The 283,033-nt window shown below is 51.5% G+C and overlaps 4 protein-coding genes and 2 long non-coding RNA genes across 36 annotated transcripts; 3 read left to right on the plus strand and 3 right to left on the minus strand.

The window, feature by feature from the left end:
• Positions 1 to 10,936: 10,936 nt before the first annotated feature.
• CCDC85C (coiled-coil domain containing 85C) lies at positions 10,937 to 88,806 on the plus strand. Its single transcript, XM_081549791.1, has 6 exons — positions 10,937 to 11,735; positions 70,482 to 70,555; positions 79,649 to 79,756; positions 84,036 to 84,131; positions 84,908 to 85,006; positions 85,800 to 88,806. The coding sequence occupies exons 1-6, from the start codon at positions 10,937 to 10,939 to the stop codon at positions 85,887 to 85,889; spliced, it is 1,266 nt and encodes a 421-aa protein (XP_081405917.1). The 3' UTR covers positions 85,890 to 88,806.
• LOC145529420 (uncharacterized) lies at positions 51,379 to 55,192 on the minus strand. The gene is made up of 2 exons (XR_014071205.1): positions 54,031 to 55,192; positions 51,379 to 52,324 (listed from the first exon to the last, which is right to left on the minus strand). It is a non-coding gene; the product is annotated as an uncharacterized LOC145529420 (long non-coding RNA).
• On the minus strand, positions 61,799 to 62,699 carry LOC145529418 (small ribosomal subunit protein eS4, X isoform). The gene has a single exon (XM_081549792.1). The coding sequence runs from the start codon at positions 62,673 to 62,675 to the stop codon at positions 61,884 to 61,886; it is 792 nt and encodes a 263-aa protein (XP_081405918.1). The 5' UTR covers positions 62,676 to 62,699; the 3' UTR covers positions 61,799 to 61,883.
• Positions 72,768 to 74,199, plus strand: LOC145529419 (uncharacterized). The gene is made up of 2 exons (XR_014071204.1): positions 72,768 to 73,431; positions 73,950 to 74,199. It is a non-coding gene; the product is annotated as an uncharacterized LOC145529419 (long non-coding RNA).
• Positions 88,807 to 89,231: 425 nt separating the features above from the next.
• CCNK (cyclin K) lies at positions 89,232 to 118,861 on the minus strand. Of its 2 annotated transcripts, XM_081549789.1 has the most exons (12): positions 118,791 to 118,861; positions 104,438 to 104,687; positions 103,672 to 103,753; positions 102,080 to 102,211; positions 98,015 to 98,120; positions 97,464 to 97,521; positions 96,538 to 96,707; positions 95,949 to 96,220; positions 95,273 to 95,306; positions 93,220 to 93,273; positions 92,811 to 92,882; positions 89,232 to 90,551 (listed from the first exon to the last, which is right to left on the minus strand). In XM_081549789.1, the coding sequence occupies exons 2-12, from the start codon at positions 104,632 to 104,634 to the stop codon at positions 89,926 to 89,928; spliced, it is 1,803 nt and encodes a 600-aa protein (XP_081405915.1). In that variant the 5' UTR covers positions 104,635 to 104,687; positions 118,791 to 118,861; the 3' UTR covers positions 89,232 to 89,925. The 2 variants fall into 2 exon arrangements, with proteins under 2 accessions (XP_081405915.1, XP_081405916.1); XM_081549790.1 differs by lacking the exon at positions 93,220 to 93,273.
• A 94-nt stretch (positions 118,862 to 118,955) lies between these two features.
• SETD3 (SET domain containing 3, actin N3(tau)-histidine methyltransferase) lies at positions 118,956 to 197,704 on the plus strand. Of its 30 annotated transcripts, none has more exons than XM_081549771.1 (16): positions 118,981 to 119,122; positions 127,433 to 127,536; positions 127,708 to 127,903; positions 134,622 to 134,764; positions 134,876 to 134,985; positions 136,412 to 136,504; positions 138,563 to 138,711; positions 140,919 to 140,991; positions 141,299 to 141,555; positions 184,147 to 184,205; positions 185,062 to 185,176; positions 190,158 to 190,232; positions 191,134 to 191,300; positions 192,181 to 192,266; positions 195,483 to 195,643; positions 196,380 to 197,704. In XM_081549771.1, the coding sequence occupies exons 4-16, from the start codon at positions 134,751 to 134,753 to the stop codon at positions 196,824 to 196,826; spliced, it is 1,806 nt and encodes a 601-aa protein (XP_081405897.1). In that variant the 5' UTR covers positions 118,981 to 119,122; positions 127,433 to 127,536; positions 127,708 to 127,903; positions 134,622 to 134,750; the 3' UTR covers positions 196,827 to 197,704. The 30 variants fall into 30 exon arrangements, 24 of the variants coding, with proteins under 24 accessions (XP_081405902.1, XP_081405897.1, XP_081405899.1 ...); XM_081549773.1 differs by having other exon boundaries at positions 134,658 to 134,764; XM_081549769.1 differs by lacking the exons at positions 118,981 to 119,122; positions 127,433 to 127,536; positions 127,708 to 127,903 and adding exons at positions 119,394 to 119,578; positions 121,574 to 121,700; positions 123,392 to 123,455.
• Positions 197,705 to 283,033: the final 85,329 nt, after the last annotated feature.

The raw sequence follows: 283,033 nt of genomic DNA on the forward strand, positions 1-283,033 counted from the left end.
CCAAAATAAACAAATTTTAAAAATCTGAACATGTCAAACTTTACCCTCAGACTTAATTGGCCAGACACCGAAATCATTTTCCTTCAGAATGTTGAGTGTGTTGCTCCAAGACCCTCTAGCTTTTGGAGTTACTGTTGAGAACGTCAGGGTTTCTGATTCCTGATCCTTTGTGTGTGAGCTCTCTCCTTCTCTCCCATTCTCTCTCTCTTTCTTTCTGGAGAGTTTTAGGACCTCCTCCACCCTGATGTTTTCGGATTTTACAAGGATGTGCCCGATATGACGATTTCTCCACCTCTGTGCTCGCACTGTGTATCCATCAGTCCCAGATAATTTTTGTGTATTATATCACTAATATTTTCCTTCCCATCATTTTGTCCCATTATATATGGGGGAAAAAAAATAGGGGCATTAAGTGAACTCTAGAGTGAACTCCAGAATCCCTTGGCCCCTTCCTTGACCTCGGCAGTGTATCTGAAGATTATTTGGGGAATTTGGAGAACCTAGAGAAAAATCTCTAAATCCAGACACTTGGAGAGAGGCGTGTCCCCAGAAATGGGGGGTGGCTTCGTGGGTAGCCTGGTGCCAATGAACAAGGACTTCATCTAACCCAGTTTTTCTCATCCTTGCCTGCTAGACCCTCCTCTTCCAGATGCAATGGGTCTGGGGTGGGGCCTGGGCATCTGCATTTTACCAGCTTATGAGGGGCTTCCCAGGTGGCACTAGTGGTAAAGAATCTGCCTGCCAATGCAGGAGATGTAAGAGACGGTTTTGATCCCTGGGTCGGGAAGATCCCCTGGAGGAGGGCCTGGCAACCCACTCCAGTATTCTTGCCTGGAGAACCCCAAGGATAGAGGAGTTTGGTGGGCTACAGTCCAGGGGTTGCAAAGAGTTGGATATGACTGAAACGACTTAGCATGCACACAGGTGAGTCTAAGCAGTCAGTGCCTAGAGCTGACAACTACTGATCTGACCCACTGGCCTTGTTTGGAGTCAGCTACTTCCTTGTGTCCTGTGTGTGCTTAGGCACTCAGTTGTGTCTGATTCTTTTCGATGGCTCAGTGGTTAAAGAATTCCCTGCGGTGCAGGAGACACAGGAGAGGTGGGTTCGATTCCTCGGCTGGGAAGATCTCCTGGAGCAGGAAATAGCTGCTTCCTTGGTGGTGGTGGTTTAATTGCTAAGTCGTGTCTGACTCTTGTGATCGCATGGATTGTAGCCTGCCAGGACAGAATCTCTCTGTCCATGGGATTCTCCAGGCAAGAATACTGGAGTGGGTTGCCATTTCCTTCTCCAGAGGATCTTCCCGACCTAGGAATTGAACCCGGGTCTCCTGCATTGCAGGCATATTCTTCATCGACTGAGCTATGAGGGAAGACCTAAGCTGCTTCCTTAGTGTTACTGAAAGCGTGGGAACACTGGTGTTGAATCAAATCCTACAGATAGAATTTTGGGTGAAGTAGAAAAGGGTAGCTTTATTGCTTTTCCAGGCAAAGGGAGACACACCTGGCTTCTGCCTTGAAAAATTGTGTGTCTCCATTGCAAAGACTTTGATGAGGGTTTTTATAACACAGTCAAGTGTGGGGTCTCTGACAAGATTAGGGTGTGAGCAGGATGGTCTGATTCTTGATGAGCTTCTCTGATTACTTTCATCTGGCCTCAGGTGGTTTCCTGGCTGCTCCTCCCTTGCTTAGCAACTGTTCAAATCCACACTTTGGAACTCAGAGAAGGTCATGATGGCTCGAGTCTTGCCTGTAAGAAATGGGGGACAGAAAGGCCTTGGGGGCCCACAGGGCCTTGCTCGGCCTCATTAGGACCCTGACTCGTTTACAGGGGCTCTGACAGTTTGGGATGCAAAGATGTGACTCTCTGTTGCAAAGTTGTGTCCTAGAATTGGGTCTTGGTGGGGCTGAGCCTGTGCTGGAAAGAAGGATCAGCCCTGCTCTTAGGGTCTCAGAGTCTCTGGTTGGGCTCTGGGGATTCCCAAGCCTTTCCTCTAGCAGACTGCACCCCACCTGCCTCACTGTGTGTGGCTCAGGGTTTGAGCCTGCCTTTTCTCATGCATTTGAGTATCTCTCCTTCCCAGCAGGTCCCTCATAAGATCCAGAGGCTCAGGGAGGGGTAGGACCCTCCCCAGGTTAAGGATCAGGTTAGAGACACAGATTCTAACTCCAGGGCTTTCCTGCTTAAACCAGCCCCCTCTGGTATCATTCATTCCACAAACTCTCTCTGAGTTCCCGGGCTTTCTGCTGAGAGGACACTGCGGAATGTTGCTGTTCAGTCTCTCAGTCGTGTCTCTTTTCTACCCCATGGACTGCAGCACGCCGGGCTTCCCTGTCCTTCACTATCTCCCAGAGTTTGCTCAAACTCATGTCCATTGAGCTGGTGATGCCATCCAACTATCTCATCCTCTGTCACCCGCTTCTCCTCCTGCCCACCATGTTTCCCAGCATCAGTGTCTTTTACAATGATCAGCTCTTTGCATCAGGTGGCTAAAGTACTGGAACTTCAGCTTCAGTAATAGGCTTTCTAATGAATATTCAGGGTTGATTTCCTTACGGATTCACTGGTTTGATCTTCTTGCTGGGCAAGGGACTCTCAAGAGTCTTCTACAGCACCACAGTTCGAACGGCAGTGAACAAAGACGTGGACCCAATTGATGGTTCGGTTAGTGAAACTACTCATGTCACAGCTTCTCTGCCCAACTGCGGACTCACCTAGGGGCTGGGCGAGGGGGACAACTTCACTTCAGCCCAGCCTCACTCAGAGCAGGTCACAGGAGGAATTACCGTTACTGCTGTTGTTGTATCAAACAGGAGGGGGCAGGCTGGAGAGAGTGGGAAAGGCTGGTCTTGGAACTGGCAGCAGCCACATTAACAATTAAGGTCTTCACCGACTTCATTTCCACCATCAGAGCATGAAATATTCAGCAGCGGAGGAGGCTGGTCTCCGATCTCCGCAGAGGGCAGAGCCGGAAGGGCAGCTGCCCAGGCCTGGCGGGCAGGGCATCTAGAGGCTGAGGTGGGGTCTGGGGCTGGGGGTGGGGGTCTCTGGAGACGTGGCCCAGAGGTATCTCATGCAGATGGTGCAGCGCCACAGACCCCCAGGAAACACCACTGGGAGGGTCCCAGAGACGGGCAGGGCTTTGTCCTGAAGGAGGGTACAGCTGCAGGCAGGCAGATGAAAACCAACTATCACAGGTGGGACTGCTCACCTGGGCTTCCCCCTTCCTAGCACAGTCATGATGGTCACAGAGAAGCACCGCTGGTCTCAAAGACCACACGTCTGGGGTCTGGAACTTATCACCTGGAGTAAATCCTGTATATCTGACAAGTAACATAAGTCATGTCTCACTGCTATCTCTGCACATTTGAAAGTGTCAATTTGATAAACATTTCAAAGATGTCAGAGTGGGCAAACCTGCTGGAGTGTTTTGGGTTTTTTTTCCCCCTAACATACTGGGCACCTCCAGTATGAAATTTAGCCTGGGTTTCTCTTGTGCTCTGAGTGCCATGAGGGTACAGACCCAAGAGAAGCTCGTGCTTGTGAGCATGAGGACACAAACGGCAGCATTGCTAGTTACAGCAGAAAACTAGAAACAAATGTCCTTCAACAGGAGAAGAGAAGTAAAGGTAATGTATTCATGCAATGGAAATTAGATGGCGGAGTTCTCAGCTGAGGAGATTTCACTCTCAGCAGCCATTTGGCAAGGTCTGGAGACATTTTTGTTCTTGTTTTTTAATTTTTATTTTATACTGGAGTATAGTTGATTTACAATATTGTGTTAGTTTCAGGTATACAGCAAAGTGATTCAGTTGTACATATACACTTATCTATTCTTCCATTTGGGTCATTGTGGAATACTGAGTAGAGTTTCCTGTGCTATACAGTAGGCCCTTGTTGATTATTTTATATATAGTAGCTTGTATCTATTCCCTGGGTTGGGAAGATCCCCTGGAGGGCATGGCAACCCACTCCAGTATTCTTGCCTAGAGAATCCCATGGACAGAGGAGCCCGGCGGGCTACAGTCCACAGGGTCTCAAAGGGTCAGACACAACTGAAGCGACTTAGCAAGGTCGCAAGTGTATCTGTTAATCCCAAACTCCTAATTTATCCCTTCTTGCCACCTTCTGCCTCTGGTAACCATGAATTTGTTTTCTGAGAGTCTGTTTCTATTTTGTAAATGAGTTCATTTGTATCACTTTTTTAGTTTGGAGACATTTTTGGCTTTCACAGTAACAGGGGCAGGGGCATCACTTCCATCTAATGGGTGGAGGCCAGAGAAGCTGGTAAACATCTTACAATGCGGAGGACAAACCCTCCCCGCCCCTACAACAAAGACTTCTCCAGTCCTAACTGCCAACGTGCTGAGGCTGGGAAACCTCGCTATACAGCCAGCCGTGCAAATAAATGAACCCCAGCGACATATTTCAACGTAATAATGCATGACTTAAAAGCTTGCTGCCAGAGAATACATGAAGTATAATACCATTTGAATAAAGTTCAAAGGCATGCAAGATTAAGCAGTATATTACAAGGGGGAAATACAGCATTATGAGATACAGGAATAAGCAATGCAACATTTAGGATCGTGCTCACCCTGGGGTCAGTGGGCTGGCCAGGTGACCTGAGAGGGGTTCCAGGGACCAGTGACATCGGTGATTCCTTAAGCTGGGCAGTAGGGTTCCAGGCATCTGCATTGCAGTTTGTTGTGGTAGGAAATCACTCATAATGAGAAGACTAGTGTTTTGAAGTGCACGGAGCTGGGAGCCGGTCCTTCAAAGAGCTCTCCTCACTAGGTTTCCCCGTGATTGAGGGTTCCTCCCCTCCCCCTCCCCCTTTCCCCTTCCCCCTCCACCGGTGCTTTGCTCCTGGAGGCTATGGTCTGAGCAGATGTCAGCAGCTACAGGGGGAGGAGGGTATTTGTTGGTTCCAGAGGGGAAGGGAGAGGCAGGGAGGGATGCGGGTGCTGATCCCCCACCACTGAATTGATCCCTAAAGGCAACTCTCTCCCACCTCTGCCCTGGCCTCTGGCCAGCCTGGCTTTGCAGTCTTCTGACTGTGTCTCAGCCTCAGCTGACTCTCTCTGATCCATTCTTCCCCTCACAGCTCCAGTCACTTGCTCTTTATCAAACAAAATCTGCCAGGCCCCTCTTCTGCTCTATACTCTTCTGCGGCTCCCACTGCCCTTAGGTTGAGTGTGTGCTTCTGCTTGGTTGCTTTACTTGTGTCAACTCTTTGCGACCCTGTGGGCTGTAGCCCGCCAGGCTCCTCTGTCCAGGGATTCTCCAGGCAAGAATACTGGAGTGGGTAGCCATTTCCTTCTCCAGGGGATCTTCTTGACTCAGGGATTGAACCCCTGTCTCTTATATCTCCTGCATTGGCAGGCGGGTTCTTTCCACTAGCACCCTTAGGTTAACGCTGAGACTTTTGCCTGTGACATTGGTGGTTCTGGAAGCTGTGCAGTGCTTCACCGACTTCCTGATCTCCAGTGAGTGGGCGAGCCCACCCTCCCCCTAGATCTCCCAGTGCTGTCCTCCAGGGGTTGATATCCCAGTAAACTTGCCTGCTGGTGGCCCAGCATCACTGCAGTTTCCCCACTTAAAAATGTGAGAATTGAGACCCTTTATCGCTAAACCCCATATTCCGTGCTGCACCCATCCCAGAAGGAAGTCGGTGGCAGCCCAAGGCCATAGCAGGCATCCTTTGTAGCCCTGTTTGCCAGGGGCAAGCACTAGGCTTCCTGGACAGCCCTTGTTTCAATGTACCTCAGGGTTTGCATCTGGAAAATGGGTGCAAACGTCCTTGTGGGAAGATTGTCCTGATCCAGAGGGTGGGGAGAATGAGCAGGGAGGAGAGGCACATTTCTCCAGACCTTGACACTGGCCCCGTGAAGGAAGGCTCAGAGGAGAAAACTGGCTCAGAGAGGGTAAGGGACTGGCTTAAGGTCACCCAGCAAGTGGGTGAGAGAAGAGCTGTGAGACAAAGCTAACAGCACGCAGTGATTGATCTGTCAGCAGGGAGAGCTGGGACCCTCTACCCAGTGGTCCCTCCAGAGGCGCAGGGAAGCTCTCTGGCTTAGGGACAATATGGAAGGCGGAAGCAGGAGGAAGCTGAGTGATGGGTGTGGTGCAGGCAAAGCGCAGGCCTCCCCACCGTAGAACCAGAGTCACAGTGAAAAGGATGTTGCAGAGCAGTGGGCGTGCAGGAGGCTGTAGTCTATGGGGTAAGGGGCACTCATGGGCTCAGAAGGTCATGGGTTTGACTCTCAGCTCATTCACTTGCTTGCCTTGTGACCTGGGACAAGTGACCTAGCCTGTGAGCCTTGGTTTGCCCCTCTGTAAAATGGGGATTGAGGCTTTTAACTGAGGACTGCATTGAGGACTCAGTGAGACAATCCCTGTGAAGCCCTTGCCCAGGGCTGGGTAGATACGTAGCAAGTGTTCAGCAAACACTGCCCTTTATTGATGACAATTCCGGTTGCTTTTCCATGGGCCCTGATTTCATTGCAGCCTCTCAGCTGTGCATGGTGACTTCCCCCGTTCAGGGGTGCAGGGTGGGGTGCAAAGAAGAAACCCAGAGTCCCGGACCTGTCAGCTGCCATCGCCTCCTCGCTGACCTGCAGAAATCCTCAGCCACCACACAAACCTCCACTGGCCGCACCAGAGGCCTTGGATATCCACCAGCCTCTGAACACTGCCCATAAGTTTGCACTCAGCGATCTGAGCTTTGTGGAGACAAACAACACAGCCAATAGGAATCCATGTTAAATCTCCCAAGGGGTTAATGACATTGTCATTCTGATCATCACGTGTGAGGGCTGGTTTAGGACCCCTGGCACCCACTGGGTGCATGGTAGGAGGTGATGGTTATTATTATTGCTGCTGCTGCTGCTGCTCTTAGCCATCAGAGCCTCAGGAAGGGGCCACACTTCCCCTGGAACTATTCCCCACTGTTCTCTGCCTCTTCGGGCAATAAAGCATGGCTGTGTCTACACCTACCCCTCGCCATCGCTCCCCTCTGGGCCTTGGCTTGGCTGTTGCCTCCACCTGGATGATCTCAGCCCTCTCCTTCCCCATCTACAATCTGATAAACCCTTACTCTTTCAGATTCCCTTCGGGGTGGCGGTGGGGTGGGGGTGGGTGTCACCTCCTCCAGGGCCTCAGGATGCTCCCACAATTGTGTTCTGCTCCTCTCTTCTGTGGTACTTTCCACACTGCATTTCCAATGCATATCTGATTGCACATATACATATGCATTTATGCATAAACACTCAACTAATTATGTTTGTGTGTTTAGGAAATCAATGAATGAAAGTGACCTTAGGCAAGTCATTTCCCTGCTGGGGCTCAGTTTCTTCATCATCAAAATGTGGGACTCAGACTTGATTGATCACGCATTTACTCAGCAAACAGCAAAGAGTGGCTGCTGGGAGGTCTATGCTCAGGGCATAAGAACCCCCTTTCCCTCCCAGCCTGGAGACAATTTACTTACCCCTAGTGTGCTCTTACCATTTCCAGGTTCACAGACCCTGTGATCAGGAATCATTTTGTCTACTACAGACTAGTGTACTGGCTGTCACCCCAGCTGGCTCTCAGAAACATTTGTGTGGCTTTACATGGACACATACAGCCCTGCAGATTCAGAAGAAAAAAAAAAAATTTGAGGAGTGGTGGTGGTGCATCTTTATTTTTTTCCAAGACCCACAGCTACTTGTACTGGCCATCTAGAGAATTATTAGGGGCTTCCCTGGTGGCTCAGTCAGTAAAGGATCCACCTGCAATGCAGGAGACTGCCTGCAGTGCAGGAGACCTGAGTTCGAGCCCTGGATCGGGACGATCCCCTGGAGGAGGAAATGGCAACTCCCTCCTAGTATTCTTGCCTGGAAAAGCCCATGGACAAAGGAGCCTGGCAGGCTACAGTACATGGGGCTGCAAGGGTTACTGTATTAGAGATGCATGGTTCAGTTTTACAGATTTCATGACAAAGCAGAGCTTGTTACGATCACATAGCCAAAAAAACCAAAGACACTTGACATTTTTGGGATCCTGGCTTGGGTGTAGGGTCTGTTGGACCGTCAGTGTTCTAGGGGGGTTTGGCACTTGCTGGACCCTTAGGGAGGGGGCTCTGGCTTGGAGGGTTCCCCATGCTTCAGGACCCTGTTTCAGCTCTGGACCCTCTCACCCTCCTGCTGTCAGTCTTGTGCCCCAGACCGTCCAGCCACAGTGGGGAGAGCAAAGACTGTCCCTGAGGCCACCTACCCAGTAGCCTCATCTCTAGCCCCTTGTCTTTGCTGCACCAGAGGGACGTTAGGGATGCTCTCGTGAGTTTTGGCAAGGGGGACTCTGGGTCCCACACCCTGCAGATAGATGATGCAAGTAAACCCCATCTAGATGGAGGCTTCATTTTTCTCTTGGAAAGTTCAGCTGAAGCTGCCAGCCCTGGAGGATCAGAGGACTGAGATGCCATGGGAACAACCTGGGGCCACGCTCAAATTGGGGGGAGGGGCTCCCCACAAACAGTGCAACATCTCAGCAACTTCCCTGGTGCTCACCCTTCACTCTCCCAGAAGCATCTCTCTGCCCAAAGGGGTGGAAGGGTGGGGGCGGAAGGGAGTAGTGAAGCTGTACTATCCTATGACCCCACACCCCCACCTCTTCTCCACACATGGGCTGGAAAAAGAAACGTGTTAGTCAAGCAGTCCTGTCCAGCTCTGTGTGGCCCCATGGACTCTAGCCCACGCAGGCTCCTCTGTCCCTGGGATTTCCCAGGCAAGAATATTGGAGTGGGTTTGGCATTTCCTTCTCCAGGGGATCGGGATCAAACCCAGGTCTCCTACACTATAGGCAGCTTCTTTACTGTCTGAGCCATCAGAGTGAAGCTCTTAAAAAGGCAAATCGGGTCATATTGTGTCCTGCGTATCCCCCCCACAGCTTTCCCAGCTGCCTTAGAATCACGGATGATCTGGCCTCTCTGACCTCATCTCTCACACCCCTTCCTTGAATAGGCCACTAACAGGCCAGCCCTAAGGCCTCTGCACTAGCTGTTCTCTTTACCTGGAGTGCCCTCCCCCTTATCTTTGTCCTTCTCCTCACTCAGCGGCTTAGACCGCGCCTCCTCAGAGGTCCTCCCTGACCACGGGATCTAAAGTAACTGATAATCACTTTCTGCGACAGCAGCTGGTCTTAATCCCCTGCACAGCACTTACTACAGCCTCCCAGTTCTCCAGTTTGTTGCTTTTCTTCCCACCCCTCCTCCCGCAGAGTGCAAAGTGCCCCCACCGGGCAGTGGCCGCCGCTACCCTAGAGAATTCCCCAGTGGTCCAGAACAAGCCTGGCTTCGAGGAGGCGCTGTACACGGTTGTCCAATGAGTGGCTGGGTCGCTGTAAACCCGGACAGCCGCTGCCGTGCGGGCGCGCGCGCCGGGCCGTGGCGCTCTCGGTCGAGGGCGCGGGTTTTATCTCCAAGCGGGTCCCGGGGAGAGGGACGCCCCCCTCCGCCCGCCTGGCAGCAGACTCGCCGTAAATGCACTTCAGGGACGCGAGGATAACGAGATGGATTCACACAAGCCCGTGGGGGGAGACCCGGGTGCCGGGCCAGGCTGCCGGTGGGGAGGGTTTTTTTTTTTTTTGCCGCGGAATCGGCGCCCCCGCCCCGAGTTAAGACCCCAGTGAGAGACCTTCCCCTCCCCGCCTCAGTGGTCTCCACGTCGCGAGTCACAGATCTGCTCCCGCATTCCGGGACGAGCGGTCGGGTTGGCGGGGGAACGGCGCGTGTTTCTCAAGCCCTCGCCCTCTCGGGGCAGGGAGGAGGGTACGGGACCCCGATCCGGGAAGGCGGTGAGGCCCCCTGGCCCTCCTGGGGCGCAGACGCCGGAGCCGCAGCCCCGGGCTCGAGTGGAAAACGCTGCAACCTCGGCGCGCTCCAGGCTGGGGACCTCGGTGGAGAGCGGGGTGGAGGAGGAGCCGGGGGCCGGGAGGCGGACAAAGAGCCACTCTCCGCCGGGGAGAGCGACCCCCCGGGCCTGAGTCCTATTGTCCGCCGTATCTCAGACTGAGCTGGAATCTGGTGCCCTCGGCAGGGAGAAGGGGAGCTGTCCTTCCGATCCTGGGTATTTGTATATGCGGGGCGGGGGGCGGCGGGCGGGGCGCGCGGGCCTAGGAAGGGGCTGGGCGCCCTTTTCCACGCGTCTCCTTTAAGGGAAGCCCTGCCCCACCTTTCCCACCGTCCCCCCTCCCCTCAGCCCTACCTGCATTTTAAAAGCGCCCTGTAGCCCTGGGATTGGCGGAGGCCGCGTCCTCCGGCCGCAGAAACTTGAACCGCGGAGGGGGGGCTGTGGGCAGCCCGGAGGGCGGACTGTACCATCTCCCGCGGCGTCCCCCGCGTGCGCCCCGCCCCTCCCACACACCCCCGGGGAGGCCCAATCGGACGGGCGCGGGGGTGGGACCACGGCTCGAGCGCCCCTCTGGCTGGGCGCCGGGCGGGCGGGCGCACGGCGCGGGGGAGACGTGGGGACCCGTCGAGCCTCCGCCCGCCCGCTCGCTTCCCCCCCGGGAGGCGGGGCCCGGGCCGCGTGCACCCCGCCCCTTCCCCGCCCGGAGTAGGCGGGGCGGCTGGGGCTCCGGAGCTGGGCCGGGGGCGGGCCTCCGCCTGCTTAGCCCGAGCCGGGAGAGAGCCCGGCACCGCGGCCGCCGACGCAGCAGCGCTTCCAGCTCGCCGGGTCTCCAGACACACCGATTCCCCGGGGCGGCCCGGGCGGCGGGCAGGCGCTGCGTGAGGGCGCGCGAGGCAGCGCGGGGCGGGCCGCACGCGCCCCTCGGCCGCCACCACCCCCCCACACCCCACCCCGCCGCCCGCGCGCGGACCGGCCCAGCGCAGCCCCGGCTCGGGGAGCGCCGGCCGGGCGAGGGCGCGGGCGATGCCGCGGTGACGGCCCTGCCATGGCGAAGCCCCCGGCGGCAGCGGCAGCGGCGGCGGCGGCGTCGGAGGAGCTGAGCCAGGTGCCGGACGAGGAGCTGCTGCTCTGGAGCAAGGAGGAGCTGGCGCGGAGACTGCGGCGCGCGGAGGGCGAGAAGGTGGGCCTCATGCTGGAGCACGGCGGCCTGATGCGCGACGTGAACCGGAGGCTGCAGCAGCACTTGCTGGAGATCCGCGGCCTCAAGGACGTGAACCAGCGGCTGCAGGACGACAACCAAGAGCTGCGCGAGCTGTGCTGCTTCCTCGACGACGACCGGCAGAAGGGGCGCAAGCTGGCGCGCGAGTGGCAGCGCTTCGGGCGCCACGCGGCCGGCGCCGTGTGGCACGAGGTGGCCCGCTCGCAGCAGAAGCTGCGCGAGCTCGAGGCGCGCCAGGAGGCCCTGCTGCGCGAGAACCTGGAGCTCAAAGAACTGGTGCTGCTGCTCGACGAGGAGCGCGCGGCGCTGGCGGGGGGCGCGGGCGGCGCGGGCAGCGGCGGCGGCGGCGCCGGCTCCCGCAGCTCCATCGACAGCCAGGCCAGCCTGAGCGGGCCGCTGCCCAGCGGCGCGGCGGGCGCGGGTACCCGGGACGTGGGCGACGGCAGCAGCACGTCCAGCGCGGGCAGCGGCGGCAGCCCAGACCATCACCACCACGTCCCGCCCCCGCTGTTGCCTCCCGGGCCGCCCAAGGTCTCCGACGGCAAGGGGGTCGCCACGCGCCGGTCCCTGGACGACCTTTCGGCGCCGCCGCCGCACCACCGAAGCATCCCCAACGGCTTGCACGGTAAGGACGGCGCCCGCCGGGCAGGGAGCTTCTCGGGCCCAGAGCCCTATTCCCCGCGGGCGGCCGCTACTCCGGACCCCTCCTCCGGCTAGCGTCGGAGAGATATCCAGCCGGCCTGCGGTGGGGCTTTGTGGGTTTTTTTGGTGCTGAGCTTTCCGGTTAAGCGATGGAGGCGTGTCCCTGCCGCGCTGAATCCGCAGCGGGTCCAGGACCCCCAGACTCCTCAAAAGTTTCTCCCCTGCGGAGTTTATCGGTCTCAGAATCTGGGACCTTAGGGCTGGCTGGAGATGCCGCAACTCTGCCTGGAAACCCTGGCCCGGGACCGGGAAGTTTTTAGTGAGGGGAAAAAAAAAAAAGTAATAGGCCCTTTGAGCGAAAGTGAAATTTCCCCCTCTTCTTGGAACAACAGGCAGCCCCCAAGCAATGTTCACCTGTGTGCCGGGACGGAGCTGGCATTCCTCCTGGGCTTCTCCGTGCTGCCTGCCCCTGGGAAGGGTCACAGGCAGCTGGGCCAGAGTACTGGGGCCGGAGAACCTTCCTGGTTTGCTATTACTCCTGCCTTTCTCAGGCGACCCTCCCCACCTCCCCCCTCCCCTGCCGTGGGACCTTTCTCTACTGAGGCTCTTAAGATTTCTCAGAGGAATATAGGCTTGGACTGGATCCTGGCATTCTATCTCCTTGGGCCTCGGTTTCCTTATCTGTAGAATGGAGCCGATAATCCCTACCTCCTGGATTTGAGGCAGAGATAAAAGCCTCTGAAGGGGTCTGTAAACTGCTGCTCACCTTCCAGGAGGTGCCAAGGTTGGCAGCAACGGCTGAGGTGTGGGTGGGAGGACCTTTGGCCTCGGGAAAGCCCAGCTACTGTCTTCCAGCCCACGTGACTGTTGGGCCCTGGGCAGAGGGCTCTGTAGGAGCGGAGCAGCTGGTCGCCCTCCCCATGCCCAGCCCTCTGATCGGTGGCTGTCCCTCCTGTCTTGCTCCTTTCCCTCTTCCCTGTCTTTCCACATTTTTGGTGGCTTGGCTCCTGCTTCTGGTGGCTGTTCCTGCTGCCTGAACTATTTGCCTGAAGGTGGAGATTAAACAGCCCTTTCTGGTTCTTTTTAAAGGCTTTCCTAGTTCAGAGAAAATGTATCTAGGCCTTAAATGACTGTTTTTCCCCTGAGTGACAGCCTGGGAGCTGGGTGGGGGCGGGACAGGCTCTCTTTGCTTTGGTGGCCAAGTGGCCTCTGCAGGTGCCTCAGGGTGGGGGCTGGGGTGGGAACTGGACCCTGGGGAGGTGGGGCACTAGCCCAGCGCAGTTTTTATTTACCTTCCTAGCCTGTGAGTTGGGGCAGGGCTAGGTGTAGAGGGATATTTCGTTACTGATTAGCAATCTAAGGCTACAACTTGGGTTTCTCTCCGGTGACTCTGTATCCACCTCACCTGCCACCAGGAAGCTCCTTAAGGCCAGTAGGAGTAGCTCAGAGTTTGGTGCTTTGCACCATTTGGGGAATGAGGAGTCCCAGTCTCAGCCTCTCTGGTCTTGTTTTCTGGGGCGGTGGCGGGGGGGTGCTTGGGAGAGTCAGATTTCTGGGCCTCGGTTTCCCCAAGTGCGGTAGGAAGCGGAGGACTGAGCCAGTCTGCGGCTAGGAAGCGAAATGTTTCTGGTTTTCAGCTGCATCATCAGTGACACTTGGCGAGGGTGTTTCTCTGCAGGGCACTAAAGTGTCAGGGCATATTGGCAGAGAAGTTCTGGCATATTTTGGACAAGGAGACGGTGTCTTCATTTGCTGCAGCAGTGAGCAGAGCAGGTGTGGAGGACTGGATCCCACCTGAGGTTTCCCAGCCCACTGAGGGGCAGGTGGGGTGGAGCTGTAGGGTTTCCTGTAGAATCCACGCTCCCCCAAGACCTGTGCACACAGGGAACAGGACTGCCACAGATTCTGTGGTGGCACAGCTTTGTGTCAGGGTGAAATAAACACTCAGCGTTATAATCACAGATTTCAGTCATCAGTGGGATTGTTGTCATTTAGTTTTGTCTCAAAGTTGAACGTGGCCTTGAGATGGTCTCCCAACAGTATGAGTGGGATATCTGGAAACAAGGAAAGGCCCTTCTCTTAAAAGCCACTCTTCTGCCCTTGGACCTGTAGTTTTCGGTGGAGACCAAGCTGGAGATGAGGCAGATAACAGGCCCCAGTCTGGGTGGTGGTGAAAGTGGAATCAGATACCAGACTGGTGCCTCAGATCCTTTGCTCTCGGCTTATCCTCACAGGAACCCTGCGAGGCAGTATTATCCCCATTTTACAGTCAAGCAAGTAGAGGCTCAGAGAGGTTCTGAGCAATTCCTGGGAAGGCAACTGAGGTTGAAATGTAAGTTGTCAGTTGCCTGGATGGTGCTGCGGGGGTCGTGTACTGCTCAGGCCATGGGCTGGCTCACGTCTCTGGCCTGTTGTCATTTTGGCCGATAATGTTCATCAACAGACACTGCTGACTCCCTGTTCTTGATTCCAGCCCACGTTTGCCCTGCTTCTCCTGTCCCAGCAAATGTCACTTCCTTATCGGTGACCACTGAGCAGATGGTTGATAACCTCCATACCCGGAGGGCTCAGACAATCTCCCATTGGAATCGCCCCTCTCCCCTCTTCTCTCCGGCCGGGGACCTCACTTCACGAGCCTCTCTCTGCTCCTCTTCTGTGCAGTGGGTCCTCTACCCCTGCAGTCGGTGGGCCTCAACAGTTGTCAGGACCTTGTCATACATGTTTCTCCCAAGGATCCTCATGAGAAGGAGACAGACCCGTTGGGGATTTGCCAAATAGACATCAGCCATTCTCTTTGAAACTCTGTTTGCTGTTTAGACAGGTAGCTCTCTCAAATGTTTGCGGCTGAGCTGGTGTCTGGTTGCACTTCCTGGGGCGCAGTGGCTCTGTAGTCCTGTCTCGAAGCTGCAGGGTACCTGCAGCCCCGCTGGGTGCCCTCGGGGCCCTAAGCAACCATGGTGGGTGGCTGGGTGGCGGCCCATCTGTATTCCAGGCTGGGCCTGGGCCTGACTGGCCTGTGAATGGGGATTCAAACAGACCTATTTTCTTGGTTTTTTTTTTTTTTTGATAGAGGTCTGGGCTGAGCTAAATTGTTGGGGGGCAGACTGGGACAGGCGAACCCCAAACATCAGAAAGTCAGGTCTGCACTTTGAACTAATGCAATTTTCAAACAGAAGTTATTTTTAACAGTTCTCCCGTCCCCCTCCCCGTCCTGCGTGTCCCACCTTCTTTCTCCCTCCCGCTGCCCACCGTGTCCCTGTTCACCTCGGTCCCAGTCCCCTCATGACGTCACATGGCCCTCTCCCCCTTTTGCTAACCCCAGGAATGAGGGCCTCCAGCAGCCCCCATTTATACCTTTAAAAGCTTGCATGAAAAGTTTGAGCTTCTCAAAATAAGATGGGTTTGTTCTCCTGCTTGTGTTTTTTTTGTTGATTTAAAGGGAGGATGGAGTGAGGTGCTCTGGGTCTTTAAAAAAAGACAGAGTCTCTGGCCTTGAATAAGTCTTTTCTGCCCCAGCTTAGCAGCCTAGGGGCAGGGCGCTAATGGGCAGCTTTTCCTAAACCCGGCCAGGCCTGGGGGCAGAGGTCAGTGAAGACAAGGAGGCAGGGTGGAATAAGCCTTTCCCCCTCCCTCCCCATCCTGGCCCCACCACCCATCAGTGGTCTTGGGGTACCGGACCCCCAGGGCCAGGAGCTCGCTGGCCGGTAACCCAGGGCAGGTGCCCTGAGCCTCACAGTTTATACCTACACAGAGTGTCCCAGTCCCAGCTCCATTCTGTTCAAAGCTCCCAAGTAGTCCCATATTGCAGATGGAGAAACTGAGGTGTGGAGAGGTGTGGTGACTAGCTCCCAGTCCTGTGGGCTGGCTGGGGCAGAGAGGGGTGGCTGGATCAGTCCAGGGGATCTCTCTCAGCCTCTGGTGTCAGAGCCTGGGCCCACCGCCCCTCTAGGCCAGGACAGTCTGAGACTCTGCCCCCTGCCACGGGAGGCCCCTTCCAGCAGTGGAAGGCTACTTGGAGCTTAATCCTGGGCAGGGCACCTGTGACCTGTAGATGGACCCAGGCAGGGCGGGGCCTGTGTAGCTAAGGTGTGGCTCCCCTTCTCAGGCCAGACCCAGAGCCTCAGTCTTGCTGTCCTGTTTCCTTGCCTGAAGTTCACGGCTCCAGAGATCTGTGGATGGGGAAAGTGCCAGCTTCCACGCACGGTGTCCCTCTTCACTTCTATTTTCATTTCCTTGCTTCCCTGCCAAATAGCTTCTCTCTGCTGTCGCTGCCCCACCAGACCCCTTACCCAGGGCCTGGCCTCTGAGTTCCTAGGACACAGACTTGGTTTTTATGTTGATCCTGGAGCAGCACGATTAGCAGGGAAACCCTCCACTGCACACGGTCTGTGTTTTGCACTGGTGGGGGATTTCCTATGCTCTGCTTGTCCTCATTGACACAAAGCATCGGAGGCCTGGACCCTGCTCAAGTTCTGGGACCTCTGTTTTCTCATCTGCAAAGTGGGAAGCTGTGACCTGCCTTCGGGTTGAGGAAGGAGGGAGCGTAGGGATGTGTGTAAAGTGGGCAGTGTGTAAGAGGAGTCAGCTTACTGCACGTGGAAGCCTCGATTTCCTCGTCTGTGTCCTGAGAACTGAGCCTCAGGGATGGCCTCAGGGACTGTCCACTGTCACCTGGACTCCTGCAGACTTGCCTCCTCGGGGTGGGGCTGCGGGACCCCCATCACATGCTGGTGAAGGGGTCCTTGTGCCCACCCCCGTCACAGCCACAGGAGTCCTTGTCCGTCCGGTTGAATGGAAAGGAGTGGCATTCCAGCAGGTCGGCAGGTGGATCTGGACCGGGGTGCCAAGAGCCCAGGGCCTGCAAGGTGCTTTCATGACCTGCGGGAAGGCAGGGGGCCTGGAAGCCTCTTCTGGGAAACAGCAAGAGCCAGCATGTTGAGCCAGGAGATGAAAGGCTTTGGAGTTGGTGGGCTGCAGCTAGGCGGGGAGCACTGTCAGCCCAGGGGGGTTAGTGCTGTGTGCAGACCCCCAAAGTTCCAGCAATTCGGACTTCAGCTCCCACAAACAAGAGTGGTCCAGGCGGACCTGGTTGCCTCTGGAGGTGGGGAGCTCCCCATCAGGAGAGGCATGCAAGCCCAGGGCATTCCTGAACCCACTGCAGTGAAGCACTCAGACAGCTGGGCAGCTGGTTGTGTGAGTCCAGAACAGGAGTAGAGAATAGTCAGGAGGCGGGTGGGTGGGGCTGGTTGTTGAGAGGATTCGCCCTTCAAGCAGGAAGGAAAACAAGAGCAGACGTTTCTTGAGTGGTTACTCGGTCTGAGAGTGCCACGCGCGGTGATTCATGTAGCTGGGCTTGGGGAGTGGCAGTTTGGGAGCGTCCGTCTGGAGTCTGTCGTGGTGTGGGCTGGGTTGGGGGCTCCGGGATGGTCGTCGCTTGAACCGTGGTCACAGAAGAGAACCTTCTCTGCAGGTCCTCAGACCGGGCGTGTCTGCCCCAAAGCTCCGCCTGCGTCCTTGTGACTCCTGACGTCTGGGTCAGGGGCTCCACCCTGAGCTGTTGGGGTGCTCAGGCAGAGCGGCACCTGTGGGCAACACGCCCTCTCTCTGCAGCCTCACTGTGCCTGCCCACAGAATACTTACGCCCACGGTGGCTCTGCCTACGCCTACAACCTGGGTGCCGGGGGGTCCCTGCAGGGAGTGCCCTGGGATTTCAGAGCTGGGGAGGAGGCAGCGCTCATCTCCCTGGAGCGAGGTAATAAGGGGACCCCTGAAGCTTCCCTGAAGCCTGGCAATAGAGGAACAAGTTTGTCTGCAAAAGAGACCTGCTGCTCTTTGGATCGTGAACACCTTCAGCTTCCAGGCACCGAGAGCTGATAACTGTCACCTGTTCCCTCTTGCTGTCCTCTGCTGCCACGGGCAGGCAGGGGCAGGAGGGTGGAGGGCAGGTCTGGAGCTGGGTCAGTCCCCTGGTGATGGATGCCTGCCTCTCCTTGAGCAACTCACTGTTGGTCTCCACTGTCCAGGGAGCAGGGCGGAAAGATCAGGAGTTGTATTGATTCGTTGATAAATGTTCTTGGGATCACCCTGTGTATGATGTTTAAGCAGAGGTGTGGAGCATCGTTTAACCAGAGCAGAGCCCGGGGGCCCTGGGGAGTGGGTGAGGGTCTGTTTCCCTTTCCTCCTTCCTGCTTCCCCATTGGCCAGAGGCCCTGGTCATTTGTTATTTCCTGAATTTGAACGTGAGCTTTCCCCTCCTCTGTTGCAATGCGGGGTTGCATCTTAGAATCAGTGTGTGTGTTTACTGCAGGGTCTTCCCCTCCCTTGCTCTGGAAAATCGGGCATCTGTGACTGATGGTATCTTAGAGAGGAGGAAATGCCATGCCTGCGAAAGCCGGAAACCTGGGAGCAAACTGCCTGGAGCCCTAAAGGCTCTCAGACTGAGAAGGGAAGGGGACCCGCCCCAGGCTTGGCCACACGGGTGCTGAGACGCACCAGGGCGGGGGGTGGGTGGAGGGTCCCCGTTTTCTGCTGAAGAAGGCGCTCGGGGCAGAGAGGCAAGTCACATCAGGTCATGTAGGGGTGGGGAGGGGGCTGTCCACGTGAAGCTGCAGCCTGTACCCCCCCACCACCTTGTGACTTCATCATGCCCCCTTCGCTGCTCTCAGAAGTGCCCTGGTTTGGCTCTCAGCCTCTTTAGGGGTGCCCAGAGCTCAGCGGAGGGGGGTGGCTGGGGCTGGGAGCTAAGACGGAGCAGGTCCATGCAAGCAGAGGAGAGCAGGGGAGAGGCCAGGTGTGGAGGGAGGAACAGCTGGAGCCCTGGCACATCTGGCTTGGCGGGGTGATGCTGACTGCGCGATGCTGGGGCAGCTGGCTCTGTGGCCCTGCCCTCACCGCGTCCCCTGCTGCAGTCCCTGGGCCGGGCTCTTCCAGCTGTGAGCAGTTCCAGCTGTGACCTTCTCGGAGAGTCTTTCTGCAGTCAGCTGTCCTGGGCGCACTCAGAGACTGCCTCTTCCCATAGTCCGTCTGCTCCCTTTCCTTTGCACTCCGCTGAATACACACACAGGGGCCCCACCAGCTGATACAGTCCCCACATCTGGGGCGGCTTCAGGGGCATGGTTGTGCCCTACCCACCCCCTGGGTCAGGGCTCTTTGTGTGGATCAGACAACGCAGAACCAACGGCCACAGCCCGCTCATGAGCTGACCTCACGCAAGCCCCGTCTTCTCTCTGGGCCCTCGTTTTGCCCTTCTGTAAAATGGGAGGCTTGGCTAGGCCACGCCCAGGGTGCCAGAGACGCTCGCGTTCTCTGGGCCCTTGACTCAGCGTGCCTAGAACTGGCAGAGCCACAAGGGATGGGCCACCTGCTCTGCCCATCCTGCCTCCGGCTGTGACCTTGGTGCTTAGGTCTCTTGCAGGTGGCTGGTCCTCAGCGGGAGCAGGTCTGGGTGGTGGCGGGGCTGTGGCTGCCAGGGTGACAGGTGGGCACTGCTCTGTCCAGCACTGAGGCTGAGCCAGTGGCTGGCCCGGCCTGTCCTGGTGAGGGCCCCGGTGGAATTACCTGCCCCTGCCATCTGATCCCCTTCTGCAGGCCTAGGTGCTGCTAGAGAGCGCTGGGCTCTGGTCCCCTGGCGTGGGTTGCCTGGGACAAGACCGTCTGTTCTGGACTCACGCCATTTGCTGTCTGGTCTGTCCCCAAGCCCATAACTTTCCCCAGGGTAGGGTCCAGTCTTCTGGCATGTGGTGGGTGCTCAGTAAATGATGGGATGAGAAATGAGCAACCCAGAGGCGTTGGATGAGGCCACCCTCTGGTTTTAAACCCAACAGTGGTCCATCCACTTTGGCCACCTGCCTTTCTTTCTTTCTTTTTTTTTTCATTTGAGCCATTTGCCGCCAAATGGCCTTCAACTACTTAGAAAAAAAATCATATCACCTCCCCAACCCCAGGGTGGTGACTTGCGCATCCCGCTGCCCCCCCACCCCTGCCAGCTTCCCTGTTCCATTTTAACAACTCCTTAGAAGTACATCTTTGCTTTTATCAGTGGTTCTCAACCTCGGCTGCATATGAGACGTCACCTCTGGGAACTTGAAGAAATGTCAGTGCCTGGGCCAGTCCTCGGAGATGGGCCCATCTGGTCGGAGGGGGTTGGAGACGCTCCCTGGGGGCTCCTCGCCGGTGGGAAGCTCTGGGGGATGAGCTGTGGGGCCCACGGGCCGCCTAAGCTGGAGGTGGCCCGTCTGCAGGTCAGCCAGCGGCAAGGACACCAGCCCGCACTGGGGCGTCACGGAGCCAGGCCCGGGGGCCTGGAGGCTGGTGTCGGCTCACGTTAGCCGTGAGCGTGAGACAGGCCCCGTTCGGATGGTCGCTTGCCGCATTTGCCGCCTGGATGCCCAGGGAGCTGGCTTTGGTCTGCCCGGTACGGACAGTGGAAAGCTGGGTCTGAAGCTGGCCTTGCTTGTGCTGAGCACCCACCCCAGCCCGGGTCATGGCTCAGCCTGGTGGTCCCCCCCACCTCCCTGCCCCCTGTGCCCCCTGGGAGCCAGAGCAGACTGCCAGGCATCAGGCTGGGAGGCGCTGCCTTTGTCACCCCCGTGGAGCGGGCGGTGGGTGGTGGGGGGAGGCTGGGCTGCCCCAGAGGGGCTGGGGGCCTCCTTAGGGCTGCGGTCAAGGGGACAGGGCCGGCAGCACCCAGACGGCAGGAGAGCCGACCCATTTCCAGAAATAGCCCACGCACTGTCAGGGGAAGCGTCTCTTTGTCTTCCCCGATCTGTCTTTCTGTCGGCTCTGGGCTGTAAGGCAAGAAGCAGGCGTGCTCTTGTCTTGGAATCAGAGGCTCCGGGAGCCGCCCGCCCCCCCCACAAGGGCCCGATTGTGCAGCGCCCCTGAACGGGCCCGCCCCGCCCAGAGCGCACCAGCTCCTGTCCTAATGAGCCCGCTCTGGGAGTGGCCCTTTGTGGCGGGTTCCGGCCACGCTGCCTGTGCCAGGGGCTCCCAGAAGGCTCGATTCCCATCTCCCGGAGCTCCGGGGGTGGACAATGGGAGCCTCCCGCCCTGCCCTTTCTCCTTTTTCTCTGCGTTTTCTGTATTTTTGGGAACGCGCACACACACACACCACTTTTATACGGGACAGAAAATTAAACCACAGGTTTCTCGCCCTCTCTGCACCTTCCAGCCTGAGGGGGGGCCGGGTTCCCAGCCCCTCCTGTGGGACCTGCCTCCACCATTGTCCCCCTCCTCTTGTTTCTGGGTCTCTCCTGGCTCCTTTCCCCTGCAAACAGGCTCATATTTCCCAGTCCAAAACAATAAACAAGATCTTCCCCCTTCGGTTGCCCTGCCCCAGCTCCCTCCCTCTACCACTCCCTTCTCCCAGGAGCATCCGAGGCCCAGCCTGCCTTCCCACCCGCTGCTTCTTGGCCCCCTTTGGCCCTGGGCCCCAGGAAAGGCAGCTCCGGCTTGGCCCATTGGCTTCTGCTCATCCTGGCCTCCCGGTGGTGTTTGATGCCTACCCTGGGCTCGTCTGCTGTGGGCCTCCGGCACCCAGACCTCCCTGACTGCAGCCTCCGGATGCCTAGCTGCCTCCCGCCTTTGATGGGCAGTCTCCCTCCCAGAATGAGCCCCTGGTCTTTCTCTACTTCTCTCTCCTGACCTGGATGTCCAGCTGTCCAGTGTCCTGGTCAGCTTGCCGCTGATGGTGCCCTCTGAGTCGGGGCCCCTGTGCCCTCCACCTGATGGGTGGCAACCCATCAGTGGAATGGAGTATACGATGGAATACTTCTCAGCCATAAAAAGAATGAAATTATGCCATCGGCAGCAACATGGCTAGAACTAGAGATGATCATACCAAGTGAAGTAAGCCAAAGAAAATTTTCATATTATATCTCTTACATGTGCAATCTTAAAAAAATGACACGAACTGATTTACAAAACAGAAATAGACTCACAGACGGAAAATAAAGTTACCAAAGGGGAAGGTGATAAGGATAAATTAGGAGTTTGGAATTAAAATATATACACTACTACATATAAAACAGATTACCAGCAAAGACCTACTGTATAGCATAGGGAACTACACTCAATGTCTTGTAATAACCTACAATAGAAGAGAATATAAAAAAAGAATGTATATATTTATATACATATGTATAACTGAATCGGTTTGCTATATACCTGAAACTAAAACCACATTGCAAATCAACTATATTTCAATAAAAACTTAAACAAAAATTATATATGTATATATATATATAAATTTTTTAAAAAATTGTTTTAAAACCTTCAGGGAGGGATTTCACTGTCCCTCCAAATGTGGTTCTGGGTCTTTCCTGGGCCACACCACACACCCCACCTCTTAGAAATAGTATGAAAGCAGTCCTACTGGGGACCCAAGTTTCCCCAAAGCCTGTCATGCCTGGGTTAGGGAGACCACAGCGCGCGTGTCCACCGAAGGTCAGCACAGAGCAGGGCACAGCTGACCTTGAAGCAGCAGGGCCTGCCGAGGGATCAGAGGAGGCTGAGCGGACCTGGCTGTTCCCTCCTATCACGACCCCCAAATTAAAGCCCCAGGCCAAGAAGCTCCAGGGACCCCACCTGCGCCGCCTTTTTGGAGAGCAGGAGGGCAGACTGGCCTCCCCACACCTCCACCACCCCACCCCTACCCACCCGCCACTCTCCTGGATGAGTTTGAATTGCAGCAGAAACAAGGGGTCTTTTCATCCTGCGTTTCCCACAAGGACCCAGCCCCACACACTGGGGAGCCGATCACGTTGCCTACAGCCAGGCCGGCGCTCACGGGAACCAGGTCTCAACTTGGGGTGGGGGGGACAACAGGGATTAAGGACCTCGTAGGGAGAGGCGTGAGATGAAATTAAACCGCACTGAGGACCACCCTCCAAGGGCAGGGATCACCCTCGAGGGTGCGGGCCACCCTCCAGGGCCGGGAGCATCCCCTGGACCTCCTGACCACACTCAAGAACGGCCCCCGGTCAGCAGGAGGGGTTCCCACGAATGGGGGGCTGCAGGCTGGGGTGGGGCAGGGCTCCCAGGAAACCCACCGGCACAGACCAAGGAGAGGAGGGGCCGTGGACCCCAGGGAGCTGACCCCAAGGATCCCTCCCACCGAGGGCTCCACCATCATCACCTGCATTTCCAGAGGAAGATGACTTAGGAGGGGGCTCTCCTTGGCCCCTCCTGGCCCGCAAAGTCGGGAAGGCCGGAATATTAGCTCGTCTTCCCATGGCCGGGCCAGTGCCCCAGCAGGCCCTCAAGGGGACTAGGGGCACAGGGGGGCACCATCCGGCTGTGATCTCATCAGTCCCTCTGCCCTCCCCACAAAACCCAACAGTGGGCTTTCAAGGAGGGGCAGCAATCAGCGAGGCTGAGCCCAGGGCTGGACCCCAGGTGTGGTGCGTAATGGCTTCATCTGCCAGGGAGACCAGCTGGCGTAACGACCCGCGGCTGGACTCCGGCAGCTCATTTAACCCCGAGACGGTGAGCCCGCCCGCTGCCCATCACAGCCATGCAGGGGGGCAGGGGGACCCTGCTGGGGGCTGGTGACTGGCCAGGATGCTGCCGGCATGGACGACGGGGAGGCCCTGGGTCCCCCTCCCCTGCACCCCTACTCTCATCTTACCCCACCGTTTCAAAAGCCATTTTCTCTGTGTTCTGGTCCTGCAGTCTTCTTGGCCTCGTTTTGAGGCTGGGAGCAGGGGACTGGGCTCTGACGGGGTGACCTCCTCAGCCTCCGGGAGCCCTGCCTGTGGCCTCTTTGGTTTGGGTTTTCTACACCGACACGTGGACCCACACACAAGGCCACCGGCAGGAGCGGCATCCACGGCATCAATATTTCCCTTCTCCATGGGATCTTCCCAACCCAGGGCTTGAACCCAGGTCTCCCGCATTGCAGGTGGATTCTTTACCAGCTGAGCCATAAGGGAAGCCCAATATATATTATACTACACCTTTATCCATTCCCCTATCGATGGACATTTAGGTTGCTTCTCCCTGAAACCTTTGAAAATATAAGAATGAATGAGCTTAATGCATGCTCCTAGCCAAGAGGCTCCATGCAGGACACAAGGAGTGAAATCTAATGGCCTCTCCCTTTGCTGACTGGGTGTCCTGGACACCAACCATCTTGGTTAGAGCCTGTGGCCTAGCGGGTTTGGAGGTCAAGTTCTGGTTCACCCCCACCCCACCATCTTCAGAAAGTCACACCTCTGCTCCTCTCTTTTTAAAAAAATAATGTTGTGTATTTATTTTTGGCTGTGCTGGGTCTTCGCTGCTGCACCGATGTTCTTTGGTTGCAGAGAGCGGGGCCGCTCTCTAGTTGTGGTGCGTGGACTTCTCATTGTGGGGGCCTCTCTTGCTGCGGAGCACAGGCTCCAGGGTGCGCGGACGTCAGTAGCTGCGGTGCTCGGGCTCTAGAGCACAGACTCAGGAGCTGGGGTGCGCGGTCTTACTTGCTCTGCGGCGTGCGGGGTCCTTCCAGACTGGGCATCGAGTCTGTGGCTCCTGCCTTGGCAGGTGGATTCTTTACCACCGAGCCCCCAGGACGCCCCTGCTCCTCTGTTGCAGTTGTCGGTGTTCACGCGAGGATTTGGGCTTAGGGAGACGTTTCCATGCATGTCTCTGCTTGCTGACTTTCTGTGTGTCGCTTCCCTTCTGCTTTGTTTTCCCGGGGCCTCAGTTTACCTGCTGGGAAATGAGGCAGCTGGACCAGGTCCATGGGGGCTCAGAGACCCCAGAGGAACCTGGGGAAGGTTCTGGAGGCAGGGTCCCTTCTGGGCATCAGCCTTGCCCTGGTGGGTGTTCCCAGCCTGGCCCCTTCTCCCCTGCTGAACTAGTGCTGTTGGGGCTTTTTTCTGTGTGACATTCTTGTCTTTGGGGCTTTCAGGATCCACGGTGGCTCAGCTTCTAACCTGAGGCCTTTGCCTTCCAAGTGCCTGTCCAGGTGGGGGGGACTGACCTGACCCAGAATCAAAGCAGTGGCCAGGAGGGATCGCTTACTGCCCTTTGCCACCCCCCCACCCCTGCTACGAAGGCTTAGCTCTCCAACCTGCCCCCCCGAAACCAGAGGTGCACGTGCCAGCTCCCCGAGACTGTGGGCACAGCAGCTGTCACCAGCGGGAGCAGAATGAACATGGGAAAGTCTCCTAATTTCCTGCTTTTGAATTGCAACCTGGATCCCTCCTCTCTTCTCCTGTAGACCAGGCCTCTGGTGACTTTTGAATCGGTCTGTGGGCTGCCGTTCTCTGGCTGAAAATATACGCATTAGTGCCTCCTTCGCCTTAATGAAAACGGCAGCCTTAGGGCATCAGGGGAGGCCCGGGGGCGAGAAGACGGCTCTGAGTCTGGACTGACGGCCCAGCATCCAGCCTGTGACTTTGGCTCTGAAAGGTGCTAATGTGCTCGTGTGCCGGCTGGCGGTTTCAGCCTCCCGGGAGGCTTTGTGGGTTCGAGGGAGTCCTGTGCCCAGCAGAGAGGCCTCGTCTCCCCGCGTCATCCGCACTGGCCCCTCCGTGGCCTGCTGCTGGCTGGTGCCTAGAGGAAGCAGGAAGGATGCTCACAAAGGGGAAAATGGGGTCTTGGAGGCCTCGGGGGTGTGTGTGGGGCTGCAAGTAAGAGGTGGCAGAGGGCAGACAAAAGGGACGCGGGACCGGGCTGGCCGCATTCCCCATGGGGATGGGGAGGCTGGCGTGGCTTTGTCACTGGCTTGGCAGACGTTTCTAGGGCTGTCCATGGTGTGGGCCTCGGGGCAGGAGTGACCACCTGCTCCAGTGTCCTATTTCCGTACCTGGGAATGAGGCTGCGGGAGGAGAGGTCGGCCCAGTGCAGGCTGGGGTGGTGGGGACCGGCAGGGAGAGCCCCGGGGGCACCTGCTCTGTTGTGACCGCCTCCCAGGCAGCGCGGTGCACCCAGCGCCCAGCCCTCAGGCCTGTGTCTGTCCTTGGCTGGTCCAGTTAGGCTGGGGGAGCCCCTTAGGCAGGGGAGCAGTGAGCCCCTCCCCCTTCCTCCCCTCCCCCACCACCCCCTCCCCCTCCCTTCCCTCCCCTCCCCCACCATCCCTTCCCCCTCCCCTCCCCAGGGCAGCTCTGCTTTGTCCCTGGTGATGCAGACCCTTGGGTTAGGGGTCTGGAAGGGCCACGCTGCACAGAGTGGGAATAAATCAACCTGCACCACTCAATGTTTTTTTTTTCTTTCTAATAAATTAGAAAAAACCAACATCCACAACCTCCCTCAGAAGTCTTGAGTAAGACTCAGTTCTGACCACTCTCATCAGGCACCGAGGCTGTTTTCGGTCACCGTTCGTAGAGGACAACGGGGAGGGGCTGGTCCTGGAAGGGAGAGTGACCCCGGGCAGTGATGGGGGTAGGGGTGTCGGGGCTGAGTCTGCGCTGGGCCCTGGGCCGCCCCCAGAGCAGGTGGCTGCCTCGTGCCCTCACGTCCTGCCTGCTGTCCTTAGAGTTTATCCTTTTAATACCCTGAGTGGCATGAGGTGTCTGGCGGGCCCAGGAGGGGAATCTGTGGGGAAGGAGGAGGTCCTGGTGGGAGGCTGCCCTGCTGGGGGAAAGGGGAGCTGGCCTGGCCCCTCTGCCCCTCTTAGCCCCACCTGCAGGAGCAAGCAGGACCCCTGGTCAGAAAGGCAGGGACCCTCCCGAGCTCTGGAGGTGTGCCTGTGGCCGCAGGGCTTAGCCGTGGCTCGCCAGCCCCGAGGCCGCCTGGTGTGACTTGGGGTCCTGGATTGGCAGCAGCAGGGGTGGTAGAAGGGGCAGTCGGGGGTCCTGGGGGTCGGGGGAGGGGGGTGCCTCCCTGGCACATCACCGTTTCTCTCTACGTCCAGAGCAGCTCAGACAAGGAGATGCTTGTGGGCAAAGGAGTGATGAGTTGGCATCTGGAAATGATGCCTCATTACAGAGCATGTTTCCTAAAAACACATGCATTTATCATGAAGGGCCTTCAGGAGGAGGAGTCCCCGGGGTTGCTGTGGCCCGGATTAGGGCCTGGATATGGGGAGGGGGGCTGGCCCAGCCCCATGGCTCAGAGGAGGGAATGCAGACCTCAGGCCCATAGGATTTCACAGGTTCCTCCAGATCATCCCTGAGCCCAGTTCCTGCCTCTATCCTGGGGGGAAGGTGGAGGTGTTGGTGGTCTTCTCCACTCCGCGCCATGCTGTCTCCAGCAGAGTGCCACCAGCGATGCAGGGTGACAGTGGTAGATGGGACCTGGGTCTCTGTTCTGCTGACCCCTGCATCCCTCCCCGCAGGCTGCTGGTCCCTGCCCAGGAGACAGATGGAGTTTGATGTCTGAGTTTGCACCTGTGTGTGGGGGGGAGGGGGACAGTTTTCTATGGGAGCCCTGGAGGAGGGTCAGGGGTCTGATGCTGGCCTCAGCCTGTCCTGGACCCCCTCCATGGGCCTCTTCTATAAGGATGCCCTGAGGTCTCCCGTTAAAAAACAGAGACATCACTTTGCTGACAAAGGTCAAACTGTGGTGTTGAAGACTCTTGAGAGCCTCTTGGAGTGCAAGGAGATCCAACCTGTTAATCCTAAAGGAAATCAACCCTGAATATTCATTGGAAGGACTGATGTTGCAGCTGAAGCTCCAATACTTTGGCCAGCTGATGCAAAGAGCTGACTCATTGGAAAAGACCCTATTGCTGGGAAAGATTAAAGACAGGAAGAGAAGGGGATGACAGAGGATGAGATGGTTGGATAGTAGCATCATCCAGTCAATGGACATGCTGCTGCTGCTGCTAAGTCACTTCAGTCGTGTCCGACTCTGTGCGACCCCACAGACAGCAGCCCACCAGACTCCCCCGTCCCTGGGATTCTCCAGGCAAGAACAGTGGAGTGGGTTGCCATTTCCTTCTTCAGTGCAAGAAAGTGAAAAGTGAAAGTGAAGTTGCTCAGTGGTGTCTGACTCATAGTGACCCCATGGACTGCAGCCTACCAGGCTCCTCCGTCCGTGGGATTTTCCAGGCAAGAGTACTGGAGTGGGGTGCCATTGCCTTCTCCACAATGGATGTGAGTTTGAGTAAACTCTAGCAGATAGTGAAGGACAGGCTTGTTTCAGTCCATGGGATTGCAGAGTCAGACATGACTGAGTAACTGAACAACAACAATGAGGTCCCAATAACATGTTGGGTCATCATTACCAATGACATGTTGACTCAACAGTGACATGCTGGGGCATCAGACGCAGTGCACATTCAATGCATTTTCTTCTGAAATAACTGCCTGTTGGGAATTCCCCAGAGGTCCAGTGGTGACGCCTGGATGCCCTGGTTGGACTAACATCCCACAAGCCACGCGGCGTGGCCGAAAATAAATACATACATAAATGAAAGTGCCTGTTTATTATAGAAAATTTAGAAAAATAATCACCGTGGGCTCAGCACCCAGATGGTCTCTGTGAACCAGAGCGATGTGGCCAGTCGTGGGTGCGGTTTTTCACTTTCCCTGGGGGTACTGGCCGTGGGAATGGGCGAGTTGAGGAGATACTCAGGAACATTCCAGTTTGAGTCTGATGTTTCTCTCCTCTGCCGGCAGTGGGGCAGTCGGTGGACTTGAAACACATGTCACTGGAACACTTATCCTGGAATTTCTTGGCTCCAAAGCCCCGCAGGGTTTACTTTTTTGCAGCATGTCCTACATTACAGAGTCTTCCCAGGGCGTCACTGCCCCCTCCCCTCAGTACCCTCCACCACCACCTGGGATGCACAGCCCTCTATTGCAAGCCTGAGCTCAGCCTTCCTAATTTATCCTGAGATCCCCTGAAAGGAGTTGGGCGAGGGTGGTGAGGAGCTCTGGACATCATCCCCCACGGTCATTCCCTACAAATGTGTCCAGCTGGGGCTGGGGGCACCCCTGCAGCTGCTGTGTCTCACCTGGTCCTTTCATGCTGCAGATCCCACCCCCCCAACCCGCCTGGTTTATCCTGGTGGGGATACAGAGTACTGCTCACACCTGAATCATCCTTTGCTTATTGTGTGCCCATCAGGGGAGACTTGGAAGGTACTGAGAGATTGAACGTTCGAAATTTGAAAACCGCCTATAATCCTGCCCTCTGGAGAGAACAGGTATTAACATTTTGTTCCTTTTCTAAAGGAGGAAATAGATGCTGGCTCGAAAGGGAGGTTTGTGTACACCTTTTGTTAACTTAAAAAAGCAGCAGCGAGATATTGAATATAGTTCCCTGTGCTGCACAGTAGGTCCACGTTGTTTATTTTATATATAGTAGTGTGTATCTGTTAATTCCAAATTTATCCCTCCTCCCCAATTTCCTCTTTGGTAACCGTAAGTTTGTTTTGTATATGAGTCTGCAAATAATGCCATTGGCAGCAGTATGGACGGACTTGGAGATGATCATACTAAGTGAAACAAGCCAGACAGAGACAAATAACATATATCACTTGTATGTGAAATCTAAAAAAAAAAATCCATTCAAAAGAACTGATGCATAAAACAGAATGAGACTCACATACAGAAAGCAAACTCTGTTAACTTTTAATTTTGAAATGATTGTAGACTCACAAGAAGTTGCAATTGTAGCGCAGCGGGCTCCCTCGTGCCCTTCCTCCCCGCCCCCCCCCCAGTTACCTCTTCATGCGAATGGGCATTATTGAAACCATAGCAACGATGATGACCCCACGCAGTGACCGGACCTCAGACCCACCCTCTGACGGGTCCATCTTTCCAGTGTTCTCATTTCTATGTGTGTGGAGAGTTTTATGAGCTCTTGCCACGTGTATAGAGTTGTTAGACACACTTTTTAAAAGAAATGTTGCTGTTTAGAACGGTTTTCAGATTTACGAGATCACTGAGAAGATAGCAGATCTGCCCATAAACCCTGGGCCTGGTCCCCTTGTTGCCTGCTGGCTCTGATGGGACTGGTACGTTTGTTACGGCTCCTAAGCCGGTACTGATACATGGGTGTTAACTAGAGTCTGTACTTCCAGATCTTAGCTTTCTTCTTCTGTTCAGGATGCTATCTAAGACATGCTTTTTAAAAAAAAAGTATTTGTCTATTTGACCGCGCTGGTCTTAGTTGGACACGTGGGGTCTTCGATCTTCGTTTCAGCCTGTGGGATCTCTAGCTGTGGCGTGCGAACTCTTAGTTGAGGCCTATGGGACCTAGTTCCTTGACCAGGGATCGAACGCTGGGCTACCTGCGTTGGGAGCTCGGAGTCTTAGCCAGTGGACCATCAGGGAAGTCATGGACATCCTCCAGTTAGTAATTCCACCTTTTTTTCCTGGGAGCTTGTTGAGAAATTCTCTCAATTTATTGAAGTATTGCCGATTAACCGGGTAGTGTTGAGAGTATCTCATCAAAGCATGCCGGGCAGTTCTCACTCGTCACTCTGAGGGGCCCTCTGCTTGTCTCATCTTGTGGCCAGCCCCACTGGGACCTTCAGAAGGGGCACCGCCGCAGTCTCTCTGGGCTCCTTTAGTCATGTTACTGTCCACCCCGCCCCCCACCCCGTTGGGGGGGTCCAAGGAGCAGACCAGGCACCCCTTTCTCCTGAGGCAGGGCAGTTTTGGGGGCACACAGACCTCTCCCAGAGCCCCCCTGGGTTCCCCAGACTGGACGAGGTCATATAAGAGGGCAGAATGTGGCAGTGGGTTGATGTGGGGTCCAGGAGGAGCTGGGGGCTGGCTCTGCCCTCCGGGGCCCCATGATCCTGAGGGGGCAGTCCTGCCACCTGTGTACGACCTTGCAACCCAACCATTGCTTGGCTTAGAGCAGCCGCTCACTTCCGGGGCTACTTCTGAAGGGTCACTGACCCCCCTACCCACTCTGTGGCCTCTTCCGGCCCGGCCGGGAGCAGCAGGTCCCACCAACAGGATGTTTCTCCCCAAGCCTGCTGAGAGATCCCTCTGGAAACCCTCCTTTGACCCTGGTGCAGGCAGGCGAGAGAATCGTGGACAATAGGACCTCGAGACAAAAGGCAGTTGTCAGCAGGGTCAGTGGGTGCCCCGCGCCAGGGCGGGCTGACCATCGACCGTTGGGCAGGTCACTGGATTCCTGCCCACTGGGCGGGGGCCCCGAAGGAGGCGGGGGCAGGCCGGCCTCCAGGCCCCCAGGTGCCACACCGCGTCCTGTAGAGCTCGGAGTTTTAACTTCGGGGCTGCGTGCTTTGTAAGAAGTCCAGACACCCAGAGGTCCTACCCGGCTTGGCATGGCGTGGTGTGGGGCTGCTCTTGGGGCTCCGTCCCCCTGTTCTGTGCAGGCTTTGCCTCGATGAGCTCATGGTTTATGGCAGACCAGTGCCACCGTGGGCATGGGTCTGCAGTCTCCAAGCAGGGGTGCGCCTGCCCCGATCCCTCAGTGCTGGGACTTCACCCCCCAGGCCCATCTCTGCTCCAGTGTTCCTGGAGCTAGCCTCTCAGATGGCCTCCCTGCCTCCAGGGTCTCCACCTCCAGCCCTCACTCTGGCCTTCCAGAATGTTCTTCTGGAAACAACAGCCCCTACCTTGCCCCCAACCCACAGGGACCCTCAGCCTCAGAATCAAGTTTAGCTTCCTGGGGACAAAGTTGGAGGCGCTCTGACTCCTTTTCCACACACCTCTCCCATCCCTTCCAGAAGCTTCCATGACCCCAGGCCAGTAGCAGTTCCCGAGTGCCATCCAGGCGTCTGTGTACGCCCCTGCCTTTGCCTTGACCATCTCCTTCACCTTCAGTCCACTTCCCGTCGCCTTGCCCCCCTCCACTCGTTTGGAAGATCCCTGTTTGCAAGCTGTGGCTGGGATGCCGCCCCCTCTTTCCACATTTCCGGCCACCCCTTCCCCCAGCGCTCGGGGTGGATCTCTTTGAGTTGGGTTTCATTCTGCCTGGGCTGTGGCTGCTTTCTCGTCAGCCTCCTGCCTGAACTCCCAGGATGGCCCTGCATCCTAACCATCACTGGTCCGGTACCCACTGCCCCAGTGGGGAGGGCCCTGTGGTGGCCCGTGTCTCCCCTGCCCAATGCCGAATGCCCGGCTCCTCCTCCTCCGTCTGGGCCTTGGTGGCCAGGCCCCCTGCTTCCTGCCCCCAGGGGCTCCGTCCACCTCAGTGACCGGGATCTGGGAAGGGGTCTGCTGTCCAGCAGCAGCTCAGGAAGCCGAGACTCGGACGCAGAGGCTGGCCCCACCCCAGGGGCTCCCTCCAGGGGGTGTGTGGTTGGTGACAGTGGCCACTTCCAGGATCACTCTGCCGCACCCCCATGCTGACACCCGGAGTTGTGGGACCCAGCCAGTTGTGGGACCCACCTGCAGGCAGGCAGCCTGACCCCCTTTGTCCTTGATGTCCTTGGTAGTAAGATGCGGATGGTTAGGGTCAGAAGAGGTGACGGCAGGCAGGAGATGGTGTCTGGGCCCCTCTCCCAGAGGCCCTCACAGCCTCACAGCAGGTGGGGGTAGCCAGGGCCCTGAGAGTCACCAGGCAGCCCTCCCGGGTCATGTGGGCACCCCCTCTGCCCTCGGCAATCCTGACCCTGTTCCTGGCCTTTTGGGCTCTGCCTGGTCCTTCTGTGTCTCTTGCCTGGGCTCTTTGGGCTGGGTTCCAGGCAGGCTCAGAGTGGGGTGGACTGAGTCGGTCAATGGCCCCCCGGCTGCCAGGGGGCATCTGGAGCACCAGGGGCCCATCACAGGTGCCCTGGGCTCCTGTGGGGTGAGCTGGAGGCGGCTGGGGGGTGGGTCCCCACCCCCCTACCCCCACAGGGGGTGGGTCCCTACCCCCCCACCCCACAGGGGGTGGGTCCCCACCCCCCCACCTGCTGGCCCCTGAGCTCCAAGTCTCCTGACTGTGGAGTCAGCCACCAGCTTCTCGGATTAACCAAGCTGCAGCAATGACGCAGGGCACCGAGGGAGCATGGCCTTTCTCAGCGTCCCCTTGACCAGGCTCCTGAGAACAGGGCCCGCGTCCTCCCTGAGCTGCCCTGGGCCCAGTGCCTGGTGTGGGGCAGGAGGAGAAGAAGGCTCTCTAGGGGATTGGGGGCTTCCCAGACGACGCTAATGGTAAAGAACTTGCCTGCCAGTGCAGGAGACATAAGAGATGTGGGTTTGATTCCTGAGTCAGGAAGATCCCCTGGAGGAGGGCACAGCAACCCATTCCAGTATTCTTGCCTGGAAAACCCCATGGACAGAGGAGCCAGGTGGGCTACAGTCCATGGGGTCACAAAGAGTCAGACACAACTGAAGTGACTTAGCATGCACTAGGGAATTGGCTTAGGGAAGACCCAGGGTGGAAAGGATGGAAGGTGTGTGAGTGTGTACGTATATGGGAGAGAGTGTGTGTCGGAGTATGAGTCAGAATGTGCATGTCCATGTCTGTGACTGCCTCCATGCTTGTGTCTGTGTGAGTGTGTGTGTATGAATGAGAGTGTGTGAGTCACCACCCTGCCCACACAGCCTGTCCCCGCTCCTCTCGGTCACGTTCAGTGGCCTGAAAGCATCTCTCCACACAGCTTCTATTTTTGCTTTCGACCTTTAGTTAAATGCTCACAACCGTTGGGCCGTTGGTGCGCTGCTGAGTTTATTACATGTAATTGAGAGAGAGGACCATTCATTGCTTTTGGCCCCCACGCTCCGCACCGCCCACCCCCCGCCCCAGCTCCTTGCAAAAGTAGAGCTGACTTCTGCAAGCTTTTTCCTGGGGTGAGGATTTAATGATCTGCCAGGCGGTATGACTGCACTCACGGAAGGTTCTAGGTGACAGTGGATGCTGTCTGTATCTGTATCGACGTTTACAGGCTCGCAACACCCTCCCGCCATCCACAAATCCAGGATGTGTGGAGGGAGGCAGATGCTGACCCATGCTCCCCTGGTGCTGGCGGGGGTCGAAGACTCTGGGAACATTGACCCTTCTTTCTGCTGAGTCTAAAGCCTCCATGCAGGTGAGGAAGCTGAGGCCTGGAGCGTGGAGGGAGCTGGTCTGCTTAGAGCCAGGCGGCCCTGAGCCCTGAGGTGCCCCCGGGGAGATGGTGTCAGGAGATGTCAGAGCCGTGGAGGGGTGGTGTCCTCAGCGTGGAGTCCCCCTGGCACACCCTGGAATCCAGGGGCCAGTGGAAGAGGAGGAGCCCTGGGGCATGCCGGGGTCAGGGGCCCGGTGTGACTTGTCGCCCACTTGCTGGGCAGGTTGTCCCCCCTCACCCAGCCCCTGTCTCTTCCTCCGTTCAGTGGGCTCAGGGACACTCAGGCAGTTCCATGCGCCTCACTGGGGACCCACGCCCGGCGCAAAGCAGGCCGTCAGTGGGAGAGATGGCTTTGTCTGTCCACCGTGTGTTTGTTAAGTGCCCTGAGCACCGGTGATGGGCAAGACGCAGACTGGAAAGCAGTGAGGAGGCGGGCTGGGAGTGTTGTTTCTGGGGTTGGAAGCAGTCCAGCTCTGCGCAGGTGCGGTCGCCGCATCCCCCGCCGATGTCTGCCCTCCGGCCTGCTGCAGAGCGAGCGGATGGGGGAGGGGGAGGGGGTCCCTGGGGCATCCGGTCACTGGTGCCCGCCGTGCGCCCAGGCAGCCTGAGTGGGGAGGGACAGCTCATCGGTGGGTGTGGGAAGGGCTTCTGACATAGGCATCCAGGCTGATGGGGTGGGCAGCGTGGTGTGGAAAGAGTGCTGGCTCGCTGTGCCACCTTGGGCATATATTCTTACCCTCTCTGAGCCTGATTTCCTGCTGAGTGAAGCGTCTGGCCCTCCTGCCCTGCCCCGAGTCCCCCGAGGGTGTTGTGGGGTGAGAGGACGCCATACAAGCCCTCATCAGGGGCCCTGACGTCACCAGGCCTGGTGGCTTGGGGTGAGAGTGGACTCCGGGGGAGCTCTGTAGCCATCTGCACCCTGCAGGCCCCCAGCACTCCAACGTGGATGTGGGACTCAGCTCCTTGTTGATTACCTCCTAGATCTCGTGTTCTCAGAGGTGAGGCCACCTCCCCAGAGAGGCAGGTCCCATTGGTGAGGTTCATGGCACGTGAGTGGATGACGACATTCTGTCCTGGGGACAGTGCGATGCCAGGCAGAGGCGGGGGTGAGCCTCTTGGGGGCTCCTTCTCCTGGGCCAGCCTTGCAGTGACCCATAGGACCACGCTCAGTCTGGAGGCCTCTGGCCCTGGGTGTTAGATGTGGTCAGTGGGGAAGGTTAGCAGCTGCTCTCTGGTTTTTATTTTACTAAGGCGTCTGAAGTTCCCCACCAAATATCACAGCTTGCCTTGGTGATCTGTCAACCCCTGAGATGTTCCCTGGGCCCCCTTTGTGGGGTTGGGGTTTCTCTTTGAAGATGGGGGAGATGTGACTGTCATTCGGGCCATGCCCGTCAGAGCTGCATGGACAGGGGAGATTTGTGGGGTGGGCGGGGGACGTGGCTGGTTTTCCCTAGGGTTTCCTGTGGCGACTTGAGTTCTGGACAGGAATGGAAGGGCCCGCCGGCCCACAGGTATTGATTTGGCCTGGGAGATGATTCAGATTCTCGATATCCACTCTTGTCCCCGCAGCCGTGAAACACAGGCCATCTGTGAGGATCCGGCTGGGGGTGGCTTGCTAGCCTTCTCCCCTGGGTGCTCCAGGGCGGGCTCCTTGGCCTGGAAGCTGCCTTCTCGTTGGCTTTGCTTTCTGTCTCATGGCCTGTGACTGCCCCTGTGAGGAGTTGGCAGCCTGGAGTGGGCTGGTCTCTGTGCAGGGCCTGGAGTGCAAATGCTCCCCGTACAGATCTCAGCCTGGAGATGGCCTGGATCAGGTGAGGGTGTGCGGTTTTGTACAGATGTTTATGAATGATCTCCTCCAGGGTGGGCTGCTATGAGCCCCAGGGAGTCTCCTTTGTTTCTTGCTGGGTCCTCACAGCAGCCCTGCGGGGGGGCCCGCCATCCACAGAAGGGGACCAGGCTCACGGAATGGTCCTGGGTCCTGGGGTTGTCCGAGCCCTGCAGGGTGAGTGGTGGGCAGAGGACCCAGTACTGTCTGCGAGTTACGGGGCCTCCACGTCTCCTGGGGCCCTTGCCACCTCCCTCGCACGGTCACACTTGTGCTTGCTGAGTGTCCTGATTCCCGTGCTTGGCCCCGGGTCAGGAAGCGGGCCCCACCCGGGGCTCCCGTGTCAGGGAACTCGGCAGGATCCTGGGGGTGGTGCCCGTTAAACGGGAAGGAGGAGGCCCGGATGCGATCCTAAAGGCCACGCTCTGGCTACAGTCCCTGCCTCCAGGAAGCCTTTCTTCCCCGACGCTGGCCGAAGCCGTTTGCTTGCTGACCTTGGCAGTCCCTTGCGTCTCAGGAACTCTGGGCATATACGTGGGATAACCCATGGGTGGCCAGCGGCGTCCCACTGATGGCCCATCCACAGCCGGGCCCAGGCGAACACCCGACCCATGACCTTGTTAACCTCCAGAATGCCCAGTGGTGGGCCGTCCTGTGGTCTCGCCCGGCACAGGTGGGAACAGGTTTAGGAATGTTCGTTTCCCCTGGTCAGTGCTGAGCCTTCAGCACTGCCTGCCTCCCTTCCATTCTCCCCTTATCTCTGTACATTCCCTGAATTCCAGGCCCGGCTGCCTCCTACCTCCTAGGTGCCCCGCATCACCTGCCTGGCTGAGCCTCCCAGGTCATCTTTATCCCCACGGAGCCCCGGGTCTGGGTTGAACTTGCTGGATTATCTGTGCCTCGCCCTGGGGGAGGGATGTGCTGGGCGTGTGTCAGGCCCCAGTTGGAGGGAGAGCCCGCTGTGGTTGGGATGGTGCCCAGTGGGCATCTCTGCCTCCCCTGGGCCAGAGACGACTCCAGCTGAGATCTAGGTGCTTCTCCTGTGAACACACAGAAAATCCCTGGGAGTTTTCACTTCTCCATTAAGCTGCTTGCCCCCGAGCTCCCCACGCCCCTCCACGAGGGGGGCTCCCTAGTCCTTGGCTGCGAGCTGGTGGGACAGCAGAGAGGAAGGAGCAGGTGTTGCAGAATTTAACTCTGATCCGAAGCCCTGATAGCTCAGTTGGTAAAGAATCCACCTGCAATGCAGGAGACCCCAGTTCAATTCCTGGGTCTGGAAGATCCGCTGGAGAAGGGAAAGGCTACCCACTCTGGAATTCTTGCGTTTCCCTTGTGGCTCAGCTGGTAAAGAATCCACCTGCAGTGTGGGAGACCTGGGTTTGATCCCTGGGTTGGGAAGAGCCCCTGGAGAAGGGAAAGGCTACCCACTCCAGTATTCTGGCCTGGAGAATTCCATGGACTGTATAGTTCTTTGGGTCGCAAAGAGTCAGACATGACTGAGCGACTTTTAAAGCTAGCAGGCGGGCGTGCCCTCTGTCAGCCAGGATACCTGACTGAGACCCCAGGTTCCAGGTGGCCGCTGCCAACCATGGCCTTCCACGTGCATCCGTCACACTCCAGGGTGGCGGGTCAGAGGACTCCAGCGAGGCGGGATCAGGCCCCTTCCTCAGGTAGGTAGCCTTTCATTTGTGGAGGGGCCGCGGAGTGCTCGCAGAGACGAGAGGCCTTCTGCAGGTCGGGGGCCATCGTTAACATGCCTGGAAATCCGAGGCTCAGAGATGTGGAGGGACTTGCTCAGGGTCACCAGCAGCTGCCTGGGCCTGACCCAGGCTCGTCTGTCCCCACTCTTACCCTTGCGTGGAGGAGGGGCAGAGGGCATTGAGGGTCTAGGTGGGGTCGTGAGGAGGAGTGCATTTGGGGGACAGTGCTGCTATTAAAAGGAAGTCCTCTTGGAAGGCTGCCTCCCTGCCCCACCCCTGCAGCAGCACACCCGTGCCAGCCTTGCTGGAGGACGGGGGACCGTGTGTAATGGGTGCCACCTGGGGCTGTTTAGAGCTGGCAACTGTTTAGTGAGGTTGGAACCCAATGATGCTGCCCAGGGCCCTGCTTGGGAGTGGGGGTGGCGGGGTGCCCTCTGCCCTTGGAGCCAGAGCAGCCGCACCTCAGGGGCCTCATCACCGACCAGCAAGGCCCCAAGCAGCCTGCCCCTTGAAGGGGAATCGAGGCCCGGAGTGAGGGGGGCAGCAGTGACCGTGAAGGCACGACCTCAGCCAGTGCCTGCGCTCGGGTGCCAGCTGAGGGTCTGTGCTCTAAGAGATGACCCTCAGTGATGTCGGGACAGAAGCGCCCCCCACCCCAGCGGCCGGGGGCCGCCAGGGCAGCCCCCTTCCTTCGTCCCTTTGGGCGACTGTCACGGAATACCCCTGCCTGGGGGTGTTATGGGGAAAACAGAAGTGTGTTGCTCCCAGTTCTGAAGGCTGCTTGTCCGCGATCAAGGCACCAGTTCCTAGCTGCTGCCTCCTCCCTGTGGCCTCACCGGTGGTGGGGGGAGTTGGGGGTCTCTGGAGCCCCTTGTGAGGCACTCGTCCCATTCTCGGGGTGCCACCTTCCTGGCTTCAGCCCCTCCCAAAGGCCCCGCCCCCAACAGCATCACCTGTGGGGGTCGGGACTGCAATACGAACTTTGGAGGCACACAGACTTTCAGACCATAACAACCCCCACACCAGGGAGAGCCAGTTCCCCGGGGGGCGCCCGTCAGAGTCCTGGCTGCCCACGGCTCCTTCCTCTGCAGGGAGTCCCCCCGGGGGGCTGGCATTCACTCTGGGTGGTCGGCCCAGCGGTGGGCATGTTGGATGGTGGCAGCAGCGGCACTGGCAGAGACGCCGGGGTCTCCAGGAGACGATGAGTGGTGTGTGGGTGGTGGGGCGGCCGTCTCGGCCTGGTTTCTGATGTCCCCAGAAATAGCGGCAGCCTTGCTTGTCCCCTTCAGCATCGGGCTCTGTCACTTGGCGTCTCCCGTGGTTACCATGACGTTCTGAGGTTTTCATCATCCTGTCTCATGCACTGGGAAGGTGGATGGAGCTCAGAGGTCCAGGAGCCTGCCCAGGGTGGTCCTGATGCCACCAGGGAGAGGGGCGGGAGCCCAGGCCTCCTGCCCTTTAGTGGTACTCAAGGCGGGAGCTCTCTGTCAGCTGTTTACTGAACATCTGTTTCATGTCGGGGCCCCGTGTCCATGCTCCTGGGATAGTCCCTGGAGTAACATAGACAGAAGTCTCATTGGGGACTTTGTTGTACTGTCGCTAAGTCATGTTTGACTCTTTGCGACCCTGTGGACTGCAGCACGCCAGGCTCCTCTGTCCTCCACGATCTCCAGGAGCTTGCTCAAACTCATGTCCATCGAGTTGGTGATGCCATCCAACCATCTCATCCTCCGTTGTCCCCTTCTCCTTCTGCCTTCAGTCTTTCCCAGCATCAGGGTCTTTTCCAATGAGTCGGTTCTTCGCATCAGGTGGCCAAAGTATTGGAGCTTCAGCTTCAGCATCAGTCCTTCCAATGAATACTCAGGACTGATTTCCTTTAGGATTGACTGGTTTGATCTCCTTGCTTTCCAAGGGACTCTCAAGAGTTTCTCCAACACAATTTGAAAGCATCAATTCTTCGGCACTCAGCCCTCTTTATGGTCCAATTCTCACGTCCATACATGACTACTGGAAAAACTATAGCTTTGACTATGCGGACCTTTGTCAGCAAAGTGATGTCTCTGCTTTTGAATATGGTGTCTAGGTTTGTCATAGCTTTTCTTCCAAGGAGCAAGTGTCTTTTAATTTCATGGCTGCAGTCACTGTCTGCAGTGATTTTGGAACCCAAGAAAATAAATCTATCACTGTTTCCATTTTTTCCCCAGCTATCTGCCATGAAGTGATGGGACCGGATGCCATGATCTCGTTTGCTGAATGTTGACCTTTAAGCCAGCTTTTTCACTCTGCTCTTTCACCCTCGTCAACAGGCTCTTAGTTCTTTTTTACTTCCTGCCAGTTAGTTTGGTATCATCTGCATATTTGAGGTTGTTAATATTTTTTCTGGCAATCTTGATTCCAGCTTGTGATTCATCCAGCCCGGCATTGCGCATGATGTACTCTACATAGAAGTTAAACAAGCCGGGGGAGACTAGCAAACAAATCAATGAATAAGAGAGGTTTGTGTGCTGGCGAGTGCCGGGAAGAGCAGACAAGAGGCGGTGGCTGCTGTCAGGGATGAGGGCCGCCTGGACCATGGCTGGGATGAGCAGGAGCTGTCCCTGGAGGTCTTCCAGCCCAGGGAGGATGCGGAGGCGGGTGGAAACAAGCCTGGTGCTTTCCAGGACAGGATGCAGGCCACTGTGGCTGGAGCCTGGTGACCGAGGGGGCAGAGTGGGCGGGCCGGTTGGAGTTAGGAATTTATATAAGTCAGGCAGAGGTGACCGTCTCACTCACACTTCTCCAAGGGCTCTGGGTTGCCTGGTGGGGGATGGGCTTGGGGTGGGGCGGGGGATGCCTGGTTGGAGGCCCCTGCCGTGTCCTGGTGACCGAGGCCACAGGCGCAGCTTTCAGTGTCCTTGCTAAAGGCGGGGGAGGGGAGGGGATGACACCCCAACTTTTCTGGTGTTGGGACTTATGTGATATTTCTTAGAGAAAAACAATTCATAAAAAAAAAACAAAACCAATTCATTTTTGAGGGAGGTGTGGCTCTTTCCCTGGGAATGGAGGAATTTCCAGGGAGGGAGGGAGGGAGGGCTGTGTCTTGGCCATTCACAAACATTCCACTGCTGCCTTGCCCCCCCCCCACCCCGACAGCAGGCCTGGCATGTGTGGCCAGGGATGCAGAAGTCCACCATCTCCGGCTACTGCCCTGTGGAGGGGAACCCATGGACTTGGGAGAGCGTCTAGGGGATCTCACCCCCACCACCGACTTCCAGAGCCTAGGGTAGGGTTATAGGACCCTGTGTGGGGACCCTCTGGGCCTCAGGTTTGTGCAGACTCCCTGGTGGGGGTAGGGGGCCCACACTGAGCAGTTTCTAGCTCCTTTGCCCTCTAGCCCTGTCCCTTCAGACCCCCTCCCTGTGACTCCAGGCTAAGATGAAGGGCCAGGAAGCTGGCAGGTGTGATGGTTCCTCCCGCATGTTAGGAGGCAGGAGGGAAGGGGTGCGAGAGGTTTGATTTCTAATCATCCTCATGGCGCCTGACTCAAGAAATTAGCTGTAGGGGCCTGGCACTCTCCATCTGCCTGCCCGAAATACGTGCATCCGTCAGGCCACAAATTACCACATGCCTGTGATTCAGCCTCCCACCCACCTTTCTCTGCAAGGAGTTCCTGGCATCATAAATCTTGCTGCAAACAGAGGGCAGGAAAGGAATCCGAGGTGGTACGGAGCACTCTCACATACATGGCCAAATCTGGCCTTCCAGGCTGTGGAGGACCCAGCCGGCTCCCGTCTCCAGCAGCCCGCCCAGGGACTCCCTGTGACCGTGGCCGTGGGCCGACCCTTTGCTCCTCTGAGCTGCTGCTCACCACTGGTCACTTGGGGCTGGAGTGTGGGTTTAGCACCACAGGTGCACAACGGGCACTTGGTTGTCATAGCAGCCAGAGCTGGGTGTTCTCATGAATTGGTGACTGTTATTATTATTGTTGGCTTCCCAGGTGGCTCAGTGGTAAAGAATCTGCCTTTCAATGCAGGAGACGCGGGTTCGATCCTTGGGTCGGGAAGATCCCCTTGAGAAAGAAATGGTAACCCACTCGAATATTCTTGCCTGGAGCATCCCATGGACAGAGGAGCCTGGTGGGCCACAGTCCATGGGGTCGCAAAGAGTCAGACTCGACTGAGCAGCGGAACACACAGGCACACACCTGTGTTATTGTGGTGGTGGTGGCGGTAGCCCCGGCAGGCAGACCTCCCCAAGACGGGAAGCCCTGGTGTCCCCATGGCTGGGCTTCCTCTGTCGCAGGCCTCTTTCCTGTGTGTTGCCCTCTCGCTTGGGTGGTTTTCTGGAGAAAGGGAGGCCCTGGCAAAGGTGGGGATTGTGGGTCTGGGTGGACAGTGAGTGGGTGGTGGGGACCCACCGGCTGGCCTTGCTGCTTGGAGTCGGGGAGGCCGGAGGGGACCTGGGACCCTCCCTCCCCCACTACTGTCCCCCCCCCGCCCCAGCATGCGCCCACCCCAGCGTGGCCTTGGCCAGCTTCTCTGTTTTGGCTTCTGCCCTTCGGTGTGTACCAGGGCCTGGGTCTTTCTGCTCCTCTCCCAAACCGCACGTGCCTGTAAGCTCTGTGTTCCTGTCGTCAGTGGCCGAGGAGGCTGACATCTAGATAAGGTGCGTCTGGCTCTGGGAGGACCCCTCGTTCCCAGGGGCCTGTGGGGCATGTCTCGAGGTCTAGGAATGCCTTTTCATTCCTCCGGCCTGGCCTGTCAGAGTATAGCCCCATGCTCCCCTCTGATCCTCCCCTGCTGGCATGTCAGCCACCTTAGAAGCCTCTGACTGGGCCACTTGTGGTCCCCGCTGTGGTCGCTCATCTGTAGAGTGGGGTTGATAAGGGACCCGTGTCACAGGGTGTGTGTGCAGAAGGGGGCTAGGCACGCAGGCCACCCCCACATTCGTCCATCCTGAGCGCAGTGGGAGGACGCTGGGTGAGGGCCCCTTTGAGGGTTCTCAGCAAACCTCACTGTCGGCTGCTGTGCTACCTTGGGCTGGCTGGTTAACCTCTCTGTGCCTCTCTCCTCATGGGTCGAGCAGGGGGCTGCTCGAACCTTCCTCACTGCAGCACGTGGCGCGCGCTGGCTTGGATGAGGTGTGTACGGTGCTCAGGTGTGTCAGGAGCCAGGCCGTGATGGCTGCACACAGATGTCACCCCCGGCAGATGGCACTTGGTTTCAGGAAGTGTATTTCCAGCCTCACATCGAGGGCTTCTTCTTTGGAGCCATCCTTGCCCACCTGGGTCCCCTCTTCTGACCGTGAGCTGCCCCGTTGAGACCGACCCTCAGCTCCGGATCCTTCCCACCAGCCCAGCATCAGCAAATGTCGCACAAGAGCCTGCATCTGGGGCAGTGACCTGGACAGAGGTGCTCAGGGCAGCTCTCTGGGCTCTCGGGAGCCCCGCGTGTGGTCCCTCGGAGGCAGGAGAACTGAATGGAGGTCTCGGGCTCTCGTGGGGCCTCCTGGAGCGCTGCGGGATCCTGGTCTGAGGTGGCTGCCCCTGGCTCAGCGGTTGGTCCCGGAGCGTCCTGGCGTTGTGGCCTCAGACAGCAGCTGGGGCCGTCTCTTGCCTTCTTCGAGCCTGTCTGGATAAGAGGCTTGGACTTTCGTGGCTTCGGGTTTTGCCTTGGCACCAGGGGACCCCCCCTGCCGTCATTGCCGAGAGCCCTGGGCAGAGGTGGCCCCCACCAGCCACACGCACCGTCTTGGAATCTTGCCTGGTGCAGCTGAGCAAACACCGTGCTGGCCAGTGGCCTGTTCGCTGGGGGACCTCAGCGCTTCAGCAACCAGCGCCCTGTGTCGTGTGGGTCCCGGCTTCCGGGTTCCTGGGTTTAGCTTCCTTGACACCGGGCCACCCCTGGGAATTTGGATCTTCCTTTGTGGATAAGGTGTAAGGCCACACGGGTCTTTGGTTAGAGTTGGCCGTGGTGTGGCCGGGTTTGGGACCAGGGGCTGGACAGTCTGGCCAAGAGTTGGGGTCTGGCCTTCCCCAGGGCGGTCTCTCTCTGCAGCCCCCCTCTCGCCCCCCGGGACTCCCGGTCAGCCCACCCATGTTTCTGAGGCTTGTTCCTGCTGCGGTGCCAGGCACCACCCACCCCAGGAGAGAGGGCCCTGCCCTCTCCTGGGACCACGTTCGAGGTGGAGCCGGGCGTGTGGACCCTGGAGGAGCTCCCCCCGCCCCCACCCCGGCAATGTCCCCGCCCCACCATCATTTCCAGTTCCGTCTCTGACGAGGTAATCCTCTCCTTTGTTGACAGCCTGACTGAAGTCACGTTTCATCTGCCCTTTTCTCTGAGCCTGTGTCTGGCTTTTGGCCAAACCGCTAGTAATCACACAACTCGCAGTAATCCTTACGTTTGGGCTGTCTCCCGGCCCTGTCCCCCAGTCCCAGGAAGGCCCAGCTTCCTCCTCCCCGAGGGCCCCACACGCCTGTCAGCGGGTCTGCGTCCCCCTCGCTGCTGACACAGGGTCCCACGGCCACTTCTGTCCTGATTGGTGTACTCACGTCCTTGTCTTGCTCACCTGCCAGCCCATCAGGAGGGGGCTGTGTCTTTGGAGTGTTGGTGTGTATGTCCAGGGGCCCTCAGAGGAGGTCTCTGGGGCTTTCCCAAGCCTGCAAGGAAGCTGGGGGGTGGGGATGTGCCTTCAGACGCCTGGGGGCAGAGGTTCCAGGACTCGGAGGGGCAGAGGAGGCTGGAGAAAGTTCTGAGGGGTCCAGGGGCCCTCTGAAATTCACACACTTGGCTAACCACACCCACGCCCTGGGGCTGCAGGCCTGGGTTGCACAGCAGAGACCTTCCCCTGCCGCTCTGCTGAACAGCTGTGGATGCCCCCTAATACTTAAGACTGGCCCTCCACTCCCAGCAAAAAATGGGCACAAAGTGGTGAAGGCGGGGACTCTGGGACCCCGGCCCATCTAGGCAGAGACAGCAGGGTACAGAGGCTGGCCCAGGGCCCTGGTTTGGGTGGGTCTGGTCCAGAGAGGCCAGAGTTGGGGAGCTAACTCATGGGCAGTGGGGAAAGGTCATAGGCACAGGCCCTCTGAAGACACCCATCCCATCGTAAACAAGCCTGCATCTGCCGTGTCCTGGGCCGGGAGTCCCTTCTGCTGTGAGAACGAGGGCTCTGATGGAGCTTTTCTGTCTTTATTTCTTTGAGTGTTTTATTTTTATTTATTTGGCTGCGTCAGATCTTAATTGTGGCCTGCAGGATCTTTATGGAATCCTTAGTTTTGTGGCTTGCAAACTCTTAGTTGTGGCATGCGGGATCTAGTTTCCCAACCAGGGCTTGAACCAGGAGCCCCTCCATGGGGAGTGAGGAGTCTTAGCCACTGGACCGCCGGGGATGTCCCACCCCATGGAGCTCTTTACAAAAACCCCAGCCTAATGGGGGCCTTAGCACAGGGGATCTTCTGCCGGTCACCACCCCCGCCTGGTCCACTCGGGGGATTTCTGTCCTGCTGTGCCTTCCCTGGGGTGAGCCGAGGCCCCCTGCCTTGGTTCCCGTGGGTCCGGGTGCTGCCAGGCTGTGTGTGCCGCTGCCTGGGTCAGAGCAGGCCTTTCTGGGGGCCCTGGGACTGCTCCTGTGATGTCATCCTCTTGTCAAGCCAGACCAGGGATGGGGAGCTGCCTTCCCCGTCCCTCAGACGCGGGGCCCGAGTGGAGGTCCTGACCCAGGCTGAGCTGTCCGCTCGGGGACTCCGGGCAGCTCTTGGTGTGGGGTGAGGGCAGGGGATTGGCATCCGCGGGCCTCACCGGCCCCGTGATGTCTGGGTGTGGTGGGCGTGGCAGCCAAGCAGCGCCTTGACTGTGGTCGGCCCTGGGCATGGCGGGTCTCGTGGAAGTCCTGGCTCCTCTGGGCTTCCGAGATCGGAGCCCCTGGGCCCCTTGCTATCAGCGGAGGGTGAGGGACAGCGAAGCGGCCATGAGTCCACTGCTGCCAGCAGGAGGCAGGCCCCCAGCCCAGAGGGACACGTCTGGGTCTCAGGGGGTCGATGGGCATGGAGCCGGGTTTGCTCAAGGCCTTTTCAGGGCAGCGAACACCTGGCAGGAGGTGGGCACCTCCCTGCCTAGACACCGATGCTGTGAGGCTCCCCTGCTGTAAACTGGCGCAGAGTTCACAGGGTCAGCTGGGGGGAAGAGCATTTTTGTCTTGGGGAGCTGAGGAGGCCTTGGCACCTTACTCACTCTCCAGGAGAGTGTGGACAGGGCGCCCCGCCTCCCTGGATGGCTGGGGGAGGTGTGAGGGTGGTGGGCGGCGAGGGAGGGAAGGGAAGGCAGGAGGCCGTAGGTTAGTGATGAAGAGTCCAGCTCTGAGTAGATCAGTCCTGGATGCAAAGTCTTAGGCCCACCAAGGACCATTCTGGGTGGTGCGGGCACCTGACGCCACCCTCAGGAGCCTCAGTTTTCCCATCTGTAAAATGGAGCAATGATAGTGCATCCCTCGTAGGCCTGAGTAACTCACGTGGTGTGTTTGGCAGAACGCCTGGCACACAGCAAGTGCCGCGCAGACTTGGTCAGTGGCTGTGATGGGCATGAATGAGCCTTCCCCACAGTCCATGCTCAGGAAGGACCACACGGTTTAAGCCTGGAGGATGTGGGGTCCTTGCCACCCCCTCCCTGGTCTCTGGGGACCCTCTGTGACGTGTCCCTGCTGCTGTCGGGTTGTGTCTGTCCGTCTGCTCGGCTGGGCCCCCAGCTGCCTTCCCTTGCCCTGGGGTGGGGGCTGCCCACGTGCCCCTCCTGCACCATGATGCCTCTTCTAGGGGGTGCGCCCGCCCTGGCCCGGCCCGCTGGGGGTCCGTTTATGTCTGTGGCTGTTCCAGTGTGTGTGTTCTGCTTGGGTCAGGCTGCCCAGCACAGACTCCTCTTTTAGTGGAGCAGCAGACAATGGTTATGAAGCAGCCGGGGCTGGCAGGGTGGCCGCGGCAGGGGGTGGGGGTGGCCCTGGCGTCCTGCTGGGCTCCACATTCATCATGTGGCCGGAGGAGGTGGCAGCCTGCCCACTCCCAGCCCGGCCACGTACCCCCCCCCTCTCTCCGGGGCCACGTGAATCGTGGGGACACACACAGCCCGCGGCTGGGGCTTGTTACGTGTCTGACTTTCAGGTCTCTGCACTGGAGCCTGGTTACTGCCATTCAGGTTGGATCATCTCTGGGAGAGAGTGTTCTCGATGGCCTGGCTTCTACCGGGGAGGCTGAAATTGCCCCCTCTCAGCACAGTACAGAGCATTGCGTACCAGAGGGGTGCCCGGCCCGGTGTGCCCCCCCACCGGAGTTGGATCTCCTCCACTGTGGACCTGCTCGCTGAGTCCCGGGTGGTGGTCACAGTGGAGGAGGGACCTCTGCAAGGAAAGGGAGAGCACCATGTCGAAACGCCCCACACAGGAGCAGCGGCCTTGAGCTGTTGGCAGAGGTGGGAGGGGCTGACTGCTGCTCTGGCCTCCTCCTGGGGCTCACAGAGGCCCGTGGTGCCTGGCATGGCCCTTCCCAGCTGATGTTTCCAGACCCTCCACCGCCTGCTCCCTCACTGGCCTGGGGAATGCCAGGGGACTGCCCAGCAGTGGGACTCAGCCACCATCCTCCCCTCAATTTCCTCCCCACCCCCAGGCCCTTCTGTCCCCATGTTCAGAGACCCCAGCGTCTGGGACTGGAGTTTTCTTGGGACCACCCCTGGGCCTTAACCCATGGGCTTGCCGAGGGCCAGAGCGGTGCTCTGAAGCTGTGGTCTGCTGTGTTACGCAGGCTTGTGGTGTTCCCATGCCCCCTCCCCCTTTGCCGTCTTTTTTGCCTTGACGGGCAGGCAGGTGTTGGTACCAAGGACGATGCTGTCAGTGGCGCGTGGAGCTGTGTCTGGGCAGGCGGGCGATCTGGGCACACTTCCTGCTGCCTCACTGGCAGAGGAAACTTGTTCGGCGGTGGACTCTCTCTGCACCCTCAGTGTCTCCGTGGGTTAGATGGGAGAACTTAGTATGAGCCGCTCGGTGAGGTTGTGGTGAGGCTCAGACAGCGTGATGGGGCAAATGAGCTTTGTGTCTGTAGAGAAACCTTCAAGCTTTAAAGAGCCGCAGGACAGGCGTCCGAGCTTCATGTCATCAGCGGGCACGAACGCTGATGTGCCCTGAGACGGTGAGCTGCCAGGGGCAGGAGCCTTGAGCGCTGCAGCCCTGGGTGAGGCCCAGGGTGTGGGTGGCACCCCTTGTCTTAGGACCCCCGTCCCCCTCCACAGCCTCCTCTTCCGCCCTGCCCATTCTTCTACCCTGGGTTCTGCGTTGAGGCTTCGGGAGGCAGGGGTCTCCGAAGGGTCAGCTGAGGGTCACACGGGTCAGCTTTCCCGGGTAACCTCGTTCCCTCCTGCTCAGAGCCCCCCCCGGGACCTGACCGGTTGGGTCCTGGGACTACCAACCTTCGCGTCCTGGGGCCCTGGGAGCCAGTTCCTTGCCCAGCGGATGGGCATGCAGCCTCTCCGCCCGGTGGCTGTGAGAAGACCCGGGGGGCTGGCTGGGTGGAGGGCAGGGGTAGCAGGACTTACTGCAGCGCTTGGGGACCAGGGACCCGGGAACAGGGTCCCCCTCGTGGCTGGGCTGTAGCCTGAGCTGACCGTCCCTGGCCAAACCAGCGGGGGGACAGTGGGCCCAGTGGCCCGTGACTAAGCTCCGAGTGCAGCCGCTTGGCTGCGCGCTTAGAGGCCCGGGGCCACCCGGGGAGGCTCCGTTTCCCTTCGCTGCGGCTGGTTGTCCCCAGTGGCTGCTGCTCCCGCCTGGATTCCTCGCAGTTCCTGAGCGCTCCCTGGACAAGCACACGTTCCTCACGGCCTGTTTGCTCCTTTCTGCCCCCAGCTGCTCCCCACCCCCGTCCTGTCGCCCCCTCCCCCCCAAGCCGGCACAGTCTGTCCAGAAGGTCTCAGATTGGCTGAATGCCCTTCTTTTTCTGTAAAGACAGTTTAATTTGCGCTGTCTCCGAGAACCCGTGACAGGCTGGACATTGTTGTCTGGTGTCGTGAGATGAGCCCGGATGACCCAGTATCCAGCCTGCCTGCCCCAGCTTCGTGATGGCCTTAACTAGGCACTCCCCACAAGGCCTGTGTCAGGCAGCGCCCAGGAGGGGACACATGGGACCTGGGAGAGGTACACAGTCAGATGGTGGAGGCTGATTTTGGGGAAAAGGCAATACAATGAGACAAGAATCACAGAGAGCTTGAAGGGCTGGTACAGAGGGCAGGCGTGTGTGCGTGCTCAGTCGTGTCCGATTTTTTGCAGCCCCCCCAACAATGGACTGTAGCCCGCCAGGCTCCCCTGTCCATGGGATTCTCCAGGCAAGAATACTGGAGTGGGTTGCCCTTTCCTTCTCCAGGGGATCTTCCTGACCTGGGGATGGAACCCAGGTCTCCTGCACTGCAGGCAGAGTCTTTACCCACTGAGCTAGGAGGGAACCCTGCTACGAGGGACGGATACTGGAGTGGGTTGCAATTCTAGAAGGCTGTGTGGGCGAGGGGGTGTCGGAGAGGCGCTGCCTCTTTCCTGACGAGCTTGACCCTGGTCTGCAGCTGCAGGGCGGCCCAGGCGGGTGGACGTGTCTTGGGGTCACGTGGGTCCTGTTGCTCTTTCCCAGCCACTCTGGCCATGGATGGGGCGGGAGGCGGCCAGTGCTCACCAGGGGAGGCACTTCCCAGGTGAGAGGACCAGGAAGCAGCGAGGCCGCGTGTGGAGCTACAAGGTCTCCAGCTGGCTAACTCCTTCTTTTCGAAAAATGAAGGGCAAGCCAGAAAACTTTCCTCATACATGCTAATGGGAGACGGATGCTCTCACGCATGCTAATGGCAGTGTGATGGGGCCAGTCCCTCTGGAGGGCAATCTGGTGGCTTTTAGAAAATCGCAGAGGCACGGCCCCTTTGGCCGAGCAGTGTCCGTGCCGGGCATTGGTCCTCAGCAGGTGTGCAGATGGGGCCCGCCCCAGCCCTCGCTTTGGCAGAGCTCGTGATGGCTGAGTTTGGAGACAGCCCAGGAGTCCCCTGCTGAGGACCCGTGCCTGCCACCCACCCCCACCCCCGCCCCGGTGCCCTGGGAGCCCTGCTCAGAGGGAGGGCGGGACTCATCCAGCCCCTCCTGGCTCGTGCCCAGGAGCGGCCCGGCCCACCTGCTCCCTCATGGGCCGTTCACAGGACTCCTTGCCCGAGGAGAAGTGTGCAGGGGCTGCTGGCACATGGAGGCTCCGGGCGGCCCCCGGGAGGGGTGATTTATGCCTGCCTGCTGGCAAGCTCTGCGCCTTCTGCCAGCCCTGGGGGAGCGTGGTGCCTGGCGTCTCCCTGCCTGCTCCCCATCTCGCCCTGGTGTCTTGCAGATACCGAGTGACCCCTTAATCACCAGGCAGTTCCGCCTCCTCCCCTGGGGGGGATACACCTGCCTGAGGTCCTCTCGATGGCCCAGCTGGGCCCCACGCAGCCTCTGTCTGTGGGCCAGGGACCGGGAGGCGGTCAGGGCAGGGGTGAGTGAGACATGCCTTGGGCCAACTCCCAGGTGTCCTGCCCACAGCCCCTGCTGGGTCTTGACAGGATGAATGATTGGCTTGAAGGGGCCGCTGGCCACACCATGCCATCTGGCGGGGCTACCGTGGGCCACACAAAGGATAGAGCACGCAGGGCAGGGGCCGGCCGCGCGGCGGACGGAGGAACCGAGAGAGGACGCAGGCTGGCCGGCCTGCACCCGGTTGCGGGAGCTGGCCTGCTTGTACCTTCTGTGGCCGCGGCTTCAGAGCAGAGACCTGGTTTATCACTTCCTGGGGTGCCGAGGGGGCAACTCCTCACCTCCCCCCGAATCTTTGGCTAGAATGCTTTAAACTACTGTGGTTCCGAGCTGATTTATTGCTCTGCTAAGATGCAAAGGCAGTTTTATGTAGTAGGTAATTAAGTGGCATTATGGACGGCTCGAGAGTAAGTGGCTGCTGTTTTAATAATTAAAATAAATGACCCCTTGACTGCTTCCCAACTCGATACTGTTTTCTTAGTGTCGAGACCCTGGAGAGGGATGGGGCACGCGCACGTGTGTGCGTGCGCGTACGTGGGTGTGCGTGTGTGTCCGTGCGTGAGTGCGAGCTCCCGTGTGTGAATGTGAAGTGTACAGGGGAGGAGGAGGTGGTGGTACCTTCAGGATCTCTGGTTTCCAGGGCGGCCCTCAGGGAGCGCGTGTCACTCGGGGCAGGCGGTGAGCTGCCGTGGAAACACCTCCCTTTGCCCCTTCAAGGCCAGGCTGACCCGGGGCGGACGCCGGGCGTCACCTCCCCCCACTGTGGGGCGCCCCTGACTCAGACCCCAGCTCGGGTGCCCTGTGGCTGTGGTCACGCTGCCCCCGGGGAGGCTCCGTTGCGGTTCTCTTATGACGAGGTGACAGCGCCTGCCTCCTGTAGTGGGCATGCAGGGCACCCCGGGACATGCCAGCTCTCCTTCACGGATGGGGAGGTGGTGAGCTCCAGCTCTGCGTGGGCACTGGCTGGGGGCTACCACTGTCCTTGAGGCCCGAGTGAGCAGGGGGGTGGGCACAAGGTCACAGGCAGCAGAAACACCGCGGGGAGCGGTGAGTCCTGGAAGGGACCTCGCCTGCACGCCCGGGATGGGGGGGGCTCGGGCCAGCCTGCTGGGGGCTGCGCACGCCCGGGGGAGGTCGTTGTCTTCTGCCCTAGCCTGTGCTTTTGTTTTGTGGGGGAATCGCCTTCCCCAAAAGACGTGGGTGTCACACGTTGGCACCTCCGTGGGGTTGCCCCTGGGTGGGCTGCCTGCCAGGCATTTCTGGGTGGAGAATGGCCCAGTGAAGGAAGCAAGGGGCCTGGTGGGCGGCTCTGCCTCCAGGTCCTCACGTGAGTGACCCAGGAAAAGGGGAGCGGAAGGAGGGGATGTACACATGGTAGAGGTCAGGTCTGGTACTGGGCTCCCTGTGTCCTGTGTCCTACGGAATCGAGTTTAACTGAACTTCCCCAGGGCTTCCCAAGTGGCGCTAGTGGTCAAGAACCCACCCACCGGTGCAGGAGACGTAAGAGACACGTGTTTGATCCCTGGGTCAGGAAGATCCCCTGGAGGAGGGCATGGCAACCCACTCCAGTATTCTTGCCTGGAGAATCCCATGGACAGAGGAGCCTGGCGGGCTGCGGTCCACAGGGTCGCACAGAGTCAGACATGACAGAAGCGACTTAGCACAGCACAGCTCGGCAGTGAAGGTGCTTCTTTCACAGCTGGGAGAGTGATAACTCAGAGCCAAATCCGCATGAGGGGCTCGGGCGTGAAACCCCCTCCCTCCTGGCCCTCCATACTCTGTCTGTCTTTCACTGAGGTGTCTGAGGCCCCAGCCTGGGTGCGCACAGGGTTGGGAGCTTGTGGGTTGCCAGGCCAGCTCCCTTGCCATCTCGTGGCCCCTGCCTGGCCCAGAGCCCAACATTGAACTTGCAACCCTGGGGACCCCCAGGAGTGCCATGTGGCCAGCAGGCGCCTCCACCATTCCGGGCCTTGGTTGTTCTTTCTGGAGCCTGGAGTGTCTGAGGCTGCTTCTGGCCTTTGCTGTACCCGGCCGTGCCCGCTGCGACGATGCGTGGAGGGGGTGGCACACAGAGGCCAAGGGATGTGGAACGTGGCTGGGCCGACCAGGCTCCCAGGCAGAGGCAGGCCCTGGCACAGCCTGGTCCTCGGAGGGCGTGTGCCACACTGTCTGCGGGTGCCTCGCCCTGGCCTCCCTCCCCTTCACTGCTGTGAGCTCCCTGGGCAGGCCTTGGTCCTCAGAGTCTGCCTCCGGGGCCGGGCACGGAGGAGGCACCCTCTGAGTGTGATCTGGGCCTGGGTCTGTGGTTCAAAGCCCCTCCTCCCAGACCCTGCTGATCTGGGAGGCCCCAGCCTCCCCGATGCCCCCGTCTTGGCCTAGCGAGTGTCTTTTCCAGCCAGGTAGATGGATGAGTGGTTGCCAGGGTGATTCCGTTGCCAGAAGGACTTGCCCAGGCTCATGCCAGCCCAGGGCTCAGATCCAGACACGCCGAGGCTTACTTTTGCTTGTTGCAGTGAGGGCAGCCATGGGAAGTTCACCTTTGGGTGTGGGTGCTTCTTGTGGGGCAGACACAGCCTCCTGAAGCTGCCCCCTGAGAGCTGTGGCCTGGGTCCTGCCTCCTGTGGGCAGAAGAGAGGCACCGTAGGCCCAGGAGGGAGGTTGGGGTGTGGGGTGGGCACGGGCAGGGCCCCTCTGGGCTGGGGTTCCCTGAGGACCTGCTGCCCCCTGTCCCCACCTCTCCCCCGCTCGCCATCTGCATCATCCCTGAATTTTGGATCCTGGGTGCTGAAGATGCTCCTGAAGATCCAGGAGATCGCCTGGCACCCAAGGCTGTGGAATAAGCCCCACTCCTTCCCCTCGTGCCCCTTGACACTGGGAGAAGGGCCGGGCTGCCTGAGGCGTCTCTCCTGTGGCTGAGTGAGCTCGGGCACAAGCTGTGTTTGGGCCTCAGGGTAGGAGGAACTTGCAAGACTGGGTCAAAGGTCTTCGGGTCCAGCCCACTGGACAGGCTGAGGCCGCGCCATGAGGCCATGGCTCCGCCGGGTCTGGCACAGAGTGGCCACTGCTGCCCCCACATGCTGCCCCTCCAGGGGCAGCACCAGCTGGTGGTGTGTGCACATGAGCGAGTTGTCCTGGCTGGATGGAGGGCCCTGACCTGTGGCTGCAGCCAGTGCCCGCAGTGCAGCTGGAATCCTGGAGTCCCTCCTGGACTGGGTGGGGGTGGGGGGCATCTTCTCTTCCTTGTTCTGAAACTCCTTGGACCCCTCTCTGGATCCGGGTTACCCACAGAAGGGATTTCTCACGTTCCCAGGGGCTCTGGCATCAGGGCAGAGCTGGGCGGTGGCTGTAGATGAACCAAACTGCACCCTTGGTTGGGGGGGTGTGACCCACACAGTGACTCCCAGCTCAGAGTGTTTCTGCACGTGGGACCTGCCTCCGGCTGTGGGGCCGGGGTGGCTGGGCAGAGCATGAATAGCTGCCTCCCTCCGGGGCCGCTGAGGGCGAGCCTGTCCTTGGCACCCTTGCTCTGTGGCATTGGAATGCCCACGGGGGAAGGGCCGGACCTCCTCCCCGCTTCTCCAAAGAGAGCCTGGCGCCGCCACCTCGTGGGGCAGCTCTGAGAGTCAGGACGCGGGGTGACCAGGGCCTGTCCGGTGCTTGGCCTGCTGGCTGGAAGGCTCTAGAATTGCAACACGGGATGTTTGTCATTCCCCGGGCGCCCCTGTGCTTCTGTTCAAGGCATTCTTGCCAGCACTTCTGCCTTCCAGTGATCTCACCTTGTGTGTGATTGTCACCATCAGCTAAGACTCAGAGGGCTCACCCAGACCCTCTGCCCGCCCCTGGGCTGGCCTGAAGACCCTTCTGTTTGCCGGGACGAGTGGGAAGCCTTGGGAGGCCACCACTCAGAGGCAGCCTGGCCTGAGAGTTCCTGGGTCTCATCCTTGGGGTCCAGCACATGTCTGCCCTGGGAGGCAGCTGGTGTGAGCTGATTCCTGCGACAAGAGGAATTCCAGGGCTACGTGCTGGGGAGGGCCATGAAGCCCAGGCACAGATTTGATTGATTTTATTTCTAAGGAGATATGTATTCCTTAGAGAAACAGGAAGATTTGGAAAAGTAGGAACAAAATCAAAACACATTTAGCGCAGTACCCCTCTCCCACCCCCGACCCTGCTCTGAAGATTGCGCCCTGTGATGCGCCGTTGACATAAGCCTGTTTTGTTCATAAAAACATAAGAGTGTTTACTTTCTCCCCGGAGCAGGCGTGTTTTGGTGGCTGGTTATCTTGCTGTGGGTTTAATGCGGAATCTGGCTTTTTTCACTCACCATTGCACCAGACGCTTTCTTCCTCCCGGTCTTCCTAAACCTTGTTAGTGTCTGTATGACATCCCTTCAAGTGAGTTAACCAGAATTTACGTGACTGTTGCTCTGTTGTTGAAGAAACATAGATTGTTTCCTGCATGGGGGGTGCTTTAGGTCAGCCGCCGGCCTCTGCCCACTCAATGGACGTGAGTTTGAGCGAGCTCCGGGGGACGGTGAAGGACAGGAAGCCTGGCGTGCTGCTGCGGTCCATGGGGTCGCAAAGACTGAGCGGCTGAACGACAGCGACGGCCTCTGCCTGGGAGGAGGGGTGTTGTTTTGGGGGCTGTGGCGGGACTCCAGGTCCCCTCATGGTGATACTCCAGGCAGCACAGCAAGGTGGCGCTCAGGGTGGCGCTCGTGGGAGGTGACGCTGTGTGGCTGGAATTCCTTGGCTTTTCCCATTCTTGCCCTTAAACGTCCCTAAGAGCAAGTGCGTTCGTTGCCCAGGGCTGGCCATCCCTTGCTCATTCCTTCTCCACACGTGGACTGTTTTTGTTTTCCCTGAACCGTTTGAGAGGAGTCGGGGTGAACACACACCTTCAGCCTGTGTTTCCTGGGAACGAGGACTTTCCCTTAGGTGGTGACAGTATGGTGACAACGCCCAGGGGTGGAAGCCGGCCCCCTGCACAGCCCGACACGGTGCTTTAGAGCAGCTGCCTTCTTTCTTAAAGAAGCATTTATTTCTTTGGCTGCATCAGGTCTTAATTGCGATCCATGGTCTCTAGTTGTGGCACACGGTCTCCAGAGCTCCTGGGCTCAGGAGCTCCAAGGCACGTGAGATCTTGGTTCCCCAACCGGGTATTGATCCTGTCTCCCCTCCACTGGAAAGCTGATTCGTAACCACTGGGCCACCAGGCAGGTCTCTAGAGCAACTGCTTTCTGATCGGGGACCCCGTGCAGGGTCACACCCTCCCCTTAGTTGTCCTTCTTTCAGAACCTTTTCCTCCATCTTCCTTAGACGGTTCATGGTTGTTTTGAAGAGCGGGGAGCAGCCGCGTGCTTGGCTCACGGTTGGATTCAGGCTGTGTGTCTGGGGCAGGAATGGCCCCGAGGGGATGCTGTGTCGTCAGCCCGTCCTGCCGGGGGCATCTGGTGCGGCCCGTCTTGGGAGCAGACTTCCCTCTGTGAGGGTCAGGAGGTTTCCCACGGTCTCCCCACTGTGAGGTCAGTACATGGAATTCTGTGATTAATAACGCACCCGTGGGAAGCACTTTGAGGACACCGGTGTCTTGATGCTCACAGGACGCTCACCCTCGAGAGCCCGGCGTCCACTGGCCGTGGTAGTGCTGACTTTTTAGGACTTCCTCCGCACACCTGCAGTCAGCAGCTGGAATTCTGCAGGGGCGGGGGTGGGGCCGGGGGGGAGGGCTTCCCCTTCTCCCTTGTCAGCCTGTGTGTGTGGATGTGTTTTTATCCGTGTGGATCCTTATTTTATCCAATGTGATTGCGATCCCTGGCTCTCTCTGTTATTGTCATTGTCACCATGCCCGGGACAAACAGCTGGCTAGATGCCAGGGAGGAGAAGGTGGGAGTTGGGCTTTGATGTGTGTGTGTCCACGGTGGGGCCCTGGGGGCCAAGAGGGGCTATGACCTTGGGCAAGTTGGGGAGTATCTTGGGGCCCCCTGGTAAACCCTGATGTTAGGAAGAGAGGCTGGGAAGGACTGACCTGCAAGGCCTTTTTGCTCCCTTGGGGGTCCCCTTTCCAGGCCTTGTGCTGGCTCCCTGCTGAGACTGAGTGTTGGCTTTGGGCAGTTCCTGGTGGCCAGCTGTCACCTGTCACCTGTGGGCGTGACGACGCGGAGGGTGGCGCCTTGGCCCCGCCCACCTCACGCTCCCCTGGCCAAGGCCCTTTCCTCCGAGGTGCTGAGGCCTGTTTGTTCTCGTTGGTTGGTAACCGAACGCTGACCTCATCCTGGCACCGGCTCTTCTGACCTTCGGGTCTGTCTGCGTTCCTCTCTTTCTTAAAGAAACAGCTGCGTGGGCAGGGGTGCTGCTGCAGTGATGGGCCTGCCCCCGCTGTGCCCACCTGTGCCCACTGTGCCAGAAGGGCCCCCGGAGGCCTTCAACTTCCTCGTTGTACAGAGAAGGTGTTCTGGGGCCCAGGGAAGGCAGGCGACCTGCCCAGGGTCACACAGCGAGTGGTGGCTGGACTCTGCTCCCCTCACTGCTGGTGACCCTCTACCGTGACGAGCCTCACCGGTCCCCTCTCAGCCCAGGGCGGGTGTTTGATGCCAGGATGAGGGCTGATGGTTCCTGCTCTGTGTAGCGTACGGGATGTGAGGGTTAGCCACCTTCTCTACCCAGAAATGTGCGGAGGGCTGGCGCACTCCAATCAGAGGCGCCCTGGGGGAGGGCCTCCCCTGCCGGAATGGGCAGGCGCTGGGGTCTCCCCAGCGGCTGAGCCTTGACCAGAGGCGCCATGGAGGCCTGGCTTGCCAGTCCTATTTGGACCCACCCACTGAGGTCGCTGTGGGAAGGGGAGGGTTCTCTGGGCCCTGCCCAAGGTGAACGGGTGACCTTTGAATCCTGGAAGCTCGTGCACTCCCTCTCTTGTGGGGAGAGCTGAGGGTCCAAAGGGCAATTCCAGCTCCCTGTTGACCGGGTGAAAGGCAGCCTGGGCCAGAGGGTCATTTGGAGAGCGGATGGCAGGACGGGAAGGCACCTGGGGAGGCTGGTGGGGCCAGGAGAATCCCCCCACCTGGGGCACCCTCATCAGTACCAGTGCCTGCAGGGCTGTAGCCCCTCTCTGCCAGGGTCTTGTGCGGCCTTTTAGGAGGCTCTGGGAGCCTGATCTGTCCCCATGGTATGCACTGAGGGATAGGCGGGGATGGCTTGCTTGGCAAATGCAGCCAGCCTGGACCCCACGCCCAGGTGCTCCTTGCAGAATGGCAGGGATGTGGCTGTGCATGCCTCCTCCCTGCCAGCTGTAGCCCAGGGCCTGCCTGGGGCACTCCATGCCTCGGGAAGCCCCCCACGATGACCCAGGGTGGATGTGCAGGTCTGTGAGCTTCCTCAGAGGAGCTGGGTCATGCAGCAAAATCACAGCCGTGCTAGGCGGTAGCCAGCTCCTGCCTGTCCACCCTAGGTGCCGCAGGAGACCCCTCCATCCACGTAGCGTGGGGCCGTCTGGGGTGCAGGCTCCCCTGCCCGGGAAGAGCTTCATCCTTCCTCTCCCTGAGCCTCATGCCTGGACCCCCAGCTTTGGGGTTAGACCCCATCCTTGCAGCCTTCGAATCAGACCTCCAGGTGACCTGTGACGAAGCACATCCTCCCTGGCCTTGCTCAGCCTGGCTCTCGTTGCCACGAGGGCCTGGGGTCTGGTTAGTGTCGGCTTGGGTCATTTCTTCTCTCGCCATGTTCCTTTCTTTTTTCCTGGACCCACCTTTCTGCCTGGGTTTGGCTTGGGCTGCCTCTTGAACCCTGTTTCCTGGGGCATTGAACTGGGGTTCGGGGGCAGTTTGCTAGGAAGTGGGGGGCTGAGCCTGGACTCAGGCTCACCTGCTTGGTCATTCCATCCCCCCTCCCTGTAGGCCACCTGCTATGCATCCGTGAACACGGGGCTGGGCACTGGGGTCTGTCCAGCCCCAGGGGTCCATGCACGTAGGACCCTCACTCGCACCCTAGGACTCTGTTTATGGTGGGGAGGTCTTCCCTGCGGTCTATGGAACCAGCCTTGGTTTGTTTCTCCATCACAGCCAGCTCAGTGGTCCGTACACTCTACGCTCTACAAGAATCTCAACTTAAAATAGAGAAGGGGGCATTTGTTTTATGAACAAATAGTACCACCGTTGCTTCAAATAATCTCTGGGTGTGGCAGGCCTAAACTGGATTCATACCCCGTTTTTACAAGCTGGTGGTGATGCACCAGCCTCGCTAACTCTGAAAGCGAGGCAGATGCAGGGGGCTCGGGTCGGCCAGGCCCCAGGTGGGCAGTCATGCAGTGGAGATGTCTGTGGCCCGATGCCGCCGTCTCCATGGTGACCTGGTGCTGGTGGCGGTGTGCCCTTGGCTGGCATCATGGAAACCTCCACTCACCATTCCTTCCCATCAAGGTCATGCCACTGGGATGTGGGCAGTGGAGAGGATGGGGCCAAGTTTTAACTGAGCATCTACTAAGTATACCAGGCACTGAGCTAGGGGCTTCCAGAGCTGCTTGCTACCTTCCTCAGCTTTCTTAGTCCTCGTGGCAGCCTCCCAAGGCTGGTTTCTCTCATCTCATTTTAAAATGAAACTGAGACAAGAGTGGCTAGGCATGTCACCTGAAGTCACACAGCCACAGCTTTTATTCCCATGGCTGCCGTCACAGATGACAACCTTGGGGTGGCGTACACAACACAAATGTGTCATCTTATAGCTCTGGGGGTCAGCAGTGCTAAAATCAAGGTGTCAGCAGGCCTGAGGGGGAAACCTCCTGCCTGTTCCAACTTCTAGACGCCACCCGCATTCCTTGGCTTGTGGCCCATCCCTGTCTTCAGAGCCAGCAGTAGTGCTTATTTCTGACCATTCCTCACTTCACACATCCCTCTGACCACAGCCAGGAACAGCTCTCCATTTTTCACACTCTCATGAGACTAGGTTGGGCTCCCCTGAATCATCCAGGCTAGTCCCCCCTCTTGACTGCCATAACTTGAATCACATCGGCAAAGTCTCTTTGACTGCATAAGTTCACATATTCGTAGATTCCAGGAGTTAAGAATGGGCATCGTTGGCTGGACAGCAGTCTGCCAAGTACAGTTCATAAGTGCAGGCTGATCTTTATCGTGATGTTTGGGGGAGACTGAGGCTCGAGGGTGCTGGCGGAGCTGGGACCCTTCACTGGTTTTCTCCTCTTGCAGCGTGCTCTGGCCACAAAAGGAGCTGGTCCTTCACCGGCTAGAAGGGCGTGCCCTCCCTAGGACCTCGGGGGAGGCACGCTGAAGTCAGTCTTCTCCATGACCCTTCAGTCACCAGCCACCTGCTGTGGGTGTCCTGTGAAGTGGGAAGGGCGGTTTGCTGTCCCCACACCGAGTCTGTGTCATTTTAACGGGCGGGTCCTCGCTACTTACCTCGCTACTTACTCGGCCTAATTGCAGGGGTGCTGCCCTGCAGGGGCTCTGAATCACCTCCCGGTCCTGCCCTCTGAGCCCTCTGGGTCACCTGGGCCTCCTACCCACATCTCTCTGGGCCTGGGCAGGGGAAGGGGCTTGTTCAAGGTCACAGAGTGGTTGGGGCAGAGAGGGGACCCGCTCTTGTCCCTGAACTGTCTGCAAGAGGGTGGCTTCCCACTGCTGTCAGCCTCCCATCCCCATGGACTCCTCCTCTCCCTGCAGGCTCTGACCTGCTGCCACTGGGCTGCTCCCAAGGGTTGGGGGTGGCAGCAAAGGAGGCCTGTTGTCGTGGGTGTTTGTGAGGTTTTCCAAAGTTGTTGTTTAGTCACTGAGTCGTGTCTGACTCTTTGCAGCCCCATGGATGGTTGCCCACCAGGCTTCTCTGTCCATGGGATTTCCCAGGCAAGAATACTGGAGCGGGTTGCCATTTCCTTCTCCAGGGGATCTTCCTGACCCAGGGATTGAACCCAGGTCCCCTGCATTGGCAGGTAGATTCTTTACCATCTGAGCCACCAGGGAAGCCCGACTTCTTCATGTTTTTACTGTATCAGCAAAACTCTGTCCAGATGTGATGCTGCCTCCAGAGCTCGCTGCCTGGAGCCCCCTCTTTCTCTTGCTCCCAAGGCCTTGAGCCCCAGCTCTGCTGCTTACCTGCGGGGTGGGGTTCCTGCTGAGGTGTCAGACATCAGAGCTGCTGGCCGTACCTCCAGCCGCTCCCCTGTATCTGGAATGGGGATCCCTGGGTCTGAGGAGCCAGCCACGCCCAGATTTTCCCTGCTCCACCTGCCACTCCTCCCCACATCTCCTGCCCCTGACCATGGCTGGAATGTGCCCTGGTGTCCTGCCCCCTCCCTCCGGCGACCTCTGCTGGCCAGTCAGCCCCATTCTGGCTCCACCAGCTTTTCATGCTTGGTTCAGTTCAGTTCAGTCACTCAGTCGTGTCTGACTCTTTGCTACCCCATGGACTGCAGCACGCCAGGCCTCCCTGTTCATCACCAGCTCCAGGAACTTGCTCAAACTCATGTCCATCAAGTCAATGATGCCATCCAACCTTCTCACCCTCTGTTGTCCTCTTCTCCTCTTGCCTTCAATCTTTCCAGCATCAGGGTCTTTTCCAAGGAGTCAGTTCTTTGCATCAGGTGGCCAAAGTATTGGAGCTTCAGCTTCGGCATCAGTCCTTCCAATGAATATTCAGTACTGATTTCCTTTAGGATTGACTGGTTTGATCTCCTTGCAGTCCAAGGGACTCAAGAGTCTTCTCCAACACCACAGTTCCAAAGCATCAGTTCTTTGGCACCCAGCTTTCCTTATAGTTCAACGCTCACATCCATACATGACTACTGGAAAAACAATAGCTTTGACTAGACAGAATTGTGTTGGTAAAGTAATGTCTCTGCTTTTTAATATGCTGTCTAGGTTGGTCATAGCTTTTCTTTCAAGGAGCATGCTTGGTAGAGATAGATGTACCTGATATCTAGCAAGGAAAGCAAATTCTCTTTCCTGCTCAAACCCGCAAGGTCTCCACTGTGGCTGCCAGAGGGTTTGCTTGATACGTTCTGGGGTCCATGAACTGCCCCCTCCTCACACCACTTTTAGATATCCACATGTTCTGGTCTCAGTGGGGTCCCTGTAGTACAGCTGTGTTTGCAGGAGTTTAGCCCCAAGGAATAGTCAGGGCCAGGCAGCATGGGGTCCCTCGGGGAAGGAGCCCAAGAGGGGAACCATTTGAACAGTCATTGCTCAGCATAGATCAGGGGTCCCCAGCCCATGTGCACGTTAGGATCACCTGGAGGATGTCTGAATCTTATGTGGACATCCAGGCCCCTTTGCTGGAGTCCTGTTTAGTGGGTTTCAGAGGAGAAGAGATCAAATGTTAAAAGGTCCCCGGGGAGCCAGGTGCCGTGGCTGAGAGACACAGGCCAGGTGTGACTCGGGCTCTGTGTTCACCCCTCCTGTGGTGCCTCTTGGTGGTCTGTTCAGCCTCTGTCACTAATTCCCAATCATTCAGAGCAAAATCGGGGTTGGTGGGGGAGGGGACGGACATTTGACAGGGTTGACACCTGCTCTGGCGCCTAAGCGCACAGGTTAATTTCCGGGCCCGCACACTGAAGTTGCTCAGTTGTGTGCGACTCTTTGCAACCCCATGGATTGTGGCTTACCAGGCTCCTCCATCCACGGAATTTTCCAGGCAAGAGTACTGGAGTGGGTTGCCATTTCTTTCTCCAGGGGATCTTCCCAACCCGAGGATCGAACCCGGGTCTCCCACATTGCAGGCAGACACTTTACCCTCTGAGCCAGCAGGGGAAAACTGAAGGTGTGAGAAGAGAAGTCTCTTTTTCCCTGGTTTCAGTCTGGCTGGTCAGGCTTCCTAAGCGGTAGACAGAAAATGAGTTTGAGTTTCCGCTTGAGAACACCCGCAGCTGCAGGTGGGTCCAGACCGGGGCAGGTTCTAAGTGTGCTGGGCTGCTCCCTCCAGATTTCAGCCTGGGTTGAATTAAATGCCAGGCGGCCCCAGGAGGGCAGAGCACCAACCTGTGGGTCCCTGGAGCCATGCGTGTGGCACACGGAGGGCCAGGAGGCTGCCAGGGGCAGCCATGTGCCTCGTCGGAAGAGGGTGAGCAGCCGGCCTGGGGAGGTCTCACTTTTTTTTTTTTTTTTTTTGTTGATCACTTGGTATTATCTTTAATTAAGTACAAAGACTTTTCCAATCACATCACATAGAGGTCATTTTATCCACTGCTCTGTTTGGCCGCCAATCTCTTGTCTCTCTCCTCAGCAATGGTAAGGCGAATACCCTTTCCACGGGGAAGAGAGATCCACGGTTTGTTGCCTTTGCCAATAACAAAAATGTTTGAGAGCCGTGTGGCAAAGCTGTTGCCGTTCGCATCTTTCACATGAACTACATCAAAAGAACCTGGATGTCTCTCCCGGTTTGTAATCACACCAATTCTTCCCAGGTTAGCACCTCCAGTCACCATGCACAGGTTACCAGTGTCAAATTTGATGAAATCAGTAATCTTGCCAGTCTCCAAGTCAATCTGAATGGTGTCATTCACCTTGATGAGTGGATCGGGGTAACGGATGGTACGAGCATCATGGGTTACCAGATGAGGGATTCCTTTTGTCCCCACAAATATCTTTCTTACTTTGCACAATTTATACTTGGCCTCCTCAGGTGTAATGCGATGAACAGCAAAGCGACCCTTGGTGTCATAGATCAAACGAAAATTCTCTCCAGTCTTATCAATGCTGATGACATCCATAAAACCAGCAGGGTAGGTTATATCTGTGCGGACTTTGCCATCGATCTTAATGAAACGCTGCATGCAAATCTTCTTTACTTCATCTCCTGTTAGGGCATACTTAAGTCTATTCCTTAGAAAAATGATTAGGGGGAGACATTCCCTTAGCTTGTGGGGGCCAGTAGATGGACGAGGGGCAAATACACCAGTAAGTTTATCCAGCATCCAATGTTTTGGAGCTGCTACGCGTTTCAGGTGCTTCTTGGGACCCCGAGCCATGGCTGCGCTAGGCACGAAAAGAGCAGGTCTCACTTTTGATCAAGGCAGCTGTTCATTTCTCTCTGTGCCCATTCATTTTCTTGGCTCCGCAGGATCCGATGAGGAAGGTGGGGCACAGCTGTCTCCTTTGAGCTGGAGAGGTGGGATCTGAGGTTTCTAGGATCCCTTGTCTCAGGACATGGAGAGGGGAGCCGGGGAGGGGCGGGGTGCCAGCCTTTCGGAGCCTCGTGACCCCGTGAGGTCCAGAGCCTGGGGGCCAGCAGGTGCCCTTGGTGGGGGGGAGTCCGAGGGGAGAGAGGGCCAGGAGAACGTCGTCTAGGGCAGAGCTCCCTGGGGCCTGGGCCCTGCCTTGGAGGCAGAGAGTTTCCAGAGCTGCCCCATGGTGAGAATTTGTGCTCAGGGAGGGGGAGGGGAGGGGAGGGGAGCCGTGGGCCTTCCCAGGCCTTGCCCTGTGTGCCTTGATGGGTGGCCTGGAGGAGCACCAGGTTTGGGGATGGGCTCACACACACGCGCGCACACACACATGCACGCACATCTCAAGTTGCAGCCCTGCTTTTATGAGCTCTGTGACGGGACCGATTCCTGGGCCCCTCTGAACCTTGGTTTCTCCATCCGGGGAGGGGGTGAGAATCGCTGTTCCCCTGACTGGGTCAGGGCTGTGACTGAGCAGCGCCAGTCCCCATGGCCGTGACATTCTGAGAAGCCCAGCGTGATAGCCCCAGGGCTGCTGGGGGCCTTCGAGGAAGGGCGGAAAGAGCCTTGGCTCTAGACAAAGCTGGGTTCACATCCCAACCCTGCCGTGTTTTCACTGTGTGACTTTGGACTTGCTACTGAACCTCTCTGAGTCTCAGTCCCTCTGCAGTAAACAGGGATGGTGTGCGAGGATCACGGGGATGCCGGAAGCATTGGGCTTTTGCTCACTGCCTGCTGACGTACAGTAGTATGTGTGCTCGGTCGTGTCCGACTCTTTGCGACCCCGTGGACTGTAGCCCGCCAGGCACCACTGTCCTTGGGACTTCCTAGGCAAGAATACTGGAGTGGGTTTCCACTTCCCTACTCCAGGTATACAGTAGGTGCTCAGTAAAATTTGTGTTCTCGTTCTGTGTGGACCAGAGAAGTCTTTCTCACTCCCGAGGCTCTGGAAGTCAGCTGCCTTGGCCCACACGCCATCCGGACCCACTGCGGGCGACTCAGGTGGGCAGGCCCGGCCAGAGGAGGGAGGTGCCCAGGCAGCCTGCCCTGCTCAGCGCTGCCCCTGCCAAGTGGTGTCCTCACGGGAACCTGATGTTCCTCTGATATGCCTGCCGCAGCCCTCTCGCCTTCATCCATAAATAATGCCTGTCTCACATTCAGCCCACACCTCCCGGGGCAACGATGTGTGCCAGGAGACAGATGCCAGTGGGCACTGGCCCAGGCGTTCCTTAACCTGCCTGACCCACCTCCCTGCCTTTGCTCGCTCTATACCCTCAGCTGGGACTTGCTTTCCATCCCCGCCCCACTTGCCTGCGGGTCAGTGTCCTGCTTGCTCATCAGTGCTCAGCTCAGATGCCTCTTCCTTCAGGCAGGACTCCCTGATTTCTCCCTGTCATCGCATCCTTGCTCTCGGTGCCCTGCCATCCCAGGGTGAGCCTCTTCACTCTACCCTTTGCCCTTCAGCAGATGTGGTTATTCCTGCAGCTCCTTCCTTAGGCTGAGAGCCCCTTGCAAAGGGGACCGTGCCCTGGGACAAGCATGCTGACTGCTGGTCCTGCTGGCACCTGGCCCTGTGACCTTGGGTGGACCCAAGGTCACACTTGCTGAGTGTTTTTTTCCTTCTCTGTAGGTTGGGCTATCTGCCGCCCACCTGGCAGGGTCCCTGGGGGGCTCTAGAGGGGAGCAGAGTGCTCCCCATGCTCTCCTCCCAGCTTCGTGGGGAAACTTCAGTGTTACCAGGGCTTCTGTCCAGCCTTCAGGCTCTGCTTGCTTCCCGTTAGCAATGGGGAGCTCACCCACCGCTGGCAGCCTGGACTGTCCTGAGGTTGGTGACTCTCCTTTCCAGTCCTGGATTTGGGGACCATCTGCTATGTGAGAACACAGTGCTCTGGTGACCTTTGGGATTGCCCACGGTCAGGAGTAGGTGGGTCTGGGATTGGAACGCCCTTTAAGTCCTTTCAGGACACAGGATGGTCCCCGGACTCAGCTGGATTAGTGTCCTTGTGGTGGTAGTGGGGTGGTTTAGAGGGGTGGGGTGGTGGGCCTGCATGGCTCTTTCATCAGAGGCGAAGGCAGTGGGAACATCATCCTAGGGCCTGCTGAGCCCGGTCTGCAGGCAAGCGCGCCTTGCTCTGTGTCTGTCTTAGCTCCTCCAGCTGCTCTGGGTGGCTTATAAACAACAGGAGTTTCTCCGTCTGGAGGCTAGGAGCCCAAGGTCAAAGTGCCGGCAGATTCAGTGTCTGGGGAGGGCTACTTCCTTGTTCATAGACGGCCTTCTCCCTGCTGTGTTGTCACAAGGCAGGGGGCAAAGGAGCTCTCTGGGGTCTCTCTTATTAGGGCACTAATTGCACTCATGGGGGCTCCACCCTCATGACCTAATCACCTCCCAAAGGCCCTGTTTCCTAGCACCGTCACACTGGGTGTTAGGTTTCAACATGTGGATTTTGCAGGGGGGACAAACAGAGCGTAGCCCCTATTCCTGGAGTCTGGAGCTGGTCAGAGCTCCCTGGGGGTGGTTCTCCTGGTGGCCCTTGCCTGTGTGAGTCAGTGCGTCAGTGTAGCCTTGTTCCTGTGCCTTGTGGGGGGCGGGGGATAACTCCCATGGGGTCACCTGTCAGAGGTGACAGCTCTGCCACCTGGGCAGGTGGGAGGCCCACGTGGAGACTGAGCCCCATGGCGCAGAGTAGGGGTGTCTTCTGGCCCACCCTGCTTGATTTCGATCTCCACGACCGCAGGTGTGGGTAGTGCTCACCTGCCCCCTTGGAGGTGAGTCCTGAGACGGGGGAGAAAGGAGAGAAGCCCAGAAAGGCTCTCGGGAAGGCAGAGATGCTCTGAGGAGCTGCTCTTATCCCCTGGGACAGAAGGGGGAGGGAACCTGGAGCAGAGAAGGGGCCTCAGCTTAATGAGACCTTTCAGGCCCGATGGGACCCCCAGCCCTGACGCCGCAAGCGATCCCTTCTTAATGAAGCGGAAGGAGAAAGGAATTGAATCAGACGTGGAAACGTCAGCCGTCTCAGGGCAGGGCATCCAGGTGTGAGCCCCCACGGAGGGCCCCAAGGCATGGCATGGCTGCGTCTCCTGCTAGTGACGAGCCACAGAGCCTGCCTGTCCCCAACACCTTACAGGGACCCTGCTCAGGGAGAGGAGGCTGGCAGGGAGGCAGGACTGGTGGGGACCCCAGGAGAGGTGGCAGCTGCAGAGTCAGGCCCCTTGTGTCGCTGTGTGTCACGGCGCCCGCCCCCCAGCCTCCATCCCTTTCCTCCCGTGCAGAGAAGGAGAATCGTACTTTCTCCTGACCGTGGCAGGCACTGTTGGCGCCCTCCCAGGTCCTCGTGGCACTTACCACTCCGAGCCCACCGCCTGCTTCGCCTGCCACACCTGCAGCTCTGCGTGGGGGCTTGTCCCATCCCCTGTCCAGGTGGGCAATCCTGGGGCATGCACACCCCTTGTCTGCCAGGAGCGGCTCCCGTCAGCGAGCCCCTGGGTCGGCGAGTGACTCCGAGGCCCCCGGAGCTCCCCAGAGGGTTGACACCCCCTGTCCTCGGCTCCTTCTGATCCCCTCTCACCTCCCCACGCCCCCCCACCTGGGCTTCCCAGGCCCCCGTCCCACCTAAGTGCTTGCCCACGCATCCGTGTCTCATCTAAACTAAGATGTAAGTTCATGATGAGACAGCGTGAGTGCTGCGGGCTGAGGTCTGGGGAACACTGGCCCTTGGCCGATGGCATTGCTCTGCCCTGGGTGGCCTGGGGGTGCCATGTCACGGTCACAGGCTGAGTGCTTCTGACTGTCGTTGTCGCTGTTGCTGAGGGGAGCTCGCAGGATTGAGAAGGTCGACTCCTCTGGGGAAGCCAATCCGACCCACTCGGAAGGATGAATTCCCCTTAGGTCCTTAGATCTCCCAGGACCTTCGGGCGCCCAGCCGTGAGGTTTCTCAAGGACATTGGGGAGACAGCCCCATAGCCTGTTAAACTCTATGAGCTAGGTGGGGAGGGGGTGGCGGGTGATTGGACATGGCCTCTGGCCCCCGAATTCTTGCAGTTTGGACTGATGCTGAGGCTGGAGTGACATTGCCTAGCCAGGCGGGGGGGCTGGGACAGGAGGGGAGATGTGACCTGGCAGCTTCCGGGAGGGCAGAGTGGCCTGATGGTCAAGGCCAGAACCTGGCACAAGGCTCCTGGAGGAGGCTGATCAGCGCCGGCAGGGAGGGGCTTGGAGACCTGCAGCTCCGTGACTCCCCCAGCCCCATGGGCTGCACTGGTCCTCCACGCTCCCCGGGAACAAGAATCCTTGAGGAGGGGCGTAGGGAGGGCTGGTGCTCAGGCTCCTGGGAGTGAGAATGTTTCAGGGAGCACTCCCTATCTCCCTGGATGGAAGGTGGATCGTGAGTCCCCCAGAATTGGACCAGTGGGCCCTGCCCGGGTCAGGGGAGGTCTGAGGGGATGGATACCTTGGCCAGCCCAGCTCGGGGTCCCTTTGGCAGTCACCCACCCCCCTTACACACACCCCCCACTCCCCACCCCCCTCCGCCCAGCCATCAGGCCAGGAAATGACTCTTCCCTCCCTGCTGGCTCCACTCATTACTGCAAACCCTGGGATTAATTTAATTACACGCTTGTCTCCTAGAGGCTGGGGCATGGAGGCGCCCCATGGGATCCCAGTTGCCCAAGGCTGCTGGGGAGGATTAGGGAGCCAGGCCCTTCTTGCCATCCCCACACTGCCCCCACCCCTGACTTGAGGGTCCACCTGGCTCCCATTCTTCCCCACCGCAGGGCACTTGCTCTGACCTCTGGGTGACCAGATGTCCGGCTCCCTGGCCCTGGGCAGCGTGCACAGCCTGGTTTGGGGAGCTGAGGGTAGAGACAGTGGGGAGGGGTCCCGCGGGGCAGGGGAGGTTTATCCAGGACTTTGAGGAGGCAGCCTCATCGCCTGTTAGACTAAGCAGGGTTGGGCAGGCTCGGGGCTGGGCCTGGGGCTCAGGAAAGGCCCTCAGACCAGAACTGGGGGAAATGGGCAGAGGGTGGGTGATGGGGTCCACTTTCCAGGCCATGCTCTGGGCCACCCTTGGCATCAGCAGGGGGCTCTGTGATGTGAAGGGGAATCATTTAATCCCTCCACCTTTTTTATAAAGAAAGATCTCTCCCTATTCTAAAAGCAGATTATTGGAAAACTCACAGGAAATGGTGTGAATAAATAAAAGATCACCCGTCCCCTCGTGAGCAACACTGCAATCAGTATTTCCGTGTGCCTCCTTCCTGGATTTATTTCAATACACAGATATTTTTAAACACAACAGCAATTATATGTGTGCTTTTGCGTCCAGTTCTTTTCACTGGCGTTGAAGTGTTTTTTTTTTTTCCTGTATCGTTGAGGAGAGAAGCTCTCCCAAACGTCATTTGAATGATGAGAAGGGTGCGAACTGTCTGCTGTTGTTGAACAAGTAGTTTCAGTTTTGGTCACTGTAACACCATCTGCATGGAGCTGGGAAGGCCTTTTTCCCAGGTAGTGTTCCAGGGAACCCTGCTGCCAGCAGCCGGGGAAGGACACAAAGTTCTGGGGAGCCCAGGCTGCACCCCATCTCCGCCCTGGCGCTCAGAGGCCTCAGCAAACCACAAACACTAGGGCCCTTCCCATCAGGCCTGTTTGTGTGGATAGGTGTGGATGGGTGTGGATGCGTGTGGACGGGATGTGGGAGCTGCTGGTCAGTTTGGGCAGACGGATGGGTAAACCGAGGCGAGGGGCTGGCACAGGGCATGGACTGTAGTGACCGCCAAAGGCCCCCCGCCCAGGCAGGGGGGATCTACCCAGCCCTGGCCTGGGTACCGGGTCCTAGTGGGGGCCTCTGGAGTCACCGCCCGGGGTCCAGCCCCCCTCCGCCCTGCCCTGCGTGTGTATGCAGAAGCCCCTTCACCTCTCGGAGACCGCTGTGCAGGGCTCCCTGCAGAGCTGCCCTGTGCTTACTTGTGTCACCTGTGGGGCTGGGGTGGGAGGCTGGCCCGTGAGCAGCCGTCTTCCTCTCTAGAAGCCTCCACATTCCTGAGAGATGACTGGTGGAGAGCAAGGGGAGGAGTCGGCTGTGTAATCGGGGTGGGGTGGGCCGCCCCCCATTCCTGCCCAGGGCTGGGCTGCAGTCTCCTGGGTCTGGTCCAGGGCTGGGCACACAAGCCTCCTCAGATCCTTCTGATGCGCTCAGGGCACAGAGTGACCCCCCAGCAGGTGGGTCAAGGGGCAGCCGGGTACCTGCAGGGGGAAGCATCCCCCGGGCATCTCAGAGGGCAGAGCTGATGATGGGCAGAGGCTGGTGGAGCCAGGCCCAAGCTCCAGGGCAGGGCGGGAGGGAGGTGGTCATGGCATCTGGAGAGGGGATCACCCACTGCCCCATCCTTACATGGAGCCCGGGCCGAGCTCCAGTGCCGGGGAGGGGTCATGGCATCTGGGGAGGGGACCACTGACCACCCCGTTCTCACAGGGCACCAGTGGGCTCCTCATCGGCCCACAGGCTCTGTGGGGAAGGGGTGCGACGTCCACGTCACACACGGGGACCCTCAGGGCTGGGGGCCCCTCTGGGGTCATGCTCACTCTGCTGTCTTGGTTGCATGACAGTCCCAGCTTGTCCTCTGGCAGCAGCCAAGCCCCATTTGCCCCCCACCCCCCACCCCGAGAAGGTTGAAAGCCCCATGGGGGGCAGTGCTGTGGGGGGTTAGGGAGCTGGCTTACGTCGAAGGTCTGGTGCCTTCTGAAATGAAGGGTCACAGTGTGATCTAGGAAGACCCTGAGTCCTGTCGTGGGCCAGGAGGGCAGGGCAGGAGCAGCAGGCTGGCCCAGGGGTGGGCAGGGTCCTGGCTGGTGCCTGAGCCAGGCACCCGTGTGACTTCAGAGGCACGCGGCAGGCCCCTCCCAGTGCCCGCAGACCTGGGGAGGAGCCCCCGCTGTCACTGAGGCATCGGGCCCAGCCTCCTCCCTCTGCCCCTGCTGTGACCTCCCCTGCCCCGAGTCCTGCCTCCTTCCACCTGCCACATGTCACCCTTGGCCTCCACCCAGGCCAGCTCCCTTGTCCTGGCCTAGAGGGACTTTTCTCCTCTGAGCCCATTTCCAGCCCCATGGGGAGGGGGGACCGGGGCTGTGGGTAGCTGGGGTGGCGGTCTTTCTCCTGCTTCTGATGCAGAAGGCTCAGTGGGTGAAGGGAGGGTGGGTTTCACCCCCCTGCCGCATTCAGAAACTGGGGGCGTGTGGTTGGGGGTGTCTCTGGCCCAGCCCCTGACCTCAGGAAAGGTGCTGGGTTACACCTACAATCATTTGTAGAAGCTCAGATGGGATGGAGTGGGGGAGGCCCAGTTGCCCCCACTGCACGGGGGAGGGCCTCCCTGCACCGCGGGCCCTGGGGTGGGCTGCCCTGGGTGGGGGGGCCATCAGGGGCCTCCTTTTGGACCTGAAGCCCTGTGGAGGCTGAAGGTATCAGCCCAGGACAAGCTGGTGAGAGAACCCCTCACCCCGGTCCTGCAGGTGGATGGGGAAACTGGGCTCTGAGGCCCACCCGGGGGGGCGGCGCGCAGGGGAGGGCCCTCCTGCTGGAGACAGTCTGCTGGCGGGTGACGCGACTCCTCTGTGCCTTTCAGATCCCTCGTCCACCTACATGCGGCAGCTGGAGACCAAGGTGAAGCTGCTGGAGGGTGACAAGCTCCTGGCGCAGGTAGGCTGGCTGCACCCCGAGGGCCAGAGCGGGCCCTGCCTCCACCCACCGCTCCAGGGCCCGGCCCCCCCCAGCCCCAGGTGGTCTGCGGGTCCCTTCCCACTTCGTGCCCCCAACATCCCACCTGCCCTCCACTCCCGCCCAGAGTCACCTCCAGGGACACCTGCTCGAGGACCCACAGCCTCCGGGCGGCCCTCTGTCCTAGCTGTCCCCTGTCTGTCCCCGCCGTGTCCTGCGAGCTCCTTGGGGGCCCAGAGATGCTGTGGAACCCATGCTTGCTTAAGAAGTGGGCTGCTTTGCCCCTCTGCTGGGTGCATCAAGGCCCAAGAGCGCTTGCCTGTGCTCAGAGCCATAGGGAAACTTCCCTGGTCCTGCTGGGCTGGTTTCTTTACAGGCTGGGCTCCGCCCTCCACCCTCCTGCCTGGCCTGGGTCCATAGAGAGCTGAGGCCAGGCCTGACCCCGGCCCATCCCCAGCACAGGGACGACAGGTCGGAGATGGGTGATGAGGTCGGTGCAGGGAGGAGATGGAGCAGGGCGGCTGGAGCGTGGAGGGGGCCTGACTGCCCGGACGAGGACGAGGGGCCCTCCCCGCTGCGGGCGGGGTGCTGCTGGGAGGCTGTGGTCAGCTTGGTCAATCGGGGCGCCCAGTGTGGGGGGCCAGCTGGCTGGGTGGACCCTCCAGCCTCTCTCCCCCCTCGTCCACAGCCTTGACTCCATCTCAGCACCCGCATCTCCCCAGCCACGCCTGCTGGCTCATAAGTGGCCAGCCTGGATCCCAGAGTGTGTCTCTGGGAACCGACCCCAGGGAGGGCTCGGTGGCCAGGCCCCATTGCTAAGTGACCAGTGGGGCTTGGTGCCGCTTCCCTCTCAGGCAACTTCTGCCCACCGGGCGGCTGCTGGGATGCTCACAGCCCCGAGGGCAGCCCCACGGCTGCCGTCCCACCTCTCGCCCTTGCATGGGCGGCTGGAAGGTTAGTTCCGCAGGACTCCGCGGAGTACGTGGTTCACGCACTCAGGCCTCCTCCTCCATGGCCACCGTGTCAGGTGCGCAGCCAGGCATCGAATTGCAAGGCCCGTGTTCAGACGTCGGGTGTCGGGTGTCGGGTGCTTGGCCCCAGGTGTACTGGCTTCTCGGGGCTGGCAAGGGCCGGGAGGTTGGGGGCTCTCCTGGCTGTGAGCTAGGGCTCCCTACACCCAAACACTCCCCCAGGGCTGGTCCTGGTTGCGAAGGAGGGTGTGTGGTGAGGGGTTGCAGGAACTGTAGGCAGAGGTGAAGGGGGGCAGCATCAGGACTTTGGGGGCCTTGGCTCTGGAGCTGGTTCCTGTCCAGCAAGTAGGGGAGAATGTCACTGTTTCTGGAGAGAAGCAGGTTGAGAGCTTGGACCCCAAATTCAGGATGCTGTTTGCAGTGTTGTTCCACGGTCCAGCCAGGCCGTGGCTTGTGGTCCTGTTTCCAAGGACCAGGGTGGATGTGTCCCTGTGGCCCCTGCTCTCCTAGGCCACGCTGTCCCATCGAGAACGTGCACCCACTTCCACGTGGTGGACTTGGCCTTGCTGTTTGTCATTTAGTTGCTCAGCCGTATCTGACTCTTGGCGACCCTGTGAACGGTAGCCCGCCAGGCTCCTCTGTCCATGGGATTCTCCAGGCAAGAATACTGGAGTGGGTTGCCATTTCCTCCTCCAGGGGATCTTCCCGACCCAGGGATCGAACCCGCATCTCCTGTGTCTCCTGCATTGCTGATGGATTCTTTACCACTGAGCCCCCTGGGAAGCCCTTGGAGGGCACAGACGTTGCTAAATCCAAATCCCATCACACCTGATGGATCTGAGCAGCTCCCCTGCCTCCTGGTCTCTTGCATGTCAAATGGGGTCCAGAAGACACTCAGCTGCTGGGTGACCCCCAGGCGAGGTCACAATCACTGACCCACAACCCTTACCACCAGCCAGGCCTGGCCCTCACTGCCTTCCATGTTTTCCCTTTTATCCTGGGCAGGCACCGTTAGTGTCCTCACTTTATATATGGGGAAACGGAAGCACAGAAAGGTTAAGCCACTGGCCCAATGCCACCCAGCGAGTAAGTGGCACTTTAGGGATTTGAACCAGGCCTTCTGGCTCTAAAGTCCTGGGGTTGCCCTCTAGCCAGGCTGACCTGCCCGGCAACTGGCTCACAATGGACACTGGTTGAGCCTCAGGTACAGAGGTGAATTCCTAGTCTCTCTTCCTGCTCATGTTGCTAGACGGACCATCCATCAGATGATGGAAAGAGGGGGTGTTCTCCCTGGCTGAGAAAGAGGCTGGACTGGGTCTAAGGTTCTGTAAGGAAGCAGTTTGAGCCCTCCAGAGACCATGTCACCCATGACAGAGGGGACAGGGAAGTGATGACCAACCCCAGACACCAAACAAGGGGAGAGGGGATGGTCCAGAGCCTGTCAACAAAGCGGCACGTCACAGAGGATGCTGGCGAGCAGACACACTGTGAGCCCAGCACCTCTGGAGGGCTTGGGCGAGGGAACCAGCAACCAGAACAACCCCTGCACCCAGGGAGGCAGGAGACAGGAAGGAGGCATCAGCCATGGGCTGAGACAGCGGAGGCCCGTTTCTCAGTCCCACGGCCAGGATGGTTCAAAACTCAAAGTACAAAAAGGAGCAAGCAGTTCATCAGGGATCAAGTCTGGCTGAAAGGGCGCGGTCTGCCAGACCCTGAAAAATCCCAGGCTCCCAAGACCAGGAAAAGGAGGGAAGGGCAGACACTTGCCCAGGGCTCCCCAGGCTCCGGCCAGCGCTGCAGTGGGCACCCCTCCACCCCTGGATTACAGGAGAAGAAACCGAGGTGCCGGGACATAAGACACCCCGCTTAAAGCCAGACACACAGAGGGTGAGAGCTGGAGCAGGCATCGTCTGAACCCAGGTTCCTCCGGGGCCCAAACCCACTTTCTCACACCATCAGGCCGACAGCCCCACGGCTGCAGGTTGAACTGTGTCTCAATCACATTTATACATGGACCTATTGACCCCCATGCCCCCCAGAACCATGAGACAGTCCATTCAATACACTACAGTTGCTTAAGCCCCTTCTCCACCCTCCCACCCCTACCAAGTATATGGTTCTTTTCTCAGGCAGCCCCAGTAAACCAACTCAATCACCCATCCCGGGAAATCCTCCTCCACCCAGGCCTCAGTTTCCCCATCCCGGCTCGGTGTAAATCCTGGGGTCGCCTCCAACCTGAGTGTTCAGCGACTCCGTGCGGCATGGCAGGACAGGACAAGCGGGCCCTGGGGCCAGGAGGCGCGGGGCAGCTGGAGCCAGTCCCAGCCGCTGGCCTGGACCACCGCCTCCGTGCCCCCGGAGGGCCGCCCACTCCTGCCCAACCAGCTTCTTGCTCTTTTGTGAAGCTGGCTTCTGGGCACACGCGGAGCCTTTGCTGATCAGCCCCGCAGGGAAGTGAACAGAGGGAACCACGGAGCAGCGTCAATGACAGCCGCCCCCAGCCCAGCCCTGCCAGGCACAGAATCCACAGGGAGAATCATACCATGGACCGAGCTCCAGATGAATCATCGCAGGGGGAGCAGCTGCACTGATGAAATTTTAAAGCCGACATGAGAAAGAAAATACGAACTGCAATACACTAATTTAGCCTGTGGACACTCTGGCACATTTTTAATGAAAGCTATTCTGGAGCTAAATAGAGGTGGTGGTGGGGGGGATGGGCAGTGGGAAAGGGAACCCGAGGAGGCCCTCTGCCCCTCACCCCAAACCCCAAAGCCACATCATCTGAAGATAGTTAAAAGAATAATGCTGCTCTCTGCTGCTTTTCACCAAAAGGCAGATTTTTCCGCTTTGCACAGGGCTGGAGGTTCCTGGGCAATTTTTATTTCACTGACAAGACTTTGGTGCCAGAATCATAAAATCTCACAAGCCAGAGCCCATGAGGCTGTGGCCAGATTCCCACCCGTGGCAGCAGTCTCCTTCCTAAACCTGGTCATCCATCCTCCCATCCTCCCACCCACCCACCCTTGATTACCTCCAAAGATGATACACTCACTACCTTATGAAGCAGGTCTCCCTGGGTTAAGCAGATCTTCCTTACTCTGGGCAAGAAGCAGTCTCCCCTCTGACCCAGACAACTGGGTGGGGTACAGCCAGGGCTCCCCAGATGCATCCACCAAGTCCAGCTGGGCACCGAGGATGCATGTGTGAGATCCTGCAACCCGGTCCACGAGTAGCTGACACTCCAGCACGGGTGGGGGCTGAACTCCCCAAGGGAGGATCCCAAAACCCCTTCAGCAAGAGCAGCCTGTGGTGTGAAGAGAGCTCAGAGCAAGTGCTCACTGGCTCTGCATGTGCCCTCCAAAGCCCTGTTCTTCCACCCGTGGAGGTCACATGGCCTGCCCCTCAGTCACCTCATCCTACCAGGGACACAGGAGCGGACAGTGGTCTTTGTGGCTGAGACCTGGTCTGTGTGGTACCCATCGGTCACAGGCCGGACGGTCCTGGGCGGTACTCACATCCCAGGTTGAGTGCCGAGCTGCGTGGGGAGTAGGGGGCAGTGCCAGCTGCGGATGAGAAATACCAGCTATTTGTTAACCGCATGTGGACACCACGTGCCTGATCTGAGCTCCAAGCGGAGAAACCCTCTGGGCCTGGGCCACCCTGCAGCCCTTTGTTCAGTGGCCTGCAGATGAGTTCTTATAAAATACAAGGGGAGAAAATGGAAGTAAATCTGGCCGGCAGGACCTGTGTGTTCCCGTGAGGGGCCTTTGCCCTGAGGACACAGCAGAGGCAGATCCCCGGCCTCCCCAGGGCTGGCCGGGGTCTTGGGGTGCCTCTCAGGGGGGCAGCTGCGTTCTGGGTTCTGGTATCAGCCTCGGGGAGTCAGGGGCTGGCCATGTGCTGAGCCACGTCCTCGTGGAATCCGGAGTTTCTGAAAACGTGAAACTCTGACGAGGCACCTTGGGGACCCCACCTTGGCCCTGGGACCCCCTCCCACTCCAGCCCAGCCCAGGTCCTGGCGGCTTTGGGGCAGTGGGAGTCCAGGGGTGGGGAGGGTGGTGGGTGGGGTTTGCGGGGTGACATGTGCTCTCTTCCCTTCCAGCTGCCCCGCCCCTACGGCCGCCCCCGGCGCTGGCTTCAGGTAGCCCTGCCCAGGGGGCTCGTGTGCAGTGGCGTGTGGGGTGGGGGCGGCTTGGAGTGCTGTGTGATGCCCTGTCTGCTCTGGGATTCTCTGCAGGGCCTTCCTGTCCCTTCCCTGGGGAGCTGACCACCCCCCAGGGTCCTGCATTTAGATTCATTTTGGGCTTTGCCTTCTCCCTGAGCTGGTGTTAATTCCCAGCTTTACAAAACAACAGCCAAAAGTGAGGAGGCAGCGGCCTGCTGTGACAATGCCCAGGGCCCCCATACACACCTCTCATCTGATCTGCCCAGCGTGTGAGGTCGTGGGGGGGCGGCAGGGGGACAGGTCATGATCCACACTTTGCAGGAGAACCTGCAGTGCTTAGTGGGGCGAGGGGCTGGCTGACCAAGGCCCCAGGCGTTAGTGCTGGCTCCTGGCTGGCCAGGGTCCTTGGGCGAGGTCTCCAGGGGTGCCTGGTGTTTGGAAGAGCTCACCAGTGCCCAGCGATAGGCTCCCAGCCCCACCGAGCCGTACAGCCCTACCGCCCCTGGGAGGCAGGCGTTACCGCCCTGGGTCACCCTTCTGGAAAGCAGGCCTGGTGTCACCTGGGATTGGAGCCTTGTTCCTGGATGGAGACGCTGACGCCTCCCTGCCCCATGAGGGCTGGCAGCCCGAGGGATGGCTCCCTCTGAGGGGGCCCTGCTCCTGGTCACTGGGTACAGATCGGCCTGGGGGCCCTGGACCGGAGTGGTCACCTGCGGGCAGGCTGGCTGGTGGGGACCCTGGGCGCCCGTGTCAGTTCTCACCTCCCATCCCCAGAGCTGCAGGCCTCGCCTCGCCTGTCCGCTGCTGACCCCCCGCTCAGGTGCGCACACAGTAGGTGCTTGGTGACCAGATCCGGTGGTAGCGTGCGGCCCACCGAGGGGCCTCCAGCACTTTGGGAGCAGGAGGGCAGGGTGAGCAGCTGCCTTTGAGCGAGGAGGGGCGGTGGGTGGGCGCGTGGCCCCCTTTTCTCTGAGCTCCGTTTGTCTTTAGCACCTCCTCTGACAGTCCTCCCCAGCAGGATCCCGGGGGTGCCCCACCCCGTCCCCCGGAGTCCCTGGGAAGGTGATGGCAGCCATTCCTGCTGCTGGAACCTCCTTGCAGCTCCGCAGAGGCCCCGAGAGGCTGGGCAGCCTGAGTTCATGCCGCCCGCTGCAGCCAGCTCTGAGCTGACGACCCTGGACGGAGGCCTCTGTAGCCTCCTGGGCCACCCCCACCTGGCCTGGCCCCCAAACCCCATCCAGAACCCTCGTGGTGCCCTTGGCGGGGGCGGGATGGGTAGAAGGGAATTTCAGCACTGGGATCATTACCTTCTCTTTTAAGGATTCGGTCAACCTGGTTCCAGCTCCTGCTCTGTGTTTGATCCACCCCTCCATGTCCTGAGGGACCCCATTTGGGAGCCCGAGGGGGCAGGGCGGTCCTCTCTGGGGGGGCCGCAATGAGCCCCATCCCTTGCCCGCCTAGTCACCCAAAAGACCGCTCCCCCTCAGTGGCGAAACCCTCAGGGATTTCATCTTCCAGGGCACCAGTGGGCAAATAGCAGGATTTTTAATTTGGATTTAAGTGCAATTATGTTTCTTCATTTCGATGCATCATTAGGCGCGTTGCCCCTCGTGAGAGCTGGTGCGTTCTCCCGCCAGCTTTGTGGCTTGCTCCTCGAGCACTGTGGGCTCGCAAATATTGATGCACAACACCCATCACTGAAGGCAGGGGTGGGAATTGCACGCTGCTAATTAAAATCTCTCCGCCCCCTTGCACACACATACACATCCTCCTCAGGGAATCATCTGGGGGAGGGAGGAAATGTACAAACCAGTGTTTTCAGAAGCAGCACGTGGGCTGCTTGTGATCCCATTGGGTCCAGGATCAGAGACGCTGTGGACGAGAGGAGCCGCAGCCCAGGGCAGCATCTGGACCACGTGCGGGCAAGGACAGGGAGGTGCCCGCCTCCTGGTCCCTGGGGCCCGCGGGAGAGCTGGGGCTCCAGTGCCCGGCCCTGTGGCCACATCCACATCCACACACGTGTGTGTGTGTGTGTGTGTCGGGCCACCTGGGCCTTACGCCTGGTCCCTTGGCTTTCTCTTGCCAGGCAGGCGGGGGCTTGCCTGCAGAATGGCTCCAGGGCCCGGGTGAGACACCTGTGGCCCCAGGTGTGGACATTCCGTGTGTTGGGTTTAGAACACACTCTTGGTTGGAGGAGATTTTGCAGCTGTCAACGGAGATCTACCCAAGAAAATAATTCGGTTTGGGAAATTTGCTTTTAAGTGGAGCTGCGGGTGAGACCCCCCCGCCCTGGCAGGGGTGAGAAATCCCCATGATGGGGGCAGGCGTGGGGCGTCTTTCTTTTGGGGGCTGTTGGTAGAGGCTTCTCCACTCAGACCCCTGGCCAGGCCAGGGAGGGTCACTGTGCCTGGGGCGCTGATGCTGCAGGTTGACCTAGACAGGCTGTGATGGGGCGTGACTGTCCCAGTTTTAGAGAGCTGTGCCCGAGGTCCCCCGGTGAGACCCTGCCCGCTCCTCCCCACTCTGGGCGCCCCCAGACCATGGGAACCGTGCTTAGCTAGGTGGCTGGTGTCTGCTCCAGCCGCCGGGAGCTGGGAGTGGGGGTTGGGTTGTGGGGGTTAATCAGGGAGTGGCCGCCTGTCTCCTGTTCCCCTGGCTGCCTCCACTCCTGGCCTGCAGACACAGGGCGCTAGAGACTGTGAGGCCTTGGGGGGTCGGCCCTGGGCATGACGGGGCGCGGGAGAGCAGAGCCCAGGGAGTCGATGAGGCTGAAGGTCCCATGGGAAACGGGGACCTGGATCCAGTGGCCAGCGAGAGGGTGCCAGGGTGTGTGCAGACGCCTCTGGGCGAGGCAGGGTTGCTGATGAGAAGGAGGAGGTCCCCCTCCCACCCCCCCGCCTGCCCCAGTGAGGCTGCTGCCTGTATTTCTCACCCCAGCCCTGGCCTCCTCCCCTCTAAGGGTTTGTTTGGGCAACTCAACAGCCTGCTGATTTATGGGACGTTCCGCTGAAGTTTATCTGCCCAGCAGTGTTCCCGGAGTTCCTTTGAAGTAGAAGAGGGTGTCGGGGTCAGAAACACCATTCCAGGGTGAAGGGACTCAGGGCCCGGAGGCTTCTGCTCTGCCGGACTGAGGGGCTGTGCTGGGTTGAGCGTGACCCCTGGGTCCCCATGTGGGTCCAGCCCCAGCTTCTGTAGGGGGTGCTGTGTGTTGCTTTGCCCAAGCGAACCGCTTAAGGCCACATCTATGCTTGTTCATTCATTGATTCATCCACTCTCCCCTGTTCCCCACTTCTTCTAAGCATGCCTTGGGCTTTAGTCGTGAGCCCAGTGGCACTTGTTCCTGTGGACACAGAGGGTGAGGCCCGGGGCACGTTTGGGAGCTCCTGTCTGAAGGTGGAGGCTAGTGGGCAAGTGTCAGAACACCGTGTAGGCTCACCCCGTGGGCAGCCCCCAGCCCCGTGGAGGTGGGCAGACTTCCCCCCCAGGACGTGAGCCCCAGGGCTGGAGAGGCTGTTCCCCGGGCCTTGTGGGGGACCCCAAGTGCAGGATGCTGGCGCAGAGGGACAAGAGTGGAGAAGGGTGGGGAGAGCCACTGACTCACTCATCTGTTTATTCGGCCACTCAACAGATGTTTATAAAGCCCGCAGCGGGGAGCGAATCAAAGCCCCCAGTCTCGCGGCTCTGACCCTTGAGTGGGGAGAGGGATGTCCAGGGCTTCTGATGGCAGCGGCAGTGAGGACGCATAAAGAAGGGGCGGGGAAGGGAGAAGGCACAGGCTAGGCCACCGCCCTGCAGGTGCCCCGAGGAGGGAGCCCCACCAAGGCGAGGACTGGGCGGGGGCGTCTCGTCCAGCAGAGAGGCCAGCAGTCCTCGGCCCCCTCAGCCTGGCCCCCCCACCCCACATTCCAACCCCGCCCCCTTCTCTCTCTCTTGCAGCAGGCGGGCCCTGGGGAGTTCAGGACGCTGCGGAAAGGCTTCTCCCCGTACCACTCAGAGTCCCAGCTGTCCAGCCTGCCGCCCTCCTACCAGGACTCCCTGCAGAACGTGAGTGCCCCTCCCCCAAGGGCCCCACCATGCCCAGGTGGACCGTGTACCCCCTGGGAAGAATCAGAGGGGTGAGGCTCAGACGGTGCTCGCTTGTGACCTGCCCAAGGCCATGTGGGCGGTCACAGCTGAGCTGAGTTTGGGACCCTGAGCTTCTGCCCAAGCTCTTCTGGGGCAGGGCTTGGGCTCCAGACCCTTGACCTCCGCCCTCGACCCTTGGAGCCTTGTAAGGGCCCAGTGTGCTGGCGGGCGGTGGAGGCCCGTCTTGAGATGCCGTCCTTGGCATCGCAGGCTGGTGTAGCGGCCACGAGGCCCGGCCACCATCTCTCTATGCCTCTCGTGGGCCTGTGTCCCTCGGAAGCAGCAGGGAGAGGCTGCCCGGCTGGGGTGGGGCTGGCCCGAGTCTGTGCGGGGGTCGCTACCCCAGGCTTGAGCTCAAGTGTATGCTTGTGTGCTTCAGTTCTTGCCAGGGCCCCCCACAGTTGTTCTGGGTTCTCTCCTGGGCCCTGACCTGCCCTGGGAGGGCGGCGGGGGTCCCGCTCCTGGGATGTGCGTGGTCAGCTCAGGACCGCTCCCTGTGGGTGAACGCGCCGTCATCCCCAATGACTCCCGAGTGTGCAGAAGGCAGGGATCTATAGAGGCAGAGAGTGCCTGAGTGGTTGCCAGGGGCTGCGGGGAGCGGGGAGGAGGTGATGAAAGTGTTCTGTTGGCTAACTGCACAAATCGGTGAATGTGCAAAACCACCTCCCCCAGAAGCACGCGTTCGGGTGAGCCGTGTGAGGTTTATTGAGCATCCGTTACGTGGAGGGCCATGCCGGGCTCTCCCCACTCCCAGAAATCCCATCACAGGGCAGGGACCTGACTGTCCCCACGGAACAGATAGGAAACCAAGCTGGCCTGAGGTCACAGTGGGCCTGACTCTCCCCCAGGGTCCCGGCCCTGCTGCCCGCCTCCACCCCAGCCAGTGAGGGCGAGCCTGGGGCGCCCCCTGGGACTCCGAGCTGGCGGGAGTGGGCTGGCGCCGCTGCTGGCTGCCGGTGGAACCCTCTACAGTTTCTCTCCGAGGCCTCGCACCTTCTCCAGGAATGTAGCTGCTGACGCTGTGGAGGCGGCAAAGCCCGCTGACGACAGATAATCCAAATATTTACCCAGGAGCCCGTGGCTCAATGAGGCTCCAATTGCTTCCTGATGAAGGGCTCTGAAAAGCCCAGCGTCGCCCCCACAGGGGGCGGCTCCCCAGCCCTTCGTACCCTCTCCCTGGCCTGTGGGAATCCTCACCACTGATGGTACTGTGTGCTAAAGGCTCGGCAGGCTGCAAACTATAAAGTGCTGTGCAAACTGTAAAGTCCTGTGCAAGCCTGGCTGGCTCCCGTGATGTGCCAGGCCTGTGGGAGGTGAGCAGAGGAAGCTCGCTCCTCCAGGCTGAGCCCCTGAGGCCTTGACAGTCCTGCTTGGGCTTTCAGAGGGAGGGAGGCTTCTGGAAGGCTGCCTGAAGGAGGCCTTAAGAGGGGCTCCATGGGCCTCCCTTAGGCCTCCCTGCGTGGCCAGGGGTTGTCACCCCACTTCAGAGGGAAGGAAGCTGAGGCCCACAGAGGTGAGGTGGGGTGGATTGCGAGGGTTGCGTGGTAGTCCATGCCAGCACCCAGGCCAAGCTGGGCCTGGAGGCCAGGGGCCAGCCCGCAGCTCCACTGAGGCTGGGGGGCAGGTTCCTGGGGCAGAGGGGGAGGGTTGGGGTGTCTCGTGGGAGGCCACCGCAGAGTGGCCGGAGCTCGGGTGGAGGCTTGTGGTCCAGGCCTCTCGGGCTGTTTAGGGGGCATGGAGCCTCTGGAGTGGCTGGGCTCTGAGCCCCGTGTCCAGCGTATGGAAGCACCAGGAGAAGAGGCTTGTGTGGGGCGGACCCTCTGCTCTCTGACGCTGCCAGGGGCGCTGTCTCTTCCGTACCTGGGTGTGGGCATGCCTTCTCTGAGGCTATTTTGTGTCCATTTCAGTGGATTTTAGTATCTTCACAGATCCATGCCATCATCGCAGCAAAATGTCTCCCTCACCCCAGAAAGCAAGCCCGTACTCATTAGCAAGCCCTCCCCACCCGCTCCTGCCAGCCCCTGACAATCACTAATCTACTTCTTGCCTCTCCGTTTGCCTTTTCTGGATATTTCATATAAATGGAAGCATAGAACGTGTCACTCTTTGTCACTGGCTTCTGAGCACTAGGGTGCATCCACGCTGTAGCAGGTGTCAGAGCTTCGTTCGTTTTTCTTATCAAGCAGCACCCTGCCAGGCGGGTACCCACGTTTTGTTCAGCCGTTTGTCAGTTGCTGTGCATGGCTCTGTTTCCATTTTTGCTTCCTGATTGCGCTTCTCTGAATACCCCCCGGACGGGGCACTTGTGTGGACGTCTGTGTTCAGTTCTCTGGGGTGTATACTTGTCTCCCCACTTTGGGCGCTGGTCCTGACGTCCCACAGCCACGGGCTGGAGGCTCGGGCCCCCTGGTTTACTAGCTGTTTGGCCTCAGGCAAGTCTTGCAGCCTTCCCCACCTCATCTGTAAAATGGGTGCATAGAAAAGACAGCTTCCGCGCAGAGGGTTGCAGTCAGTCCTCGGTGGGCTGCCCTGCTCTGAGTGGGCACTTAGGGAGCTGGGGAGGCATCCTTGGGCCTTCCAGGCTGGGACTGGGGGAGTCTGCCAGGGTGAGCTGGTTTGGGAAATGCTCTCAAGTTCACAGTCCTGACTGGTGTCTGGTGGTGGCTTTGCTCCTCCACACACTCATTAAGTGAGTGAAGTCGCTCAGTCGTGTCCGACTCTTTGCAACCCCATGGACTGTAGCCCACCAGGCTCCTCCGTCCATGGAATTTTCCAGGCAAGAGTACTGGAGTGGGTTGCCATTTCCTTCTCCAGGGGATCTTCCCCACCCAGGGATTGAACCTGGATCTCTCACATTGCAGGCAGACGTTTTACCATCTGAGTCACCAGGGAAGCCCCATTAGCACCTGCCATTGGCCCAGCGAGGAGGCCCAGGAAAGGGCTGGATTGCACAGCCTCCCCCAGCCACTCCTGCCCTTTGTTCCAGGAACCTGTCCCTCTGGGGAGCAGGCAGTTCAGGGAACCCCAGGCACAGACCGGACCTGAGCCCAGAGCCGCCAAGGGCCAGGCGCCTTCTGGGGCTGTACGTGTGTGACCGTCGCCCCCTGCTGGCCGGTGCGGGGAGCGCAGCCTTCTGTCCCAGGTGCACACCTGGGTGTGGCCCACACCCCCTCCAGTCCCCGCCCCCCCCGCCAGGACCCTGTTTGGTTCCCCTGTATGACACCAGAGACCAGGCAGCCTGGGCCAGAGTTAGGAAACAGCGTCCCAGGGCTCTGCACACACCTTGGGACATACACAGACCCTGGTTGAGAGACAGAGACCGAGATAGAGTGGGTTGGGCCTCCCCTGGGAACCATGCCCAGGCCCAGCTTTCCCAGACCCCAGGGCTGTGGGCTCTTGGGGGGTCTTGGCTTCTGCGTGGAACCGGGAGCAAAGCAATCCTGCCAGGCTCCCCTGGGAGCAGGTCCAGGCCATGCTGGCAGGTGGGGCAAGTGCAGAGGTTGGCTGCTGGTGGTGGAAGGTTCCAGATCCCGAGGGTCCCTGCACAGTGCCGCCTGGCTGGGCAGGATCCTGGGGCCATGGCCTCATTGGCTGAGCTCCCTGAATTGGCCTGGTCTCCGGAGGGGTCATCGGGCGGCTGATGGAGAAGAAAACCAAGACTCAGAGATGAGAGGGACGCCTGAGGACTCCAGGGTCCTCTCCCTTCATGCATTCCCTGGGGCGTTCTTGGTGTTTTCTCTCTGGCTTCCAGCACCTGCTGCTTTATCTCTGGCCCTGGCCCGGTGTCTCCTGACCTCCTGGCTCCTGCTGGCCCCAGGGCTCCAGCTGTCTCGAGTGTGAGCTCCTTCCGTGCGGCCTTGAGTCCTTCCTGACCTTGCTCTGGAGCCTGGGGTCTCCCACTCCAGCCCCAGCCTGAAGGCCTGCCTCCTGCCCCATGGCCGCCTGGCCAGCGCCCCTTGCCCGAGAGAAGCTGGGCAGAAGCTCAGCCTCCAACACAGGCAGGCAGGGCAGGCAGGGGACCGGAGGCTGGATCCCTTCCTCTCCCGGCCTCCTCTTCCTCCATCACTTCAGCCCCCGTTTCCTCCACCTGGGCCCTGGCCCAGACTTAAGGCCCTCTGCTGGCCGCTGGTCGCCCCGTGGCTGCTCCCGGGAGCCAGCCAGGGTGAGCTCCGAGCTCAGATGCAGTCCGTTCCCGCAGGGCCCAGCCTGCCCGGCTCCCGAGCTGCCCTCGCCCCCCTCCAGCGGCTACAGCTCCGTGGGGCAGAAGCCCGAGGCCGTGGTGCACGCGATGAAGGTGAGGACCCGGCCCTGATGCCTCCCCCTCCCTCACAGGGCCCCCACCCCGGACCCTGCTGCTCTTCTGGACTCTGTGACCTTGGACCCCACATTTGCCGCCTCGGGGCCGCTGAGCAGCAGGGCAGGGAGGCGGGGGGCCGTGGCTGCCTGGAACACTGTTGGGGAGGGGTTTGGGAGTGCCAGGTGGCAGCTGGGGGCGCCAAGGCCTGGGGGAGGTCGGGTGGGGGTGGTGGGCATTGCTCAGGGGCCAAGGTGGGGGCTGTGGCCCAGTGCTCCTCCTGCACCTCCAGGGGCGTCCTGGGGTGCGTCTCCCACTGCGGTGCTCATGAACACAGGACCCGGGGGTAAGCCCAGCCCGTTGGTATGGTCACGGCACACTCGCGCCTGTGCACGTGGGGCCTGGGGTGTACGCCCCCCAAGAGGGTGATGGGGCCATCCTGAGGCCCCAGCAGGGGCCGGGGCCTGCCAGGGGAGGGAGTCCCCCATGTGGGGGCTGTCCCCACCCCGCCTCCTACCCTGCCCCCAGGTGACCCATCCTCAGCCCCCAGTCCTGACATGGGGTCCGCTCCCGCATGTGGTGTTGCATGCCCGAGGGGAGCAGACCCCCCCTAGGGAGGAAGGACGACCTGGCCCTCAGGCCTGTCCACACCCCCCGCCCCACCATCCTACGACCTCATGGCTTGGGGTTTCCACTTCTGAGCACAGCCCGGGAAGCTGGGGCTCGGGGCGACCCACCCAGAGCCTGCCTGGTGACCCGGGGACCTCCCCCTTCAGGTCCTGGAGGTGCATGAAAACCTCGACCGGCCGCTGCAGGACAGCTGTGAGGAGGACCTGAGCGAGAAGGAGAAGGCCATCGTCCGCGAGATGTGCAACGTGAGGTTCCGGGGCGGGGCGCCGGCTGGGTCCCTGCTGGAGGGGCGAGGGGCTGGGGGCAGGCTCTGGGGCTCCAGGAGCCCTGGCCTCTCTCTGTCCCTCACCCCTCCTCCCCTCTCCGCTCTCCTCCTCTCCTCCCCCTCCCTTCCCCCCTTCCCTGCCCCACCTTCCTTCTTCCCCGCTTCCCCTCCCTGAGAACAGAGTCCCTGATCCTGGTCTGGTTCGCTCTGTGGGTCCTGACCCCTGACCCCTGTCCCCTGGTGTCGGTCTGGCTGCCGGCGCACAGGTGGTGCTCAGACTCTGGGTGCCCGTGGGACCCTCTCTGCTCTGCGAGACCCCCCAGCCCGGGCTGCCTTGGCTTTGGGAAGCTGGGTTCCTCTGGGGCTTCGGGGAGGCAGAGCGTCCTCCTCCCGGTCCGCCTGGTCCACGCGTGCTGTCCCTGTGGACCTCGAGGGAGGATCCTTGACCCGGGCCTCACTCAGGGTGGCGTGTCCTGAGTCCCCCTCCTCTGCCCGCACCCCACCCCCGCCCCGGGTCTGTAGACCCCACTGGACCACCGTGAGGCCAGGTCCGCACCCAGACGTGATCTGCGCGGGGTGGGGAGCATGGTGGTGAGGGTGGGCGTGTGCAGACCAGGTCTGAGGTTCTCCTCTGTGTCCCCCCCAGCTCCAGGGCTCTGGGGGACGTGGGCGATCTTGAGCAGCAGGGCAGTCTGTGCACACAGGCCCCCGGGCGGCTCAGGGTGGGCCTTCCCCTCACAGAGCCCCCCACACCCCCCTCCCCGTCCCCACAGGTGGTCTGGAGGAAACTGGGAGATGCTGCCAGCTCCAAGCCCTCCATCCGGCAGCATCTCTCTGGGAACCAGTTCAAAGGGCCTTTGTAGGGCCGCTCCCCCACGGACGTGGACTTGGCCCCACCTGGGGACCCTGGACATGGGCGGGCCCTCGTGCCGAGCCACCATCTCCTTTCTCCGTGAACTGTACATAGGACGCTGCCTGTTGCTGCCTGGCTGCCCAGGGCACGGCCCCCTCCTGCCTCTCAGACACCAGCACACCGGGGAGACGGCTCCCCAGCAGAGTGGCCTGGACAGCTCCCTTCCTGCTCCAGGGCCCAGCGGTAGGCTCCACTGGTGAGAGGCTGAGGGGTGCTTGGAGACGCCCAGCCCCAGCAGAGGGGCACCCCAGGCTGCCACCTGTCGGACCGCCCCATGGGGCTCCACTTCTGACCCGCCCACTGGGGCCTGAACGCTGGCTCCCAAAGCAGAGTCCCCCAACTCTTGGATGAGGGGGGGCTCCGCCGTGGCCCCTCCTCTGGCCCCCAGGCCTGGCGCCTCCCTGCTGCCAGCCACTGCTTGTTTTTAGATTTCACACCCCCCTTGGCCACACACCCTCGGCCATGGTGTTCCCTCGCCTTGTGCCAGCTGGTGCCCCATCTTTCTGGGTCCCTCGTGCCCAGGGCCCGAGGCACTTCTGGGTCTGTACTTCACACAACGGGCCTTGCAGAGCCTCCGGGCTGGGCCTCCCTCTGCGTAGGTGGCACCGGGCCACGGCCGGGCCTCTGCTCAGGAATGGTCCCCCTGGAACCAGGCCCCCTCCTGGGTGACTGTGCGCAGAGCTGCGTGGCCGAAGGTGAAGGGGTTCGGCCCTCCTTGGGAGGAGCACCCCTGGGCTCTGGCTTTCATTTTCCCGTGTGACCTTCAGCAAGTCACTCAGCATCTCTGGGCCCCTGGTGGGGGAAAAGGAGGACCCAGAGGATCAAGGCCAGCAGCTCACGCACAGCATGGGGGCCAGTGAGAACCCTCCTGCTGGAGGAACGGCTGGTGGGGGGGGCGAGCCGTGGGGGCCGAGGCCCCAGCTGAGTCCTGCTGCCTTGCCCCCCTCCTCGGTGGGTGGCCACCTCCCTTTCTGAGCTTCAGTGTCCTCTCCTACTGAGGGCGCAGCCTAAGGCCCTCCTTGTAGGGCTCTGGGGATCAAATAAGACCTTCAGTGTAAAATGACCATGTATAAAACTGTAAAGTGAGACATGTAAATGTTAAAATTTATGTGTGAGGGGAGTGAGGCCCAGAGGGGGAAGTGATTGGGGAGGGGGGGCGCCTAACACATGCGATCCCAGAGCCTGGAAGGCGGGGACGGACCACCCTTGTCACAGCCCTGGCGCCTCTGCGTTTCCAGTTCCTCCAGCACCGCTGACCCCTGCGCCTCAGCGGTACTGAGAGCTCGGGGGGTCTGAGACGCTGCCTTGGCATTGGGCAGGCCTTGTCCAGGCTCACATGAGGGACGGGGACCAGGCGAAAGGATGGACAAGGCTGCCCTGGATCTCCCTCCAGTGGGGACTGGGAGCTGTCCCCACTGCCTGTCTGCCGTCGGCACCCTTGGGTGGGCAGTCCCGGGGAGAGGCCCACGTCCGTGCAGTGCCAAGTGGGCGTTGCTGACGGCGTCAGTGGTCCTGTTGCCCCAGGCGTCGCAGGAAGCTGTGGGCGCCCTGGGAGGAGGTGAGCCAGGTGGTGAGCTCCCCGTCTCTAGGGGTGTGCACTTGGGAGCTAGGTGATTCCTACCCAGGTGGGCAGTGAGCTGGAGGGCAGAGCTGCGCCCCTTCCCCCCCCCCCCGTCTCCTGGGTGGGAGCCATGTCCGAGAACCCCGTGTGTCACGTTTGGGTCAGGTTGGCTTGGCCACCACTGAAAATAAGCAATAAGTCAGGTGTCCTGGTACCTGCAGGTCTCCTGCAAACTCACCTTGGGAACAGCCTCAAAGGGACCTTTCCAGGGAGGTGACCCTGCCCCTAATGCTGCGGTGGCGACCAGGGCCGGGGCAGGCGTTTCTGGCAGGTGCCAGGTCTCTCTCCTGCTCCCTGCCTGTGTCCAGAGCCAGCGCTGCCTGGGAACGGCTTTCCAGGACACAGCCGCAACTGTGACACCATCTCGTTCACATAAGCTGTTGAAGAGCCTGCAGCGCCTCTGCCCGGTCCATGCCGGGCCTGGGGCTGTGGCTGCGGCAGGAACCCACGGCTGGGAGGACGGTCCCGGGGGCCAGCTCAGGGGAGTCCCAGCTCTGCCACTAAGCAGGGAGTGTGCGCAGGGCGACCTTGGCACCCCTCCTCCCATCTGGAGCCTTAGCTCTGAAGCTCGTGGGTGGGGTGTCCTTTCGAGACGGTCCCTGTTGTAGATCCTCTTGTGGCCGGAGCCCCATGGGACACCTGTGCTGTTGTTTTCATCCCCACTGTGATGGATGTCACCCTTCCAGCCTCATCCCAGGTGGCCAGGCCCATCCTGGAATCGGAATCCACTGAGCACATTTTTATCCAAAAGTTATTAGCCACACATCAGTGTTTGAAAGAGAAAAGTGACCTTTCATTTTTTTTTCTTCCTTGAAAACTTGAGAGGAAACCATGCATACTACTGACTTTTTTTTTTTTAAAGAAACAAAGGAAATGCATGACTGCAGAGCGGTAGAAGTGTCTATTTTTCATAACGTGGGGGAAGTATCTGTGCTGCTCTCTGGAGTGGGCGCGTGCCTGGCTCCCGCCCCGGGGCCGGCAGCCACGCTCTGTCTTCCGTGGGACGTGACGGCTGGAGCGCCGGGCTGACCCCGCCGCGGCTCCCGGCGGCGCCGGTAGCCCTGGACTCCCATGCCCGTTTCTACCTTCTATTGAACCACTTTGATTTGGGGGGAGACAAAGAAATAGAACTTTTTGATAGTGTGGTAAAAACATTGATTTGAACTATTTTAGTAAAAGGAGTAACAGAGAAGATTGTGATAGTGTATACTTTGCGCTAGATAAATAAAGGCTCTTTGCAAGCCTCCGCGGCGCCTGCGCAGTGCTCACTCATCTCTGGGGATGGGGCCCCTCGGGGCGGATGGTGGGGTCCCTCAGGGCAGATGATGGGGCCGACGCCTGTTGCTCCAGGGCCTCCAGTCACAGACCAGGTGGCGAAAGGGTTTCCAATCTAAACCTGGGTCTGACCCAGGGACCCATCTATGGCGGGAGACGGACAGGCCCAAACCAGTATCACATTCAACCACTTCCTCCCAAGAAACCCAAGCCGGTGCCTGATGTGCGAGGCTGGCCCCCAAAGGTCCTCCTGGGCCATGTCCTGGGGGCACTCCTCCATGGCCTGCTCCTGTACCCCCAGAACCCCCAGGAAGAAGACCCGCTTCTGGACTGCAAACCCCAGGGCTGCTAAGGCCTGGAGCCCTGCCTTCTGCCCATAACAAATGAAAGGGGCCATTTCAGAACTGATTTTTATTTGGGTAACTGACTGAAGGAGTCTCCTTTGTAACCAAGATGGAATTCACAGTATGTTGTTACATTCACACTTAAAAAATATATCTCTATGTATAGGAATTTGCAAATTGATGTAAACATACATTACTTCCAAGAACATTTCTCCCTTTCTCCCTGGAGGAAAAAGAATAGAGCCATCCAAGCAAGGCAACCCCTTCAGAGTAACCTGAACACAAAGGATGTGGGTTCTCTCTAAATCAGTGGTTCACCTGACCTGGGAGCCATGGGAGAGAACACCATGAATGACAGCAATGACAAGAGCTTGACTTCAGATGGAGCTGGACTACTGGAAATAGGCACTGGTTTCTAGAAGGAAATGCACTCCTCACTGAGGCTATGTGTTGAGACAACATGGCTGGTGAACATTCTCGCCAGTGTGAAGTAACCCAGCGCAGGACCCGAGGACGCGGCTGAGAGCAGAGAGGCGGTCGGGTCACAGCAGGCGTGGGCCGGGCCCCGCTGAGGGCCGCTGTGCCCACTCTCCAGGTGCGCAGAGCCACCGCAGTTTCATCTCTGGGGTCCAGTTCACTTCTTCCCATACAAGGTACCCTGCTGCTTACCCACTTAAACTACTTTTCAAGTCGATTAGAAAAACTTTTCTTAAAAAAAACAACAAAGGAAAAGAGAGGCGTCAAGGTTATCTCATCCAGGCTGCCCGCCCCAGCCCTCCGACGGGAGGCATGCCGGGTGGGGGGATGGGCGGGGGCACCGGGGGCTGTCCCCCTGGGGGCACCGCCGGGGGCGGGTAGCTGGCCGGCGGCAGGCCCAGGCCCGGGGGCGGGTGTGGCGGGACAGCATGGGTGGGGGGCAGGCGCGGGGGCGGGGGCGGGAAGTTGGGGTTGTAGGTGGGCGGGGGCGGGGGGTAGCCAGGAGTTGGGGGAGGGATGGCGGGCGGCGGGAAGGAGGCGGGGGGCGGGGGCACGGGCGGCGGGGGCGGGTTGGGTGGGTAGACGTGGGGGTGGTAGGGCAGGTGGGCCGGCGGGCCATAGGCGGGGGGCAGTGCCCCGTACGAGGGGCCCTCGGTCTTCATCATGGACTGCAGGCTCTGGTAGCCCTCCCCGGACATGTAGGAGCTACTGGTGGACATCCCCGTCATGTAGCTGGAGGGAGGCGGCGGCGGCGGCCGGTGCGGCAGCGGTGGCGGCTGGTGCACAGGCGCCGGGTGGGCCGGAGGAGGGATCTGGACCTTGGGGAGGTCGCCGGCTTCCACGGGGCCTGGAGGCTCGGCCTCACCCAAGGCGGCTGCGAGGGGCGGTTTCCGGTCTGCGGAGGGGAGACGGGTCACTGGCCGGCCCCGGCCGCTGCCTCCCCAGCAGGCCGGGTGTGTGGAGACGAGGGCGACTGCCCCCTCAGGGCTCCATGTACAGCCCAGTCCCCCCTGGGGCTCTCGGCCCTGTCGCATCGCCGTCGACCACTTTCCCAGGGAGCAGCAAGCAGCCTCTGCGGCCTGACAGCACGGCCTGCGCCCGCGTTCCCTCGTTTCCGCCACACAGGCCCTCCACCTCGCCTCCCTTGGTCCCCAACGCAGGCGCCACCAGCAGTCCCGGAGATGCAGGAAGCCCCTTCTGCCCCAGCCGCCCATCTAGGACAAACACGTGCTGGGCCCCTTCTTTCTGCCCCCAGAGAAAGGTGAGCCCAGGCCAGGGCCAGACCACATCACTGTGTGCTGTGAGATGGTCACACCGGTGACCTGGCGTTAACAACACATGGGCCAGTCTCTGGACGCCCCCCCCCCCCCAGGCGGCAGGTCTGACCGGTGTCCTGGGCTGCAGGGCGCGGCTCCTGTCCCAGCTCCCCGGAACTCAGCAGCCCACGGGGAGAGCTGACGACCCCAGAGGCTCAGAAGTCTCTGAAGCACTTCCCACCCTTCAGCAAACACACACCAATTTCCGCCTTCTCCAGCTAAACCCTTTGCCTTCCAAAGTTATGCCACAGGTAAAGGGAAGCTCTTTACAACTTCCCGCCTCTATCTCTAGTGACGTCGCGGAAGCGTCCTAGTTCACTGGGTGCCTGTGGAGCACTTTTCATCCCTTCCCTTCCACATGACTCCACAAACTACCACTTCCTCTTCCAAGTGTACTGAGAAGAGACTCCGCCAACAGGAAGCAGACGCCAGTCTGAGGTCTACTGTGCTCCTGCCCAGATCTGGACAATGTTCCTAAGTTGGCAGGGCTGTTGTTTTCCTAAAACTAATTCTAAATTCATTTCTCCTGGGTAGTTCACCATCTCTGGATGCAAGAGATCAGAGAATATTCAGATATACTTAGAATTCACAACATCCTCAAACTTATCTAGCTGTAAAAAAACAATTTTCTGAGAGGAGTTGCAGTCTGCCTGGGCGCCGGTCACAGAGGGGCTGAGCCTGGCCACTTGCCAGCGGGGTGGGACAGAAGCAACAAGAGACGAGGAAGAGGCAGCAGCAGGGGCCGCTGCTACCACTGTTGCCACTTCTGGGCGGAAGCCCCGGGTGTAGACCTTATGCAGCTTCTTGGAGCTACACGTAGGCCAGAAAAATTACACCTCTGATGGGCAGAGGGAAGGAGATTTCAGGTCAGTGGAAATAGCCATGGATTATTTCTCTGGGATGATCAAGCCCGAGCGCAGACTCCCCCGAGCCCCTACCGGTCCAGCCCCCTATCTCATGCCCCTTACCCTCCTTCCTGGAGGCACCCACACCGCCCCCACCAGCACCGTTCACAACAGGAGCTCTATCTCAGCCGCCTCCCCGCTGGGGGCCCTCTGATTTTAGCTAGGGGTCTGATGCGGGGCTCTAGAAAATAGACCCTCAAGAATGAGACAGGAGAGAAGACTTCCAGTATTTTTCAGGCCTGAGGATTAGGACCGCCCTTGGTGTAAATCTGTGAATTTTTCAGAGGGGAAGTTGTTTCCACTGTGGAAAGTGCATCTGGCTGCAGAGTCCTCAAGTGATTTCAGAAATGTGAAACAACAAGAATATATCCAGAGGGGGCAAGGGGGGAGGGGGCTGGATGGTGTGGAGTCAGGGTAAGAGTGGGAGAATGAGGTTAGGGGAGGGGGCTGGGAGTTGGGGAGGGTGCAGACTGACCGGGAGAGATCTGTTTTGATGACCCCGTCTGACGACAAAGGGGGTTGTCAGAACACATCTCTCCCGGTCAGTCTGCACCCTCCCCAACTCCCAGCCCATCACCCACCCGCCTCAACCCTCTTTGTGTTCCAGGGTCTTCCCTGGTGGCACAGACAGTAAAATCTGCCTGTGATGCAGGAGACCCTGGATCCATCCCCTGGGTCGGGAAGATCCCCTGGAGAAGGATATTGCAACCCACTCCACTATTCTTGCCTGGAGAATTCCGTGGACAGAGGAGCTTGGCGGGCTATAGAGTTGCAAAAAGTTGGACAACACTGAGCAAGTATCCACACCCAGGTCATTAATGTCTTTTTAAAACTTCTGTAATTCTTCGAGAAATTGTCCCCAGGACTTCCAAAATCTGTCCTTCAAAACGGCAGAGAGAAAAGCTGGTCTTCCTAGAGACCAGCAGCACTTACCTGGAGGTGGATGGGCTGGAGGCAGCGGAGGGTGAGTGGGCTCGATTTTGGGAATTTTAGGTGGTGGTGGTTCTAAAAAGAAAAAATAGATTTTAAAAAGCTACTCTTCATGTAGAATAAACATGTCACACAGAGAGAGAGAGAGAGAGAAGGAAGAGAAAAATGTACTGTTAAGGAATTTTTTGGGGGAAAAGGCAGATATGAAGGCTTTAAGGGAAGCTGAGGACAGACTGGCTAAACCATCCTTTTCAAAGAACAAAAAGGAAATCAAACAAATACATCCCCCTACACCCACCTCCCCCACACCCCACACCTCTCACCACCTCCCCACCAAAACAAAAATGGCCAGCCCGTTTTCCGTATCTGCCCAGTTTTCTCCTGACCACCTAAGACAAGCCCTCCAAATGACCTGAGAGAAGTGGAGTGAATCTCAGGTGCCAAGTGGTATCCATCGGGGTCCACCCTAACACAGAGAACACAAAGAAAGGCCCCGAGTGTGCACAGGAGCAACTGCCGCTGTTTCATTTTTGCTCAGGCACATCCGAGTTTATTTTCTCTCACAAATATTGACTCCCAGTTATCAGCCCATTAACTGGAGGCGAGCAGACCTAACAGCAAAGCAGTCGGGACCACTTGGGACAGAGCGCAGGGCCTACCCTTCGGGGCAAGGCGGCTGCATGGGACTGGCATCCCCAGTGACTACTTCGCTAAGTGGCCAAGACAGGCTGCACTGCGTCCAGTATCTTCTGGTCACAAGTAGAAAGAGTGTACATACAACCAAAAAAGAACTCCATTTTTTTGTTTGTATTTTTGGTTCTTTCTTCCTGAAACTTGCTTTATTTGAGCTTGTACACCGCTCTCCTCTGGAGTTGCTCAAAGGCTTCCCCTGTCTCAAACACAGGCTGAATTCAAGGTCCAGGGACAGCCCCTCTTTACCCTCTTCCTGAGAGATCCCCTGACCCAATTCCCCAGCCTCCGTGCTATGAGCGCTGCCAGGAAACTTCCGGAGCTGAGTGAGCTCGGACCGTGCCATCTCCTGCTCACACCTCTCCAGTGGTGCCCCCACCCTCCACCAGGTGGGCACGGTCACTGCTTCCATCCCATCTTCAGTTCTAGCAAAAGCTACTCCCTTTTAACTCACAGTCCAGTAAAGCTCCTTTCTCTGTTTTCTCCCACATTCTCAATTCCACGGGTCACTTTTCATCCACCTAAAGACTCCACCCTGTCAGCCCCAGCTGACTGACATCTGCCCTCCTCCAAGGCCCACTGGGCTTCTTTCTGCCTCTCACAGACGTGCCACCGGCTCAGAGGATCGCACACCCATGTGAAACAGAGCACAGCCCCCTTTTCTGTGTCTCACACTCGCTGCTCACCCATCTGGAGCTTAAAAAAAAGAGATCTCCCCTGTGCTGAACTCATCATTTCCCCAAAGATCCTGAGAAAAATGCAGCTTTACTGTAACGTGAAGATCTCACAACAGTTCAATCAATAATTCCCGGGGTTCCTACCCTGGAACCAAGCAACAGAGAAAAGAGAGGATCAGAAACACAGACGCCCGGTCTGTGCCTGCACAGGGGTCAGCACCTCGGGGCCGGCTGAGTCGGAGGCAAAGCACCGCTAGTCTTCCCTGTGATCTTCCAGGCTTCCCTCCCTCTGTGGTTTCCAGCACAGAAACAAGTTAACCAACTCTGGGCTCCACAAATATGGGGAAAAAGGCCTCGCAAAGAAGCCCGGCCCTGCGATCAGCAGGCGGCAGCCTGGCTCGTGGCTCCCCTCCTCTCTGCCTGCACGCCGCTCGGCCAGGGGCCTTCACTGTTGACTGTGGTGGGCTTAACTAACCTTCAAAAATAAATGCTGCTGGAGCAGTTCACCTACATTCCTAATTATAGTTTGATATACAGTTGGCTCCTCGCATCTGCAGACAGGGAGGGCGGACTATGAAACTTGAGCATCTGCGAGTCTGGTATCCAAGGCGGGTCCCGGAAGCCCCCCTGCCCCCAACCCCACGATACCAAGGAACGACTGTATGTTACTGAGCACGTTTTCACTGCCACTAGTGTTTTTCTTTGTACTGACACTTTCTATTACAGTACAATCCAAAAACACACAGTCAAGGAATACACAGAGAAGACAAGGCAGGTAGGGTAAAATTTTTGGTGGGCTCCAACGTGAAATTTGCTACTGGTGATGTGAAGAGTTGACTCATTTGAAAAGACCCTGATGCTGGGAAGGATTGGGGGCAGGAGGAGAAGGGGATGACAGAGGATGAGATGGTTGGATGGCATCATTGACTCGATGGATATGGGTCTGGGTAGACTCCGGGAGCTGGTGATGGACAGGGAGGCCTGGCATGCTGCGGTTCATGGGGTCGCAAAGAGTCGGACACGACTGAGCGACTGAACTTAAAGTTTTGATAAACAACACATAAAACTAAAACAGGAAACACAAGAACAGCAAATTACCTGCTGCTTTGTTCTCTTCTTTGGGAGAAACAACCTGTTACAAAAGAAAATACACAGTGGTTAACCAAGACTCTGAAAAGTAATAATCAGAAAAACTGATCATTCAGGCACTGCAGAATCACAGCCAGAACACGGCCTCAGACAAAAATGAACTTTGGCTTGAACCTGCCGAGCAAACCAAGCACTGACAGATCACTGTTTCTGCCTCCTTCCTCTTTCCCTCTCAAATCGGACAGATCGGACAGAAGGACTAGCTTTTCTGCACAGTGAGCCCCGAGCCCTCCTCGAGCCGTTGGGACCGTGGTGAGTGGGGCCTGCTGCCCTGCCTCTGTCCCGCAGGGCTTCCCCCTACTGTGGAGAGGGACCTTTACAAATACCCCGAGTCACTACACAGGGGAGACGCCTACCCCAGCAGTCAGTGTGCGGACGTGCAAATGACCCCTGGCAAGTTCTGGGGCCGCGACACAGCAACGGCAGTGGCTGGAGGACAGAGCTGCCCTGGCTCCCAGAGGCGCCTCTCCTCCCACCACACCAGCGGTCCAGCTGCCCGTGGACATGCAGACGGCGAGGTTGCAGTTCCGTGTGATCTCTCAGCAAGGGGAACACGCGGTGTGTGTGTGTGTGTGGGGGCTGCCTTGGGAAGCCGGCCGCCCCCGGTGCTAGCCAGCGCACTCACCACGGCACGCTTCGCCTGCCGGGGGGGACTAGGCTGCGGGGACGGTTTCTTGGGCGGCTGGGCAGGCGGCGGCGGCGGCTGCTGGGCCGGCGGCTGTGAGTCCTTCTGCGGGGGCTGGGGCGGCTCGGGGCCTGGAGGCGGCTGTGACGGTGGCGCTGGTGGCACCTGCGGTGCAGGCTGGAGAGACGGGGGCTGCTGCAGCTGGTGGGGGGTGTGATGAGGCATCTGCTGTTTCCCTTGTGAGTAAAGATCCAGGATTTGGTGGCAGATGTCTAAATGAGAGGCAACAATTGGGTTCCTCACAAGGCGATGTTTTAAAATCTCATGTCCCTTGCAGCTATGATGCCCCTACAAGGACCATTATGCCGGGTCGTATCTATATTAATAAATCACCCATCTCTGGTGTGCACAGCACTGGTGTGCATTTTCAGTTCACCAAAACAATGCGCTTGGACAGAATGAACACTCTATATTAGAGAATTTAATTAAAGAACAATTTGCGTGTACCTACTGGGGAAAATCCATTCTTGGGACTCAAGGCTCCCAGGGAAGAATGATCAGCCTGCAGAAACCTCAGCATGCCCCGTACCTTCCAAAACATCCACAGGGACGTCTTGCACGAACTGCTCCCACCATCTCCTGTACATGGGTTTGGAGGTCCATTCTTGTATTTCAAATTTGCACAAACGTCCCGCAAGATACATCACCGCCACTGCTATGATCTCTGGTTCCCACTGTAGTGACAAGGTCGTGCAGAGACTAGTTCAACAAGAAAAAGAGGTGACTTGACTTGGATGAGCAAACACTTATGACTAACGGAATGCATGGAGATTAGATGCTATATTCAAATGTCTGTTTGCTTATAATCCCCTATATGTGATCAAAAACAGTATTATTAATAAGCAAGTTTTTAGCCTTCTAAACATACTGAAATGAGTTACTTAACTACGGCTACTAATCTGTTTGTTCCCTAAAGAGGCAGAAGAATTCCAGCACATTCAGAAACTGCTATGCCGTGAAATACGAGTGAAATTGCTTAAGTTCTTAAGTGGCTAGAATCCTGGTGCTGACCCTTCTCCTCACGTGAGGCAACGCTACTCATGGGCATTCTGTTCCCCATACAGTACCTCATTAGATCTCTGGGCTCCAAGAACATCAAGGCTCTAGAACCATCACAAAAAGTATAAAACTGCAGATACACACTCTGCAACTTTTGCAAAATCAAATGGATTTAAGTATTTACTTGTCAGAATTCTCTGGTATATTGTGTTGGACTTCTGTTTCAAGCCGGTGGTAAGGCTTCAGCATCCTGTACCACCATGATGTAACATGTTACCCCTCTTCCGGGAAGCAGATGACCTGGATTTTATTTAACCCCAGCTTTGCCATGCACTCAGCCCTAAAGCTGGGGCAAGTCAGTTTCCTCAGTACAAAATAAGGGGTTCGGGTTAGATGACACATGAAGTCCCTGCCTGTTTGAAAACACTACGATTAAACCAATGTGAACATGTGTACCTGTCATTGACGAATGTCCATGCCATTTGAACCAACTTTTGAATTTTGTTTTTGTCACCTAGAGATGGGAAAGAAAAGGCAAATTAGTAGCAATAGAAAGAAAAAACAATGCACGAGAGGCAACAAGTACTTATTTAAAGTCTCCCGTGTGCTCAGCAGCAGTCCTAACACAGCAAAGGGCTGCTGCAGGGGAGCCAAGGACAGACGAGCGGGCCCAGGTCCTAACTGTTCTCTTTCTGCATGACCCACGCTGAACCACCATTTATGGGAAACCTGGCTCTGAGGCTGATTTTATTAGGCTATTTAAAAAATTCTGACTCATTTTCCTGCCTCATATCACTTGGCAACTGGATGACAGAGTCTGTTTATACATAAAAGGAAACAGCATTAGCAGCTATAATATGAACTGTCTGGCCAGCTATGGCCTGGGTACTTCACACATTGAACTTTCTGCTTTTCTCTCTTGAAAAGTGTAATCTGAGTGTCATTACATTATTATAAGGATGATTTCAGAATGAAGAGGTTCTCTTCATAAGGTTTTTTCTTCTCACCTTTGAGTTGTTTTGCATACTTGAGTAGGAATTGGTATGGATGTTCTACCTGTAAATCAAACTTTATGGTCTGCAGTAAGATTCTCTCCAGAACCATTACTTCTTCCTAAAAATGAAATAACAAATGCTGGTGTAGTAATTTCAGTCACAGGTCTGAAACAGTATTAAAAAAGTGAGCTTTCCTTTTATTCTCTCTCCCAAGTTCTATTTGAGAAACTATTTTTCATTCCCTTTCTCCTCTCTCCTACTTAGGCCTTTAACATGCTCAGGAGATGATAAAATTCTCAAAAGAACTACAAGTAGGAAAACAAAACAATCAGTTAATTTTTTAAAACTATTGGAAACAAAGTAAACATTCTCAGAAATGTTATTACTTTCAATATACATGAGCCCCCTTTACAGAGCAGATCTTTACTTTATAGATACATTAATAAACCTTGGTTTCCTTCCAAACCTCCATTAAAAAATGCAATCTTTCAGGCATTTACACTGAAAATTTTAAGCAAGAAAGATTATAACAGTGGCAGCTTCATGCATACTTGGACAGGGAATTGTATCAGTTAAAAGTGTGTATGTGAATGGGGCACATCATTACTGTGTTTTAATCTTTCACCTTCCTGAAACAGGCTTTCCCAATGTCATTTATTGAATAAATCACCATTTTCTCTTTTACCAAACTACATCCTAAGCTACCTATACATATACACGTGTGTGTTCACATACAATCTTTTTTTTTGTTCGTTGATCTGTTTGTCTATTTCTGTACCAGGACCAAAGAGATTAAACATTTGGAAGGGACAGATCAATTATTACTTCACTTTTAAAAAACATTTCTTGTTTTTGCATGTTCTCCCTAACACCTGCATTTTAGTATTTTATTTGGTACTGTTCTAGAAAAAATGAAGGCCACTATGTTCTGATTGGGAACTCACTGATTTATAGAATGGATCTTTTAATTACACTGTATCTTCCTATCAAAAATTTATTTATGAAAATCTTCTTTCCAGTCCTTTCATAGTTCTAAAGTCTCCCAGCCCCAACATGGTTTCCATAAATTTCTTTTAAGGTTTACTCCTGGATATATTTTACTGCTGTTATTGTAAATGGAATCTCTTTTGATTACACTTCCTAACTAATTAATAAACAAGAACTTCTTGAATTCAACTGCTGTACAGCTTGACTGAGCACTTACATTAAGACAATTTCACTTGATTGTAAAATACTATCAAGATGCTCTGTGTGGCAAGAAAAATTAGAATCACTTGTCTGAGTTGAAGAAGAAAGGGTTTTTGAGAGACTGACAATCTCATCGTTAACAGTTACATAAATCTGTTAACTCTGGGAAGAGAAGCCATGTAGATAACTGGTTTTAGGTTCAAGTATGGTATCAGTTCACAGAAGGCAGACGATTCTACCACAAGAGTTATTCCAGATGGCAGGGCAGGCGGGGTGAATGTGCTTCCACCCAAGTTCCCCAAGTGTTCTCTCAGGAGAGTTTTTTTAAGTCTTAACACTTTCATACAGTATGGGAAAAAAAAAGATCCCACCATCACTGTCTCCTCCACCCCAACCCCTCAGCGTTTTGTCACCACCTGTTTCCCAGAAGCTTCATCATGTCTTCTAAATTTGGGAACACTCTTTAGCAAGTGTCCAGACTATAGCCCATACAGTATAGTATTATGAGACAGCTCAAGGCCTGGCCTCCTTTTGTGTTTCAGATACTCAATTAAAGGGATAATTATAGGTCCGGGTGCCAACATCATCCCTCAGGGAACTTTCCCTCAGCCCTGTACTACCTGTCTGGAGCACCTGCCTAGGTTCCCAGATGGAAAGCCCTCACCACACCTTTTAAAACCTTTCACAGCATTCATTTATCACAACTCATAAGCAGATCACTGGCTATCTGAATATTTGATTACAAAATCTATCCCACCACTTGACTGTAAAATCCATGAGAGCAAAGGCCATGCCTGTTTTGCTACCTGTGTCAGTCATGACTGACTCTTTGCAACTCCATCGACTGAAGCCCACCAGGCTCCTCTGTCCATGGGATTTTCCAGGCAAGGATATGGAGTGGGTTGCCATTTCCTTCTCCAGGGAATCTTCCTGACCCAGGGATCGAACCCAGGTCTCCTGCACTGCAGGCAGATTCTTTACTGACTGAGCTATGAGGAAAGCCCTACTGCTACCTATGTCTAATGCTTAACACAGAGCCTGGAACAAATATTTGTTGAGTACATGAGAGATTAACCTAACAGGGAGAAATCACACAGTTTGGGCAAAGTTTATTAGGACATGATTCAGGCAGGACCTTATTTTTCTTAAGTGCTTACATGGCCTCCCTCCAAACCGCCCTCTTCTCTTCTCCATCGAGATAGTGTCTATCAGTGTCCTCACTGCTCCCAGACCCAGCTTCTTTCCTTTGGCCCTGACACCCAGTCAGGTGTAGGGAGACTGCACGTGAGAAAGCCGAGTGTGGGCTACAAAGCCCCTCTGCCCATGTGGGTCAAGCTGGCCTGCATCAAAAGCTTGATGAGCACGGCCATTCCCCACTTGCTGGCTTCTGGGCACTGAGCCGCAGACCTTCTGCCTCTCTGTGCCTGGCCCGGGTCTCAGGTTCCTGATGCGCTGGTACAGGGGGTTAAGGCTGAAAGTAGAAGAGGACTCCTGCGAAGGCGCCTTGGACAACACACACCAGCGGCTGCAGCTTCCAGATCTTTGCGACTCCTCCTGAGTAACCACGGCTCGTTAGGCACAGGTCCTTCTGCCCCTGTGACCAGACCTGACTAAAGCACAATCCATTTCTACAACAGTCTCCGTGCTCCATGAAAATCAAAAACCTATGGCATCAGAAATATCTGATGCTACATTACTTTCAAAAAATACATTTTTGACCACTGTTAGTTATGAAGTTCTCATAGGTTCACATTTTTATAAACAGGTGAATGGATTTATAAATAAGTTCAAGGGATAGGGTTACCCACGCTGACAATACTTACACAAAGGACCGCCATTTATCGCAACCACAGAATGTGCGAAAGCAATCTGGCCTATGCCACCTCCTCGAAGCGAGAAGGGAAACTAACACACGTGTTTTCCACACACACACAGATTCTGCGGGGTGGAAGGAGGGTGACTGCCATGGGAAGCAACACCAGCTGACTAGGAGAAACAGGGCCGTGGGTGCGCCAAACGTCTCCGTCTGGGTCAGCTTTGCATTTCTGTGGTTCAGTTTCTCCCCACAATCTCAGTCTGTCATTTATTCAACAAGTATCTGTCGAACGTCTACTCTGTCCGGCCAGGAGAGAACACTAGGCATCAGGCAGAACAGACAGGGTCTGAGCTCTCACAGACTACAACTGAGAAAAGGAATACTCTTTGTGTGATGACCTGGTTAAAAAAAATCTATGTAATTACGAGCTGTGATAAATGTCATAAAGGATAACTCTCATCAGTGCTATAAGGATCGTAATGGGAGATCCTGACAAGAACAGGGGAGAAGGAAAGCTGCTACCAATCCTTGAAAGTGGTCTTTTTAGAACATAATAAAAGAATGTGTATAATTATTTTGCCACCATTTCCTGACAGTAGCAGGTGTTGTGGGGAAGGGACAAGATGGAGAGTCTTTTAATCCGGGTGTCCGCAAATGTTCGCATCTTGCACCATTCTTGGGAAGCAAAAGACACACAGCACATGTGCATACAGCACCTGTACTTTCTGTCTACCCAGAAGCCAGCTAGAGATGAACCCAACAAGCCAAAATGCTTCTGGGCCTAAGAGTGCTAATGGCCACGAGAGAACTTTGGTGCTACTGGTTCTATGTGCTGTTGCCTTCAAAGGGCTCAGAAGCCGACACAGCACATCAGCAGCTGCCACCTAAGTGTAGGGTACGTTACCCCCCTCCTTACTCACAGAAGCAAGGAAGAGCATCCTCTGTGTAAGGGCCTCTTAGGGATTCCAGGGACTGGCAGATACTGGGGCCACAGGCATTGTCAACACAAGGAACTCTGTCACAATTCTGCCCTGAGGGATCAAGACCTGAGCACAGGAAGTTATGATTCTTACCTTTGGGTCATCTCCAAACTGGCCAAATTGTACATCATTTAATAAACTCCGTGCTGTTTTGATGATATCTTTACATTTTTTTGGTGTTTCTTCTACTTTTCCAGCCAGAAAGAGACAACAAGCTCCTGTCACCTAAGAGGAAGACAAAAGCTCCTGATCTCACTATCAAGGCTCACCCAGCAACAGGAGGACTTGGGGCCTTCACAACCCACCGGGGCGCCTCCCTTCCCGTCTTGCCCTTCTCATTCACAGCCACTAGGGTGCTCGAAAAGCTTGAGGGAAGGTCCACATACAAACAGTCCACCCTGCGACCTCCAGTTTGGCTTCACAAATTGTTTTAAATATAGTTTTCTGAATAAAATGCCACGTAAGTCATGTAGATGGAAAAAGTCACAAAAACAAGCTTTCTTTTCACGTTGTGCTCTTAGAGACACTGCCTCCCTGATCAGTAGCCTTGCTACAGAAAGCGTTCACCCCATACCACGGCCCGTGCTCTCTTTCCTTCCCCTGCTGCCGGACTCCTGGCCCAGCTCCTCCGTCACTGGGACCTTCTCATTGCTCTGTCTCCAGCTTTCCTTTGCCTGCTGGCTCTTCTACGTGCTCCTCCATTCACAGAATCCTGACCACATGTCACACAGCAGTCAGGTACCGTGCTGGAGTACAAAGCAGATGCTGACACAGTCTCTCCCCTGAGAATATCACAAACTAGTGAGGAAGAAATGTGTGCAAAACGAAGTAAATCTCAGCAAAAGGAAGAAGCCCCAGCAGACTAACTTCCTGTCATGTCTAAATATGTCTTCTTCATAAAACCCTCCCATCGCGTCAGTTGACCTACTAAAGTCACAGTTCCCCGGTCTGGAATTCAAGGCTCACAACAGTCTAGCTCAGACTACTTTTCCACCCAGAGTCCCACCATGCCCTTCCTGCCCACGGGCCTCCTGGCTGGCTGCCCGCCTGCCCCAGAGTTTGGTTCAGGGTGGTTTCTGGTGGACGAGTGCTCTGTCTCATCTCAGCACAGCAAGGTCCCACTTACCGCCAAGGCTTATCTCAGGGCTGGCACCTCCTCCCTGGCGTTTCCCCCCATTCCTCCATGATGCAGCTACCACCCCCCCCGGAACGCTAGTCTTCTTCTGTGCCTCACCCCTGGCCTCACTCTGACTGTGTGCCTCGTATTCACCAGCCCAGCTTCCTGGACCGGAAACCACTTGAGGTGGAATCTCCCACAGAGCAGGTTTAAAGAGTAACTGAAGACTCACTGACATGGAACAAAGAACTCCTACGCCATCTTGGCCTTTGCTGGGTCTCAACCGTAAGGCCAATCTTATCTCGGGAAAAGTAACAAGGAAGTCAAGTATACTAAGTGCAACATGATTATGGTTCATATTGACCTAAATAAAAAAGTCAAAAAATATTTTAATACAGTCAGTTGGGGAAAAGAAAAGTTTGAACTTGATTTTGTTTATATATAGTATATACCACACAAAAATGAATATTTCCTGGAAAATATAATAAGAGAGGCTACAATCTGTCCACTGAACTATGTAGAAATAATAACACATGAGAGAGAATTATAATAGAATTAAAATACTTACGTATCTTGGAAATTGCTTGAAGGAATGAAACATATAGAACCGATGAAAATAAATTATTCCAGTTGCCAGGGTGTCATAGTGTCTGTTGTTCTGGTTAAGGACTTTGGCCAAGAGTTACCTCTTCGTTAAATGCAGAAAAACAATAAAAGCAAACAATAACAACAAGAGAAGTGGGAAAGCAAACATTATCAGCGACAAAGCAGGTGAACGGGAGTCTCAAGGTGTCAGGATTCTGGTACAAGCTGCAGTCTGTGCTTTAATAAGGTGTGTGTGCTGTGTGCTCAGTTGTGCCCGACCTTTTGCGACCCCGTGGACTAGAGCCTGCGAGGTTTCTCTGTCCATGGGATTTTCCAGGCAAGAATACTGGAGTGGGTTGCCATGTCCTCCTCCAAGGGACCTTCCCAACCCAGGGACTGGACCTGCATCTTCTGCATTGGCAGGTGGATTCTTTATCACTGAGCCACCTGAGAAACTTTAATTAGGCAGAGCTTCACTATCCTTTAGAAATACTTCATCTGTGATCAGTGGGTGCTACTTTCCATCCTGGGGGTCACAAGCTCAGTGGCTAAGTCTACACATTTAAATGGTAGAAAGGAAACAGAAAACCCTAAGGAGCCACGCAAATCTGAAGTAGCATTTAAACAAGAAAGATATTTGAAACTGTTTTAGTCAGGGATGTTACTCTTTCATCTATAATGCCTAATTTAATTCTTGGTGGTGGTGGTGGTGGGGAGCCCATTTATCACAGATTACAGAAACAGGATACAGTCCCAAACGTGTGCCTACATCAAAGATGAACCGTGCCCCTTCTCGGCGGTACCGGGCCTCAGTGGCCGGATCAAGTCCTTCTAGCTGCGAGGGTGTATGAGCCAAGTCTTTTTTATCCCAGTACCAACATGGTTTTGTGTGGTCCAGGTTTGCTGAGGTTACTGAAGGGCTTGAATTCTCTTTATTCTCCTTCATTTATTGAAGTAGACTTGTTCTTTCCAAAAGACTTTCGGAAAAATGTTAGAATCCTGAGGAAAAAAGAAGTAGTAATGTTGGAAAGGGTTACCTCACATTTAACAATCTCCATCATTATAAACAATGTACATTCATAGATTTGTACCTGATAAAAAAAATTTCCAATAGAAGACACACTTCAGTTCAGTTCAGTTCAGTCACTCAGTCATGTCCGACTCTTTGCGACCCCATGAATGGCAGCACGCCAGGCCTCTCTGTCCATCACAAACTCCCGGAGTCTAACCAAACCCATGTCCATTGAGTCGGTGATGCCATCCAACCATCTCATCCTCTGTCGTCCCCTTCTCCTCCCGCCCTCAATCCTACCCAGCATTAGGGTCTTTTCCAATGAGTCAACCCTTCGCATGAGGTGCCCAAAGTATTGGAGTTTCAGCTTCAACATCAGACCTTCCAATGAACACCCAGGATTGATCTCTTTTAGGATGGACTGATTGGATCTCCTTGCAGTCCAAGGGACTCTCAAGAGTCTTCTCCAACACCACAGTTCAAAAGCATCAATTCTTCGGCGCTCTACACCTTATTAAAGCACAGACTGGCAGTTAGAAGCCCAGGCTCATCTCCAAACACAATTTAACACTTAAGGGACCCGTAGTATGATAAATCCCATATTTCATAGCTTAAAAGGAAGAGCATTTCTGTCTTATTTTCTTCTGCCTTTCTTCATTAGACCTAGCTCCCTCATGCTGGTCTACATTCTATTCTTCAGTAAAACCTAGGTCTGTCCTAATCCAAAAGATTTCTGCTCTAAAATTATCCATTTCTGCCATCTAGCATCCAGTCAAATTTTCCCTTTTTCAGTTTACTTGATTCCATTTAGGTACTTTCACTTAGAAAAGCCACCATACTGGATGAATTACTATCTGAACAAGCCACTGAACAGAGCAATGTAGATCAGGTATGGCTGTAGTGATCTGGGGTGAGAGGGTGCAGGGAGGTGGTCTATAAGGGAGAGAAGAAGTGCCTTTAAATTTTTCTTGCTTTCATCCCCTTCTCTTTCATTCAGAATGAAGGAATTCTCTAAAACCTCTAAGCTAAGAAAAGAAAACAATAAATAAGGATTCTCACCTAGAGATCATTGTAATATGTAAATCATTTATAAATTGGATCAGAAAACAAGAATTTTCATACAGGGCAGAGAAAAGGTTCTAAAGAGGCAGCTAGAACCAGATTGGTCTGGTTTAGCAAGAAAATAGCATCCAGGCCGCCAGGCCTGGGCCAGGGCCTTCAGTTAATCTGGAAACCTAACTTCTCCTGCGTGCCACCTCATCTCTGGTCGGAAAAGTGACAGGGGGCGGACTGCTTTCCTTGCATCTGCGAGCTCTAAGGAGAACGTGGTCTTCCTCCAACAGGAAGAATGAAGTACTACCTGGAGAAAAGTAATCTTCTTGAACTAATTTACACTCTGTGTGACTGAACTGGGCAATGGGTGGGGGCCGGGGGAGACTGGTTCACTGAAGCCTCAGTATATATGAAGAGTTCATAATCAGACGCTTAGTAAAATCAAGAGTTGGTTTTTTCTTAATCTTTGATCTCATTTATAAATGTGTGTATCTATCAATATGTTTCCTTTGCACTGAAAAACTTCATCTTCAGTTGTACCATTTATATATTTGCTTTATCTTATAATATATCCAGAAAATGGTATATCTCAGATGTCGTACTGAGATATCATTTCTCACCCATCAGATTGGTAAAAAGCCCAAAAGTTTGACAATATATTCTGTTAGCAAGGCCAGAGAAAAGCAAGTAATCTCATATGTTGCTGGTGGGGGAACAAAATGAAACAACTTTCACAGAGGGGAATTTGGCAATGTGTCAAAACTGCAGCAGCATTTGCTCTTTGATTTAGCAATTACACTTCGAAGTATCTACTCTAACAATATCATCACAAATAGAAGACAAAGGTGCACAAGATCATTCAAAGTATTGTTTATAACAGCAAAAACTGTAGACAATGCAAATGCCCATCATTAGGGCACTAGCTGAATAATATGGTACATTAACACAAACGGCGTGCCATGCAGCTATTATGACAGACTGAGAAAGATCTTTAACTATGGGTGTGGAGAAATTTCCAGAATCAGCATACATGGTTACTAACATTAGTATGTGTCTATGTAAGAAAAGAGGGGAAGTAAGAATAGATATCTTTACTTAAACAAACAAACAAACAAAAAAAACACAACTAATCAAAAAACTGGTTACCAATAGGGAATAGGAGAACAGAATGGTAAAAACTGGGATGGGAACAAGATTTCTGAGTACATCTTTTTATATGGCTTTCACTTAAAAACAACAACAACCTTTTATTTAAAAATAATTTTAGATTTATAGAAGAGTTGTAAAGATGGTTGTAAAGATGAATTTTCATATATCCTACACCAGCTTCCCTTAAAAAATTAATTTTGGAAACTTACTAACTACACTATATAGCCTTGATTTGGATTTTGAATTTTTCCAAAAACCTCTTTTCCATTCCAGGATCTAGTCCAGGAACTACATTGCATTCGGGGGCTCACATTTCCTTAGTATCTTTTAATACGTTTCTCATGTTTTCCTTGTTTATCCTGATCCCCTAGTTTTGAAGAGTCCTAGAAGATATGAAATGCCTTGATTTAGGTCTGTCTGATATTTTCGTGTTAATAGACTGGAGTTCTGAGGAAGAATGTCATAAAGTGTCCTTCTCATCACATCACACGAGGGGGCAAGTGACTGCAGAATGACTTGCTTTACTGCTGCTTTACTGTGTCCATTTGGTTACGATGGGGTCTGCCAGTTTCTCACTGTAAGTTACTATCTCTCACTTTCTATCTTCTATTCTTTAAAAGTGAGTCCCAAGGTCCAGGCCACACTCTAGGGTAGGGGAAATAAGGGAATTAAGCACCACTGCCTGAACGAATTGTACTGAAGAATGTGTGCGGACCTATGTCAAAACTACTGCAGTATAAACGTCTGGTGGGGGGAGGGGGTAGTATTTTGCAATGCAAACTAGTATGCAAAGTACCTGTTTCTCCTAGAAGTATCACCTATCAATTTTAGCATTCCTCTGAGGATCTTGCCTGCAACCACTACTGTGGTGTTCTAGTGGTGATTTTCTATTTCTTTCCTTCAACATCACTTGGGAGTTCTTTTGTAAGAAAGATTTGTTCCTTCTCCCTCATCTATTTGATCATGTATTTAAACAAGGATGGGCTCATCAATACTTATCTTACTCTTTGAGTTAAAATCCCACCACTACCATTATTTGCTGCTCCCACTGGTCCAGTTAACAGCCACTGAAAACAGCTCTTTCGGGCTAGCTCCTGAGTCCTAAAAGTCAAAGTTACAAAAGGACTCAGGAGCCAGCCTTACGGGCATTATAGCATACAAAAAGAAAAGTAAACTGATTTTAAGTGTATAGCTTATGAATTTTCACAACATGAACATGTTTGTGCAGCACCATCCAGTTAGTTGGTAAGTAGAATATTACCAAAACCCCAGCAGTTCTCATTACTCTCCTAATCACCACCTCTGGAAAGATAACCACCATCTTGACTTCTCCGATAGTCTTTCCTGTTTCTAAAGGATGTGGAGTGAGATATTATCACTCTTTTACAACTGGCTTCTTTTGCTCAATATTATGTTTGTGGGGTTCGTCCTTGTTGCATTCTCATTATTATACAGCAGGGGTTTTCAACCTGGGGTGAATTTGCCCCCCAGGGCACACGTTTTGGTATGTGCATGTGGCAAAGTTTCGCTGGTTGTAACTGGGGGGCTGCTGCTGGCATCCAGTGGCTAGAGGTCATGAATATAGCTGAGCATTTGTTTTAATGCACAGAAGACTCACAACAAGGAATTAACTCTGCTGAAGTTGAGAAGCTCTGCTGAACAGTATTCTATTCTGTGAATATAATGGTTTTCCACTGTGGATGAACACTTGAGATGTCTCTGGTTTTCAACTATTAATAATAGTAATAAACATTCGTGTGCATTCTTGTAGAGCAGAGGGCAATTGGCCACTTGGCTGAGGGGATTGACATCTCAGCATATCTGTAATTTATTCACAGTACACTAGTTGGGAGTCTTTAAGACATACTAAAATAACAGTTCTCCATGTTCATTCAAATATTTTCCCCATATTCATTCAAATATGTCTCCATATTTATTTAAATGTTTTCTGCACATTTACTATGAGCCGGGCCTCAATGACACAGCAGGAAACAAGAGAGGCAAGCTCTCCACCCCACCAGAAGCTTACATTCTAGGCAGACACAAAGAGAAACAGGTATGTCAGTGTCTGTCAGGGAGTCCCAGTGTCAAGGAAAACAATCAAGCATGGTGGGGTGGGGAGAGTGATACCTTCGGGGCAGTTTAGAGACACGCAGAAGGAAGACCAGTTAGAAGACTGTAACAGCTGTTGAAACAACGCCTAACAAAGCCTTGGCCCCACAAACGGCAGTGGGAGAAAGAGGGGCATCACAATTGGCCATGAGGCAAAGGACAGCAAGAGATGACTCAAGTTTGCTTTACTCTCAGAGACGGGTAATACTGAAGAGAAAAATGGGGAAGAGAAAAAGTTTTGTTTTTTAAATTGAAGTATAGTTAACAAAATTCTTTCTCTTCCCCATTTTTCTCTTCCATATTACCCTTCTCTGAGAGCAAAGTTAATTTGGGCTTCCCCTGTGGCTCAGCTAGTAAAGAATCCGCCTGCAATGCGAGAGACCTGGGTTCAATCCCTGGGTTGGGAAGATCCCTTGGAGAAGAGAAAGGCTACCCACTCCAGTATTCTGGCCTGGAGAATCCCATGGATTGTATAGCCCACGGGGCCGCAAAGAGTCGGACAGGACTGAGCGACTTTCACTTTCATAGTTAATTTACTATGTTTCAAGTGTGAAAAAAAGGTTGGTTTCGATAGAGGAGGGAAAGAAGGTGGTTCTATAACTACTAGATACTTGTGCGGAAATAACCACCAGACCCACAAACAGGGCTACTGACATCTAGAAAGGATTCAGCTACTTGGGAGTCACCTGTACAGAAGTGACAGATAACGTCATGCTCACAGACAGAAGGATGGAGAGTGAGGCCGGGGACACAACTCTGAAGAACTTTAGGAAGCAGGAAGGACAGAAAGGGAAGGAATGGTCCAAAGGTAGGGAAATTTGCACCCTTAATTACATAAGAAATCAAGGAGTACCAGCTTTAAGTAAGAGGCAGTAGCCAACAGCAACAAATGCTAAAGAAAAATTGAAGGACAGGAATTAAGAAAAGGTTACTAGGACTGGTGATTAGTTATGAAACATTAAAAATTCAGTGTAGTGGTGGTTGCACAACTCACTGACTTGTACATTTTTAAATGAGTGATTTGTGTGATATGTGAATTGTATTTCAATACAGCAGACATTATACACATGTGTAAATAGAAGAAACTTTCTGGAGGTGCAGTAGGGCAGAAGGAAGACTGCACGGGTGATAAAGAATGAACAGGCTATAAAACAGGTTATTGCTTCTTCAGCATAAAGGAGAATGAAGGATGTCAGAAGCCAGAAGGAGTCACTGGAAGAGGCTGAGCAAGCCACTGCGCGATTAAGGGGCCAAGAGATAATAAAAAGCCTAGGGATAACAAGAAAGAGCTTGCTTTTTCTCTGAGACAGAGGGAAGGAAGAATGTGAGAAAGATATTTTAAAAAATCATTTAAGGGGGAGAAAATAAATAATAAGAGAGCATCTCCATTCTCTTTGGAAAGTGCCAAGACCTCTGCTGAGAAGAGAGGGATGGAGTGGAAAAAAGGGTCAGGGACAGTTTAGTAGGGATTATTCCCCAGACCCTCCAAGGCAATGGCACCCCACTCCAGTACTCTTGCCTGGAAAATCCCATGGGTGGAGGAGCCTGGTAGGCTGCAGACCCATGGGGTCGCTAGGAGTCGGACACGACTGAGCGACTTCACTTTCACTTTTCCCTTTCATGCACTGGAGAAGGAAATGGCAACCCACTCCAGTATTCTTGCCTGGAGAATCCCAGGGACGGCGGAGCCTGGTGGGCTGCCGTCTAGGGGGTCGCACAGAATCGGACACGACTGAAGCGACTTAGCAGTAGCAGCAAATAGGGATGGAAAAGAATTCAAACCCGTTTTACCTTGCTGTCATCGCCAAAACCCACACTAATAATCTACCCTATGTGCTGTTAAGACTCCAGGACAGGATGAACAATAGGCGCAACACAGCGAAAATAAGTCACGTAAATAGAACAGAGACAGTCCTCTAAATCAGTCATCCCTTGAAACAGTTCTAACTTCGGTTCTAAAACCCTGTTCCCTATTACTCTTTAATTTTATTTCACAAGACTCTAGAGTTATAAATTTCGTCATTAGCAGTTCATGATTGCTGTGAAAACGACGGGGAGATTTATGAGCTCCACAAAGTAAAAATCTCTCCGTAAACAAGCAGCATGTCAAGGCATTTTAACAACATCTTTCAGGAATGTGCTTTAAATATATCATTTTAACTGAGAAAAGATTAAATGCATTTTCAACATTTAGAATTACGGATACTTACAAGCTGGAATCAACAGTAAAAGTCACTACTCAGTTTTCGCGTCTGGTACACAGGCTGCCTCTCAACAGTAACATTTGGTCATTCACTTTCAATTGGCCACTTCCACTGGGACCTTCATAGTTGACAAAGCAGCCTATGGTATTGCTAGGTATCAATAACTGGTGTTTACATTACTTTTGCATTAAACTTATATTGATTTTTATCTGTTCTATTCGTCCCTGGGATCTGGTACATAGATGGCGCAGAGTAACGGATGAACGAAATCTACCTTTCAACAACTGCGTAGCCCCCACCCAGCCCCCTGCCTTTAAAACACCTTTCCCGTAGCTACTGACTGACTTGGAAATAGGTGAGGACAATGTTTCTTCTCCCTTCTCTCCTGGGTAAAGAAACAGCTCTGCTTTCTCAATGCAGCTTTTAGTGTTTCAAGATCCTCCCTAAACACTAGCGATCAACATGGAAAACAACATTCCTCATATGATCTGCACAGTATGAGTGAATATACTAATATTCATCAACATGCCCACTGTGTGTTGGCTGAGTTGCAGCATGCCCGCAAGCTATGTTTTCTTATCCTCACAATTTATCCCTGAGAAAATGGAGCCAAAGAGACATGAAGCAACTTGCCTAATCCCACAGTTAGTAAACGGGAGAAACACAATTTATCGTTAGAGTAAAACAGCACCTTTCCCCTATCTGGGGAAAACTTTATAGTTCACTTCTCTAAATGGAACATTACAACATACAACCTTTCCCCTCCACCCAAGTCAGGTCTTATTCATCTCAAACACACACACAACTGAATTTTTGTGAATTCGGTAATTCTTGGCAAATCTACATCTTGTTAATTTTGGCCTATAATTTCAGCCTTTAAGAAGGCTTTGAATCTGTCATCTAACATACTTGCTGACTATCACTACAGATTTTGAGTACATTTCTTAATTTGAGAAGCATGCCTCATATATTTAAAGTTGGTAATAAAAAAAAAGTGCTAAGCAGAGTGAGAGTAGACCAGAGCCCTGCAGCTCTATCTCCAAAGAACTCTCTTCAAGTTGACATCAACCTATTGATCAACATTTGGGATTTCGTAATTTGAATGGCTATAAATCCATCTAACCAGACCTTATTCAGTGTTCATTTACCTCTGGTATCTATTATATGAAGTGGGATTATGTTCAGTGTCCTTAGGAAATTATCCCCCATCAGTTTAGTAAACTTGTAACAAAAGGAAATATGATTTGTGTCACCAGCTTTCTTCTAATGGAAGCTCCGCCAGTTTGAAGCTACGAGCCTGCTTTTCTAAGTACTCAGAAACTCTTTTTTTGCTCATCCTAAAGATCTTAATATAGATTAGTAGTAATCTCTGGAGTATGACTTCAATGGCGGACTAGAAGGACGTGTGCTCAGCTTCTCCTGCAAGAACACCAAAATTTGCAACTAGCTGCTGAACAACCATTGACAGGAGAATGTTGGATCACACCAAAAAAAGATACTCCGCATCAAAGGCAAAGGAGAAGCCCCAACAAAATGGTAGGAGGGGCAGAATCATGCTTAGAATCAAACCTCATATTCGCCAGAGACGCTTAGAGGGCACAAACAAAACCCCTTTGCACACCAGGACCCAAGGGCCCCACAGGAGACTGAGCCAGACCTGCCTGTGAGTGTGTGAGTGTCTCCTGCGGAGGCATGGATTAGCAGGGGCCGCCGCAGGGACAGGGGCTCTGGCTGCAGCAGAACTGGGAGGAGCAGTGTGTGGCATAAGTCCTCTTGGAGGAGGTCGCCATTAGCCCTACCACAGAGCAGCTGAGCAGACGACCCACAAACTGGAAAACAATTATACCAAAGAAGTTCTTGCACTGTTGCGAAAGTTCTAGGGCCCACAGCAGATTTCCCAATATAGGGATCTGGCAAAGGGACTGAGGATCCGCAGGGAATTTGACTTTGGAGGCCAGTGGGATTTGAATACAGCCCTTCCACAGGGCTGGGGAAAGAGCCTCTTGGAGGGCACAGACAAAACCTTGTGTGCACCAGGACTCAGGAGAGAGGAGCAGGGACCCCCCCAGAGACTGAGCCAGACCTGCCTGTGAGGGCCCAGGAGTCTCTGGCGGACAGGTGAGTCGACAGTCAGGGGCACTGAATGCAACAGTCCTGGGAGCTGCAGGGTGCTGGCCTAAGTCCTTTTGAAGGAGGTTTCCACTAACGCAACTACTGCTACCACAGTTTGACCTCAGGCCAAACTACAGGGAGGGAACACAGCCACACCCTTGCAGGGCCACCTAAGACAGATGGGTCATGGCAGAGAGTTCTGACAAAACGTGGTCCACTGGAGAAGGGAAATGGCAAACCACTTCAGCATTCTTGCCTTGAGAACCCCATGAATGGTATGAAAAGGTAAAAGATGAATTCTGGAAGAATTCACTGAAAGATGAATTCCTCAGGTCAGTACGTGCCCAATATGCTACTGGAGAAGAGCAAAGAAACAGCTCCAGAAGGAATGACAAGGCTGAGCCAAAGTGGAAACAATGATCAGTTGTGGGTGTGACTGGTGATGAAAGTAAAGTCTGATGCTGTAAAGAACAATACTGCACAGGAACCTGGAATGTTAGGTCCATGAATCAAGGTAAATTGGAAATGGTCAAACAGGAGATGGCAAGAGTGAACATCAACATTTTAGGAGTCAGTGAACTAAAATGGACCGGAATGGGTGAATTTAATTCAGATGACCATTATATCGACTACCGTGGGCAAGCATCCCTTAGAAGAAATGGAGTAGCCCTCATAGTCAACAAGAGAGTCTGAAATGCAGTACTTGGGTGCCAACTCAAAAACAACAGAATGATCTCTGTTTGTTTCCAAGGTAAACCATTCAGTATCACCGTAATCCAAGTCTATGCCCCAACCACTAATGCCAAAGAAGCAGAATTTGAACGGTTCAATGAAGACCTACAAGACCTTCTAGAACTAACACCCCAAAAAGATGTCCTTTTCATCATCGGGGACTGGAATGCAAAAGTAGGAAGTCAAGAGATACCTAGAGTAACAGGCAAGTTTGCCCTTGGGGTACAAAATGTAGCAGGGCAAAGGCTAACAGAGTTTTGCCAAGAAAACGCACTGGTCATAGTGAACATCCTCTTCCAACAACACAAGAGAAGACTCTACACATGGACATCACCACATGGTCAATACTGAGATCAGACTGATTATACTCTTTGCAGCTGAAGGTGGAGAATCTCTATACAGTCAGCAAAAACAAGACCAGGAGCTGACTGTCACTCAGATCATGAACTCCTTATTGCCAAATTCAGACTTAAATTGAAGAAAGTAGGGAAAACCACCAGACCATTCTGGTATGACCTAAATCAAATCCCATACACAGTGGAAGTGACAAATAAATTCAAGGGATTAGATCCGACAGAGTGCCTGAAGAACTATGGACGGAGCTTTGTAACATTGTACAGGAGGTGGTGATCAAAACCATCTCCAAGAAAAAGAAATGCAGAAAGGCAAAATGGTTGTCTGAGGAGGCCTTACAAATAGCTGAGAAAAGAAGAGAAGCGAAAGGCAAAGGAGAAAAGGAAAGATATACCCATCTGAATGCAGAGTTCCAAAGAACAAGGAGAGTTAAGAAAGTATTCCTAAGGGATCAATGCGAAGACATAGAGGAAAGCAATAGAACGGGAAAAACTAGAGATCTCTTCAAGAAAATTAGAGATACCAAGGGAACATTTCATGCAAAGATGGGCAGAATAAAGGACAGAAACGGTATGGACCTGACAGAAGCAGGAAGTAATTAAGAAGAGGTGGCAAGAATACACAGAAGAACTATACAAAAGAGATCTTCATGACCCAGATAACCACGATGGTGTGATCACTTACCTAGAGCCAGACATCCTGGAATTCAAAGTCAAGTGGGCCTTAGGTAGCATCACTGGGAACAAAGCTAGTGGAGGTGATGGAATTACAGCTGAGCTCTTTCAAATCCTAAAAGATGATGCTGTGAGACGGCTTCACTCAATATGCCAGCAAATTTGGAAAACTCAGCAGCGGCCACAGGACTGGAAAAGGTCAGTTTTCATTCCAATCCCAAAGAAAGGCAATGCCAAAGAATGTTCAAACTACCACCCAACTGCACTCATTTCACATGCTAGTAAAGTAATGCTCAAAAATCCTTCAAGCTAGACTTCAACAGTATGTGAACCGAGAACTTCTAGATGTTCAAGCTGTATTTAGAAAAGGCAGAGGAACTAGACATCAAATTGCCAACGTCCGCTGAACCATAGAAAAAGCAAGAATTTCAGAAAAACATCTACTTTTGCTTCACTGACTATGCTAAAGCCTTTGACTGAGTGGATCACAACAAAATGTGGAAAATTCTTAAAGTGATGGAAATACCAGACCACCTTGCCTGCCTTCTGAGAAACCTGTATGCAGGTCAAGAAGCAAGAGTTAGAACCTTACATGGAACATTGGACTGGTTCAAAATTGGGACAGGAATACATCAAGGTTGTTATACATTGTCACCCTGCTCGTTTAACATCTATGCAGAGTATATCATGCAAAATGCCAGGCTGGATGAAGCACAAGTTGGAATCAAGACTGCTGGAACAAATATCAGTAACCTTAGATATGCAGATGATGTCACCCTTATGGCAGAAAGCAAAGAGGAACTAAAGAGCCTCTTGATGAAGGTGAAAGGGGAGAGTGAAAAAGCTGGCTTAAAACTCAGCATTTAAAAAACAAAGATCGCGGCATTTGGTCCCATCACTTCATGACAAATAAGTGAGGAAACAATGGAAACAGTGACAGACTTTAATTTCTTGGGCTCCAAAATCACTGCAGATGGTGACTGTAGTCATGAGATTAAAAGACGCTCCTCGGAAGAAAAGCTATGACAAATCTAGATGGTGTATTAAAAAGCAGAGACGTTACTTTGCTGGGAAAGGTCCATATAGTCAAAGCTATGGTTTTTCCAGTAGTCATATAAAAATCAGAGAAGGCAATGGCAAGCCACTCCAGTACTCTTATCTGGGAAATCCCATGGACGGAGGAGCCTGGTGGGCTGCTGTCTACGGGGTTGCACAGAGTCGGACATGACTGACATGACTTACCAGCAGCAGCATATAAGGATGTGAATGTTGGACCATAAATAAAGAAGGCTGAATGCCAAAGAATTGAAGCTTTTGAACTGTGGTGCTGGAGAAGACTTTTGAGAGTCCCTTGGACTGCAAGGAGATCCAAACAGTCCATCCTAAAGGAAATCAGTCCTGAATATTCATTGGAAGGACTGACGCTGAAGCTGAAGCCCTAACACTTCGGTCACCTCATGTAAAGAGCCGACTTACTGGACAATACCCTGATGCTGGCAAACTGAAGGTTAGAAGAGAAGGGGACGACAGAGGATGAGATGGTTGGAGGGCATCACCGACTCAACGGACATGAGTTGCAGTAGGCTGCAGGAGACAGTGAAGGACAGGGAAGCCTGGTGTGCTGCAGTCCAAGGAGTGGAAAAGAGTTGGACATGACTCAGGCACTGAACACCAACAACTGGCTCTAGCATCCGAAGCCATTCAATTGTTCTCTGCAAAAACTGACACATTTACCAGACTCCAGTCTTCTATCATTAACTGCACTTTTAAGATTCCTCAAGAGTTATGAACAATGATTTCACAATCTTATCTGTAAGTATTTTGGTATATTGTTTATCTGACCTTGAAAATATGAATTGGATTTAATCCAATTAAGTATTCTTTATAATCTCTATTCCCTTGACCTTAATCCTTCCCGGTTTTGTCTTGACCTAGTTTTAGAGAAAACAGAAAACATTTTTTCTTCTGTATTCCTAGCAAACCCATTGCTTTCAAATATAATCTCTTGAAACTAATTTATTTTGTAGGCCAAACCATGACCATTTTTTCTTTGTGACATTCAATTTTGGAAATGACACCTAAGACGTAACAATCTCATTAACAATTAGAATGTTTCTTTATTGCTTGTTGGCACAAACTAAGTTCCATAAAATGAGACAAATGTTTAACATGCTTTTATGCAAGAATCAACTAATATTTTTCAACAATGCATCACAAGATAATCGAAGTGAGACAACAGTTAAAAAAAAAAACCCACTAAAATTACACACCAATGGTAGTCATTCCGACTAAACCAAAAGAATCTTGGATAACTATTACATTCATAGTCAACAGGCAGGCATCTAAGAACACTAAGATTCTTAACCAGCCAAATGTCTACGAATATCACCACTATTATCATCATCCATGCATTCATTCCCTGATAGCTCAGTTGGTAAAGAATACGACTGCAATGCAGGAGACCCCGGTTCGATTCCTGGGTCAGGAAGATCCCTGGAGAAGGGATAGGCTACCCACTCCAATATTCTTGGGCTTCTCTCGTGGCTCAGCTGGTAAAGAATCCGCCTGCAATACTGGAGACCTGGGTTCGATCCTTGGGTTGGGAAGATCCCTTGGAGAAGGGAAAGGCTACCCACTCCAGTATCCTGGCCTGGAGAATTCCACGGGCTGTATAGTCCGGGGGGTCGCAGAGAGTCGGACACGACTGAAAGACTTTCACTTTCACACATTCATTAAGCAACACGGACAGATTAGTATCCCGGCAGTATTTTAGGTGCTGAGGATAGAAAGCTTTGTGCAGCTCTCATACTAGCAACATCATTCACACAAACCTTAATCAGCGCTAAAATTGCAAGGCATTGTGCTAGGTATCTCTAACGACCGAATTAGAGATACCCAAGCATCATCAAGTTTACGTTAAAAACATAAAAAAAGCCACTTTCAACTAAATGCTCTTAGCAGTCGTTCCTAATGTTAGAAGATTTAGCGAAAGCTGCGTTTTAACTGGCAAGCCAAATTTCGGGAGCGTTAACCACCATGTTTTGTGCGGGTAATCTGAGAGCTCTGAGATATCCCTCTGGACTCAACGCCTCAACTTTTAAAGAACAATCCCTCCTGTAATAAACCAAACCACCCTGGAGAGGGTGTGTAAGCACGACGTGAACGGAAGAACGAAACTATTATTAATCGCGGAAGTGCGCTTTCCTCATTCCCAGTCCCACCCTCTTTGCACCGGTCTTCAAACTCCGAAGTCAGAGCATCCTAGCTGTGGAACAATACGCAAAGACTCAAGCTTTACCAAGGCTGGGACCGACACACTGCGAAATGACTGGAAAGATGTGGGCAGTCTGCAGTTATATCGCTGAGTGTGTGGGAGTGCATAAGACCCCGGCCCTTTCTCCCCACTTTCCAAAAAGCCCCTGAACCATAACCGCCTTTCACTTCGTGGGTTGCTACCTGCTCTAGAGTCCGAGCCAGGTTCCCCGACCCGCTCCTGCGCCTCAGACCTCCCCGGGCGCGTCTCGGAAGCCGCAGCCTCGCCATCGCCCGCTAACTTTGATTCACACCGGGGGGTAGCGGAGGAAAGCGGAAACCAGGAAGAGGCTCCACCAGAGGCTGGAGGCTGGTGGCCATACCCTAACCCAACCTCCAGGTACGCAGGACTTAAGTGGCGCTGCCCGAAGTCCATCGGTCCACTCACCCCTCGCCTGAGGTAAGCCCCTTAGCGACGTCTCTCCTTGCCGACTGCGGCCATCTTGGACGTGGAATGTCGGGGTGCTACGTCATCGCGCTGCGTCTGTGACGGAAAAACAAGCGACCGGAGGAACGCCGGTCAGCCAATGAGAAGAACGTAGCTCTCTCAAACGAGGAAAGAGCCGCCAGTCTCCTCCGGGCTCCGCCCCTCGAGTCAGCGGTCGCGGCGTGAGGGAGGAGGGGCCCGATAGAGCGCCCATCCCGTCGGTCCCGCCCCCTGGGGGATGGTGGAGGAGGAGAGGGAATTCTGGAGCAACCGAACCTGCTAACGGAACTGAGGCGCGAGAGGCGGGCCCCGGGGGGGCGGGGAGTGCCGGTCCTCCAATCAACGCCCGGACCTGGGCTCAGCCTAGCCAATTATGGCCCGGAAGCTGGCGGGGGGCCGAGCCGGCGGCTCCGGACCCAGGAGTTCGCCAGTCCAATGGCTGGGGAGGAACCGGCGCGGAACGGTCAGGGGGCGGCGGGGCGGGGCCGCGCCCCCTGCGTCTGAATCGCGGGCCAATGGGCGGCGGCGACGGCGGCGGCTCGAGGGCGGGAGCCGGGGGCGGGCGGAGCCGGGTTGGGCCGCGGCGGCGGGGCTGTCTGAGGCAGCTGTCCCGCCCCCTCCCGTCCGGCCGCCGCCGCCGCCGCCGCCGCCACCGCCACCGCCGCCGCCTGGGGCTTGGTTGAGGTGGCCTGTGGGTCCCGGCGGAGTGTGGCGCCGCCGCTGCCGCGCGAAGGGGCAAAAGTGGGCAGGTGAGTGCCGGCGGCGGCCCCTCCTCAGCGCGCGGCCCGCGGAGCCGACTCGCGCTCCCCTCCGCCACCGCCAGCCAGCCAGCCCCGGAGCGCTGTGCGGCCGCCCCACGCCCGGGCCGGCAGCCCTCGGCCGTGGTCAGGCCCGCGCCCCGCTGGCCCCTCTGTGGGCCCAGAGTGCGGGAGGCGGTGTGCGCCCTGGGGGCCCGGCGGGTCGGGCCTTGGGCGTCAGGAGTCCGGCGAGGTCGGCGTGCCCCGCACGGCCTCTCTGCCCTCCGGCCCTACCCTGGGCTGGGGCGGGGGTGGGGGCGCGTTCATCCCCTCCCGGCGCCCAAGGCCCCCCGGCCCCCGCTCCGCCCGCCCCGAGACGGCGGCAGCAGGTGCAGGAATGCCCGGCCCCTCGGCGCGCACCGGGTGGGGCCGGGGTCCGTCCCTCTCGCGCCCGTGGGCTCGGCCCTGCGTGCAGCCGGCTCGCGCACCCGCTTCCTTCCTCTCTCCTCCCTCCTTCCCGTCGTCACCCCGCCGCTTGGGCGAGGGCTGTGTGGCTTTCGTGTTCCTCTCTCCACACCTCAGGCGCCCGCGGGGGTGCCGGGGACTAGCCCCCTCCGCCCCGCTTCTCTCCCTCACTTTCCAGTTATAAAAACGGTCGTTGAAAATAGGTCATCTCTCTTCCCACGCGCCCCTTGGCCATGTTCCCCACGCTCCGTGCCCTACTAGGAAGAAGAATTCAGTGCTTTGGAGTTTGTCATTCCGGGGTATCAAACTCTTCTTCCTCGTGACTCCAGCCTGGCGATGCAAGTCTGCACCCCCCTCTCCCCTGTTTCTACTCCAGGGTGGGGGCGTGGGGGGTGCGGGTGGAGAATGGAGCCGATTAGTGTGTCGGGCGCCACTTTCTGCGGGGGAACGAGGGGGGAGTGCTTGCCCTCGCTATGTGTTGACAGGTTTAGGATCGCTTGGAGTGTATTGTGTTGCATTTCCAATTGCAGGAGGTGATGTTTCAGAAGCAAAAGTGCTTTTAAAGTACGTTGACAGGTGACTTTTGCTTTTAACATCCTCTGCGGCATTAGCCCTTTAGCGACGGATCCGAACATAACTTGCTGTGTAGTTAAAGGGCTGTATAGGTTTGTCAAAACTGGCAGAAGTGTGGATTTTATCATGTGCAAATGATATCTCTTGCCCATGTTTCTTCTCCAAAATGACCGCACTGCTATTTCCAAACTGAAGGAACCAGTAATTATTTAGAAGTTTTTTTTTTTTTTTAACTATTTGAAGTGAATGCATTTAACTTGAGAATATAGCAAAATAAAAGCAGCTTTTCTCCACCATTAAAATTCGGAAAGACTTGAGCCATGATGTATTGTGTCTATTCGGGCTACTATGCATGCAGTCTCATCTTACCAGATTAGTCCCTAGGGCTGTTGTGATTGATATTTTGGAAAGGTTCCAGCATTTAAAGGAGGAGTTTTCCTCTGGCCTAGGGAAGTAATGTGCAAAGCCAAGTTCTCAAACAGCTACAGAACAACTTTTATTGGGCCCTCAACAACCTCAGTTTTCCTTCTGCTACCCCTTCTTCTCTGCCCTTTGTCATATATATACATATATGTATTCAAAATTGTAAGTTAATGTATGCAATGAAACTCTAGTCTGAATGAGTGAAATAGTTGCTGCCTCTGGTCTCTTCTCCAGTGATCCCTGGAGTAGGAATGATGTTGAATTTGAAGATGAAACATTTATGCTTGCGTGTCTGTAGACATGAAAACTTCAGTTCAGTCAATAGGCGTGCAATAAGATTGTCAGGAAGACGGTAACACTAAGCTGCTCTTCCGTGTGGTGAACATGTAGGCCACATTTTAATGATGATTAAATCTTTGCTTTAGAAGCCATTGGAAAATGAGAGAGCTGTGAAGGTTATACTGAAAGTTTTCCATTCTAAAGTTCAGCCCCTGGAAAACTATTTTGGTCTAAGAGCTCTGATAACTGGTCACAACCTTTCCTTAGAACTTGCTGCTCTCATGATCTAGAAGATGACAAAGACCGGGATGGCTGGAAGAGGCTGTCTATAGCATGACGGAGGTTGCTCGCAGTAAATATCTAGTAGATGATCATTGAATTCAATGGGAACCAGGTACCTAGTTTGTGGCATGTGGAATTTTAGTAAAAATATGCATAAAAATCTTAACTCCTGGCTCAGGGTTTCTCTGTTTTATTTTTACAAGGTATCAATCTAGTTTGAGACATTCCAAGTCTCTTAAAATGTTTGAATTATATAGTATCCTTTTTTTTTTTTATCGCTCTTCTGCAGTAGTTTTTAGAAATGTAACTAGTAATACTGTATCTTTCTTGATGCAGTTTGAGAAATATCTGTCACTGGGAGGTTTTTTATCTTTAGAAACTGGTTTTCTCAATTAAAAAGTAATATATTTGGGCCCATTGATTTATCAGAAATAATATTTCGATTTCCTGTGCATCCTTTTTTCTTGCTACAGTTGAAGAAGTGTTTATCTTGGCTATCGGTTCATTCTGAGTCGTATTTAACTGCTTACAGATATTAGTTTAAGGATTCCTTGCTTTCGAGTTTTCCTGATTGTCACTGTTATTGCCTGTTAAAGGGTACCTTACTTGGCAAAATGGACTTCTGTATCCTGGATTTCCTTATGTCATCTCACTTTCCAACTCAAAGAATTGGAGATTGTTAAATATTTTGATCTGCAAATATAATTTACATAATGTTTATTCTCAAAGTAAATTTCTAACAAAATGGTAATATAATTTTTTTAAAATTACAAACGAGTTGAGGCTCCTTTTTTCTAAGTCACTTAATAGTCTTATGGGGAAAAAAGTCAATTAACAGAATTGGCAAGATTAGCAGTCCTTTATGTTGTTAAATTCCTTCAGTAACTCAGGCCAAAGATTAGCTGTGTAGACTCCATTTCCTTTTGGGAGTTTCTTCTAGGTTTAGAAATAAACAGATTGGTAAAACCAGAAGTACAAACACAGCTAATGACAATTTTCAACAAATAAATTTGAATGGAAGAAAAATGATTCCAAATGATTATAAAATTCAAATACCAAAGTTGAGGCTTTGAAAAAATTTTTTCTTATTCAAGTCCTTTCCAAGTATTGTTAGAAGTTAATTAAATAATCAAGATAAGTCCAAACACTCTTGGCTGGCAATGGAAGATGAAGTCTAACTCTGAAGTTAAGATTTTGAGAGGTAAAGTGGTACTGATTATCAAGCCAGAGGAAAATTTTAAGCTCTCACGTGTTAATACTATTGGGCATCGGTGAAGTTGGACACCAGGCTGTGCTGATGAGGCTCTGCTACCAGCTGTCTATCGCTAAACTTGAGGTTTCTCATCTGTAAAGTTGGAGAAGGAAATGGCAACCCACTCCAGTGTTCTTGCCTGGAGAATCCCAGGAACGGCAGAGCCTGGTAGGCTGTCGTCTGTGGGGTTGCACAGAGTGGGACACGACTGACGCAACTTAGCAGCAGCAGCATCTGTAAAGTGGGCACAGTATCTTTCTTTATCTAGTGTGTAAAGTGTTTACCTCAGTTCCTGATACAGAGAATGCCTGAATGGGGCAGTTAGGTTGAAGGTTGTGTGGGAACCTGCCCCAGGGCTCACACACTTTCAACAGCCTGGAAACAAACAACATGACAGTTAGCATGAATAATTTCAATTGGATTAAAACTGCATTTGGATTTATTGTTTAATAAAGCACACGAATCTAGCCGAAGACCAGTTTATGTAACCAAGGGTTTAGTTGATTATCACCTTATCCTAAAGGCTGTCTTAACTTATCCCTCCTTTTCAGATTACTCAAGAAATGTGCTCTGAATCCAAGTGTGAATTCACTTATTCATTTGGCTGGTGGAAAAGTAAGGCTGTTTTGTCTATACTGATCTTCCTCAACTTATGATGGGGTTATATCCTGATAGCATTTGAAAATATCATTGTTGAAAATGCAGTTAGTGCACCTAACATACCAAACATCTTAGCCTCGCTGACCTTAAACATGCTCAGAACACGGACATTAGCCTATAGTTGGGTGAAATCATCTAACACAAGCCTGTTTTACAATAATGTGCTGAATATCTCATGTTATTTGTTGAATACTGTACTGAAAATGAAAAGCCGAATGGTGGTCTGGATTCAGAATGGTGGCAAGTGTGTTGGTTGGTTGCCCTCGAGTTCCATTGGCTGCCTGGCAGCTGAGACTCGCTGCTCAGCACCCCAGTGGGTATCATACTGTGTGTCACTAGCCTGGGAAAGATCAGAATTCAAGGATTCCCCTGAATGCCTATGGCTTTTGCACCATCTGTATTAAAGTCGAAATAGTCTTAAGCTGAACCATCTTAAGTTGGGGACCATCTGTATTAGTAAAATCTCCTTGAGTTGAATTTGGCTGTGGTTCGGAAAGCACTTTGACAACCATACCTGGTACCTAACATTAGATGTCATTATTTTAAACATGTTCGTGCTGAGGGTTAACACAAATAATAAACCCAGAGGTCTCTTCCAAACCTGATAATTCCACAGTTCGAGAATCTAGTATCCTTATGGGAGGAGTGTGGGTGGTTTGAAAGTAACTTCTTGACAGATTACAGCTAGCTGTTTCTTCACCCTTTAGCAGTTTTCTTTTTTCTTTAAGAAAGGTATAATAGGAAATGATTATTTATGATACTGAATGATTCTTTGCTTTATAAAGAGAGGTTTTTTTGGGGAGCAACTTTCTTTAAATAGAAGCCTCATTTTAACTTAATTGTGGTTATAACTTAATTCAACAGGAGTTTAAAAGTACACCTATTATGGATTGAAAAGTCAATCAAAGATAGTTTAAGCATCTCTAAAATTATCATGTATATTAGTGGAAATACGGCAGAAACATTGTAGAAAGCAAGAAATATCTGTATTTTTTAAAAAAAGATCTCAAGTTTGTGTGTCTGTGTATCTATCTATCTGACAGCCCAACTTGTTCTGTATAAAGATTGAATTTTACTTACATACAGCTTATAGGTCTACCTTCATCTTGGTGTGTGTGTAGCTACTGAGTTGAAATTAATTCCACTGTCTTGCCTGTCTGTCTGCCTTGACTTCTTGGTGGTTGTGAGTTGTGACACACACACGCCTCCTTTGATAGAGATTGGAATGGTGGGTGCTCGTTAGCCTCTTGAATTGGGGTAAGTTAGTATGACTTGACCATGTTACTAGATCCTGCCACCGTGCAAAGAGAGATGTTCCTGACATTTCAGTTAACATGGTGCCAATGCAAGGACTATGTACACCTCATCAGATTTTGTAGCAGAGAGAACTTAAATACTTTTCAATTTGGGAGCGCTTTTATTTGCCTAGGCCACCATCCTGTAATTTGTGTTTTTAATTCAGAATGTCGTCCTCTGATCCTAATGGCCTACAGGGGATTTCAGTGAGGTGCTTTTCTTCCTCCAGAGATCAGGCAGGCTTCACACTCCCTTCAAATGCTTTGCAGCTGGGAGCCCGAGGTAGGGGAAGGCCTGAGGGCCATCCTCTCCCTTAGTTGATCCAGCTGCAGAGTTGAGAGGAAGGATGCAGGATGTGTTGAAAAGCAGATGCTGGGCTTGAGCAAAGGTTTTCTGGGTGAATTACCAAGTAAGGGTAATAAAAAATGTTTAATCTAGTTGTAATTAGTGGAAAGCAATTCAAGAATAATGCACATTTACAGTCTTTCCATTTAGAATTTTAGGGGGACAGAAAAGCCCACGCGGCTGAATTCCATCTCAGTCTGTTCATTTTGTAAAAATTGGTTAAGTATCCAACACCCTCCCTTACCACTCACACCATCCCCTCAGCCAGGTTCCCTACATGCTCTGTGTTCCTGTTTTTCCTCACCTATGCAGATTATATATAAAAGAATCACTTCGTTGATCAGAAGTGGTTGTTGATTACAGATGCCACTTGCATATTAGCAATTTAAATAATAATCGAATATGCCATCTATTTTACTGTTTTCTAAGTCTGTTCCATCTCTTAGGTGGAGAGGTTGTTGATATACTTGCAAAATAGTTTATGGTGTTATAAAGAGCCAGGTTTTGAAGATTCTGTAGATTTTTTAAAAATCTTGATGGTGGAGAAATTTAGATATGTGTAAAACTCTTAGCTTACTGTTATTGATGGCCCTTCCTTTGAAGGACTGTCACTATAGTAATTGTTTATTGTAGAATCCATTTGCTTGTCAATTCAGTATTGCTTTTCTACATAGTATTTTCTTTGGTCTTTAAGTCCTTTTTTTTAACCATATATTTGTTTCCCCCAAGATTATTCAATAAGAATTTGTAAATTTATATGATTTTGATCTAAACTTTGAGGAAACATCTTTTATTTAGTATTGTACCTTTTGACTGGAATTTGGAATTTAACTATGTATGTATACACAGATCTAATTTAGCACATATTTTAATTTTTCTAATAAACATTTGAAATAAATATTGAAGATAAATATTGAGTCTTTGTAGGAAGGTGATGAAATAAACTAAGCAGTAGTTTTTTTCCACTGAGAACATTAAGAATATTCAGGATACCTATTTGGCTCTTTCATTTGCTAAAACTTGGAATCCAGCCCCAAATTCAGCAGAACTCACAATGAAAATTATTCATGGTGTGTAACAAGTTTTTGAATCATAAATAAACAGGGTAGGTAGTTATTTTAAATCCTTGGTGTTGGGGAAATCCTCGGTAGCTAAGAAAGGCTAAGAAAAGCTAAGAAAGGGGGCTGAATTTAGGAGACCACCCAGACTGGATTCTAACACTCTTCTCGGGCTGACTCTTAGCATCCAGTCGTTCTTCTTTAACTGCACTTTATTCCTCGCCCCTCTTTGTTTTCGTTACTTTCCTCGTGCATTCGAGGAGTTAATCCAGGCTGTGTCCTGGGTCCCCATCTCCTCATCCTTGAGGCCACAGGCCTGACTGTCCCTCACTTGGTCATCTTCTGCCATGACTGGCGTGGTCCTGGCATGGGAATGCAGGCGAGCTTGTCTCGTTGCAAATGTGCTGGGCCTAACACAGGACTTAAGGTTGAAGCTGTGGGTCCCCTGCTTGGCTGTGGGCTCTTGGCCAAGTCACAGTCACGTGTGAGTCCCCTAACGTGACAGTGGTCACCGCCGGCCTCAGCGGGCTGTGGTGGGGACGGTGGGACCAGAGCAGTGCTGTGCTGATGCAAGTGTCCCCGGAGCTTGAAGTGATGTGCGAGTTGCAGCTTTTCCATTTCTGTTGGGAATGAACTTCTTCCTGCTTGGTTGCTTTCTAGAAACCAGAGAGATTCTTTTATGAAATTTAATATCTTAAAGCTTTTCTAACAAGAAACTATGGATTCCCAAAGGAAGCCATGTTTTAAATGTGAATTTTTTAATCTTTTTATGTGTATAAAGTTGTGTTTTGACTTAAGAGTCATCCTAGTTCTTTAGAGGTAGTAGTTAAATATTAAGTAAATGTCTCATTTTGGCTCCTGTCCTGTCAGTGGTGGGGGAATATATCAAAATCGTTCGTTGCTGTACAGTCTTGCTATAGTGATGGGAAATAAATCACTCACAAGTAATATTGTGCGTGCTCAGTCGTGTCCGACTCTTTGCGACCCCCATGGACTGTCACCTGCCAGGCTTCTCTGTCCATGGGATTTCCTAGGCAAGAATACTGGAGTGGGCTGCTGTCACCTCTTCCAGGGGATCTTCCCAACCCAAGGATCCAACTCCTGCATTGGCAGGCAGATCTTTATGACTAACGCCACCTGGGAAGTGTACAAGTAACACAAGTACATTCAAATAAGATTTTCCTTCATTCAACAAATATCTGACCCTCAACTGTGTCTGTCACACCATACTAGACCCTACAGATAATTTCGAAATGGAAGGTTGGGGGTTTTTTTGCTACCAGATGGAAGCCCACACCAGTGGGTGAGAGGCTTGTAAATGAAGTCGACTTCAGCAGGTGAGGTCGCAGAGGCTCAGGGCTGGACTCTGGGTGCAGAGTGGGGAGGGGGCTGTTGGTAGGTGGGGTTGGAGCTGAGACTTAGGCGCCTTCACCAAAGGCTCTCATAGATCAAGGGGTGCTTCCAGGCCAAAGGGGGTTACGGCGACAGGAAAGTCTGGTATTTTCTAGGGTGAAAAGAAATGCACATTTGCCTCTGAGGTGCTTCTAGTCAGGGTGTCTGTACACAAATACTAGAAGAATTGGTGCCGAACCACATCGAATCCAGAGGCGGATGAATCTTCCAGATATTGATGGCTGCAGAGTTCAGAAGAACCGCTGAACTGGGCACAGAAGTGGGTACAGAGAACCACCGCCCTCCTGAAACGTGAGTTCTTCAGGTACCCTTAAGGCTTGAGGACGCCCCTGAGTCAGTGTGCAGTGGGGCTGAGTGGTGAGGGGCTCCTGACAGAGCGGGCCAGGCGACTGGAGGACTTGCCTGGACAAGGTCACTGTCAACCTGGCTTCTGGGTAGCACAAGTTAAGAGCTGGTCTAGACCTAGGCTCCTGCACCTCAGGGAATTGCCTAGGGACAGGGACAGGCACCTCCCTACACCCTCCTTAATGAAGAGTGAGTTGACAGTGCCTACCTGGAAGATTCCTACTGTCTAACCCATCAGCAGAAAATTGGATTAAAGATTTACTGAGCATGGTCCTGCCCATCAGAGCAAGACCCAGTTTGCCCCATAGCCAGTACCTCCTATCAGGAAGCTTCCACAAGCCTCTTATCCTTATCCAGCAGAGACTAGACAGAATGAAAACCACAATCACAGAAAACTAACCAAACTGATCACACAGATCACAGCCTTGTCTAATTCAATGAAAGTATGAGCCATGCCGTGTAGGGCTACCTAAGACACATGGGTCATGGCAGAGAGTTCTGACAAAATATGGTCCACTGGAGAAGGGAATGGCAAACCACTTCAGTATTCTTGTCTTGAGAACCCCATGAACAGTATGAAAGCGCAAAAAGATATGACACTGAAAGATGAACTTCCCAGGTCGGTACATGCCCAATGTGCTACTGGAAAAGAGCAAAGAAATAGCCCCAGAAGGAATGAAGCGGCTGAGTCAAAGTGGAAACAATAGCCAGTTGTGGATATGTCTGGCCGGTGAAAGTAAAGTCTGATGCTGTAAAGAACAGTATTGCATAAGAACCTGGAATGTTAGGTCCATGGATCAAGGTAAATTGGAAGTGGTCAAACAGGAGATGGCAAGAGTGAACATTGACATTTTAGGAATCAGTGAACTAAAATGGACCGGAAGGGGCAAATTTAATTCAGATGACCATTATATCTACTGTGGGCAAGAATCCCTTAGAAGAAATGGAGTAGCCTTCATAGTCAACAAGAGAGTCTGAAATGCAGTACTTGGGTGCCATCTCAAAAATGACAGAATGATCTCCGTTCATTTCCAAGGCAAACCATTCAGTATCACAGTAATCCAAGTCTATGCCCCATCGGCTAATGCCAAAGAAGCAGAAGTTGAATCGTTCTGTGAAGACCTACAGACCTTCTAGAACTAACATCAAAAAAAGATGTCCTTTTCATCATAGGGGACTGGGTGCAGAGGAGGAAGGCAAGAGATACCTGGAGTAACAGGCAAGCTTGGCCTTGGAGTACAAAATGTAGCAGGGCAAAGGCTAACAGTTTTGCCAAGAGAATGCACTGGTCATAGCAAACACCCTCTTCCAACAATACAAGAGATGACTCTACACATGGACATCACCAGATGGTCAATACTGAAATCAGATTGATTATATTCTTTGCACCCAAAGATGGAGAAGCTCTATACAGTCAGCAAAAACAAGACTGGGAGCTGACTGTGGCACAGACCATGAACTCCTTGTTGCCAAATTCAGACTCAAGTTGAAGAAAGTAGGGAAAACCACTAGACCATTCTGGTATGACCTAAATCAAATCCCATACGATTACACAGTGTTAGCGATAAATAGTTTCAAGGAATTAAATCTGATAGACAGTGCCTGAAGAACTATGGACAGAGGTTTGTGACACTGTACAGGAGACAGTGATCAAGACCATCCCCAAGAAAAAGAAATGCAGAAAGGCAAAATGGTTGTCTGAGGAGGCCTTACAAATAGCTGAGAAAAGAGAAGTGAAAGGCAAAGGAGAAAAGGAAAGATATACCCATCTGAATGCAGAGTTCCAAAGAAGAACAAGGAGAGATAAGAAAGCCTTCCTCAGCAGTCGATACAAAGAAATAGAGGAAAACAATAGAATGGGAAAGACTAGAGATCTCTTCAAGAAAATTAGAGATACCACGGGAACATTTCATGCAAAGGTGGGCAGAATAAAGGACAGAAACAGTATGGACCTGACAGAAGCAGGAAGTAATTAAGAAGAGGTGGCAAGAATACACAGAAGAACTATACAAAAAAGATCATGACCCAGATAACCACGATAGTGTGGTCACTCACCTAGAGCCAGACATCCTGGAATGCGAAGTCAAGTGGGCCTTAGGAAGCATCACTGGGAACAAAGCTAGTGGAGGTGATGGAATTCCAGCTGAGCTCTTTCAGATCCTAAAAGATGATGCAAAACTAGTGGAGGTGATGGAATTCCAGTTGAGCTCTTTCAAATCCTAAAAGATGATGCTGTGAAAGTGCTGCTCTCAATATGCCAGCAAATTTGGAAAACTCAGCAGTGGCCACAGGACTGGAAAAGGTCAGTTTTCATTCCAATCCCAAAGAAAGGCAATGCCAAAGAATGTTCAAACTGCCACACAATTGCACTCATCTCACACCTTAGCAAAGTAATGTTCAAAATTCTCCAAGCCAGGCTTCAACAGTATGTGAACCAAGAACTTCTAGATGTTCAAGCTGTATTTAGAAAAGGCAAAGGAACCAGAGATCAAATTGCCAACATCTGTTGGATCATCAAAAAGCAAGAGAATTCCAGAAAAACATCTACTTCTGCTTCAACCTTTGACTGTGTGATCACAACAAACTGTGGAAAAATCTTAAAGAGATGGGGATACCAGACCACCTTACCTGCCTTCTGAGAAATCTGTATGCCGGTCAAGAAGCAAGAGTTAGAACCTCACATGGAACAAAGGACTGGTTCCAAATTGGGACAGGAGTACATCAGAGCTGTATATTGTCACCTGCTTATTTAACTTCTATGCAGAGTATATCATGCAAAATGCTGGGCTGGATGAAGCACAAGCCGGAATCAAGATTGCTGGGAGAAATTATCAGTAACCTCAGATACGCAGATGACACCACTCTTACACGGCAGAAAGCAAAGAGGAACTAAAGAGCCTCTTGATGAAAGTGAAAGAGGAGAGTGAAAAAGCTGGCTTAAAACTCAGCATTCAGAAAACAAAGATCATGGCATCTGGTCCCATCACTTCATGGCAAATAGATGGAAAACAATGGCAACAGTGAGAGACTTTATGTTCTTGAGCTCCAAAATCACTGCAGATGGTGACTGCAGCCATGAAATTAAAAGACACTTGCTCCTTAGAAGAAAAGGTATGACCAACCTGGACTGCATATTAAAAAGCAGCGACATTACTTTGCCAACAAAAGTCCATCTAGTCAAAGCTATGATTTTTCCAGTAGTCATGTATGGATGTGAGAATTGGACTATAAAGAAGGCTGAGTGCTGAAAGATTGATGCTTTTGAACTGTGGTGTTGGAGAAGACTCTTGAGAGTCCCTTGGACTGCAAGGAGATCGAACCAGTGAATCCTAAAGGAAATCGATCCTGAATGTTCATTGGAAGGACTGATGCTGAAGCTCCAACACTTTGGCCCCCTGATGCGAAGAGCTGACTCACTAGTTAAGACCCTGTTACTGGAAAAGAATGAAGGCGGAAGGAGAAGAGGATGACAGAGGACGAGATGTTTGGATGGCATCACTGACTCAATGGACATGAGTTTGAGCAAACTCCGGGAGATGGTGAAGGATAGGGAAGCCTGGCATTCTGCAGTCTATGGGGTCACAAAGAGTCGGACATGACTTAGCTACTGAACAACAACCTGGCAAGCTGCTTTATGCCTTTTGGGCCTGTATACCTGTGGCAGGGAAACAGAGAATTCCGAAAGACTGATCTCAATGGTAGCTTCCCTGGTGGCTCAGTGAAAAAGAATCCACCTGCCTGTGCAGGAGTTGTGGGTTCAGTCCTTGGGTCTGGAAGATCCCCTGGAGAAGGAAGTGGCAACCCACTCCAGTATTCTTGCCTGGGAAATTGCGTGGACAGAGGAGCTTGGGGGCTACAGTCTCTGGGGTTGCAAAGGAGTCTGACGTGACTGAGCAATTAAACAACAACAAATCTCAAGGTAAGCCTAACCTTTAGCATCTGCTGATCACACTGAACTTGACCCAGTCTTCCTGATTTCCATGGGAGTGGAGGCTGCATGGAGGAGCCCAGAATTTCCTGAAGGCCACTGGGGACATTTTGACCTGGGTATGTGAAAAATTGTTGTCTGGAGGAGGCAGGGGTAGCCAAAGGTAGCTTTCTTCTGGAAACGGGGGAGAACAGGAGCAGATCCTGAAGCTGTGCTGTGTAAGGGGTGATGGGAGGAAGAAAGCGGGGCAGGTAGAGTGGGGTGAAGGGCCCTGAGGGCTGTGCCTGGGAGAGTGGGTGTCACCGTAGAGCTGTGGAAAGACCTTGCCTCGAGCAAAAGAAGCCTGTGTGTTGTATAATCCCACTTGTATGAAGTTCAAGAACAGCTGCTGTCCCAGGTGCTCATTTCCTGATGTGTTTTGAAGTTCCACCAGTGTCGTATTTCTGTACTCGTTACTCAGTGGGCCCGATTTAAGCGACAAGGGTGGGCGTGGGCAGGGAGAATGCAGGACACTGCTGCGATCTGAGTAGGAGGTGAATTCCAGAGGGGCAGGTCGCCTGAGGTCCTCAGGGGTGGCCCCTTGTCCAGGAACTGTCAGTGTTGGGTCTGGAAGACCTGCCGCCCTCCTGCTCCCCGCAGAGCGCTGTGCGAATTTCCTCTGCGTTTCATAGAAGCTGCGGGGCCGTGGCCGAGCAGAGGCTTTAGAGTCCTAGCTGCACCTTTTGAGGACTGCATCTTTTTGAGAATGTCCTCTAGAAAAGGAGGTTAATGTCTGTTGATTAGAGTGTCTGGGAAGATCAAACACATCTTAGCTTTGTGTGGCAAAGGTTAAAGGTTGCACACAGAGTCGCTGCTGCTGCTGTTGTTTTAATTAAGGATCTTTATCTCAGGGCAGGTATCTAGATGCTGGGGTGGGATGGGCGTTGGAGGGGGATTCCTGAGGGAAGACATTCAGGGTGGGCACAAGGGCTGCAGGCAGAGTGGAGAAGCCTGTTTTGTAGCCCTTGGGTCCTTGCCCTGTGGCAGTGAAGTGTGTGTGTGGGGGGGTGTGTGGCTGGCTGGGCCTCCCTGTGCCCCAGGCCTGCTAAGAATGGGGCAGGGTCTTGGAGCTCCTGTTGGAGTGATGTTTTCAAGTTGCTTGGTGTCTGACGGACACACAGAAGGTCATGACAGCAGGGCTGTAGGGAGAGGCCAGCAGGCCCGTCTCCGACTGCTCCCGCCAAGCTGCATTTGAAAGTGTGCTGGAAGCCCTTCTTTGCAGACTGAGCGCTAGTCTTAGTTGTTTTCAGGTCAAGTTCAGTGGCCTTCCACAAAGATGCCCTCTGTAGATGAGGAGAGGGCCTGCTGCAGAGAAGAGTGGCAGGCGCTTGGGCCAGGGCGAGAGCCAGTGGACACGGGAGCTTCCTTCTCTTTAGTTCCCGAGTTTAGGAAAAGGTGCTTAAACTGTTCCTCTGCCTGCCGCCCTGCCCCACACTTAATATTTTTTCCTCTGCTTTTGATCTCAAAATAACTCACTCTCTTTGCCGCACAAGTTTTAGGTTTTGTTACTTGTTTCCTTTGGTTCCAGGGCACCAGATAGTGTGTGTTCCACCCCCTGTGTTGGAAGGCTTATTCGGGACATGAGTTACAAAGTTATATCAGGGACAGTGAAGCTGCATAGGCAGTCCTTTAAGAGAATGCAGTTTCCTGTTGTTTGAGCACTGCCTCTATTTGCATGGAGTCATTATTGTGGAGTGAGTGAACAGCTAGACTGAGGGAGAACGTGCATTTTAACCCTTTGTCCAGTCACAGCTCTCCCCACTTCAGTACTTGTTTCTCTTTGTGAAAAACCAAGTAGGTCAGAGTTGGCTTTCTGGCTCACCCTTGAGATGAAGGGAGACTTGCTGGCGAGGGTTCCGTGGAGCGTCACCATGGCTTTCATTAATCATTAGCGTGCAGGGGGCTCCAGTCACTTCTCCCCTGCCACTCCCCATCTTCCCGGGTTGCTGTCCGCAGGCACTTCTGACTTAGGAGGAACCCTTGAATCAGAGTCCTCGGGCAGCAGTGGTACCCTTCCTGCAACTGGGGTCTTCTCTCTCCCCGCTCCCCACAGACTCCTCTCCAGGTAGGCACGCTGCCCACCAGGCCCCCAGGTGCCCCCCTCATTCTTGTCCAACCTTTGAGTCGCCTACCCTTTCTTCACATGTCCCAGTCCCTTGCTTTCTTCAAGACAAGTCTCCTGACTCACTGCCGTCAATTGTTTTCTCACAAATGTTATAACATCTCTGCCTAGCATCCTTTGGTACCTGCCTGTCCTGCTGTCTTGTTTGCTTGTGGCCATTTATCTGTTAGACCATTGAGGCCTCCAGGGTGGTTGCAGTGCCAGACGGGGAGACAGTGATGCAGACCTCTTTTGAGGCTCGGGTCTGCCATCGACTCCTGTGAAACCCTGGACAAGGCACTTTGTATTTTCCTTGAAACAAGATTGAGGAATTGGATTAGCTCCCTGAAGTTTCCTTGATCTCCAAAATGTCTTCAGCGTTTGTCCAGAGAGTCTGATCTGTTGCTTATGATATAGATACTCTTCATAGGAAATTATTCTTTTAAAGCAAAGTGAGGAAGGAATATCTAGAATTTTGTGGCCACGTGATAGTTTGTGATACATGAATATAATATCCCAGAATAAACATTGTAGGATATACAATGAAGTCTATGTAATTAAAAGAAATTCTAGAGTAAAACTTGCTTCCACTGTAGTTTTTGTAGGTGAGCAGCAGTGAACTTTTCTTCCAGAGACTACAAAGCAGCATTTTTACCCCCATTTGAGTGCCTCCAAACACTAGTGTTTGTTACACGTTGGTTTTTCTGGGAGGAAACTTCAGGAATATGGCTCCTGCAAGGTAAGATCTTAATGTCTCCAGGCTGAGCCACTGCCGTGCCCTGCTTTATTACTTGATTTTGTTCTTTGGAAATGTAGGGCTTTTCTCTTTGTCTTTTCTTTCTCTCTGTAGTCAGAAAATGGGTAAGAAGAGCCGAGTGAAAACACAGAAATCAGGCACTGGTGCTACAGCAAGCGTGTCCCCGAAGGAAACCTTGAACCTGACCAGTGAGCTTTTGCAGAGTAAGTCCTGACTCTGCTGCCCGCCTTTTGGGGGCACGTGCATCTGTCCTCGTGGGGAGGGGTCCCTGGTCTGGGGAGCAGGAGGCGAAACAGATTATTTTCAGATCCCACCTGGTTAGCCATGGACCTGGTACATTACCCATCTTCCCCAGCCCAGAGTCTCCCCACCTGTAAAAATGGAGAAACGGTACCGACAGGTAACCGTTACCTAACAGGTACGGCACCGGCTGAAACAGTCCCTCTCCGAGTGCTCCCATCCTCCCCCGTGGGGTCCCCCCCCAGCGGATCAGCGTGGGCCCCCACAGACACATTCCCCCACCTGCTCCTTCCCACATGTCTCCGCAGATAGACTGTAGATGGCCTCAGGGCAGACTCCCGTCTTCCAGGGCCTCAGTCGGTGTTGATGGAAGAGGGAAGTAAGACTGGCTAACCTGGCAGTTAGGCGTCAACACGTAACTAGTTACTATTCATTATTTCCCACCTCTAGTCTTCTCCTTAGGGAACAAAGGGGGCCCAAGGTTTAGCAGGAACGTGGGGTGGGGTCTCTCTCTCTAAACGGATGCAACTGTTGAAAGGGCCAGTGGTAGGCAGAGTGCCTGGAGTGCGGCCCTCCATAGTGCCCATTCTGGCCCAGTGATAGCATCCTAGCTGCTGTTTTAGCAGCAACTGTGCGGTCTCCTTTTGTAACTCCCCCAGAGTGCTTATTATAGAGCCTTACACATGGATGTGAAACATTTGTTGACTAATTATCCTTATGTCCAATTTATCTGGTTCCCTCGGGGAGTCATTGTTATGGGGTTTAACTCGAAAAAAGTGTTGACTTTTAATGTACCTTCTTCTTTCCATCCACAAGAGTTTTCAGGGAAATGTTTTGCATTTTAGCTTAGCTTTTTAGCTTTTCCTGTTTATCGCGTTTTCTGAGGAAGTTTGATCAGAGGAGCAGGAATGAGGTAGATGCAGGTTAGGTGCCCACACTTGTGTCCTGTGGGCACCGTGTACCACTCGGCCCGAGTGGTTTCAGAGGGTTTGTGTGCATACTTAGTCATGTCTGACTCTTTGTGACCCCATGGACGGTAACACGCCAGGCTCCTCTGTCCATGGGATTCTCCAGGCAGGCACACTGGAATGGGTTGCAGTGTCCTCCTCTAGGGAATCTTCCTGACCTAGGGATCAAACCCACATCTCCTGCATTGGCAGGCGGATTCTTTATCACGGAGCCACCAGGGAAGCCCATTTCGGAGGATTTATGTGCTTTAAAAAAGTATACCTGGTTTGTACTTCTCACCTTGGTCATCACAGCTATAGTATCTTTGTCCTTTAAAAATAAACCAACAACGATGACAAAACCCAGATCCTCTTTCTTCTGAAGGCTTAACAGGTTAAGTTGAAAGAAAACTGTTCACATGCCATGGTTTCTGTGTTACAGAATGCAGTAGCCCTGCCCCTGGCCCTGGAAAAGAATGGGAAGAGTATGTGCAGATCCGGTCTCTAGTTGAGAAAATACGAAAAAAGCAAAAAGGTAAATTTCCTCGAGTGATCTTATTCTAATATCCTGTGGAGACCTGGCCCAGGCAAGGCAGAGTGGTTTTGAGAAAGAAGGTCTCCGCATGAGACCTCAGGCCTCCATGCCTGTCTGGAGGGTGTCTGTGGAAGGGCTTCTAGGTTGGAGGGGAAACTGCATCAGAAAACCGTCAGGGTTTTTTCTCATTTCTGAGGCGCTATGACTGCTTTGGAAGGAATAAAAATGATGAGCTTCAGGTTGGGGGGGAATGTGTTGGGACTAAAATGGTACAACTTTCATTGATCTTTATTTTATGAAATATGTTTTTAAATCTGTTTTGGTATCCTGAATTTCCTTCAGGGTTTCAGGTCAGTACATGATGTTGTATGGTCAGCACACAAATATATCTGGATTGATTAGTGTCTTGTTGAGTAAGATTTATGATGAACTCAAATCTATCTTGATTGAATGAGAGAGTTAGTTATATTTCTCAAGCTGTGTTTTTCCAGGGTGTATTCAGTAGGCATCTTAATGATTCTCAGCCAGGCTGGCAACAGGCCAAGTGTCAATTTGGGAAAGCTTGTTCAATATACCTATTGTTTTTGTGCTGTAAAGCACAAAAAGTAGATTTGTATGCAGGCCACAGGGAAAGTGGAAGGAGACGCAATAAGGAGCCTGCATTTGGAAGGATGAAAGAACTTGGCTCCCTTTTTATTTATTGCCATGGAAGTGGTAGGGGGGTTTGTTTTTCACTTGTGCTCGTAGGTGTTAAGTGTTCGTGCTCTCCTGTAGCATCTGCAAACATGCAGACTTCAGGTGGGATGGTCTCAGACCCTCCGTGGGGACCGGCTCTTTTAGAATGTGTTTGTTTGTGCTAACTGGTACACTGTGCTCATCCTGGCTCACCACATTGATTGCCAAAAAGTTTTTGTATGTCCTGAGCTTCTGTTCTGAGTAGAGATCATTTACTACCACTGGCACTGAAGTTAGAGCATTCATTCATTCTCAGTAAGGGAAGAGTACATTCTGTCTTAGTGTATCCCTCACAAACTCGGTTTCTCCAGTTAGCAGATCTCACCTGGCACAGCCCCGGGATCCAGTTAACCATGAATTGTGTCCTGGGGGCATGGCCACAGGCTCTGTGGTTAAAGTTCCTGTTCTCTCCTTATTCCTCAAAAAAATGATGATTTTTCCTATGCATGGCTTTTCATCTTTTTTGATATTTCAAATGTGCTGCGAGGCCCAGAAGATCACCCCTAGACACGCACCCGAGTCTTGTCGAGTCACGTTCTTCTTTCCTTCCTTCCCACCTACTGGTCCCATCTCTTCCCCTCCCTCTGTGCTTTGATTGGTTCTTACATTTGTTTTTAAGAAAGTAGGTGTCTCAGGAACAGCTGAAGCCCCCCCCCCCACCCATTTGTCTTTACAGTGAATGTTTCTGCTTCATTTGTGACCCCAAACAAATAGACGGTACTAATTGGTATTTTAACAGTTTACAGAAATGGTATCATACTATTGCATCTTCAAAAAAAAGCATTGTGAAGTTGCATGTTTTATTTACAGGGATACATACGGATCCTGCTCATTGTAGATGCTGGGCAGAATACGAGTTCAGTTTTGTGCTCTTAATTGGGGTCTAGGGCTCCTCTTCCACACGTCTCCTCTTGCACATGTGTGCATTGCTGATCTTGGTGCTTGTGGGAGTTTTGACTGTGCATATGAGAGAGGGCAGGTTGCTCTGGAGACCTGCTTGGTCAGAAGACTTCCCATGATACCATCCCTTGATATCACCTGATAGAACCTAACAGCCAGTGTTCACGTTACCTGGGAACCGCAGCTATTTCTCTGTAACCAGCAGAGGCATTTAGTTTTTTAACTTGCCTTTCCTGTCACTAGTTACGGTATGCACTGTGACTGTCTGGTGGTCAGTTTTTATTTATTTATTTTTTGATATTGAAGTCTTAGTACTATTTCCAGGTAAGTAGTTCCAGCGGTCTATTTTTTATTTACTGTGGCAGCTTGACTGATACATGTCCTAAAAGTAGCTCTTGTTTTCTAACACCTGGATGAATATAGGTCTGTCTGTTACTTTTGATGGAAAAAGAGAAGATTACTTTCCTGATCTAATGAAATGGGCCTCTGAAAATGGAGCCTCTGTTGAAGGTTTTGAAATGGTGAACTTCAAAGAAGAGGGCTTCGGTTTGAGAGCAACAAGAGATATCAAGGTGAGTTTGTAGGTAAGCTGTGGGTCTGTTTGGATGGAGTGTGGTGTGGAGGGCCCAGGACCTGGGGACAGATGCCTTGGGCTGAGTTCTGAGCCTGTGGGCACCTCGGCACCCCCTCCCTGCCCTGCAGTCTCCTAGCTGATCTCGTGGGTCCGGAGGAGCCTCGACTCAGGGTTCGAGGCAGCCCCTTCCAGGTTGTCCTTGGAACTGTACTATTAAGAAGTGACCTTGTGATGGATTGGATGAAGGATAGGGTGGAGGATCGACAGTGTTGAGGATGGAGACCTGTTTTCTGGATGGATAATTAGTGGCTGGAGGTCCCACTTACTGAGATGGCAGCAGCAGAGGTGATGGGAAAGAAGAAGGGACAAGTGCTCTTCTCCAGCCTCAGGCCTTCCTCCCAGCAGCTAAGAGAGCAGCAGCCTCCCTGACCAGGCTCTAGGCCTCCCTCTGGTGCTCACTCCTGCCTCTCCTAGAGAGGAGGCACAGAAGTCTGATGGTTCTGGAAACAGGAACTGGCCTTTTTCTCCATGGAGCTGGATGCCATGTGTGTCCACCTCCCCACCCTGGGAGTTTACAGGGGAGGCCTGTGGGGCTCCAGTCCTGCCTGGAACTACGTGGGGGAGTTGGTCTAATTCTGGGATTCCGTAGGTGACATTTTGTGTGACCATCTGTTGTATTCTTGTGTCTCTTTCAGTTGGTTCAGAATTTAGGTGGAGGAAATGGATATTATTTATTTAGGTCCCTTCAAACTCCCAACAACATTTGTGGTCAAGTTGTAGTTTACTTTTCAATGATACATTGATAAGCTGTTTTATTAGATACCTGTTGAATAGCTAGTATGTGAATAGTCCCTTGTTTATTATCATACCGTGCTTCCCAAAACACCAGACTCTTTCCCTTCACGATGCTTAGAATGTATAGTGAGGGACTGGGAGACACTGGTGAGAGGCCCGAGCAGACCAGTGTCTGGGAAGAGCAGCGCGGGAATGTGGTGCTGCCAGAAAGTCCTGGTGCTGGGGTCTTCGCGGTTTGCGTGTGGTTTATTTTTTCAAGCTTTATTGAAGCATAATTGATACACAGAGGTGCACATCTTTAATGAATACATTTTGATGAGCTTGGGACATAGCATGTACCTGTGACACCATCCCCTCTCTCAGGTACTGCTGCAGTGTCCATGCTTTAGGCAGTATAGACACACTTGCAGGACTGCCTGAACCCAAACCTTAACGTTGCTAAGATAGTGAGGTAATGCTGTTGGAAAAAATCTGTAACCAAAACACGTCTTACGGGCGTGTGCTCTCACTGGTAACCATGTGCTTTGAGGGCAAGCGTGTAGAGGAAGGAAGGTTACTCTGACCTCAAAAACTCAGTGGCGATTCACATTGGCGGGTTAGGCTTTTTGTGGGAGGTAGGATATTGTTTTGTTTTTAGAATTAATGTAAGTATAGCAAAGAGTGAATAAATAGGGTGGTTAAGAATCCTCCTTTCAATGTAAGGGACACCGGTTCAACCCCTGGTCCAGGAAGATCCCATGTGCTGCAAAGCAGCTAGGCCCATGTGCCACAACTACTGAGCCAGCTCTCTAGAGCCCACACCCCACAACTCCTGAGCCCAGGTGCGGCAACTCCTGAGGCCTGCGTGCCCCAGGGCCCATGCTCCGCAACAGTGAGAAGCCGCACATTGCAGCTCGAGAAAAGCCCACACAGTAACAAAGACCCAGCACAGCCAAAAACAGATAAACCATAAAAAATGAAGAGTAAATAAACACCCTATGCTCTATCCCACATGGTTCTGTTTGCTTCAAATTCAAGTTGAAAGCCCCTTTGTTCATTCTATTCTCAGTATCATAGTTTTTCTTTGGATGTTGTTGTTTAGTCGCTCAGTCGTGTCCGACTCTTGGCGACCCCATGGAGTGTAGCCCACCAGGCTCCTCTGTCCATGGGATTCTCCAGGCAAGAATCCCGCAGTGGGTCACCATTTCCTTCTTCATTTCTTTGGATACAGGATTCAAAATCATGTCTATACTCATTAAACTATAATATAAATGTTTATATTTACAAGTATGTTTGATAATTAGAAATGAAATGCCGATTGGCAACTTTAAGTTGTGTTTCCTTGTGACTGAATTTCTGACCATGGATGTGGTTGGATTGACGATTGTAACATGTTTTGGTAATTCTAGTCTTCTTATTTTTTCCTCCTAGGCAGAAGAATTATTTTTATGGGTTCCACGAAAATTACTAATGACTGTTGAATCTGCTAAAAATTCAGTGTTGGGTGAGAATAATTTCTGTTTGTTGAAAGGAGAGAAAAAAATGATGAAAATATATAAAGTTTCATTTTGTGGGGCTAAGGACCGTCTTTGGTGTTTTCTCAACCAGTGAGATATTTCCCACAGTCCCCAGGAAGTGTTCTCCATGCTCGTAATCTGACAGATTAGAAGGACGGCAAAAGAATGGGGCACTTAAACTTTAAATGTTACGAGACTGTCCGGTTGCTCCTGTAACTTTAATACATCTTTTGAAATGAACACTTTGTAAAGCAGTTTGTGGCACTAATGCTGTTAACTTCTGGGTTAATTCAGGGCCCTTGTATTCTCAAGACCGAATTCTTCAAGCCATGGGAAACATCACGCTGGCCTTCCATCTGCTGTGTGAGCGGGCCGACCCTAACTCGTTCTGGCAGCCCTACATTCAGACCCTCCCCAGCGAATACGACACCCCCCTCTACTTCGAGGAGGATGAGGTTCGCTACTTGCAGTCCACACAGGCCGTCCACGACGTCTTCAGCCAGTATAAGAACACGGCACGGCAGTACGCCTACTTCTACAAGGTCATCCAGGTGAGCGGACACTGCCGGGGTGGGGGGGGAGGGGCTGAGTGCTTGAGCGTTGCCCTAAACGTTTCGCTTTCTGAGGGGAGAGGCGTGGAGCGTATGTTTCTGTTTTTACAAAATGTCACTGAAATGCGGTTGGAATACATCTGATTGCCTCGGTGCCCACTGTGAAAACAAGCAGCGGTTACTCCCATCTCATGAAAGTCATGACGTTGTTCTGGAAACAGAAGATAACCTTGGAATGTTAGAAGTCACACAAGTCTCTCTGGTACAAGAAGATGCTCCAGGCCTAAGTCTTCCAAGAAAATGAAAGTCCCTTTATGAATTCTTCCTATATACATTAGTAGTAAAGTACTGACAGTTGATTTCTTTATGTTTTTCCAAGTGTACACTGTATTATATTAATTGTGATTAGTTCTAAGTGGAAGTGTCACGCAGAAGTCTCTATGAGGTGTTGAGCATTTGAGTTATGCCTGGTTGCTCCTTGCTGTGTTGTAGCAGTTCAGCCAACATCCCAACATCCTCTTTCTGTTCAAGTTGATCGGCACTCAGATGGTGGAGGGCCAGCGTCACGGTTCCTTTGGAGCTGAGAAGGGACGGGGGCCTCTGCTTCCTGATGCACCCCGTTTCTCATTTGCCCACAGATCAGCTCCTGGGCTTCTGTACCTAACGAGTGGCCAATGAAAAATGAGCTGCTCCCTTCCCTTTTCTTTGGGCAATTGATAACCTGAATTAGGCTTGATACGGTTGTTGCCTTAGCTGGTCTGCCTCTGCTGTGTTTCATCTGCAAGAAATGGTGATCTCATTTCACTGTGACATGAAATAATGTTTGTCTATTCAGCATGCTCACTGCACAGGAATATTGCTCTCAAAAATTACATCCTTCAGTGGGTCAGATACTTCAGATATATTAAAAAAACTGTATGACTCTTACTTCAAGTAGAAATCTCTTTTAAACTTCAGGAAGTGGTTAAGAATTACCATACAGTATCTATACATTGTTTACTTGAAGTGTGCTTGACTTGAAAAAATACTGATGGAGCCAAATCAAAATTTTGGTTATTCAGTTAGTTTGCACCTACCATCCTGCAGTCTGAAGTTTGATGTGGTTCTTCATGACCTGAAAGGGTTGTGCTTTTGTTCCTGGTTCTTAATCGTGTGTCTTCAGTGACTAAACGTGAAGCTGACCCTGGCAGGTCTAAGCCTCTGTCATTTCCTATCATTAGGCAGCAACCTGGAAACTAGCTCTTTCCATGAATGTGTTTCTCAAATCAGGGCGGTTAGACGACGAGTGCCAGCGGCTTGCCCTGAGAAGGAAGGTAGCGCCTCCACGGTCAGGTCAGGAATTCTGGAACTGTGCCGGGTCTCCTGACAGCTGGCTTGGCAGAATGATCTCTGGGTTTTCATTGCACTCACTGGTCTGTTGATTTCAGTCTTAATGAAGTAGTGCAGTTTTGCTTAGGCAATGAGATTTTTAAAGACTGAGTCACTAAAATACTCTCTTCGGGAACTGTCTTATGCCAGGTCTCTTAACAACCCTCTGAAATAAACCCCCTTAGGTGATGCTGAGGTGACTGAATTATACCACAGTCTAGGTAGTAAATTGTATTTATTGTGAATATCTCAGGAGGTAGAGAGCATTCTAAAAATAAACTTTTAATTCAGAGGTTTTTCTAAGAATAATAAAATTCTCACATGACTAACAAGAACAGTTTGTATAAATTATAATGAATCCAAATATCCTTAAAAAGAAAACCCACAGTCTTTTTTTTTTTTAATAAATTTATTTATTTTAGTTGGGGGCTAATTACTTTACAATATTGTAATAGTTTTTGCCATACATTGACATGAATCAGCCATGGGTTTACATGTGTTCCCCTTCCTGGACCCCCCACCCACCTCCCTCCCCATCCCATCCCTCTGGGTCATCCCACTGCCCCGGCCCTGAGCATTTGTCTCATGCATCGAACCTGGAATGGTGTTCTGTTTCACATATGATAATATACATGTTTCAATGCTATTCTCCCAGAACGTCCCACCCTCACCTTCTCCCTCAGAGTCCATAAGACTGTTCTATGCATCTGTGTCTCTTATTCTGTCTCGCATATAGGGTTATCGTTACCATCTTTCAAATTCCATATATATGCATTAGTATACTGTATTGGTGTTTTTCTTTCTGGCTTACTTCACTCTGTATAATGGGCTCCAGTTTCATCCATCTCAATAGAACCGATTCAAATGTATTTTTTTAATGGCTGAGTAATATTCCATTGTGTATATGTACCACAGCTTCCTTATCCATTCGTCTGCTGATGGACATCTAGGTTGCTTCCATGTCCTGGCTATTGTAAACAGTGCTGCGATGAACATTGGGGTACACGCGTCTCTTTCAATTCTGGTTTCCTCGGTGTGTATGCCCAGCAGTGGGATTGCTGGGTCATACGGCAGTTCTGTTCCCAGTTTTTTAAGGAATCTCCACACTGTTCTCCATAGTGGCTGTACTAGTTTGCATTCCCACCAACAGTGTAAGAGGGTTCCCTTTTCTCCACACCCTCTTCAGCATTTATTGCTTGTAGACTTTTGGATAGCAGCCATTCTGACTGGTGTGAAATGATACCTCATTGTGGTTTTGATTTGCATTTCTCTAACAATGAGTGATGTTGAGCATCTTTTCATGTGTTTGTTAGCCATCTGTATGTCTCCTTTGGAGAAATGTCTGTTTAGTTCTTTGGCCCATTTTTTGATTGGGTCGTTTATTTTTCTGGAATTCAGCTGCAGAAGTTGCTTGTATATTTTTGAGATTAATTGTTTGTCTGTTGCTTCGTTTGCTATTATTTTCTCCCATTCTGAAGGCTGTCTTTTCACCTTGCTTATAGTTTCCTTTGTTGTGCAAAAGCTTTTAATTTTAATTAGGTCCCATTTGTTTATTTTTGCTTTTATTTCCAATATTCTGGGAGGTGGGTCATGGAGGATCCTGCTGTGATTTATGTCGGAGAGTGTTTTGCCTATGTTTTCCTCTAGGAGTTTTATAGTTTCTGGTCTTACGTTTAGATCTTTAATCCATTTTGAGTTTATTTTTGTGTATGGTGTTAGGAAGTGTTCTAGTTTCATTCTTTTACAAGTGGTTGACCAGTTTTCCCAGCACCACTTGTTAAAGAGATTGTCTTTTCTCCATTGCATATTCTTGCCTCCTTTGTCGAAGATAAGGTGTCCATAGGTGCGTGGGTTTATCTCTGGGCTTTCTATTTTGTTCCATTGATCTATATTTCTATCTTTGTGCCAGTACCATACTGTCTTGATGACTGTGGCTTTGAAGTAGAGCCTGAAGTCAGGCAGGTTGATTCCTCCAGTTCCATTCTTCTTCCTCAAGATTGCTTTGGCTATTCGAGGTTTCTTATATTTCCATACAAATTGTGAGATGATTTGTTCTAGTTCTGTGAAAAATACCATTGGTAGCTTGATAGGGATTGCATTGAATCTATAGATTGCTTTGGGTAGTATACTCATTTTCACTATATTAATTCTTCCAATCCATGAACACGGTATATTTCTCCATCTGTTTGTGTCCTCTTTGATTTCTTTCATCAGTGTTTTATAGTTTTCTATATATAAGTCTTTTGTTTCTTTAGGTAGATATATTCCTAAGTATTTTATTCTTTTTGTTGCAATGGTGAATGGTATTGTTTCCTTAATTTCTCTTTCTGTTTTCTCATTATTGGAGTATAGGAATGCAAGGGATTTCTGTGTGTTAATTTTATATCCTGCAACTTTACTATATTCATTGATTAGCTCTAGTAATTTTCTAGTAGAGTCTTTAGGGTTTTCTATGTAGAGGATCATGTCATCTGCAAACAGTGAGAGTTTTACTTCTTCTTTTCCTATCTGTATTCCTTTTATTCCTTTTTCTGCTCTGATTGCTGTGGCCAAAACTTCCAAAGCTATGTTGAATAGTAGTGGTGAAAGTGGGCATCCTTGCCTTGTTCCTGACTTTAGGGGAAATGCTTTCAATTTTTCACCATTGAGGATAATGTTTGCTGTGGGTTTGTCATATATAGCTTTTATTATGTTGAGGTATGTTCCTTCTATTCCTGCTTTCTGGAGGGTTTTTATCATAAATGGTTGCTGAATTTTGTCAAAGGCTTTTTCTGCATCTATTGAGATAACCATATGATTTTTATCTTTCAATTTGTTAATGTGGTGTATTACATTGATTGATTTGCGGATGTTAAAAAAACCTTGCATTCCTGGGATAAAGCCCACTTGGTCATGATGTATGATCTTTTTAATATGATGTTGGATTCTGTTTGCTAGAATTTTATTAAGGATTTTTGCATCTATGTTCATCAGTGATATTGGCCTGTAGTTTTCTTTTTTTGTGACATCTTTGTCTGGTTTTGGAATTAGGGTGATGGTGGCCTCATAGAATGAGTTTGGAAGTTTACCATCTTCTGCAATTTTCTGGAAGAGTTTGAGTAGGATAGGTGTTAGCTCTTCTCTAAATTTTTGGTAGAATTCCGCTGTGAAGCCGTCTGGTCCTGGGCTTTTGTTTGCTGGAAGATTTCTGATTACAGTTTCGATTTCCGTGCTTGTGATGGGTCTGTTAAGATCTTCTATTTCTTCCTGGTTCAGTTTTGGAAAGTTATACTTTTCTAAGAATTTGTCATTTCTTCCAAGTTGTCCATTTTATTGGCATATAGCTGTTGGTAGTAGTCTCTTATGATCCTTTGTATTTCTGTGGAGTCTGTTGTGATCTCTCCATTTTCATTTCTAATTTTGTTGATCTGATTCTTCTCCCTTTGTTTCTTGATGAGTCTGTCAATTTTGTTTATCTTCTCGAAAAACCAGCTTTTAGTTTTGTTGATTTTTGCTATGGTCTCTTTTGTTTCTTTTGCATTTATTTCTGCCCTAATTTTTAAGATTTCTTTCCTTCTACTGACCCTGGGGTTCTTCATTTCTTCCTTCTCTAGTTGCTTTAGGTGTAGAGTTAGTTGATTTATTTGATTTTTTTCTTGTTTCTTGAGGTACGCCTGTATTGCTATGAACCTTCCCCTTAGCATTGCTTTTACAGTGTCCCATAGGAAAACGCACAGTCTTAAAGCATTAATGGATCTATCCATCATTATTCCTTGTCGTCATTGTTGTTTAGTTGCCAAGTTGTGTCTGACTCTTTTGCAACCCACTGGACTGTAGCCCTCCAGGCTCCTCTGTCCATGAGATTTCCTTTATTTATTATTCCTTTTTATTGAAAAATTTAGCTAATAATCATGAAACAGGATATATCAAATGTGAAATTATAATTATCAGACATATGTTGGCTTTTTTGCATAATTCAGTCAGTCTTGAGTATTTGAAAAATAATGGTCATGATTTTATAAAAGGACAAAGGGGGTCAAAAGTTGAAAAGAAAAAACATTACAGAATTATAAAGTTTAAAAATATTTTAGGGTGAGATGAAACTGTGTTTTTCTTGACTGTCAGAAGTATCAAACTGAAGAGAAAGCAAAGTGTATTTGTGCCCACATATTAGGTTCTTCTATTCTACATTAGTGTTTCTGAGCTGAGCGGGTGAAGGGTATTTGCCCTTGAGAGAGTGTGTGGTGATGGTTTTGGTTGTTAGGTTTGGTGAGGTGGAGTGCGGGAGTGGGGGGAATGTTGCTGAACTTCCCATGACGTACGAGGCAGCCCCCAAACAAGGAATCGTCCAATGCCGATGTCAGTAGTGCAGAGGCGGGGAACCCTGCTTTGTGTTTATACAGTGAACACAGCACCTCAAACACGAGTGTGATTCCAGAACCCCTAGTGATTGGATACCTAGGGTCTGACTGGCGCTGGTTGCTGGTAGGTCAGAAAGTCTTCCTGGGCCACTGCCAGACCCGCCTGCCCGCCCCCGCACCCCCTCGGCGTTAGCTGCTGGCTGTGGCTGGGGGAGTGTGTTTGAAGTGCTTTTCTGTTTGCTGTCATTTAACAAACATCACTTCTTTTTAAAAATTTACAAGTCTATAACTAGGTTTGGAGATGTTTAAGTTGTTAGGGATTCAAGATGAGATCCTTGTAATTGCATTTTGAAAATGAACTCTGTCTGGTGGACTGTCATCACTGCTCCACATGAGCTGGTGAGAGTTCAGTCGGGAAGAGGGCAGTGGACTGAGAGAGGGGAAGGACCATGTGCCCCAAACAGGGCTGCCCTCACTGAGGGTGGTCTCAGGAAGGGTTGAAGCACCAGTGGGATGATCTGCCCGCGAAAGAGGCTGCACAGGAAAAATTGAAGCTCTGTGGTAAGACAGATCTGAATTGAAATCCAAACTTCTTTTGTTTGTTTAGTTTCTCAGTCGCATCTGACTCTTTGCAACCCCATGGACTGCAGCACACCAGACTTCCCTGTCCTTCTCTGTCTCCCACAGTTTGCTCAAACTCATGTCCATTGAATCGGTGATGCCATCCAACAGTCTCATCCTCTGTTACCCCCTTCTCCTTTTGCCTTTAATCTTTCCCAGCATCAGGGTCTTTTCCAGTGAGTCGGCTCTTAATCAGGTAGCCAAAGTATTGGAGCTTCAGCTTCAGTCCTTCCAGTGAATATTAAGGGTTGATTTCCTTTAGGATTGACTGGTTTGATCTTTTTGCTGTTCAGTGGATTCTCAAGAGTCTTTTCCAGCACAATTAGAAAGCATCGACTCTTGGGTGCTCTGTCTTCTTTGTGGTCCAACTCTCACATCCGAACAGTATGAAAAGGCAAAAAGATATGACAGTGGAAGATAAGCACCCCCCGCCCCGCCCCGCCCAAGAATTGGTAGGTATCCAATATGCTACTGGGGAAGAGCAGAGAAATCCTAATAAATATATTTATTAGCAAATTAAATTAAGTGTGGTTTGGCATTAGTTGCTTTACCCTACCCTTCTGTGTTTGTCTCCTAATCTGTTAGGTAAAAGTAGAAGACCATTTTTTAGTATAACTGTTATCAGCGCAAGTTGGGTTGTTCGCCAAAGCCCTCAGCAGAGTCCAGGGCCGCGGTGCCTGTGGGTGTGTGAAGCATGAAGGAGATTGTGGTTGAAGCCACCCCCGCTGGGTAACGGAGAGGGTGGCCTCTGGAGCTGGCCTGCCAGGGCTCCAATCCCCGAAGCTTCATTCTGGGCAAGTCTCTGTGCTTCTGATTCCTTTTCTGTAAAATGGGCTATTAGCCCATTTCCTAATACAGCATCTGTCTCCTGGTGGCTGAGTGGGCGAGGGGAGTTAGCCTGTGTGAGGCACTCCGTCCGGCAGTACTTGTCATGGAAGTACTCGTCCATTTCTGTTTTGTGTTTTGTTGTCTAAGTTGCACCTCCTTCGTCCCACAGCACCTCATGTTCCTGTTTAACTTTCCTACTAAAATCCCTACTGGCCATGGATAATAAAGCGCATTCTTGTAGGACTTAGGCCTAGAGCCAAGTGACTTTTTTTTAAATTAATTAGTTAATTTATGGCTGGGCTGGGTGTTTGTTGCTGTGTGTAGACTTCCTCTAGTTGCAGTGAGCAAGGGCTTCTCTCTGGTTACGGTGTGTAGGCTTCTCATTGTGGTTGCTCCTCTTGTTGGGAAGCATGGGCACTGGGGCACATGGGTTTAGTTGCCCTGCGGTGTGAGGAATCTTCCCAGAGCAGAGCTCAAACCCGCGTCCCCTGAATTGGCAAGGCAGATTCTTAACCACTGGACTACCAGGGAAGTCCTCCCAAGTGACTCTTCACAAACTTGAAATTGCTTCCGTACCTCATGCTTTTGTTGTTATTGTTGGTTTTTTTTAATCTCATGTTTTTAAATATTAAATGTTAGTCACTCAGTCGTGTCCGACTCTTTGCGACCCCATGAATTGTAGCCCGCCAGGCTCTTCTGTCCATGGAATTCTCCAGGCAAGAATACTGGAGTGGGTAGTCATTCCCTTCTCCAGGCGATCATCCTGACCCAGGAATTGATGTTGGGTCTCCCACATTGCAGGCAGATTCTTTACCATCTGAGCCACCAGGAAAGCTCCTTAAATATTAAGAATTCATGCAGTTGTTTGTTTGCTGAAGTTTGAAAATCTTGTGAGGTGACTTAACTGTCAAGGTAGATTGGCATTGTAGGAACCAGCACTGTTCTCCCATGACCCTGCATGCCACTGCGCACCCCCGGGACCCAGGATCCAGCAGGAGAAGCTCGGCTTTACATGGAGTGAACACCCTGAGCCCCTTGCTGTGGTCAGTCTTAAGGGTGGTTCTTTTTCGGGAAAAGCAAATATGACAGTCACTTGAAATTAGTAAAAACGGGCAGAAGAGATGATCACTAATTGAAAATACATCAGAATGAACTTTCATGGAAAACTTCTTTTTTCCCCAAACTTTATGCTTTTTATTTTGTATTGGGGTATAGCCGATTAACAGTGTTGTGATAGCTTCAGGTGAATGGCAGAGGGATTCAGCCATACATGCGCATGTATCCACTCTCCCCCAAGCCCCTCTACCATCCAGGCTGCCACATAACACTGAGCAGAGTTCCAGGTGCTATACAGTAGGTCCTTGTTGGTTATCCATGTAAAATACAGCAGTGGGTACATGTCTATCCCAAACTCCATAACTGTCCCTTCCTTCTGGCAAGCGTAAGTTCATTTTCTGAGTCTCACAGAAAATTTCTTAATCAGTTATTTAATTCCTGTGTTCATTGCAATGAAAGTTCCAGGCAGCCCAGAATGAGATGTATTGCTGAAACAACCAGAGGGTCTGGGCTGTGGAGAAGAGGGCTTTTACATAAAAATTCATGACAAAGAAAAACAGATGTAAGCAAGAGTTATCTTTTTAAAAATCATCTTTGGAGTCTAGCTGTTTTTCTAGTTTCAGGATGTTCTCGCTGCTTATAGAGGTCGTCAGTGATCATGAAGAGTGAGCGTGACTGTTCCCTTGGTGCTGCTGTTACTTTGTGCCCGAGGGTGATGGCAGGATTACAGCAGCCCGCAGTTAACATGTTCAGTGTGGTGACCTGCCCCGTTAACCTCTTTCAGGGTCTTAGGCACGCTGTTCCTGGAGAAACATGCCTGTGTGCTGTAATGACAAACCCTGGCTTACCATTTGGGGGCTACAATTCCAGAACCTGATTTGCAGTTTTCTGCTATGACTTGCAATTTAAAGTCATTTTCTGGGACCTATCCTCAGCTCTGCATCTGCACTAAAGCCCGTTCTTTGTCTTCTGAGCTGACCTCTGGCTTGAGGGTGTGCCAGCCATGGCCTGCTGGTTCACCAGCGGTGTGACCCAGGCACGGCCGGGTCTGTGTGTCTGGGCGAGCCCAGCTCCCTGGAGAGGAGCCCGGAGGAGTGTTTGTAGTCCTCTTGCTTCAGCTTTTAGGTTGTTTATCCTAAAAGAGAACTAGCACTAGTACTAGTGTCTGGTGACTGTAAGTTCCTCTGCTGCAGGTCTCTGCTGCACTGCATGCTTTGTTTTAATGTCTCTCTCTCTCTGCTTGTTGTTGCCTCAGACCTAGGAAGGTAATTTCCTGTGTTCTTGCCTCCCAGCGTATCTCCTTGGTCAAGGGTTTTTCAGTGCGGCTGTTTGCTAGTTCAGGTTACTTTCTGTCTTTAGCTTGCTTCCTAGAGTTGGTTTAAAAGCCTTTCAGGCCTCTGTTGGTCCTCACCTGTGCAGTAGGGTTTGGGCTTTACAGTTCCTCAGGGTTTTTACCTGTACCTACATTGTGTTCTTCTTGAGATGTGCAGTGTGCAGGGTGTCTTTTAGGTGCTCAAAGGTGATAGTATGTAACCAGGGCCTCAGACTCAGGGGCTTTCTCGTGCATACCTGTGTTAAGATCTAACACCTGCTGGTGAAACATTATACTGCAGCTTCATGGTTGAGAAATGTCCACACCCAAACTCAGGAAGCTAAAGTTAGAAATTGTGGCTCAGCCAAGTGCTGGAAAAGGCTCGTGGGGATTGAGAACCTGCGTGGTGGTAGGATTTCTGTCTGTCTGTGAAGGAGGGGCCAGGGAGGAAGAGAGGATTAGTGGTGGAGGGAGAACTTGGCCTTCGAAACTGCTGCAGAGCTTTAACAGATAAAAATAACCTGACAGACCGGGGCATTCCAAAGTTCGGCTCCAAGTTGGGACTTTTGCATGGAAATATATGACTAGTTTTGTGACAGAAATCGGTGGGAGTAAAAAGTAGGATTTAGCTTAAACCCAACTTTGAAGCAGTGTGATTGAGAAAGGGAAGAAAATTCTATCTTGACTCAACATAGATGAATAATAGTCCAAATGTGTCTTACCCACGTCAGTGAAAAAGAAATGACTAGATCCTGCGTGGTGGGCCAGGCCCTGGGTGGGGGCTGCCAGCCTGTCCCAAGGTTGAGAGTGTTCTTGGAACGTGCACATTTTCCCGTGCTGTTGACTTTGAACAGGGTGCTCTTTTAAGTAAGTTCAAGTGTTCGGGGTTTAACAGCATAGAGCATAGAGGTGTATCTATAACAATGCTGTTTCTGGTTGATCTCATCACGTAACTGATTTGTCCACCTTCCTTGGGTTTCCTCCTTTGCGCTGGTTGAATCTGAGAGGTGCAAGGGGAGGGGTGTTGAGGGGAGGCTCACTTGTGCGCTGAGTGCTGTGAATTTTAGTATTTCATGGTGTGTGTCCGTGGCAGTGGGCTTCCTCGGTGGCATGGGCCTGCCTCATGCTGCAGGATAGGGGGAGGCTGTGTGATGGTGGCCGTCGTCCCGGACAGGCAGCTTCCCTCCCCCAGGCCCTCAGTGGCCCGGGACCCAGGCAGCCGGCCTCTCCGTCTGCTGAAGACAGGCCGCCCCAGAGCCCGAGGCAGGTGGCACTGCAGTCTCAGCAGCCTGGGGAATGTGGCTGAGCCCCGGGCACTGCCCCGCCCCTCACTGCTGTCCTCGTCCCTGGCAGAGCCACATGTGCCGGCGCAGACGTGCGTTACCTGAGGTGGGTTTGCCCCTTTGTCTCTGAGGCTCATGTCTGCATAGAGAAATCTGATCATGCCGAGGCCTTCAGGAGTGAGCAACGGGCTTGAGTCAAGCCCCTGGGCCTCCACAGACTTGAAAGATCCAACACCTTGACTCCTGCGGGTAATGTGCATGAGCGTTGAATGCTGTTTGGCGCACACATGTGAATGTGTGTGACTGAGCAGCACCACAGGGGAGGACATGCGTGTGCATTCACGGAACTTGACCTCTGCTGGTGGCTGAGGCGGTGGCGGGCACCCCCCGGTTTATGCGTGGGTTTATTCCATGTCGTCCCTGAGGCCGCGGGTTAGGGGGTACTTGGGGGATCTCCGTAGCCGGCTTCTCCCTCTGTCGGCCTTTCCTCACCACCTGGAAGCCTGTGTAAGGGTCCTCCCTCCCAGATAAACCCACCTACCTGCTCCTCCTGCCCTTGGGCTCACTCCTTTCTTTCTTTTTTCTCCCATTAAATTCTCCTGGTTGTTTTAGTCATTCATCTGCTGTTTATTGAGATCTCCAGTGTGAGGCACCAGACCTGGGAACAGGGACGAATGTCCCTGGGAGTACAAAGAGTTTTCTAGAACTTTTTATTTTAAAATGATTTCCTTAGCTTACAGAGAAGTTGCAAACATAATACAAAGTTGAAAGCCTGGCCATGGGCACCGCCTCCTGGACACCCTGCTCCTGCCTTGGGGTCCATTTGAGTTTCCTCCTTGAAGCCCATGTGCTCTGTATGCGGCGTTCTGGTTCTCTTCCTGACAGCGTTGTGACTTCTGACGGAGGGCAGGGGTGTGGAACGCCGCAGAGGTGAGGCAGGGGCGATGGCGGGCGTGAGAGGAGGCGCTTCAGGGGCTCGGGGTATCGAAGGGAACCCGGATTCTGTGGTCATGGCCTTGGGTGGAGACGCAGGATTTAATGGGGAGAACATGAAGCCCTCCAGTCTCAGAGGCAGCGGGGCCTCTTCCCGAGCTGGGAGTTGTGCTCTGTGCCGGGTGCCCCAGGGCCCTGGCCATTCCGGGGGTGGGAGTGGCCCCCGAGCACGCTGCAGGGACCTGAGGTCACTAATGAAGATGCTTCGTGGAGACAGAGCCAGCCGCTGGGGTCACCCTCCCTGGGCCCTCTCCTTCAGGCTTTGGTCCTGACGGTCACCCTGCGAGGGACCGGCGCACATCCTCCCTTTGCAAACGAGCAGTGGGAGATGGGGGGCAGTCGGACCCCAGCCCTCTTGAACCAGGGCCGGCGGGACACAGTCTGCCTCCGCGGCCCTTCCTGGTCTTCACTTTGGGGACAAAGAAGTGGTCTAGTTTAAGGGGAGAGCAGTGTTATTTCGTCTCCCTTTTGGGCTCTCATTTCGCAGAAAGCTGGGCTGTCCCCTGGGCCTGCACAGGGAGTCTGCTGGAGTTCCTTCCACTCCCCGAGGAGCCCCTTCCCGCCTCAGCCCCGCTGAGTGCAGCAGTGGGAGAGGGTCACCCGCAGAGGGAGCCGCAGGCTGCCAGCTCTCCCCTTGCTGGGAATAGTGGTGGTCTTCTCTGTCTCTCTCCTTTTTTACCCCTTATCCTTACCAGCTTGGCTTTTAATGTTATAAAAATTGTGGAAGCACTGGAACTTAGGAGAATCACTCCAGGCTTGTGTGTTCTCTGGAGGGTTTCCAGGGCCTCTGATCTTGTTAGAGCCCCTGGCTGTCTTGCTGAGACGCGGTGACCCATGTCCTGGCTTGTTCCTGGTAGCTGACCTTGAGCATTATTAGTCTGTGTTAAATGTGTGAGTGTTGTCCTTACCTCGTCTTCATTTAGGGTTTCTGACTTTGTTGATTATTCGTCCTAAACACGTGTCTAATTTTCACCATTTTTATAAACACAGGCTGCAGATAAGACATTTTAAAAAATCCTAATCTGTGTTTTTAGTTGTTTACTTGTTTGTATAAAATTATAACAGTTCAAAGAGACACAGACTTCACCTTCTGGGAATCCTGGTATTCGTTCCTTCCAGTGTTCGTTTCCTCAGCTTCAGGAAGTGTCTTGTTTTTTCTCTGTGTTCTTGGTTCTGAGTGGGAGAAGCCAGGCCTGTGTCCAGTCGGTGGCTTGGATTCCTTCCTGGCAGTGAAGGGAGGTTACTGATTTGTGGTGTCTGTACAGGGGAGACACTGGGCAGCCCCACGCTCTGCGTCTTCCTGTAGAAGTTTTCCAGGTAAAGCTCTGGGGTCTCCGGGCTGCCGTGCTGCCGTCTCCTGCCCTTGCCTGGCCTGCTGGCACTTCCCTCTGGCTATCCTTCAGTGAACCACACCTTCCTCCCTGAACTCGTCACCTGGGCCCCTTGAAAAGAGCTTCCAACTTTGCTAATCAGAGTTAGGAATGGAAGTCCAGCAAAGCCATCACAAGGGTAGTCATGCTTGGCAAGGCTGGCTGTGTGTCCAGCACTGGGAGAGCTTTCTTACTTTTTATCCCAGAAACTACTGCTTTCCCATAAGAATCTGAGACAGAATTAATCAAATTAGATTCAGCAGAAACCCCCAGGCCCAGCCCCAGGTTGTTGGTGGTTTGATTCGTTACCCCAGAGCCGGGCGCCACCCCGTTTTACAGGTGAGGAGATGGGCTGAGCAGCAAGACAGGGTTGAAACCCAGATCCGCCCGACCCTGGAGGATGTTTTTCCCACTTCCCTCACCTCCACAGACCTGGCCTCTTTACAATTCCCGTCTCCTCCTCCGGCCCACACGTTACCAGTCCCAGGTCTTTCCCACAAGTCTGATCAGTAGAACTTTTTGGAAAATGCAAGTTTAAAGACAAAAGATTCCAAAAATCTTTCTTGAAAGCTGCTTCTGAAGCCCTCTGAGGTCTGTATCTGATGATTATGTTCCCTATCCTCTGGGATAGGATTTTGGGGTTTTACTTTTTGTTTTGAGCGTGTTGATAAAGCGGGGACCTGCTTGTATTTTTGAGGCCTCTGACAAGCACCCGTACAGGAACAGTCTTCCATGTTAGCGGCATATTCGCAGCCATTCTTGCTGGTTGATGTTGATGCCCCGATTCCGTTCCTTCCCTGCAGAACCGTTCTGCTTTTGTAATTGCATATGACCCAAGAAGTTAAGGCTCAGGCTGCACGCATCCCATGGCCACTCTGTGTATCATCCTCACCTCTCAGGGAGAGAAACATTTACAGTGGAGGCAGGAGAAAGAAGGAGACAACAGAGGAACGTCGGTAACACCAGTGTTTGTGTTATTAATATGTCATTGTACCTGAGTTGAGCCTGGGGCCTTCTCAGCAGCTGAATGTGTGGGCACAGCTGGGACTGTCCACCTCCGCTGTGCTTTAATACCCAGTGGAAGAGTGAGCTTGAGTGACCTTACAGACCTGCACGGAGTGAGATGGTGAGGACGCTCGCTCTAAGAAAACGGTAGGATAGTGACCTTCAGAGAGCGGTCGGAGGCGCCCGTGTTCTGCTGCCCTTGTTCCATGAGGTGCCTGCCGTGGGTTACACACACCCAGGGTCCAGGCTGCCTGACCTCCTTGGATCTGAGAGCCGGGGTGCGGGTGGGGCTTTGCTGTTGGTGCCATTGGGGCTGCGTGCTTTCTGCTTTTGCCGTGCACACTGACTCTGCTTAGGACTGATGCTGGCAGACATTCTGATGTGAGTATTCTGTGCATCGTTCTAGCCCTGGTGGGTTAGACCAGGCGGACCACATCTTTTACCATCACGGAAACTCTTTTCAGCAGCATGTTTTTGCTGCTACAATTATTATCCAGAAGATTGCCCATGCGATGTAATAATTTTCAAATCGTCTTATTAATAGCAGCTTCTACATGAGCCGTCCCTTCTGCACCCAGCTTGCCAGTTTTCAGAGAAGTCAGTGTCCTGTAGAGGAAGGAACAGCCCCCTACAGTCTGAGCTTGTCACCTGCTGGGTGAATCTGCGCAGGTTAGTTTGGAGTCTGTGTCCCTTATCTATAGAAACGAAATACGGGCATCTGCTGGCCAGGCCGTGTAGAACAGAGGAGGAGGCCCTCTGCAGGCCCAGCACCCAGGAGCCAGCCCACAGGCACACTCTGCTGGTCCCCGCGTGCTCCAAGGCCACCCTCTGATCTTTGTCGGGCCGCTCAGTGTTCGAGTCTACAAGATAGCCCTTCGCAGCATGAAGACTACTCAGAAGGCCAGTCCTTGTATGGAGGCAAAATCTGCCTCCTTAGGACCATCGTTCAGAGCCGTTTCCTGACTTTAGAGTGAAAGAGTGGATTTCGCCTTCAACCACGACTCCTCCTCTCCCCACCTCCCCCGCCGCCCTCTAGCAGGGCCTTCATTCAGCAAACGCCTCTCTCAAAGGGGCACCTGCTTGGAGTCAGCGGCTCACAGAGTTAGTGGCTCACAGAGTTAGTCAGGAGCTTGCTTGCTGGACCTCTGTGATCAGTCCAGTAGAGAGTGGCGTTGGGCTTCCCTGGTGGTCGGTGGTTAGGCCTTCCCGTCCACTGCAGGGGGTGTAGGTTGGACCTCTGGTCAGGGAGCTCAGATCCCACACGGCTAGTGCCCAAAACACCAAAAAACACAAACAAAAAGCACATAGAAGGAATACTGTAACAAAATTCAACAAAGACTTCAAAAATGGGCCACATCAAAAAAAAGTCTTAAAATGATATTTAGGGGCATAGATTGAAAAAATAAATCATGGACGTTCAGAGAAGGAAGAGTCCATTCAGGTGAGAGGTTGAGGAGGACTTTTTTGTTTTTTGTTGCTTTAAACAGGGAGCAGTGGTGGTTGGAGAAGGTGACCTCAGAGACGGACCCCCACTGCTCTCTGCCCTCACCTTTGCTGTCTTTTCTGCCCAGCGCGTGTCAGAACCTGACAGCGTACTGTGTATTTCTCCATTCATTTGTCTGTCTGCCCAACCACAATGTCAGCGCACTGCAGGCAGGTGCTATTTCATCTTCCGCTGGAAGGTACCTAACACATCACAGGGGCTCAGTTATTTGTTGATTGAATAAAGCCACCAGCCAGTAGCCGAAACAGCAGCAAACGGCATTGAGTACAACTGGTCAAGCACTGCCTTATTTTGTTCCCTTCTGTCAACGGCCAGTGAGAGGCACAATTCTGCTTTGCTACTGAAGGACAGACCTTCCAGGCCTCTCGGGTGGGCAGTAGCCAGGCTGGGTCTTGGGCTCGGCTCAGACCCCAGAGGCCCTGCTCTCCGCACGCTACCGCCCTCCCCGCCCAACTCAGAGTCCCAGAACTCGGGCCACCTGTCGTTCAGTCGTCTATTTCTTGGCTCCTCGGGAACCTGCAAGGGGCCAGGAGCAGACTTCTGTTTTCCCTGTGTTACTCCTCTTCCTTTTTATGGGGAGCTTTGCTTGCTTCTTGTGTTCAGATAGCTTTTTAAAGTTTTCCGTGGTTTGTAAGAGATCACCAGCAATGACTTTGTGGTTGCATGTACAGGTTCTTTCAGTTATTTTCTTGTTTGTTTTATTTTCAGTCTGGAACAATCTGGACTTGTTAAAATGGCTGGGGGCTTTCTTACTGTCATTTCTTCTTACTTAGGAATTCATTTTCCTTCCAGTGATGACAGACACCGTCCTCCTTTCCAGAGGGTTTCTGACCTCTCCTGTCTAGGTCTGAGTAGAACCAGTGAGATCTTTTCATAACATAAATTGTGTCATGCCGCTGGTACCATTATACTTGGGAAAACCCAAAGGGCAGGGCTGCCAAGGTGGCCGCTCCTGCCCCCTCTGGCTGTGATCAGTGCCCTGGTGTTGCCCAGCCTCTCTGGCCTCAGGGCTTTGTCATCTGCTCCCTTTCTGCAGGGGCTTCCCCCTGGTCTATGAGTGACTGCTTCCTTCTCAGCCTTCTGTTTTTAGCTACAACATTACAGTTCGAGTGTGGCTTTCCTTTCTCTCAAGTAGATCTCCCTTATCTACTGTGTTAGTGTGTCAGTTAGGGCTCTTCAGAGAAACAGAACCAATAGGCTGTATATATGTTTATTGTTCAGTTGCTTAGTCGCGTCTGACTCTTTGTGACCCCATGGACTGCAGCACTCCAGGCTTCCCTGTCCTTCACCACCTCCCGGAGCTTGCTCAAACTTATGTCCATTGAGTCGGTGATGCCATCCAACCATTTTGTCCTCTCTCGTCCCCTTCTCCTCCTGCCTTCAATCTTTCCCAGCATCAGGGTCTTTTCTAATTAGTCGGTTCTTAGCATTAGGTGGCCAAAGTTTGGAGCTTCAACATCAGTCCTTCCAATGAATATTCAGGATTGATTTCCTTTAGGATTGAATGGTTTGATCTCCTTGCTGTCCAAGGGACTCTCAAGAGTCTTCTCCAACACAGTTTAACCACAGTTCAATAGCATCAAATCTTTGGCGCTCAGCCTTCTTTATGTTCCAACTCTCACATCCACACATGACTACTGGAAAAACCATAGCTGTTTATATAGAAGGAGTTTATTTTAAGGAATTGGCTCTCATGATTATGGAGGCTGGCAAGTCCAAAATTCACAGGATAGGCCAGCAGGCCAAAGACCCAGGAAAGAACTGATGTTTCAGTTCAAATGCAAAGGCCATCTGCTGCAGACTTCCCTCTTGCTTGAGTGAGGTCAGTCTTTTGTTCCGTTCAGGCCTTCAGTTGACTGGATGGGCCCCCCCCACATTAGGGCGGCCAGTCTGCTTTACTCAGAGTCCATCAGCTTAAATGGTAAGCTCCTCCAAGAGCAGCTTCACAGGAATGTCAAAATCATGCTTGACTATCAACATTTGAGCACATGGCTCAGCCAAGCTGACACACAAAATCCACCTTCACAGCAGGCTTTTGTAAGATTGATGTATTAGCCTACTGTCTGTGTCCTCCTCTGGAGGGACCCTGCTCTCCAGGCCCAGAGTGACACTGTGTGGGACCCGCAGAGCTTGGACAGAGTTTGTTCCGTGGGGGAACCGGTCACCCGAAAGTTCTCCATGTGCCTCTTGCATGGCCGAGGCCTCGCAGGAGGTGAGTGGCCAAAATCCAGCCCGTCCCCCGCTTCCCAAGCTGCTTCCCCGCAGAGCTGCAGGCAGCCATTTCCAGTTTGTGCAGAGGTCCGTGTCAAGGTGCTAAGCCTGATGGGCCCTCAGAGGAGCCACATGGATGAGGGCTGCCTGAGTCTAAGAGCAAGGCCTCCCTGTGCCTGAAGCGCAGCGGCCCTGGACGTGTGTGCCCCGGTCTTTCTTCTAGGACACAAACCATGCAGTGAGGGGAGGATTTATTAGATCCTCTGCTTTTAGCAGGCTTACTTTCACCTCTGTCCACATAACTGATGTATACTCTCTTGGGCTACTGTATTTTCCTCTGTTAAAATAGATAGTCTGTATTTTCCGAAAGATTAGGTGATGTGAAGTGTACTTCACTGCACTGCCGGCTTCTATTCTTTCATTTTCACCCGATACCCATGACCAGGCTCTGTGGCTCCGATTCCGAGCTCCCTGCAGGTGTGCTGGGGGCCGTTCTTTACTTCCCACCAGATCTCCTCCTGCTACTGTGTCCCGTCCACTCAGTCTGCTCCGGCCAGGGCTCCCCGAGAGCGTGGGGCCTGGTGTCCCCTCCTTGTATGACTCCAGTAAGCTGCCCCTCCTCTGTGTGCTGCCGTGTGGCCGTCTGAGGCCATGGGCATCCCTCCTGACCCTCTTCCCTGCTGTTTCCTCCTGAAAATTACTGGGTATCTCCACCTCCCTTAAAGCTGTAGCAAAACGCCCTGCGGTTATCGACAGTTTGAGCCTGAATTATAGTTTTGGAGAGCTGTTACTTTTAGGCCTACCTGTGTTCTTTAGTCCTTAAACTTTGTCATGTGTTACGACTTGAGTTATTTTGTCCTTTCATGAATCAATTTTATTCTGTCAACTTAAGAGAAAAAATGAGTCCTAAATATTAGTCATTGAAAACATAGCATGGGTACTGTATTTTTATTTACATTCAGCCTCATCAGGAAAAAATTACAATAGTATTCATTATAACTTTTTGAAAGTCAAATAACTACCTATTAAAATATCTTATAATAATGATGGTGTTTTGCTGAATGCTGGCTTCTCCTCCCAGTCAGTGGTAGGTGCTCTGGGGAGACAGAAAAGTCCTCTGAGGCCCTTGCCTGGTGGGAGTTTGGAGAGAGAGGTGGGAGGAAGACACCTGGCAGGAAACAGCGAAGAGCAAACATGGTAAACTGAGTCCGTGACTGCCGTCCGAGCTCCCGGGGCAGTCAGGTAGTACCTGAGTTGGGGCTTGAAGGGCAGAATTGTCTGGCCGAGGGAGGGAAATGCCGTCAGCCAGGGTGTGGCGTCAGGGGGTGGCAGGACGTGTTCTGAGGACGGGAGACAGCGTGGCCTGCCGAGGCCGCGGCCGCCGGAGTTAAGGGAGATCATGTAGGGGTTTGCCGCCAGGCCCAGCTCCCAGAAGGCTGGTCTGGGCGCCTCCCTGGAATGCCTGCAGCCTCTGTGGCTCAGGCCAGTGTGGGAGGGAATAACTGTGGTCTCGGCAGTTGGGTTTTATGACACCTGCTCAGGCACCTCAGTTTCCACAGTTCTATCCCACCCTGTCTCGCAGCTGATATCAGGGGATAAAATGTGGTTTTAAAACATAGCATCCTGTTAACATAATTCACTGGAAGCCAGATTTGAGCACGTTTCAGTGATATCAAAAAAGAAGGCTCTAGTGGTGGACATAAAAGGCAGGAGGCAGAAAGGCCTGTTGCCAGGAGCTGGGAGGGAGGGAGACCACGGAGGCCTTGAGCAGGCCTTGGGGATGGTGCCCTTCGTGTCATAGGGAGCCCCGGGCAGCAGAGCGGTCAGATTGCCTGGGTTTGTTTGCTTGCTTACAGATAACTTCACCACAAGGAGGTCAGAAGACCAGTTAGCCTGAGGAATTTGAGACGTAGTTAAAGGTCGAATTGACGGTATCTGGTGACAAACTGGCTGAGAAGAGTTTGGGAGAGAGTTAGTGGTGGATGATCTTGCGGTTTCTGGAATAAAATCGTTTAAGTTTACTATGTTCCCCTTGTTCCTGAACTGACTTCCCACCCTTTCTGTATCTCTAACCTTTATGGTTTAGAAAGGAAACTTTTGATCCTAAATTTCTAGCTTATTCTAACTTATTTAAACCCAAGACACTGAAAGTAATCCGTGTATCTGAGTTTTCAGTCCAGACAGGTTTGTTTTATACTTTGGAATATATATTTCAAGCACAAATCTTTTGTATGCAAAAATCAAGCCTGGAGCAAATCTTTATTGTGAAATTATAAGCTTGCGAAGGTGAAGGTTTTAATGGAAGTGCTCACTCAACCTTAACCGTAGTGACATACACACAATAGCACGTCTGAACGAAGGGCTGTCAGACGAGCAGCTTTCAATTTAAATGTATCAGTGATTTCAAGGCTGTCTCTAATGAGGTCTAAAATCTTTGTGTCAGTCTCATTTTTTTCCTTAAATGCTGTGAAGTCCTTTAAAATTAATAAGCCTGTTTTTTTTTTTTTATTTGATGGTGTTGACATCAACTGCTACCATTGGCTTAGAGGTCCCGGCTCTTGTGTGGTCTTTTCATTAGTCTAATGGGAGTTAGTAGCCATGGTTTCTAGAACCAGAAAGACAGCAGCTTCCCGTTAGCAGACCAGTAGGCTAGCTGGAGGGACTGCCTAGCCACGGCTGCTGTGTCTGAATGCTGCCATGTCGACACTGAGCACGGGCAGTGTAGTCACAGGAGCAGTGCTTGAGTCGCAGCTGCCGTAGATGTGAGTGAAGCTTCCTCAGTGAGCGCAGTGTTGGACCGGGGTGTATGGAGGACCTAGGAGGAGTATTCCCAAACCGAGAAAGAGCCCCCGGGAAGGATCGGTCTCTCTCACACACACACACATCACATCACACGTCACACAGTCACGCAGAGGTCCCACTGCATCCAGGCCTTTCCCGCGTTACCCAGCACCACTGATGTGAGAGGAGCCTGGCGGGTGCTGGGCTGCAGGCCTGGTCTCTGGTCTCAGGGTGCTCTCCCTCTAGCGGAGGGCCAAGCCCATCCCGTGAGAGGAGAGCGGGGCTGAGGGAGGCACTAGCCCAGAGGTGAGGGGAGCAGCAGCGGCAGGCCTGGGGTCGGGAGAGGCTTCCAAGACGAGGCGGGGTGCTTACGCTGAAGAAGGTCCAGGTTTGCTGAGGAGGGGAGGGGCCCAGTCTGGCCACTCTGCGGCCAGAGCCTGGTGGTAGAGGAAGAGCGGGTAGAGAGACAGGCTGGAAGGGAGGGAACAGAGCCAGCGTGCGGTGGCACCTCACTGGATGCATGCTGAATCCTCACCACCACTCTACTGTTTCTGGCTGTGGTTCCCATTTGACAGATGAAGAAACGGGGGCCTCTTTGCTGGTCCATCTGTTTCAGGACTCAAACTCACCCCTGTGGTTGGTACATGAAGCCTTAGATTCCCTCTGGTGCCATGCTGACCTCACCTTGTACCCAAGGGAGCCGGTTGCTCACTCCATCAACACGTGTGGGTGCTCACAGCCCAGCCATCTGGTTTGCATTTCACCACAAGCAGGAGAAATGCTTCAGGTGTGCATGTGTGCCCCCGAGTCCTCTGGAAATGAAAGCCCCTCAGAGGCAGGGCTTGGCCAGTGTCTGTTGGGCGCCTAGAGCAGAGAGTGTTGGTGTGCAGCGAGAGCCCGGGGCCTGGTTCCCGGGGAAGAAAGAGAGCTCCTGGGTGAGGCTGAGAGGAGGTGGTGACCGCCCGCAGGGTCGGCACGCTTGGATGCCATTCTGGGGTTCCTTTAGAGTGTGTGGGCAGCGCCAGCTTCCTGGACAGGCTGCTCTGGGATTGAAAAGCACATGAGAACATAGCCGTGGGCCAAGTCAAACCTGCCCTGAGAAAGAGTCATCCCAAGCTGACTTCACTGACTGGTTTGCTTTTTATTTTAAAGAAGCTGCTTCATCTCAGCAAGGCACTCACTCACCCTGGTGCCGCAGCAGAGGAGTGACTTGGACGTGCTCGGAGAGGTGATGGGTGGTGTCAGGCTGACTTCCTGGGCCTGTCCCGCCCACACTCCGGACAGCACTGCGGACCTGGGAGGCATGCCGGTCCCATTTCTGGGTGATGAACAGCCAAGGAGACTCCCGGTGTAGACTAAGCCTCTCTTGATTCACGAAGCTGTCGGCCACGCTAGAAGGATGGGATTGAACAGGAATCACTGGGAGGGCAGAGGGCACACTGGGAGGACTGGTGCCTGGACCTCAGAGCCCTGGAGGCCTGTTCTCCAGCAGGAGCTCGCAGTCATAGTGACCAGGGACCTGTCCCTCATGCTCCGTCAGTCTTACTGAAAAGGGAAACCTGCCCTGTGTCACCTGCAGGCGTGTGAGGCCAGGTGAGGAGTGAAGGGAAGCTGTTTTTAGGTAATAGAACACTTTACAAATGCCTGTTTTTTAAGAAGAAGCTACCTGTCACTGCCCCTTGGGGGTTCTAAAGAGGCGAATCTCAGATGAGGTGTGAAGTGAGCTGCATGGCCAGCCCTGGTTCCTCCCAGTTCTGAGGAGCATGGAGTAGCCACCCCCGTCATGGCCTGATGGCTGCAGAGACAGACTTGCGGTTCTCTCCTTAGTCTCCCGGGGGAAGTGAGACAAATGGGGAGAAGCTGAACAGCAGCAGAGCATGCCGGTGACAGTTCATGGCAATGGGAGGCTTTCGCTGGTTGGTGCAAGGTCGGTTACCAAAATTCTAGGCAAAAACTTAGAGGCAGGGAAGATTCAAGTGGTTTGAGAGTTTATCACATAAAAATAGGCTGTACTGTAAAGACAGTAAAGGTCAGTAATCGCTTCCAAACATTGAACATTATAAACTGTTTTTAAAGTAAGATTATCTTTAGTCTCCCCAGACATTATACATGGCAAGTAATTGAAAAAGGTAAAAATGATACATATCTATTGATGAATTGTGTCATATGTAATGAATAGGCTTTTGAGCGTGTCAGTTATTTAAAGTAGTCAATATTAATAGAATACATAGTAGAAAAAATAAAGGGAACAGCCCTTTAGTAACTCATCGAGTAACACTCATCATGTGACAAAGATGAACAGTTTGGGAAATGTTCTGTTGACTTTTTAAATTGAGATTTAATTTACACACACAAAGCACACAGGTAGTAGGTACAGATTCATTTTTACACTAAATAACTGAACCGAAATCAAGATATGGAGCATCTCTTCCATCCCAGGAAGCTCCCCAGACTCCTTTGTGCCCGCCCCCCGCCCCTTTTTCACAGGTGACCCCTGTTGGATTCTGTCACCGAGGGTTACTTTTGCCTGCTCACCAGCCTCCTGTCATTAGGGTTGTGCAGTGTGACTCACATCTGCCTTCCTGTGCTGGGGGTAGCGTCTGTGAGTTCCGTCCGTGTTGCTGGGTATAGCAGTGGTTTAGTGTTTTGTTGTTGCTGCATAGTTCTCCAGTGTGTGAATATACCGCAGAGCATTTATCCATTCTCTTATGGATGGACATTTCGGTTGTTCCTACTGTTTGGCTGTTGTAAATGAAGCTGCTATACATGATCCTGTATATGTCTCCTTGTGGACATATGCATTCCTTTCTTCTGGGTGTTCTTGGAAGAAGACTTAACTGGGGTGTGGGGCAGTCGTGTATGTGACCACCCGGCCTCAGTAGACGTTGACCATTTTCTGGAGCAGCTGAACCCAGTTGGTGGCGGGAGCAGTGCGCGAACGTCCTGGTCGCTCGGCTCCCTTCCAGCCTCGGGGCATCCTGTGCACGCGTGTCTGTCTCCTTGTGGTCCTGGCTTCTGTCCCCAGTGACTAGAGGTGCTGAGTGTGGTCTCACCTGCTTATTAATTTACTTGGACACCTTCTTTAGGGAAGTGCCCATAGCAATCTTATTCATTTAAAATAAAATCATAATAATATTATTTTATTTAACCCAATATAGCCAAAAGATTATCCTTTAAAAATATAATCAGTGTAAATTATTTATGGTGTATTTTGCATTTTTTATAATGAATCATCAAAATCTAGGGTGTATTTTGTGGGGGGAGTACTATATTATGTTACTAAGCTTTCAAATTATGGCAAAATATATGTAACATAAAATTTGTCAGTTTGACCATTTTTAAGCATACAATTCAGTGGCAGTAATTACAGTCCTAATATTTTGCAGCCGTCACCTCTATTAAAATCTTTTCCTCACCATGAACAGAAACTCTGCAAATGTTAAGCAGTAATTCCCCTGCCCCCTTCCGTTGTTTGTTTGTGTTAATAATTTGACATTTTCTTCCATATGATGATGACTTAGTTGCTCAGTCGTGTCTGACTCTTGCCATCCTATGGACCATACATAGCCCACCAGGCTCCTCTGTCCATGGAATTCTCCAGGCAAGAATACTAGAGTGGGTTGCCATTTCCTTCTCTTTCTTCTGGATATGTGCCTTTTACAAGATGTGTTTTGACTGTCTCCTCCCAGTCTGTGGCTCGCCTAGTCGCCTTCCTGATGATATCACTGGATGAATGGAAGTTCTTAATTTTGATGAAGTCTGATTTATCAGTCTTACCTTTTTTAAGGTAGTGTTCTTCGTGTCCTTGTAACGAGTTCCTTGCCAAGCCCAGGGGCTCTCCACCTAGTACAGTCTTCCCTCAGGGAGAGAGGCATTTTTGGCTCTCACAACAGGGCCTGGGAGGCTGCCAAGCCTGCAGCACATGGGACGTTCCCCACAACAAAGACTCATCTGGCCTGTAGCATCGGGAGTGCTGAGCTGGGGAGAGCCCGGCCTGGCCAGTGTCGTCAGGGTGTTCTTGTACATTCGCTTCTGGAAGTTTTCCCGCCTTACCTTTAGCAGTTAAGTCTGTGATCCGTCTCTCTGTAATCCAGGTCTATGGGATGAGAAGAAATTGAGAGAAATCTTGATTCTTCCGCATCTGGGCCCCCAGCCTTTTATTTAAAACAAAATTCAACTCATTGTCAGGAACCGTACACATATAGAACTGAACTTTCACATATAGAACTGAAGTTTCGGTGTTGAGTGGTCTAACGGCCAGAGTTTGGAGCATGAAGTGAATGCCTGGCACGTGCAGAAACTGAAGAGTCTTTTCCTTTTCCAACTCGATTATTAAGGACTTGATAGAGTTTTTGTTTCTGTGGTTTTTTAACTTTCAGGTTACAACTATAATGAAAACACCCACACAAAAGATGCAACTCATAAAATAAACTGACTCTCAAGGGTGCTGTTTTTACTAGACTGTTACCAGATTCTTTGAGGGGCTTCCTTGGTGGCTCACCTGGTAAAGAATCTGACTGCAATACAGGAGACCTGGGTTTGATCCCTGGGTTGGGAAGATCCCTTGGAGAGGGAATGGTTACCCACTCCAGTATTCTGGCCTGGAGAATTCCATGGACTGCATAGGCCATGGGGTCGCAAAGAGTTGGACACGACTGAGCTATTTTCACTTATCTGGTTCTTTGCAGATAAGCGTCATGATTAAAATTTGTCAGACAGGGAATTGTTTAGTTTTTCCCTTGTAGTTCAGTTAGATTTCTACTTGTCAGGTCTTCCACAAAACTGACCACTTAAATATTCAAATCCTAGTAAAATAGGCTGTGACATTTTAGGATTGGTAGGAGAAGGAGAACCTAACTTCATAGGTGGTGCCCTTAACCCATGTGGACAGCTGTTCAGGAGGACGGCAAGGACAAAAAGGTTGTTGTGAGAATGTTCCCCTGTGTTTAATGGTTGTGTCCAGTACATTCATGATGTTTTTTAAAATCTAATTTTACGTAAGAATTTATGGCTGTTGAGTGGTCAGATGGGGAAAAGAAATCACCTTATCTAGCATATGTTGTGGATGGGTAACTGCTTGCTGTTGAAACTGACCCTGGCAAGGGGTCTAGGGGTTTTAGGGTTACTTAGGTCTTGCTTTAAAATCCTTAAAAATACTATAATGTTGCTATTTTAGGGCACAGAGAAGGAAATGGCAACCCATTCCAGTATTCTTGCCCAGAGAATCCTGTGGACAGAGGAGCCTGGTGTGCTGCTGTCTATGGGGTTGCACAGAATTGGACACGACTGAAGCGACTTAGCATGCATGCATGCATTGGAGAAGGAAATGGCAACCCACTCCAGTGTTCTTGCCTGGAGAATCCCAGGGACAGAGGAGCCTGGTGGGCTGCTGTCCATGGGGTCGCACAGAGTCAGACACAACTGAAGTGAATTAGCAGCAGCAGCATTTTAAGGCAACACTGGTTCCCCTTTTTCTCCGTGTGTGTGGCTGGTGTGCACCAGAAAGGTGCCAATTTGGAATCAACACCTGGGTCTGAGTCGCGGCTCTGCCTCTAAGTAACCCAGGGGTGGCTGTTCACCCAGCCTCAGCTTCCCGCTTTGGTAGGCGAGGCACTGGCTGCTGTTCCATGTGGGTCCTGGAGGACTGACTGAGAACTGAAGAGCTCTTTGTGAGGAACAGATCCTCACAGAAATGGGAGAGGCCCCCATTTGTTCAAGGGCTTCCCTGGTGGCTCAGATGGTAAGGAATCTACCTCCAATGTAGAGACCTTGGTTCGATCCCGGGGTTGGGAAGATCCCCTGGAGGAGGGCGTGGCAACCCACTCCAGTATTCTTGCCTGGAAAAATCCATGGACAAACCATGGGGTCAAAAAGAGTCAGACATGACTGAGCAACTAACACACACCCATTTGTTTGTGGGTCCACCCACTTGTTTGTGATGTGTGTTGTGTTTATACTGAGGCAGCACATGAAATTAGGTGAGTAGATTTGGAAAAACCTCCCCTTCCTCTCTGGGTGACCTGGGGCTCATTTCTTCTGAGGCATCGTTCCTTATCTGTAGAATGGGGGTGATGGTGGTTCCAACCTACAGGCATCCTGCGAGGTTTAAGCTTGTTAAGCTGTAAAATGCCTAGGATATTTTATGTGCTTGGCACATAGTAGATACATTAATTATGTCATTGTTACTGTAGAGTTGATTTGGATAATAATGAAATTCAGTGTCTGCCTCAGTCAGACCCTTTTCTGCACAGGCTGACCAGGCCTCTGAAAGCTGGCGTGATGAGTCCCTGACGTAGGGGTTGTGGTCCTCAGCACTGTGAAGCTAGGCAGGGATGATGGGCACAGAGGGCCTGCTGCGGGAAAGAACGTGACACGTGAGCCAGGTGCACCGCATTTACCTGTGTCTTCACTGCTCAGCAGATTCAGAGTTTAATTGTTCATTAATGAGTCACCTGTTTAATTTCACTAGTTTCTTTAATGGGGCCATTTTCAACGTCGGAAGGGCTGAAAACAAACTTTCTTCAGTTTTGTTTCCACTGCTCCTAGCCTGATGTTTGGCGCCTGATAAATGTATGTTGAGTAAATTTTGATTATCTGTTATTTGCAGGTCAGGTCCAAAAATATGTTAGAAATCCTGAGAAAAAGTGATGCGGCCAAAAGAGTCACGTGTAGAGGTCGTTAAAGTTGCTTTAGAGGAGAAAGTAATGTGGCTGAGTCTTTGGCCTCGGCGTCAGGGGCCTTTTTGACTTTTTTTTTCTTTTTTTTAAATGAAATTGTTTTTAAAATGGAAAACCATACATATAATAAAAAATACACAGTAGCTTAAGGGGGAAAGTTAAGGTTTTATATGTCCTATTTGGCAGAGTTTCAGTGACCTGGAACCTCAAGTGGGCAGATCTGGACACAGATGGGGCCAGAAACCTTAGTATGAAATATAGCTTCTCCCAGACTGCATTCTGCCACCGTTCATCTGTGTGCACATATGGACGTGCGAGGCGTGGGGAGGGCTTGATCAGATAGCAGAGATCGTCACTGTCTCCTCCTCGGTGGCAGCTGGCAATACACCCGCTTCCTGGATCCAGCTCGAGTGAGCGTAAGTCACCTGGAAGCTTGTTAAAAACAGTGCTTCCTGCGCTCCATTCTCGGGGTCCGTGGGTCTGGGCTGAGGCCTGGATGTGCACCCAGAGAGCAGCACCCTGGACTGTAGGACTCTGAAAGAGCAGAGACCCTGCTGTTGGAGCCTGTCCAGAGTATTTTACAGTTCCCTGTATGCATCACAGTTTTCATCTGTTTTATAGAACAAAACAGGTGTATGGAATTGAAGAGACCAAAATAAATCCATAAGCATATAAGATGGGCCTTATGGAGGCCTTCAGAGTGCCTGATTTTCATGAGGAACTTTGGAAATTAAAGTGACTCAGATGGGTTTCTATATTGAACTTGATTCTGTTTGAGACTGCCAGTGTAGAAGCAACTGTTTATCACATCTTAACTAGCCAGTGTCTTTGTTCAGAGTACATAGCATATGTTTCAAAGAGCTTGGATGTCTGCAAAAGCTGTAAATTTAGGATTGAAATAGAGTATTAGTTTTCAGGTGACTGAGTGAATGCTGAGCTCAGATAGGGGCAGAGGGGACCAGAAACCATATCACCACACTCATAATGGTCGTAAAGCTGACCAGATGCCCCTCGTTCTGAGCAAAGTCTCCAGCCTCCAGTTTGAGGTGAATTGAGGTGTTTTGTCCACCTTTAGTTTCTGTGGCTCCTCTGTTCTCAGAGTTTCCCCTTAGCTTCACCTCTCCTCTCCCTTCACCTTTGGCTGCTTGTACAGACCAGCGCTTCTACCTGTGCTCTTGGTAACAGAATGCCCGTGTGTCCTTGTTCTGTCACTCACTCCTTTTTCTCTGTATCTTCTTCCTTTTTTCTGGTAAATATGGTCACTTCTTCTTTCCTGAAAGGCAGAAAAGTGTAAACGTTGACTGAAGATGCTTGTTACTGCAGCAGCTGCCAGCCCATCCTGACTCAAAGGGCATGTATGTGCTTGTGTGAACTTCCTTGAGAAGTTCTCCCGGGTCCATATTTTTTTGTTTGTTTGTTTCTTAAAGCCTTAAAACAGTGCACATTTATTCCCTCATGGTTGGTGTGGAAATCCAGGCATGGCCTCTCTGGGCCCTCCATTCCAGGCGTCTCTCAGTCTGCAGTCAGCATGTGCTCTCATCTGAGGGCTTGACTGGGGTGGGATCCGTGTCCCAGATCCCTCTCATCATTGGTGGCAGGTCTCTCCTCCTCGGGGACGCAGTTCTTACTGCTGGTGGCTGAGGTCTTCCCACCTCAGACCTATGGTTTTGATCAGATTCACGGACTACCAGCCCCTTCCCCATACTCTCTATTTCCTTGGCTCTCTGTTTTGATTCATCCTTTGGTAAATTACTTTCCCTGAAGAAGACCACCTTTGAATTCCCTGGTGGCCTGCTGGTTAGAATTCAGCAGTGTCATTGCTGTGGTCTGGTTCAGTCCCTGGTTGGGGAGCTGTGTGGTGTGGCCAAAATATTTAAAAAAAATCAGCTCCAAGAAGACCTTCATCATTTCTGTTAATTTACCAACATCTACTAAAATTAAGTCCCTCTCCCTGGAAGTATACTAACTTACTGATGCCTCCTCAAGTATCAGCAAACCTAGGGGGACAGGCACTGTCTTCTTGTTAGGGGTGAGGCTGCTGACTGATGGTGAAGGCCCCTGCATAGCCAATACCCTGTGCCCTGTCCCCTCTCCTGCAGGGTCCTTGCCCCCCACCTGCCTTCCGCCTGCTGCCGCTCTGCACATGCTTTTCCACCCAGCACACCTCAGCCCCTCCTTGTGAACCGACCTGCAGGGTTCTCTCTGCCCAGGACGCTTCCTGCCTTCCCGCTCAGAGACCTGATTCACGTGCCCCCTTCTCCGTGAGTCACTGCCTGATCTTGTTCCCAACAATGTCTGCAACCCCTTCTGTGTGATTCCAGCACACGGCACGTAGTCTGCTATGATACATTGTGTTTTGCCCATCCGGACGGCCTACCTGTGATGATGTCATTGCCCCTGTGTGTGGGGAACCAGTCTTACTGATTGTCCCCCTTGGGGCTTGACCCATAGCAGGAACGGGAAGTGGGAACAGCGAACCGGGGTCGGTCAGTGTTGGTCAGCTCCTCGTGTTTGACGGGTTCAGCGGGGGAGCTCAGGGCTGCCTCTGCCTGCCCCTCCTCTCTCCTGGGACCCCCTGCCCCCTACCTGGCTGGGTCACCCCTCTGCTCTGCCTTCCTCCTCTCAGCCTGTCTGTGACCTTGTCTCACCCAGCGGACAGGAAGCCCCAGGAGGGTAGAAGGCCAAGAAATCCTGGTCACTTGTTCCCCATCTGGTACAGCACTTCCCTCCAGAGCGAGCACTCGGTAGTAGTTGTTGAACGAGGGAGTGAGTGAGTGAATGAATGGAGCAACTCAAGAGCAGTTTAATACGGTATGAAGTCAGATGCTAGGTGGTATTTTGCAGACTTCTGTGTTAGAAAAGCACAGGTCACTGGAGGTCATCTGACAATTTGAAATAAGAGGAATCTTACACTATCTTAGGGTTGGCAAAGTGAATCACTGGACGGGAGGTAAATCATTCTACTCTGGAAAGTAATACCACACACTAGTTGTGAAAATTGGGGAAACTCTTTTCCACATCACTTTTTTTTTTTCAGGGATATATACGATTACTTCCAGGTTTTGCAACTTTTTTTTTTTAGAAATTAGAAGAATGACTGAAACAAGCAATGGTCATTTTGCCGAGATGGAGTCTTAATTGACAAAGCTAATGATCTAGAAAAACCTACATTGGAAAATGTCACTTTATTATAGGCGTCTGCGAGTGCAGATGGGAAAACAGGTTTTTTTCTTTCTGCAGCGGATTCATTAAGTGTTTAGAAAGAGGGTCTCTGTGCACCGCCTTCCCTAGCCTGAGTAGCTTGAGACTAAATCTGAACCCTTGTCATCTCGCGTCTGTTAGGAAGGAGGCGTATGCATTGCCCTTTATAGCAGACCCCGGGCCTCTGTGCCATCCTCTCTCAGCCTCTGCTCCCGGGCCCAAGAGCATCATCAGGAGTGTCCAGGTGACAGTCACCTCCGAGACAGGCCAACCCCCGCCTGGCCAGAGAGCCGCCTCGTCGCACCTTGCTGACCAGCTCATCCCCCAGGTGGTGGGTGGTTCAGAGTCTCTGCAGCCCTGAGCTGCCCCCAGGCTCCCCCGTTCCTGCTTAATAAGAGAGAGCTCAGACCTGGTGACAGGCATTCCTCCTATTATTTGCTGTCTCCATCTCAGTTTCTTTGTGTCTTCGCCTCCCTTGGCCTCTCTGAGGAGGAGTCCTGGCCAGCAGTTAAGAGGAGCCTGGTGGCCCGTGCCCGGGGCTTGTGATGTCGCTCTGGGCGCCGTCTCTGCATCCCCATCTTTCCTTCCTTCCCGGCTCTAGCCCCTCCTGGGTTTACACAATGTCCCTGTGCCTCTGAGATAATGTCCTGTCCCCTCTGTCTTCACTTACGGCATTTACCAAGAATATTCCACATTTGAGAGGTCTTCAGGCCCCTGGGTCTGGGCGCTCCCACCGCCAGCGATGCTCCCTGGTGGATCCCTTCCGCCAGTCCTCCCGGCCCGGGGCCTCCTGCTGCCCTGTCTCCTTGGCCTCCCCAACGCTCTTCTGACCCGTCAGGCTCTCTCTTCCCCTGGCTTCTCTCACTGCCATTCCTGCCCCTGAACAGGGGTGCTCCCCAACTTTCGGGACTCTGGGTTAGGAGTTAGACCTGGTTTTCAAAACCCAGTTCTAAAATATTCTCATCTCTGACTATAATCAGAAGTCATCTTATGCCAAAAGGTGACTTAAGCTAATAGATTCGATTCCTTACTTTTGGTTCCAAGTGAACAATTTGATAATTGTCTGTTTTATGGGTAGCAATTAAAAGCTGTGCACTGGTTAAACTATTCTCTCACTGGAAATTCATTTCCAGATATTGACTGCTCCAACAAAATGGTGTTTAATGGTGTTATTCTCAGAAAGTGAGACAGCATTTTCTCTGATAAAAATGAGAATGATAACTGTTGATCAGTAAAGCATTTAATTAAGGAAATATAAGGGAAAGAATTTTTTTTTTTTGGGTGGACAAAGAAGCAGATTTGCGTTTTCTTGCTTGTCTTGCTGAACCGTCAGCTGGCTAGTCCTCAGAGGCGGGAGCCAAGCAGTCGGTGCAGACAGCCCTGCACGGCTTGGTCAGCCCTTAAACCTTCTTGATCTCACTCCCCATTTTGTTTCAAGGTAGACTAACTCTACAGAAGGACTTTTCTTTATGGCTTCTTTTCCATTAGGAATTTTAATGCCAGTAGAGAAATAGCTAATAAATACAAATGACATCTTAGTACCACTTTCTTAATTTTTATTTTTTGATAAAAACAGTGCTCGAAAGAGTTATGGACTCTTGAAACGAGAGTGAATTTTTTTTTTTTATCAACTGAAGTGGAAAATAAAATAATTTTGCTTAATCAAAAAGAAAGCTCTCAGCTACTTTACCCAAAGGCATGGGCATTTTAAATTATATTTGGTTAGTCAGGTGAGTTGTCTTGACTTACTGTAATAACATTGTAGTATGACTCTAATAAATTATAGCCTATAATTCAGTTTATTGCAGTTTTAATGGGGATATTATTTTTTTTTACCAAAAAAGGTTAAAATATTTGTTTTCTTTGTCAAATCTCAGGGTGATATGTTTGCAAGTTCCCTTTTCAGGGGATACAGGAAAGGTTCCTACACTTTTCTCAGCAGTAGCTCTTTGTCACCTCTACCTCCTCCTCCTTTCTCTCTCTGTCTGTCTGTCTCTGGAGATGCAGGGAGCTTTCCTGTGTACCAGGCCGTGGGACAGGAAATGTGTACTCACCTCGTGTTCTGTGGCCTCCGTACCTCTCCTCTTGATTGTAATTCTGCTCTACTGTGACGGGGACCTGGAGAGATAGTGCTGGGGGTTTTCCCTCTGACGGGTCCCTCGTGAGCACAATGTAAGTGTCAGACCAGGGGAAGGGAAGGGGTGGGAGTAGTCCCGCGAGGGAGGGGGGCCGGCACCCTCCCCACAGCCGCGTCCTCACTCTCACACCCCAGCGCCGTCGGGGGTGGTGGAGACGCTCTGACCCCGGCCCTGTGATCTCAGCCTCTCACCGTCACCACCTCCCTGTGACCAGCAGCTGCCTGTGGGCCGCAGGGACCTTTACCCTAGATTCTGTTATCACTGGGGTTTACCAAAGGAAACTCACAGCAGCTGGTGACAAAGGAGCATACGTGATGTCTGGGCTGATACGACATGCCTCAGAGTGTGGAGGTTCCAGAGGCTTGCTCAGTTCTGGGGACCTTCCTGAATCCTTCGGATTGATGCATTACATCAGAAGTTGGCCCATCTTTATCAGAACCCCAAGTCTGAGATATGTGGGTTCTCAGATTCCATGGTGCACCCCTGGAGCTCATTTCTCACTGGCTGCTTGTGACTACTTCAACTTCCTTTAGGCTTAAAGGCAGAAAATTTAAGGGACCAAAGTTCATTTCTAACAACATGACAACTAGGAGAATTGAAAGTAGCCCAAAGAGATAGTGCCCGTGTAAGAACTTGGAGATAACACTGGTTTAATGATTGATTAAAGCTGTGGGGTGTCTTAGAGGCTGTTCAGAGTTATCATGAAATGATAGGGGTTCCAGATAATGTGGTATTGGAAGTTGTTGGGACACCAATGTGGCATAATTTAATGAAGAAAAAAATACCAGAAAGTGAATTCCAAATATGACCCCTGTGTTTTAAAATGTATTGAGGGAAAAGAGTATACATCTCTACATGTATTTGGTACACATGTGTTTTCTGAAACCAGGGTTCTTCACATCCAGAATGACCAGGGAATTGGGCTAGATGATCTGTAAGTCAACACCTGGGTCTGAGATTTCACGACTGTAGATAGTGACTTTAAATATGGTGTCCTTTATGGTAATTTGGAAATAATAGATTCAGTCTTAGTTTTGCTAATATTGCCTGCCTCTAAGCTTTGTAATGTCCTTAAAATGTCTCTGTGCTTGTGAACACAGAGCCTTTTTGAACTTTAATATTTATTTCTTTATTTGGCTGTGCTGGGTCTTTGTCGCTGCGTGGGCTTTCTCTAGTTGTGGCTAGCAAGGGCTCCTCTGTAGTTGGGGTGCACAAGCTTCTCATTGTGGTACCTTCTCTCGTTGCGGAGCGCTGGCTGGTTCTAGGCACACGGGCTTCACTAGCTGGGGCTCCCGGGCTCTAGAGTGCAGGTTCAGTAGTTGTGGTGAATGGGCTTACTTGCTCCGTGGCAGGTGGGATCTTCCTGGATCAGGGATTGAACCTGTGTCTCCTGAATTTTGGCAGGCAATTCTTTACCACCGAGCCACCAGGGAAACCCTCTGTGCTGCATTTTAAATGAGAGCAATATTTACCAAGGATTTTTCTAGCATTTCCACAAGAAAAAATGTATTTACCATATCAGAACTTAAACTTAATTTATAAAAGTGGGACAGCTAATTATTCTGTGCCTTTCAGTAAACTCCAGAAAACTGTTGCCTGGCTGTTATCCCATCCCTGTCATTTATTACCTGGGTAATAACCTTGGACACACCGTTCATTTCTCTGTCCCTCAGTTTTTGCAGCGATAGAATGGGCCTAATAATAGTGCCTATTTCCTAGGAAGCAAGATGATTAAATTATGTAATACATGTCAAGTTCACAAGAGTTCTTTGCACTGAATGCTTAGAAAATGGTGATTGTTACTAGCATCACCAATTGAATGGATATGAATTTGAGCAAACTGAGAAATAGTGGACAGAGGAGCCTGGAGTGCTGCAGTCTGGGGTTGCAAAGAATCAGACATGACTTAGCGACTGAGCAGCAGTCCCTCCCTCCTTCCTCTTCAGTTCCTCTGTCTCTGGCCTTTGCTGGGACGAGGTCTGTTTGCATCTCTGAATGTCAGTCCAGAAGATGGGCTTCATCACGGTGGTCAGAATTCTCTCCTCTTATGAATGACCGGGGGCTCCGGTCACGCTAGCTTGATTAAATTATAGTTCGCAGAATCTGTCCTGAGTTGTTAAAATCTAAAGTGGCTGAAATGAAAAGTAGAATACTGTGAAGCTGGTGATAAATAATTCTAGCCTGCTTTTTTGATGCAGGGGTATTCATCTAAAGTGATAGCTGCTTTTTACCATTCTGTTTGTTTCTGGTTTCTTTATAGTGATTAGTTGAGAAGTTGCAAATATTGCTTTGGAGTTGTTATCTTTTTGCAGACCAGAAAAGAGATATAGTCATGGTTTAGAGTCCTTAAGTTGATCCGTGGATTGAGGTATTTGGGGGAGAAGAGTGTCAAAGGCAAAGAAGCCAAAAGATTTTTAAGAGCTCAGAAGATACAGGTCTCTTGTCCGGCCCCCTTTTCAGATTCAGAGGCTCGGGGTCAGGTCATCTGAGGTGACCAGGAAGGACAGTGCTGTCTTTTTTAAGGTGTACCTCTGTTGGGGTGCATTGGAGTGTGGTGGAGGGACATTTGTTGACCATTTGAAACAGGGAACAGCTGGGCTTGGTCCATTTTGCTCCTCAGGGGATTCTTTTTTTTTTTTTAATTGGTGTATAGTTGCTTTATAATGTTGTGTTGGTTTCTGCTGTAGAGCGAAGTGAATCGGTTGTATGTGTACATGTATCCCCTCCCTTTTGAACCTCCCTCCCACCGCTCTGGGTCATCTCAGAGCACCAAGCTGAGCTCCCTGTGCTATACAGCAGCTTCCCACTAGCGATCTGTTTTACGCATGGGCGTGCATACATGTGAGTCTCAGCCTCCCAGTGCATCCTGATCGCCTTCGCCTCCTTCCTGTATCAGCACATCCGTTCTCTACGTCTGCGTCTCTGTTCTGCCCTGCAAGTAAGTTCATCTGAGCCGTTTTTTTAGATTCCACAGATTTTTAAAGTAGAGCTTTCTCGAGTAGATGTGTTTGAAGATAGATTTGGGGGAAACAAAAGAGAGAAGATTCTTTGGCCCTATCATAGAAAAATACTCCATTCATAAGAGATGGAAGACAGAGGCAGAGGAAACCCAAACGTGCTTCTCTGGAAGCGTGTGGGTGGTTTCTCGGTGTGGCAGGGGTGCCCACAGGGGCACGGCCCTCTGAAGAGGAACATGGAAACCAGAGTGACCCAGGGCTGTAGTCTGGCTGCCGCCAACTTGCCTGATGACCCTGGTGCTGCCTCTCGTCTGCGCACCTGTCATGGAGGCCACGGCGGGTTCATGTTTCCTGTAAGCCCGCGGTGGCAGCTCCCCACACTGCCCAGGGCGAAGGGCAGGAGGCCACGGTGGGTTCAGGTAGAAGGAATCCTGTGAGCCCGCGGTGGCAGCTCCCCCCACTGCCCAGGGCAAAGGGCAGGCGGAGTGTTTGCCTCTCACCTGGGTGGGTGGGCAGTGAGGCACCCGCGAGACACTGAGGATTCCCTAGTGGTCAGAAAGGACATGGCCCCTGACCCTCGTGCCTCCTTGAGCCCAGAAACATAAACCGAATGTGCCCGTATGTGTGTGCACACACGGCGGGAGACGGGCGCAGGGCTGGGCCGACGCCGAGCAGGGAAGCCTGGGGGTGGAGGGGGGGTGTCTGGGCTGTAACTTCTGGCTTCACCTTTCTTTTAAAGTCGCTTATCTGACTGCTGCCAGGCAGCCCCCCCGAGAATGGTGAGTGTCCACCTCTCAGAGCGTTGTGTACCGCAAGACAGACAGTAAAGACAATATTTGTTGAATTTCTAGTCCTAACCTATTCAACTCTTTTCGGAGTCAATGAATATTTTTTGAGTGAACAAATGATTGACAGTCAGAAGTGTAGATTGATTATGACTAAATTTGATTCATGGCTGATTGCCCCTCTTCAGGGAATACAAATGGTAACCAATAAAGTTTTTAAACAGGCATATCTTTTTCAGTGTTTCAGTAGATTTCAGTGTAATCTAAACTGGATGTAGGTTATAGATTTCAGTGTTTCAATTAAAAAAAAAATTCTTCCATCGTAAAGTAATTTTATAAATTTATTGAACAGTGTTGATGTTTCCCCACTAATCTCATTTTCTTAATTAAAATTTTTTATTTTAGGGTAATACATATTTGCTATAGAAATTAAATATATATATATATAAAGCAAAAAGCAAGCAGTTTAAATTTAATGTGTATTGATTACTTATTTGATCGTATTGAGTGAATTCAGAGAACTTTATGATGAAAAATTCCCTAAAGAGTTGGATGTAATCTGTATTTAAAAATAAAAGTCTTAAAAATTGATTTTTTTTTCCCTCAAGAGCCAAATGTATGAACCAAGCATGCTTTGATTCTGATTTATGGTCATCAAAACTAAATTCTAGATTCAATAGATATTTTGCAATTTGTCATTCTGTTAAATTGTGTTATATCCACTTAGAAAATGAAATATGAGCAGGAGGGTTGACGGACCTACTAGAAATCGCTGCCTGACACGCTGCTTCTAATTAGCCTGCTTTTGGAGCTAGAAGGGGAACCTCAGTGTTCTAAGTGTAAATTTTCCTTCTTCTCCTCTCCTGTCCCCTGCCTTTTAGTATGTATGCCAAATACAACCTATGACGTATTATAGTTGGAAAGTTCTAATTGCATGCTGCTATGGTTTTTAATCAGAGCAAACTAGGTACAATTTCTAAATTGTATTTTGTCATTCCTGATATTGTAGAGCCGTTAATAAGTCGCTGAACTACTGTATATATTTTTCAAATTAACAATTGATTATATATTATAGCAGGCTATAAATTTTTTAAAATACAGTATTTAGGAGTCTGTTTTTTTGAACTGTGCTACTTTCCTTTTAATATATTTAAATGCCTCATGAAGGTGATTATTAAATGTATTCAACTCATTTTCCATATAAAAACTGGTCAGGGTTAGAGATGAGTATTTTTTAGAAAAGTAAAGATCTAATTTTGAGAAGTATTTATGTCCTAGAGACCATTTGTGTGTTTTAATCCTTTTTTTTTTTAATTTCCTTAGAGGATGTTGAATCTTTCTTCCAGATAAATGTGTGTTTTTTTTTTTAAAGAATTGTTTTAGGAAATACCTCTCCATGTATTTCTGAAAGTGCTTATCTTTATTTTTGAAATGTTTACTGTCAAATGTTAAAAACAAAAAACAACTTTAACTCGAATGTATTTTGTTTCATGTGCAGAGCTGTTTCAGAGCCGTTTCACATACTAGATGCTTTTGAATTAGGAATTCACATAATAATGAATTCTGCTTGTTTTGCTTCTCTGCGAAGGTTTGTTGTGTGAGCTTAAAATAAGACTGCAGCTGATTCGTGCAGCACATATTAACTGTTTATTTAGTTTAAGTACATGACTGTATCTTTCATTTCTGATCAACCTGAGGAATTTGCATGCTACACAGCAGCTATCTTCTTTTATACTTTATTAAATATCTGTCAATTATAAATATCAAGGTTTTACATTAATGTCAAGATAGTACATCAAAAATTCATGGAATATGTGACTTTTTCCAAGGGTATTTAATACTTAATGCATTTGTGTCATTTTTCTTTCTAGAGATATTGACAGGTTTTATTAAGTGTTTGTTAGGGAGATTTCATTTTTATCAAGGGACTATAAAGAGAAGCTGCATGCTAAATCAATTTTTTAAAGCCAGAATATTGTTCATTTTTTTCATATTCAAACTCTTGTAATCCATAGGTTTTATTTAAATTTCTTCTTGGTTTATTTTTGTTGTATGTGAGTGATAGTTCAAGACAGAACTTTAATAAGGATGAAATATGCTGACTGTAGAGGTTTTTAATTTCCTTAAGCATAGCTACCAGACCCATGCAATATGGTAAATTCTTCAAAATGTCATACTTACATATTTAGCAATATTACTTCTTTTTATTGAAGCCAAACAAACGATTTTAGATATTAATCTTTCCAAAACACAGTGATTATTTTGTACTAGGTACAGTATTATTGTGTCTCATCTGGACGCCGCCTCCGGTAGAAGAGGGACCGGGGAGGGCTTCCCGGGGCTGCCGGGCTTGACGTGAGAAAACAAGGATCCTCTTTTAAAAGTGAGTTCTGCAGGGCTTCAGGTCTGATCATGAGCTGCAGCAACTGTTCATATCTCAACTTCGAATATTTATAATGCAGAAGAAAGTGAAAATACCAGTTACTTAAAAAATCTGCAGAAAATCTATGGCTGGTTTCTGAACTGTTTATGGGGTCCCTGTTGTCCATGCCAGACAGCCCCTCACCATCCAGTGTATAGGTAGGTACATCCTGGAAACAGCTATCTCAACTTAATTAGCCACATTTTCTGCTTTCATTTAGATTTCTGTTTTTAAGGTACATGTTAGGACTGTCTTCTACTGGAGATAAACAAAACCCTTATAGGATTTTGCTCTATAAAGTGAGGAATGTTCAGTTATCCTCCCCATAAAGTATAAGCGTAATAAGTTTCATCCAAGAACATTTTCAGGAACTTGCAAGTAACTTCAGATTAATAGTGTAATTTTTGGAAGATGTATTTTTAAACCTTGAGACTTAATGTGTTAAAAATCTGTCCAGAGTTTAAACAGTGTCTGGAATAGACATATTTCTTATTGTTTATTTTTTCGGGGTATGTGAAAATACTTATCAGTTCAGTTCAGTCGCTCAGTTGTGTCTGACTCTTTGCGACCCCATGAATCGCAGCACGCCAGGCCTCCCTGTCCATCACCAACTCCCAGAATTTACCCAAACCCATGTCCATCGAGTCGGTGATGCCATCCAACCATCTCATCCTCTGTCATCCCCTTCTCCTCCTGCCCTCAATCTTTCCCAGCATCAGGGGCTTTTCCAGTGAGTCATTTCTTTGCATCAGGTGGCCAAAGTATTGGAGTTTCAGCTTCAGCATCAGTCCTTCCAATGGATATTCAGGGTTGATTTCCTTTAGGATGGACTGGTTGGATCTCCTTTGAGTCCAAGGGACTCTCAAGAGTCTTCTCCAACACCACAGTTCAAAAGCATCAATTCTTCAGCACTCAGCTTTTTTCACTGTCCAACTCTCACATCCATACATGATTACTGGAAAAACCGTAGCCTTGACTAGATGGACCTTTGCTGGCAAAGTAATGTCTCTGCTTTTAAGTATGTTATATGTAAAGTTAAATGCTTTTCACCCATGCAAATCATTTCAATATTTGAATCTTTCAGGATCCTTGTAAAACTATTATATAATAATCTAAAGGGGCAGGTTAGATTTTTTTTTTTTTTTTTTTTACAAAGAAAATTTCTCTTGAATAAAGCTGAGCTAGTAGCCGCCTGGATAAACCCAGTTTGGGTTTAGGATAAGTTGCTCTGAAAGGCCTCACAACCTGGGAAATACTGTTAATTCAAGAACCCTGCAGCTCTATTGTATTCCACCATGACACCAGTAGGTGGCGCTGGTGTCACAGTAGTGAGAGCCCCATTGAAACGGCAGTTACTTGCCTTTCTCTATAGCCTCAAATTCCGCTTCAGTGTAACTGTTAAGTGAATGTGTTTGGCAGAACATATATATTTTTTTAAACCAGAATTATGTACAGTGGGCACACCTTATTTTTTAAGCACATAAGAACAGCTGTTTCTAAGAGATTCTGCAAATATTACATAACTCTACAGCCAAAATAATCTTCAAAATTAATCTACAGAAAGCATTTGCACATTTTTTTTTCCCTTGAGTTTTCTTTACGACTTTGTCAGGACAGTGAACATGAACTTGTATTTTTGGTAAGAAATGTATATAATAAATAGTAGGAAGGGAGACATTTTTGAGAGTTAATTTTCCATCTTTTTGGTCCTTAGGGAGGTCCTTGTTTGAAGAGTTTTCATAGAGTCCAAAGCTATTTAAAGATGTTTGAGTGTCTGGAGCATTCTTCCTCAAGTCATTGTGACATTCAGCGTTCTAATTTTGAAAACTGTCATCTTTCTCCAATAAGTCAAACTTTTTGAGGGGGAGGGGTCAAATTTTTAATACTTAGGGGTTTTAGCATTGGAATTTACCAACTTTCAAATACCGTAGTGCATTCCACAGTTTAAATGAACTTAAAATATTTTAAAATAACAAAAGCAGCAATGCTTCCCCACCTCCTAGAGTTTGAGGAGAGGTGGGCTGTGCCACATTTCTAGTAGGTCAGACTATGCGAAACTTCATTTCATTATACAACAGAATTTCCTTTCTTTAAAGTTTGGAAGCTTTTCTATGGTACTTACCACAGTTTGGGGTGTAAGGAAGTTCCTGTCTGCTGAATTTGTACTTTTATGAGAAAAAAACGCGAGCACTGTTGTAGTCAAGTTCCATAATTAAATGGAAAGCATCTTTAAGAGTCTTGGAGCACAGCCTTACATTTCATCTATTCAAAGAAGAGGTAATGAGAAGCTTCTCCTCCCGCCTTTGCTGTGCTTGACCATGGTATAGGGTTTTTTTTTTTTTAACCAGAAACAGGATTGCCTAATCTTCCTAGTTAGAAAATGTAGCGAGAGAATGCCCCTGGGCAATAGGTTATTTTTATGTTAAATTGCATCTTTTTAAATTTCATTTTTATTATCACAATATTTACATATTGTGTGACTGTATTTCCTTATGTTGACTCTTCTTCCAAAGAGTTAAAACTGGGTTGAGGGTTAGAGGGGAGAAGCAGGCACCTGGGAGCTAGCACCCAATTGGCAGCCTCTTGTAATATATAATTTGCCCAAAATTGCACGCCGAGCACTAGCTTTTGTTTTCTAATTGATTTACGGTTTGAGCCACTTTTACCTCATCCCCCACTGTCCTGCGTACGGTGCCAGCGAGTACATTACAGTGAGCGATGATAAATTGCCGTGCACTTGTGATGCTAATGCGTCAAGAGTAAAAACTGCATACTACATGGGGCTTCATGCATTAACAGTGGTGTAGAGACAGTGCAGCCGATTGCATTGGTGTCTTAGAAATCACCATTTGTTCATTTGATCACTTACTGCAATCTGTCTATCAGCCTGTAATGGAAACTGAAGATTAAAATTATACTCTTACAGCTTTTAATTTCTTAATTGAGACAAAGTTTTTTAAGTGCTCGAAAGGTCTAAGGTGTGGTGGGGAGAGTGTTACGCAGTGAGAACCTGAGATGTTTAAAATTTTCTCCAATGTGTGAAATTTGGGATATTTTTATCATATGATCTTTTGTCTAGAGAAAAAAAGAGTAGTAAAGTTTAAATGTGCCGATCTCAATTTTATCTTCATTATATTTGTAAAATTTAATTCATAATTTACAGAACTGTATTTTTTCTGTATTTGAGCTGCATCTGCTGTGTGTGATTCATTTGCACATAACAAGTTGATTTCCTTCTAAATGATTTTAAGTCAGAGATTAATGAGAGAAGTTTCAGTTTGTTTGAGTACCTTTAATTGCTCCTTTTACTGAGGTAAGAAGAGATTTGGACTCTTTATAAGGGCCGTACAGCACAGTATGAGACAGGATGCGGAGGGAGGTGGGACCTGACTTAGGCCCTGGGTTTCTGTGTTGATCAGATACTCACCGTGTGGGTGTGCCTACCTTTTGTAAACTCAGTCCACCTTAAATTTCATTTCTGTGCCTTGTCTGTGGGCCCTGGTATCAGAATACAAGCAGCAGATTTATGGCGGCTGCTGGGCACAACAAATTAAGTTGACAGTGATGTATGAGCGCATAATAGCACGATGAGCCCTCAGTAGCGCGGCTGGACGCCTCCTGCTTCATTTGGCTCTTGTTAGGATCCGTTAGGCAGCTAAATAATGAAATTCTGCTGACTGATTTCTGTCTTCCCTTTTTCTCTTTTCACCTCTGCTTTCTAAAACTTCCTCATTCCCAGACCCATCCTCATGCCCACAAACTGCCCTTGAAGGACTCCTTCACTTACGAGGACTACAGGTTGGTGTGTGGGAGGGTGATGGGGGTGCTGTGTATGTGCATGAGGCATGTGTTGGAGGGTGGTTCCTGAGTGAATTTGGGGTCTCAGAAGTGCGAAGAGCTTTGGTAAGAAGTGATTTGCATCACCATTTAAAGCCTTTAAAATAAAAGTCCCAAGTTACCCCGGACAGCTGGGGTAGTAAGTAGCCGCGTCTCCATAGCCGTGCGGGAATTTTCACTAACCTGTATTGGTGGGGATTAGTTGTTGTAGCCAAGTGCTGCCCGAGATTAACATTAGTGTGGGGTGGTCGTGGGGATCTTTTTTCTTTCTAAGTAGACTGTTTTAGTGCTTTGAAGTAGGGACTTATTTTTCTTTTTTAAACAAAAAGATTCAGTGTAGTTCACAGCATAATAAAAAATAGCATCCCACATTTTGAAGCATTCTTAGAGGATTTCTGATCAGAAAGGAGTTATATTGCTTGCTTTTCACTGAGGCTCAAAGTAGGAACAGAGTCAGCGTTTGTGTGAAAGAGGCATGAGGTCTCTGTGGCCACCCAGCTCGAGACCTGCAGAGGACTGGCCAGCTCTGGTCTCAGCCAGCCCTCCTTCCATGCCACTTTCTCCCCCAAGAACACCCCCCACCCTTAACTGCTCACTCCTTGATTGCCCCTGGCTTCCTTTCCTTCCATACCTGTCCCCTCCCCCACAACTCTAAAAGTAAATTTTAAATGACGATGAAGGTGGCCACTTGTCACCTTTGCGACTTAGCAGAGAATTCTGAGAAGTCAGGCACACCTCGATTTTGGTTGAACTGTGACTGCGCTGGACTCTCCGATGTGCCAGCCCTAATCAGCCTCTTTCCTTCGGATTGTTACAGGTGGGCGGTCTCTTCCGTTATGACCCGACAAAACCAGATTCCCACGGAGGACGGCTCCCGGGTGACCCTGGCGCTTATCCCCCTGTGGGACATGTGCAACCACACCAGCGGCCTGGTGAGCACCCACCTCCCGGGTTGTGTGTAGTCGGGACGGGGAGGTCTGCCTCAGGTCACTCTCCCCACCGCCCCTCCTGAGTCCTGTGTAGTCGGGACGGGGTGATCTCCCCAACCTCCCCTCCCAGAGGTGCAAATGGAACCAAACCTGCCCCCTGCCCTGCCCACCTCAAGTAGAGGCTGAGGGTTTTCTCCCTGTGTTTATTACTTAATCCTAAAAATAGGACTCTTCTGTCACTTTCAGAAGACACAATGAACAGCATTTATGTGCTAAGCCTAGACATACATTTTCTTATCTAAGGACTACAGACTAAACCAAAGTTTCTTTTTCCTGATTCTTTTAAAAATACTGATTTATTTAAAAAAAAAAAAAAAGAAACCTATCTCCTTCCTACTTTTTCCTTCTGTGTTGCTGGTTTTCTCTCCTTGCTAACTGATTTCCAGTTCCTTAAGCTTCTCTGATTCTCTTCTGTCCCCTGCCCCACTCCTTCACCTGATAGGCAGACACGTCCTCAGCCCCCTCAATTAACCTGCTTTTCGTTCAGGAGCTGGTCCTGGTGGCCCTGGCGGCGGGGTGGGGGAGGTGCACTTGGACTCGGATACAGGAGTCCATTGGCATCATGGGACGCTAAGGAGGCAGGGAGATGCCGCGATGACGGTTAGTCAGGATGCGCAGAGGAGCCTGCCTCTGTGGCTCAGCATGCTTTCGACCATGAGCCACCGAAGAGAGTGCTGCTCTGTGGAGATGGCGTCCAAGAGAGGTTTCCTGAAATCAGTGTTGGAAAGATAGTCAACTTCAGGATGTTTTGAACTTATACATTATAATCATCTGCTGGTTTGGTTAGTTTTTTGTTCATCTTTTCTCAATGTCAGCTTTCATTGTTATTATTGGCAATATTATAAATAGATTAGAAATATGCTGTAAGTGAGTATTTTACATGTAATTCCACAAAATGGCCAGAACACATGTAACATTTGCCAAACACTTAAGATAGAACACCCTAGTGCTAATCTGGGAAGGTCTAGCATCTATTACACTCTTCAACTGTAGAGAAGAAATAACTAGACTTTTTAAATTGTACTTTCACCTTGATTTTAATATGCTTAATTAGCCATTTTGAGGTGTTCTTAGCATATTTTATCATTTATTTTCATTAATAAATAAAATTTTACATTTTGTTCTTTTTCTTTCAGAGCTGTTTTGAACTGATTATCATATTGAAGTTTTAAAAATTTTCAAATAGCTTTTAATATTTGGTGGTAGCATTTTTCTCTTTTTTTCTTTTGGATTAGGACGTTGGTTCCCAGACTTGATTGATTGTTGGGGTTTATTCTTTTCTTTCTAAAATGTAAAAAGCACACAGTTTATTGTAAACAAACAAAACCTGTGAAACAAAACAGAAGCCTCTGCAAGGTAGAGTTCCCCAGCAGTCCCGGGCCCGCGGCCTGTTCCCTCGGTGCCTCCTGGGCAGCCGGCCACTGGCTTTCTGAGACTCGCTCCACGCATTTGCCCCTTCACACACTCACACACAGACTGATTTTGTGTTGCTTTCATGTACACTACTCACATTTTCCCCCTAAAAGTTAAAAAAGAAGAAGTTTTATCTCGTGATAAAATTACTGAATTGACGATGACTGCTCATGCTGTCTTTTTCTACACTATGCATCAAGTCTTTAACCCACCACAGCCCAGGCAGGAACACTGCTGACCTTGGGAAGGCTCATGTGAGATGTTAGTACTTTTCCTTCCAGTGGTTACTTTCTCCACATACTTAATTCTTTCTGCTGCACCTCTGTTGAACTGTTTGCCATCGTAATTGTAAGACTTCATGGGAAATTCTGTCTGGGAGGAATTCAGAATCTGTTTTAACACTGTGAAGTTGCATGTCATACATCTGAACAGTTAATCTCTTTTTAAAGTGAGGTATTTGAAATTAAGGCTCAGCTTTTCAGACAGTAGATTTCTTCTCTGTGTGTGTCTGTCCCAACGGCCGTTGTCTGTCTGATCTGATTGCCACTGAGGGAGGAGACAGAAATTAGTAACCGGGCAACGCTGCGTGCTTCTGACAGTGTGCCCACACCTGGTTACGAGGGAAGACACGGAAGAGTCAGGGTCTGTGATGGTGATTCCAAACCAGCAGCAGCAAGGAAGACCATGAGAAAGGAAGGGGCTGGCTAGGTGGCTGCCCCAGGCTGGCCGAAGCCTGGCGCAGGCGCACCACTCCCACCCACTGGGGGAAGCACACAAACACATCTACAGGCATCGTGTTGAGCTGTATCTGAACTCTGTGTGTCTGGATCAGGAGCGGGGGGCACCGGTCTGCCCGCCCTTCCTTGAGGTCGGTCCATTTGTACAGAGAAGGCCGCTTTCCAGCGGTCTGGGGACCCTATACTTGTGAGCGCAGGTGGAGCATGTTGGACAGTCAGCCCTTGGGTTTGAGTCGTGCCTCTGCCGGTCAGGATGAGAGGGCTTTGGGAGATTCAGGCATAACCAAGGGAGCTTCTTCCCCACGGTCTTTCTGTTTGAGTGTTGAATAGTCTGAAACACTTAGATGCGCATCAGGCTTCAGTCTCAAGGTGGAAGCCCAGGTGTTTGCAGTGGCAGACAAAGCGCCTGCTTGGCCTGTGACCCCGGAATCCCCACACGCCCCCCGCAGGGCCTCTGCACTGACTGTCTCCCCACACGCCCCCCGCAGGGCCTCTGCACTGACTGTCTCCCCACACGCCCCCCGCAGGGCCTCTGCACTGACTGTCTCCCCACACGCCCCCAGCAGGGCCTCTGCACTGGCTGTCTCCCCACACGCCCCCAGCAGGGCCTCTGCACTGACTGTCTCCCCACACGCCCCCCGCTGGGCCTCTGCACTGACTGTCCTGCTGCCTCCTGAGGCCATGATTTCTTTATCAAGTGTTTAAGCTGTTTTGTGAGTGAAAATGAGCTGGAACACCTGGCTTCATGACGTCCTCGTCGCTTCCCTGTTTCTCACTGGTCTTTGCAGATCAGAAGTGTGCAGATTTCTCGGTATGTGGCTATCAGCCATTGGTTGTAGGGATGCTGGGTTTAGAGAGCAGTGTTGTCTGGCCTGCCATTCCCTAGACTCAGAAGTAATCTTTTGAGCTGTTGACACCTTTATTAGGAAATAGCACGTGAAGCTATCTTGAATTCTGATTCTCCGGGATAAAATGAGGAGATCAAACTTATTAATGAGCATTTACAGACACTCAAGGGCTTCCCTGGTGACTCAGTAGGTAAAGAATCCACCTGCCAACACAGGAGATGCAGGTTCAATCCCTGGGTCGGGAAGATCCGCTGGAGAAGGAAATGGCATCCCACTCCAGTATTATTGCCTGGGAAATCCCATGGACAGAGGAACCTGGCGGGCTACAGTCCACAGGGCCATGAAGAGTCGGACACAAAGGAAGTGACTGAGTTTACACGCGCAGACCCTCTTAACATATGGGGGGGCTGCCCTGAGGGACTGTATTCTTCCCCTGCCGGAGGTTGCTTTGTCAGGCAGGTGTTGTCAAGGTCAGGGGCAGTGTCGGGTGTTAGGCACGGTGAGCCAAGCTACAGGCCCAGAGGTGGAAAGGGTTCGGCTTCAGGTCTGGCTGGCAGAGGCAGGTACACAGATAAATGCCCTGGTGTGGGGTGGGAGGGGCTTTGGGGGACATGGAGGGAAGGTGGGATGAGGGGAGGCCTCCAGAGAGGCCAGAGCTCAGGCTGAACAGGAGCTGAAGGCAGTTGCAAGCACAAGGGAGTGGGGACAGTGGCCAGAGTGGCAGGTCCAGAGGCCGTAAGGAGGCGCAGGGCTCCTTGAAAACTGGCCTTGCTCCAGAATTTGGATTTTTTTTTTCTGAAGGCAAAGGAAAGTGCCACTGAAAGGTTGTAAACAAGAAGTCAACAATGTATATCCCCAGGGATGCAGGAGGGACAGTGCAGGAATTTGAGACCTGTTGGGAGGGTTTTGCACATGATAAGCCAGGCAAGAACAAGCAGGGGGACGACTGGCCAGATGGAATCCAGGGGGCAGCCTGGAAGGTGGCACGCTGACCAGCTGAGGCCTAGAGAATGAAGTGGGAGTGTAAGCGCCGGGACTGCAGTGTTGCCTCTCCACCCCCAGGACAGGAGCGCTGAGAGATGCAGGTTTTCCGTGTAGTCAGTGATTGGGGGGCTTAGAAACTCACAGTATAGCCTTCAGCATAAAGAAAGTGAATAGGATGCACCTAAGTTGTTCTGTTTTTCTTTTGTTTGTCTGAACCTTTGAATTTCTCTAGTTTTAGAGTAAAGTATGTATATAATTCAGAAACAGGATTTTTGTTTCTCCCTGAGTCTTGATCCAGTAGATGACTCACATTGGGTTCTTAGTGGCCAGATAGGAGGAAAAGATGCTGTTTGCAAGTCAGTTACAGGCTTCCCTGGTGGCTCAGACGGTAAAGCGTCTGCCTACAATGTGGGAGACCCAGGTTTGATCCCTGGGTTGGGAAGATCCTCTGGAGAAGGAAATGGCAACCCCGTCCAGTACTCTTGCCTGGAAATTCCCATGGATGGAGGAGCCTGTAGGCTACAGTCCATGGGGTTGCAAAGAGTCGGACAAGACTGAGCGACTTCACTTTCACTTTCACAGTTCTCCTGGGATCCTGCTTCATCCTTGGGGAGCAGTTGTCCTGTGTTGTGGGGTTGAAGGTGGATGGGCTCAAAGGCAGTAACTATGGAACAAATAATTGTATTTGATTGAGACCAGCAAGGGATAATGTGTACATTTTCTGAAGGGTATGTCCCTCAGTGCAGGTTTGGGGTCTTCCAGGAGGATGTCTGGTGTGAACAGAATTAATGAAGATACCTCTGCTCAGTTGGATGAAGCAGGCCGAATGCACCCCTTTAAGTAGCTTTGGGTGTTTCTTATCCTCTAATGGCCAAAAGAAAAAAGACCCTCCTGAGCCAGAGCACTCAGATGCTGTCCTGTCCCCCTCCCTCCCATGTTCAGATCACCACCGGCTACAACCTGGAGGATGACCGCTGTGAGTGTGTGGCCCTGCAAGACTTCCGGGCCGGAGAGCAGGTGGGTTCCGCCCGAGACCCTCAACTCACACTGGTGAGGTTTGTATTTAAGGCTTGTTTAAGGAGTATGTACTAGGACCCAAAGCCAGAATAAACACATCGTGCTCTGCATGGGACCTTTGGGCCCGCCAGGGAGAAAGATTTGCACAAGTGACCTACTGTGTGTAACACTGTCCACTGAAAATCAACTCTGTGTTATGACAGTAGAACAGATTTTTCCATTATATAAACTGCATTGTTTTCATATCTTTCTCTGGATTAGAACCTTCTTTATACGGAGGCAGTGTATTTAAGTGGCAAAACCATAACAGAATTGGGACCCACAAGAGCTGTCGTCTTATACTTTCACTTGAATCTGTTTAAAGTAATAATTGGGGCGGGGTGGGCGGGGCTCAGCCTCTCATTCAGCTTGCAGATATGCAGGTAAGAACACCTGTACTTTGTCAGCCGTGACCAAGAACTGACACAGGCCACTGACATTCTCGCAGAGACGGGGTGAAAAATGTTAGCCTAACCAAGTGTCTGGAGGAAAGTTCATCACCCCTCTGCTACGTGCAGAATTGCCGCAGCCTCTCGAAATGGGTTTCCGCCAGACACTCTGGTGGTGCAGTTATAAAGGGACAGTATCGCTGTGCCTGAGCAGGGAGGGGGTTATGAGAGAGGCCGGGATAGGGGTCCGGCTCCTCTGTGTGCTGGGAGGCCTGGGGGGCGCTCTCCTCACCCAGCCGTCCCGGCCAGCGCACAGGGCCTTCAGGAGAGGGTGTGGTTCCTTCAGGGCTGTCCGTCCTCTTAGAGTAAAGTCACGCTAAATGTATGAGAACTGACCCTTTGCCCTGCTTTGTACTGAGAATGGATGTTAAGTTTCTTTTATATCCCTTTATTTTTTCTTTACTGCATCTCAGATTTACATTTTTTATGGCACTCGGTCAAATGCAGAGTTTGTGATCCACAGTGGTTTTTTCTTTGACAATAATTCACACGACAGAGTGAAAATAAAGCTTGGAGTGAGTAAAAGTGACCGGCTCTACGCCATGAAGGCCGAGGTCCTGGCTCGCGCTGGCATCCCAACGTACGTAGACAATCTGTCAGCTCTCTCCTCTGGTCCTTGAAATACTTCCAGTTGCAGAGTGTTTAATTGGCGAGTTAATGCAACTCCTCCACTGTAGTTTGTCTTAATCCCTTTATCCCTATTATACTGTGAATTTAAACTGTTAGATGTATGGTGATTTACCAGTGTTTTCAGATCAACATAATTGTGTCGTTGAAAGCGTCCACAGCCAGTTCCAGGGGATGTGGCCTGAAATCCTCCTTCGGTTAAATTAGTGTCTCCATGTCATTAATGCCTTTCACCTTGAAAAGGTTAATGACCTGGATCAATTTGTTTCATTTAATTCTTTGCCACCATTAGTTTCTGTAATGAAGTCACGATCCTCAGTGATTTCAAGAATTTCTGGTTAAATTTTTTAAGATTTCCTTGCATTTGAGGTGCAAAATAATAAAGACAAGAGTTATGATTTATTGATTCTCCAGGGAATGGAGGAACCATTCTTAATGAAAATGGATTATCTAGACCTTTTTTCATTGAACTTGTCAATATTTGATTAATGATTAAAATGTGAACTCAACATAAATTGTCGTTAACCTCTTTTTAGGAACTGTGGGTGTGCGCGATTCTCCTAGTGTGTCGTGTGCCCCCGAGGTGAAGGCTGTTAGACCGGCGACCGCTGGCAGTGACGGTTCCCGCCGTCCTCCTCGGCCGACCCAGCCCTGCTGCATTTTGCCAGGACTGAACGCTGTGTATTTAGAGTTTGAGGGAGAAGCTGGGGGGCCTCTGGTTGGCCCGGCGCTCCCTGAGGGTTACCACGCCGAGGGCAGGCTTAGAGATCTCCCTGAGGAGTGGGCGGGCAGGAGTGGGCTCCCGGGACTGATGCGGCTTCTTCTCTTGTCAGCTCCAGCGTCTTTGCCCTGCATTTCACGGAGCCGCCCATCTCTGCCCAGCTGCTGGCTTTTCTCCGAGTTTTCTGCATGACCGAAGGTAAATCATCTCAGGGGGAAAAAAGTTGACTTTTTTTTTTTAATTCATGAAGAGTGAGGCAGAGGGATTCAGATTAAAGATAAAACTGCTTAAAATTAAAGCACTTTGGGGGAGGAGGTAAGACGGTAATATTGGAAAAAGAAGAAAATGATGTTTCATCCTGGAAGTTTTTTATTAAATCCTCAATGTGTTGTCAATATTCCCTTGTAATAAACAAATAATTCTCTACTGCATTAGGAGAAAACTTATAACATCTTGGACTATCTAACCATATCAGATTCTACATTCGTAGGCGGGAGTTTTTGTTGTGTGTATTTACCTGGGACGACCAAGCCTCGGTGTCCTCACGGGTCTGATGTCTAATTCATCTGGACGAGTGAGGGGGCAGTTGTCACTGAAGTTGTGGGGTCAGCTGGGACCTGCATGGGCCAGAGGCCTTCATCTGTTAACCAGCTCTGTGGTTTGGATCCAGAATTGCCAGCAGGCCTTTTAATGCCAGGCATCCAGTTGGAGTACATAACACTGCAAACAGAACCTGTTTAAATTGCAAAATATTCTTGTCAACAGCCTCTTACTTCAGGCACAAAAATAATTTTTTTATATATGTATATTAGTATTGAGCATTGATTTTATGTTTCCGTAAGATAAGCCATTTGGGGTTTCTGGTACTGAGATGTGACCTATTGCGTTTTTCATTCTTCATAGGAAAATACATTCTTCCAAATCCCCTGGTTGTGAGGTTCCATTGTTAATTGTGTGTGAGTTTGCTGTTGTTATAAACCACCTTGGATCCTGTGCACAACAGATTGAGTGGGAAAGAGTGAGCGAGTGAGTGCCCCCTGATTGAACAGACAAGTGTGAGGCTGTCCGAGCGTTGGAGCAAGGGCATCTGGGCCGGAGCAGAAATGCGGGCCCCTGGAGGAAGCCTTCTGGGCTCTGCCGCCCGGCTCCCTGTCTTCATATCTGCAGCCAGAGAAGTGCTGCCCGGGTCCCGGCTGGTCATCAGGATGGAGGTGGGAGAATCTGAGTCCTGCAGCACAGAGAGGCCACTTAGACCCCAACTGCAGAGCCCGGAGACATGCACGAAGGTCCTCATCCCTCGTTCACAGCCACACTGCTCCAGACTCCCCGTCACTTGAGTGAGAGCTTGTGCTTCTGTGTGTGGTAGTGAGTCATCACTCCAGTTTAGTGGACACGAGTTTAGGGTTAACTGTGGGCTTTTCTTGCATATAAGGTAGGGTTACAGAGTTGAGTGTCACAGTTCATGGCCTGAAGAATTTTATAACTAAGAGCGATGATGATGATGACGACGACCCCTGGAGTCTGGGAGCCCCACTCTGTGCGGGGCTCTTGTAATAAACAAACAATTCTCTACTGCATTGGGAGAAAACTTACATCTTGGATTATCTAACCGTGTCAGAGTGCGCATTTGTCGAGGACTATGGCACAGGCTGTTCACTCTCAGCCACCTTGCAGGAGGGAGGCAGGGCTTCACACTTGACTGACGTAGAAACTCCTGTGCCACGAGGAGAGGAACTTGGCCACTCAGCTCACAGGCAGTGGCCCTGACTTGGGGCCAGCTTAGCCAGCTCAGAGCCTGTGCCCCAGGCCCCCTTGTGGCTCCTGCTGGTTTGCAGGAATTGCAGTCCATGGAAGAGATCCTAGTGCTGCAGGGTCTTTGACACGGAGCCAGGCTGGGGGCCACCGAACCATGCTCTCGCGGTGGCTGGGGTGGGGGGAAGTAGTGGGGTGCTGAGGAGCCCTGTGACGGCTGGGAATCCAGGAAGGGCCTGTGAGTCAGGGGAGAGGGGAAAGAAGCCTGCTCCCGGAGCCTGGTTTCATTTCCTGAGTGTTGCAGGCAGGTGGATGGCCTTGCCTAGGTTTCCTCTCTCCAGGTGTGTGAAGTCAGGCCGGTTTCACTGTGAAAAGCAGCAGAGAGAAAGCTCTGCTTCAGCTCCTTGGCTTCGCAAAGTTCATTAAAGGGTGAAACTAGAGTAGGTTGAAGAAGGAAAAAAGATAGGAACCTTAGTATTGGGGGCTTCTAAAAAGACACTTCTTCCACCCAAGAAGTTTATATTCTTTATACAAAGAATAAAACTGTAGGCTCAAAAATCTAAAAATGCTGAATTTTATCATGATCTTCTGCTAACAAATGCAACTTGATAAATTTCTTTTTTTGAATATTAGATTAACTTCTATTTCATTTTTTAAAAAAAGAAACCCTGCTTTTGAATCATTTTAGGTTCGTTGATTCTCTTTAGTTTCTCTGTAGTCATAGAGAGATAGTTTGTCATGTCAAGACAATTGATGCGTTCTTTGAATCATTCTCACTAATACTAATAAAAGTTTGGTTTGCTGGCAGCAGAAGTTCTTCCATTTGAATTGTAAATAGTGACAGCTGTGGGGCATTTTGCTCTGAAAGAGACACTGTCTCATAATTACATAAGAAGCACGGGTATGCTTCTTGAGCATGAATAGGATCAGCACGTTTTGGTCTTTTGAAGATAATGTGCCAGGAGATAAAGTGCTCAGAGCAGTTGCTGAATTCTTTCCTCTTCTTACATGTATTTGAAGGTAATTGAGATGTGCACTTGTGTTTATTTGTAGTTCCTATTTAAATGCCTGACAAGTGAGGGATATAGGCATTTTTTTTTTCATTAACTAAGATTTTTCTAGTCCATTTTCTTGTTTCACTTTGTGGTTTACTTGTTACAAGATGAGACAGGTAGCTTTGTCAGGTCAGCTACTGGAACTGGTACCATCAGATTTCAATCTGGAAGGGTCACTGGGCTCTTGGCTGCTGTTTGTCTTCCCTGGTTGCATCGCTCACCTGCATGTCTCCTCTACCCAATTGGTGTGACTGGGCACACAGTTTGCAGGAAGGGTGTTCTCAGAAGAAGGGGTGTGTCTCTCCAGATGGTCTTTAAGAAGCATCTTCTGAAACCATCTAAAGGCTCTCGGGACCCCTCCTAAAAGCAGTGAGACATGGCGTACTGGCCAAGCAAGGCTTGATATAGATGCCGATCAAGAAGGCCTCCCCGCTTTTTCCTTCCCTGAGACAGGTCAGGCTTGACCCTGCTCCGACTGACCGGGGAGGAAGGGCGCACTTCTCCACGGACGAGGATGCTGCTGGGAGGCTGTTTTGTGACATGGCCGCTGGTTAGTATGGAAGTGGGGCTGTTTCCCCTAACAGACGACTGTTTGTGTTTCCTGTAGAAGAGCTGAAAGAACACTTGCTGGGAGACAATGCCATTGACAGAATCTTCACCTTGGGGAACTCTGAGTACCCTGTCAGCTGGGACAACGAGGTCAGACTGTGGACGTTTCTTGAAGACCGAGCCTCGCTTCTTCTAAAAACATATAAGACAACCATTGAGGTGATTCAGTTGATCAGACAAGGATTTGTGCTTTGTCATGTTTTAAAAGATGTTTCAGGAGAGATTCTTAAATGTAAATTACTATAATTCTTTAGCAAAATCATTGTGTATTTGACATTTTTCATTCAACTTATTTGGAGAAGGAAATGGCAGCCCACTGCAGGAGTCTTGCCTGGGAAATCCCACGGCAGAGGAGCCTGGTGGGCTACAGCGCACGGGGTTGTAGAAGAGCTGGACACGACAGCGACTAAACAACAACAACCAAGTTGAACTTATTCACATTTTTCTAGTTAACACATTTACCCTTTACCTAAAGAGTCACAAGGCATGGTTGATTAGAAGATAAATTTTTTAAATTATTTAATGCATTTTTATAATTTCTAATTCATGTGATACAAGCAAATGTAAGTTTTTATTTGTGCTTTCAAAGTTTCCTCTTGGGTCACTTGACTTCAAATACCCATCATTCACCCAGCATCCAAGCACTGTGTGACTTAGCCTCCTCTTTTTTGTTTTACCATCATTTATGTAGGTATAATTTACATAGAGTAAAATTCATACTTCTGAAATGTAAGCTTGGGTGTAAGTGTACAGCTGCCTCCACAATCAAGTTCTAGAACCTTCCCTCCCGCCCCCCAATTTCCCCTGTGCCCTCGTCCCCGGCAATAACTGATCTGCCTTCTATTTGCCAGTTTAATGACTTGTGATAAGTTAATTTTGCTGTTTCCTTTTCCAGGAAGATAAGTCCTTCTTGAAAAACCATGACCTTTCCGCCCGTGCTACCATGGCCATCAAGTTGCGCTTAGGTGAGAAGGAGATCCTGGAGAGAGCGGTCAAGAGCGCGGCCGCGAACCGGGAATTCTACCGGCGGCAGATGGAGGCGCGGGCCCCGCTGCCCAAGTACGAGGAGGGCGGCGCAGGGCTGCTGGAGGGCGTGGCGGACTCTCGGCTGCCGCTCGTGCTCAGGAACCTGGAGGGGGAGGCCGGCGCGCAGGAGGCCTTGACCCTCACCGAGGCCGTCCGCAGGGCCCAGGCCGCAGAGCACGGGCTCGTCAACGGCGAAAACTCTATCCCCAACGGGACCAGGTCAGAAAAGGAAAAGTTAACTCAAGAGGAAAGTAAAAGAGCGACTGGAGACGCCAAAGAACCTTCTTCCGACAGTGCCGAGGACGTTGCAGAGTAGCCCCGAGTTCGGCAGAGGTTTATGAACAGGCCCGTTTACATCGCTGTGTTTCCCTGTTCACGGTTTTCTTTCTGCTGAGAGAAAAATATGTTTTTGCTGCTTTATATAAAAATGATTTTTTTAAGTTATTTAAAAAATCTAGCTTCCCTTTCTGATTATGATTGCCATCTTGCTTCTGGGCCAGACCTACCAGTTAACCAAGCAGAACACAGAGGGCAGAGGCGCCTCAGAAGGTGCTGCCGGTCCGCTGCGGGCAGATGCCTTTTCTTCCTGGGAAGGATGCAGCTCCCCTGTCCACTGTGCTTCTGTGGGCCTGGCCTCTGGACAGCCAGGGGGCAAGCCCACCCTGCCTCCTGCTTGATGCGGGCGCTCCGGGGGTGCAGGCGATGGTGGGGCGGGTGGCTGCCCAGCGGAAAATGGGCTTGAGGTTAGGAAACCTGGGATCTGAGCAAAAGAAATGAAATACTTTTGTTTTGTTTCTTTTCCTAAAAAAATAATGCCCCAGTACCAAAAGAAAAGGAAAGATGGCAACCTTATTTTTAATAGTTTTAAATGTTGATGATAATCCTAATATAAACACGCAGAGACACACACACATATATCTAGTGATTTCTAAGGATTTGTTTACTTTGTGTTTTGTTTTACTGTGTTAAGAACTTGTCCTTTCTCTTGGAATCAAAGTAGGACATGTATACCCTGCCCCTAAATTCAGTGTTGGCTCTGATTGTAAAGCGCTGCATTCGCCCTCCACCCTGGCAACGGAGAGCCTGTGAGGGCACCGCAGCTGTGTTCAGGCGAGCTGGTTGTCCCAACAAGCTAGATGTTTTCAAAGCTACACTTTTGAGTAAAAAGCCTTATTAAAAGGAAAACATGATTAATATTTTTGTCTATTCCTTTTCTTTGGAGCGTGAGAGGCCTCTTGAGTCGAAAGTGAAAGTGTTAGTTGCTCAGTTGTGTCCTGATGTTTGTGACCCCAAGGACTGTAGCCCGCCAGGCTTCTCTGTCCTTGGGATTTCCCAGGCAAGAATACTGGAGTGGGTAGCCATTCCCTTCTCCAGGTTATCTTCCTGACCCAGGGATCCAACCCAGGTCTCCTGCATTGCAGGCAGATTCTTTACCATCTGAGCCACCTGGGGAGCTTTTATGCAAACCACGCTGCTCGCCCCGAGACAGGTTGTGAACCTGTGACCTGTGCTGAGTGTGTTGGCTTCCCCTGGAGACTCAAGATGGATGAGAAGCCTGTGTTTAGCGCCCTCCCCTGCCCGCAGGGGGTGCTCAGGGAGGCCCAGCAGCACCAGGAACACTGGAAGGGGGTTCTTAAGTGTTGGGGGAGGTAGAGGCTTGGGGTGGTGACTGGGGCTGGGGTGGGGTCCATCCCCAGAGAGCCACCAGCCTTCAGGTTGCTCATTGCCAGTCATCCTCGACTTCATGTTAATATTTTCACATGTCTCCGAAGCCCTATTAAGTACATCACTTATTTTAAAAAATGCTAAGTGAACTCTTTGCCGGACCATCTCAGTAGCATCACTGCACACAGATGTCTGCAGGATGTTCTCGGGGTTTCTCCTTGGAGAAGACACAGCTCCATCAACCACCTGCTTCATTCTTTACTGAGGACATGCTGCCTCCCCACGCTCGGTGCATCAAGTGTACCCGCTGTGTTGGACACTCGCGACAGGTTTCATCTTTCTGTGAGGTCAGTGCCTGTTAACGTCCTGCGTTCATGTGATTACAGTTCCAACTTCCTCCTGAGAGGCTGCCTGTGACACCAACTCTCCCATCAGCCCTTTACCCAAGTATGAGTCTGGGAGACGTACATGCTAATTTCCAAAAGGCAAAAGCACGGTGGTATTCAGGGAGTTTTCTGTCTGGGAACAGAAGCCCCAGAGACAGGAACGCTCATGACTGACCGTAGGTGAGTTTCTCGTTGGATAACAGCCTTCAAGTCTAATGTGAAGTGTGTCCTTTGAAAGGTGTATGTACGGTTCAGACAGACTAGCTTCATGAGATGGGATGGTTTCAAAATACTCCTTGGAGAAGATTCTAGTTGAGGTGGAGCTGGACTGGGGTAGGGACAAGCCCTGGTCCTCAAGGCACCGATGGAGGGAGTGGGGGGGTTCCCACACTCAGAGCGCAGTTCCTTCATTTACTCGGGAGATGAGAGAATGGTACTACATTATCAACAGTCCCTGCTTAAAAATTGGGAGACGACTGTCCACTAATTCCCCATCTATTAGTTTGTTAAGGTTGTTGGACCAGAAAGCAGTTACATAGATTAGGCTCCAATGGAGGAGACTCTCTGTGGCAAAAATGGTGCTCATAGAACGCTTTCGATGTCGGAAGACTGTGTTGAACAACATGATTTCCTGGGTCGAGGAGAATCGCCCTGGCAGGACCCCGCGTGGTCAGCAAGACCTCAGTGCGTGTCACCAGCCCCCTCTGCCCGTGAGGTGGGCAGTGCTACCGCACAGACACTTGGATTCACAACTAAGGCATTTGAAAACTGAAGAAAAGTGATTAAATTGGCATTGAAGAACCCTCACTGCCATCTGTCATGAAAATAGACCTTTCTCGCAAATCATTTTAAAGTTTACTTTCTTCTTAATGCTTTTGGATAAGAGGCTGCTCAGGCTAGTCATTGGGAAAACGCCAGCTTCTGCCTCTGTTTCGTTAGCTCTGTGTGTTATTTGTGTAAACAGTTAGCAATTAGATTTCACCAGCCCTAGAAAAATCACCCCGTTTTTCCACACAAGCTGGCAGTTGATGGGTGATTTCCCCCAATAGTTTCTAGAATAGACTCACTAAAAGATGTGTTTTAATTTTTCTGAGAGATAGGGTAAGACATTAAAAATACAGTATTCCCAGGTTCCCAACATACAGGGTTGTGCTAAGTCAAACTTTCACTTAAAAATGAGGGAATTCGTTTTCTGTAAATCATCACAACTATATTTTTGGTGGTTAATGCATACATGTTGGAGTGAAAGAATTAAAAAAAAAAAAAAAAAAAAAAAACCCAGGGAAAGTACCTACAACTTGGGTTCAGAACTAAAATAGCAGTGTCTGTAAAGAAAATCAGGAATCATGGTTAGTGGGGGTTGGTTTAGGGGGTGAGTTTCAGAAAACCCAGATCCTGAAGCATTGGCTGTAACCATGGCTACAGTGAGAGGCTTTTTCTGTGATATATTGTGCCATGTTCCCATTATTATCGATCTGGCAAAATGAACATGTTTATTAACAGGCTATAGCCAATCACCTGACCAAAGAATTGGGCTCACTTTTATTTAAATGTCGATTTCAGGTACGTGTAGAGTAGAATCCAGTCACCTCATTAAGGGCCACCCTACTGTTTTTTTTTAATCAGTGGCACCTTGTATAGTGTAAATTCTGTGTGTAAATGGAATTTGAGGAACTCAGATTGCATTCAGATGCACTGTCAAATTTGTTATTTAAATGAAGCTGCAGTGCCGGTCCTGGGTGTTTTGAGGAGCCCTCCCTGGAAGGAGGGATGGGACTTGACACAACCCTGGCCAGTGGTCGGGGAGGCAGATCCCCGCAGAGGAAGGCTGCTGTGCCTGTGGACCCGGACAGACCGCTGGCCATTGGAAGGGGTGACTGACATGAAGAGCCTGTTCTAAGTGCTGGGGGCACTTTGATTTTATTCATCACCATACAGGTGGTCCGTGCTGGCTGAGTCCCAAGTTCTGGGGCCCACAGTCCCAGGCTGCTCTCCTGGGCCCTATGGACAGGCCCTGGGTGTTTCTGTACTTGCCTTTAGGGTGTCTTGTGCTTCCTACCTCCCTAGGGGACAGGGAAGACCGGATGAGGTAATGGGTATAAAAGCTTCTGGCACAGTGTCGGCTGCATGCTAATCATTCAGTAGATGTGAGTTATTACTATTTTCTCAGTCTGAGCTGCTCCCGGGAGGCAGGAAATGTTTATGGGACTGGAGGTGGAGGGGCCAGGGGGTAGGGGAAACACAAATGTCCCTGCTCTGCAGGCAGGCTGCTCACATCTGTCCAACTGAGACGGGAACTTCAGACCCGGGCAGAGCAGCAGTCGTGCTCCTGGTGTGACACCAGGTTCTGTGTAACTCAGATTCCTAAGAAGCCCAGGCTGCCCCCGAGGTGGCAGGGCAGCCATTTGAGCAAATAACCATCATCCCGGGCAGAGCACGCCACGTTTCAAGAGAAGGGGATGCTCTGTGCACTTGGGAACTCGGGGAAAAGCAGCACTGGAGGCAGTGGGACGTGGACATTCAGGGCTTCCCCTGGAGGCAGGGCAGTGCCCGGCCAGGTGAGGGTGCAGGAAGCTGAGCCCCATCCCTCCCCGAAGAACCCCACAGGAGGCTCCTGGACTGGGCTGGGGCTCAGGGACCCCCAGGAGAGCACCTGCGGAGTTTCACCCACCTTGCAACGAATGAACTTCAGATGGAAAAATGGAGTGGTGGCCAGCTGCTTTAAACACAAATGCCACTGACGGTATTTCCTGTAGAAACACAATAAAACTGCAGAGAAACCCATGTTCATGGCTCTAGGCTGACTGTGGGGTTGGGAGAGTTAACCCAGATGCTCACAGTCATTTCAGTGCCAACTCCCAGGTTTATTTACAGTCTCCTAATGCCCTCTTATGATTCAGGTGTACCTGTGTGTGAGTCCGTACACACACACACACACACACACACATATGTATACACATACACATTTGGGCTTCCCAGGTGGTGCTAGTGGTAAGAAAGTGAAAGAAAGTGAAAGTCGCTCAGTCATGTCCAACTCTTTGTGACCCCATGGACTATATAGTCTCTGAAATTCTCAAGGCCAGAATACTGGAGTGGGTAGCCTATCCCTTCTCCAGGGGATTTTCCCAACCCAGGAATCGAACCGGGGTCTCCTGCCTTGCAGGCGGATTCTATACCAACTGAGCTATCAGGGAAGCCCAGTGGTAAAGAGCCTGCCTGCCAATGCAGGAGACCTCAGAGACGCAAGTTCAATCCCTGGGTCAGGAAGATCTCCTGGAGGAGGAAATGGCCACCCACTCCAGTATCCTTTCCTGGAGAATCTCATGAACACAGGAGCCTGGCTACAGGAGCGGGCTACAGTCCATGGGGCCGCAAAGAGTCAAGACACGACTGAGCGACTAAACACAGCGCAGCTCCTTACGTCCGACGCTCCGGCTCAGAAAGACGGTGCTGTCACAGACACACACCCCTAACCCCCGGCAGCTTGAACAAAGGTAGTGTTTCACAGAAAAGCGTTTCCAGTGTGCATTTTGTCAGACGCAGGTGCCAAGGGTTCTGAGGTGGAGAGCAGCCTGGTTGGGTGCGTTCCTGCCGCCTGTTGCGAGGCCGTGGGAACCGTTAACTCGTAGGTCAGCGACGTTATCAAAAGCTCCCGAATGTTTCAGGCAACGGGCCTCGCTCTTCCCCATAAGATAACTGGGTCGAGTCCTCAGAGCACCAGGAGAGCCTGACCTTCCCGCTCGTCCTTGTGGGGACGGAAGTGGCTATCTCCTCCGGGTACTCACTCAGCCCCGGGCCGTGAGTGGCGGGCGGTCCAGCCAGGCTGAGCAGGGACCCGGCCGTTTTCCAGGTCTGCTCGGCACTCGGACAGCCTTCCAGGTGCGGGTTCTTCTCCACGGGGACCCAAGCAGCCTCGGTTGGCTGCTTCCTCCCACTGCACCTGGGGGGCCAGGGCAGGGAGGAAGTCCTGTTTTTCAGGTGACTAAACACAGTTCCAGGCGCCACCAATGGCCACAGGGTCTCATCCTACTTTCTCTTCCTTAATAAGCTTTGATTCAGTGATTCCCAATAGCTCAGTTGGTAAAGAATCTGCCTGTAACGCAGGAGACCTGGGTTCAATCCCTGGGTTGGGAAGATCCCCTGGAGAAGGGAATGGCAACCCACTCCAGTATTCTGACCTGGAGAATTCCATGGACTATAGCCCATGGGGTCACAAAGAGTCGGACACAACTGAGTGATTTTCACTCAGTGACGCCTGTAGATTTGCCCACAGTTGTTTGAGCATCTGATTGGGGCTGGGGGGACAAAGAGTGCAGGCCCCAGGCCCCTCGTCCATAAGGAGCTCCAGGAGGAGCAGGCCCAGCCCCCTGCCCATGTCTGGAGGGTACAGGGGGCCTTCCAGGGGAAGTCACCCCCAAACCAAGTCTTCAGGTACATTCCTTTTTTTTTTTTTCCTATTCCTAACATAAAAGAGACTGGCCAGGGCTTTTAATGCCACAATCTACAAAATGGTAGATTACCTTAGTTCTCTCTTAGCCTAATTTTTATTCCTTCTCTCTCCTCCACCCCAAAGGTTCACTTCTATTACCAAGTAGTAGAGAGTTTAAGTCTGATTTCTTTTCACTTAAGTGCTTTGAACACACGCCTCAGGGAACTACAATCTTCTTCATGTTTATAGATACTACATTTCCAGGTTTTCTAACATTGTGGGACCTTCCGATGAGGATGGAATGATAAGAGGGGACCCCAGCATCATAGCTTTGGGGTGACTCAATTAATAACAGTTTCGAAATCCCTGATTCCTTTGCTGAAACAGAAACAATAGAACCTGTTACGAGACCGGTGTGTGAGAGTGCAAATGCAGGGCATTAGCCCCGTTTCCTCAAAATCGTCTGCAGACACCCATCCCTGAATGATAGCCTCTAAAGACCACCTGCTCACTGTTCACAGTAGCCAAGCCATGAACACAACCTAAACGTCCATCAACAGAGGAATGGATAAAGAAGATGTGGTCCATATACACAATGAGGTATTCCTCAGCCAATGAAGAATCAGTAACGCCATCTGCAGCAGCACGGATGGGCCGAGAGATCGTCGTACTGAGTGAAGTAAGTCAGACAGAGAAAGAAATATACGATATCCCTTATATGTGGAATCAAAAGAAATGATACAAATGAATTTATTTACGAAACAGAAACAGACTCACAGACTTAGAGAATGAACTTGAACGTATGGTTACCAGGAGGGAAAGAGTGGGGAAGGATAGTTAGGGAGTTTGGGATGGACATGTACACACTGCTAGCGTTAAAATGGACAACCAACAAGGACCTACTGTATAGTACGGGGAACTCGGTCTCAGTGTGACAGCCTGGATGGGAGGGGAGTTTGGGGAAGAATGGACACATGCGTAAGTATGGTTGAGTCCTGTTGCTGTCTACCTTGCTGCTGCTGCTGCTGCTGCTAAGTTGCTTCAGTCGTGTCCGACTCTGTGCGACCCTATAGATGGCAGCCCACCAGGCTCCCCCGTCCCTGGGATCCTCCAGGCAAGAACACTGGAGTGGGTTGCCATTTCCTTCTCCAATGCACGAAAGTGAAAAGTGAAAGTGAAGTCACTCAGTCGTGTCCCACTCTTCGCGACCTCATTGACTGAAGCCTACCAGGCTCCTCCATCCATGGGATTTCCCAGGCAAGAGTAGTGGAGTGGGGTGCCATTGCCTTCTCTTCTGTCTACCTTAAACTATCATAAAATTGTTAATCGGCTATACTCCAATTTAAAATAAAATGTTTAAAAAAATAGGGAAAAAAAACCCACCTGTTAATCCCACGGAGTTTGACTAAGCTGCACCTACTTCAGTCCATCTCAAACAAACAATTAACAAGGAAACGAGAGGATCCAGCCTCAGTGACAGACCGCATCTGGGCATAGAATCTTGTCTCCTGTTTCCCCGTCATTCCTGTGACAAGTTTTGCTGTTTACTGACCAAGCTGCCTTTGGCCAAAGTGGCTAGGCTCTTTGTCCAGGACATCGCAATCTCTTAGAAATCCAAATGAACAAATATACTCCCCTGGAACAAATATAAAATGACTCCTGTAGGTATCAAAAAATTCTTCAGGCTATCTCTTAGGGAAGCCAGAATTTCCAGTGGCAATTAAATGGCATAATTGGATACAGGAAAAATGTTATAATTGCTCACAGCAGCAATTTACTAGGATAGATGTTACTTATGACATGTGTCAAAAAGGTCAGAGTTTATATTTCCTTGGACATGAACCTAATATTTGAAATTCTAAAAGTTACACTTTTTGGTCATTAATTTTTTTTTTACAAGCAGAGATTTTGACAATTAACCCAGTTAATAAAGGTCAAATTTCATTTTCTCCCCCCAATTTCTGGAGCACTTAGTTCTTTCTGAAAATGGGAAGATAGAGGATGATAAATAGTTATTAAATGAATACAGGGATGTAGTTCTACTGTCAGAGTGATGATTATAAAACAGCTGATCCTGGAAGCACAGAATTGCTGTGTATCTGATGGGAAGGAAAGTACATTACAAGCCGAGGAAATAGAAAAATGAAGCCCAAATACTGTGTGCTGTTAGTAGGATAATATGAGAATAGGCGTTTGTTCACTCACCTCAGAATTTTAGTCATTCAATTATGTAGACTTCAGGCTTCAAGTCTCCAATCTGCACATTTTAAAATAAGTAATTGCTGCAAACTTGCAACAAAGAACAACCGAAAGTGAGTGAACCGAAAGTGTCACCCTGAATCCCTGAAATGCCCCACGGGGCCATCAGGCAGCTAGGTCACCAGCGGCCAGAGGCCCAGGGTGAAGCCGAGCGATGGGCAGCCTGCCTGCCCTTCCCCCACACCGCCGCCGCCGCGGGCAGCCCCCCAGAGCCGCGTCCACGAGGGAGGGCATTCTGTCATTTCTTCCTGGCACGGGAAACAGCGGAGAAAGGACCTCAAGACCTCCTCCGCCCCCAGAACAAAAGACAAGCCCAGCCTCCGTTTCCCCTCTCAACCCAGCCCAACCCACGGCCTCTCTCCGGCCCCGGGTCACCTCCCCGCGGCCTTTCCAGGCGGTCCGCCCGGGGCATCGCCCTTCCCCTGCTCCGCTTGCGCCCCCTGGTGGCAGTGCCCGCTGGGACAACCCGCCCACCGGGAAGCCGCCGGGGCAACCGCCCTGCGAGCAGGGACCTTCCCAGACCCAGCCAAGAGCTTGATTCTACAGGTGGGCTTTTGCTGGTGTTGGGTGTCTGGGGCTGGCTGGTGCTGCCGTTGTATTGTGCAAATAAACGCTTCTCAGCACAGAGATGCTCAACATTAAGGAATATTTAAGACCTACAATTACACCTATTTATCCAAAAAATACCGATGATATGCATGGAGCCAGGACCCTGCCTTGTCCTGCGGCCCTGGATATCACCTCCGCCATCCAGCTTCTGGACCCTTAAGCTGTGACTGAGGTCCTTTCTGCATGCCCACTGCAGCACTCCTGCCTCGAGATTTCACTTTGCAGTCGATCCCCGACACCCCATTTACAGCTCCGACACCCCATTTACAGCTCCGTGTTCCCACTGCTCCTTTCACAGAGTAGGTGCCCGAAAAATGCCCTAGGAGAAGTCCAAGCCATTTAGCTCAGCAAGAGGTGAGCTAAAACTGAAACTGTAAACAGCCAAAAAAAAAAAAAAACCACAAGAAACAGTCTTTTACATTTTTACAAAATATAATTTGGAAAATGGTTAGAATGGTGACTTTCACTAGAATGCTTTATTCCCAACAATTCCACAACATTCCGCCCGCAGGCAGAGGGGACAGATGGATGGATAGGCACTCACAGGGTGACTGCATACTTTCAGGAAGGAAAGGTCACTTTCTTGGAGAACCGTGGTCTGCAGGCAAAGACGCAACTGGGTTTACAGAATTCCTGGGAGCAGCCGGTCCTCGGGGATGCCTGCCTCGGAGGGTGCGGAAGGGAAACGCAGGAGCACAGAGCAGCATCTGCCGATCCCGAAATATCCCTGCAGGCTGCGAACCTGCGTTAGATCTGAGCGCAGCTGAGGCTCTGGGCCCTCACAGGGCCTGGTTAAAACAGGCCGTGGTGTCTTAGCCACAGAACTGTAGCGAAGGTGACTCTGGCCTGTGCTGGCTTCCTGTTGACCTCCTCGGCCATGACGGACCCGGTGCAGTCCTTTCCCACCTGCCCACTCCTCCCGCCCTCCTCCCTCCCTGGGTCCAACGCCCTCTTTCTGCCCCATCTCTCCTCCTCCTTGTCCACAATAGCTTGTTTCAGACATTTTATTGGATCTACAGTCTGCCCAGTACCTATAGGGGAAAAGTGAAAGTGAAGGTCACTCAGTTGTGTCCAACTCTTTGTGACCCCGTGAACTAGACAGTCCATGGAATTCTCCAGGCTAGAATACTGGAGTGGGTAGCCTTTCCCTTCTCCAGGGGATCTTCCCAACCCAGGGATCAAACCCAGGTCTCCCGCCTTGCAGGTGGATTCTTTACCAGCTGAGCCACTAGGGAAGCGCACCTACAGGGGAGCAGACCCCTAAGCGGGATGGAATCAGGGTTGGTCTGGGCACACCCGAGGGATGCAGGGGGGCTCAGGGGAGGTGGCATGGGAGCCTGGCCCCAGCAGCCAGCAGTACTGTCCCCGGTGGACAGGGAGGCAGCCGGTGCCTGGCTGTTCTGGGCTGGTGGGCTGGAGCCAGGGATGGGGCTGAGACAAAGGAGGCATCCCTGAGATGGCTGGAGGCTGGCTACAGAGCCACCGCCACCCACGACCTGCCCCCCACCACCTGGTAGAAGAAATGGGGCTTTTCCTTCAGGGAGGGGCTCTCTGAAGGGCAGGCAGACCCCCACAGCACTCTACATGATGCTTGGGGGTGCAGACTGGTGTAGGGAGCCGCCCAGGCATCTGCAGCATAAAGTCCAGGGCAGGCAGAAGGTTCAGGAGGAAAGGCAGGTGGGTGGGAGGTGCCTGTGGGGGAGAGGTGAGCCCAGGACCACAGCCCCGGGGCCTGCAGATGCCATTAACCGAAACTGCCCTGGGGATGGGGCGTGGGTCTCCTGAGGAACAAATAATTCCCCGCCCCACCTCTGCGCAGCCCCCGAGGAAGGTGGACTGAGTCCAGCCCTTCCACCATGTGCCCGGGTTACTTAACTGACCTCCAGTTTCTCCACCTGGAGCACAGGTTAGCAGCCAAAGAACCCGCTGGTAGAAGCCCAGCACTCACTCGACACGCTCAGACGGTCCCCTCCCCACCCCATCCGTGCGCGCTCCAGAGGCACCGGACCCTGCCCTTGACTCTGCTCTCACCATGAAATAAATCAATGTCTTCACAAAGCGTGGGATTTCGGCTTAATTTCAGCAAATCTACCCAAATCGGAAGTGTTTGGGGAGCTACCTGTGTGAGTGAGTCCCTTTGGAATCCCTTCAAGCTGGCCTGAACTGGCCTGTCTTCTATTTCCAGCAGAGCTTTCCACATCCCCATGCCTGTTCCTCCCCCGTCTCTCCACTCCCCACTTTAAAGGACTGCGCTCAGGGGTAGGTGAGGACTCTCTAACTTTCCCTCAAAACCCAGGACCAACACAAGATGGATAGATTTGACTGACTACATAATTGAAAAAAAAATTTTTATTGGATTATAGTTGAGATCAAACCAGTCAATCCTAAAGGAAATCAACCCTGAATATTGGAAGGGCTGATGCTGACGCTGAGGCTCCAATCCTTTGGCCACTTAATGCCAAGAGCCCACTTGTTGGAAAAGACCCTGATGCTGGGAAAGATTGAGGGCAGGGGGAGAAGGGGACGACAAAGGATGAGATGCTTAGATGACATCACTGACTCGACAGACATAGTTTGAGCAAACTCTGGGAGGTGCTGAAGGACGGGAAAACCTGGTGTGCTGCAGTCCATGGGCTCGCCAAGAATCGGACATGACTTAGCAACTGAACACCACCACATGGCTGATTTACAATGCTGTGTTAGTTTCAGGCACACAGCAAAGTGAATCAGTTATACACATATATTAATCCATTATTTTTCAGATTTTTTTCTCATGTAAGCTATCCTAGAATATTGAGTCAAGTTCCCTGTGCTACACAGTAGGTCCTTGTTGGTTACCTATTTTGTGTATAGTGGCATGTGTATCTTAATCCCCAACTCCTGATTTATCCCCCCCCCCATCCCGTGTTTCTCCTTTGGTAACTATTAGTTTGTTTTTGATACTTGTAAGTCTCTCTTGTAAATAAGTTCATTTGTACTATTTTTAGAAAATTAGATTCCACATATGAGGGATGTCATATGATATTTGTCTTTGGCTTCACTTAGTTCGATAATCTCTAGGTCCATCCACGTTGCTGCAAATGGCATGGTTTCATTCATTTTTATGGTTGAGCAATATTCTATTGCATATATATAACACATTTTCTTTATCCATTCCTCTGCTGATGGACATTTAGGTTGTTTCAACGTCTTGGCTATTGTAACTAGTGCTGCAATGAACACTGGGGTGCCTGTATCTTTTCGAATGATGGTTTTCTCTGGGTACATGCCTAGAAGTGGGATTGTTAGGTCATATGGCAGTTCCATTTTTAGCTCCTCACTGCCTGTATGTAATTCATCTCTTCAGTGTCTGTTTTTACTCTTGTATTTCCTTTGCATAAATGAGTGTATTAGACTGTTTTCTTTCTCTCGCGAAGGGCAACATGCTACAGACACTCTCTTGTACTTTGTGTTTTTCACTTTACTGCACATACTGGAAATCACTCCAGGTCAGCTCACGAAGACCTTCCTCCTCCACTGTGTAGCGGTACCAGAGTTGATTCAACCCCTCTCTTATTTATAAACTTCTAAGCAGTTTCCAGTATTTTGCAATAACAAACAACATTACAATGAATGATTTTGTGTGTATCAATTTTACATGTTGCAGGTGTGTCTTCAGGACAGATTCCTAGAAGTGGGATTGCTGCGCTGACAGGTAGTGCACACATAGCTCTGTTGGGTATTGCCGCATTTTCCTGCAAGGGAAGTACTCATTTGAACGAGTGCAAATGCAGAAGTGCATGAGAGCACCTGTTTCCCACAGTCTCACCCAGAATACATGGTTGTATTTTAATTTTTATTAGTCTAATAGGGGGGAAATGGTACATCGGTATTGCTTTAAATTGCATTTCTCCACGATGAATGAATTTGGACACCGTTTGTATGCTTGAGGACTTCATGTGTGTGAATCGTCCATTCATGTGTTTCCCCCATTTTTCTCATTGCTCCCAGGAGTGGGGAGTGGAACCAGGTGGCAGGGAGAGGGCTGGGGTGGCCGGGCTCTGATGACTCAGGACCTCTGCAATGTCTCCCAGACTTTCACTTGTCCTTACATTGCCCCCCAAATCAAACAAACCAAGATATGAGAGTAGCCCCAAATGGAATAACCCCCACCAACAGTGAACCAGGCCACACTGCACATGAATAGCACACCTTCCCTGTATGGGGAAGGAACTAACCTAAGTAACTTTGGAAATCAGTGTCTTGACTGGACATTGTAAGGTCACAGGGGAAAGATCCAGTCAGGAAATGAGTCTCTTGAAGCGGAATGGGTCAGCAGGCAATCCTAAAACTCCTCTCTACGGCCACGCGAACTGAACCAATCATCATTATATTGCAGATTACAAGAGCTGGTTTTCTCACTGTTGGAGAAAGAAGTTACAAAGAAGGAGAAGAGGAAAGCTAAAAGGAGTCCTGTGAGCTGTATGAACTCATGATCTTGACTGTGCATGAGACAGGGAGACCGGGATCATGGGTGTGTGTGCATGTGCTTAGGAGACAGGGAGACCGGGATCATGGGTGTGTGTGCATGTGCTTAGCACACGTAGAACACACGTTTCCCAGCTCTGCCCACTGAGCGAAACTGGAAACAATGACGCCCCAGGACCAGTGAGCACCCCTAGTGTCTAACCTTGGTTTCTAAGCACCATCCTTCAGTAAAGATTCCTGGGAGGACTGGTCTCAGGACTGGAGCAGGGAAAATACAAGATGAGCTTGGATGGGCCATCTTGTGGTGTCAGGAAGTTAGGAAGTGATAAAAATGATGGAACAGTTTATGCAATAAAATAAATAATGGTAGTACTGGATCATAATACATAGATTACAACATCTGCCCATGAGTCCATACTGATATAAACAATCAATTCAATAAATAAACGGAGAAAAGGGAAAGTTCTTTCTTACAGTCAAATTCCCATTTATTAACATAAAAGAAAAGAAGAAAACAGAAAGTGATCATTTAGCAAACATCATGCTATTAATTGTTGTGGACAAGATCTACCAATGGATGCTAAAATTAATGGGTGAACGTTCAATAAGAAACAAAATTTTTATGGCCCCAAAGTACCTTCCTCGAGACATGTATTAATTAGAAAGGAAAGATAAGAGCTTGACAGTGGAGAAGCCTGGCAGACAGCACCTTAAACAAGTGACCAAGGTCAACATCACCATTGAAGAGACACAGACGCCATGAACCCCTGGTACGAGGCAGCGAGCAGGACACAGCATCACCTCTGTGTGGGATTCTTGCCAAAAATGGACAACCTCAATCCAATCCCGACAAAACAATCACCCAGACCCAGATTGAGGGACCTTTTACAAAACAACATATGGATACTCTTCAGAAGTGCCTGGACCATGAACGACAAGGGAAGATGGAGGGACTTCTAACAGACTGGAGGGGACAAAGGAGCCAGGAAAGTAAAGGGATGTGGGATCCTGGGTGGGATGCTGGAACCTGCTAACATCTGAAGAAGGTCTGAGTTTAATTAGTAGCCGTGTTCATTGCCTGCGTTTGCTCACTACACTCCGGTCATGCAAGACGTGAACGTGAGGGCAAGCTGGATGACAGATACATGGAAACTTTGCACTGTTTTTATAGCTTTTCTGTGAATCTAAATTGAGTTAAAAAATACAGAGCAAGACCCTGTGTCCCGGGTCTGAACCCAGCGCTGTCACTTCCTGCTGTGCACCAGGGTCCCAGGCCTGCCCGCTTGGACAGGGTCTCCACGAGAGAGTCCTCAGGGAGCTCTAAGGACTGTGCCCAGGGGCGGCTGCTGTGTTCTTGGGGCTGCGAGGAAATCAAGCTGCTAAGCTGCACACAAAAAAATTTTTTTTAATTTCTTTTAAAAAAGTACAGCAAGAACCGCAGACAAATCTGTAGCAGCACATAAGGGTCCAAGTGGTGCTTTTTTGTTTTTGAAATGAAATGCTGAGAGACTGGTAGCCCACACAGAGGAAAAAGGACAGGGTTTTTCAGGCAATTGAAAAACTCAGCCAATAGCAACACATGCTGGTGCTCATCTCTACGGGAGAGGGTCGCGTGCATGGAGCACTTACCTGTCTGGTGGGCTTTCGGGTGCTAGCCCACTGTTCCCAGCCAGCCTGGGAGGGTGGGTCATGGCGCCACCTCACCGATGCTTCCTCCAGGGCCCGGCTCCCTCTTCACCTGGCCTAGAACCCCCTGGAAGGCCTTCCCTGCCATTGTCTGCCTGAAACCCCACCTCCTTTTCTGGCTCTCCTTGTCTGCCGCCCACCTGTGCTGTCCCCCACGCCGTGGATCTGAGCCCTCGCCCGGCGGGGGGAGCAAGCCTGCCCCCCACCCCATCATCAGGACGTGGGTGCTGCACGGGACCTGGGTTATGGTTTCCCTCTGTGGCCATCCAAGTCCCCCCACCCAGGGACTGGCAGAGACGTAAGAGATAACGGGAGGGATGCCAAGCGCTGCCCCACGCGTTGGGTGCTCCCCGTGTCAATCACTCCCCTTCGAGGCTCCGGGGCCACCTGGCTTGATGACCTAGGAAGCTGAGGCCCACAGAAGTACTGCCTGAGTGTGCCTGCATGCGTGACCCTGCATATGTGAGTGTGAGTGTGAGTGTGTGCGCATGTGTGACAGGGACCTGGGCAGCCTGGCTGCAGCCCTCCCCGCACAACACGACCAGTTGTGATGACCACCTTTGTCCAGACAAGGAGCTGGCCCCAGAGAGGCCTGTGACGCCCCCCACCCCTCACCCACCCCACGGGCACAGCCAGGGGGAGGCTGACCAGGGCTGCCTGCTGAGCTGACTGCCCTGGCCTCAAAGCCTCTGGCAGCTTAGGAGGGGCCTTCCAACCTCAAGTGACCAAGAAGCCTCTTGCAACAAAGACAGAGACCCTTTTCCTGCAGGACGTCGCTCCAATGGCACCTCCACAAAATCGGGAAACCCTTCCTGCTGCCTCTCCCTGTGGTCTCCCTGTGTGCGTGCCACGTGCATGCTAAGTCACTCAGTCGCGTCCGCTCTCTGTGACCCTGTGGACTGTAGCCCGCCAGGCTCCTCTGTCCATGGGATTCTCCAGGCAAGAATACTGGAGTGGGTTGCCATGCCCTCCTCCAGGGGATCTTCCTGACCCAGGGATCGAACCCATGTCTCTTACATCTCCTGCGTTGGCAGGTGGGTTCTTCACCACTAATGCCACCTGGGAAGACCCCGAGGGTCTTTAATGATTTGTTTCTATGTCCACCTTCACCACTAAAGTGTGACCTCCTCAATGTCAATGGTTCCTCAAATTCAGCCTTCAGTTCAGTCGCTCAGTCGTGTCTGACTCTTTGCAACCCCATGGACTGCAGCATGCCTGGCCTCCCTGTCCGTCACCAGCTCCCGGAGTTTACTCAGACTCATGTCCCTTGAGTTGGTGATGCCATCCAACCATCCCATTCAGCCTTCAGATGTTCGTTTTTCTAAACCCTGGGCCACGTGTAACCCAGTGCCAGCCACGAGAACACTCATTTCTTTACCCAGGGACACATAAAGATAATATTAATATAATGGACCTCACAGTACCTCCCAGAGTCCTTGAGACTTGAAACCCCTTCTTCTTTCTCCACCAAATTGCCAGGGTCCCTCCATCCCCAAGGCCTTGAAGGATGGTAATGAATCTCGACACCTGGGAAGAAGGTGGATTACCCCCATTTTCTAGAGGAGGAAAACTGAGGCCCCAGAGGCCAAACTGACTCCCTCGCACCTGCCGGGAGAGGACGCTGCGACTTGAACTCAGCTTTGTGACTCTGGGTCCTGCCTCTTCCCACCACTCAGTGACCAGCTTGCAGCACCCCTCCCGGGCTGTGCGTTTCCTCTGTGGGCCTTGGAGGTGCTCCTGCAGGGACGAAGCATCTCACCTCTCTTTTCTCTTATTTAAAAACAAACTAAGCTATTTTTCACCACCCACACGCCGCATCCAGCCATATTAAAACACTCCCTTCCTTGACTATATTCTATTATGCGGTATTACTTTTCCACCAGCTATTTATCTTGCAAAAAGAAACCCGGAAGCAGCTTCGTCTCCATCACAGTAAAGAGGCTCAGCCTTTATTAGTCTAAGTGCGTCCGAGGGACTGAGATGGATGGTGTGCCCGGGTACCTCAAGGACCAGTGAAGGCACCTCCTACAATGGGACAGGCGCATGGATGTTCCAAGAAATAAACAGGCCCATAGAGCTTGAAGTGGGCATCAACTGGGCATTTCTCGGCTTTCAGTGAGCCACTCAGTAGAGGGCGAATGGGTGGGCCACCCTCGCACCCTCCCACCCAGGGGTGACTTGCAATCCCGTCTGACCTTCCCTGTGGCCCGAGTTAGGCGGGTATGGGGGCTTGTCCATCTCATGGATGAGGAGACCAGGTCAGAGAGAAGAGCTGGGAGAGGAACACAGGACCCAGGCTCCGGCTAAGTTCGGTTCCTGGCTTTCGGGGCTCCTGGGCCACGTGGGTGCCCTTTCAGGAAGGGAGGAGAGGGCCCGGAACTCCCGGGGAGCTCCCGTTCTGGAGGGAAAATCCGGTAACACACCAGGACACAGCTAAGATGGTGCCAGAGGCTGGCAAGGACCTAAAAGAAAAGAAAGCAGGTGGGCAGGTGGCCGGAAAGGGAAGGTCCTTTACCCAGCGAGGGGGGTTGAGGAAGGTCTCCCGGGAGGTGAGGCCCACGAGGAGCTGCAGGGAGTTCCCTAGGGAGGGAAGGAGCCTGGGAAGCTGTGTGGTTTAAGGCCCAGAAAGGCCATCTTGGCCAGGGCAGGGGCGTCCCCACAACTTTGGGAGGGGGTGCGGAGGGGGGGTGCTGGAGGAGGGAGGGGGTGCAGAGGGGGCGAGCTGGACCTGCTGTTGGGAGGAATGATGAAGGTCAGGGTGTGGCCGTGGCCATGGGCCTGAGATGAGGTGGACAGCGAGACCACGGGAAGCAGGAGGTCACAGCGCTGGGCAAGCTGAGACCTTGTCCCCCATGGCTGCAGGGGCCCAGGCTGGGGTGGGGCTATAGGCATTCCAAGCATGGTCTTTGTTCACCAAGGACATTATTCATGGCTTGGCCAAGGGCCAGGGACCCCCTACCCCCAGGAAAGAAGCCCCTTCTCTTACCAGGAGGTGGAACACCGCAGAGCTGGTCAGCCCAGCTTTATTGAAAATACTCAGTAATTTCTGATAACCACCAGCTAGAACTGAGAACAAGCTCTCCTGAAAGGTCATTTCTCCAAGAGAAGAAAATTACTCCTTTTCCTGGAGGCTGTCATCTTCTGCTTTAATTAATAGCAAACGTGTGCACGCTTGGCAGTGACTTCAAGCATTTGAGTGGACTTCCTGTGACATTTGTAATCCAAAAAAAAAAAAAAGTAAGTCCTCCAGGACTAACTGAGGTGTTCATTGGAGCCTTCTCGGTTGCTAGGGTGCTGGCATGGCCAGCATGTCAGTGAGGACCATCTCCACCCTCCCCACCCCCCACCCCGGGGGACCACGTCACCACGGCGAGGGTTCCCTGGTGTGTGTGCTGCTCTCTGCATCTCTTCTCTGGGAAACAACATGAAAGGATAGAATTGCCTGTGTTCACATAACAGCTGCCTGGGCAAGTGCACTAGCCCCTGCCTCAACTTTTCCATCCGTAAAATGGGGCAGTAATAGCGCTTATTTCACACGGTTGTTTCCTGGATTACACCGAATACTCTATGTGGGCCGCTGAGCACAGAGCAGAGACTCTGACTAAAGCTGGAGTGACTTGTCACCTATGCTCGTCCCCACACACCCCACTGTGTAGGTGTCAGGATGACCTGGACGGATGAGCCGAGTCTGGTGGTTTTGCTCTCCAAATCCAGGGTGGCTACTGGCCTCTTGTTCCTTCCTGGGGGGTCCGCCAGGCATCTGCCCCACAGTGTGATGGTTGTAAATGTGCCTGCAAGCCTCACCAGACTGTAGGCAGCTCATGTCCGATGTATCCTGGTCCACGGGCATCCAGCTCCAGGGCTGGCTGATCACAGGACCCCAGGAAACAGGAGTCGGCATGAACCAGAACCCTGAGGGGTAGGAAGGGTGTGGTCCAGGGGTCCAGGTGAGGATGCCACATCCCCTGACCGAGACTGGGACTCCAGCTTCTCTCCACATAGCTGCAACTGACTGTCCAGTCCAATTCCTTTATTATTATTTCCATTTTGCTAACAAGAAAACTGAAGTTTGCCCAAATCACAAAGCCAACCTATTTTTTAAGGAATCTAGAGATGAACACAGACCTAGGCACAGCCCTTCTCTGATAAGCAGGTTGCCTTTGTGATCCCCAAACTCCCCCTTTGAAGACCATCAGTAGACACTTCCCTGGTGGTCCAGTGATTAGCATTTCACCTTCCAAGGCAGGGCTGCAGGTTCAATCCCTGGTTGGGGAGCTAGGATCCCACACCCCTTGTGGCCGAAACACCAGAACATAGAAAAGGAACAAAAACAATTGTAGTAAATTCAATAAAGACTTTAAAAATGGTCCATATTTTAAAAATTGTAAAGAGGACCATCTATATAGTGCCTACCATGTGCTGGCACTTCCTTGGTGATTGAGACAGACCCACCCACCCCTCCTGGTACTCATGGTGCAATGATGACTCTTCCATCAGCTACATCCACAAAGGCTCAGGTAGAGCAGGGCTGGTGTAGAAACCTTTCTTTTTCTGAGCACTATTTGAAGATGCTCACATATGCACCATCAATAGCAGCCCCACCCCCAACGACACCTCTGCAAAAAAGCAACAAATCAAAGCAAGAAAACCTTACTGTGCATTTCCTACAAACAAGGGCATTTCCACCTAATCACATTACAACCACCAAGGCAGGAAATTAATGCTGACGCATTATGACCATCGATGCTCAGGGCCCATCCAAGTTTTGCCAGGGGTCCCAGAATGCCTTTTATAGCAAAAGGATCCCAGATCATGCCTCATGTTTAGCTGTCACACAGGTGGCACTATTGGTAAACAGTCCACCTGCCAATGCAGGAGATGCAAGAGACTCAGGCTGGACCCCTGGGTCAGGAAGATCCCTTGTAGGAGGAAGTGGCAATCCACTCTAGTATGCCTGCCTGGAACATTCCATGGACAGAGGAGCCTGGTGGGCTATAGTCCAAGGGGCTGCAAAGAGTCGGACACCACTGAGCAACTGAGCATACACCCACCCCCACCCCCACACACAACATCTTTAACTGTCTGCATCTGGCAAGTTCCTTGCCTGTCCTGATCTTTTCACTTCCAAGGACCACAGGCTTGCTCTTTCCCATAATGGTCTCAGCTGGGGTTTTTCATGTCTAGACTCAGGTTCTGCAGCTTCTCAGGAACCTACAGAAGTGATGCTGTGCTCTGCTCCCTGCATCATAGGAGGTGGGACAAGATTTCTATTTGTCCCAGAGCCTACCAGGGTGACTTTTTTCATTGGACTGTGGTCATTTCTGCCAGATTTGCCAACTGTAGCGTTACTTTCCCCACAGTGAAATAGGTGCTAGAATGGTCCCATTTAATAGATGGAGAAGTTGAGGCAGGGGGTTAGCTCATTTGCCATCTCCTGTGCATGTGTGTGTGTGGGTGTTACATTTGTATGTGTGTTTGAGTACTAAGTTGCTTCAGTCGTGTCTGACTTTTTGTGATCCTATGGACTGTAGCCTGCCAGGCTCCTCTGTCCATGAGATTCTCCAGGCAAGAATACTGGAGTGGGTTTCTGTGCCCTCCTCTAGGGGATCTTCTGGACTCAGGGATAAAACCCATGTCTCTTAGATCTCCTGCATTGGCAGGTGGATTCTTTACCACTAGTGCCACCTGAGAAGCCCTATGTGTGTGATATGCAAACAGCCCTTTCCTCTTCTATTACTATCATTATTATTATTTATATATATTTTGCTGTTATTGTTGTTCAGCTGCTCAGTCATGTCCAACTCTTTGCGACCTCATTGACTGCAGCCTGCCAGGCCTCCCTGTCCTTCACTATCTTCCTGAGTTTGCTCAAACTCATGTCCATTGAATCTGTGATGCCATTCAACCATCTCATCCTCTGTCATCCCCTTCTCCAGAATTTTTTTTTAACCATTATTTATTTTGATATTCAACTTGGTCCTAATTCATTGGATTCCCTGGTGGCTCAGACGGTAAAGAATCTGCCTGCAATGCAAGAGACCTGGCTTTGATCCCTGCATTGGGAAGATCCCCTGGAGAAGGAAATGGCAACCCACTCCAGTATTCTTGCCTAGAAAATCTCATGCATGGAGGAGCCTGGCAGGCTACAGCCCATGGGGTTGCAAAGAGTCGGACACGACTGAGCAACTTCACTTTGGCCCTGATTTGGCCGGAGGTTAGCCTTTCAAGCTGAGTCTGGTCCTCCTCATTCTTTGAGCACTTCCTTACCTTCTGTCCCAAGAGATTCCAGACGTATCTTGTTCTTTTTCTGCCCCAGCCCTGGATCCTGCTCTGTTTCTTTTTAGTGGAGCGTGGTGTTAGCAGCCAAGATCTGGATAGGAGGTGTGCTCGTTACTGCCAGGATGTCAGTCTCCAGGCTCTTTCTGTGGACAGAGCTAAACACACACGTGCTTACACATTCATTTGTTGCCCTATTTCTCTATCTCTATATAATTCATTCCTGCACTTCTATTCCAACACCACTGAGTTCATCCTAGTGTTCTACCTTCCATGTTTGTAGGTCCCTTTCCCGACAGTGACACTCTAGGCTCCCATGTCCTCAAAATAATTGCTTAGGTGATCAATCTCTCATTGCCACACCGTTACCCTTGTGTACGGGGACCCTCCTCACCTTTCTCTCCCTGCTTTGGCTGCGATACCCTGTGCTCAGCTGCCCAGGGGCCCTCTCACCCCTGTGGAGTCTTTGATTCCCCATGTCATTGGCCCTCAGCATGGAAAATCTTGCCCGCTTGGACCCATTCAGTCTCCTACACCAGTGCTGAGCTGCCACGTGCTTCTTGCCTCTGGTGTGGGTACCTACCCTGCTCGGCCTTATCTAACAGATTTTGGTCTGACTGAGCGACTGCACTTTCACTTTTCCCTTTCATGCACTGGAGAAGGAAATGGCAACCCACTCCAGTATTCTTGCCTAGAGAATGCCAGGGACGGCGAAGCCTGGTAGGCTGCTGTCTATGGGGTCGCACAGAGTCGGATACGACTGAAGCAACTTAGCAGCAGCAGCAGCAGCAGCAGACAAGAAGAAAAGAATTCAGGCAGGTTGCCTGTGAAATTTTCAAAAACATTTATTTGTCTGCACTGGGTCTTAGTTGCTGTATGTGGGATCTAGTTCGTTGACCAAGGATCAAACCCAGATCCCTTGCATTGGAAACACAAGGTCCTAGCCACTGGACCACCAGGGAAGTCCCTGAAATTTTAATAGATCTTGCCAAATTGGTCTCCAAAATGGTCACCAGCAGTGTATGAGAGGACCTATCTCCCTACACTTGATGTTGACACATTTAAATATTTGCCAATCTGATGGGAAAAATGTAAAATTAATTTGCATTCCCCTCCTTTTACTAATAAGGTGAGCATCTTTTTATATGCGTCTTTTTAAAATTAATTTTATTTTTGGCTGCACTGGGTCTTCTTTGCTGTGCTTGGGTTTTTCTCTAGTTTTCCGAGGGCTGGGCTACTCTCTAGTTGCGACGTACAGGCTTCTCATTGCGGTGGCTTCTCTTGTTGCAGAGCACAGGCTCTAGGTGCTTGGGCGCATAGTTGTGGCCCAAGGGCTTAGTTGCTCCACTGCATGCGGAATCTTCTCGGATCATGGATCAAACTGGTGTCCCCTGGATTGCAAGCCTGATTCCTATCCATTGTACCACCAGGGAAGTCCTAACATGTGTCTTAACCCTTTATAATTTCTGCTCTGCATCTTATCCATTCATAACCTTTTTCTATTTTCTTATTAAAGAATTCTTTGTATATTTTGGATACTTATCCTTAGTTTGTTATATACGATGTAAATCTTTTCTCCTTACTTGCCACTCTTTTAACTTATATTATCTTTCTTCAGTTCAGTTCAGTTGCTCAGTCGTGTCCAATTCTTTGCGACCCCATGAACCGCAGCACGCCAGGCCTTCCTGTCCATCACCAACACCCTAAGTCCACCCAAACCCATGTCCATCGAGTCGGTGATGCCATCCAGCCATCTCATCCTCTGTCGTCCCCTTCTCCCCCTGCCCTCAATCTTTCCCAGCATCAGGGGCTTTTCCAATGAGTCAGCTCTTCGCATCAGGTGGCCAAAGTACTGGAGTTTCAGCTTCAACATCAGTCCTTCCAATGAACACCCAGGACTGATCTCCTCTAGGATGGACTGGTTGGATCTCCTTGCAGTCCAAGGGACTCTCAAGAGTCTTCTCTGACACCACAGTTCAAAAGCATCAATTCTTCGGCACTCAGCTTTCTTTATAGTCACATCCATACATGACCAATATGAACTTAAATCCTATAGTGAAATTTATGAATTTGCATTTCTTTAAATCTAGTTTAAGATTACTCAAGATCATAAATACATTTTACATTTTTTTCTTCTATTTTTCTTCCAGGATTAAAAAAAAAATGTCTTTATTTCATTAAGTTTTGTTAACGGAATGAAGAGAAAATTTAATTTTAAGTTGTTTTCATATTATTGACTGATCTATCTTTTCCTCATTGATTTGAAATGCCACGTTTCTTCATATCCTAAATTCTTTTATTTTTGTTCCAAGAATCTATTTATCTATTCATGTGCTAATATCACATTATATTTATTAAAATGACTCCATAATATACTTTGACATCTTGTCGGACGAAATTCCCCTTCTTTGTTCTTTCTTTTTTCAAGCTGTCTTGGCTATTCTTGAACATTTACACTTCCATCTGAATATTAGAATCAGCTTGTCAAATCCCATTAAAATCTTGATCAGGTTTTGATTGGGATTGTGTTGAATTTATAGGTTTATTGAGGGGATTAAGAGGGAGCAAAAATATTAATTCTTGGCATTGTGATGTGGCCTAGAAAAAGTGTGTGCTCATAAACAGGCTCTCTGGACCACCGACGCCAGCTCTGGCCCTGGGGTCCCGGGGCCTCTTGTGTGGCCCGGGTCATGCAGGGTCACCGGGCCCCCCTCCAGGGGATGCTGTGGGGCCCTCTCTGGGACACAGAATCCAGGTGTGGAAGGACTGATTCCAACACCATTCACCCTCCTCAAATGCTCACTGAGCACCTGCTGGGGTCATCCAGGGGCTAGTGTTGAGGGTGACATGGGGACGAGGCAACAAACCCGTCTGTGGAGCAGGGACTGGGGCCCGCAGCTAAGAGCCACCAGCTGCGGCCTCGAGAGGACAGGCTCTAAGGTCAGCTTTGCAGAAGTGGTCAGCTCTCCTGGCAGTGCAGGGAGAGGACAGGAAGTGGGGGGCATGGGGGGGCCTGCATTGGGAGGAAGGGCAGCTGGTGATGAGGCCTTCGGCACGAGGTCATACTGAGGCCTGCCTGGGCATCATGGGTGCCATGCAGAGGGCTGCCCAGGGCAGGCACAAGGTGGAAGCCTGGGGCTGGAGGCAGGAGGTCTGGGGGGAGCGTCCTGTCCACGGGAGTTGGGACCGGGAGGAGACCGTTGGGCCGGCCTAGGAATAGCTGAGTCTGTGTGTTCCAAGTGCCGATGGAATTTACTTCCATGCAGATCTCGATGTTTATTAAAGGTAAGTAATAAAAATACTTTAAAAATCATTAAAATTCAACAGTAACTGTAGCCATTGTTTATGAGTCAGACCAGCGGAATATTTTTTTTTTTGCCCCCAGAGAGGGTTATTTATCACTGACATTGTATAGAATTGCAGGCACATGGTGATAATAAAAAGCAGACCGACTTTCAGTCAGTTTTATTATGTTTTAAATTCTCTACAAACAATGTACCTGGTGACCACCCCTACCACCCACACCTCCAGGACACCGCCACCCTGACCCCATATGTCCCTTCAGCCACCTGCTCCTGTATCTGTTTCCTCTCACAGCAAACCCCTGGCTCCTCATAAACCACATTCTCTATGAAATGCTTGCTGAGTTCAATAGTGGGACTCAAAAAAGAGCATTCATGAAAATGCATGAGTTATAAGGAGTAACAACCAGGAACCCCAGGGGTACCCGGAGTACCCAGTTTAAGAAATAGGAGAGTGCCTCTGTTTACTCTCCCAGGAACCATTCCCTGCCCATTTTCCCTCGAAACAATCACGTGCCTTAATTTCTGTCCATTTATCATTCTCCTGCTGTTCTTTATTGTTTTACCACATGCATGTGGCCCTAAACACGACATTGTTTAGTTCTGCATGTTTTTGATCTTCAGGTAATTGAGCCATTTCGTGTGTATCCTTCTACCCTCTGTTTTTTTCCCTTTACAAGATGTCCCCAGACCATCCACATGGTGCAAAGAGCAGGTCATTCTTTTTCACCACTGTGTAGCATTCTCTCCCGTGAATGGACCACAATTTATGGATTCATTCTTCTGCTGCTGATATTTGGGTGGTTTCCAAGGATGTTTTTGTTTTCTTTGCTCTGGTGACAGTGCTGCTTTTACAAGGCCAGTCTCATGGTGCTCCCGGGCTGGAATTCCGTCAGGTATATATCAGGGCTATATCAGGTATATGTCAGGTGTATATCCGGGGCTAGAAGCGCTGGGTCATGGGGTGTTCTTTTCTTCAACTTTATCACATAATGTAAAAGTGGTTTTGGTAATTTTTGATTCCCACCAGTGAAGTTCCCAATGTTCCAAACAGTTGTCAACAATTGATATTGTCACTGGCCAGAAAGTAAAATCTAAAATAAAGTTTGGCACTCATATATCAATGATAGGAAAGATCATGACAAATACTGGTCTAAAGTCACTAACTTTTTTTTCCCCCCTCAATGGAAACGCAAACATTTTCAGATCAAAAGGGCACCCCAAGTTTGAGGCAGGATCAGCCTGTTGAGATTCCTAAATTCTAGGAAAAACCTTTTTTTAAAGCTTTCAAAATTCCAGGCAGAGGAAAAACGTTTCTAAGAGAATCGAGACCAAAATCAGACTTCTCATTTGCTGTCCTGGAAGTCAGAAGACTGAGGAATAATGTAATCATTACAACAAACATGTAAGGTCAGAACTTTTATTATCCCCTCTTTATAGCTGAGGAAACAGAGGTTGAGTAAGTTCTTTAAGGTTGTACATCTAGTAAATAACTTACAATTCAAACTTACACTGTCTGACTCCAGAATACACACTTTTAACTACTATGCTTTCCTAAATAAGATGGAAGATAATAAAACTTGTTAAACATGTAAAGTCCTTTTACCCAAACTGACCAGTGAACAGAAATTTTAAAGCCACTGTCATTAAAATTAGGACTAAGAGAGGATGCCTTTTATCACCACTCTTTTTGTTTTTGTTGTTGTTCAGTCTCTCAGTGTGTCTGACTCGCTGTGACCCCATGGACTGCAGCCCGCCAGGCTTCCCTGTCCTTCACTGTCTCCTGGAGTTTAACACTCAAACTCATGTCCATTGAGTCAGCGATGCTATCTAACCAATCACCAGTATTACTCAACACTATCTTGGCTAAATGCACAGTTATAGAAAATGAACAAAGATAATGCAAATATGTGAAAAGAAGTTATAAAATTCTTTATTTTCAGATTATAAATTATGTGTCTAGAAAATTCAACAACAGTAACAAAAGGCTAAGGTGGCTGGATACTACATAAATAAGCAACCACAAAGTAGCTTTTCCTTGGACCAGCAATAAACAAAATGGAAACAGAAAAACCATCATATTTATGATGGGAACAAAACCATTTTTTGTAAATATTTGAAAAACATACTTGAAATATTCTATTTATCGTAATATCAAAGTGAATAAAATACTGAGGAAGAAACAACAAAAGTAGCACGACATTTACACTCTGAAACTACAAAACATTGTTGAAAGAAATTAAAGAAGGTCTACATAAATGGAAAAGCATCTCATATTCAGAGACTATAAGACTTAAAATTGTAAAGATGGCTATACTCCCTAAATTATCCATAGATTCAATATAATCCTTATCAGAATCCCAGTTGATTCCTTTGTAGAAATTACCAAGATGATTCTAAAATTCAAATGGAATTGCAAGGGACCCAGAATGGCTAAAACAATTGTGAAAAAAAGGGAAACAAATCTGGAGGACTCACAGTTCTGATTTCAAAACTTAGTACAAAGCAAGAGTGTAATGAAGACTGTGTGGTACGGGCACAAGGACAGATATATAGATCAGTGTAATAGAGCTGAGAATCTAGAAATAAACCCATGTGTCTATGCTGAACTATTTTTAAAATTTTTTAAAAATTGAAGTACAGTTGATGTACAGTATTATGTAATTTACAGGTGTACAGTATGGTGATTCACAAGTTTCAAAGATTACACTTCATCTAGTCTTATTATAAAACACTGGCTCCACTCCCCATGTTGTACAATATATCCTTGTAGTTTACTTGTACCTCCCACTCCCCCTCCAATATACTGTGCCTCCCCCATCCCTCTCCCTTTAGTAACCACTAGTTTGTTCTTTATATTTGTGAGTCTGCTTCCTTTTTGTTATGTTCACTAGTTTGTTGTATTTTTTAAATTCCACATGTAAGTGATATCATACAGGATTTGTCTTTTTCTGTGTGACTTATTTCACTCTGCACAATGCCCTCCAAGTCCATCCATGTTGCTGCAAATGGCAAAACTTCACTCTTTTTGATGGCTGAGTAGTATTCTGTTGTATGTCATATATACACAACATCTTCATCCATGATGAACTCATTTTTTTACATAGGTGCCATGACCATTAAATGGGGAAAAGGACAATCTTTCCAACAAGTGGTATTGGGACAATGAGACAGTCACATGTAAAAGAATCAGCTTTGCCTTGGTGGTGGTTTAGTCACTAAGCTGTGTCTGACTCTTGCAACTCCACGGACCCTTGCCTCCTGGGCTCCTCTGTCCATGGAATTCTCCAGGCATGAACACTGGAGTGGGCTGCCATTTCCTTCTCCAAGATTTGCCTTACACCATACAAAAAACTCAAAATGACACAATGAACTAAACTAACCCAAAGCAAAGCTTATAAAACTCTTAGAAGAAAATACAAAGGTAAATTTTGGGGGGAGTTTTTTTTAAATTAAAGAATAATTGCTTTACAATATTGTGTTGGCTTCTGCCATACATCAGTGTGAATTAGCCATAGGTATACATATATCCCCTCCCTCTTGAAGCTTCTTTCCATAGGTAAATCCTAATGATCTCAGTTTTGTCAACAGATTTTTGGATATGACACTAAAAGCATGAGCAACCAAGGAAAGGATAGCTCAACTGGACTTCATCAAAATTGAAAATTTTTGTGCTTCAATGGACACTGTTAATAAAGTAAAGAGACAGCTCACTACAGAATGGGAGAAAATGTTTGCAAATCGTTTATCTGAGAAAGGGTTTATATCTAGAATATATAAAGAGCTCATAAACTCAAAAAGACAAAGAATCGAATTTACAAGTGGGCAATCACTTGAACAGACATTTCTCCAAAGAAAACATGCAAACGGCCAATAAACAGCTGAAAGGATGCTCAACTTCACTCATATTTGGGGAAATGCAAATCAAACTATAATGAAATATCATATCATATCCACTACAATGGCTGTATTAAAAACTTAGATAATAGTTAAAAAAAACAAGTCAGATATCTTCAGTGATGAAGATATAGAGAAACTGGAACCATCACACACAACTGTTGGGAGTATAAAGTGGTGTAACCATGTTTAAAAACAATTTGGCAGTTTTTCAAATGATTTAACATAGAGTTATCATATGACCCAGCAATTCTACTTCTAGATATATGCCCAAGAAGAAAACATTTGCCCACATAAAAACTTGCACAAAGATGTTTATCTACATGATGTTTATTGCATTATTATTCATAATAGCCAAAAGGTAGAAACAAACCAACTGTCTATCGACAGTTGAATGGATTAAAAAAATGTGGTATGTCCATACAATGGGGTACTATTTGTCCACAAAAAGGAATGAAGTACTAATAATTGCTATGACATGGATGAACCTTGAAAATATGCTCTGTAAAAGAAGCCAGTCACAAAGGATCACAAAATATAAATGATTCCATTTATAGAAAGTGCCCAGAATAGGAAATTATAGAGACAAAAAGTAGGTTGGTGGTTGCTTGGGACTGAGGAGGATGGGATAATAAACGGGTGAATAGTAAGGGGGTAAACCATAGCTAAATGGTATGGGGTTTCCTTTTGAGGTGATGAAAATTTTCTAAAATTAACTGCAATGAAGATTATGCATATCTGTGAATATCCTAAAATCCATTGATTTATATGCCTTCAATTCCGTAGCTCAGTTGTGTCTGACTCTTTGCAACCCATGGACTGCAGCACGCCAGGCTTCCCCGTCCAACTCCCGGAGCTTGCTCAAACTCATGTCCATCGAGTTGGTGATGCCATCCAACCATCTCATCCTCTGTCAACCTCTTCTCCTCCTTTCTTCAATCTTTCACAGCATCAGGGTCTTTTCTAGTGAGTCAGTTCTTTGTATCAGGTGGCCAAAGTGTTGGAGTTTCAGCTTCAGCATCAGTCCTTCCAATGAATATTCAGGACTGATTTCCTTTAGGATGGACTGGTTGGATCTCCTTGCAGTCCAAGGGACTCTCAAGAGTCTTCTCCAACACCACAGTTCAAAAGCATCAATTCTTTCATGCTCAGCCTTCTTTATGGTCCAGCTCTCACATCCATACATGACTACTGGAAAAACCATAGCTTTGACTAGATGAACCCTTATCGGCAAAGTAATATCTCCGCTTTGTAATATGCTGTCTAGGTTGGTCATAGCTTTTCTTCCAAGGAGCAAGTGTCTTTTAATTTCATGGCTGCAGTCACCATCTGCAGTGATTTGGGAGCCCCCCCAAATAAAGTCTCTCACTGTTTCCATTGTTTCCCCATCTATTTGCCATGAAGTGATGGGGCCAGATGCCATGATCTTAGTTTTTTGAAAGTTGAGTTTTAAGCCAACTTTTTCATTCTCCTCTTCCACTTTCTTCAAGAGGCTCTTTAGTTCTTCTTTGCTTTCTGCCATAAGGGTGGTGTCATCTCCATATCTGAGGTTATTGATATGCCTTAAATGGGTCAATTGTATGTTATGTGAAGTATGTCTCAATCATGTGTGTGTTTTTTTAAAGAATAAGTTGGGGCTTCCCTGGTAGCTCCATGGTAAAGAATCCACCTGCCAATGCAAGGGACATGGGTTCAATCCCTGATCCAGGAAGATCCTACATGCCATGGGGCAACTAAGCCCCGTGCCACAATTACTAAGCCCATGCTCTGGAGTCCAGGGAGCTGCAACTACTGAAGCCCACATGCCCTAAAACCCGTGACCTGCAACAAGAGAAGCCATTACAATGAGAAGTGCACGCTTGGCAACTAGAGAGTAGCCCCTGCGTGCCACAACTAGAGAAAGGCCCGCACAGCCACGGAGACCCAGCACAACCGAAATCAAAAACTAAATAAATAAAACGTTAAAAAAAAGAATAAGTTGGAATAATGACCTGGAAAGATTTTTTTTTAACAAGTGCTTAAGTGAAAAAACAAAGTTGCAGAGTGTTATGAATTGAACTGTAACTCTGTTCTCCCTGCCCCCCGCCATTCATTCATTTAAGTCTTAACTCCGAGAACCTCAGAATGAGACCTTGTTTGGAAATAAGGTTGCTCCAGATGTAATTGTTAAGATGTCATATTGGATAAGAGTGGGCCCCTAACCCAATATTACTGGAGTCCTTATAAAATGAAAAGAGGAATAATACCAAAGTGAACGTTAGTGTAAATTGCAGACTTGGAGTAAAAATGTTGTGTCAATATAAGTTCAGTTGTTAACAAATGTCCTGTTCTGGTGTGGGGTGGTGATGTGGGGAAGGATGTGTATTTGCAGTGTATGTGGAAGATCTCTGTCTGCTCAGTTCTGGTGTGGACCTAAAGTTGCTCTAGAAAATAAGGTCTACTGAAATTGAAAAAACAAAAAAGAGAAACTTGGACACAGACATGCATATACCGGGAGAACACCAGGTGAGGATCAGCCTTCCACTGTCGGAAGCCGAGGAACTACCAGAAGGTAAGAGACACGCCTGGAACAAATCCTCCACGGGCACATTTAGAGGAGACGTGGCCCTGTAGTTATCTTGGTTTCAGGTTTCTAGTGACGGTAGATTACTGGGAGACAATAATCTTCAGTTGTTTAAGCCACTCGGTGATACTTGGTCATGGCAGCCCTAGGGAACCAAAAAGCCTCTTAATGAGGGTGAAAGAGGAGAGTGAAAAAGTTGGCTTAAAACTCAACATTCAAAAAACTAAGATCATGGCATCTGGTCCCATCACTTCATGGCAAATAGATGGGGAAACAATGGAAACAGTGAGAGACTTTATTTTGGGGGGGCTCCCAAATCACGGCAGACGGTGACTGCAGCCATGATACATTAAAAGACGCTTGCTCCTTGGAGGAAAAGCTATGGCAAACCTAGATAGCATATTAAGAAGCAAAGACATCACTTTGCCAACAAAGGTCCATATAGTCAAAGCTATGGCTTGTCCAATAGTCATGCATGGATGTGAGAGTTGAACCATAAGGAAGGCTGAATGCCAAAGAATTGATGCTTTTGAACTGTGGTGTTGGAGAAGACTCTTGAGAGTCTCTTGGACTGCAAGGAGATCAAACCACTCAATCCTAAAAAAAATCAACTCTGAATAGTCATCTGAAAAACAGACGCTGAAGCTGAAGCTCCAATACTTTGGCCACCTGATGCAAAGAGCCAACTCATTGAAAAGACCTTGGAAAATGGTAGAAAAGATTGAAAGCAAAAGGAGAAGGGGATGGCAGAGGATGAGATAGTTAGATAGCATCACGGACTCAATGGACATGAGTTTGAGGAAACTCCTGGAGACACTGAAAGACAAGGAAGCCTGGCATGCTGCAGTTCATGGGGTCACAAAGAATCAGACACAACTCAGTGACTGAACAACAACAACAGGGAACCAAAACATAGAATAACAAGGAAACAGAAGCTAATTTGTGTTAGTCAATGTTGTTTAAACATTACTTATCTTATGGGTTTGGGCTGGAGTAGGAGAAGGAGTTTGGCTTTTAAATATGCTTTTATTGTTTGAATTGCTATAAGGAACACATACATTTTTTGCATTTTAAAAACAATTTTTTTCCTTTTATTTAATAGGAGCTGGGCTGCAGGGTTTGGGTCAGTCAGTCAGTTCAGTTGCTCAGTTGTGTCTGACTCTTTGCGACCCCGCAGACTGCAGCACACCGGGCTTCCCTGTCCATCACCAACTCCTGGAGCTTGCTCAAACTCATGTCCATCGAGTCAGTGATGCCATCCAACCATCTCATCCTCTGTCATCCTCTTCTCCTCCTGCCTTCTGTCTTTCCCAGCATCAGGGTCTTTTCCAGTGAGTCAGTTCTTCACATCAGGTGGTAGGATTTGGGGGCTGGCTTCATTTTTTCTTTTGCCTTCTGGGGTTCGACATTTAATTAATTGATTAATCAATTAATTTTTGATTTCGCTGGGTCCTCACTGTTGCACGCAGGCTTTCTTTAGTTGTGGCAAGTGGGGGCCGCTCCCTAGTTGCGGTGTTCGGACTTGTCATTGCAGCGTGCGGGCCTCAGTAGTTGTGGCGCATGGGCTTAGCTGGCATGTGGAATCTTCCCGGACCAGGGAGGGAGCCTGTGTCCTCTGCATTGGCAGGAGGACTCCTCACCACTGGATCACCAGGGAAGTCCGGGTTAGACATTTTAACCACCTTCTGTAATGGTCCTCCTTTCCAGCCCCTGCATTTCTTGGGCACGCATACTCTCAGAAGCAGTCAGGAAAATTTCACAGCACACAGGGTACAGTGAAAGTGAGGCGGGAGTGCAGCTCCTGGCGTTCTGGCTTGAGGATGAAGACTGTGATGGTGAGGATGATGGGGATGGTGGAGGTGATAGAGGAGGACGAGGAGGAGGGAGATTAAGGCATGCTGAGAATTCCAGTTTGCATTTCCCCATCCAATCCAGCCTCGTTTACTGCTCCAAGGCAACAGCTCCCATTTAGAGACTTGGAAACTGAGGCTCAGCAAGGTCACGTGATTTGGGCATAAGTCGTGGAGCCTGGATTTGAGCTTGGATTAGCCCAGCTCTGACACCCTTTTCCTTCCTACTCAAAGATGCCTCAAACACCACAGAGGTCAGGAGTGGCACGGTGCCCCTGTACACCTCTTCCCCCAACCTTGCCCCACATGTCAGGTCTCATCCGTCGCCTTGCAGGGACCACCTGGAGTTCAAAACAGCCATGGATTGGAATGAAAAATCAGAAGCCCACCACCCTGTCTCTCTGCAGTTTCCTAGCAGCCCCAGTTGACTCGCATGGGGTCTGCATTATTCAAGCCCATGGAATATTCAGACTGTTGGGCAGAGAAGCTGAGCCTGTCGGGGCTGGCTGTGCTGCTCTCTCTCAAAAGGCCCCTGGGGGCTGGCAACACTGCAGGGCTCTGGGAGGCAGCCTGCGCCTTGTTGCCGAAACAGATGTGTGTCGTCCCAGCCCGACGAAGGCAGAGGCGTGGGCTGCCGCTGCCACCTGATCGATGTCCCCATTTGGGGGGAATGTATTATTGAGTACCCGGGCTCGTTCCAGCCAGACTCCTGGATGAACTGGCTCAGCTGTGTTCCCCACTGGTGGGAGCCTCCCAGAATCCATTCCTGGGGAGCTGGTCCAGTGTGCTGGGCACCTCCAGGGTCATGGACACTCTTTCCTCAGTCCCTTCAGGGAGCTGACCTCCAGCAGGAAAACCCGGAACTCAGGATGCCCTGTGGTTTCAGCACTGCGTCAGCCATGCGACTGCAAACATGCCAGACCGTCAAGTTAAAAACCCTCGTGTATGATCGGGCCACCCAAGATGGCTGTCGTCTTGCTCTCTTAATCCCCTGCTTGACCATGCCTGCTTCCCCTAGACCCTACTCACACGACTAACCTTCCTATATACTTGCCCCCAGTGCAGCTAGTGATCTAATCTTGAGATCAGAACATCTCCACTAGGACAGTTTATCAAAGAGGCAGTGAGGGGCGTGCTCCTCTTGGTAGTTTTCCTGGTTACTGATGAGCCAACCTGACACCAGCTCCCCTTATAACTGGAAACCTCCTCTTCCCCCTGGAGCCAACCTGGAGCCAAGACTGCAACCACATCCTGCCCACCGTCTGACACACATGGTGGCATGTTGCTCCAGGACCTTGATTCAGAAGTGTAAGATTCCCCATGTGTTAAACCACTGATGTCTCTATTGCTAACTCCAGGCTCCCTCTTGGGTCTTGAGGCTGGGCAAGTACAGGCCTTGCTGGTCTGTGGGATGCAGCCAACCACCCTGGTTGTCTGTGCTAGCTGGGCTCCCATGAGGTCAAGGCAAATGGGGTCCCTAAGCAGGAGGTGGAATACCAGAGCCCATGCTTCCAGAATCAGGGCACACGTCTTCTTGCGCCTTGGCCCTCTTGCACCCCTGGCTATGGAGCAAGTATCAGAAAGCCAGGTGCCCAGTTCCAGAATCCCAGAGCCACTGGCTCTAGAGTCTTGGTGGGCAGCTCTGGAGCCTTGGGGGTGGCTTCTTGAATCTCAGAGTCGGTGGCTCGAGAACTGGGGGTGGTTCCAGAACCTGAGTTCCCAGTCGCACTATGCAGAGCTCACCAGCCCCCTCCCGAGCTCAGCTTTCTGGGACAGAGCCTGTCATGAAAAGATGGTTTATGGAGCACCTGGCAGCAGTGAATGCAGGGGTCAGGGGCTTGCTCTTAAAGATACGATTAAGGAAGAAATCCTGGAATGTTCTTTGAACTTTTGACACAGCTCTCTGGCCTCAATTAGGGCTGCCACTGCTCCTAACTTCCTGGGCTGATTTACATGGGTGGAGAGAGACCCTGGAGGCCCCTTGCTTCCTCCGGCATTCAGGGGAAGCACACTCCCCAGGAGGGCCCTCCGATGCTCACAGCTCCCTCTGAGCAATGGTGTGTTTGGGGGCTTGGAAGGCTCTGACTCAGTGGAAGTCTGCCCATGCTGTGGTCACCTTGCCCTCCTTCTACTGTACAGATGGGGACTCTGCAGCTCCGATGCCCTCCTTGGTCTAGACCTGGGTTTCTCAGCATCAGCACTATTGACATTTTTGGTTTGGACAATCCTTTTGTGGAGGCTGCTCTGTGTACTGTAAGGCACTGAGTAGCATCCTTGGCCTCAGTCCATTAGATGCCAGCCTTTCTCCAGCATGACAACAAAAAATGTCTCCAGATAGGACCAAGGGTCCCCTGGAGGGCAAAGTCTCCTCCAAGTGGGGAGTTTTGGCCTATGGAAAGGATTCCTGAGCCCGAGGTTGATTCTGTGATGGGCTTCATAACTGCCCTACCAACTCGGCCTGATGCTTGACTGACCCCTCTTCCCAACCTGAGATACCCCATTAAGGTCCCAAGAGAATAATCCCACTGTCCCTATTTTTGGAGGAGGAAGCAGTGGTCCCGAGTTTAAAAAAGAGATTTAAATTGAGTCCCTTGGACTGAAAGGAGATCAAACCAGTCAATCCTAAAGGAAATCAATCCTGAATATTCATTGGAAGGACTGATGCTGAAGCTGAAGCTCCAAAACTCTGGGCACCTGATGTGAAGAACTGATTCTTTGGAAAAGACCCTGATGCTGGGAAAGACTGATGGCAGGAGGAGAAAAGGGCAATAGACAATGAGATGGTTGGATGGCATCACCGTCTTGATGGACATGAGTTTGAGCAAGCTCCAGGAGTTGGTGATGGACAGGGAAGACTGGCGTGCTGCAGTCCATGGGGTCACAGAGAGTCAGACACAAATTAGCAAATGAAAAACAACAACAAATTGTTCAAGGTCACACAGCAAGTCAGCGGCAGGATAAGGATTCAAACTCATATCTGTTTCTTCCAACTTTGCCACACTGTCTCCTTGATTCCTGCTGCGATCCTGAGCTCACGCAGCCAGTCAACAAACATTTATGGAGTACCTACTATGGACCAGGACTTATTCTAGATGCTGAAGCAACAGTAGTAAGGAAACAAAGACTCTTGCCCTCACATAACTGATGTTCTAGCAGGGAAGTCAGAAAATGAACAAATGCCCAGCTTGGCATCATGCGGGAAGGCAAATGAGAGGACCCCCCCAAGAATGCTCAAACGCCCCCCTCCTCCGCGGGGCTGAGACTCAGGGCTACAGAAGCCACCATCAATAATAAAACACGTGCATTCCTCCTCACCCACTGCCCCCAGACAGCAGAGCCCAGAGAAATGCTAGTTCTAGGCCTTCTCTCTAGTCCGCAGACGATCAGATTCCTACAGAACAGGGCTGAGAGCTAGGCCAGGGCAGCCGCTCTGGGCAGGCCCTCCTCTGGGAGCTTTTCCCTTCTCCCACATCTGTCCAACTGCAAGCAAGCGGCGCCCAGCCTGGTTGCGCAGACCCAGACCCCCCATAAATTATGCACATTGCTCCCATTTCTAGGCGGAGGCACTGGAGAAATTATAACTCCCATTAACTCACATTGCACAGGCAGTCCAGCTGTTTCTCCAGCTCTGGCCCTCCTAGGCTGGAAGGGAGAGGCTTGGCCACAGGCGGCCGGAAACGCTCAGCTACTCTGGGCCTTAATGCGTTGGGCTTGTAAGTCCTTGGCAGCGAAGAGCCTTCCGTCCACAGCAGGAATGGTGTCGGTGCCCCGCTAGCTCGCCCGATGCTCGAAAAGTTAGATGGAGAGGAAATGGTTGTGGAGGGGCCAGGCTATGTGTCGCAGGTGCTGTCTGCACGCTGTGCATAAAAGGGGCTGGGGGCTTTGGGCCGCCTTCCAGGGGCCACCTTCTTCTTCTCTCCCCCTCCCTACTCCCCTCCTCGAGGTACCATGCATGTGGCAGCTGGACTGACCTCTCCTGGGTGTGGCAGGAACTGGCCAAGAACCACTCCCGGGGCATGCTGTAGGGCAATATGAGCAGCACAACTAGGGGATTCCACTGGACCCATTTTGCAGATGAGAAAGTAAGTGACTCATCCAGGATGTCTGTGTCTTTAGGGGCAGCAGCAGCCGGCGTGACTGCACACTCCCGGCTGCAGGCCCTTGGAGCGTACACTGCCTCCACTCCAGACAACAGCACCAGGTACCCGCCTGCGTAGCTGACTGGACCAGGGCTTGGGGGCGGAGCCAAAGACAAACAGGTGGGTGGTGGCAGACGTAAGCTCTGTCCAATAGGAACGCTCCATCTAGAAGTGTGGCAACCTGAGCCAATCAGAGGCGCTTACGGAGAAGCTATAGATGCTCAGTGCGGCCTGCATTGGGCGCCACCACGCTTCTCTCTAGGAGGTCTGTGTTCGCCTGTACCTGTGTCCCTAGCAGCTTGGGAGCCCTACCAGTGCCCCTGGAACTGAACTCCCAGGTGGTGCCAACAGCCCCAGGTAAGAACTTGGAGGTCTCCGGCCCAGGCCTTTGGAGATTAGCAGAGGCCCGTGTGGTAGCAGCCGGCCAGGCACAGGTTTCAGTGATGTCACCACTAGTGATTTCCAGTGTCTGCAGATGGCGTGTAGAAGTTATCAGTGGACAGGCCCAGGGATATGATCTGCCTCCATATTTATGAGAGACGCAGCTGTTTCTGTATGAAGGGTGACTATCTGCTGGCCCTTAAAGGTATTAATTCTCAGGCCCAGAGATATCAGAGCGGAGGGCCTGGAACGCCCAGATAACCCACCTTTCAGGCTGGAAAGCCGGCCCTGGCAGGAGCAGAGCTCAGCCTCTACCCAGTCTCACGCTCTCAGTTTTCTTGCCATTGGAATTACTCTAAGGTCTCTTTCTGTGTCCCTGATCTATGAACTATAGGTGGCAATAATTAGAGTACATTTATTGTGCTGGGCACCTTATATAAATTCGTTCCAGATATGTAAAGCTCTCAGTGTAAGCTTTCTTGTCTTAATTGAGGCCTGCAGAATTAAGTGATTTACTCAATATCATAGCTCTAGAAAGTGGTGGCAGTGGAATCTGCAGCTCAGCATCAGCTTCCAAACCCTGCTGTCAGCTGCCTGGCTGGCCCTTAGAATTGGGTCTTGTGGGAACATTCATTCACTCCCTGCTGTACCCATTCATTCAGCATGCTCATTTCACAGTTCTAGTATTGTCCTTCTTAGGCTTCATAATGTCATTTTTCCAGTTTCTTCACTTGCTTTCTTGTTTGTGTGTCTCCCAGCTAGAGCGTGAGCTCCATGAAGGCAGAGCATATGTGTATTTTATTCATTCCAGTATCCCCAGTGCCAGGCTCAGCACTAGTCCTCAAGAAATGTTGGCTGAATGTTGAATGCATTATAGGAAGTTATATCGAGAAGTCGAGGCTTATTTAGTTGTTGAATGAAAGTGCAAGTGATCAAGGCTGGATGAATACTTGAATGAATGAAAGGACTCATGTCCTCTCCTAGGCTCAGCCTTTTCACCTGTGAAGTGAGGATGCTACCATCAATAGCTGCCATCTACCTCCCTTGGAGAGGGTTAGATAACACATGCATCATAGTCATTAGGGCTAGTCACAGATTTTCCTGATCCTCCATGGGGTACACATTAGGAATGCAGGTCCATGTCTCTTTGAAGTTGCGTGTGGCCAAGTGGCTTCCTTTGGCTAGTGAAATATGAATGCTAAGTGATGAATGTCCCTTATGCATAAAAACTGTAAGAGCCAGTGAGAGATTGAAAAAGTGACTATACCCCCTGCCCCCAATGACATCCATGCAAGCATGTAGCCAAGCGGACCCTCTGGATATCTAATGTGACTGAGATGTAAATTTTATGTGTTGAGTCAGTGAGAGTTTGGGTGGTTATGCAGCAGGACCTAGCCCATCCTGACTAATGGAGTGTGTGCCAAGAGCAGAGTAGGGGTTCCATAAAAGGCACCGGTGAGATGCCCCTGCTCATCGCGTCCTAGCAGGCCGTCTTTCTTCTGGATGCCATGGACGCTGTCTAGGGACAATGGAGACATTCTCTCCCGCTCTTTCCCAGTTGGCTCTGCCGCAGGAAGGCAGAGAAACCCAGACATGAAGTCACCGCTTGTTTTCGCGAGAGAGCGAGAAAAAAGCCGTTGCAGTATTGTGTTTGCCTTATTAAGGCTCATTTTCTCATTACAATTTTCCCTCCTAATTGCTAATTTTTCCAGCTTCTCCAAGAGCCATTCGACTTCCGCCTTGTTCCTTCCCCCCTTCCAAGAGAGCTGGTGCTTCGAGAAACTGCCACAGATGGGCCAAGGAGAAACACACATGCTTGTTTTTAATTTACTTGAAATCCTCTTCCCTTGGTGCTACTGGGACAGGCAGCTGCCAAGCTCTCCCGGCCCTGCGGCTGGGGACTCGGCCCCGAGGACCGACTCGCTGCGGTGGAGGGATGGGCTGCTTCAGGTCCAGTCCCTTCCTGGGGGGCCCTCTCCTGGCCAGGACCTCTCGGTCCTTGGATTCGGTCCTTGGGCTGCAGCACCCCCTGAGCCCCCAGGGCTGTGCCCAGAGCTGCTCCCCTGTGCCTGAGTGCAGCCACTGTCCCTTAGCAGGAGGGAGCAGGGGTCCCCCATTTTCAGATGGGGAGACAGGCTCAGAGAACCGAGGAGCTTAGAGCAGTGGTACAGCGGGAATTCCCTGTAGGACAGTCTGTCTGTTCCAGGGGCTCCTTCCACACACCTGGCCTTCTCAGATCAGCAAGGAGCTGGTTGCAAGCGACAGAAACCTTTCTCCCATCTTCCCTGAGCCAGCTCATGGCCTGAGATACTGGCTCACTGGCATGGCGCCAAGGTCAGTCCCTTGCCTCCTCAGGGTCGTGGCCTCTACCTGCTGACTGAGGGGATGGGATCAGATGATGCCTGTGGGTCTGATATTTGGACTCCATGAACGATGTGCTCTCAGGTCTCCTGATCTTGAGAGGCCAGGAGGATGGGGACTTTGACGTGAGAGGGAGAATCAACGGAGAGTTGTGCGGTAGAGTGGCTGTTGGTGGGCTTTGTGAGCTTGGGCACGTGGCTTCACCTCTCTGAGCTTCGGCTTCACTGGCTATTCAAAGCAAGGTAATGATCCCTCGCTTACTGACGGAAACACAGGCATCAGTGTAAAGCTATTGGTGTCTGGCGACAAGCAAACATTCCCCAAACAGTAGTTGCCACGGCTGTTTATCACTCTCATCCTTGTTGTTGTTGTTACACGGGTTTGTTTTTGTTTTTGTTTTTTTTAATGAATTGAAGATGGTCCCAGCTCTTACATACCAAAAAGGTCGCCAGTCCAACTTCTGTTTTTCACAAACTGGGAAACCCAAGTCAAGAGAAGGGAAATGCCGTGCTCAACCTGGGATCAAAAGAGACTTGGCAGGACTCTGTTTTGCCCTCTGCCTTCTCTTCCCCAAGATGGAAAAACAAAAGCACATGCCTTGAGGACTTCCCTGGTAGTCCAGTGGTTAAGAATCTACCTTACAGTACAGGGTATGTGGGTTTGATCCCTGGTTGGAGAACCAAGATCCCATGTGCCTAGGGGCAACTAAGCCCATGTGCCACAGCCAGAGAGTGGCATTGTAATGAAAGCTCCTGCATGCTACAACTGAGACGTGATAGAAGATCCCACGTGAGGCAACGAAGATCCTGATGCAGCCAAGTAAATAAATATTTTTAAAAAACACTTGCATTTGAAAACAACTGCCTTGACTTGTCAGGTCCCCATGGAGAGGGACCTCTCAGGGACATTTCCTGCTAAATAATGAGTGGTCACCAGAATGGGGGAGGCCTGTGCTCCATCAAGTTACCCAAAGGCTGGGTAGCAGCAGAGGCCCTGGGAGTTGGCCCCAGTGGTCACTTCCAGGAGCTTTGGGGTCGGGTTAATGTCATGGGGCATGAAAACCCCCAGCCCAAGGTGTCTGCCTAGGACTCCTGAACTGCTCAGAAGCAGCTATTCTCCAAGGAACATGAACCCACATCATCACCATTGTTGACCAGCCCTGTCTTACTGCTCGTTGCACTTGGCACAATCATAGCCTGTGATTGAATTATTGGACTCAAGCCCTGCTTCCCAGGCCAAGTGTGGGCCACAGGACTTGGAATTTAGCCCTGCATCCCATGGGAAGCCATGGTCCAGAGGACCAGCAGCCTCTGGTGCTCCATCAGAATCGTGCTGCTTGGGGCCATTTGTGAGACCACGTCCGTTTCTCAGCTGCCTTTCCCCTTTTCCTGCCCTGGGAACCTGGGAGTCCTGATTTACTCCTTTATGTCCACCCTTGGGGCTTCCCAGATGACGCAGTAGTAAAGGATTCACCTGCCATTGCAGGAGATACAGGAGGCGCGAGTTTGATCCCTTGGTCGGGGAGACCCCCTGGAGTAGGAAATGGCAGCCCACTCCAGTATTCTTGCCTGGGAAATCCCATGGACAGAGGAGCCTGGTGGGCTACAGTCCATGGGGTCACAAGGAGTCGGACATAACTGAGTGACTAGGCATGTACACACACCCATCCTCAGGGAGAAGGCGCAGGCACCTCGGCCCTTGGCGCAGAGAGCGGCTCGTAACCCAGGTGGATCTCTGCCACCTCTCCCTGGAGCAGACAGGAGTATGATTTTTTAGTGTACTTGGAGGGTGGGTTATGAAATTTGAGTAAAGTTTTCAACTGCTTAAAACACACAGACTTGGAAGTCACTGGTCTTGTCCATTTCCTTGTTTGATGGACGGCCATTGGTGTGCCAGGGCAGGACAGGGTCTTGTCGAAAGCCAGTAGTGACTTGTCAGTGCCCCCTGCTAATACTCAATTAGGACTGATTGCTCCCTGGAGGTAGGGAGGCGGGTGGGGGTATATGCAGACCAGTCGCCTCCCCATCAGGGGCGATATGGGTAGCAAATAGATTTTGCCCCACATGCCATGTCCCGTCAGCCTGGAGCATTAAGCCTTAAGAAGGATCCTGAAACCATGTCCCACCTCAGTGAGGAGTCAGTGGGTCAATAAGATCTGCCAGGGGCCTGAGAGGAAAGAGCAGCCTGTGTGTGTGCGGTGTGTGCTCTCATAGTTCCTGACCATAGGGAAACATTTATCCCTTAGAATAGCACTTAGACCTTTTATGATCTGACCCTGCCCACTTCCCTAGTGTGTTTTTCCACTGTTCGACCGTGTATATAATGCAGGCCTGTCTTTCCCACCTCCATGCTGTTGGTCACTCTGCTCCTTCTGCATGGAGCATCACCCTGTTCACCTGTCCAAATCTGCCCCATCCCTCCTGTCTTTCCTCCTAGGAAGCTTTCACTCTGCCCATCAGAGTTGACCTCTCCCTTCCAGGATGCCCTCCGCCTTTTATCTCACCCCTCACAGCCTCCTTTGTGGCTTCTCCCTACTGTTACTGTCAGTAGTGCCTCCTCTGCTGGCCTGGGAGGAATGAACAGGGTGTTTTGGTTGGGCCACTGAGCTGGAGCCAGCTTAGACAGAAAGAGGCCTATAGCCAGGGTGAACAGCTGAATCGTGGGAAGGGTGAGGATGCTGTAGATATGCAGGGAAGACCAGAGAATCAGTGGTCCTGGGGTTTTCTCCCCATCGCTCATCTCTGCCTCTCACTGTGGGCTGGCCTCATCCTCTGTCTCTCTCCTGACCACCTTCTCCACGGGTTCACAGCTTATCACCTGATGCAAAGTCAATCTCTCTCTCTCTCTCATTAGAAAAACCCCAGGACAGGGATCTGATTGGCCTGCCTGGCCCAAATGCTCTCCCCTGGACCGCTTGGCTGTGACCAGTAGGTGGGCTGTCTAAGAACACAGCCACAGGGCAGCTGATGGAGATCCCAGGGGCATTCATTGTAGCTGCCCACTCCTTCTTGTGTGTATTGTGTGGCCATGCCCAGCGTGGATCCGGCACACAAGGTGTGGGGCAGGGAGGCAGGAGGTGGGTTGAGTGGGTGGGTAAGACCAGCCACAGGGGGTGGTTTTTGAGAGCCTGCTGGGAGACGGGTTGCTGGGGACTTCTTTCCATATTTCCCCTTGCATTTAACCTTCACAATAATCCTCCTGAGTGAGTGAGGATTCTCTATCTACTTGGATCATGCAGGTTATAACAAGCCAAGAATGCTGAGCACTTAGGTGCCCCCCAGGGAGCCAGCCTCACTTCCCTCCTTACAGATGGGGACAGCTGAATGACTTCTCAAGGGCACGCGGGCTGGTGGCCGAGACTGGCTTCAAACTCACACTGTTTGACTCCCTGGCCGATGCCTCTTAAGACAAAGGAGCTAAGAGATTTTTTTTTTTTTTAACCCTGCAGCTCTGTGGTCCTTCAAAAACCTTCGGCGGTGGGGGTGGGAGTGGGGCTTTGGGAAGGCATAATGGGGACTTTTCTCCAAATCCAGGGATCACCCTGGAGCTCTCTCCTTCTCATTCTTGTTTCTGCTGCCCTAGAGTTTTCTCTGCCTCCGTATGTTAAAAAGAAAGAAAACAATTTAACGACAACAACACAAAAAAACTTAGATCATTTAAAAAAAAATACAAAAAAGTCTGACTTATGTGAAATTTAATTTAATTTATTTTTATACCAGCAGCTGTCAGTTCAAAGAACAACAACAAAGTAGCCATCTGTGCTTAATTTCATCAATCCGCTGCCGATGGTCACGTGAGCATGGCTTTTGGACTGAGGCAGAGCACGTGGCCAGATCTCAGCGCCCCCAGGCCCCCGCCCCCCACCCCAGGGCTGTCCATCCAGGCAGGAGTCTGGTGGCTCGTGCAGGGAGCCAAGGGGCACGGCGCCTGGGCGCTCGGGCCAAACTTGTCACCAGTGGGGCAGAGCCGGCAGTCTCTTTCCTAGACACAGCCGCCCCCCTGACTTTTCACGTTATTTCTGCTGGTGCTGAGTAGGCATCTCAGCCCTGCTGAACAGATGGGGAAACTGAGTCTCAGAGGGGTCTCTGGCCCAGGGTCACATAGCTGATAAACAAATCCGAACAGTGGCTTGTCACACTCCAGAACCCATGTCCTCATGAGCCAAGTGGCTTCCTGCAAAGCTACTGAAGCTCCCGGGGACTTAGGGGATCAAAGACAGCAGGGTCCTAGGTGGGGAGGGGGGCCCTCCCATCACAGACCTGAGCCCCCCTGCAAGCCAGGAGGCACATGATGGTAGTGGATGAGATGCCCTCTCTGGGTGCTTCCTTCTCCGGAGTGTGACCACATTCGTTCCTTGGGGCGCTGTGAGGAGTGTGGGCACTGCCACCCTTCCCTGGGCACAGCTCAGAGCTGAAGACTTGGTCCCCCACGTGGGGAACTTGCCTGAGGTCACGTAAGGAGTGAGTGGTGGAGACAAAAACATGGCCCTCATCCGAATCACCAGCAAATCTGTCCAGAAGAATGCCAACCTGCACTGTCGAGCCACAGGACCTGGGGGATCCTCCTCCTTCTACGGCCGAGAACCCGAGGCCCGAGGGGGAGAAGGACCTGCCCAGGGTCATGCAGAGTCAGCGGCAGAGCCCACCTGGGCCAGTGCAGCCTCAGGCTTTGTCCACACTTGGGCAAGGCAACTTGTCACCTGCCACGGTGGCCTGGCCCTTCTCGAGTGGGCTGGGTGAGGAGGGCTTTCCTGTGCCCCATCTCTTTGTGATTCATGGAGCAGACCCTGGGATTGAACTTGGCCCCTTCTAGCGGCAGAATCAGGAAGGGTGTCCCCTGGCCAAACCCTCTTACTCCCCCCCCAAAAAAAAGACCCAAACCCCCAAAGCAAAATCAGAAGAAACCCCAGTAGGGATTCCTGCACAAATCACAGCTTTATTTACTGCTGAATTAAGAGAAGTAAGAGTGAGCAAGTCAGAATCATTAAAATATAGATCAAGAAAGTCACATTTCTCAATTTGCCATATTAAAGAGAAGCGGGGGAAACACGCCAATTGGCTTGTCATCTTCTCATTAAATAACAGATGGTGGCTGAGTCACTGCTCCCGGCAGTCAGGACGATGTGTCTGCCGGCTCCCTCGCTGGGCCCAGCCGCTTGCTCGGGACTGAGGGGGCCGGTGGGGGGAAGGGGACAGAGGAGGAGGAAGCCCACCTCCTTCCGCCTCTTTGTCCATCCAGCCCCCATCCCAACCCCCTACCCCTCAACTCCCAGAAAGGCCCATGACTTAGCGACTGAGTAACAACAACATACCATTTTCTAGAGTACACATATATTCATTAAAATTTGATATTTGGATATTTGTTTTTCTCTTTCTGACTTAATTCACTATCACAGTCTCTAGGTCCATCCACATGTCTGCAAATGGCACAATTTCATTCCTTTTTATGGCTGAATAGTATTCCATTCCACCATATACATATTTATGTGTATATATGTACTGTATCTTTTTTATCCATTCCTCTGTTGTTGGACATTTAGGTTGCTTCCATGTCTTGGCCATTGTAAATGGTGCTGCAGTAAACATTGGGGAAAATCTATCTTTCTGATTATGGTTTTCTCCAGGTATATGCCTAGGAGTGGGATTGCTGGATCATATGGCAGTTCTATTTCTAGTGTTTTAAGGAGACTCCATACTGTTCTTCATAATGGTTGTGCTAATTTACATTCCCCCCAACAGTGTAGGAGGGTTCCCTTTCTCCACACCCTCTCCAGCATTTATTGTTTGTGGAATTTTTGAGGATGACCATTTTGACTAGTGGGCCTTAGGAAGCATTACTATGAGCAAAGCTAGTGGAAGTGATGTAATTCCAGTTGAGCTCTTTCATATCCTAAAAGATGATGCTGTGAAAGTGCTGCACTCAATATGCCAGCAAATTTGGAAAACTCAGCAGTGGCCACAGGACTAGAAAAGGCCAGTTTTCATTCCAATCCCAAAGAAAGGCAATGCCAAAGAATGCTCAAACTACCGCACAATTCCACTCATCTCACATGTTAGCAAAGTAATGCTCCAAATTCTCCAAGCTAGGTTTCAATAGTACGCAAACCAAGAATTTCCAGATGTTCAAGCTGGATTAGAAAAGGCAGAGGAACCAGGGATCAAATTGCTAACATCTGTTGAATCATAGAAAAAGCAAGAGAGTTCCAGAAAAACATCTACTTCTGCTTCACTGACTATGCTAAAGCCTTTGACTGTGTGGATCACAACAGTGTGGAAAATTCTTAAGGAGATGGGAATACAAAAGACCACCTTACCTGCCTCCAGTATGCAGGTCAAGAAACAACAACTAGAACCAGACATGGAAAAATGGACTGGTTCCAAATTGGGAAAGGAGTATGTCAAGGCTGTATACTGTTGCCATACTTATTTAACTTCTATGCAGAGCACATCATGTGAAATGCTGGGCTGGATAAAGTACAAGCTGAAATCTAGATTGCCAGGAGAAATATCAATAACCTCAGATATGCTGATGATACCACCCTTATGGCAGAAAGTGAAGAGGAACTAAAGAGCCTCCTGATGAAAGTGAAAGAGGAGAGTGAAAAAGGTGGCTTAAAACTCAACATTCAAAAAACAAAGATCATGGCATCAGTCCCATCACTTCATGGCAAATAGATGGGGAAACAATGGAAACAGTGACAGACTTTAATTTTTTGGACTCCAAAATCACTGCAGATGGTGACTGTAGACATGAAATGAAAAGACACTTGCTCCTTGGAAGAAAAGCTATAACAAACCTAGACAGCGTATTAAAAAGTAGAGATGTTACTTTGCCAACAAACGTCTGTATAGTCAAAGGTACAGTAGTCATGTATGGATGTGAGATCTGAACCATAAGGAAGGCTGAGCACCAAAGCATTGATGCTTTTGAATTGTGGCGTTGGAGAAGACTCTTGAGAGTCCCTTGGACTGCAAGGAGATCAGACCAGTCCATCCTAAAGGAAATCAATCCTAACTATTCATTGAAAAAGACTGATGCTGAAGCTACAATCCTTTGGCCACCTGATGCAAAATGCTGACTCATTAGAAAAGACCCTAATGCTGGGAAAGATTGAGGACAGGAGGAGAAGGGGACGACAAAGGACAAGATGGTTGGATGGTATCACTGACTCAATGGACATGAATTTGAGCAAGCTCTGGGAGATAGTGAAGGACAGGGAAGCCTGGCGTGCTGCAGTCCATGGGGTGGCAAAGAGTCAGGTACAACTGAGGGACTGAACAACAACAATTTTGACCAGTGTGAGGTGATACCTCACTATAGCTTTGATTTGCATTTCTCTAATAATTAGTGATGTGGACAGACATTCATTCTTTAAACGTTTAAGAAAAAACTCATTTGATCCCAATCCTAACTCCAAAGCTTGTGTGGAAATGTGCTGTGCTGGCTCCAACAGTAGGAACTGGGCAATCCCCTGTCTTCTCCACCCTTCGGGGTCCCCTCCCCACCATCCCCCACAAATGGTGGAAGCAGCCCCTACATCCTGTGTCGTGGTGAAGACTCAACCACATGGGATGGGCCTGGCCCCGGGTAGGGGACAATAGTGACACCGAGTTTTCAGGGCAAGAGTGCATCAGAGGAGGGGTATTGAGACTGTCAAGGTCATCCAGGCTTCCTCCAGGAGCCCAGTGTTGGGACACTTGGATCCATGGGTGGCTGCTTGTCCGTGGATGCTCTTTGCCCGCGGTGCAGGTGTTTACGGAGGTGTGTGTCTGACACCGCCTGGCATCAATTGGTAACGGGCGATCACACTCACCACCCCCACTGGAGAGTTCCCGGCTGACCTGGAACTCCAGGCTGCCTGCCCCGACCTTAAGAGACTCTTCTTGTCTGCGGGATAAATTATGAAATTCTTTGCATTTTTTTGTCCAGCAACATCTGGTCTCCTTGATCCGCAGCCCCTGATGAATGGGTATCGGGGTCTTTTTCCTGTCTTCCCTCGCCGGCTCATATTTTCCACCTGTTTGAAATCAGTATTCTTGGGTGTAAATCATGACCCATCCCCCGAGCTGCACCCAGCCTGTCTCCCTCTCCAGACAGCTCCACGGGCGCGAGTGTGGGCTGGTGGCCTCATGCCCTGCTGGCTCGCTTTGTGAGTTGACTTCTGCGATCTCGGCCGGCAGCCCACTGGGCCCAGCAGTCTCGTCACTTGGACGTCCCCTGACACCCACAATTCAGCACTTCCAAAAAACTACCCGCCTCCCCATATCTGCTCCGGAGAAGGCAATGGCAACCCACTCCAGTACTCTTGCCTGGAAAATCCCATGGACGGAAGAGCCTGGTAGGCTGCAGTCCACGGGGTCGCTAACGAGTCAGACACGACTGAGCAACTTTCACTTTTCACTTTCACGCATTGGAGAAGGAAATGGCAACCCACTCCAGTGTTCTTGCCTGGAGAATCCCAGGGATGGGGGAGCCTGGTGGGCTGCCGTCTATGGGGTCGCACAGAGTCGGACATGACTGAAGCGACTTAGCAGCAGCAGCAGCAGCAGCATATCTGCTCCTCCTGACTCTCTGATCTCTGCAGAAGCCCCTACCACCCACCCAGTCACCCAACCAGGAAACCTGCGTGCCTACAACCCCGCTCAGAAGTTTTGTGGCGTTACATCCTAAGATGGTCTAGAACTCTCCCCCGTTGCTTCCTGCTGGTCAGAACTGTTGAATAACTCCTCTTTTGCTCCCTGGCCTCTGATCTTCCTCCTCTCTAAGCCATCCTCCACTGGCTGTAGGAATAACCTAGTGGCTTGCCATTTCCTTCTCCAGGGGCCCTTCCCTGCCCAGGGATCGAACTTGTCTTCTGCATTGGCAGGTGGATTCTTTTTTTTTTTTTTTTAATTTATTTTAGTTGAGAGCTAATTACTTTACAATATTGTAGTAGTTTTTGCCATACATTGACATGAATCAGCCATGGGTTTACATGTGTGAAGGCAGGTGGATTCCTTACCACTGAGCTGCCTCTGCATCCCTGTGATCTATGATGCATCCAATCACCTCGCTCCCCATCTCATTCTCCGTTGTCTTAGAGACGAAGCCCGGGCTCCTGGGCGTTGCTGGTGAGCCCCATGCTCAGGCTCAGACCTCCACCCCCCCACCCCAACCTGGTTTCACTCCTCTTCCTCCTGTCCTCAGTGAAGAAGGAGTTCTCTTTTCACCCCCGGCTGGCTGAGAGACTAGGGTGACTCTTAAAACCTCAGTTCTGTCCAGACTTAGTCAGCACTTCTGAGGCTTGGAAATACGTCTGGTAATTTCCTTGTCCCCTGTCTGCTCCCCGCTTCAGCGAGGAGTCAAGGTTGGAAGGGGTTTCCCCAGGTACCCCTGCATCTCACTGGAGCCCCGGGACTAGTTCTTGCCCACAGGACCCGAGGACAAGCGGTATGTGTTGCTTCCAGCAAGGAGCCCAAGAGGTAGGTCCCTCGTCCTCTCCATCATCCCTTCACGGGGCGATGCTCCTGAGCACAGCACCCTCAGAACCACATGCACGTGGAAAATGTTGGAGCCGCATAGTGGTAGGACCCTGGGGCTCTGAATTCAGACCTAGAGGGGAGCTGCCCGCAGAGCAGAAATCAACATATGGCAGCAGCTAACAATATGGTTTACTCTAAACCATAGCCCGAGGGCTGAATCTGGCCCGCCGCATATTTTTTATAAATAAAGTTCTGTTGAAACACACATCCGTTCACGTCCACATTGTCTAGGGCGGCTGTCACACTGCACACCGTGGCAGAGTTGAGGTGTTGTGTCAGGGATTTGTTGTTGCTCTTCAGTCGCCAAGTCATGTCTGACTCTTTGTGACCCCATGAACTACAGCACCCCAGGCTTCCCTGTCCTTCACTATCTCCCAGAGTTTGCTCAAACTCATGTCCATTGAGTCAGTGATGCCATCCAACCATCTCATCTTCTGCCAACTCCTTCTCCTCTTGCCTTCAATCTTTCCCATCGTCAGGATCTTTTCTAATGAGTTGGCTCTTCGCATCAGGTGGCCAAAGTATTGGAGCTACAGGATGACCTGAAAAGTCCCACATAGTTATCTGGCCACTTGCAGAAAAAGTTCGCCAACCTCTCCTTTAAACTAATGTACTTTTCTGAATTATTTATTGCTGTGTTTGATCCGTCGTGTGTTTAATCCATCTATCTGAAACACCTAGCGTGGTGTGGGTCCGAAGATGCCCCTTCAGTGAATGGATGGATGCTGCTTAGATGGTCATTGTTAATTCCTGCTGGTGCGTCAGTGGTGAGCAATCTCATGAAAATATCCACTTCCTTCATCCGGACTTGAGTCATCAGAATATCAGACAGTGCTGATGAGGCCTGGGTCCACAGGCCTCCAATCAGGTGGGGAAAGGTTAATAATAATGCAGAGAGAGCCCTTGCCCTTCTTCCACTTCTGTCCAGAACTCTCTGAGAAGCCTGGAGAATCATGCACACTCCTGGTCCTCATGGTCCCAGCAGGCAGGGACCTTGGTGGGGGAGGGGGGGCGATTAGCAGTCAGTGGTGCTCTGGAAATGCAGAGGGGCCTGCAGGAGCAGTGGGTGCCTTTCTGGGGTGCTGATATCAGGCAGCGGGGCTACATGTGGTGGAGAAGCAGGAATCAGAGGGGAAACGTGCGCCCGCCCGTGCCTGTCCCACAGTTACTGGTCTTGAGCGTAAGCCTGCCTAAGCCCCTCCAGCGGGAGACCCCCAAACACCTGAGCTGGTGTCTGTGTGTATTGGGGAGATTTGTAGAAAGCTGTGGGCCTTCGTTGGTAGGTAGGAGCAGGAAACAGTGGCACGTGGGCCCTGCATTTGTTCATTAAATGAATACATTGGTGGAGCTTTCACCAGCCTTTCCCATCATGAACGAGGCCTCTTGGGGTTAGTGAGGAAGCTGGGGCTTCCTCAGTCCTTACTCCAGGGCTCGGCAGGTTAGGCCACAGACAAACATCAGTGGTTCCCTTTCGGCTTCGTCCACCTCCCTCCCATCAGGAACCCCTTATTTTGGGAAAAAATATCTATTAAACACGTAACATTTTAAGGTGATATTTGATTTGTTCTCAGGGTTTTTTAACCAAAGATGCATAGAACTACTGATGTAGCCAGATTGATGGATGTTCTGTAAAGAAAAGTCACGTGCTGTGTTTGTTTGAGTGAGACTGGAACATGGGTTCCATTGAATTTCTATTCATACCCTTGGATTTGGAATAAATTCCGAGGCCCACAGTTACTGTCATGGGGGTCTTGGTATTGCCAGCCTTTTCCGTGAGGCCTCTGTGCACAGGGCTGAGTTCCTGGGGCAAGAAGAGGAAGAACAGGGGAGGGAGGGTCCCTGAGTCACAGTGGGTTTGGGAGTTGAAAGAATTAAGAATAAAAGGCTAGTATTAGGAGATTCACGTTTCAGGGATATACTAAGGCATGCTTTCCCTTCTATGAACTTAACCATCCAGATCTAAGTACATTTTCTACATGTCGCTCCCTGTCTTGGTCCCTGGTTACCTTTGGGAACGTGGGGCCTGGCTCTGTCGCCTGGCCTGTTAGAGCCTCTCGAAGGCAGGGCCTCTTTCCTCCTCATCTTCTAGAAAGGCTCTCGTCTGGGACTTGCCTCCTCCTGGATCCTGCACTTGGATGGCTCTGCTCTTCCCTGGGGTAGCTGGCCAGGGCTTGGCCAACCTTGCACCTCGCCACACAGAGTCTCTGCACCTACCACATCCTTAAACTTGATCTTCTTGGCTTCCCAACCCAGTTCCATCTAAGACCTAGTGGGATCTCTCCCCCAACTTGTGAAATGACCGGTGAGCCTCCCCCAGCCTTCCTGGAACTCCCAAGAGGACTTCTGGAAACCCTACAAATGTTACCCAGAGTGTTGCATAGAACCCCATCAGATTCCATGTGGCCATTCCAAATGTTTGAAACCCGGGCAAAATTCCACAGGGTTTTTACAAAGTCTTTTTCTGCTTTTTACCCCCTGAAGAGCCCTTTGGCCTTGAAAAAAATACACTGCTGGAATGGCGTGATGGAGTCAAAATGGGCCTATGTCATAGGATTCACTCCTTCCCTTCTACCTAAAATGGTTTACGATTCAAGCAAGCTGAGATGGACACGTAAACGAGCTAAAGCCAGGATGCGCAGGACAGATGCCTCCTCTGGGAACATTCACTCATCAGTGTGGCACTTAGAATCAAATAACACCCGAGTGTAATAATGTAGTGTGTGTGTGTGTGTTCATTGCTCTGTCGTGTCTGACTCTTTGTGACCCCATGAATTGTAGCCCACCGGCTCCTCTGTCCGTGGAATTCTCCAGGCAAGAATACTGGAGTAGGTTGCCATTTCCATCTCCAGGGGATCTTCCTGACCCAGGGATCCAACCCTGGTCTCCTGCATTGCAGGCAGATTCTTTACCGTCTGAGCCCCCTGAGGCCCTTATACATAGTGGTTTGTGCTGTGCTTAGTTGCTCAGTCGTGTCCAACTCTTTGCCACCCCGTGGACTGTAGCCCACCAGGCTCCTCTATCCATGGAATTCTCTAGGCAAGAATACTGGAGTGGGTTGCCATGCCCTCCTCCAGGGGATCTTCCTGACCCTGGCATCGAACTTGGGTCTCTCGCATTGTGGACAGATTCTTTACTCTTTGAGCCACCCGGGGCAGTCCTAAATACTACAGTACAAGCACATCCTCTCCCCCTGCCCCTGAAAAAAGTGCCAAGCCAGGTGCCCCTAAGTCCTCCATGTCTGCCCTGAAGGGGCAGAGGTGCAGCTAGACATGTGCATGTGATTGGAGACAAGGAGTGGTCCACGTCAGCCCATCACCAAGCTCAGGGCGGGCTTTGGGGTCGGAGCACACAGGAGTGCAGTGCCTGTCTCATCTCCCTCCTGGGCTGTTGGAGGCTCAGGTGAGACAGTACCTGTTCACAGAAAAGATACCTGAGGTCAGGAGCCTTTGGGCTCATCCAGTGGACCAGTCAGAAAGAAGAGGCTCACCCAGGATCACACCACAGGTGTCTACATCTCTTGATTCTCCATCCAATTAACTACAGATACAAATTTAAAAATGCCCACCTGTGCATGGCACTTAGTGTCTGCCAGTTGGCAAAGCATTATGCTTCTATCCTAACAATAATCCTATGACGTCGAGGGCAAGGATTTTCATTTTCGTTTTGTTGATGAGGAAACGGGCACAGAGGAAAAAAGGCTGCCTGGAGACTGAGGTTCAGACACACAAATGCCCAAGTGCTTCCCTCCTGCCTCCCCTTCCCATCCTTCCTTCCCAAGGGAGGCTTAGGCCCACTGGCCTCCCTGCACAGAGAGGGACTTGCAGAGCTGTGATGGGACTTGGAGATCAGCTAGTCGGGAGCCCCAGGTGGCAGCTGAGGGTACAGAGTCTCAGGGACATTGTAGGACCTGCTCAAGATGCCTGAGGGGTCCAGAGGGACGTCTTTAGGTGCAGGGCAGTGTCCTTCCCATCAGTGCACGTGTCTAGCTGCATCTCTGCCCCTTCAGGGCAGACATGGAGGACTTAGGGGCACCTGGCTTGGCACTTTTCTCAGAATTGATTAACTTGCCCTGTAGTTACATGTGGTTCGACTTCATCATGCCCCTCTGCTTAGAAAGCTAGGTGGTCTTGCTTGAATCTCAGCAGATTTTCCCATTTGCTGAATTCTGACCTGAGTTCCAGGGATCAGAGCGAGCCTCGTGGTGTGACAGTCATCAGAGAGTCCCTTGCTGGGCCCTGCTTCCTTGGGGACTGGCTTGTCTGTCTTTGTCTGGGAGAATTATCTCCACCCCAGGTCAGAGGGCAGTCAGTTAATTGCCCCACATTTCTGACTTCTGCGCAGTCTCCTCACAGTTACCTCCCCCTTGGGTTACCTCCTGACAGCGGATTCCATCCCGGGCCAAGTCTTTCCCTCTCTGGCCTCATTTCTCATCTGAGAAGGAAGGCTGTGTGTGTGTGTGTGTGTGTGTGTGCGTGTGTGTGTGTGCGTGTGTGTGCGTGCGCGTGTGTGCGTGCGCGCGTGTGCGTGCGCGCGCGTGTGTGCACGCGCGCACCTGTGTGTGCATGCACGTGATCTGTAAATGCCTTTCCAGGCTCCATTCTCTATGGCACCGGCTCTCTGCTTATCTAGGATACAAGTGCTAGGCTAAGGGATTCATGCACAAAGTCTAACACTGTTTTCTCCATCACAGCCTCATGCTTTTAATACCCGACGATCCTCCAGCGAAAAAGGGGCTCAGGTCCCATGAACACTGAGACCAAGCTCTGCATTTTCATGTACAACTGATCCTCTTTCAGCACTCGAGAGAATCAGCACACACACTTTTACTACTCAAGTTGATCAGACTCAGAGCCCATTATCCCTGTGGATCCTGGAGTGAAAGGTCAGGGTTCCCTCCCTAAGGTCTCCTTTGGTCATGATCCAAGATCTTTAGGCAGGGACTCAGCAAGACTTTGGTCCCTGTGTCACCACTGGGTCCTACTTGGACAATCCCCCTTGAGGTTGGGGGTCTTTATCACAGCCACTAGAGAACCATGGTCTTAACATAGATAGGCTGGGACTCCCAGGTATGGCTTTTTAGATGCTCCTTTTTGTGCCAGAGTGACCAATCAAACTATGTTTCAACAACAAGCACCCCATCCCCACCCCCTCCAAGAAACTCGAGTCACCTAATAAGATCTCTTATTCCTTACCATGCTTTCTGCTTTTAGGTGTCCCTGGAATCTTCTACCAACTGACCTCACATGGGGCCATCTCAGTACCTTGATTTTTAACTCACCCATTGCTGTCCATCCCAAAGACTGTTTCCCAGCATCCCTTGTAGCTAAGTGAGTCATTTATGGCCGAATGGGATATGAACAGCAGTGTCCTGTGGGGCTTCCAGAATTCATCTTAAAAAATTAGGAGCATGCCCTTCTTGGATCCTTCCTGTGTCTGGCTGTCTGGAACATGGGTGTGATGGCTGGAATGCTAGCAGCCATCTTAAATCACAAGGGCCACATTTTAGTGATGGTGGAGCAGCATGCTAGAGAGAACCGAGGTTCTTGATGGCCTTGTGTCCTTCATATCAGTTCTGTATTTCCTACTTCTGGGTCTCTTTAATGTGAGAGAGAAATAAAGTTCTTTTGTGTTTGAGTCACTGTTATTTTGAGTTTTCAGTCACACGTGGTTGAACGTGATCCTTACTGATACACCAAGCAAGCTTGATTTCTAAACAGAGAGGAACTCTGAGGGTATTTGTGGACCTCACATGTTCCCTTCTCTGTGGCAGCGATAGAGCCTGTCTTCTGTAAGGGGACACACAGATCCTTGTGTACCTTGCTTAAGAACAAGAGACAATAGCGACAATCTGTTAATCCCATCTGTTTCCCGTAAGAGGGGATAGTGGTTACATGATGATGATGGAAATTCTTAGGCCAGGTAGAGGGGATTTTCCCTGAGAGTCCCATAACAGGGGAGACGGGACACAAAGACGAGGCACTCGTGGAGCCAATCGCAAGGGATTTGTTTATCTAGCACTGTCACAGTCGGTAACTTTCAAAGCCCCTTACATTCATTACAACCCTGTTACCTCCTGCTCCTCTTTCTCCTACTAAGTACTCCCAATGACCACATTACCATCCTCACTTCCCCGATGGAAAACTTTCGGCTCAAAGATTTGTGCATGGTTAAGCAGGTCTGCTCCATTTGTTCTATTTTTTCTTAGAGGAGGAAGAGCAATCTAGCGACCACCTATCCTAGACTTTTCAGAAAAGTTCCTAGTTCATTCAGGGTTTTTTTTTCCCTCCCAGAGAATCAGTTCAGTTCAGTTAAGTGCCTGAGTCGTGTCCGGCTCGTCGTGTGACCCCGTGGACTGCAGCAGGCCAGGCTTCCCTGTCCATCACCAGCTCCCGGAGCTTCCTCAAACTCATGTCTATCAAGACGGTGATGCCATCCAGCCATCTCAGCCTCTGTTGTGCCCTTCTCCTCCTGCCTTCAATCTTCCCAGCATCAGGGTATTTTCCAGCGAGTCATTACTTTGCATCAGGTGGCCAAAGTAGTTTCAGCTTCAGCATCAGTCCTTCCAATGAATATTCAGGACTGATTTCCTTTAGGATGGACTGGTTTGATCCCCTTGCAGTCCAAGGGGCTGTCAAGAGTCTTCTCCAACATCACAGTTCAAAAGCATCAATTCTTTGGTGATCAACTTTCTTTATGGTCCAACTCTCACATCCATACATGACTACTGGAAAAACCATAGCTTTGACTAGATGGACCTTTGTGGGCAAAGTAATGTCTCTGCTTTTTAATATGCTGTCTAGGTTGGTCATAACTTTTCTTCCAAGGAGCAAGCGTCTTTTAATTTCATGGCTGCAATCACCACCTGCAGTGATTTTGGAGCCCCTCAAAATAAAGTCTGTCACTGTTTCCATTGTTTCCCCATCTCTTTGCCATGAAGTGATGGGACCGGATGCCCTGATCCTAGTTTTCTGAATGTTGAGTTTTAAGCCAACTTTTTCACTCTCGTCTTCCACTTTCATCAAGAGGCTCTTTAGTTCTTCTTTGGTTTCTGCCATAAGGGTGGTGCCATCTGCATATCTGAGGTTATTGATATTTCTTCTGGCAATCTAGATTCCAGCTTGTGCTTCATCCAGCCTGGCATTTCGCATGATGTACTCTGCATATAAGTTGAATAAGCAGGGTGGCAATATACAGCCTTGACGTACTCCTTTCCCAATTTGGAACCAGTCCGTTGTTCCATGTCTGGTTCTAACTGTTACTTCTTGACCTGCATACAGATTTCTGAGGAGGCAGGTAAGGTGGTCTGGTATTCCCATCTCTTGAAGAATTTCTTCATCTCTTGAAGGAGAAAGTGACTTTCTGTTAATAAAAAATGCATTCAGAAGCAGACTCATTTATTAATCCTCTTTCAAATAGCTGAAAAAGTCCAACCAAACATTTCCTACGCTTTTCAATCTGTGAATCTTGTTCTCAGATCAGGTATGTATATGTCAGTGCCTCTATCTCCCTTTTTTGTGGCCACGCTGCATGCTTATGGGGTCTCTGATCCCCAACCAGGGACTGAACCCAAGCCATGGCAGTGAAAGCCCAGAATCCTAACCACTAGGCCACCAGGGAACTCCCCGTACCTTACAGAGGGGACAAAAGATCAGAAAGACCTACACCAGAGTATTAACAGCCTTATCTACATTGGGTGTGGTTATAGGCAATCAGTTATTTTTCTCTGTTTCCCAAGTTTTCTTCACTGAGCAGAGAGGTATTAAAAAACAGGTTAACTGTAAAGGAAGAACAAATAGGCTTGTTTTAGATTTCTCCTCTGAATACCACACACTAGGAGAAAATAAAGCCTTTCTTCAGGATTTTAAAAATATTTACTTATTATTTTGATTTATTCATTTATGTGACCACGCCAGGTCTTAGTTGCGGCACTCGAACTCTTAGTTGCAGCTTTCTGGATCCTAGTTCCCTGACCAGGGATCGAACCCGGCCCCCCTGCATTGGGTCTTAACTGCTGGACTACCAGAAGTCCCTCTCTTCAGGATTTTGAGCGGGAAAATTTGTGGGCCAAGAGTTAAGTCCCAAGCCAAGCATCTTTCCTGAGTGAAAGCTATAGGGAGATATTCTTAGATAGGCAAAGACTGGGAAAGATATAGTTCATGTTACCTTAAAAAATTATCCAGTGGTATCCAGCCAACTAAGGCATGAATACAAGTGAAGACTTCAAGCATGGAAACCAGTAGTGTAAAAGGGCTGGCAAGAGCATGGAAACCAAGTAAACACATGGATGTAGGTATAAAGGCTACTGTAAACTGGGCAACACAATAGGATGAAAAAAGCCAAAAACAATTAATAAAAAAAAAGATTTATGAAATAAAAAAAATTATCTTTATAAAAGGCTGCATCTGTAATCCCAAATTGAATCAACAAAATCTTGGGGAGGGGCAGGGAAGAAGGAAAGCAGGATGAATTACTAAAAATACATAGTGACCTGTCAAGGCTCATTATATTGTTCTTAATTTTGGCAAATATAGACATATAAGCTTGAGGGCTTCCCTGGTGGTTCAGTGGTAAAGAATCCACCTATCAGTGCAGGAGACATGGGTTCGATCCCTCATCTGGGAAGATCCTACATACTGTGGAGCAAGTAAGCCTGTGCACCACAGCTATGGAGCCAGCTCTCTGGAGCCCATGCTCCACAACAGGAGAAGCCACCGCAATGAGAAGCTCGCACGTCGCAGCTAGAGAGTAGCCTCCACTCTTCATAACTGGAGAAAGCCCATGTGCAGCCATGAAAACCCAGTGTGGCCAAAAATAAATTCATAAATGAAACTATAAAAAATACAAGCTTGCGTGTGCATTTGCTTATCAGAAAGGAGATCACTAATAGAGCTAAAACTTTGTACCAAAATATGTTTGATGAGAAAAAGCCATGGTGGAAGGGTTTTTCACATTTGTGTAAGAGAAGATCCATACACCTGTAAGGTTTGCACAAGGCTGGACCTCTTCTGGGGAGGAAGCCTGGGTTCCATGGGGTTGATCTCCAGTGAGTGTTCAGATCTTTTGGAACTATGTGGCAGGCATTTAAAAAAATGGTGTTATTAAGGTATAATCGACATACTATAATTGCACATATTTCAGACATAAAATTTCACGCGTTTTGGCATAGGTGTGCACCTATGCAGCCATCATCCCACCTGAGACTGTGAGCAAATCTCACACCTAAACTTTTCCTCCATCATCCCTCCCTCCTCCTTCTCCAGGGGAAGAGGTAAAAGTGAGCAATTCCTTATATAGATGGCAAGAACCAGAAGAAAAATATAATAAGGAAACTAAGAAACAGAAAGCAGAAAATAGGACAACAGAAAGAAGGCTGTAAATGAGTTAAATAATTTTAAAAAGGCCGAAACTGTCAGAACAATAATATTAATAAAGTTAAAATTTTTTTTTTAATTTAAAGCTTTTTGGTCATGCCATGTGGCTTGTGGGATCTCAGTTCCCTGCCCAGGGATTGAACCCTGGCCCTGACAGTGAGAGTGCAGAGTCCTAACCTCTGTACTGCTGAGAACCCCTGAGTGTCTACATTTTACACACAAATAAAGAATTTACCTTATTTTCCAGCATCTGTGGGACATTGACCAGAGTGGAGGATATGCTAGGTCATAAAAATCCTACTGTGTTCCTGAAAATGTAAATTCCATAAATCCCATTTTCTGAACAAAGCAAAATTAAACCATAAATAACTAATTTTCTAAAAGTCTTTTTAATAACAATGGGAACATAGAGGGACAAAATACATTTGTAGACTACTTTGAAACTAATGAAAATAAAAACTCTCTACCTGATAGGAATAAAGCTATTCTCCCAGGTAGATCCATAATTATTAAATGAAATACTTATCCAGAAAGAGAGTTAAAATGTGTATGATTTAAGTGTGCAATTCAATAAATTAGGAAAGGAGGGAAAAGCAACCCCAATAAAATAAAAAGGGGATTCCCTGGTGGCTCAGACGGTAAAGAATCTGCCTACCAAGCAGGAGACCTGGGTCTGATCTCTGGGTCAGGAAGATTCCCTGGAGGAGGGACTGGCTACCCACTGCAGTGGTAAAATAAAAAAAGGTGAAGCCAAACTTAATGTAGTAAAAAATGGAGCTGACATATAAACATGAGTCAATTTGAAAAAATAACCTTCAGTAATCTAGTGACTATAATTAAATAAAAAGATACGAAATACAAACAATATGATAAAGAGGATATAATTTCAGAAGAGTAGTTTACAATAAGAATAATATATATAATTATGCAAATACTTGGCAAATCTCAAAGAAAATAGGCAATTATCTGGAACACAGTAGATTACCAACAATTTTGTGAATGTATAAAAACTTTAAAAATGTAAATAATGATAAAATATTTTATAAATGATTGAACATTTTATAAAACTACTTTTAAAAGAAGGCTGTGGGGCCAAGTATTAATAGTTTTCTATGTGGTTGTTTAGGATATTTAAAGAAGAGATGTATAGCTCTTCCAAAGCATAGAAAAGCCCAAAATTTACCCAAATACTATTGCAAAGTTAAAGTAATCTTGTCACCAAAAATCTATCAAGGTAACCACAAAAGAAAACAATCAACCAGTCTCCCTTGTGAATGCAGATGTTAAAAATCTAAATAAAATTCTCACAAGTCAAATTCAATAGCATGTTAATTATTCATCCAAGTCCAGTAGACCTTGTCCCAGGAACATAAAAATGTTTTAATGTTAAGGAAAATCGATTAGCATAAGAAATCACATCAGAGATATATATCATTATATCTCAATAGTGGCTCCTGGCAAAGACTCTGCTGGCCAATGCAGGAGACCTGGATTCTATCCCTGGGTCGGGAAGATCCCCTGGAGGAGGAAATGGCAACCCGCTCCAGTATTCTTGCCTGGAGGATTCCATGGACAGAGGAGCCTGTCAGGCTACAGAACATGGGGTCACAGAAGAGTTGGACACAACTTAGTGACTAAACAACAACAACAATAGATATCTAAAAGGCATTTGGCTCAAATGAACATTTATTCCTTTTCTTAAATGATTTTAATATGAAATAGTTTTTGCTATGTGCTACCAGCTTGCTGAGGACTTAATAAGGTTTTGTTTTTGTTCAGTCGCCAAATCGTGTCTGACTCTTTGCGACACCGTGGACTGCAGTCAGACTCCCCTGTCCTTCACTGTCTGCTGGAGTTTGCTCAGACTCATGTCCATTGTGGAGAAGGCAGTGGCAACTCACTCCAGTATTCTTGCCTAGAGAATCCTGTGGACAGAGGAGCCTGGTGGGCTGCTGTCCATAGGGTCGCACAGAGTCGGACACGACTGTAGCGACTTAGCAGCAGCAGCACGTCCATTGAGTCAATGATGCTATCCAACCATCTCACCTTCTGTCGTCCCCTTCTCCTTCTGCCCTCAATCTTTCCCAGCATCAGGGTCTTTCTCAAGAAACAGTTCTTCACATCAGGTGGCCAAAGTATTAGAGCTTCAACTTCAGCATCAGTCCTTCCAGTGAATATTCAGGGTTGATTTCCTTTAGGATTGACTAGTTTGGTCTCATTGCAGTCCAAGGAACTCTCAAGAGTCTTTTTCACCGCCACAGTTCAAAAGCATCAATTCTTCGGCTCTCAGCCTTCTTTATGGGCGAACTCTCACATCCCTACATGACTATTGGAAAAACCACAGTTTTGACTATATGGACCTTTGCCGGCAAAGTGATGTCTCTGCTTTCTAATATGCTGTCTAGGTTCATCATAGGTTTATGTTAGTAAATATCCATAGCAGCTCCCTGAGATGGGTCCACTCCTCTACGTAAGACTGATTCCTCCGTCATGCATCAAAACTTATCTCCTCCCTTCTCAGGGAGCTTATACAATCAATTAATTGGCCCCTCCCTACATCTGGTTCCTTCCCATTAATACTTAAATAAGCTCAAAATCTTAAAACAAAACAAAACAAAACCTCCCTTGACTCCGCATGGCCTCCAACGAAGACTTCCTGCAAGAATTGCTGTGTTCACTCTCTTTTCTCATGCTCCACCCTCAGCCCCCTCCAGATTGGCTTCTGCCTTTTCCAGTCTCCCCAGGCGACTTGCACGCTGCCCAGCCTGCTGGCCTCTTGGCAATCACATCGCAAGTGAAATGATGCTTAGAGGATGAAATGCCATCCCGTGAGGGTGAACCACAAAGGAGCATGTGTGAGTCAGGCTGAGGGCTGAGCTCTGCTAACCAAGGTGCCCCCACAAACCCAGTGGCTTCCTGAAGATGGGAGGGGTCCCACTGCCATTGGCCCTGGGTGAGCAGGCTCCTTTGGTGGGCAGCTGTGTTCCTGGTGATGACTCAGGGATTCGGGTCCACCCTTCCATCCTATTTTTTAAAATGTATTTATTTATTTCAGTTGGAGGATAATTACAATATTGTGATTTGCCATACAGCAACATGAATTGGCCATAGGTATACATGTGTCCCGCCCCCCCATCCTGAACCCGTCTCCCCACCCTATTTGTCATGGAGGAAAGTCATCAGCCTTCCTGCACAGATGTTTTTCCACTTTAAAAGCATGGACCTTTTACAGAGCACAGGACCCCTGTGAGCTATTTATTATTATCCCAGTTTTGGAGATGACGAGACTGAGGCTCGGAGGCCCTTGTCAAGCAGACAAGCATCCCACAATCCGAAGAAAGGCGCGGGACCAGGACCGAAACACAGGTCCCACCCGCCAGCCCCTGAGTCCGCTGCTTCTGATGCGTGGTCACCTTTCAGTGCACAGCCCTGTCTGCCTTGACCCCACGGCCAGGGGAAGCCTGCCAGCAGGTGCTTTCTTTAGACTGGAGGCTCAGAAAGTCCCCAGGGTTTCTGGAACTCTCTTCTCTCCTGCTCTGGAGTTCTTCCAGTGGGCCCGCCAGCCCCCTCCCATATGTGTTCGGGGTTCTGCCAAGAGCCTTTCAAATGTTCCCCAAGAAAAGGCCAGACCCGCTCCTTGGGCTCCGTGGCTGGCCAGACACCACCCTCTTTGGTGCCGCATGGAAATAAAACATGGAGGTGACAAGCCGCTTGGAGGAGTTGAAATGTCAGCGCGACACCCTGAGATCTCCTCTGAGCACGTAACTCGGAGATGGTAAAGGTTGCCCAGAATGCAAACTGTTAGCTAGGAACCGAGGGAAGTTCCTCCTCTGGGTTCTCAGAGCCAGGAGCTCCAGAAGAAACGCTGTGCTTGCCAGGAGCCCACCCTGTGCTCAGGCAAGCCAGCGACGAGCGCCAGCACCCTTGCGCCCGCTCAGGGCTCCTGCCTCGCCGCACCACTTGTAGCTCCTGCATGTTCTCCTGTCCCGAACCCTCCGGAGTCCCCTTCCTGACGCCCCCACCCGCCCCCCCACCCCAGCTCGGCTCTGCCGGGGCAGCCCCCGCTCCTGCCCACCCCAGCCAGGCCTTCAGCTTCTAGACTGCATGCTTCATTTCCAGCCCCTGGGGCCTTGGCACGTACCAGGGAGCCATGCGTCTGTGTCCAGTGAACAAACAGCGCTTCCTGGAGACCAGCTTTTTGCGCGTGGACTGAGGTCAAGCCTTGAAGTCCTTCCTGTCGCAGGGCTGGCTGCCAAGAGGAGGGGTCACCTGTGTCTGGACCCCCAAGGTGAGGACAGTGGATGTGGAAAGGTGGCCAGCCTGGGCGGGGGGGAGCGTCTTTTCCTGCACTGGGCTTCAGGTTCCTCGTCGGCAGGATGATGCCAAGGGCGGAGGCTATCCAGCCACTCCCCAGGCCCGGCTTCGGGCACCTGAACTCCTCCGTCTCCTCGAGGGGGTGGTCGCCCTGCCCAGACTCCCGGCCTTGACTTCTGTGGCTCCCCTCGCCCACCCGTCCTCCACTCTGACCAGACCCTCCAGGGGCCCTGCAAAGGGGGGAGCCCTGAAGTTTGAGCTCCATCCACCCCGCAGAACACCCGCCCCATGGAGAGGTTCACGTGGGTGCCCCCGTGCGCTGTGTGTGCCTCTCAGGAGGCTGAGAAGGTGTGTGGGGCTGTGTGGGCTTGTGCCTTCGCGTGTCATCCCGTGGATTCGCTCAGAGGCAGGTCAGACGAGCAGAGGGACAGCTCGCCGAGGACGGGGAGGTGTGCGCAGAAGCGCACGGGTGCAGGCACCCAGGGTACACGTCGTGTGTGTGGCTGGTGGATGCGAGTGTTTGGCTGTGTGCGGGTTTGTGGATGTTGATGCGTTTGTGTGTTTACAGGCATTGCTTGGTATGTCTGCATGCATGTTCACTCATGTGTGTGTGTGTGTGTGTGTGTGTGTGTGTGTGTGTGTGTGTCACGTCCCACCTCAGACCTGTTCAGGAGCAAGAGGACGCGTTCTGGTGGCACGTGGAGGCCCCATGGAGCAGACCTTCTGTCGCCACCACCATTCACCTTTTCTTTTTTTTTTAATCCATTTTTAAGTATTGATCATCACATCTGAAAATGCTGGGATGGCAGCCGTGGCTCGCTGAGCCAAAGTGCAGTGTGAACTGTGAAAAACGTCTACCTCGTGTGGGAGGCGGAGACGGTTTCCTATTTTAATCCTCTTGGATACTCCAAAGGTTCGCGGTTCTGCAGATCACATGGCAGGGTCACGGCACCAGCACTTGGGGGCTGCGAGTAGGAGGAGCCAGACCCTTCCCCAGGGATGTGGGGGGACGTTCTCAATGTGCTTTTCCTCCAGCATTGCGACCTGGGAGCCCTAAGGGAGCTCAGAGACACCTGTAGTTCGAGCTTCTCATTGACAACTTGGGGGTGGGGGGTGCTGTTCAGTTAGTAGGTATCACATCCAAGGTCACGTGGGAGCAGAAAGTGAAACCCAAGTGCATCCAGCCCCCAGGAGGGCACAGGACAAACTCGGGGCCTGCTTGAGAGGGGCGGACAGTGGGGATCAGACTCAGGAAGGGTGAAGGCAGTGGGAGCTGTGGATGGTTTCTGAGTGGGAGAGGCACTGGCTCTTTGGCACATTTTAAGGACCTCCATGGGGTGCAGGGTAGAGCGGGTGGGGAGGCGGGAGACCCCTGGGGTTCTGGGGCAACCTGCGCAGCCGCCAGGGGGGTGAGGAGGGGTGTGGGGGTGCTGAGTGAATAAAGGAAGCGTGGGTGCAGGAGGGCAGGAAGGGCGTTCTGGGCAGCAGGAACCGCAGGTGCAAAGCAGTGGGGGAGAGGCGGACCTAGCGGTGTGTCGGGGCATCAGGCATTCATGCGTGATGGGAGGGTCCCCATCAACGGCGGCAGTGGAGGGGTAGAGGCTGGGAAGCAGGTGAGGGCTCTGACCTCTCTCTTGAGGACCCTGAGGAAGCCCTGGGGTCGTGGGTCTGCTCCTGGCCAGAGCCTCACTTCCAAGGACACCTGGAGCAGTGGGGGCTGGGCTTCTTCCCAGTGGGGCTTCAGACAAGGACAGCAAGGTGCTAGAGGAGGGAGCGACCCCTCTACGGGAAGCAAGGGTGTGGGCCAGTGGCCCCAGGTGGACCTCTATACTTGCCTCCGCCCCTCGCCCCTCCCGAGCTATCTCTGGACACGTTCAGGCAGATGGCCATCGAGAGGGGCCTTGACCCCTCCAGGCAAAGTCCAGGGTGAACAGGAGCGTGGCACAACGGGCACTTTGGTCCTCCAAGGGGCCTGGGGACCAGGAATACCCAGCCCCTCGAGGTCAGAGGGCGCAGGGCCAATGGGCTGGAAGACCCTTTTCCCTGGGGCTTGCAAAGAGGCCTCCTGGAAAGAGTCAGGGTGTGGGCCGCAGTGTCTGTGAAAAAGGCAGCCCTCCCGCCAGGTGTGACCACACCTTTACAGGTGGCTGCACTGACCTGGCCCCACCTGTCTGCTGCCCCCCATCCCACTCAGGTGGTCCTGAGCATGCTCAGCCTCGTCTGGGAACTCACAGGGCATGTGTCCTTGTCCTGTCGACCCCCCCCAAGGGAGGTCACCTCTGCAGGCTCAGTCCTGGGCACATCCCTCCCTCACCTGACTCCCTCCCCCACTTGACTCCTCCCCCACCTGACTCCCTCCCCCACCTGATTCCCTCCCCCACCTGGCTCCCTCCCCCACCTGATTCCCTCCCCCACCTGGCTCTCTCCCCCACCTGATTCCCTCCCCCACCTGACTCCTTCCCCTACCTGACTCCATCCCCCACCTGACTCCTTCCCCCACCTGATTCCCTCCCCAGCCTAGCTCTGTCCCCCACCTGGCTCCCTCCCCAACCTGGCTCCCTCCCTCACCTGGCTCCCTCCCTCACCTGGCTCCCTCCCACATCTGTCTCCCTCCCCCAACCTCAAAGTAGCAGTGGCTCCAGCACCTGACTTACAGGGGCAGCCAGTAAACGTGGCAGGTGTTAGAGGGGGTCTGCTGTGCAGACTGGCCCCCCTTGTTCCCGGGAAGCAGGGTGCCTGCACCTGCCTCACTGCTGTCCACGCTGATTCCCTCCAAATTCCCGCCAGACTCTGCTCATTTGCCAAGGCTGCTGTAACAAGAACCACACACTGAGCAGCTTCAATAACAGCAGTGTACTGTCCCAGAGTTCCTGAGGCCAGAGTCCAAGATCAAGGTGTTGGCGGGGCTGGTCCCTCCTGAGGCCGGGAGAGAGGGTCTGTTCAGGGCTGCCCCTCAAGTTCTGCTGGTCGCTGGTGGCCTCTGGCATTCCTTGGCTTATAGACACATCACTCTAATTTTTGCCTTCATCTGCATGTGGCATTGTCTGTGTGTGTGTGCATCTGTGTTCACATTTCCCATTTTATAAGGACACAGTTATATTGGATGGGGCTTCCCTGGTGGTTCAGGGGTAAAGAATCTGCCCGCCAGTACAAGAGATGCAGGTTCGATCCCTGAGTAGGGAAGATCCCCCTGGAGGAGGAAATGGCAACCCAGTCCAGTATTCTTGCCTGGAAAATCCCATGAATACAGGAGCCTGGTGGGCTACATGGGGTCACAGAGTCAGACACAATGGAAGCGACTGAGCATGCATGCACGCATACTGGACTAAGGTCCACCTTCATGACCTCATCTTAACTTGGCCAAAAGCAAAGACCTTATTCTGTGTGAGTCTCCCGTGGGCGTCACGGTCTGGGGAGGAGTTCAGACAGGTCAAAGGCAGGTGCAAGGGGGTGGGGATCATTTGACACATGATCAGGAGATGTGTGTCCTCAGAGGGTGGACACAGGGTCCTGAGCACGGGGTGTGGTGGGGAAGCAGGGCTACACAGTGCTGGAGCCCCCCGGCCCCTGGCCTGGCACAGTGTCGGTGCTCTCTGCCTCTCAGCGGTTGGATGGGTGAATGGGAACAGCCCGGCTCTGTCATGTCCTAGAAGCACTAAAGCCACTTGAAGAGGCAGGAAGGAATTTCTCACCCCAGGCTCTAGCTCCTTGGGTGTTGAAAGATCACATTCCTGGAATTCATCTCCTCTGTCTCCTGGGCCATCCCTTTATCAAGCACAAGAGCCCCCGAGCCAGGGAGATGCTGGCAGCATGTTAGGGCTTGATGGAGGGGTTAGCAGGGCTCCACTTGCAGCCCAGATTTCAGAGGCCAGCAAAGCCATCAGGATGTATGTGTGGTCTCAGCATAGACTCTCTCCAGCATCCAATTGCCTAAAAACTAGAGGCAAAGTCTGTTTGTAATTGATGTTGGTTTTTGGAGCCACAGGATTGATAATTACCGGCATGGGGATGTCCACTGTCCTGCGAAGGTGGAAGCCCCCACGTGGCCCAAAGCAGGGGCAGACGGACAGGGCTTTGCTGACTGCAGAGATGCTGCCATTGCTTTCTGAACTGGCTGGTCGAGTCTGGTGTCTTGGCAATTTAGGGGGCAGGCATCCTGTGATGAGACCCCAGAGTGCTTTTATGGTCTCTTCAGTTGGTTCAGGGACCAGAGCTGTCCTCTGTCAGCCACCCTGGCTGCCTGTGCAATCCTGACAAGTCACATTCCTTCTCTGAGCCTCAGTTTCCCCTTCTGTTCAACATGGACTAAGATATTGGGCATAGGTAATTTATTAGAAATATCCCAGTTTGAAGTTTAATGGTTCCTTACAGCTTGAATGACTTTTACTACTATGGCGGAGGGTCTGAAGACCTAAGCTCTTCTTATGTGGAACTTGATAATAATCTGTCATTTGGGGGAAAGATTTGGCAGCAGCAAAATGATGTCGAACTTAGTTTGTGGAGGGAGTTGATGGCTGACCTACTAGATACCCGTCCAGCGAGGAGTCACTTGGTGTCCTTGTGGTACAGGCAGGGACAGGTGAGGACCAGAAGGTTCTCTATCAGCAGCCATCTCTCAGCCTTCGACCCTCTGCATCTCTGTCTCCATCCCTCTTTCTTCCATCTTTCCCACTAAGCACAATGCACATAAAATGGCAAAATGTGGGCTCCTGCCAGTGTCATGATCAACTAGCTCCTTTAGGCATTCACCAGATGGCCTTGGCCAACATCTGATCTTGGAAGACCAAACCACTCTTTCCAGTATTTTCACCGCTAAGTTGGTGCACCTGGAAGTCAGCATTTGTGAATGTTTCTAGCGTGTGGGGGACGCTTTCCAAGCGCCATTAACGAGCAAACCTTCTCTGTTTGTTGAACAAATGGATGAGTGTTTATTCTGGGGGCAGATTGAAGGCTGGATGAGCCTCTCTACCCTGCCTACCTTGACACCAGCCAGCTTATCTGCTTTACTCATAAAGGTCACAGGATTTGGAGTAGAAGAACAAACGTTAGATTGACAAGTAGGACTCTGGTGATGAGGAAACAAGCTTGCAAGGTGAAGCAGATCATTTAAGATGGCACAGAAGCCTTGTGTGGAAGGAGGGTGCAGCCTGGTTCTCCTAGCTCTCAGGGCAGACACTCTTATCTGTGATCAGACTCAAGCCCAGAAGCCTATCTGAAGGTGTTCGAGGTGGGTAGGTCCGTCTCCTAAGCAGCAGCATCTTGCTGGCAGGGTGGCCATGGCACCAGCATTTTGGACTCAGGCTCTTCACACCCTGGGCTTAAGCATCTGAACTTCAGGTGCCCCTGGGGTCATGTGGACACCCTGGGACGTGTGACCTGGGTCTTCATGAAACAGGAGCCACGAGCCCTGTGCTGTGGACATACATGACATTGCTCAGTAAATGTGCTCTGATCCAAGGGAATGAAGAGAGAGAGAGGGAGGGAGGGTGGGAGGGAGAAAGAGAGTTCTGTGAGGGGAAGGCTGAGGGTGGAAGCCACACAGTGTGGTCCCTCCGAGGGTGACTCACACAGAACCCAAGCCAGGGCGGGGAGCCCAGCCCCAAGCCTAGTCTCTCTGTTCATCTCCCAAACCTGAAGGAAGCGAGGGAATGAGAATAAAGGAGAAACAGCAGCAGGGAAGTCAGAGGAAGCTGTAGAAGTGGTGCCTGGGACACGTACGCCAAAGCGATGGTCTCAAGCACTCTGAAATTCACATTCGACTGCGCCTGCTGCGTTCTTATTCACCAAGTCTGGCAAAGCACACCCCAAGGAGATGGGATGACAGCACTGTCGGCACCCTCAAGGTGCCAGCTGCCTTTCCTAGCAGCTTCTGACATGGCCTTGTACTAGGGGAAAATACCAAAGTGTAGTCCAGCGAGGCCTGAGCTAAGGGTCCAAGTGAGGATGTCCTTGGGTGCTGAGCCCCATGTGAGCTCTTGATAGTTGTGATGGTGGGTTTTATGGGTTGCCAAAGATGTTTGATTAACATTATTCTGAGTGTTTCTGTGAGGATGTTTTGGGGTGAGATTAACATTTAATAGCACAGACAGAGAAAACACACTTATGGTTATCAAAGGGGAAAAGTGGGGGGGAGCTTCATTGGGAGTTTGAGATTGACATATATACACACTACCATATTTAAAATGGACTTCCCTGTAGCTCAGACGGTAAAGAATCTGCCTGCAATGCACGAGACCCAGGTTCAATCCCTGGGTTGGGAAGATGCCCTGGAGAAGGAAATGGCAACCCACTCCAGTATTTTTGCCCGCAGAATCCCATGGACAGAGGACACTTGTGGGCTATAGTCCGTGGGGTATCAAAGAGTTGGTCACAGTTGAGTGACAAACACTGCTACTATATTTAAAATAGGTAAACAACAAGGACCTGCTGTATAGCACAAGGAATTTGGTTCAATATTTTATAATAACCTAAATAGGAAAAGAATTGGAAAAAGAATAGATACACGTAATGTATAACTGAATCACTTTGCTGCACAACTGAAACTAACACAACGCTGTAAATCAATGACACTCCAATATAAACTAACAAAAAGAGAGAGAGACAGATCAATGGAAAGAAAAAAAGTAAAACAGATTGCCCTTCCTAAGGTGGGGCTCGCCAAATCAGTTGAAGGCCTGAATAGAGCAAAAGCCTGACCCTCCCCCGAGTAAGACAGAACTCCCCCTGCCTGACTGTTCTTGAGCTAAGACGTTAGCTTTTTCTGCCTTTGAATTCCAACTGAAACGTCAGCTCTCTTTGACTCTCCAGCTTGCTGACTGCCGACTTGCCCACCTCCATAATCATGGCAAACAATGCATTGTAATACATCTCTTTATATAAAGATGTATATCCTAATGGCTCTGCCTGCACAGACACAGTGGACACCTGTCACCTGCCTGTGTGATGTCTGAGGGGTTCTCGGAGCTGCTTCGAGGAGAAAACAGATTGATTCTTCACCAGAGAGACCTGCTGGTTGCTTCTTCTGAGTTCGCTGGGATGGCATAAATCTGCTTTTTAAAAGCAAGGGAAATGTCATCTTCCAGGAAGGAAGATGGGGAGGAGGCAGTTATGAAGTGTCTCCTCTGAACCAGGCTTCCTGTAGGCACCGCATCATCCCGTTTTCACCCTTGTGTGGACCTTGGGAACACAGGACTTGGTCATTGTGATCCTTACTTTATGCCAGATGCTTGTGACTGACCCAGTGTGTTTTCATTAATATTTCAAGTCTGTAGATAATAAACCCCAAGGACCGGCCACCCAACATGAGAACCAGAACAATGTTTATAACTTGCTTCCACCCAGGGCCTCTGCTCTCCCTGCCCAGGGGACCACACTCCTGAATGTTGTGTTCAAAACTTAAAAAGAAAGTTAAATTGCTTTTCACATGTGAGGATTAGAAAAGGTAAGTTGTTTAGTTTTACTTTTTCAAAAAACTTCATAAAAAAGCATCTCTTTGGATGAACTTCTCAGGACACCTGATGTGTCAGCTTGCATGCCCATTTCACAGATGGTCATGCAGAGTCACAGCACAGGGAGTGGTGGAGATGGGGTTGGAACTGGAGCCTGTGTGGTTGATTCTGAGTCTGCGCTCCTTTTGCTCTGGGCAGCTGGAGCTCTGACGGACAGTCAGCTCCTGTAGGCAGGACTGGGGCTCGGCTTTGCTCAACACAGAATCACCAGGGTCTGGCACTTGCAGGGCCATCAGTCAATACTTGGGTAAACAAATGACACCCTTCTCTGTAAGTCTAGAGAAAGGGCGTCCTTAGGAACACAGAGGGCAGGAGGTGGTTGCATAGACCTCACGGAAGCTCACACTGAACTGCTCAATTCACCTGGTTTCCTCTAAAAAAGAAAAAAAAAAATGTTTCCCATTAATAAAATTCGGGAGCACAGTCTGATGGTATTTCCCTGATTCAGCTCTTCCTGCAGCAACAGGAAGTGAAGTCCCCTAAGAAGGTTCCTAGATGTTTCCAGGTGTGCCCCGCAGGTGCCTGCCATTCTCCTCCTCTCTGGTTCTGTCGCCTTGTCCAGGGGACCCTCAGACACGGTCTCATGTGTCTGCCAGAGCCTAGGCCACCTGCGCTGCTGGACCCCCGAGGCTGACTGTCTCTGAGACACCCCACAGCCTTGGGCAAGACTCTGCACATCTTGGGCACAGCCAGAGGTCCCCAGGGTGAGAGTGACAGGGACCCACCATCCTGTGCTCACATGTACCTCTCCAAGGCCTGAGGTCCTCCCCAGGAGGCTTCTCTGTCCTTCAAAAGAGCCCTGGAAGCCAAGCCTGCAATCCTCCAGACTAATAATGATAGCAGTGATAGTCATAGTAACCAGCACTCAGTCTCTGTGCTAAGCTCTGAAAGTGAAACTGTTAGTCACTCAGTCATGTCCGGTTCTTTGCAACTCCATGGACTGTAGCCTGCCTGTAGGCTCCCCTGTTTATAGAATTCTCCAGGCAAGAATACTGGAGTGGGTTGCCATTTCCTTCTCCAGGGGATCTTCCTGACCCAGGGATTGAACCTGGGTCTCCTGCATTGCAGGTAGATTCTTTGCCATCTGAGCCACCAGGGAAGCCCAGTGCTATATATGCTAACTACTGTATAAACATTCTTTCATTTAATCTTCACTATTGTCTCCATTTTATGGATGATGACTCTGAGGCTTAGAGAAGCTGGATAACTTGCCCTGGGTCACACAGCTGAAACAGAGGAGCTTGGACTCAAATTATGGTCTTGGGGCTGTGTTTGTTGACCACTGCCTCCACAGCCCCAGGAGGAGTGCCCAGACTCACAGGAAGAGGCCCAGAGCAGGGACGGGCCGATGGGTAGTCAGAAATGCCTACATCACCAGAGATGGCCCGGGATGGGGACTCAAGGAGTTTATGCCCAAACAGGGCCTGATGTCTGGGAAGAAGGGTGGAGGAGGAAGAGGCTTGTTTTCTCAGTTGCCATTTGTGAAACACTTTGGTGAGCACTCACATGTGTTCCTCCAGGAGTTCTAACCACACTCCGAAAGGCGACACCCATTTCATCCCCGTTTTACAGATGAGGAAACTGAGGCTCAGAGAGGGGAAGTGATTTGCAGCTGGAAGGGGAAGATTCAGGCTTCTCCAGCCCCCTGAGGCCCGGGACACCCCTAATAACCCAGGCAGCATGCTTGGCATGTGGATGAAGCCTGTCTTTGCTTTCAGAGATGGGAAGAAAAGAAATGAACAGAGGGAAGGTCCAGGGAGTCTGATGGTGTCAGGCTTGATGCTAGGTTGAGGGCCCTGGGGGAGAGCCACCCCTGAGGCTGGGCAATAGAAGGGCTTCCTGGAGGAGGAGACGCTGGAATGGAGGAGGAGGGAAAAGGGCAGTCCAGGCCAGGCCTGGCCAGAGTCAGGGTGCAGGGGTGGGTGGGCTGGCAGGTGCATGTAGGGCAACAGAGGCACCGTGGAGGGAAGGGTGGGAACGGGCACATGGGCTCCTCAGCCCTTGCTGTGTTGGAGCTGATGTTCCCACTCTACAGATGAGAACACTGAGGCCCAGTTTCTGTGGTGACATAATAGGTCAACCCCAAATCTCAACCCTGCTTTCTTCACTCCAGCAAGGTGGTTTTGGAAGCCTGGGCCAGGGTCAGGGCTGTAGCGGGTGGGGGTTCATGGAGCAAAGACACGGCCACAGGACCAGGTCAGGGGCCACGAGTTGGTGCCAGTGCTGGGGAGAGGAGGGGGGCTGGAAGAACTGCGGACAAACACAGGGGCGTCGGTCCCCCAGATGGGGCTGGCCTCCCAGGGCACGGCCAGGGCACAGGCTCTTGGCTCAGGTCAGGTGGACCCTCCCTGGACCTTCCCACCAACAATGGGACAACTGCCCTGGGGAGGGTGACCCGGGGAGGGAGAACCACCCTGGGGAGGGAGAACCACCCTGGGGAGGGGTGCCTAGGAGGGGGATTCGCCCCGGGGAGGGGAGCCTCTTCACAGAGTCCCCAGGATCCAAACTTTGTCATCGGGCAGGAGGATGCTTTCTGAAGCTTTGGAAGGAACAGAGAAACACGGAGTCCTGGGGTCGCTGCCAAACCCAGAGTTCGCTCCCAGGCGAACGCCGCGGAGCGGAGAAGCGCACGGCATATGGAAAACCCAGCGTCTTCCACGCTGCCGCCGGGAGCGGCAGCCGCCCCGCCACAGCCTGACCTTCCGTTTCCTCTCTGTTCCCTCCGGGGCCTTCCAGGGACATGACTGGGGGCCCCCCGGCCTGGCTCTGCGTGGCCTCCAGCTGTGGGCCCCAGGGGCAGCCCCCACCCCCGGGAGTCACAGCACGTCTGGAGAGACACAGAGACGGGAGGTGGGGGAGGACAAACGTGGCCAGCGGGGAGAGGCACTGACTCTGCTTGGAGAGCTCAAGGAGAGCTTCCTGGAGGAAGCACAGAGGAAGCACACTGGAATTAGGCCAGAGTGGGAGGGGTGTTTCCCCCGGGCGTGGATCCGAGATGTTGAAACACAGTGAGATGGAGGTTCAGAGGTGTTAGGAGAGTTTGCCCGGAGTTAACATGGGAAGCTATAGGTGAGTGAGGCCAAGGTTTGAACCCAGGCAACCAGCCCGAGCCCTGGGTCTATGTCCAGGCACATGGAACCACCTTGATTCCCAAAGAGACTTCCCGGGGTGACAGGGAGGCTGCCTGCGGAGGCGTGTCTTGCTCATGCTGGGGTGTGACCGGAGTAGAGGATCCTGGGAGGACTGAGGAAGGGGACCCCCTCTGTTCTTGGGGGTGAGGGAGGAGAGTGGAGGGATGAGAGGGGCAGACAGAGGACGGGGTTCCAGACGCACACGCAGCGGGCCCGGGAGACCTTCAGACTCCTTCCTTGAGGTGCTCAGTGTGCCCAGGGCACGTATGAGTGTGTAACCCAAGTGCAACTGTGCTTGTGCCCGTGTCCACCAGCACGCTACGAACAGGTGGTGAGTGAGCGGATGCGTGGAAGGCCAAGGTCCAGCAGACCAGCCCTGGTGGCGCCCAGGTGTGTCCGAGGGCCCAGATGCTCCCTGGACAGCTGGCTGTGTGCCCGGTCAGGGTGGCAGCTCGTGCCCTGACACATGCTGACCACTCACGCGTGGGCAGCTGACCCCGGTGGTTTGGTGGCGGTGCTATGTGGCTGCAGCACCCGCTGGATGAGGAGGGCCAGGTGCCTCTGGGCCATCTGACCCTGGGGTCCCCTGGCCTGTCTGCTGAGCAGAGAGGGCAGGACAGGAACATTGGAGGAGGTCGGAGAGGGAGTCTGGATTCCTTCCAAGGGCACCCCCAGAGTGAGGGTCAGGGCTGAGAACAGACCGAAGAGGAAAGGGAAGCGGGGGCAAATGGGTGGGCAGAGGTCAGAGCCCAGCCCAAGCTGGCTTGGGGCGTTTTCTCACTCCCTCCGCAAAGGCCCTGCCCAGCCAGCACACTGCCTGTCAGCCAGTGACCCTGGCTGGACTCTGGAAGTTCACCCCTCTGCACCACCACCCCCGCCGGCCCCCAGCGTCTGGGAGGGGATCTCCTCTGCAGGGCTCACGTGACAGCGTCTCAGACCACACCAGAAACTGCCCTGGGGGCTCCTGGGCCACCTGACCTCTGGGACTGACCATTCCTGGCCCATTTGTCCTGGTCCATCCAACCAAATTGGTGGATCTGGTCCTCCTTGAGCCCCTCCAGCAGGGCCTTCCATCCACCTAGGTGACCTGGTACCACCTGCCGGCTCTCCGCACAGGGTGACTGGTCCCCTGGAGCTCGGGGTCTGCAGACCTCCCTCCAGCCAGGGCCCATGTAGACCAGGCTACCAGGAGGACGGTTTACCAGCTAAGGTGGCGCCCCCGTGTGGCAAGAGCACAAACACAGTTTGGAGCGCCCTCTGCCCACTGCCCCCACTGACTTTATATGATTTCTTGATGAGCTTTAAAATGAGTTGTGTGTATGGGGCGGGGTGGGGGACACGACTCACCTTAATTCCAATTGTGTTCATTTACTGAGACTTCTGTTCCATCACCCTGCAGCAAAACCCTGCCAACTGACCTTCCATAAAAGGCAGCTCATTTGTGTGTGGTTTGCATCTATTTTAAAATCACATGCATGCTAAGTCACTTCAGTCGTGTCCGACTCTTTGAGACCCCTGGACTGTAGCCCACCAGGTTCCTCTGTCCATGTGATTCTCCAGACAAGAATACTGGAGTGGGTTGCCATTTCCTTCTCCAGGGGATCTTCCCGACCAAGGGATCAAACCCATGTCTCTTACGTCTACCTGTAAAATCACAGCCCCCAAATTATTTATATTAAAGAAGTAAATTAATTTCCCAGGGGTTCCCCTAGCCCCATGTCTGGCTTTATCCACAGAACTGGTGTAGCAAGATGGAGAGGGCAGGTCTGTGCGCTCAGAGGGCTCACGGCCCATCGAGGGGACAGAAGTTCACAGAAGCTCCATTTCCAAAGCCTTCGGGATGCTGATCCCCTTAACCCGCAGTCTAAGACAGGTAGGTATTAAGAGCCCCATTTTATAGATGCAGGGCCTGAGGTTCATGGTCATGCAGTGAGAGAGGCCGTGGGGCTGTGATGAGAATTAAATGTGATAATGTATGTAGGAGGACTCTGTAGTGTTTGATGTGTTGTGGGTGTGCTTTCAATGTTTAAAAATCGGAGATGGGACTTCTCCGGTGGTCCCGTGGTTGTTGTTCAGTCGCCCAGTTATGTCTGACTCTTTGCGACTGCAGCACACCAGGCCTCCCTGTCCCTTACCATCTCCCGAAGTTTGTCTGAGTTCAGGTCCGTTGCATCGGTGATGCCATCCAGCCATCTCATCCTCTGACATCTCTTCTCCAGTGGTTAAGACTCTGCATTTCCATGCAGTGTTCAATCCCTGGTTCAGGGACTCAGATCCCGTATGCCTCATGGAGCAGCCAAAAGATTTTTTTTAGAAAAAGAGAGTGGGTACCGAGATTCTCCATAATCCGCGTCTTCTGACTCTGAGTTTAAACTCTTCTGGCCTCTGGGGGGCGCTCTCCTCGCTGTGCGCTGAACCACGGTCCCAAGGCAGCGTGTGCTGTAGGTGGTTCTGCTGCATCTGTGTGCAGGCAGCACTGGTAACAACGTCTATTCCTCTGGAGCCGTAGCTTCAGCCCAGGACAGGGCATGCAGGGACGTGTGCCCCTAGGGGGGGACCGAACCCAGAGAGGAAGGAGGTGAGGGGGCACGCAGAGGGTGCCCAGTCATTGTTTCTTTCCAGCTTTTGTTGCTGTTGTTCAGTCACTCAGTCGTGTCCGACTCTTTGTGACCCCATGGACGGCACCACGCCGGGCTTCCCTGTCCGTCACCATCTCCTGGAGTTTGCTCAAATTGAGCAAACCATCCATTGAGTCGGTGATGCCATCCAATCAGCTTCACTAGTTGGGATCATTTCCGCTTAGGTGTTTCAAACCCTGTTCTATAAGCCCGGGAACCTGGCCCGATGTGTCTGGTTTACAGACCAGTTCCAGGTGGGCTGGGTCCAGACACAAAATGTCTCGGCTTTTCTCCACTCTCTGGCCCCGTCCGGACTGTGTCACCTCACCCTTGCCCTCTTTTAACCCCTTGGACCCTTGTCAAAACCCAGGGCAGCTGAGAACCGCAGTCGCACATCCAGGGCAGGGCTCCCCTCCCCTCTGATTGGACACCTGGTGTCCCCTGGGCAGCTGGCCCTGTCCGGATGCTGACTCTCACGGCGGAGGCGGTGTGAGTGCAGGGCCGCCCCACGGCCCAGCTCCCTGGCAGGCATCTGCACCTGGCCCCTGGGCAGCAGGTCCTCCCACGCCTCTGGCTGCCAGCCAGCACCCACTCTCTCCAGGTGGCCTTCTCAGGTGAGGAGGCAGCAGGAGCCCAGACCCCATCACTTGCTCTTCGTCCTCTTGGCCTTTGGGAGACGCACACGTACCCCTCCTCTCACCTCCTCACAGTCCTCCTCTACTTCCTCTCCACCACCATCTGTCTTTCTTGGTCTCTCTCGGCTCCCTGGAGAGGCCTACTGGGGCAGGTCGGCCCACCTACTGCCCCTAGAGGTGCCTGGCTGGCAGAGAAGCTCTGGCAGGAAGCTGGGGGAGGGCGGCGGTCACTTCCTGTGGTTGCCTGGGGGTGATGGTCAAGGGCAACCCCCCCAGTGCCAGCCACGCGGCCTCCCAGAGGGTGGGCTTTGGTCCTCATCCAGCAAGGCCTTGTAGGTGGCGGCATCCCATGCAAGAAGGGAAAGTAACATTTTACAGAGGTGTGAGCTGGGATAAAGGAACCCAGAGGACGCTGTTGCCCATGGGAGCAGCAGCTCGGGGAAGCAGGGAGCCTAGTGGAGGGGAGGTGCCTCTGGCACAGTCACCCCAGTTGCTTGAGAACAAAGCTTAAAAAGGCAAGAAAGACCTAGCCTCCCCCTCTGTCCGCCCTTCCATCCCCAGCTGGGGTTTCCCATTGGCTGGGCCCAACAGGAAATGAGAGCACAGGACAGACAGCGAGGGGCGGGGACTGGATTGTGGATGAGACAGTGCTGCACCTGGAGGATGCTCACCGTCAGTCACCTGGGCTCCGGGTGGCTCTGGGCCCTGACCACCAATGCCTAGGTCCCAGGGAAATCCCCTCACTTCATCCTCCATCCCCACTCCATTTCCTTTGCCGACAAAGGTCTGTATAGTCACCGCTACCGTTTTCCAGCAGTCATGTATGGATGTTGGACCATAAAGAATTCTGAGCGCCAAAGAATTGATGCTTTTGAACTGTGGTGCTGGAGAAGACTCTTGAGACTCCTTGGACTGCAAGGAGATCAAACCAGTCCATCCTAAAGGAAATCAACCCTGAATATTTACTGGAAGGACTGATATACTGAAGCTGAAGCTCCAAAACTTTGGCCACCTGATGCAAAGAGCTGACTCATGGGAAAAGACCCTGATGCTGGGAAAGATTGAGGGCAGTAGGAGAAGGGGACGACAGAGGATGAGATGGTTGGATGGCATCACCGACTAGATGGACATGAGTTTGAGCAAGCTCCAGGAGATGATGAAGGACAGGGAAGCCAAGCGTGCCGCAGTCCATGGGGTTGCAAAGAGTCAGACACAACTTAGCGACAGAACGATACCAACAATATCCATGGCATTCCTGGTATTTCTGCAAGACCCTAGGAAGAGACAGCTCCATGCCTGCCCACCTCTGAGGCACCTGTGAGGACCTGCCATGTTGGGAGTGGCCGGTGGGAAGCCAGGCCTCGGCCCCACTGCAAATGCAGGTTGCTGCAGGGGGTGGGGAAGGTGCAGGTCAGTGGAGCCCCTGAACCTGGAGCCTGCACAGCGCGTTCTCCTGGGCTCCAGACAGAAGGCACATCTCACAGGCCTGTTGTGTGAATTATGAGCATAAAAACATTTATTATGTGCTTATGCCGTCCTATGGACCGTTTTGGACGCAGCCAAGTTATTCACAAAGATGCACAAAGAAAGCATCTCTCACACAATGGGTGTCAGTTTTTCCAGTGTGACCCTTGCAATCCAGGGACATTTTATACTACAAATGCTGACCCCCCATGGCTGGCACCGTCTAAAGTGAAGGAGCCCCTGACCCCACCTGGGCCATCACCTGTGTGTGTGGGAGGGGGCGAGGGTGGGGAGCTGCCCTGACTTATGTTGAAAGTAAAAGTGTTAGTTACTAAATCGTGTCTGACTCTTTGCAACCCCATGGACTGTAGTCCACCAGGCTCCTCTGTCCATGGGATTGTCCAGGCAAGAATACTGGAGTGGATAGCCATTTCTTCTCCAGGGGATCTTCCTGACCCAGGGATTGAACCCATGTCTCCTGCACTACAGGCAGATTCTACCATCTGAGCCACCAGGGTAGCCCTGACCGGTAACATGCCTCCTTGCAATGGAAGCCTCAAGGGCCTCGTTGCTCAGCAGCCATGGGCCCTGCACCTCCCACAGTGGGGCTGCCTGGCTGGGCCAGGGTCTCCCGGCCCGTGGGCGGAGCCCAGCAGAGCCCCTCTGTCCTGGGCTTCCCTTTGCCCCATGGCTCGCTTCCCACAGTGTGACCAGCACAACTGTCGTTTCTGAGGCCAGTGGTGGCCTCTGGGTGATCATTTACAGATCCGGAGTGGGAGATAAGGCTGGCACGGGTGCTAGCGTGTGTGTCCTTTATGGGTCATAAAGAGATGGCACCGCCGGGGGCCACACTCCTGTGCCAGCGTCCCCCCCCCCGCCCCCGCCCTGGTCTCTCTCTGCCTATCTTTTATTGTCCACTCTTATCTTGCTCCCTCCCCAGGCCCCACCCTGCTGCAGATCGCGAGACCATTGCCTTCTTCAAACCGCTGCTGGTTTTTCCTGACCTTCTGCCCCACGCACAGAAGGTAACTTTATTAGCAGGGCTGGTGAGGGCTTGGCTGGGGCCCCAGCCTGGGATGGTCAGAGAAGGGTGGGGTGGGGGGGGATTCTGCCAGTGCAGCAAGGACCCAGAGCTGCCCAGCTTGTGGAGAAAGGAATTAAGGAATTGAATCCAGACTGATAGCATCTTGCCTACCTCCAGCGTATTTTCTCCTGTCCTCAGTCCACAGGGCTTCCCTGGTGGCTCAGATGGTAAAGAATCTGCCCGCAACACGAGAGACCTGGTTTCGATCCGTGTGTTGGGAGGATCCCCTGGAAAAGGAAATGGCAACCCACTCCAGTATTCTTGCCTGGAGAATCCCCCAGACAGAGGAGCCTAGTGGGCTCCAGTCCATGGGGTCGCAAAGAGTCAGACACGATTGAGCGACTAACAGTCCCTGCTCCTTAGAGGCCAGAATTGGAGGGAGTGGATTCCATTGCTTTCTCCTTGTCTGACCTTTCCCTGCATAGTGATGACAGCCCTGATCAGAGAGCAAGGCCACTGATAGAGACCGCTGCCCTGTGTCACCAGGGGCCATTAGAGACACCTAGATCTCTGTCTCTGCACCTGGAAATAGACTCAGGCCCTGGCTCTGTGTCCACAGCTTCTCATGATGGTGACGAGAAGCGTTGCCCATGGGTGTGGGCAACCCCTCCTCAGTCTGAGAGGAAGTAAGAAGACATGGAATCGAATGATGAGGGCTTCAGGCAGAACTCACTCCTTCTTTCTGCAGGGACTGAGCCTCAATGTCTTCATCTGTGAAATGGAGCCAAGATTCCTACCGCACAGCCATCACGCAAGGGGTCGTGTGTGCTGAAAGGGCACGCTGTGTGCTATCGAGGGGAAAGAGGACAGCTTTGGAATCACGGGGACTTGGTCCAGATCTCAGTGTCGCCACTGGGCAAGTCTACCTCTCCGGGCTCCGGTTTCTTGCTTGCAGAGTGGGGAGAGTGGAGGCCACTTCTCCAGAGTTGTGAGAATTGGAGTCAATTCCGTCCTTGGTGGTGGCACGTGCTCTGCAAATGGCAGTAGACAGTGCCGGTGCCGAGAGGAGATGTCAGTGTCCCCGTTTCACAGGCGAGGAAACGGAGGCTCCAAGAGGAGGTTCAAGTCAACGGTGGGGCTGGGTCGGCCCCAGCCCGTCTGATGCACACACATCCCACTGTCCGCTGAGCCTCTTTCCCTCCTTGATTGACCCAGAAGAAGTGTTTGCTCCTGGAGGGACCCAGCCGTCCTCACACATTGGCCAGAGGCTGGGGGTGACCGTGGCTAACATGGCATTTGCTGTCTTTCCCCAGATCTGCGGTGACAAGCTAACAACTGTTACAAGGAGTCCTGCTTCCCACCACCAGCAAGGGAGAGATGTTGATGGCATCTGGGGGGTGGGCCTGCGATGTTTGTCCCCCAGCATCCAGACTGGCCAGGGTTGGGGGGAGAGCAAGGTGGGGGGTGAGCTGGCTCCCTCCAGCCCCGGATCATTTGAATCACTCCTCTGGTGCCCAGCCCATGTTTGTTTTGTCTTTCTGGGTTTCAGCCCTTTGGCCAGCGGGAGGTTAAAGATTACTGAGGCAGCTGACAATAAAAGTGCCCGGCACACTGGCCTTTGACCATCCATTAGAAGGCAGTGGGATCACATTCTATACAACCGTCAACGGCAAAAGTGGTGAGGGTGTGGGCAGGGGGCACACCTTCCGTGTATTAATATTAAGAGGACAGTCACTCTTGCCTGGGCAGTTGGGCCAAGTTTCTCTTTTATCTGAAGCCAGGGCCACAATGTGGTATTGTTCTCTGTCTCAAAGGCCACCGTGCGGCCCGAGTGGACCCAGACGGACCCCACCTGGCAGAGTAAACACCTCCCCCCCAGATGTGGCTGGTGGCAAATAGGGAGAGCAGTTGCCTTCTTTTCCTGGCAGAGATACTTCCTTCCAGGTGACTTGGGTATCAGAGACCTCGTGATGTTGCTAACCAGCCCCCATCCTGGGCCTTAGTTTCCTCATCTAGACCATGGCTAGCTTACACTCCACGCCCCAGGCAAGGTTCCTAATCTCTTCTGTGCGTGGAGCTGGGGAAGCAGAAGGTCTTAGTGCAGAATATAAATCTGAAAGATTACAAAGGGAACCGACTGTACTGAAATACAGCCATCAAGATATTTGAAAGCAAACGTGAGATACGGAAAGACACGTGCTTCTTTATGAATGTAGGTCAGTTACAAGACCTAGCCAACGACTAGATCTACAAACTACTGTCATTTCTAAGTAGTGATGAGTGAAAGTTATATTGCGAGATATCTATAACTGCAAAGTCACAGGAACCATCTGTACCTCTGTGGGGTTGTTTTTTTTTTTGGCCTATACTTTTTTTCTTTAAAAAGTTTCATTTTGAAATAATGGCTTAGAAGACATTGTGAAAATAGAAGAGTGGTCTCATCACCGAGCTCCTTCCAATGGAGAAATGTGATCATAATTCTGTCCATTATCAAAACCAGGAAATTGGTTGGCACAAGGTGATGAACTAAAGTACAAATCCTCACTTGGATTTGCGCCACTTTTGGCCTGCACTGGTCTTTTGGGCTTGTTTTTGGCTGTAATCCTATGACGTTTTATCACACGTGTAGATTCGTATGGCCACCATCACAGCCTAGATCAGAACTCTTCTCTTGTGGCAAAGGAGCCCCCTGTGCTTCCCCTTTATAGTCCTACCCCCCACCGCCTGCCGCTTTCCGCAACCACCCCCACCCTAACCAATTTACTCTTCATCGTGTAAATGCGAGTTCAGTTGCTCAGTTGTGTCCAACTCTTTGAGACCCCATGGACTGCAGCACGCCAGGCCTCCCTATCCATCACCAACTCCCGGAGCTTACTCAAACTCATGTTCATTAGGTTGGTGATGCCATCCAACCATCTCATCCTCTGTAGTCACCTTCTTCTCCTGCCTTCAATCTTTCCCAGCATCAGGGTCTTTTCAAGTGAGTCAGCTCTTCACATCAGGTGGCCAAGTATTGGAGTTTCAGCTTCAACATCAGTCCTTCCAATGAACACCCAGGACTGATCTCCCTTAGGATGGACTGGTTGGATCTCCTTGCAGTCCAAGGGACTCTCAAGAGTCTTCTCCAACACCACAGTTCAAAAGCATCAATGCTTTGGTGCTCAGCCTCCTATATAGTCCAACTCTCACATTCATACATGACCACTGGGAAAACCATAGCCTTGACTAGACGGACCTTTGTTGGCAGAGTAATGTCTCTGCTTTTTATTATGCTGTCTAGGTTGGTCATAACTTTCCTTCCAAGGAGTAAGTGTCTTTTAAAAATTTCATGGCTGTAATCACCATCTGCAGTGATTTTGGAGCCCCCAAAAATAAAGTCAGCCACTGTTTCTACTGTTTCCCCAACTATTTGTCATATGGTAGTGGTTAACCTGCACCAGGCACCAGCAAAACAGATTCCGATGCTCTGAAGAGGGGGACACTGAGGCTCAGAGAGGTTGGGTAGTTACCTGAGGGCCACTCAGCAGTAATTATCTAAATGGGTGCTGCCTGCATCCAGGTCTTGCCCCTTCATCTTCACCCACAAACCTCACAGTCTCCAGAAGAAGTGCCCCGGATGCTAGCTGAGAAACCTGGATTCGTGTCCCACTCCAGCTCCTGATAGCTGTGTCATTTGGGGCACGTTCTGAACCTCTCTGAGCCTCAGTGTTTTCACTTGGAAGATGAGGGGAAGGTGTGATGAGCTCACCTTGCTGATATTTGCTGGGTGAACTTGGAGAGGAGAGGATTGCATCTTGGTGGAACCATGGGCATATACCCAGGGTAAGCTGCCCCCACCCAGGTTTCTGAGTGTGTGTGTGTGTGTGTATGTAGGTGTGGTGTGTGTGTGGGTGGTGGGGATTCAGAGTCAGAGTAGCTTGGAAAATCTCAGCAGTTCCTTGTGCACACTCACAATACATATAGCACACACACGCACACACACACACAAACACGCACACACATGCACACAAGTGATGCTTGGTGGCCAGATTGTCCTTACTTTCCCATCATCTCACATGTCCCTTGGCAGCCAGCACACCTGGCCTGAGGTCCTGACAGATACAGGCTTCTGGAAGAAGAGCAGGTGTAGATGATATCTGGAAAAATTCTGTGCTACCAGTTGCCTGAGGTAATTTGTGGAAAACTGCCTGCATTTAGTCTACAAATGGTTGAATAAATAAATGAAAGAGTGAATGAATAATCTCAAAGTAGCACGCCACGCGGAGTGTTCTGAATCAGCTGAAATCCTTTTGATTGCAAATGAGAGAATTCCAACTCACACTGGGTCAAGGTGTAGAAGAGTTCAGGTGCTAAAACACCTTCCAGGACAGGGTACTGATGACCTTGGAACACCTGGAGATGGGGGCTTGGACAGCATTGCTGGCTGGGTCTCTCCCTCCATCTTTTAATCATCTCAGCTTCTCTCTGCACGCTGCTTCCACGTGTGTGCAGAACAGACGTGGAGGAGTGTATGGCCCCAGACAGTTCTGGGATCACCCGTTCTCAGCTAGTGATTTGAGACCAAAGACGACTCTTCTCCGTTGGGTCTATCCAGAAGACATTCTGGGGGAGGGCCCAACTGGCCTCACATCCCACGGCCATGTCTGGACCAATCATGGTGACCAGCAGGCTCAGCCTTGATTGTGGACTCATCCCATGGGCTAGGGGATGGGATCTGTTCCCCAAACACCCAATTGAGGAGCTGGGCTGGACTGAAAAAGACAACAAGATGAAGCTTGTCAGGAAGGTGGCTGGATGTCCGGGGAAATTGCTGGGCATGTGCAGAGAAGCTCTTCAAGGACAAGAAGGGAATTCAGGAACTGTCAGTACGTTGTCAACGACAGCACTGATCACTTGCAACATTTGAATGTATGCTTGGAAACGTTTATTGAAGCTACTTAATATTCCATCCACATTTGTAGCTCCAAACAAATCCAGACTAAACTACCAAAGACATATGATGTGGCCACAATTTAAAGAGACCAGGCCAATGGTCTTCATTCATTCATTCACTTATCCATTCATTCCTCAAATGTTTGTTTCATGCCTGCAACCTGCTGTTGGACATAAACTGATGAGTGAAACAGATAATTTCCTCCGTTTCCCTGATGATGTCACTCACAAGCCTACATGGACTCCCAATGCCCGAGGAGAGAGTGAGGACTGCTGAGCCTGGGCATCGAGGCATCAACCATCCACCTTAGCCTTGCTTTCTAACCTCAGTCCTTGCTGCCCTCATGGGCAAGTTCCTTTGCATGCCTCTGTGCTTTTGTCTGGCTTTCCCAATGGCTAAGCGGGTAAAGAATCTGCTTGCAATACAAGAGACACAGGAGATGTGGGCTCTATCCCTGGTTGGGAAGATCCCCTGGAGGAAGAAATGGCAACCCACTCTAGTATTCTTGCCTGAAAAATCCCATGGACCGAGGAGCCTGGTGTGTTACAGTCCAAAGGATCGTAAAGAGTCAAACACAACTTGAGTGACCAAGAGACGTGTATGTGCCTTTGTCCACAATTCTGTTTTGGAATGCTCTCCCTTAGTCTCTCCCCAGCTCCCCCTGGAGCCCCCTCAAGGTTGGCTCCTACACCACCTCATCTCTGAAGCCTGGGTCCCCCGTCTTTACTTGCAGGGAACGGAGTGTCACAGCACTGAGATGCTGAGGGTTGAGTGCCCTGAATATTGGCCTTTCCTTGGAGCTGGATCTACTGGATCCTGGACTGTGTGTCTCCGTGTGCACCCTCATGGCTTTCTGAGGTATTTGACTCTGGTTTCTCACAACAGATTCACTGGTTTACTAATTATCTTAAAAACTGTTAGCCCATTTGGTCTTCCCAATGACCCCAGGGAGCATGGGTAGTAGCCAGTTTTAAAGATAGGAATATTGAGGCCCAGGAACTTCTATTTCAGGTAACACTGTGGACCAAATGGACACTTCTCTTACTGGAAACAACTGCAAATATTGGATTGAAAAAAGATCTTAAATGCGTCCTTGAGATGGTGAGAAAAGAAGGTCTATCAGGGCAGGTTGTGAGTGAAGATGGAGACTCAGGAAGGTCAGCAGAGGGCTGAAGCTTGTTTTTGCCTTGGGGTCATGTGTTGAACCAGGTGAACCTGAGAACCGATTTTATATATCCTGAGAACAGGGTGTAAGAGGACCCAGTTCAGGACCTGCTCAAGATTAGAAGTTTGTTCTGAAGTTAGGAGCACAGGAGAGTACATCATCTTGTAAGAGAGAACTAGAAATCAGTGCTCCCCTCCCGAGACTGAGAGGGAAGATGTCTGTCTTGGATTGTGGGGCTGGGTGAGAGGGAAAATGAAGCTTCCTTTGAGAATCTGTAGGCAAGGAGAGTTTGTAACCTGAATTCACACGGCCTGGGAGCCCAGAGAATTTCGAGCTGAGACTTTAAAGTGGCCCCAGACTGGTGGTGATTCCAGGTACCTGATAGAACAGAATAAACATGCTTTCCAGAGGAAACTGCTTTCATCCCAGGCTTTTAAACACTTTCCATCTCTCCATGGAAAAAGAGCAACTTCAATGTAAAAATCACTAGACAGATAAGAAAATGAGAGAGGGAGGGAGAAAGCAAAAACAGGTACTGCATAATCAGTCTTTCAACAACTTCAGCTATC

This window comes from Giraffa tippelskirchi, chromosome 12 (assembly GCF_054371585.1).
Source record: "Giraffa tippelskirchi isolate mGirTip1 chromosome 12, T2T-mGirTip1v1.2.pri, whole genome shotgun sequence".
NCBI lineage: Eukaryota > Metazoa > Chordata > Mammalia > Artiodactyla > Giraffidae > Giraffa > Giraffa tippelskirchi.

What these genes read in the sequence shown, in the direction of transcription:
- CCDC85C (XM_081549791.1), top strand. Translation starts at nt 10,937, where the DNA reads ATGGCGAAGCCCCCGGCGGCAGCGGCAGCGGCGGCGGCGGCGTCGGAG. An exon ending in CATCCCCAACGGCTTGCACG is followed by an intron (nt 11,736 to 70,481) that starts GTAAGGACGGCG and finishes TGTGCCTTTCAG; the next exon opens with ATCCCTCGTCCACCTACATG. An exon ending in ACCAGGACTCCCTGCAGAAC is followed by an intron (nt 79,757 to 84,035) that starts GTGAGTGCCCCT and finishes CCGTTCCCGCAG; the next exon opens with GGCCCAGCCTGCCCGGCTCC.
- LOC145529418 (XM_081549792.1), bottom strand. Translation starts at nt 62,675, where the DNA reads ATGGCTCGGGGTCCCAAGAAGCACCTGAAACGCGTAGCAGCTCCAAAA.
- CCNK (XM_081549789.1), bottom strand. Translation starts at nt 104,634, where the DNA reads ATGAAGGAGAATAAAGAGAATTCAAGCCCTTCAGTAACCTCAGCAAAC. An exon ending in GTAGGCACACGTTTGGGACT is followed by an intron (nt 103,754 to 104,437) that starts GTATCCTGTTTC and finishes CCAGAACAACAG; the next exon opens with ACACTATGACACCCTGGCAA. An exon ending in GGCAGGCGAAGCGTGCCGTG is followed by an intron (nt 95,307 to 95,948) that starts GTGAGTGCGCTG and finishes CTTTTGTAACAG; the next exon opens with GTTGTTTCTCCCAAAGAAGA.
- SETD3 (XM_081549776.1), top strand. An exon ending in GCTCGCGCTGGCATCCCAAC is followed by an intron (nt 191,301 to 192,180) that starts GTACGTAGACAA and finishes TTCTCTTGTCAG; the next exon opens with CTCCAGCGTCTTTGCCCTGC. An exon ending in AGTTTTCTGCATGACCGAAG is followed by an intron (nt 192,267 to 195,482) that starts GTAAATCATCTC and finishes TGTTTCCTGTAG; the next exon opens with AAGAGCTGAAAGAACACTTG.